The following is a 271,598-nucleotide window of genomic DNA, read 5'->3' as shown; positions in this document are numbered from 1 at the left end:
ACTGCAGGTGAAGCTCAGTGGTTACATGTCTGCAGCTTGGGAATTTCATTCATCTGCCCAAGCTGCTGCCAGATGAGTGTGTCTCCCTGATGCCCCTGAGATGCAGGACACCAATCCACTCCCTGCTGTGGCCAGCTGGCAGCAAGAACCCAGTTTTCCCCTTTCATAAAATAGGTTTAAGTAAATCCTTGTTCATCTGCAGCAAACAGTGTAATTCTTAAATTGTTTTTAACCAGAAAAAATATGTGAATTTCTAGGATTAAAATTTTCATAGGTTGCCAATGTGATACATCCAAATTTCTGCTTCTTCTTTAAATTGAAGAAAGTCTATGAAATAGTATTGAGTCAAGTCAGACTGGCAAAGAGCATTGGAGGGCTTCTTTCAGTTCATTCTCTTACTTTTGTTCTTCCTTCCAGACTCTTTTCCCCAAGTTTTTTGTTTGTTTGTTTTCATTCCCAGGTACAGAGGCCCAGCACCAGGCACTGTCTGTTCTCTAGTTTTTCTGTACCATAACCACAATGAGTTTACTAAAACAAATTCTGCATGTTGTGCAGAGACAAGTGTACAGAGACAAGCATTTGAAGCTGTTTGTTAAATTTCAGGGTGATTTTAACTTAAGCATCTTCCCGAAGTTATTGAACTCATTCTATCTTTCTTGCTCCCCTACTCCTTTTATTTCTACTTTCTGTTTTCTGGTTCTACCTTTTGTTTCTTCTCATTTTCAGCTATGCCCTATGTCCTGTTGTTTTTGACATGGACAAACCTTAGACAAATGCCTTTCATGCATTTTTTTTTCCTTTTTGTACTCTTTTATTGTTTCCCTACCCTGTTCTCATCATCCCCAGCTCGATATTCCTGAGGAATGGAGTAGAAATTGAATATATCTCCATGCACAGGCCAAGTTTGAGTGCAAAAAAAAATAAATTCCAAACTTAACAATTTTGGATTTCAAATAATAGAAGGGAAAGAACTGGATATATTGATCACATCATGACAACGACAGTGTGATGCAGCGTGAGGAAAACATGAGAGAAGCAGCCCTGCAGCTCCCAAGGTCAGAGCAGCAGGAGGGCAGGAGGTGCTCTGGGCACGTGGCAGCAGTTCCCCTGAAGCCTGTGGAGAGGCCCCTGGTGGAGCAGGTGGATGTGGGGGGAACTGCCACCTGTGGGTGACCCATGGTGGAGCAGTTGCTCGTTCAGGACCCTTCCAACCCCAACCAGTCTGTGATTCTATGAACTGGGAGTGAAGCTACGCCTGGGAAGAAGGGGGTAGGGGGAAATTGTTGGTTGTTTTTGTTGTTGTTGTTTGTTTGTTTCTCACTATAGCATTCTATTTTTAATTGACAATAAATTAAATCTTCCCCAAGACAAGTCTGCTTTTTTTTTTGTGATTGTAATTGGTGAGTGGCCTCCCTGTCCTTATCAACCCATGAGATTTTTCGCTGTACTTTCTCCTGCTGTGCTGCTGAGGAGAGGAAGTGAAAGAGCAGCTTGCTGGGCACTTATCAGCCAGCCAGGGTTACCCACAGCACTAATACACTATTATTACATTCTCTAACTTCATGGTTTTGAAAGCATCTTACTAAAATATACCTTTCCATCATCTCCTTGATTGTATCAAATGATTTTCTTATATTTTCAACAAAAGTAAAATGTGCTACAATGAAAATTGTTTCAGAGTTCCCTCTTTGGAAAAGGAAAGCAGTTTGTTGGGTAGCTGAGATATGTTCTATATCTGCAGCAAATTGGCTGTACTAACTTTGAGCAATACTCTTCTTGTGTCTATATTACCTGTTCCTTGATTAAATAAAGAATCATAGAATCACAGCATATCCTGAGTTGGAAGGGACCCACAAAGATCATCGAGTCCAACTGCCGTCTCCACACAGGCCTACCCAAAAATCAGACTTCAGACCATATGATTAAGTGCACTATCCAAACGCTTCTTAAACTCCAACAGGCTTGGTGCCGTGACTACATCCCTGGGGAGCCTGTTCCAGTGTGCGACAACCCTCTTGGCGAAGAACCTCTTCCTGACATCCAGCCTGAACCTCCCTGCTTATGGGAGATTCAACCCTGCATCAACCCTGCCTGAGGCTTCCTGAGCACAGTTCAAAGTGACAAGTGAGGCACACAGTTAATCTACACAGATTTTTCATGCAGGAATACACAGTGTCTACCATGACTTGGTTTAAATATATTTAAAATCCCTGATTCACAGATCCTGTATTTATTACTGTTATATATAAATCAAATCATTTTGAACTCTCTATGTGTTTATATAAGTGGCGGATAACTCAGCACACAGAGACTCTCTCAAACTACACTGAGTTTATTTTATATTCTGCAGCTCCACTGGTCTGTCAAAACCCTTGTAATTATATAACCTGTATGCCACACAGTTTAGAACAAAATCACTTGAGCTCAGATGGGCTGAAAAGGAAGAAAATAAATTTCCATTTTGAGGATTTTCAGCTGAGCCCCTGTGCCATAAGTTCATCATAGCTCAAATCTTAGCATGGTAATAAAGTGTGAGAATCAGTCTTTACAGTAGCTAGAATCTATGACTCAGTTGGTTTCAGAGATCAATTGTGTTGGGATTGGAGTCCTATTAGGAGAGAAACTTGTCCATTACACTTGCTATAACTCACTAAAAATTTCACTGCTTGCTCTCCTCCCTGCTATTCCTCATTCAGAGCCTACTATAGCCATCTTTGTCCGCTGCCTTCATTGTTCAGGATGGAAAGGGCAACAAACAAAGGTTTAAATTATGGGAGAAAAGATTTCAATGACGTATAAGGAAAACCTTTCCAATGTTTGTGATAGGGAAATATTGGAATAGCTTGCCTGGAGGTAATTATGCATTCTCCAGAGTCAGAGATACTGACGAATGAATTAGACACATCTGTCAGTCTGTTCTGCTGTATCATTTCTATTTAAAACCAATACAGATACAATTAATGAAGCAGGCAAAATTACGCTCTCTTCAAAACTAGCCAGTGTGATGGTGTGTGTAAAGCAAAGAGATGGATCCTCATTTCACATTTCATACAGATGCTAGATACTCTAAGTGAGGGTGGAGTGAATTTTAAAACAGAATAGTCTGTTAATAATGGAAACACTTAGACACAACTAATATTGAAGGAAACAACTCTGAATGCTGTTGTTCCAGTAAAGTGGAGAAGGCACAAGCAATCAATAATTTTAAATTTGTAGTGATCAGCATGAACTATGGGGTTCTTGTAAACTGTTTTATGGATACTATCTGTAATGTGGCTGTTAGGCTTGTCACTGTATGTTTATATTAGATTTAGAAGTGACTATTGAACTGACGATTTAGAAGAGCTCTTGAGAAAAAAGTCAGAAGCTGCTACAATAAGACTGGGTAAACAATATGCTGTTAAATATTTAGGGGAGAGCAGAGTTGTAGTGAAGCTATAGGCTTACAAAACCAAACAGGACCACTAAGATCATGTGGTCTGATTTATTCTGCAGCAGGCCATAGACCCTGCCTGGATTACACTGCTTAATTCTTAATTAAACTGAGTGATAAAGATTCTGGTATCTTGTTTATCTGATTGGTTCAATTTCATTTTCCAGGACCTGAGTCCTTCTGAACATTTCTCTTCACTGTATAAATTTGATTGTTTGTTTGTTTGTTTTCCCTCCTAAGAGATGGCTAGCTGAGCAAGTAACTTTCTAATATTCTTCTGGCTCAGCTGAACAGGTTGAGCCCAAAGAATTATAAAATGATAAAAGAAGTATAAATTACTTTTCTCTCAGTACTTCAGTTATCCACGTGGATATATCCACTATTCAGTTATCTATTTTTTCATTAGAAGCAGAGGTAGTGTTCCTTTAGTGACTTTGCTGATGACAAGGGATCTCCTTACTCCTCTCTTGTTTTTTTTTTTTTTTTTTTTTTTTTTTTTGGTTGTTTTTGTTTGTTTGTTTGTTTGTTTTTGTAAATCAAGTTCTCTAAGTCCTTTTCCAGTTTTTCTAAGATCTGTGTCAAACCAATATGATGGCCTTATTATCCATGTAATTGTTTAACTATAAGAAATTATTTAGCTGTTCCTTGACTTACTGAAAATGTTTCCCACCCAGCTTCCCCAGTTAACAGATAGCACTTGCTTTAAATTGGTTACCCAGTCTCCCTTCAAAGAGGAAAGGATTCTGCCAGTATAGGGGGAAACTGTGGAGGTGTGGGGAGATGGGTGAATGGGTGAGCAGATTGATCAATTGACAATCAAAGCACTGACTACAGAAAGGACTCCAGATTCTTGCCCTAAGGATTTCAGGGGGAAGGAGCGCTCCTCTTTGATGCTGAATTCTCCTCTCAGTTATGAGATACTCCCTGCTTGTAAGCTGACCTGTTAAATGCTTTGTGGTAAGTTATTTAGACTTGTTGATTTAAAACACTTTCAGTACCTGTCTTCTGAATAACTGTTGGAAAGTAAAGTGTGTTTTAATGTTTTTTCTTTTACCCCAGTAGTATTTTTTTTTTTTAATTTTGCTTGTTTTGTTTTGTTTGTTTGTTTGTTTTTTCTTTCTTTTTTTTTCTTTTTTTTTTTTTTTTTTCCTTTCTTTTCTTTTTAGCTGAAGTTATTCTCTCATGTAATAGATACAGATCAGTGGGGCTCTTCTCCCTTGTTATCTATGAGCCCCACTTAGAATCTAATCTGCCCACATAGATTATCATTTTTCTTCCTGTTTGTAAGCAACTTTAATCTTCTACTTTATTATTACTAATAACAAGTTATTATAAAATCTTCTTTTAATTATTATTATTTTTTTTAGAAAAACAACATTCTGATTCTCAAGTTATTTTGAAGTCCAGGGGCAGGACTCTTTGTTTGAAAGCATGCTCCTGCCTCAGTAGATTCTAGTCATTGTATAAAATGTTCCTTAAAGTGTTCTGAGCTCAATTTCTGGTTTGCCTAGCTTATTTGGGAGAAATATATTTTTTTTCAGCTCTATGTAATTGTATGTCTTCAGAAGGTGGAAAATGGGGAAAGTACATGTCTTTGAAGAACGTAGGAAGGCAGAAGCTGTAAAACTGTTTGCTCTACTTTCACTTTCTAGAGAGACTACTACATGAAATTCTCATTCACTTATTAGTTTCTAAAAGTTCACATACTGCTTTGATTAACAGACATGATCTTTTTGACAAGTCCCTCTATTCCTTCCTTATGTGTGGCTATGTCAGAGTCTCTACAGGTCTGAGTATGGGACTTTTCCTATTTCTATTCCATAGAGAACCTGTATTGTCCTAGATTTGTGTGCTGGTTTTACTCTCTTTGTATATTCTGGAACAGATTAACTTTTATGTTACAACTAAGACATCTAAGTGGTGATTTATTTTATTTTTAAGGATCTGAGTTATGAGATACTTAACTTGTGACTGGTAGAAGCTGACATTGGATACTTTTCAGAAATCATTTGGGCAATTATAATCTTCCTGGTGATGATGGTAAAGTGGTAAATCAGAGCAATGATCAAATTATATCTAATAGAAAAAATGAAATAAAATAGCTCTCTGGCTTTTTCTGTTGATTAATTTTGAGATTTACTTGAAAATCAGAGGACAGAGAGCTGCTATTGGGAAGGTAATGGAAGACGTGTTCAGAGTGTAACATGATATCTATTTGCAGTGGATGGAAAGCAAAATGAGTAATAACAGATCTACTGCTAGTAGTAGCTTCTATTGTGTGGTACATGCATAGAAGATTGAGGTTTCTAGACATTCCTCCAACATCTAAGCAAGGTTATATTATCACAGCTATACTCTGGACAAATAATGGCAGTTGGAACCATTGGAGTTTGCTGCTACTTAAGGTAAATCATTTGTTACAGTTATGTACCCTTTTAGAAGTGAGAAAATAACATTATGACTAACTTTGCCTGTGTGTGGAGAAACCTAGCATCAGTGAGTCAGACAGTATACCATATGGAAGAAAGACGTTCTAACAATCTCTGGTATCTACACAAGATCAACAAGGGATCTGAACTGTCTCTACAAAGTGCTTCAAGGCACGGCTTTTTTTTTGTAGAAGAAGGGAAATCCATGTGTGCCCCATAAGTGGTAAATGGGGATGAGGACAAATGGCTGAAATATGTATTAATTGATAAACTACCCACAGAAAAACAATGTTTTTGAAATGGGGAAAAAAAATATAGTCATGAATCTAAGGGAAAAATAAGCATTATGTTTCAAGGATGGGGAGATTCTCTTCTGGAAAGCAGTGAATCAAAAGGTTCTGGGAGTTGTGGTGGAAAACAGCTCCCGGTGTAACACAAAAAGCATGAATGTAGCACTTGAATAAGAAGAGAGGGCTGACTTCAATAGGAGAGAATATTTATTTGACATTGGTATGGCTATTATTGGAAGACACTCCAAGAAGAACACTCATTGAGTGGAAAGAGTTTGGATAAAACAAAAATGATCAAAGGAGTGGAAAAGTATGTCTGAAAAGAGCTCTTGAAGCTCAAGCTGTTTAATATCAAAGAGAAACTGTAGAGTGTCTCGATCACTGAACATGCTTGGTATGGACAGGGGGGAGGGAGTGACAGAAGACTTTTCGAGTAAAATGGCAAAGATATAATGAGATGAAGTCAGGTCTAAAGTATTTCCAAGCTCTTGACTATTCTGGTTCATTAATAATTATGTTTTAGAACAACTGCTCAAAGGTTGAAATGAGTTTTCTACTACAAAGACTTAAAAGAATACATATATACTTTTTATTTGAACTAGGAAATGAAAATTCCAAGCAAAGCTGCTGGTATTTGCATCATTGTCTGTTATGCAGTAACTACTAGTGAGACCTTCACTTTTATTTGTCATTTTACAAGTGTCTGAGTCTGTGCCAGGATTAGGAATATTCACTTCAGCTCGGGCATGCAAGGGGTACACTTCTCGCTGGTAATCTTGGAGACAAAAGTGCTGTGTTTGCTGTTATTGCACTGCCATGCTTGGTTTTCCTACTGGTTTGGTTTTCCTACTGGCTCAACATATATCCCCTGTTATTTATTTCAAAGTGTGTTGTTTTACTTTTTTTTTTTTTTTTTTTCCAAACCCTGTGATCTCTGAAACCCCTCTAACTCCAGGAAAATAGATTGTTTTTGTCTTGAGCATCAGGCTTTGAGTCAGGCATGCTGAAGGAGCATGCCTCTGAATCCTAGAGGACATACATTGAGAAAACAAAGTAAACAAGCTTTGAAATTTAACATTCAAAAGATTAAAAAGTTTAGGGCAAATCCCTAAATAATACATGTGTGTGTATACATTAATTTTTTACTTTGTTTGTATACTCTATTCCCTCAAATGCAAACTGTATTGTTTGCAGATGATCTGCCTGGAGCTGCTTGTCTGCCACAAAAAGAAGATAGAAAATAAGTCTCTTCTGATCCAGCATAGTTTGGGATCTGAAAGGTGTCTGTATGGATTCTTTCTAACTTTTTAAAACTGATCACAGGCATGAGCTGGATCTGGTCAGCGCAGAGCTTTATTTGATTTTTATCAAATGTCACAACTGATGATTCAGTGTGGGTTATTGTGTGTGCTTCCTATCAGTAGGATTTGTCACCTTTAAAACATTTGTTTTTAAGCAAGTATATTACTGCTACCTACAAATGTGTCTCATTGGCAGCGGCAGCCTTCGTAAGGGCTCTGTGCTGAAAGAACGTACCCACTGCCATCGGCTGCTGGCTTCTGCAGCCTGCTCTGAGCTCAGCTCCGTGTGGCAGGGTTGCTTTACACTGGTGCAGGAAATACATCAGTGGTGGACACGTGGCAAAATCCACTAAAAAGTGTGCTTTAGAGGCAAAAAAAAAAAAAAAGCTATATGTTTCTATGAGTACTTTCACACATCTTAAACTGAATACTTCTATTGATGGGATGAAACCTTGCTTAATATTTTGCTAAATGGTGAAAATGATCATGTTAAATAGATATGAATTGCTTAATTAAATGCTGTTATTAATATAATGGTTTCCTTAGTATTTGTAGATGAGTGACTTTTTTGTTTTTCTGAGATGTTTTTTTTGTCATGAATTGTTAAAAATGCAGATAAGTGAGTGAAAAGGTGTAGTTAGCCCTGTTGGAGCAGGGCACCACTCCATCCTGCCTTCTGCTTCCTTAGGTCTCTTTTATTTAATATGAATTAAGTATATTTAAAATTTTAACCCACAGTCAAAAAATATCGAAAAGAAAGTGTGATTTGAAAAATAATTTGCGACAGCTATTCAATAAGTCAGTGGCTTTTTCCATTAACATTTCTTAAAAACAGCAAATTAAAAACTTCTAAAAAAAAACAAAAAACCACAATGAAACAAATTTCCTATGCAGTATATATATAACACAAGCACATATATACGCTTAATTAACATGCTGTTAATTATCTCAACAAAACTTTTAGTAGATTTTTACCGTGAAAAGTACAGAGAACTAATTATGCATGTATGTCTGCATGAGTTTGAGTATCTAGTTTTTTGTCATGCATAATGGATCAAAGGCAATACTAACAAGAAAAACCTATACTGAAGTTGGCATTTTTTTCCATTTTTCAAAGTGAATAGTTTTTTCTTGTGAAAAATGAGAACTGTATCTTTTTTTTTTTCTTTCTTCTGGTTATCTTCCCTAGCCATGATTGCTTTTCTGTTTTCATGTTTGAGCTGGAATACTCACTAAAGCTTTCTGAGCCTGTTTCAATATAGAAGAACAATTCCCATAGAGTGGGAGATGCATAGGGAAGTGCAGCCTTAATATGTGGAAACCCAACAAAAATGCATGTTATTTGTAAAAAAAAAAAAAAAAAACAAAAACAAAAAACAGAACAACCAAAAAAAAAACATGTAGCCTCCAAAGAGCTTTTGAGACAAACAGTGAAAACAACTTCCCAAGATGTTATGAGGAGACTTCAAGCTATCCAAATAAAATGCATACAACTATTAAAAAAAAAAAAGTCAGATTCTACAGTCAAATACTGTCTTTAAAGAACTCCTCCTGTCTCAGTCAGAAGTCTTTCTGATATTAAGATGGTCCAGAAACTATGAAAATATCAGAGAAGCAACAAATTCACTTTTGAAGCTGTGATAAGCTATTACTTTCATCATATGGCTAAAAATCAAAAGAAAAAATAGCTGTTTAATATACAAGGATAAAGGAAGGGGAGAGGAGGAAGCAAAACAAACAAAAATATCAGGACAGCAGTAATGAATGCATCTCGTCAGGGAAATATCTGTACATTTCATTATATTTCTTAAACCGAAGTCACTAAAAATCAACAGAATCAAATTGAGAAGAAAAATGTCGGTATTGCAAATGGCAATCATAAATAGTGTCTTCATGCAAGCAACAACTACTTTAACTCACATAAATTATATCATAATATTATGAACAAAATATATTTCCTATATAAAAGATATTAAAATATATGAATACTATTAATACTAATGGTGGAACACTAATTATGAATATTACATGCTATAGAGAGAATTTACAGAGCAAATTAGAAAAAGAATTACAGTCCAAAGTTTGAAGAAAAAAGCATTACTGCCCCCAAAATAAAATCTAAAGCCTTAAAATCATTCAGAAATTATAAAAGCTTCAGGAAAATAAAGATTTTAGTGTTATACAGTAAGTTTATTTGTTTCACTTGAAGGACAAAAATTAAAACCCTAGCCAACTTCTTCAAGCAGTGGAGAAATACAGCCTCTGAAATGTACTTAACATTAAAATCATAATACAGTAGTGCATAGAGATAATATAACATTTAAAATAAAGAGTTTCAGAAAAAACTTAGCTATATGTCGACTAAACTAAAGCACAATTTGCAACAAAACTCAAAATACAGACAGATCAAACAGAATCAAGGCACTCTAAACCGCCAACGATGCTGAAAAGGAAGAGTTTGAAGCCAAACACAGAATGGGAGAAAATAACTGCAAAAGAGCAAAAAAGTAAAATATCAAAGACAGTTTAAGAACTTTGCTGCTTCCCACACCATGAAGATAAATTTGCACAACTGGTAAGAATGCAAAGGAAGACAATTATCTCTGGTGCAATGTAGCAGTAAAACGCAACCTTTTACATCCAAGCAATACAGTGGAAGTCAAATGCCCTGCAGAAGAGGTTAAATATTTTGGTCCTACCAAATTAGCAAGCTGTTATTCTATTTATCAGGCTCAAATGAAACTTAAAGCAGCTGTTCTCCCTTGTTCTGCTGATCTGCAGAGAATATAGGCAAAGCTTTTGGAGTTGCTTTTAGTCCCCCCTTTCACTGCTGAGCAGCCTGCTTTTAAATATCACCTCCTCCCAAAGCAGTGAAAAAGTGTTTTCCATGTATTAGCTGACAAAATTTTAACCACAATGGACAGGCTATTCTTTTCTGCTTCTTCTCAGTGCCTTTTTCTTTTTTTTTTCTTTTTTTTTTTGTTGCTCTGAAAAAAATCTGTTGGAAAGTTGACCCTCAGCTCCTCCTTTTTCTTCCCATTTGAAAACCAGGGGGACAGTCCTGTTGCAGTACTCTTCAGGCTGAGGCATTTTCAGCTGATGGCAGCAGAGAAAAGGCAGCTAGGGGTTATTTTCTGTCACTCAGGTAGAAACAGTTATGTAATGGGAACAACTGAAAAGACCTGCCGGTAGAAATCATGCTCATCAGACCTTATTCAGGGCCCGTTCCTGCAAGGGTCGGTCTCGGGCAGCCGCATTCCCTGGAGGGATCATTGCAGATGTTGGGTATGTGTGTGAGCAGATCTGCAGCAGTTGCCTGAATGTGATAATAGCGATGTTTTAAACTCTGCTGCAATGAGATAATTATAGCTCGAGCAACAAAAAGGAGCAACATATTGGAGGAAAGGTGGTTTTTGTTGTCTGTGTGTACATGTGTGTTTTAAAGTTTAATAACTGCATGTGCAAAAAACAGATGAGTTTACCAGAAGTGGGACACAATTATTTGAAATGTATCAGATGTCCCTCTTTAATTTCAAAGCTATAATTTTGCTTTCCATACACCACAATTGTACATTGTAATGGTATATTAATACTTTATGCTGGCTATTTTACAGCCATGTGTGCTTCACGTGTGCCACAAGGTGTTTTTGTTTTTTATACCTACTTGGTTGAGTTCTGTGCAATGGGATAGATGGAAATAATTAATCATGAAGATGTTTAGCCTCTGACAAAGCTGCAGCCTAGGGCACCGAGTCTTGGTTTAGAATAAGTGACAAAGTGTCAATAGATTTTTGTATGTCGAATGGGGTGGTGGTGGTGGTGGGGCTGATATATGAAATAAAGTTGTGTCTCCTTTTGTCTCCGTGTGATTAACAAGCCGTTTGTGAAGGCAGTTGTTCACTGTTCCCTCTGGATCTCATAACACAGCAAGGATTATTCCTGAATAGGAAAAATACCTCCTTTGGTTGTTCTTTTATTTTCTTTTTCTTTTTTTCTCGGTATGTCTCCTGGAACATGGTAGTTTAGGTGAGAAAGAACGCACTGAGATAACATGAGCTGAGGATGCAGGTTTATGAGCATTTGTAAAAAGCATGGGGAGATGGGAATTGCTGGAACAACTCTGCACACCCCATGTGTTGGAAGAATTTGCAAAAATCATGAGTTTAAAAGAACACTTTGACTGCAGCCATGTATTTGCTTGGTTTAAAATACTGCACTTGTATTATTCTCTTAGATATGTCATGGCTGATTTTCTAAGAAACTACTGTTACTAGCAGTATTGGATGCCTGTTCCATTATAGGCTAGTTTATTTAAAAAAAAAAAAAAAATCCTTGGTTTCTGGAGATTTCACATTTCCCCAGTGTTACAGTTAGTTTTCCTGCCCCAGAGTGAACCATAACAACAAAGAGGTCAGGGTTGTGCCATTTAAAAAATAAAATAAAAATAAATATATGACACAGATATGGAAGGTAAAATGCTGAGGGTACAAAAAGCCCATAAACATGTGCTTTAACAGATTGCCAACACAATTTAAAATAAAGTGAGTTAGAATATTTACATACTTAAAAGTGATTATAGATTATTATACTTTCCTGATTCAAGGTCACGTTATTTTGAAAATAAAGACATCAACAGCAGTTGTAAAGTCACAATGCAAAAATTCCAGGTTTACATGAGGGTAATTAGAACCGGAGAATAAAATTTGACCAAAACTCAGCTTTTCACAGAAGACTTGCATAAACATACAATATCACCAAGAATAGATACGGGGTGTCATTAATTGAAGCAAACTTACGGCGCTGATGTAGACTTCCAACATTTAGATTAAACCCCACAGGGGTGGGGCAAGGGGGGTTTTCACTTTTTTTTTTTTTTTTTTTTTTTTTTTTTTTTTTTTCAAATGGAAAGACTTTAAGTCAATGAAAACCTTCTGTATCCAAGATGTCTCTTTTGGAAGAGCAGTTGATGAAACATGTTTTCCTATGTTTTGCTCTGATATTGTCAAACTAAAATCTCTAAGTGCAATCAGAGTAATAACTAAGAATTTAGTACTTACATCATAAAGGAATAAGAGGCAGCTATGCCTCACGTTTATAACATGACTTTAATTTAAAGCTAATTAATAGCTTTTTACTAAGATGTGTTGCTTTAGTATGGCAGTAATAGCTCATCATCGTATTTTTTTCCCCCTAAGTTTTTTTTTTTTTTTTTTTTTAATGGGAAACCAGCTAATTCTGGCCAAGCCACAGTGCTTTGGAAGCCAGTAGAACCTTTTAAGAAGCTGGCCAGCTGGCAGCTAACTAGTTATTTGTTCAAGCTTGCGTATGATGCCATTATTTGTACCATGGAAATTGGACATGTGGGGCAGTCTCACATGTGTAGGCTGTTTTGCTTACAATCCTTTCATTATCTAATTCAAAGTTAGTTTCTCCATTTTGGGTTTGAAATGTGTGTAGATAACTCTACACAGATTTTGTGACATCGGTTTAGGCAACTTAGTCCAGTTTGGATGTTGCTTATCTGTTTTTACAGACAAAACGTAGCAAAAGGTCTTCAGAAGCCATCACGTTTGTTACTCTGTCAGTAAAATGATATCACAGAACATTTGGGGATTGCTTTGTTCCTACTGAAGGAAACAGTGCACAACCTTCCCTTTTCCAAAAAGCATCCAGAATGTTAGCTTGTCCTGGAGCACTTAGGCACTACCCTCCAACAGTATCTGCACAAAGGAAAAAACGTGTCCAGCGACCAGAAACATGGGTGAAAGATGTCTTCTGTGTTACTGAACATGTTTGAGATGCTCGAGGAGCAATGCTTGAGGCAAAGAGAATGATCAAATGTGCAGTGTGGTGAAGGTGAGAAGTAACCTAGGACAGTGGGAGGAATATAGGCTGACATTAACACAGTGTATTGATGTTTTCATTCATCCTTCTCTACTTATCTTCAGTTTTGTTGGGTGATGAGTATAAAATGACATAGCAGTAGAACCAATGAGTTGAAACATTCCCAGTTTTTAAAATTGACAATTATCAATTATTACATGAAAAATTTTAAAAGCAACCAAACATTTCAAAATGAAAGAATTCCAATTAAAACTTTGTGCTGATATCTGCAGGGGAAATCTATGGTATCAACTGTTTCCTTTCTTTTGAAAACATTGTTCTTATTTTTCCACTTTAAAACTTCAAAACGTTTTTTTTCAACTTGAATTGAAAAATAGCATAGTCAAAATTTCCCTTAAAGGAAAACCTATTTTTCAGACAGTGCTTTTACCTGAATTAAGGCATGATTCTTCTCTTAGCTTCTATTCCAGCACCAAGTCACAAAATTTGTATCTCTTTTGTAAACATTTATGGGATTTAATTTCAAGATAATTACAAACTTTCTCCTTTAAAAAGAAAAAAAAAATCAAAAAAAGAAATTGCAGGAATTTGTTTTATGCTTCTTTGAATTAAAGGTCAGCTGTCACTCTGGAGAGAGTCTTCGATCATCAGGAGCGTTGGTTTGCATTCACAGTACCAGCCATTGCAACCTTGTGAAAAACCTTTGTGTGCATTTGCATTTGTGTGCATTCTCCTCCTTTCTGTTTGATGTCAGTCAGTTTTTTATTCTCTCCCTGTCTTGCTTATGTTTTCTATTGTTTTCTTTTTTTTTTTTTAAAGAAAAAAAAACAATTTTTTCCTTACTTCTTCCTTCTTTCCATATTGTTTTTTCTTCCCCTCCTGTACTATTAAATGAACATACTTCCCTATGACACTTATTTTTTTCTCACTTTTTCTACCCAACTGTTTCCAATTTTCCTTGACTCTCCAGAGTCCTTTCTCCATGACTTTCTGCAGACTCTTCTTTCCCTTTTGTTCACTTTTATTTTTTTCATTAGGTTTCATTATTTTTATTATTTTTATTTTATTACCCATACTGTTTGCTCTCATCTGTTCCCCCCATTTTACCATCCTCTCAATATTCTCAGAATTTCTCCTGGCTCCCTCACCATACCCTTCATCACGTCCCTAATGCAACACTGCACAGCGTGTTCATTCTTTCCTGACTGCCTCAAACCTGCACCCGGTACCCCTCCTCACATGCATATCTTTATGCAGATGTTTTTGGTTGCATTAGGATGGGGATGAGACAAGGAGTTTTCCCCCCGTTCCCATGAGGATCTGGAAACACATGTGGTCTGTAGGCCATTCAAATGTGGATCTCTGCAAGGTCCACTGAGCAGTTTGTGGATAGTTATAGATCATATTTTAACTGACCCATACTACCCTATAATAAGGACTTGATGTCTTTCATGAATGTATGAGACCAGACTTCTCTAAGCAACATCTCTTTGATTTTGAGATTGTGCTTATGTAAGAGAAAACAGCCTGGTCTGCCCTTGCCTATTCACATTTATACAATACAAGAATGAAACTTTTTCCCTCAGTTGCAAATGCTTTTATCAAGAAACTATTGCTATTCTGGAAAACTTTGAATGAGACAGAAGCCTGGCATAAAGCCAAGTTGCTGTCGTTTACAAGACTCTTGCTGATTTTAGTAGAAAGAAGGGTGTCCACTTTTGTGATGGTAACATTGGCAGGTGATCTAAGCACGTTTGCTAGAAGGACAATCTGGAGGGAGAATTGCTGCTCTTCTCCAAGAGAAGTAATACTTGTCTTTGGACAAGCTCTTTTTCTGATCTAATTCTTACTTTGTTGTTGTTGTGAGTAGATGCAACAAAAATATGAGAAGCAAGAAAATGCACACCTAGCTTTGCAAAAAATCAGTGGGAGGCAGTTTTACTACTACTTCTATGGAGTTGCACGGCTAGAAAATTACTTTCTCCTGTAATAAACTAGGAAGAAGACAGGTCTATTTGGAGAATAATCAGAGAAGCCTTAGCATTTGGAGAAGTGTTATGTGATATGGTGCTTACAAGTGAAGTAGATCTGACTTCTGCTTTTGAGTAAAATATTATGAATAGTTGCAGAACACTTTGGTATAATAATACAACTTTAAAATAATGCCTTATCTTTAGGCTTGAGAGGATTGGTATTTCATAGTTTATCCTTATAGCTGAAAAATCAAAGTATACTATTTCAGGGGAAGCAGTCAAAACTAGTAACATCAACACACAGCTACAGGTTAGGACTAGATTTACAGGTTAGGCTTATGCAGTAACAAGAAACACCAGAAGTTTGCAATGTTGTCTAACATGGTCATTCCCTCATTCTTTTTCATTTCTATGAAATTCATAATGTAGGTTGTCTTTCACTCCCTTGATCTCAAGTATTCCAGACAGATTTAACCGTATGTCTTTATTTGTTGCCCTAACTTTCAGAATTTCCTCCCTAATGATGTACCTAATTTGGGATATGATTTTTACTTTGCAATTTAAATGTTTTATTCCTCAAAGGAAAGAAATATATAGAGTATGATGATCACAGAAATGTTGAAAATATCAAAACATTGTGATTGGAAGAATATTAGGCAAAGTGTTGATTAAAGAGCGTAAAAATAAATCCATGCCATCTCATATTATGCTCATTTAATAAAGGTATCTACCCATCAAGAGTTAATCCCAACCCTTTTTTTTTGTTTCATATTTAATCAGAAAGAGGTTTAATTGAAGGCTAAATGATTCAAATTTGCCTTATAAACTTATTTGTCTTGCTCCTGCTTACACTGAAATCGGCAGTAAAACATTAGAGCATCTGTCCTTAAAATTTATTTCACTTGCCTGATGAATAGAAAGTATGTACAGTATTCATAACAGAACAGGTAGAGTGGGGCATTTGGGATAATGCAGGGAAGAAGGAGGCAATAGCAAAATAATCTTAAATCTGGGAGGTATACATTAATTACTGACAGTAATATTTTGTGGATATGTAATTTCTTGCATCTGTTTCAACTCTGATCTTCCAATCAGGTTTTCCAATCAGGTTTTTAGGATTGAATCCTTGAATTGTAAGGATTTTGGGGAAAAATATTTTAATTACTTATTGAAGTACCTGCTATATTTCTGGTCACCGCATAACTGATTTGTGGTGCATCATTATGCCTCAAATTGTCAAATATATTGGACGTATACTGTGAATATATAAAGTGAGGTTTAGGAAGTGCTTCAATTCTTACATTCATTACATTAATTCTTTGAATTTTAAATTGCAAATTCTAGTGATAGTCATGACTGTGAAAGGAAAAATAACATTTTAATGACATAGCTGATTTATATCTTGCGTTCATAGCTTTATTTATTTGGATTACAGTCATAACACTTGTCGCATCTTAGAGATGTCATGCACTTTGATAGGTGTATTAAAGCATTAAAACAGGCTGCAATGTTAGTGTTTTGGAACCTTCAAAACAGATTCAAATTGTTCTACTACATCTAATTTTTAAATAAACAAATAAAAGGATTTTAAGTAACACATAGGATTAAACTAATACTTCCTCATTTCTCTGTTGCAATGTTTCGTATCAAAATGTTCTCAGTAGTTCTTTTCACAATAAATCCAGTACATTTTTGTTGCAAAGGAATTAGAAGGGAAGGGGGGAAAAATAATAACCCCAAACCAACTTTACAACAAACTTTGTGTTGTTTCCTCCCGCTCATCCCCCCACTGTTTACAGCTACTTGAAGTGAATTGTTGATTTAATTGTAGCATAAAAAAATACCTGAACTTGCCATCCTCCCTCAACAAATGGACTTAATGTTATTGGAACCTTGGTAGGATTAATGTTAAGTCATATAAGTCTGAGCTGCTGTCTGAGATTTGCAAAACCATGCATATATGAAACTGAGCATCACATTTAAGCACCTATTCACTAAATTCTTTGAGTAGTCAAAACTCCTACCTTTTGATTTTTCTATATGAGAAAGGCAACTGACATATGGTCCTTGTTAATGCCATCAATGTGTTTACAGGGTTCAGAATTCCATGTATACCATGAAAAGACCAAAACATCTTGCATAAATCTGAACATATACACTATGTAACATTTACAAAAAAGAGTTTCTGTTTCTGAAAGAGGGCAACTAAAAAAAAAAAGGGGGGGGGGGGGAAGGAAAAAAAACAGCAAAACCAAACAAACCCACCACCACCAATCTAACATTCAATTAGATCAGTACTGAAACAGACAACAAAAGTTTAACTCTTCACTATGAAGAAACTTTCTTTTTGTCCAATAATATAGAGTTCGAGGCCAGTACAAGACAAAATTCTGAACACATTAAAAATACATTTCCAAATATCTTTTGATATACAGTCTAAAGTGTCCAACTTCTGAAGGCAAAATGGTAATATGAAAACAAACAAACAAACAAACAAACAAAAAACAATACTATCTTGCCCATAAAAGACAGTTGCAGAAGTTAATGTTTTAATTTAACTAAAACTTATTTTCTTCATTTCGATATAATCAGTTTTTATTTCATGTAACTGGTGAATAATTATTACCCTTCATGTTTCAACTGACCAGTGTTATTCTTCTCAGAGTAGATGATATACATACATGTGTATATATAAGCAGATTGTTTAAGCCATAGATTTCTCTGGTCCCTGCATTTTCATTTTGTCTTGCTAAACAACTCCACATTGCACGTAAAATTCTTGCTGGAACTATATATCATAAAATATTTCATTGTAATTTAGAAAAAGAATATGAAAGTACAAATTTATGAAAAAATTATGAATAAAAGTATAACATCCATTTAAATAACAAAACATTTACTCACCTCAGGCATGTAGCTGAGGAGAATGCACTTCCAGCCAGATTTGAAAGTCATAGCAGAAGTGCTGTACATTGACCGGCAGTTCTGTCTTTTCTCATTGCAGGAGACTTCACTACAAGTCAGGTGAAACTAATCCTGCTAAATCCTTTGATTTATCTAAGTATTTACGGGTAGCTAAGGTTTTAAGGCATCTTCTTCTCTTAAAAAATAAGTGACTGACGAAAAGGAGGTAACTGTAAAAGAACTGCAGTAGCACTGAGGCATCCTGGCATTGTAGTAGCCGCCTAAGGGCAGAAAGGACAGCAGGATGTGCTCAATAGATTTTGTTTAGCTGTATTAGAAATGAACTTCCAAAAGTGTTTACTACATACCTTTCTTACTGGTCTTCAGCTGTCTGTATTGTTAATATTCTGGTTCTGCTTCTTTTTCATATAAATCAGAACTTTCAATCAATGAATTGAAGATGTGAGAGGACTTGCTTATATTGAATATTGAAGTCATGTTGGCAGGGGTGGTACTTTTAAAGGGTTATAATTTTTTTTCCCTCCCTCTCCAACGCAAATGTCAAGTAGGACTAATGCTGTCAATTCATGTGGTCCTTTGTATGTACACAATAAAAGTTTGTACATCAGGTATGCAAGATGTAAGAGACCCGGTATACAGTTCTAGAGGAGCAAGCAGCCAATACTGTCAAACTGTAACGTGGTTTTTGCTCTGACCTGTTGGTTACTTGTCTTGTGTCTTTGGTATTGGCACCTATTTAAAGTTGAAAGCAAAGACCTGAAGGCTTTATATGGTGTCCTTTTCATAGCAGGTTCTAATCACAGAAGGAGGTCTGTGGGTTTAGTACCTTTCTTTTTGAAGAGGCAGGGCATTTGAGTATCCTGACACTAAAATCAAGCCACTGAACACTTGGTTTCTGTCCTGTGTGTGGTGGAGGAGAAAGGCTGATGAGCTCTTGGGGAGTGCAGAGAAGGCAAACACCTCTTGCTGGTTCCTTTGAGTTCCCTTGCTGGGACGTCCTGGTTTAGCTCCAGGGCTCTTCTGCCGAGGATGTTGGTGGCTTATAGACCTATGTGCAGCTGTGGGCCTGGGGCTGCTTTTCTTCTGCCCCCTTCAGCAGTTTGGAAACCTATTCCTTCCCCAACAGAAGAGCATTTTTCCTCCCCCCTGCCTCCACTCTGCCCAGCCCAGGACCCTCACTGATCCCAGAAGTGCTGCAGCTCTGCTCCAGCAGTTTGCTCAGGAATCACAGGACTGCCAACAGCTAGCAGCAGAGGAGGGGGAGTGCAGCCTGGCTCTAGCGCCTCTTCTTTCCCCACTCCTATCACACTGGTAGCACTGCCACAGCCTGGAGACAGAGAAGAGATGGGACAGGGATGCTGCAGGGTTAAGCATTTAAAAAAAAAAAAAAAAAAAAAAAAAAAAAAAAAAAAAAAGAGGGTCTGAGTGGGCTGTGTAGGGTGGCAGAGTGAAGCAGAAAGCTGCCATCATGGGTAATGTGACTATATGGGTAGCTGGTATGTGCTTGTAATGTGCCATCTGCATTGCTACTGCTGTGGTGTCAGTACCTCATCCTTCCCCACGCTGACAGCGCTGTGTGCTGTGCAGGGCCTGTCCTGAGCCATGGCCCTGTCTGGCACCTGCTGGCCGTGGGTGAGCCCAGAGCATTTTGTACAGTCTGATTCATGAGGTGTTCACCTTGTCCAAGCCACGCTCATAGAAAATGTAGGTATGGATAATGCTATAAGAATCATACCTCTTTCTCCCTCCTCCTTCTCACCCTATGTCACGTGAGGGCTGGGAGGGAAGGCTGTTCTTTACAGCTACCAAATGGATGTGGTATTGATGAGAAACAAGGGGGTGATACCAGGACAAGGTATGGATGAGGTTTGGAGCTGTAGCATCCAAACCAATTCCCTCTTCCCTACTGGCTAGGGATATGATATTTTGGTGAGGTGAGTCCTGTTCTGCAAGACCTGCTTGGTTGTTATTCCTTCTGCCTCTGCTAATGGGGCCTGGTGTAGGTTGCCTTCTGATTCCCTTTCTGCAGCTCTGCCTCTCTAATGTGTGGGGTATTTATTTGAGTGGAAATTTTTATTAAGCAATTACTAAACATGAATAAACGTTGTGCAGGCTTAAAAAAAAATCCTCTTTGGTTGCTTTTTATTTTTGCTAGAGGCATGGCAGTGGTGCTGGGCATTGCACATGGGAAGTTGTGCTTTTTCACAGTTCGGAATGTACCACACACAGGCTGTGAAAGCATGTCACTCATTGCTCCATACAGCGAATGAGCTATATAAGCAATCTCTTTCCTCAAGTTTTCACAAAGGGGAAATTAAAAAGTAGAACAACTTCTTGAAGCAGATAAATGCTTGAAGATTGGAACCTTAAAAACTGTTGGTGAAGAGTGGTTGAAAAGAGCGATATAAACCAAAACATGCATTCCTGGATGTTCTTTCAGTGAGAAGAACTTTCTAGGATGCTTTAGTTGAGTTTTGGAGCTGTACAGACTCTTCCACATGTAATCCTCAATAGCTGAAAGTGAGGCTTTCCATAGACACTAATATTCTCTAGTTCTGTGAATATTTTGGGACAACTTTGGTTGTAAGCAGTTGAGATAGAGAACTAAGAACAGTTAATACTGGATTTACACTTTTATTATTATTATTATTTTTTTTTTTAAGGGAAAACAGGAAATTTGCCTTTTTATTATTTTATTTCATTTTTTTTTTTTTTTTTTTTTGTATTTTCCTGACGTTTTTGCCCTTGTTTTGGTTTATATGGTTTGCATCAGGCTGAACCTGGCCTAACATATGCCTTGCATATAACTCTGCCAGAACCAGCTGGAGGCTGCTCACAGTTGCCTGCAACCTCTGATTATTTCAGCTGCCTCTGACAGTGATTACACAGGGAATATTCCCTAGGGAATTTGGTTGTATATTCACTCAACATGCCTCTTTGGTTGTATAATAAAGAAAATTAAACTGAAAAAGGCACAGACATGTTTTTGTAACTGAAGCTTTTCAAGTAAAACCTCAATTTTACTTTTTCATTCTTAATCTGTAAAATACAATCTCTCTTCTCTCCACAGGCTATATAGTTTCCTACTGCTCCTTTCTATAAAGCATAAAGATACTGTTTTCTTTTTCTAAAATAATAATAATAATAATTTATATTTAGGTCCAGATTTTTAGGTGATTGAAGTTCATAGGTCAAAATGGAGTTGTGCCATTTTGAACTAGCTGTAACTTTAGACCTGAAAGTACTTTCTAGCTCCTTCAAAATCTGGCTAGTGCATTTGTTCTTACTTAAGCTAAAAGGCAAAGTCTTTATGTATTAAATACCCTCTATTCAAATGTGCCTTCTGATAGTATTTGCCATCTTTGCAGCATATTCTTTGAATTTGAATATGTTTAATTAAATAAAAAGCACATCCTAATAAAACATGTATCAAAAATCTTTCTAAGAATTACGCATTCTGTGAAAGCAAGATATTGCAAAGGAAATATCAGTATTATTAAACACACAACAATCCATTTCAGGACCCAGCATAGCTCCTGTTGGGGATTGTGTTTATATGTTTCTTCTCAAAGCTGTAGAAGAAAACTTTTTTTTCTTCCCTCTCCCCTGAATATCTTCTGCTTTCACAGACCTGTAAAAACAAGGTGTTCATATTGGCTCAGTTGCCTGTTTCTGGAACTGGATACTAGACATTCAAAGTGTGTTCTGCAAGGTGGAAGAACACTATCTGGTGAAGATACAAATGCACTACTTAAAACCAGGATGTTTGATGGGTATTTGAGTGTTTGCCAAATACATATATATGCTCTAGAATTCTTACTCAGCATGTAATGCAGTGTGTTATCATGGTATTGTACATGAATTCAGACTGGAACTCTGTCCAGAGGGCCAGGTATCTTTTCATGTTCTCCCTGCAGCTGCAGTGCCCCAGCACTGGATGGGGTTTCTTGCAGGTGTTTCCAAATGATTATTTGTCCAGATGAAACACTTCCCAGAAGTATACCTGTCCTTGGTGGAGTCTACGCTAAGAGGTCTTTGGGAGCCTTTCAATTTCTCTTATGAAGTCCTGGCACTCCACCATCAGGAGAGTTGGCAAAGCTGTATTAAGCACAGACGTGGTTTGGAGACATATGGCTGTTCAAGTCATTGTATATTTGAAAAAACCACCTGCAGTACCATAAGAACTTGAGAGTAAATTGAAAACTTTAAAAATAAAATCTGAGTTAAACACATGAATTCTCCTTGCCCTCAGCAGCTTAAAGATGATGTAGTTAGAAGAGCAGATGGGCACAGAATTAAGTGACTTACAGATTTGAGTTTTTTCTGTAGGTAGATGACATCAAGAACTTGGCAGACACTGTTGATGTTCACTCAGTCAGGCAGTTCAGACTGCCAGGAGAACAAAATGATGGCATCCTGGAAAGGAGCAATGCATGGAACAGTGTAAAATGGTTGTGTAATTGTGTAAGTACTATGGGCAGAATGGGCTACACAGCCCAGGGACCTCTCCTACATCTTGTAGCACGCAATGCTTCAAGTGTGGCAAATAAGGTTCAGTGCCTACAGCTCCTCCTCTGTCTTGATTTACCATATTCCTTTTTATTTTATTTTTTTCCAGATGGTTAAGAGTTATTTTAACTTCTCAATCATGTAGTAATTCATATTACATCAATTTTTTTATGAACAGAATAGGAATTCCTCTAGCCTCTGAGCTTTCCCTCCCAGCTAAAAGATAACTGGATGCATTACTGTAAGAGCTCTTTGAATGGGATGTGCTTCTCTGCTCTCCAGGCTGATTCTTAAGGTTGTAAGTCTTAGTTATAACTAGTGCCAGCTGTAAAATCAAATTTCATTTAATGAAAATACATATGAGAAATGTATGCTTGGTTTCTTTTGTGTGTACGGAAAAAATGTTAGCCACTGCCAAGCAATTAGGATGCTTGTGTGGCTGCTAACTGATCCTCCCTTGGTGCTTTGTTGGAAAAGGGGAAAAACAAAAGTCTCACTCAAGCTTTGTGCTGGCAGTTTGAATGCTCAAGCCATTGAGCTGTGAAATGCATTGTTTTCTTTTATGTAAATGAATAGAAACCATAAAATTTATATGATAGATTTCATTGAATGGAGCTTTCTCAGTTTTGCTGAATAGATAAAGATAATATTCTTTTCTTTCTGTTTAGGACAGGATGCCTGCATTCCAGTCCAGAAAGTCCTAGACAGAAATCTGGGAGTAATACACAAGGACTCATGAACTTCAAATGAGAAGAGATGGGTTTTCATGGGCACAGCTGTCTCCCTGGCGTGGGGCAGTTCTGAGCAGTAAACAACATCTTGATTTCACTGTCCATGAATGTTACATGCATAGCCATTGGACTGCAGGCAGGGCAATTAGAAACACTCCTACTGTGCTGAGTGGATTGCTACGTCTAAGAAGTCTGTGGCAATGACCTAATTTCTCCAATATCTCTTTCCTTCTTTCCACCCAAACTCAAATTGCAGCGTAAAAACAGGGCATGCAGCCCCGCATATCTGAAGAAAAAAAAAAAAAAGTTTTAGTGGAAATGTTACTGGAAGTAGTATTTTCACAAAGAAGCTCTAATTTTATCTAGGTGGAGTTTAACAGTCAAAAATTTAGTCAAGTGTTCTCAGCTGAATCTCTTTGTAAATGTGATGCCTATTACATGCCTATAAAACTGCACACAGCATTTTGTACTACACCATGACTTATCCATGTAGGGTTTGATAGACTGAAGTAATTTTGATCATCTCTTCCCTCTCAAAGAATAGACATTTTCTGTGCTCTTTTAATTAGGGCAATTATTTTTTGTTTAGCATCACACTATATTCAAACCGTTTACTTTCATTTTTAAATTAATATGAAATCCTTGATGGTAGTTTTATGCTAGAATGATTCTTATACTAGTTTCTGTCAAGGAAGAGATGAGTCTCAAGAACCATGTTTCTTTAATGTCTATCAGTTTGCATTGCTGGGAATTCTATTTCTTAAAATACCTATATTTATTGTATTATACAGTGACTAGGCTTGCTAGACTGATTAATACCACCAGGGAAAGAGATGAAAGGATTCAAATCTCAGTTTCTGCAGGAGTTATTAAATCAGCATAATACTGATGCTTTTGATATTCAATAATTTCTGCATCTGTTTATTAGTCAAAAAATATACAACTGCTTAAGAATATAATTTATGACAGAGTTATTGTTCTTCCTTTTTAAGCTTCTGACAAATTTCCCATTTCTAGTGAAAGTTAGCAGTAATTGCAAAGGTACCTGATTAAAATGCTAAAAGATTATTTATTTATTTATTTATTTATTTATTTTATTATTTTTTGGCCAAAGCATGTTTCATCTTAGGGGTGCCAGTGTTTCTATGGGAGAATGAGGAAGTACAAAAAAAATCTTGAAGATACTTATTTCACTGATTAAGCAGTTATATACAATTTTATACAACGAAAACATACTAAAAATAATTTTCTTAAAATGGGAGAATGTGTTGATAATTTCAGTCTATCTTCTCTCAGATTTTTCTTTTAGTTCACAAGTATGGGCTCTCATGGGACTTAATGCAGCTTTATTAATGTTTGGTTAAATAAGGAATCCATAAACATGGAAGACTGTGTCTAGGCCAGGTAATATTCCCCACAAGTAAGAGACTTGTTGAATAGTTGAGTTCTTGTTCTCCTTTATTTACACATTCCACTTGGAGCTGATTCTTGAGTGTCTCTCAGAAGCCTGGTGAGAATAAAATGTGTTATTTTCTGCCTTAATAGCATGTCTTGATGCTCTGTGTTGTGCTTACCCTTGCTGAAGTTACCCTTTAAAATAATCAGTAAGAAGCTTATTGTTCTGGAGATGAGAAGTCAACTTCTGAATTTGAGTGAAGTTTCTTTGCTTTGAATATAGTGTCTACAAAGAGTTGCTGACTGTATGCTTTTTATTTGGGGAGCTTTTAAGAGAGTCGGTAAAAATACTTGCTGTTTAGAAGCTTCTGTTCTTATGGATCAGAAGATGTCAACATCTGAGCTGATCATACCACAATTCTATAACAGCCAAAAGATGGAAAATTGTGCCTTTAGAGCATCTCTTGCTAAAAGGAACATCTGACTTAGGTTGGGTGATTCTCACCCTGGAAATATCTGCTTTTCTCCAATGGATAAAAAGATTATGTTTGCAGATGTCTAGATTGATCTGCAAATAAAAATAATATTGCAGAGTTCATTTGCTGCAATGAACATTTCAAGCACTTCAAATAATGCAAAAAGCTTTGGGTCAGTAGAAAAAAAATAAATCTGAAAACCAAAGTAATTGTATGTTGATTAAAGGAGCAGCAAAGGGAACTTTGGGAAATGTTGAGTGGCAAGTACTAAAACATCTAGTTATTTAAGGTGAGATCTGGCACATGATTCTTGGTGTATGTGGGTATTGATACTTATCATCTTTCAATGAAAATTGAGAATGATATAGACTGCAGAATTCAGCTGTCTGGTAATGTAGGTACTGGGTGAAGTGTGGAAAAATTTAGAAGATTGAGTCTTCAGATGTGGAAACAGGTTTGTTGGAGCACAGATAGTAAACGCCCAGAAAGAGAAAATACCATGTTAACTTATTGATTTTTGTCATGGTCCTTAGCTATCTCTGTGTTCCTAAGATCCAGAACAGTGTTTGCCCCATTTTTTAATTTATTCTTAAAATGAAACAATATTCATGTCTTTGGACTGAATCTTATAGGGCTTAATTTATCAAGGTTTATTAGAGACCAGAAATGATTGAGGAGTGCTATGGAAGTAAAACTTTATTACCATTTTTGGTTAACTACCTATAACAGCATCTGGCCTTGATATCCTCTTGGATATAGGAAGAATAAATTCTGGTGTTTGAAGCCCTGCTGTGGGAAGGTCACACTCCCCTCCAGATGTTGCTTAAAGTTCCTCTTTCAGTTGACTTATAGAAGGGAAGTGGCATCTCCTTGTAACTCCTCAGTTTGAAATGGTACTCTTTGAGTCTGAGGGGAGGGTTTCATGGTAAAAGTCTGGTGAATCTCTGAGAAATAATTCTTAGACTAAGAATGCTCTTTGTTTCCCTATTTTGGTTCTTTGCAAAATAGTCAATGCTTTATTGTTGCTCTCTTAATAAGGGACACATTTTTTATTTTTTTTATTTTTTCTCATTTCTCCTTCCTTAAGGAGTTGATTTTGTTAAATGCTGCAGTGCTTTGTCTGAGTTGCCTCTCTATCTCCATAAGGGTGTAGGTTTCCATAAGAATGGGCAAATATTTGCTTACCATGAAAGGTCTGTAAAGCCCAGCACCATTTCCATGTTTTGAACAAAGGTTATTTAATTATTTATTAGGAGAAGGAGATAAGGGAAAACAAAAACAAACAATCAAACAAACAAGAAAAAAAAAAAACAAATGAATAAAACAAAAACAAAACTAACTTGAAGTGCACGGGGGGTTGCTTTCCTTGTTAGAACAATTCTCTTGGTTGCGCTGCAACTGTGAACTGCACATGGTTTGGCTAGGAATTATTTCTTGGTGTTTAAGGAATCCTTGGCTTTTGTGTAGGTGAATTCTTGCTTACTGAAAACTAAGGATAATCAGAAATGCAGTCTGAACAAGTAAACTATCATATTCCTCATCTGATGGATAGACATCTACGACCAGATTGTGTAACACTGGGTACAGAAGGCAAATCAGTCAGATTGGGTTCAGTAGATGTGGAGCAGAGAGAGAACCAAGATATCCAAAGAAACTTGTATATCCTAGAAAATTGAGATATGCAAAAAATACACTAATAAATATTAGCAGGGCAAAGAAGGTGATCTTTTCCTTCTACTCAGCACTGGAGAGGCAACAACTGGCTCATGGTGTCCAGTGCCAGGCTTACCAGTACAAGAGAGACATGGACATACTGGATAGAGCCAAGTGAAGGACCACAAAGATGACAAAGGGACTGGAGCACATCTGCTATGAGAAGAGGCTGAGAGAGCTGGGACTGTTTGGCCAAGAGAAGAGGAGGCTCGGGAGGGATCTCATGATTGTCTATAAATACTTGCAGAGAGGATGGAGCCAGTCTATTTTCAGTGGTGCCCTGTGCCAAGACAAGAGGCACAAAATGAGAGGTTCCCTCTGAACATCAGGAACTACTTTTTCACTGCAAGGGTAAATATTCCTGAAGATATTCAGAAGCAGTCTGGATGTGGTCCTGGGCAACTGTCTCTGGGTGGCCGTGATTGAGCAGAGGGGTTGGACCAGACAACCTCCAGAGATCCCTTCCAACCTCAACCATCCTGAGATTTTGTTGAAGTAGGAGGTAGTGTGCAAAATCTGAACAGCAGCTGGCCGACAGAAGCAACCACACTTGCTTGCAGCTGGGCAAGAAAAAAGAGGTGAGTCCAGAATAAGAGTAGTTTTAAATGTTTGAAAGTATTATCCGTAACTGATCTGGTCCTAAACCTATGAGAAAAGGGAGAAAAAACAGGGATTGAACTCTTCTTCTGCAGTCAAGAAAGCCTTGTCTACTTAAAAGTTGGATGACCTGATATTTCTGAATAGAGTCCCAATAAAATAAACCTCAATTTGATTCATGGTTGTAAAGCAATTACAGTTGATTGTTAGTAGACCAGTGGCATTTCTAGCTCATTGTTCTCTTTTCTAATTACAAAGATAATGCCTTTTGTTCAAGTCAGCCAGGAAAATTAACAAATCAGTCTTCTACTGACAGACATCGCTAAAGACAGAGTTTGTTTTCACCAGGAGTGAAATTATGGAGTTTGCTGGGGTTGTTTTGAAAAATATTTTGCTGGCAAGAAATGCTGTGATTTTCTCCAAGTGAAATATTTTGTAGAAACACAGAAATTATGACAAAACATTGTTCTGAACAACAAAAGAGTGTAATAATGTACCCACTGAAGTGGGTACTTAACTTCTGTAGAATGTAATGCTTTGCTTTCACATTTCAAGACAGCATTTCATTTCAAATTGTACATTTCAATTTGTCTGACCAAAGGATTTTTGCAGACCAACACTATTTCTATGAAATGGAAAACTTTGTTCCTCCCTAGCTACAAAGCTTTTTGTTGGAAAGTCTGTTTTTTGATATGATGATGAATAAAACTTTGCCCATAATTCTTTAAAGTGAATTGGGTTGTAATGGTTAGATCTAAGGCTCAGCTGAGCTGGGATCAGTTGTTAGGCTGGGCTTGTTTCAGTGTGTAAAATTTGTTTAGTGCTTTAAATTATATAATCCACCAAAACAAACATGTTAACCTTGCTCAGAGTAATATTTGACTCCTTTTTATAAGGTTCCAATTACTTCAGAAACCTGCAAACTGCAGCTTGGAAGATAGAAATGTAGAATATCCTGAGTTGGAAGGGACCACTTGCTTTTGTCAGTGTGTTCAGGATACACACAATTATTCTGCAGTCCCCTTGTATGGCACTAGCCTTATGAGCTAAGTAATAAATAAACTTTCTTCAGATTTCCCTGAGAGCACACTGATATGTGCAGTGTTTTATTCTGCTCGTTTTGGTCTGTAGTGTCCAAAATCTTCACTCTTCTGCCTTCACCACCCGCCACCCTCTGCTCCACACCTGTTGATGACATGACATCTCTCCTTTATAGTCTCACTGGGTACAACATCAAAAATGAAGCTGAAGTGCTAGTTACTGATGTATTTCTTTTACTGGTATATGCTGGGCTACAATGTGACCTATGATACACTATTTCTGTAAAGGCACTGGAAGTCCAAAGGTTTCAATGCACATGCAATCTTCAGAACACTAGCTCCTGTTATCAAGCAGACCCCACAGACTTGTACTGCTATGCAAATATCTAGACAGGGATCACGTATTCTGACCTCAAGCTCATTGTACAATGCCTTCAGCTGTTCAACAGAATAAACTACTGCAGATGACTGCTACTAATGTTCTAAGTGTTGTACGTGCTGTACAGGATTGGAGCAAGTATTTCACAGTGTCTCATCTTCAAGGTCTATGAGTAGTACTGGTCTTGAAGGTCTTAGTTCTACCTGTGTTGTTTTTTTGTTTTTGTTTTTTTTTTCTTTAGGTCATACCCAAACTTGCCTAGCACATTTAATCAGGGAGGTGGGGAGGCTGTAAGCCCTCTGTCAGCCCTGCCCGATGAGGAATGCATACCCTTTTTTGAGTGGGAGACAGGTAGTTGTATGGATGTGGATCACATAAGGGCTGTGGCTATATGTTGATTCTGCCATTGACATAAGACTGATACCAAGCCATGTGGTTTGCAGACTATGTCAGATCTGTGCATCTTTTTTGGATTCTAAAAGGACTGCTGTGATAGCAAGAGCCTTATTGTGATTGATGAGGGAGAGAAAAAACACTGAGTGTCAGTTGTGCTGCCTGCACTGTCCCAGTGTTGTATTTAGTCCTTACAAATGTCTCATATTGAATCTTTAGAGCTAAGAGGAATGCATTGGGTGCATGCCACAGCAGACTTGCAATCTCAGTATCTTGGGAGAGCAAGGGCTCTATTTACCCTATACTGAGTGGCACAGTGACTCAGACAAAATACAGAAATAGGAGAGAGTTGGAGGAGAGTGCTCTTACTGAAGGATGGGATTAAAGCGAGAAACTCAAAAGGGTCTCTGTAATGTGCTAGCCCTGCTGACAGTGGGGATTATTCCCTTGAAAAGGCAATGCTCTGGAAGTGAGCTGCAGTTGCATGTGTGTGAAAGAGGTGGGTGTGTATTTTAAATTTGTGTTTTATTTTTAATCTTTCTCTCTGAAATTCCTTTCTGGTTATTTTTTGTTTGATAGAATCTGGTTTTCTTTAAGTTTTCTTGTTGGTAAATTCAGTTTTTCCTGACAAATCTAGAGTTCCTCAGGTTTCATGAAAATAAATAATCTAAAGAAAGACAGACTTGAAACCAGAGGAAGGTACTTAAATCTCTGGATATACAACTTGATTCCCAGCTTGGGGTCTGGTATTGTTGTTTGTCAAGAGAGCCCTTTCTGTAAATGTTACATGACATCCCTTTGAAGAGGAATTCCAAAGTTCTTGATTGTTCTGCAAAGGTTCAGTCATGCTTTACTGCTTCTTCTCAACTATTCCAAGATAGCAGATTTTCAAATATTTATTTTTAATGTAAGAAATATTCTGCAGGACCTTTTTGTTTGGACGTGGCCCCAGATTTAGAGGATTCATGGGACACTCCCAGCTGGTTTACAGATACTTGTTTTCTTTTCTCAAAAGTCACTTGGCCAATTGTCAAGCAGATAGAAAACACTGTTATTTTGAGAATGCCTAAATGAATGTGCATGAAATTGTGGGCTTGAACCTATTTAGTATATTTCAGATGTAGATAGGAACTGGACTTCTTCAGCTGTGCAAAAAAAAATTGGTCGAGTTTCTTGCATTTCCACTGGTTATGTTTAGCTGACTGAGGGGCGAGTTGATCATTCTGTTGAGCTTGCACTGCTGAAAGTTAGGGGAAAAAAAAAAAAAAAAAACAAAAAACAACCACATCTTTAAATAATTAAGCTGTGTACATTTGATAGGGGATAGCTGGTTAAAACATGGAACACTGCTGTAACATATTGACAGAAAATACACATTTTTGCTCCAAGTTCTGTATTAAACTACTTTGTTTATTCATTAGTGAACGAGATCAGACTCTTATATACATGATTTTCTTGTATTTTTTTTGTATTGTTTTGTGTTGCTTAGAATAAAAATCTGTAGCATCAAGGGATGGCAAATGTGTATTCAGCTTATTAGTAGATGCTTTCTGAAAATTGAGTGGAGGTACAGGTTTCATGCTGAGCAAAGAGGAGTTAATTCCATTGCTGAGGTCAGTTCTTTCTCTCTGGATTGGCTATTGCCAAATCACAGTTTTGGTTGGTCAGACTCTTGCTACAACATTGCATATCAACCTTACTCTCCACAAATAAGTGCTTTTTTGACAAAAGAACACTTTAGTATGTCTTTTTGAAACCATTCAGAAGTCTTGAGTGAAAATATATTTAGTCCTGCCATAATTTTCATATGAAATAATGCTGGAAATATTAGTAGTGAGTGCAGTGTACAAAGTAATAGGGTATTGAGATAATTCCAGGAAGGTAGAATGAAATTTGGAATGGGTTAGTGACTTGTAATTTTGGGAATGGGAGTTGCATAATTAAGCTATAAAGGTTGTGCATTTGGGGAAAAAGATAACAGTTCTCTATTACTGCTGTTATTTCTATGGGAAGTGCTGAAATAAAGTTATGTGATACATGGGGATTAGTGTTTATGTTGCTTTCCTTGCTCACTTTTTTTTTTTTTTTTTTTTTTTTTTAGCATAACGTCCCATTGTTTTTCTTCATCTTCTTCCTTTTAGTTTTTCTTCTTAGGCTAGACTTCAAGGAACACTAAGCAAACATAACCTGTTATTGCTACTGCAAGAGGCAATTTCATCTTTCTTCTATTCCCCAGTGCCTTTTTTGCCTTGCTTGTGCCAGCCTTACCTGGCAGCACAGGGGCTTGTGCCAGAGCAAGGGAGGGAGAGCAGAGCAGAGACAATGAGGAGCTTGGGTGGGAAAACCTTTTCCCTGTGGAAGTGTTGATGCCCATGACTTCACATGGTAGTGGACTTAAAATCTCATGGTTTCACCTCTTACTGCTAATTTTCTCTCTATTTTATGTATCTGAGAAGGAATGATAGAAAGAGAAAATGGGGTAAAGGAGAGAGGAGTAGAAAAGGAACAATAGAAGGGGATTCTCTTGTAGGGAAGGCCATAAGGACTTGCCTGGGTATGGGATAGTTCAGGAGAAACCCTCAGATGAGTATTAATAACAGTGGGGACTAAAGATGATACACAGTACACCTAAGAGCTTTGCTGGCTTGAGGAGAATGGAGTCATCTACATGAGGAGGTGCTTTCAGAGTAGAAAACTAATTTGAGGCCCTTGCAAAAGAAGCAGAAAACAGAGTGCCCTGGAGGCAATAACAGGATGAAGAGCAAAAGTCCCTGTTCCTGGTCCAGCTCTGAAGAGAGTGAATGAGAATATAGTAATGATGCCTCAGGGAAGTCTACTGGGCACTTTTTGACAAAATATGAGTCCTTTCAATGAATTTGACTATTCAGCTGAAAACTTTTGTAGAGCTAGATCACCTCTTTTCACCAGAGTACAATTCTGATAGCAAAACAAAAGATGCTCGTGTTTCCTACAGGGCAGCTGCACATCATGAAAGATTTCAGATTAGGCCCTATAATTCCAGTGTTCCACATTTCACGAACAAACCTGTTTTACTGATTTACTGAAACACTTAGTTTTGACTTAACTGATTCTTAACCATATAAACACAGAGAGGCAAGGCAGTGTACCTTAGTGCTCATGACTTTTGGCTGGGGATGTGGGATGCCATCATTCAAATTCTAGCTCAAAAAGTGTGTGCTTGTAGGATGAACAGCTTGAATTTGTTTTTGTACTGCAGTAGAGTGAACAGCACTTTCTCCTGCTGCATGGTTCTGGGAGCCTCCCCATTGTGTAAAATCTCTGGTTTGAATCAGGTAAAACAAAGGTTGTTGTGGCTGTCTCCTGCCTCCCAGATGAGGGTCCTCCTAAGATCACAAAAGCTTTAGTGGCATGAGATTTGCAGTTTTCTCCAACTCTCTGGTGTCAAAGCACTGACAACTTCTGTTACTTTTACTGAATAGCAGAAACTTTCCATTTGGCAGACCTTTAATCTTTTGTGTGAAGTCTGTCTCTTCTGGGGTCAAAGTAAAATGCTGTTCAGCACATTTACCTGCTTTTTCAGTTCCTAAAAACAATAGGGTAAATTCTTATTTGACTGTTTATTTTCTTTCAAGATGCACAAATATTCTGTGTATGTTCTATGACGTATCTTCTCCAATGAAACTTTTCTGATGCTTTTGAAAAAGATCAGGGAAGAATGCTCTTAATGTATTTAAGTGACATATTAGAGTCTGCATTTACTTAAGTACTAGTTTTTATGAAATTAATCTATATCAGAAATACTCTTTGATATAATTACTAAACAAGTTACCACAGAAATTGTAGCCTCTGCAAAATCAGGAAGCATTTTAGCCTTGAGGGTTATTTGAGGGTTACTTTTTTTTTTTTTTTTTTTTTTTTTTTTTCCCTTAATAGTACTTTGCACTAAAATTATCATCCGCTTTTGATTTTTTTTTTTTTTTTTTTTGTGGAAGTTTTTCAATTTAATAGACTCCAGAAGTTCAGAGATTAAACTTTGCTCTTTCTCTAACTGTAAAGAAACATGTTTTTTTATTTTTGTTTTTTAGCACTTTGAAAATCAGCATTAATTGATACATCATTGTTGGCAGTTTCATAAAATCACAGATTGCTCAAAGCCCCAGCCAATCTGGAATTGAACACTTCCAGGGATGGGACATTCACAACTTCTCTGGGCAATCTGTTCCAGTGCCTCACCACCCTCAGAGTAAAGAATCTCTTCCTTACATCTAATCTGGCTTAAAACCAAAATGATTTGGTTTTAAGTCTATTTTTTCAGGATCATTATTTGCAAAAATGACAGTTTGACAGGTTGCAATATTCTTCAGAATATCCAATGATCATCTGAATATTAGTAAACATAACTAAAAATTTAAAAAAGGGAATGAAAATGTTTTGTGCCATGAAGATCTTTGGTTAAAACAAAAACACATGTTTTTCATAGAAAGTTCGTACTGAATTCAAGGTGTATGATTATTATCGATTTAAGTATTCTTCATTTTGAGCAGCTTGTCTGTCTCTTCTTCAGCAGAAAGAATAGTAATAAGGGGAAAGAATAAAAAAGCTCTGAAGGAAAGCAAGGCTTGTTTTTTAATCAATTTTTGGGAAAAAATCATGATCGTATGATCTGCCTTATAAAGTAGTTTGTGGATTCAAAATAATATACAAGAATAAAATCTGACTCCTGTCCAAGACAGCTGAGCTTGGATTTACATAACAATCCTCTACTGCTTTATTTATTCTCAGAAAGAGAAGTTTAAGGTGTTTTAAACATGCATTGTTCAACGTGATTATTGATTGCAATTTTGTGGAGTGAAAATTTAACTTCTCTGACAGTTTTGCTGTAAAATTGCATACTGAGCTGGGAGATAAATAGAGGCTTGTCTGTGAAGCGTGAATTGAAGGAGAAAGAAATTATGGTTCTCTGCTTCTCCTCAAAGACAAAAATGTACAAACTGAAAAAGAAATAAAGCATTTCTTTGAACCTCAAAACTGCTTGAAAAGACTTTTGCTTAAGGCAAAATGTGTACAGACTATAGAATGAAGAGAAACATCTGCTTGTGGATGTCAGCTGGGAACTGAATCTGTGCCGCAGTAGGACAACATATGGAAGTGACACAGTGCAGGCTTTCCTTGTGGGGAAAAAAATATGATCGCCTTGTGGGCGATCAGGCCCAGTCAGCATGGGTTTATGAAAGGCAGGTCCTGCTTGACGAACCTGATCTCCTTCTATGACAAAGTGACGTAATGGGTGGACGAGGGAAAGGCTGTGGATGTGGTCTACCTTGACTTCAGCAAGGCTTTTGACACTGTCTCCCACAGCATTCTCCTCAAGAAACTGGCTGCTCTTGGCTTGGACTGGTGCACGCTTCATTGGGTTAGAAACTGGCTGGATAGCCGGGCCCAAAGAGTCGTGGTGAATGGAGCCAAGTCCAGTTGGAGGCCAGTCACTAGTGGCGTCCCCCAGGGCTCAGTGCTGGGGCCGGTCCTCTTTAATATCTTCATCGATGATCTGGACAAGGGCATCGAGTGCACCCGCAGTAAGTTTGCAGATGACACCAAGTTAGGTGCGTGTGTCGATCTGCTTGAGGGTAGGAAAGCTCTGCAGGAGGATCTGGATAGGCTGCACCGATGGGCTGAGGTCAACTGCATGAAGTTCAACAAGGCCAAGTGCCGGGTCCTGTACCTGGGGTGCAATAACCCCAAGCAGAGCTACAGGCTGGGAGATGAGTGGTTGGAGAGCTGCCAGGCAGAGAAGGACCTGGGAGTGATGGTTGACAGTCGGCTGAATATGAGCCAGCAGTGTGCTCAGGTGGCCAAGAAGGCCAACGGCATCCTGGCTTGTATCAGAAACAGTGTGACCAGCAGGGCTAGGGAGGTGATCGTCCCCCTGTACTTGGCTCTGGTGAGGCCGCACCTCGAGTACTGTGTTCAGTTTTGGGCCCCTCGCTACAAGAAGGACGTGGAGGTGCTTGAGCGGGTGCAGAGAAGGGCGACGAAGCTGGTGAGGGGCCTGGAGAACAAGTCCTACAAGGAGCGGCTGAGGGAGCTGGGCTTGTTCAGCCTGGAGAAAAGGAGGCTCAGGGGTGACCTTATCGCTCTCTATAGGTACCTTAAAGGAGGCTGTAGTGAGGTGGGGGTTGGCCTGTTCTCCCATGTGCCTGGTGACAGGATGAGGGGGAATGGGCTTAAGTTGAGCCAGGGGCGTTTTAGGTTGGATCTTAGGAAGAACTTCTTTACCGAAAGGGTTGTTAGACACTGGAACAGGCTGCCCAGGGAAGTGGTGGAGTCACCATCCCTGGAAGTCTTTAAAAGACGTTTAGATGTAGAGCTTAGGGATATGGTTTAGTGGGGACTGTTAGCATTAGGTCAGAGGTTGGACTCGATGATCTTGAGGTCTCTTCCAACCTAGAAATTCTGTGATATGATTTTATGGTATCTGTGCAAGAAATGTACATTTTGCTTTATAAAACGGCATTTGGTAGCGTGATTGCAGAGAAGCCAGCACTGAATTTTTTGTTCCTTCTTCACTGGCACATGTACTTGTAAACAAGAAACACTGAAATCTTTTGACATTTTTCTAATAGCTTCTCCACTGCAGATCCTCAGTTGAGGGGGGTGAGTGAAGTTCATGGAATTTATGAAGCCTCCTGTTTTAAAAAGAAAAAAAATGAAAAGACTTTCTGATTTGTTTTTTTCATTAGAAAGCTGTCTTTTCTGGCTTTTCAGAAGTATGCTTAGATGAAGCTCATCAAAGAGGTTGAAATGAAATACTGGCAGCTGAAATGTGTGGGACTCGCCACAGCAATTCCAGTGGCCATGGCTCTTTGAGTCATGCTGCAGCAAAATGAGAGCTCTCTGCTCAAGTTTAACAAATTTATTGATCTTCTGCTGAAAATACTGTTCCCCCTTTCAAAGCCATGTTCCACAGGTACTAAGTTTTGGTTCAGGCTTGTGTCCCTTTGAAACTTTAAGGTCTCTTGTCATCGCCCATGGGACAACTTAGTCTGAATAGTCACTTCCCTTTGACTCCAGCAGTGCACAAGATGTGACTACGTACAAAATATCTTTTTGGTCATATGCAGCAGGAGGTACAAATGAACAGGGAGTATCAAGAACCGGTACTTGTACATTAACAAAAATGTCTCAGATGTAAATTCCCATGGGGGAATGGGAGCAGAAATCTGCACTGTCTGGCCTTCTGGCCCTGGCCTCTGTTCATTACCCTCTCAAGTAATTCAAGATTTAATCTCATAATCTCAAAACCAGGATTATAGTTATTAGCATTTACTAATCCCACCTTCACAGCCACTTGGAAGCTAATAGGTCAAATATCAAGACGAAATGGTTTAAACCATTTTTAAAATGTTTATTTTTTTTTTTTTTTGTGTGTTTGTGTTTTTTTTTCTTCCCCTCAAGTTGAAATATGAAATAAATTTTACTGAGGCAGGAATAGATATTTACATAAATATGCTTCTCAGAAGGAAAATTGCTCTCGGTTCCAGGTGCATATCTCTCTGGTGATGACTAGCATGTGCTGAAACACTGTAATTAAGAGAACTGGAAATTAAGTCAAAAACAAACTTAAAATTGATGGCATAAGAGGTATGTCAGAAGGGAGCCCTCCATTATATCCTATTTTAGACTCCTGAGAGTTGTTTTCCACAGTAGCAAGGGTCACTGCTCTCAAAACACCTTGTTTAGCAATCATTTGTGGTCACATTAGATTTACTTGTTCAGGAGTCCTTACTTGGTGGTCACAGGATGTACTCTAGCTATCTTGAAAGTCCAAGGCAACCTGATGCGTGATACAGTGGAGCAGTTGTTGGTCTCCCTCATCTAGTCAGAATGGGAGTGGTTTTAGAGCTTTCAGAAATAGACAGAAAAGAGGGACTGAAGGAACAGCTGTTGTTTTAAATTTTATTTATTTATTTATTTATTAAATAAGGAAGAGAGATCACTTTCATGTCCCTTTTACCAACATGTCAGATTTTTAAGTAATATATGTTAGCATATTTAGTGTTCTCTGACTGATACAGCAAATTCAGTTATCTTTCATTTTTGTATACCCAAGAGTTATCCTTCTTGTGCATCTAATTCAGGATGTTTGTACTCCAACTACCTGCACTGAACTGTATCTGGTGTTCTGGAGAAGGGCTGTCATGGCCCTGGCTTGATCTAGTCCAGGATTGCTCTTGCATGACCTGAAAGTTTTTGTAGTAGATAAGTTTTTCACATTCCTCAGGTCTGTTGGTGTTACATGACTGCTCTTTAATTTATATGTCTGTGAACCGGATAAAAGAAATTCAGACCTGGTTTTCTGACACGTTGGTGGCTAGGAACATGGCCACAGATGAGGAACACTAGGAAAGACTGTGAGTTGTTTTTCTGACATTATAATTAAGATAAAAAATACCACTACTGGCTCCTTATTGCATTATAATATTACCCTGAAGACTTTGATTCCAAGTAGCTGAACCAATGATACCTCCTTCAGCACCTTTAGAACAAGAGAAGAAATGTACACTTCTTCCTTCAGAATAGCTGTAGCAGCTGGTTTGCTGGGACTCTTCCAATGTGCTTTGACTGGTATTTCTGGCAACCAGCAATTGCCTGATGTCAAGATAGAAAAATGGATCTTTTTTTACATCTAGAAAAAACACTCAGCACTACCTGAAAGTAAGATGGTTTGAAGCAAGAGATAAGTTCTTTGTCACTAAGTACTAATTAATTATTGTTTAGAGAAGTTACTGGGCATGGCAGTGAAGAAAGTTGGATAGTGCTAGTTTTGAGACATAGCTATACACAAAGAAAGACTATTTGCAATTGCTGTGTCTCTTGTGCCTTCTGTTGAAAGCACAACTTTTGTCTCAGTGTGAGAGTATGGAAAGCTTGGCATATAGTACTGGACAGAAAGGGAAAGCCTGCCAGGAGTACAATGGTGGAATATGTCATCAATCATTTCACTAAATCTGTACATTTGTAAATTTTACATTGCAATTTCTTGGTTGTAGTACACAGTACACAGGTGAGAAAAATAATGCATTTTTCTATCTTATTCTAATTCTACCCTTAATAACATCTATTAATTTTTATTTAAAATTACTGGGGACAAGAGAAAGCAAGGCATGCCATTGCATGACTTTCTAAACATCCCTTCAGAGGCTGGATGTTTCTCTCAGATGAACAACATATTACCTCTTACTACAAATGTTGTGCCATGATATATTTGATTTTTATGTATTTCTAGAAACAATTACAGCAGCTTAATGCCTTGACCTTATCTCTTACAGTAAGTCACAGTGATTCAGAGTTTGATTAAATCTTTATCAAAAATTCCCCTTATCTCCCAAGAAGGAAGTAAAGAACTCATTCAACACTTTGTAGTAAAATCCAATTAAATGAGTAACCTCCATTCAAAAGCATCTGAAGTTTATAAAATGAAGAACTCTTTCCTAAGGGAATATTTTACAAGAAACATGGAGGAATCAACTCTTTGACTCTGTGTGAATAAGAAGGATGCCTGAGTCCTACAGTGTCACTTCAGGTAGATTCAGAACAATACCTCCAAAGGACAAAGTGAACATAGGCCCACGCTGCTGCCCAGTTGCAGATCCCAAGTTCCAGAGGAGGTGCTATGAAATATTGCTATGAAAGTAACAACAGTTCAGGTTAACATGAAAATACTATTGCTTTCACAGAAGTTGTTTGAATCAATGCAAAATGTACAATGTAGACAGAATGTAAATTTGAAATGTGTTAAGTACCATGAACAACTTATTTAAAATATTTCCAAATAACCATTGGAGTCATTACTGTGACATTAATGAGCACAACATTTATAGTTTGAGGAAAATTCCCGAAAGCCAGAAATTTAAATCTTTGTGAGTACTGTGTATTTCTAGCAGTTATTTTTCATGTCCAAAATAACACATTTTTTTAGTAGTACAGTGGAGTAACTGTATATATATATATATATATATAATTTTTTTTCTCCAGCTCTTTAATCATTAAACACCAAAAATCTAACAGCAGTATAAGAGACTGTCTTTAAAGTGGTACTTTCACTGTTTTAATTATCAGAGTTGGTTTTTTTTTTGTTTTTTTTTTTTTTTTTTTTTTTTGGGGGGGGGGGTGATTACAAATATTTTACCCTTTGTACAGTCATATAAAGATTGGGTATATTTACAAAATATGCAATTAGAAGCCTGGTCTGGATATTATTGGCTTCTTATTAAGCAATTTTTTTTTTTTTTAAATACAATTATGCTAATAACTCATTTTTATTTTTTAAGCCTGCTGGCATGTTCATTCATGATCATTAACTGCATAAACAGTAAAAAGTTGTTTGGGATGAGTTAATAGATTTTAGACGCTGTTGAGCACCTCCAAATTGAAGGGCAGAAGACAGAATTTCTGATAATCGTTGCCTCTTAAACTCAAGTCTTTAAGGTAGTGTAGATTGAGATGCAGACAAAGATACTTAACTTTCTCTACATAAACTATGCAGAGAAAGAGATGCGACCTTTGTAGCCACTGGATGCGGTACTTTTACGAAGTTGGGGTATTATTTAGTGCCTTTTCTCTCTTCAAGTTATCTTTTTCTCTGTAGCTTTGTAAATGTAGATGATGGCATCTTCTCCAAAAGCAGTAGCATATACTTCTATTGCTAATATGTTGCTGTTAGCACTCTATTTCTGAAAAATTTCATGGTCTCTTCCAAGACCCACCTCCCTGCGAAAAGTTTCATTCTTTAATGTCTCTGAACTCAGTTTTATAGAAATACTACATACCTAAAAGCAACATCCACAATCTCATATATTGAAGTACTATTAGTCATCACAGAGAGCAAGCTTTTACCAGTGTCACAGGACTTGAAAGATACTGTATTATTTTATTCCAGATTAGGAACCTTTAGTTTATATTGATGTCTTGTTTTCAGGCTTTTCTGTCCAGCTACTGGCTAGGCCATATTATGTAAAATAAGTACTGTATATATAGTGTAAATATGCATGTACACTGTATATGTTATAAAGAGGAAGAAAATAGAAGTTCTGAATTCCACTTCTTGTAAATCAAACATGTAACCTAAAGAAGATACCATACTTTTGAAGATCTGCAAACAAAGCCAGCTGTTCGTTTCAGCCTACAACGCATTCTGTTGGTTGGCAGATCAGAACTTTGCATCTGTGGCTACATCCATGTCTAACTACACACATCCATGAGTATTTTGCTCATTGCCCACTTTGCTGCCTAAATCTGTTAAAAGCTTCAAGTGACAAAAAATCAATTATATGTCCAAGGAAGTGGTTCCTCTCCAAAAATATGGTGTTTTCCTTTTTATCTTTGTAGACTAGCTTCAACATGTAGTCAAGTACCATCCTACTTCTTCAAAACTTCAAAGAAACAAAACCAACCCACCTTATTACTATAAAGATGTGTTTCCTAAGTTGGTCTCATTTATAATAGTGAAATTAGGTCTTATTTTGAAGCCCAATTTACTACTGAAGGGATCTTTTGAGCATTGGCATATAAATATGGAGGCAGATACTTCTCTTTGCTTTTGCGTTGTTAGGCTCACTCAGCTGTAATGGAGAATGCAGTTAAGAGCTTTGGGTTCATTGCATCTGCCACTTGTTAGCATCGTAAGTAGTTTCAGAGAAACCGCTTTTACGTTGTTTGAACGTACATGTGATGAAAATTCAATCATCTAACTAAGAAATTAAAAGAAAACTTTTGATCTGAAAGCAGGAGTTATAGAATTATTTTGTGTGCTTTTAACTGAAAGCACTTGTGTGATGTGCAGTTTGGATGAGATTTGGCTCTAAATGACCGCTTCTTGAAATATATTGCTGTTCATGGACGTAGGGAGGAGGAAGCTGGATATTGGCTTCATTGTTCAGGAGTTCTCTCTGCTGGAGCAGAGATTGCATCCAGCTGCATGGAAGTCAGTCCCTGACTCATGTTCTGGCTGTATCTGACTGCTAACTTATTTTCTGTTTCCTTTCTGTGCTAACTGAGCAAACATAAAGAAACAAGAAAATCTTCCTAGATAACCTGACTTATGGCATTGAAGTTCCATAGTTTCAAGATGAAAACCAGACAACCGGTGGTGAAAGAGATTGAAATTCTGTGATTACTGCCATGGAGAATAAGAGTTATGGGAATAAGAACATAGGTCTGTAGTGATGATTCAAATACAATAATCCGTATGCAAGGACTGATACTCTAAGGAGAAAAAAAAAAAAAAAGGCTAAAAAATCACAACAAAACCATAGGTGTGGGTTTTTTTTTTTGACATTGTTTCAGCAGAAAGTAGATGGTTTTGAAATTAGTCTTAGTCCTGAAAGCTCTACAAATGATCATCTTAACGGCAGTCTTACTTTCAAAAAATAAAAATAAATTTTAAAAAAGAATACTATCCAGATCAGGCACTAATTTACTAATTATTTGTTTGACAAATTTAAAGAAAATTAAGTCTTTTTTCTCTTTAATGTACGTATTGCACAAACATACGAAGTGTTTCCTGAAAAGAAAGTCTGCAGGAAAGACAGTATTGAGGATGGTACCTGGGCATGAAAGTGTCTGAAAGAGCATTGAGAGACCTTGAAACAAACACACCCCATACCTTGCCAAAAAATCACTTGGCTTACTTCCCGTAGACACTTGAATAGTTCTTCAGTTATTGTCTTACCAATATGATAATACAACTTGAGGACCATTATTTTAAAGTATCCCAGATTAAAATGTATTTTGCTTACAATAAATCTGTAACTACTACTTTCTGTCAGCTGCCATGGTGTTTATGACTCCCTGGGTTCACAGAAGAAGCCTGTAAATGTTATGATTTTTCACCCTTAGTCTTATGATGCTTTTCTTTTGTGTGTTTACAGGCACATCATTTTGTCTGGTGATATAATTTTATATTCTGTTGTTGTTTTCTAATGCTGTTTTAAAAATAGCAAAGATGGAAACAGATTTATTTATTTATTCAATTTGTAATTAAGAATTTTGAAGTACAGATTTTCCAAGAACTTGGACATTTAGATCCACTGAAAATGAAGTAAAGAAGATGGTTGTCAGTTATATATAGTCTGGAAAATGCCACCTTAAAAAAATCAAACTGTTTTGCAGAAATGTATTAATTTCAATGAACTCTCTCCGAAACATTTAGGTTTTGACAACTTGCCTGTTTTTTGTCTGTGCACACTTGTGTAGTGAAAGCCATTTCCTTCATTTTGTGGTCTCTGTTTGGAATGATGACCCTTTAAATTTTTATTTATTTATTTACTGATATCTGTAAGCTAACAAAAGCTGGTAGGGGAGAAAATTTTGAACTTTAGATGCATGTACAACAAATCTTTCTTGTGATAAGATTTGTCAGGTCTCAAGTGTCTGAATGTGTTTTTTTTTTCCATGGTTTCCCTTTAATCCTCAGGGCAGAAGCATTTAAGTTCAGAGCTCATCCATACATCATCTCAAAACATTATCCACAAAAAGATGCTTTAAAGCATGTACTCAATAAAAACGTGAACAAGAACTTGAAAGTTACCTTGTTTAAAGAGGAAAAAAAAAAAAACAAACAATAACAAACAAACAAACAAACAACAACAAAAACACTGCTACAAAAAAAAAAAAAAAAGCCACCAAAAAACCCCCACAGAATTAACTTAAGACCTTGCTTCTAGAACAACTGAGTCCCAGAAAGCCAGCCTTTCCCATTGAGCCCTACCCTTGGTGCCATCCAAGATGTTTAGTTTTACGATGAACATATAAGAAACCAAGCAATTCTTACCAGGGCAGACCAGCTGTCTGCCTAATGCTGTACTTTTGCCTACAGCAGTAGCAGGAGGAGATGCTATTCAAGGAAAGTATATGTGCTGGAACAGAAATGTGTTTTGCTGCCCTGGTACTCTCTCTCCCTTTGCTCAGGGTGTTGTATCTCATCTACCTGCATCATGGTCCCGTGTTCATTTTGGTGGCTGGATGATGCAAATACCAGTGTGGCCTCAACTGTTACAGCATAACAGGATGGTCATAAGCCTATGCTTTCACATGGACGTGAAGTCTGCCTGGAGTTTGCACATGGAAACCATTTAAAAGGAGTAGTGAGGGCAGGATAACTTTCTCCTGAAAACAATTAGGTAGTTAGGTACGTAAGTGCTACCAAATGGACATGCAATTATTTGGCAACTATGTAAAGCTTTTTCTGATTACAGAACCACAAATGTCATCTTAGGATCATGCTCTTATTACTGGGATCCAATTGTTTTATTTTCCACTGATGATAGTGGGTGAGGAAGTAATGAATCAGTTAACTGAAGTGCTCAGTGTAGTGTATTTTTTTTTTTTTTTTTTGACCAAAAGGTATTGATTTTCTTTTGGGGGACTTTTGGAAGCTGAATGTGAAACAGTGCTAGCTGGCATGCAGCCTGAAAATTCTCTCCTTGTGGTTACTGATGAGCAATCCAGATAGACTATAGCTAACCAAAGTTGCAAATAACTAATAGTGACCAGCAAGTAATTATATTTAAATGAAACAAGCATTAAGAAACATAATACCTATTACAACTCTGTATAAGAGTCTGGATCTAATGAAGACTATACAGTTACTTTAGAAAGTGCTTCTATATGCCTAGTGCATACGCAAAGTAGAGAGATCTCTACATTAGTGCCTTAGTTCAGACTAGGAGTGCATTTCTGAAGGAAATCACAGAACAGCTGAGGTTGGAAATGGCCTCTGAAGATCACCTAGTCCAACCACCATGCCAGGCAGCGTCACCTAGAACACCTTGTGCAGGAAGGCATCCAGGTGGGGGTTGAATATCTCCAGGGAAGGAGACTGCACAACCTCTCTGGGCAGCCTGTCCCAGTGCTCTGTGACCCTCCCAGTACAGAAGTGCCCCCTCATATTGAGCTGGAACCTCCTGTGTTGTGTCTGTTGCCTCTCATCCTGTCGCTGGGCACAACTGAAAAGAGACTGGCTCCATCCTCTTGACACCCTCCCCTCAGATATTGATAGCTGATGAGCTCTCCCCTCAGTCTTCTCTTTTCCAGGCTAAACAGGCCCGCTTCTCTCAGCCTGTCCTCATATGACAGGTGCTCCAGTCCTCTGATCATCTTCATAGCCCTCCTCTGAACTAGTTCCAGGAGCTCCATGTCCCTCCTGTGCTGGGGAGCCCAGAACTGGACACAGTGCTCCAGGTGTGGCCTCACCTGGGCTGAGCAGAGGGGCAGGATCACCTCCCTTGACCTGCTGGCAGCACTCTTCGGAATGCACCCCAGGAAACACTGGCCTTTTTGGCCACAAGGGCACGTTGCTAGCTCATGGTCAGCATGCTGTCCACCAGGACTCCCTGGTCTCGCTCTTGCAGAGCTGCAGACTCCATTTCTCATCCTTGGGTTTGTGTTGTGGCTGAATGCACTTGCACTTCAGCCTCTAACTGGCTGTCAGGCAATGGTACCAGGTTAGATTTGGGTGAAAATAAAAACCTCTGAAATGGGCATGTTGTGGATGCTGCCTTCACAAATGTTGACTGTGTTGACCCCTGTGGGTCATCTGCTGTTACTGACCTGTAATTCCACTACAAACTTCCTGTTGTGCTATATCGTGCAGTCTCACCAAATTTGAGTTCGTCTTAAAGCAACACCACAAGGGGATACAGTACCATCACTATTTGGAACTGAATAGGCTATTCATAGAAGTGCATATGTGATTATTCATGTGAATGACTGACTTTTTTTCGTTCTTTCCAAAGCTGAGTGGGTTTTGCTGTTGCTCATTCCCTGAAAACAATTGTAATTACACAAAATGGTCTCTTATATAAATTTTCCTCATTTCTGTCAACACTTTTTAAAAAGCTCTATTACAATCTGTTCCCTAAGCTCTTGGAAAAACCATATGTATTCTTCCATGATTGTTTTGCTTTATTTATGCAGTATTTCCAAATTGTTTTCATTTGTTTCATTTCTCCTTAACAATTAAAGTTGCCAAAGACACACTGTGTGGGAGAGGAACTCATTGGAACATTTGAATTTCGTGTGGATTAACTACTGGTGTAAAGTGGGTAAAATACATAGAGAGAAGAGTGTTTCGAAGCACAAATGATATCATTATTAGCACTTCCTTCCAAGATATTTTAGTTGAATAAGCACAGCACTACAAGGGGAAAAAAAAATTGCAGAGTCATTGCCAGTTTCATCTACCTTCAGTCAGTGCCTATGTCAGATTCTCATACATTTGCTTTTCTTTAAGAAGCTAAAAGATACCTTCTGCTGTAGTTGACTCAAAGCTGCGGAGGTTGCAGTGCTGTGCAAAGAAATGCATACTCCCAACAGTCATTTCTTAGCAATCCGAACTCTAGTCTGTGATATGCTGGCTGCAAGAACAGTTTATTTTCCCCTTTCTTTCTCTTCCTACCTCTTCCCCAAAAGAAGATCAAATGGTTTGAATTAGACGGTAAGGCATTATGTTTTTCTCTGTCATTCCACAGATCAGAATATTCTAGTCTTGAAGAAACTAATCAGCATCTGCTTGAATCTCTGATCTGCATTAAATCCCATTATTGCATCTCTAGAACTGGAGATGGACTAAAGTAGAACTAAAACCGCTAGATGCTGTTTTTTTGTTTTGTTTTGGTTTGTTTTGGTTTGTTTTGGTTTGGTTTGGTTTTTAATAGATTTAACAGTCGTATATTTTATAATCCATCATCTTCTTCATGCCTTCTTGTTTTAATTGTTTGGGTACAACCCCAGCTGCTCCGGTGCCATAGTGGTGCTGAACTGGACAGCTGCTGCTGGCACACCCTGCCCGGCTCAGGACGGCAGCATGGAGACAGTTCCAAATCCTCCTCCAGTGTTTCAGGTGGATGCTCTCTGCAGATGGTGGCGGCATGCTTTTACAGGTGGTGGTCATATCAGCTGCCTACCTGTGGGCTGGCATACCGCGTGTTGTGTGCAGTAGTGATGTGGGATGCAATGGATGCTCTTGTGCAGGAAGCCTGAGAACTTCTTTCTGCTGATATTGTGTAGCTGCTCTCCTGGTTCAGATAACGCCAGTCTTGGTACTAATGTGTATAGTAAACATTAGGACCTAAATACAGAAAGTGTGCCAATTCAGACATGGTGAAGAAGTGGCAAGGAAAAGCAAAAGATGTGAAGGCTGCCAGTTCCTCAAGGAAAGACAGAGGTACAAACTGCAGATACCCAGGGGTAAAGAAGAGTTGGAAGTATACTCAGAAATGAACCAGAAAGTTGGTTATTCAGCTACTTAAACAGCAAGGCATTTATTCCTTCCTCTATTCAAATGAAGAAATAAATGAAGGAAAAATTGTATAAAAGGAAAATGAAGACATATGACCCAGAGTGAGCAGAAAAAGAAGTGCCAGCCCTTTATATCCCATTTAACTAGATTGAAATCAATGTCCTTATGCATTATAACTTTAAAGAGTACTGCTAACTTTAAATATGTGAACCTGCAACACTGAAATTCAGATTTTGATTAGTGTGTTTATCCAAGGTATCTTTTCATGGGACCAGTGGTTCAAACCTGCAACTAAATGGAAAGTAGTAGGGAATCAGTAGAAGGGTATTTTTTCTTTTTTTTTTTTTTTTTCATCACTGCATTTCCACCTGGCCTAATGGCTGCAGATGGGTCCCACCTGTCTCAAAGGGGAAAACAGATCCCAGCCCAGGTGCTGGCAAGACCTACTGAGAGGGCTTTAAACCAAGTAGGTAGGGGGACAGGGATGAAATGAGGCTCAAGAGAGGTGAGACTGGGGGAGCATTCACAGGGTTTAGGGGTGAGGGCAATGGTGCAACTGAAGTGCATCTACACCAATGCACACCGTATGGGCAACAAACAGGAGAAGCTGGAAGCTGTTGTGTGGTAGTTAAACTATGACCTAGTCACCATCACTGAAATGTGGTGGGAGTGCTCCCACAACTGGTGTGCTGCGATGGATGGCTACAAGCTCCTCAGAAGGGACAGGCAACTTAGGATGGGAGGTGACGTGGTTCTATATTAGAGAGTGTTTTGATGTTGTTGAGCTCAGGGTTGGGAATGGTAAGGTAGAGTCCCTGTGGTTAAGGATCAGAGGGTTGGCCAACAAGGCAGACATTCTGGTGGGGGTCTGTAATAGACCACCAAACTACAATGGAGAGGCGTTCTGTAAGCACCTGGCGGAGGTTGCTCAATCACCAGTGCTTGTTCTCATGGGGGACTTCAACTTCCCAGACATGTGCTGGAAATGCAACACAGCCCTGAGGAAGCAGCCTAGGAGGTTCATGCAGAGTGTGGAAGACAGCTTCCTGACTCGTTTAAGACTTCTGATACGCCTACAAAGGGTGAGTTGCTCAGTGGGATGGGGCAGAAGAAGGGATGGTTCCTCCTCACAGAAAAGTCCTCACAGCACCTCTCCTTGGGGTCACACCAGTTAAAGCTAGATGCAGTTTTGCACTGTGCTGATTGCAGCACTATTATTAAAGTCATCGAGGGCTATATTTTTTTGGTTGTATTTTTAGATTTCCCTCTTTTTAATATAGACGTTGATTTAGACTTTCTAAGGAAACATCAAAACACAAACTGCAGTTGCCCTAGTGCAGCAAGACCTCTGATTTGGATGTCAGAAGGAGTGGCCAGGCAAAGTTATTGCCCCAGATCTACCCCTGCTAGTGAGAAATTCTTTTATAGTTGTGGTTTAACCTGGCAGGCAGCTCAGTACCACACAGCCTTTCACTCACCCTCCCAACCCCTCAAGTGGGATGGGGGTGAGAATCATGAAAAAAAGAAGTAAAAGCTTATGGGTTGAGATAGAGACAATTTAATAGGACAGAGAAGAAATAGAAATAATAATAATAGTAATAAGAATAATGTGTACAGAACAAGTGATGCACAATGCAGTTGCTTGCCACCTACCTGTCTGGTTGGGCCCATCCCATCCCCAAGCAGTGGTGCCCTCCCCCCAGGTCAGCCCCCCCGTATTAATTGTTCAGCAGGATACCATATGGCATGGAATACCCCTTTGGCCAGTTGGGGTCAGCTGTCCGGGGTCTGTCCCCTCCTATCTCCTTGTGCACCCCAGTCTCCTCACTGGCAGGACAATGTGAGAAGCTGAAAAGTCCTTGGCTTAGTGTAAGCACTGCTGTGCGACAATTAAAACATCAGTGTGTTTTCAACATTATTCTCATCCTAAGTCCCAAACACAGCACTATACCAGCTACTACAAGGAAAATTAACTCTATCCTAGCTAAAACCAGGACAATAATTTAGCACGTGGTATTTTAAAACTAACACAGATGTTTCATATGCTGCTGCCCAGGATGTTCCCAAGCTGGAAGGTGTATGGAACATCCACAAGCTGAGAGCAGTGCAGGAGGCAGGTGAGCCTGGGGAAAATTCTGTGCTAGCCAGGAGAGAGCTGGGCTCCCCCAAAAGAATTGGGGTGACTCCTTCACCCAAAAAGAGCGATGTTTTGAAAGTGCCCACATATAAATGAAAGAAGAAAAAAAGAGAAAGGAAAACAAAAGAGGACAAAAGATAAAGGGGAAAAAAAAGAAAGAGGGCAGAAGGGCTTTATTCAACACTAAAAACTCCCGCATTCACTCCTCAGCACACAAACCTCCTCTTTTAGGAAAAAAAGAAAACAAAAATAAACAATCCTTCCCCCCCCCATTTGCATACATTTCTTCACATCATCTCCGTGTATGAGCAGGACACAGAAGAGCATCTCAAAAACACAGTCCTGTGAGATCTTTGGCGGGTGGGAAGGACAGGGAGATTCAGGAAAAGCCTTTGCGTACAACATCCACTTTTTCTGCAGTGTTGTACAATAGTCCTTCAACATTGAAATACCAATGTGTAGAACAGAACTGCTTGGTGAGTACAGCCTATCCACATGTTTCAAATTTCCATCCAGTGCATACAAAGCCATAAATGACAAGTTTTTGTTTGGAAGCAAAAACAAGTGTTCTTTTGTGGCCAAAGACCATTGCTTATTTGCATAGATTTGAGTGTCAGTGTTTCCCCAAACAAGCGAAAACTACACCTCCCACTGAACCACAGAAATATTTACTAGCTTTCTAGAGTGTCTAATTTACATATCAAAGGGCATTTTTGCATGCCATTTACCTAACTGCTGTAACTGGACTTGTAGAGAAATGAGCAGCACATGCTTTTTATTCTTTAACTACATTGCGTCTTCAGAATGAACAAAATGTTTTCTTCATCAAGAAAGCAGAGAAACTCAACAATTTTGTTATCCAAAACAGTATGAGATGGAAATTACTTAAATTTAACTGGAAAAATTATGAGTAATGTCCTGACTGCAGACTGATATCAGTACTTAGAGACACTCCTATATGGCAGGATTGAATGAAGAAGCCACCTGGTAACTGGCCTGTGAAGGCTTGTAGATCTATAAAAGAAATAATAATAAGAAAAACAAAGAAAGAAACAAAAGCTCTGTTGGGAATAACACTGAATCTTGAAACAAACTAATGTTACTGATAGCACTTCAATTACTGAAGTGTAGATCCTAGTGACTAAGTGTCTTTGCTTCACCGGGTAAAGCAAATGGCTCAACAGATCCATCCACCGCTTCACTCTAACACATCTAGGTGTCTTTAAGTACCTGAATTAATGCTATGCAGTGGTATTTTGGAGTGTCTGTGCATCTCTGGAGTTTTTCTGTTGGCACTGGACTGGTGAGGGTACCCAAATGATCTTAAAAAGAGGGAAGGATCCATTGTATGAGCTGATGCAATCCTTTGTCTGTATCATTGCTTGCTGCACTTCAGTGAATGGCATGAATGGCATTCCTGCCTATCTGCAGCATAAACTGAAAATGAAGATCATCTTCCAACCTGCAGCCTCTGTTGTTGTCCCTGCCAGTACTCTGTGAGCCCATGTTTGGTTTTGATTGTTGGTTTAGTGTGATTTGAAAATTATGTATGAGTAGTCAGTACTGAAAACCTTGTGTAGGATGAAAACTTGGCCTGCATGAGCTCTGAGGGAGTGTAACGTAAGTGAAGGCTAAAGTGAGGTCTATAGACTACTAGCATGCTTAGAGCAGAGAATGCAAGCTTGATGAATCCAAAAAAACAACCCTAATGCTAGAAGATACCTCTGGCATCACTAGTAATGCTAGTCAAATGACACTCAATGGAGACCTTGTAGGACAACTGAACACTGTACTAAGACATGTCAGTGCTCTACTCAAGAAATAAGTACGTGACATTACAGGTGTTACCATTCAGAGTACCTATATCCTTACAATCAGACAAACAGGAGGTTCAGTCCTACAGTGTTGGCATTTATACAGCATTAGAAAGATATTAGCTCAACAATTTCTATATGGCACGGGACTATAAAATTGTATTGCTTCAAATACTTACTAACCTCTGAATTCAGATTAAAGCTGTATTTGGTGATATACAGTAAAGGGTTGTGCCTGCATGGTTGTACAAACGTGACCTCTGTTATGTGCCAAGGATCTGCAGAGTTCTGTTCTGTTCTGCTCCTGTTGGTAGTAATGAGCTAGCAGAAAGCTGTTTACTGCCAAAACATTTAAATATTGGATAGATTGTTTCGTACCAAACACTATAGCAACATAGACTCTAGCATAGCTATTTACAAGCAGCATTAAGAAAATAGCTGGCTATAAAAAAAAAAAAAAAAAAAAAAAAAAAAACACACACAAAAAAAAAAACCCACACACAAACTTTTGTTCTCAGAATTAAAATGTGATGCAGACAGAACAGAAACAACCACTTTGGGTAAGACATTCCAGTCATTACAATTTAAATCAGCTGCTAAAGACACACAAGAGAGTGAGCATCTCTACTGGTGCCAAGACCAGTGCAGAAAATGTTGTTCTCAGTCATTTTTGTTGACAGGTGCACTTTTTGCTGGGATAAAAACTGGCTGGATGGCTGGGCCCAGAGTGGTGGTGAATGGAGTGAAAACCAGCTGGCAACTGGTCGTGAGCGGTGTTCCCTAGGGGTTGGTGTTGGGGCCCATCCTCTTTAATATCTTTATTGATGATTTGGAAGAGGGAATTGAGTGCACCCTCAGTAAGTTTACACCAAGTTAGAAGGAAGTGTTGATCTGCTGGAGTGTGGGAAGGCCCTGCAGAAGGACCTGGACAGGTTAGATCAATGGGATGAGTTTCAGACCCAGGCCATGTTTCAACTGCAAATGGCCCAGCTGAAAGATTAGCATGAATTGCTTTCCTTTGGGGAGTCAGAGTCATTACTTTAGAGAACTTTAGCTTGCCACAGGAAAAGTGCTATACATCCAGGCCTCTAAATAAAAGAATATCAGTTAAAAATATCCCATCTTTTGCACTATTCTATCTTACATTGCCTACAGCAATATATGCCAATGGGTACAAGATATTAGTACGCTTACCCAAAAGACAACACTGAGAAGAATACAGCATTGCATCAAAAGCCCTTATTGAGGAGGGAATAAAGTGCTGAGATAAATTGTGTTGGGTCTACAGAAAAGTGAGGAAGTGACGCCTGAAACCTCAGAGTTAGCAGGGTACCACTGGAATCAAAGCGGCTCTGACTGCCAAGGATGTCATCTGCCCAGTAATGAATGGGAACGGTCAGTTTGAAATGGCATGAAGCACAGACTAAGAGCTGAAATGTCACAACTGACAACTGCTCCTACTTGGTGCTTTTTCCACTGGGCACGCCAGAAGGTGAGAGCACAATTGCTTGTGAATTTCGCTAACTGCAGCTAATGGGAATGATTTTCAGAAGTTCTACTTTTGTGTAGTGATTCAGATTTTAATGTTCATTTGTTCTACATACCTAATATTTCTTTTCAAAAAATGTAAGAATTCAATGCCCCATCAGCATGGCACAGCTTGGGCTGTCTGGATAAAACAAGCACTTGTATGGCGAAGTGTACTAATGTTTTTATCACAAATGTCCTGCTGCCAGAGTAGAAGGAAACTCTTTCTTTAAACACTGTTCTGGATCTGAGAAAACTAAATGATACCCCTTTCTGAAGAACCACCATAATAGGTCAAAAGTACATTAAGTACATTATTTTTTTACTTCTTCAACAGTGTCCTGTGTCAAGGAGATTGACAACTTGCTTACTTATTTTATGTATCTTTTACTAAAGCAGCTGTCTGATTACGTAGTTGAATTCCTGAATTCAATAAATATTGTTGAATGTGTTTTAGGCCTTTCACTTACATGTTCCTCCATCATCTCTTCTGAGAACCTGTGTTACAGTTTTATTTGGATAGGAAGTGGTTCCCCAGCTCTAGTAATGTTTTTTGCCTCTTTGTGGATTTTTTGATGTTTATAACTGCATGTAGAGTTCCAAACATGGGTACTTCATTGGTTTATGCAGCCAGATCTTCTTTTCCTGTTTAATTTTCCTTTCTAATGTGCTAACTTTATTATTTCAGTTCTAAGAATTGATGTAGAAAGTCACTCTGATGACTCCATAAACTCTTTCCAGACTCAGACTTCACTTTCCATATCTGTTTCTTCTCACTGATGATTTTTTTTTTTGACCTTTGTTGCAAAACCTCTGCTCTGTGCATGGTTATTCTGAATAACGCTACTTAAAAACACACTTTGTATTAAGTAACCTGGAAAAGGGAATGATATCATGTGGCAGCTATGAGCATCCCATAAATCCCTTTGGACTTCTTTCTGAAAAGTAACCATTCTTTCCTGCCTTTTAAACTGGTGATACAAAGCTAGCATAAAGTCTTGCAGTTAATTCTTTTTCCATGACAGCATGGTTTCTTTAAACATCTTCATAAAGGCACTGTTGAAAGTCACATTAAAAAAAAATATATATAAATGTGGTATATCAGCAGCTGATATTTATCTCTGCCTCTTAACGTCTTAACATTTTTGTATTTCTGGGAAAGATTTTGCTCTGCAAAAACTACGTTGGCTCTTATCTAAATTCTTGGGTCTATCTTAACTCCATAGTCTATTAGCTCACTGTTTGTTTCTATTAGTGTATTCTCTTCTGCTCCATAATCACACCAGCCTCCCCTTTATTTTGCTCTGCAGGAGTCCTCACTCCTGCATACAGCTTGTAGCAATACACTGGCTCTTCAGAACTGATGGTTTGAGCTGCTGCTACACACAGCTCAGGGCAAAATCCAGAGCAGCATCTTTGCTAGCCTGCTGCTGCCCGTTTGAGCTGACAAGGAGTGAGCTGACAAGGAGCTGTTTATGAGTGGTGCGTCTGCATCAGGTACTTGCCTGACTTCTACCGCACATGAGAGATAAATGACATTTGTTCTTATGATAAGTGGCAAGACAGAAATCCAGGCTCCCATCCTTCAGGTATCAATCACTATGTTTGTTTGTTTCTTTCTTTGTTTGTTTTAATTGAAAGCTTTACTAAAAAAAAAAAAAAAAAAAAAAAAAAAAAAAAAAAAAGCTCAGAAATTGTTTATTCAGCTGTGAAAGTTTGTCAACCTACAATGACTGTTTTTTTTTTCTGTTTTTCTGTTTTTTCTGTTTTTTCTGTTATTCTGTTGTGTTGCCTAAGGATGAATCTAGTTGTATAATATAGATAGATAGACTGAATGTTAAGAATGTATCTATACCTGGTATGGACAGTCTTTTTCACTGCTAGAAGTGTTGCTGCCATTGTATCCAAAGACAAACTTCTTAGTAGTTCACAACCTGTTGAGAGTAATTTATTCTTTGCATTGACTGGCCTGCTATATACTAGAGGCAGCATGCATCTCCTCCAGTAAGAAAAATCAAGGTCAAAAGCATACTAACCAAACTTGGTGTGTGTTGAGATTGTGTGTTTGTATCCCCATGTCCTCTTCTACAGACACAATTTATATCATTTCCAGGCAAAAGAAGCTCCAATGATAAATTGCAGTACTCTTATTCTATTGTTTGGCCTAGTTCTGTACCCAGGACTGTTAAATTATGAAGTAATATTAGTGCAGACCTAGATTTAGATCTCAACCACTAGCTAAAATCTGTGGTTTTGATTGCATAGACCAGAGAACCTGCTTAGAACAGAAAAGAGACTCCTGAAAAGTTCTGGTTACCATGAATTAGATCATCAAACCTTTCTCCCAGCTTGGATGCAGGGTAGTACCTTTTATCTCAATTGAAATTATCATAATTTGATCCTTGGCTTAATAATAGTGTCAGTTTGGATCAACTAAATCAAAGTACAAGGTCTCAACGTGCCCCAGTGCTTAAGGACCAGTATTTTTTTATTTGACTTTGCTATTCACTGCAGATAAATTGTTGGCATTTACTCTTGGACTGAGGTTTTCTCATGGAGAATAAAAACATTTAAGGTGCTTCAGGCATGGTTCAAATGTAACCCTTCCCCAAAAGGAGATGCAGGTTGACCTTCTAACTTCAGATACCATTGGGAGCAATGCTTTCTAACCAGAAGTTCTGCAACAAATCCTTATTCCAAGAATATTTAAAATTATGAGAAAATTATATCAAAGTAGACATTCAGGACAAATCCATAAATCCTATTTAACGTCAAAGTAGAAAATAAAATTAAAGTTTCTCAAAGTGTTTGCACCACAGACTCTTTCTTCAAAAATTGAATATGTTATATGTTGGTTTTGTATTTTATATATTTTTAAAAATTGAATATAATAGGGAAAATTGCAAAAGAAATTTTAGTTAAATGAACACATCTTGACATTCCTTTCTATTGCCTAGATTCTTTAGCACTTTTGTTTAAGGTACACACAGAATGAAGATGTCAATACATTTCATAAAGGAAATGTTGAAAGGCAACATTATTCATAAGTGTTATATTTTGACATTGTCTTTTCCTTTCTTTTAGCCAAATCTGCTAGTGTATTTTGTCTCCATAAAATAACATCTTCAGTGAATTTTGTATAGCTTGTAAAAAAAAAAAAAAAAGAAAAGAAAAAAAATATTTTTGCAGAATCTTTCTCCTTCTTTCTTTCCCCAGAAAGTTTAGACTGAAATTTTTTTATGTCATCATTAAATGGAAGTTCAGGTATAGATTTTCACAGGGTGTGCACATTCTTGGATCCCACAATTACTTCCTTTAATACATTTCTCTTGTCTTTCATTTTCACCCTGGGCATACTTTTCAAACTTATTTTGCCACTTAAAAAAATTATTGCTCCTGCTTTCAATTAATGCAGTAATGGGTTCTTGTACAAACTGGTACTATAAGATGGTGTCCAACATTGCTGTAAACAGAGTTTGCTCATTTACCTGTGCTAGGAAAACTCTAAGTTCACTTCTCAAGTACTAGTCTGAAACAACACCAAAACCCCAACCCTGAAGCTAAACATTTGCCGAAGCTGATGGGCTGGGGATGGAGACTGGGAGAGAGGGGGAACAGGGAAGAGTCAAGCTGGGCTTCTGCCTACAGAATGACTGAAAATGGGTTGATTTTGGTTTTATGGTGGACAAGCCTAGATCCTACAAAGATATTTTTACTTGTTTAAATAATTAAAATAATATATAATATACTAGATAATTATCAATAATAATAAAAATCCTTGTTTAAATACTGTACAACACTTTACTGAAGCCAATTATCCCATCTGGAGTGTAAAGTTTAGCACGTAAATCAGATTTTGCAAGACGTGGACCATTTCAACATATCTTTTGACACCTGTGGTCCCACATGGAAAACTCTGTAGAAAGGTTCTTCAACCCACCAACTTACTGGGGAGGATTCTCCGTGTTTCAGCGAGACATTGAGTGAGTTATGGATGTTAGTTGCTTAGAAAATGAGATTTAGAAGTTTCCAAATATGATAACAATCTGTTATACCACATAGGAGATTGAAAGCATGACTCTAAGAAAGATAACTATGATAAACATGTAAGAATTTAATTTTCACGTTATTAAAAAGCAATGATTATTTAAGATCCTTTCTGACTTGGATATGTTAGAAGTTCATATTTCATATTCATATTTTTTGACAAGACAGTGAGAACTCCATTTCTGTCAGTACTTAACTATATATTAAGCTTTGTTTAACGTTGTTAAAATTTGTTCCTGGTATGAATATGAATCTAGTTTTTATTTTTTTTATTTATTGTCTGTTTGTTTTTATTTCATGAGCAGAAACAGCTTTCTCTATCATTAAAGCTTTTGTTTCATCAACTTTATGGAAAATCTGAAAAAGCAACATAGCTAATGAGGCAAGTACAATTTTACCTGCAAGGCTGCTTTTGCTTTCTAAACAGATACGTACTTTTTTCTTTCCTAAACTAAATTAAAGTTTCAGACTTTGACTACATGTTTCAAAAAGGACTCAACCTTATCAAAAATAACAAGGTTATTTTCTACAGTTGTATAAGTTTTAGACAGACTGCTTTTTAACTTTTACATCGAGAAAAAGACCTAAACTTGTAGCTTGCATTTCTTCAACATGAAGACTTCTCTGCACAGTGTATTTCAACAAAGTTCATATACTAAAGGGGTAGAAATACGGCATTTTGAAAGACAACTTTAAGCTAATCACATACAACTTATATTTTGGAAAAGAAAGCAAGAACAAATAAAGAGTAAATTATGCGAGAGCCAGGAAAGCACTAACCTGTGCTTAGTTATAGACTTTAAAACATCTCAATAGATGTCAAATGAGACAGAAAAGCTGTTTAAATTGCACCTTAATTCTTGTTTCAGAACTCTCCAGCAACAATTTAAATCAGAATGTTAAAATTGTTATAGTATGTTTGAAATTAATTTTGCCATTTTAATAACTCAAAGCTATCTGTAAATGCACAGCTAGCACCTATCTGTCCCTATTAGTATTACCACCTATTAGTAAAATCATGAAAAGAACATTACGCATAAAGTTTGCTATAAGTATACATTTTGATTGAAACATTAATATTCAGTCTTTGAGCATTATTATACTTTTAAGAGTAAAAAACTGTAATAAGAGTTTTAACAAGATGGCGCTTCTTGGGCTTCTTTTTTTTTTTTTAAATAATCTTCTGGAACTGGGTACTTAGTTCACAATCTACTGTCAATCAAGGAACTCCATGACATTGGAATGCAATAAATTGAATCAGAATAGGCAGGATCTACATCAGACATTCTAGGTACGTATAGAGAAAAACAGTTACTGAAATACTCTTAAATGACAGTCATTGGATTTTCCCCACAATAAAAAAACAAAAACAAAAACAACACTATGGATATTTACTTTCATCTCCTTGTTGATAACTGCAATATACTGAGAATGTGAAGTCATTGAGCAGCTCTTAAGAAAAATTTCGAAAGAGCTTTGTAAATGGACATGATGTTATTGCTGCAGTTATCGTCCCAGGAAAAATGAAGCATTTCTTAGCAGAAGGCTTTAAGGAAGTTCAGTTTGTAAAACGCAGTAACTTTAAGAAATGAGCTGCATTATCCTCTCTAATCTTTTGATACATTTCAAATTAATACTAATTGAGAAAACTAAGAAAAAAGGCAAAGCAAAATATGGAAAAATACATTCATTAGTTTTAAATAGGTCCTTTTTGTATTTCAAAGTTTCTTTAGCACATCTAATATCAATTGTTTTTGTTATAGCTAGGTTTTATTACCATCTACTTATAACATGAAATAAATAAAACAGATGATCCCTACATACTGCATGTTGGAAACATTTAGGTTTCACTGGTAATTAAAATAACACAGTAAAAGATCATTTGGTCAAATCATTTCCCAAGTATTCTTACAAAGCTGTGAGTTAAAGAGTAAGTATAAAAATAGGAAGAAAACCACTGTTCTTTATTGCTACTTCAGTAGTTAAAGAAATGCCATAAATCCAAGAGTCTCGGAAAAATAGCACGTTGTATTTTAAAGCAGTAAAATATTCTGTGCATTCTACTCAGAAATAAAAATGGATAATAAAATCTTAATTGAGAATGATTCAGAAAGCAAAAAAAAGAAGAAATATATTACAAAACAGAAGCATGTATTTCAAGTTAAAAGGTATTGAGTATCAGCGCAGCATCAGTTGGAATTTTGTGTGGTTGCATATGCATATCATAGAAATTTATTTATCTTCTGCTTTATGTTACCAATAATAATCAGATTCAAATTTGATTCATTAATAATCTAAGATAGTTTAGATTGTACTTTTTGGAAAAGAATTCCAGAAAAATAAATTCCTTGTAAACAGAAACTGTCATATTGAACTCTGTAGGTACACACTGTCATACCCAAAGATCAGTACACTTAAATACTTTCTGAATGTTTTCTGAGGTTCTTCATGTACAAGTAGATTCACGGGTATTGAAAGGAAAAAAACCTTAGTGTTATCATCACCAACTCAAAATATAAGGTGGTTTCTGGCACCTCTGTTTATAGGCTTAGCTAAATAGCAAAGCTAATGGATTTCCATCTGCAAAACAAGTTATTGTCTCTGTAAATGATAGATGCTATCAGCAACTCATGCAAAAGATCAGTTAGCCGTTAAAATAGTCTGTTTTAACTCAAAATGTTGCCTTCACAAATGATACTCATGAATTGGGTATCTTCTAATCACACAATAGCCATTAGCCTCTCCCAAAAGTCTTCATACATTTGTGGCTGAAAAAGAAAACATACAGAACAGCACAAAACAATTTCCCGAACAAACAAGAGCTTCTGTCTTCCACTAAAACTTGTAATATCTCTAAAAGATTTTGAGATAAATGGACTCTTAGGAACAGGAAAGAATAGGAATAAGATTTGTTACACACTTGAGAAATACAGTCAACAGGCTCTGTTCCTACCTGAGAAGAGAGCAGATCCAATCATTCAACTCAAAGACTCTGGATTCTCTCTAGTGTAACTGGAACAGCCTTCACTTTTAAGAAGCTATAGTCTCTCAGCCAGGAGGAAATCTGGCACCGTCTTCCATACAAAAGCACACACATACGAACGTAATAAAGAAGAAAAGAGTCAACCCCAAAACAGTCAACAAAGGACAAAAATACTGCCTCCACCACAAATCCATCAGTTTTCTGATCCCCTGTCTGAGAAGCTTTTATTGCTATCTCCAAAATGTAACTCATCTGAGAAGGAAATACAACAGTGTATAGTCATCTTAATACATTTTTTTTTCTTTTCTTTTCCAGATGTAGTCACTGATTGCAGTGTAGTTTAGGTTCTCTTTCCTGGTTCTAATTTTCAGTGAAATTCATAGGTCAATTTGATTCATATCCCATCCCTTGAAAATCGAGGTACAGATTTACTCTTTACAAAATAAGTCCATTTTTGTTTGTTTGTTTGGAGCAGAAAGACAGCATTATTTATGATACCTGATAATAACTTGGCTGGCATGATATTTCAGAGCTTTATGTCTGTTTGTATTTTTTTTTTTTTAATTTTTCTTTTGTTTGTTTGTGTGTGTGTATTTTTTCCTTTTCTCACCTGCTTCAGGGTCTAGTCCTGCCATTATCAGACAGTAAACTGATGTCTTTTTTACAGGTTCAGTTGTTCAGTCTGTGTCAGTCTCCTTCAAACTGAATCTGGTTTTGTAAAAATATAGGAAAGAAGTCTAGCATTCATGTCAAAGGGGCGTAACTAATTTCTGTAGGCCTTTTCTTTCAGCTCTTTGACCTGGGCTCAAGGACTAGCTGTTTTTTCCATTTTCAAGTAAAAACTTGCATTAATATAGTCTTGGACAGAGAATCACGGGGATTCTATTGTGTCAGGCTAGGCATATCATTTTTACATATAGTTTACACCATTTAAGGCAGAAAGAAAATTGGTGCTATAGCACTCACTATTCTCACTGATATTTAGAAAAACGCTGTGCCACTGGACTCACTCAGCTTCCTTCTCTCATTTGATTGCGTAACCACGATGAAAGTGTTAACTGTAAATATTATTTCTTAGGCATATTCAGGATTTTTTTCCTGGCTCCACTGTGTGAAAGGAGGCACCCCTGATATCTGTAGTACCTTCTGCCCTGCTTTATCTTAAGGAAAACTTTTTGTGAATTCTTACCTGCCTGATATTTGACAGTCATAAGACAAGGGAAGGCATACAGGTAGATAATATAAGAACAATAACAGGCAATTAATCTTTCCTTAGTGTAAACAAAATAACATGGAATGAACTGGAATGCAAATGATGATTTATTTCTGCTGGTGGATCTCGGCCTCTGTTGCATTAGGGTCAATATGACCATTGCTGCTAGGGTTTAACGACTGCAGAGGACTTGGAGCACTCCATATGGAGAATTTCACTTCTGCAGCAAAGGAAACAAATGATGTTCTGAAATGAAAAATTATATCTGATTTTTTTCTTATGCAATTTTTGTAAATTACTTATAAATTAAGGACATCTTGCAACTTGCAGACCAGCGTCTTGCCTTTTGGAACATGTTTTTTCTCACCTTATAATACTGTAGATAAAAATTTTGTTTTGTTTTGTTTTGTTTTTCCTCAAAACTTTTCTAAAGCTACAGTAAAGATGGAATAAATTAGTAGCATTGCTGATGCCAGTTAGGACTAAATCATTCTTTCTCATCACAGTGCAGAAGACCTGGAGGGCGATGAGGCTGAGAATTAATACAATAATGGGAACAGAAGAGCTGTAAAATATATGAGCTGGCAATCTGTCCACAATATCCTCAGAAGTACTTGCCAGAACCTTATCTCAGATCCATACCAAGCCCATTTCAAGGATTTTAAAACACAGTCACTCTTTAAGCATAGGTGAAATACAATTGTTTTCAACACGTTTTCAGTGCCAAATTGCTGCTCCACTCTTCTAATTTAATTCTCTTTTTATTCATATTTTATTCCTGATTCATTCCTTATTTACTTTATTATAATTATGCCATTGTGTTTGTTTGTGGGTGTTTTCCTCTGACAGAAGTCTAAAATTGATAGATATTAAATTTTTGTCTTTGTTTTCTTTTGGAAGACATCTGGAGCTTAAGAGATATCTTCCGTCCCAGAGATATCTTCCGTCCCAGCTCACTAATACTTCGAGGCCACTGCAATGGATACACTTTGCATTTTTCACTAAGACCTGAGACATAAAACCCGTTGGCTTCATTCTGTTACCTATTACCTACTCTGAGAAGATGTAGGACTGTAACACATCATCTTAAGTCTCTATTTAAACTATCTACTATGTCCCTTTGCTCTGAGATGAATTTTTGCAATGGAAGTGTATTCATTTTACAATCAATTGTGGTTCTGCTTGGATTGCTTCCCTGACTTCTGTCATGGACTACCAAGCTAACAATGTCCTTTTATTCTCACTAATACACCAGTTTGTCCGGTGGCTGACATAACTTCTGTATTTCTGGAAAGCAGCTTTCTTCAGAAATCATTCTTTTTAAAAGAACTACCTTTTCCTTTCTCAAATATTGCTTTTGTTGCACTTTCGTTAGTCTGCTACCTTATACTGGAAATAAATATTCACAACACTGTACAAAACTATCTCTGTTTTGTCTCATTTTTTTGTAAGGTCATATAATGACAAAGGTAACATCAAATTCCACCAATGCTGGAAAGTACATTATAGATTAATTACAAGAATAACACAGGAAGCATGTCATTGATAGGCCACGTGGAAGTGGAATCGATAAATGGGAGCGTTTTTAGAAAAAAATGAAAGAAAATCAAGGACTAGGTTGCTTAAAACCATAAGAAGGTGCCTCTCTGGCTTTTCCTTCCTCCTTCATCATTATTTCAAGCAGATCCCATTTTATTCAAAAGCATACAAACCATGACCTGCTGAGATTTATTTAGGAACTATGAATTTATATTCACTTACTTATTTGTGAAATCTGACACAATGAAAAAAGTCACCCATGTTTTCCTCAAGTTTTGTTGTGTACACTAAGGATTTTCTTTTCTTTTATGTAGCTAATTTTGCTAAGGTCAATGTCATGATGCCAGTTAATGCAATGTATTTTCTCATACCATGTCTATGTTTGCAGGCAACTCATTTTTAGCTTATGACAAGCAATCCCATCTATGGACATCAAAAGCAATAAATGGAACTGTTATAGTCTTGGGTGCAAATGCTGCGAGCTCAGGGCAAGGAACTATAATGGGAAGGCTGTAACTGGAGCAGCTGCCTGCTCTTTCTTCATGTGTCCCTCTGCCCTGCCCCTCTCCCTGCATACCGCTAGGTCACATCATTTTATCTTGCAGTATTATTTCCAAGACTATTTTGCACTTCTCTCCCTGTCCTACTTTTCCCCTTTTTAAAATAAAAATTCATCAAATTTTTCTATGGATAAATCTGTGCCCTATTCTTCCTTGTTTCTCCAAGGAGACTAATAATACCTCCAAAATTGCTAGTCCCAGGTAAGTGTGCAGAGTCTATCTGGGAACTGGATTATAGCTAGCCTCAGCACTAGTCTTCCAGCTGGAGGTTGGGAAACCTTGGCTGTTCCATTGCAGCTGCTGTATGTTTCCTTTGTATATGACATGAACAGATGGGAAAGTAGGGATTCTGCAGATTTAGACCTAATTATGGGAATTTGATAGTGATATAGTGATGCTATCTCATTACGGCTTTAATAGCTCTGGAGCCACACTGAACCTATAATTTTTGCTAAGCAAAAACAGCACAGATGTACCTACACTGAAGGAGGGGTTTGTAACAGCAAAAAGTGTCTGTGGGCTTCACACCTTGAGCACAGATATATAATGTCAGGGCCCTGGGTGCACTAATAGGGCTTAATTTAGGCCTTACCCAGGCTCACCTGGGGCTCCCACCCACGTGCCCTCCACATGAGCCCTTGAGCCCCATTTAAGCTCAAGGCTGTCTTTTCATTGTTTGCTTGTGTTGTGTTGAAAGAGGGCTGCTCTCCTGCATGGGCCTTAAAGGATGCTGCAGATAGCTGGTCTGCTGGACAGACACCTCCACCCCACCTTGGAGGCAGGTTGTACCCATCTGTATCTCCTGAGAGGGCTTTAGATACGTGTAGCCCTGCTTGCTTTTGCTCATTACTGGACTTCCTGGGTTGACCCTGAGCCTGGTCCATTGCTGGACTTTTCTTGGATTATTGATAGCTCCAGTTAGCGATATGTAGCTCTGGTTGTTCCATTGTTGTTGCTTTCTGATGTGAACATGGAACTAAATGACAGGATGGCAGCTGTAGCAGAAGATGGCTTAGATGTCTTATGTTTCAGTCATTTTGAAACTCCTCTTGAAAGCGTGCGTGGTTCATCCTTATTTTGTTCTGTTACTGTAAGTTGAGCAACAGATTAAAATGTAATATTTCAACAAATATGACAGTACAGTTAAGAAGCAGCAGTCAGGCTTGCTACAAAAGCAGCTGCAGTAATTGAAGGTACTGTGGGCTCCAAGCTCTCTGACACTGCTTTTTTGCTGACTTGGTACCAATTCCCTGAGCTGAGCTCATAAAGTGTAATGTCACCAGCAGGTCTTCTGATCCAAGCCACCTCTAACTGTGGTTTCAAGCAATTGGATTGCCTGCCTGAGGCAGATAAGTGCTGGCAGGGTCATTCCCTCTTCTGCATGGAAGAAGAGGAGGCCTGGGTGAAGAGCTGCTCAGGAGCATGGCCATCATGCCTCAAACTGCCAGCATCCACCTGTATGCAGTGGGTAGGTGCAGTGTTGCCTAAAGAAAGTTTATAAATAATATCCTCTTCCATATGAGAAAAAGATTGCTTGATTATTTAAAATGAAAGAGATGAAGGCAAGAATGTATTGACGTTAAAGAACTATGGGAGGTAACCTGGATATGGTCTGAGAACTGAATGAATACTTTCAGGTTTCCGGTGTGGCTGATAAGCAAAGGCAGGTATGATAAAAGGGTTAAAGTATGGATTGGAAAAATAAATAAAAGCAGAGGAATAGTAAGAGAAAGAATACTCTCGATCCCAGACTAGAGTAGAATTGCAGCCCAGGCAGAAGGTACCCTAAATAAGGAGGAAGCACGTTGTCTGGACAGAGAAATGTCAATTGATCTGACTTAGAAAACATGAAGGGAAACAGTTGTGGTAGTTAAAGAGCACAGAGATGAAGTAAAATATGAATGTTACAAAGACAAAATTCTTTCATCAAAGACAAAATTCTTTCATCAAGTAAATTTTTACATAATTAAATGATTAAGCTCGGCTCTAACCCATTATGTTTATAGTCATAAAATGCTCTTTAATTATGATATTTAGTTGTTTGCCGTGTAATTAGGAATTTACATATTTTTCTGTTCAGCTCTTAAAAATTAATATGTTACAGTACGTTCTGTGTATCTTCAGTTACAGCATTTAAATTTCAGCATGTTCTACAAGTCAAGCTAAGTCTGAAGGAAATATATATTGCTTACTCAAATTCAGATAGGCAATGTATCGAATACTAGTTAATAGAAGCAACAAATGCCAGAGGCTGATATTTAGTGACCAGCAAAGTAATAATCATAGAACAGACATGCTGTAGGAAAGCTGCAGCAATTATTGTTTTCTGATGCTGCAAATGTGACAACCACTTCAAAGTCTCTCCAATGCTCTGCAGCAGTGTCCCTCAAAGAGCATGCAATATTTGGAAGTCAGTAATATCTCCTATTTGCCAAGACTCAAAGACAGATCAGGACAGGCGTCCTCATAAAGCCTTGTGTTCATACAACAATATAAAGGAGGACAAATAAAGCCTCTGTTAGGCTTATTATTTTCCATAGTTTGGCAAATTTTGAAGCAATAGAGGTCTTCTGGGAGACAGCCAATGAGACTCTGTCTCCACTTAACTCATCAGAAATTTTATTTAAAATAACCTTGACTATACATTAAAAATAAAAAAATAAAAATCCCTTGTGTGCAATGTGAATACCAGAATTGTTGGTTCTCATCTTTGGTCTTTCAGTGGTGTAGTTAAAAAGAAGGAGCAGATTTAGAGGATGTAAAGGAGAGTTAGAGTCTTCTGGTTACTGAGAGATCTTGTGAAAACATAAGTCTCTTCCAGACTGCTCCAGAAACCATGAGTATGTCAAAATACTAGTTCTGCTTTCCTTTTCAGAGCTTGTTTGGATGTAGTTGTTTAAAACAATCTAGCACAAGATGTTTATACTGCAGGATATGTAAGAAGAATTTAGAAATTCAGCAAAGGAAGATTTGAATGACCTGCAGTTGCCATTGAAATCTGCAACTGGTGCAGGAATGAGGAGTGAGGACCTAAGATATATCCCAGAATGGCCAAGGTGGGAAGGGACCTCTGAAGATCACCCAGTCCAACCCCCCTGCCAAGCAGGATCACCCAAAGCACATCGCGCAGGATGGCATCCAGGTGGGGGTTGAGTATCTCCAGAGAAGGAGACTGCACAACCTCTCTGGGCAGCCTGTCCCAGTGCTCTCGTACTATCCTGGTAAAGAAATGCCCCCTCATATTGAGCTGCAACCTTCTGTGCTTCAGTTTGTGCCTGCTGCCTCTCGTACTGCTGCTGGGCACAACTGAAAAGAGACTGGCTCCATCCTCCTGACACCCTCTCCTCAGATATTTATGCACACTGATGAGGTCTCCCCTCTTCTCTTTTCCAGGCTAAACAGGTCCAGCTCTCTCAGGGCAATCTGCAGCAGTTGTCTGTTCAGTGCATGGCCTCCAAATCCACAGATGGGTATCCCTGCTCTCCATGAGTGCTTCCCTATGGCCTGTGTCACTGTACAGATGAGGCCGCTGTACCCTCCACTCTGCAGAACATCTGTGTTGGAGCAGGATCCAGTGAAGTCAAAATGCACCCTTGGAGGCTGCTGTAAAATAACTTCAAGACATTTATTGAGACTACATCATAAAGAGAACATCTGCAGCTATGCAAAAATAGATAAAGAAGATGAATATGTTAACATAGGAATGCAACTCCATCCAGAACGTAAGCATTAAGATAAAAGTTTAAGATAACTCAGGCTTTCCAAGATTACATGCCCAAATTCCAGTCTTAAATTACCAATTGGAGAGACTGTGGTTACTGAAAGATAAATATTTTGACTTCCAGTAACTGTAGAATGATGAACTAAAATTATTAATACCAAGGAAGTATGGTAAAAGAAATATAAAAGCAATTATTAAAATAAACTTCTAGTTTGATTCCTATTTAGTAAACATGCCTGTGGATTTGCTGTTCTGAACCAGTGTTGATGGAGAAAAACTATTTTTTGAAAACTGTTACTTAATGGAATTTTATCAACTTGTGATTAGCAAAAATATAAACTATAGATTTAATGGACACCTATTCTTACCCTTTCAGATGTGTTAATGATAAACTCTAATAGTTTTCCCCGTAGCAGAAGTTCTCCAAATATAGTTTGTGGGCCAAAACTTTTGACCACTGTCAAAACCTTCCCACTGAGTGAAATTCAACCTTTTTTCAGAAGGTGTAAATGTTCTTACATTGAATGTTGTCCAATGAAATTATTATATTTTATATATTCTGTTTCATACAGATGTTTTGAGAGTCTTCAGCTTTTTATTGATAATCTTTGATTATAAATACAGGAGATTTTCTGCTGTCTGTTTCAAAGGTAAAATGTGAATATATGTGGTGGCTGGTAACTGTCCTAAGACACTTCTACCTGACAAAAAGCAGTTAAGTAAAGAAAGATGAATTAGTCACTCAGGCCAAGGGAAAACATACAAAAACTTTTAAAATGAAATTTGGTACTTTTTGTCTAGTACCAATTTCTGTCTGGAGAATTTAAATCCAAAGTAGTCAGGCTTGATTAGATGCAGCTTAAACCTTTCTACATGGAAGGTGTATACCTTGAAACATCTATTTGCTGAAAGATGTTTGGAAATCTGGAGGGATTTCAGCATGAGAAGGAATATTTCACAAGTCTGTTCCAGAATCAATTTTTAATTTTCTGGTTGCTGCTGCTGGAGCGACTTGTGCTCTTGATAGCATGGTGAGGGGGAAGGCAGGGAGCAAGGTAACTGCCATGCCTACATGAAGGAAGGAGGGGAGCAGCCCACTCTCAGTACTAACATTTGGTTTTGTTCTAATTTTAGGTAGTTTTATAACTAGACACCAAGCTGTGTTGGTATTAAGGAGAACAGAAGAAAGGAAGAGATTGTACAGAAAGCATACTTGGGAAATGATGGCAAGTGTGACTTTAGGGATAGGGCTTCATTTTGTGCCTGACTTTGTACTTCTTTTTCTGTAGTGTAGAGGAACAGTAATCTGGGAGAATGCCTTGCATAACTCAGACTTGTGCATTTACTCTGTTCTTCCAAGCACCAGGGAACATCTCTTGCCCTTAGAGAAACAGTGTAAGCAGTACACCTTGGGGTCAAAGTCTCCTCAGAAGATCAAAGATGAGATGTACTGGCTGATCCTCAGACAAAGCCCTTCTACATGGGTCTGCCAGCTCTGGCCATGATGCTAAGTAACCACCTACCCACAGCTGCTTGGGTTGCAGCTGGAGGGGGTGAGTTATCTTTTCACATGTGTGCTTCCAGGGTCAAAATTCAAGCTCCATATTTTGGAACTGTAAACTACAGCTTATTGTGCTCCTGTTTGACTGTATCATGACACCTCTGTGAACTATATGCAACCAGGGATGTGGCTTGACAAATTCCTTAATCCCTGTTCAGAAGAGGCAGGATTGCGCTTTCCTATAGCAAGAACAGGCTCTAGATGTATATTTTACTAAAGTCAGATACAAAACAGGTTCAGGGGCCCAGTTCCATGTGTTGTGTCCATGGGATTTCTTCCTCACTGGCTAGATTTTTTCCTTGCCCATGGACACACAGCGTGTCTGAATTGTTCCAAGATGGGAACAGAGCCACTGTCTCTAGATCAGATTCAGAAACACAGCTATCAGCCATGTGAACCAAAGCAATGGTTGTGATGAGCAAATCATCTTTGTATACTGACAAGGATGGTTCTTTGGCTTGGGTGCTGGACTTGGACTAAAATTTTGCATCAAAACTGCAAAAAAGATGAGTCTGACAGCACATGTGTGGAGAGGGACAAATTAAGTGGAGAGCAAACCAACTTACCCTTGACTATCCTTCTGTAGGGGTTCTTGAATGTTCAGTGTCTGCATTCCTGATGGGGACTAGCAGGAGTACAAGTGGGAACTTGAATGGACATGGTAAAGGAATGTTTAGACCCAACAGTATGGTCCAGCATGGCAGCCTGGGGCTTCTTGACACTGATATGTTTCATTCTCAGAGTGGGTGTTTCGCAATAGCAAATTATCTGAAGTGTCCCTTTGATTGTGCTGATGGGCATTGGGATCAGCTCTGCCCATAAGCTCCATGCAGCTCACCAGGATGCCTTGCAAAGACAAAAAGCTGAAAGAAATAGAGAAGTGCCACAAATCAGGATTGCCTGAAAACCTGTACCCATTCAACCAATAAATCTGACTTAGTAAAACCAGATGCAAAACTGCATGTCTAGAAAGAAAGCATGCAGGACATACATAAAGCATGGGCAAATGGAAATCAGCAACTGTACAAAGGATGTGGCAGTTAAACAGGAATGGATAAGCAGTGTCCTGGGGTCTCCAGTTCAGGCAGTGTAAGTAACTTAATTAGGTGTTTGAGAATGCTCTCTGAAATTGCATCAGATAGAAACTGCACTAAATTTGATCAGGGAGACACTTTAAAAAAAAAAAAAAAAAAAAAGGCTTAGATATTTGGAGTCTGCAAAGCATGGATTTTTTCTAAACAGAGGATGGAAAAAGGGTTGCCACAGAGAAACTGTTCTCACCTGACTGCACAGAGAGCCTGGCCTGGGGATGGTAAAATTGTCTAAGCTGGAAGCATAAATACTGCTGCTGGGTCTAAGTTACTTGATCACTGGATAGGTGGAAGTAAAGTGAATTGTTATTTTATTTCTCATTTTTTAATGATTAAAAACAAATAATATAATCCTTATGTGGTGTAGCCATTTTTTTTACTTTTTTTTTTTAAAGACAGCATGGCATACAGCAACTCAATGTGTATGTGTAAATGATCAGTCTTACTGGTCCAGGTCTGTTAGTGCTAATATTGTCCACACTGCTTTGCTGTTCTTCTAAGGATGAAGCTGTTTCAAATAAAAGGTGAAAATGACATCTTTGCAAATCTGACTTTGAACTTGGAGCTAGAGCTCTCAGGCCCTCCCAAGTGCAGACACAGCTATCTCCATCTGTGCACCAGATGGAGTCAAAAGAATAGCAGATGTTGACCTGCGATCTGGAAGTTATTGGAGCCAGTTGTGTTCACCACTTGTGGAATTAGGTGTCTGCACTTGGGATTTGTTTCTACCACAGAGGAAACTGTTGGCTTGCCTGGCTTCAGTAGGTATAAGTCACTTAGGGCTGTAGTTGGTACTATATTAGGCTATATCTCTGTTCTAATTTTTTCTGTATTTATTGGTTCTTTAATGATCCATATGTTCAGTCACAGTGTAATGTGGAAGAACTTTGCTGGCCTTTCCCAGCATCTGTAGGGGTGCATTTTTAGCTTCTATATCAGTTAATTTAATTGCCAGAAACCACCAGGACCTGTTGGTTGCTACATATCACCTTAGAGAGAAAGGGGAGAGATCTAACTTGTAAGACAGAGTGGAAGAAGTGCTGACATAGCATGTTCTACCAGTGAGACCAGAATGAATGTATGTGTCAGAGGAGATAAGCAAAGCAGAATTTAATAGCTGGGTGTTCATTCTGGAACAAGCCCTGCAGCACTGAGTGCAAAGATTGCCTTGTTACGCAGGTATAGCGTGACCAGCATGTTATACCTTGTGGTTTCAGAACTTGCACATCAAAAGACAACTTGCATGAAAGTCTACCTTAGATCTTCACTAATAGCAGATCTATGTCAACAGCTAAGCCTGGAATTGGCAAACTTGTTGCTGAGGCTAGGGTGGTGGTGCAGTTACCTGGTGATGTTCAAGAGTTCTTGTGTTTTAGATGGGGCAGGTTGCTGTTGTTCTGGGGAAGGACTTGTCAAAGGACTCACTAAATGTGTGGGGGCTGTCAACAGCTCATCTGGGCTGAAAACTGTTATCCTCTGCTGATGCACATGAGTACCCATAGTGGTATTTGACATTAAAGCATGTCTGAGAACCATCACTTGTAAATGTTCTTGACCTAGCCAAGAGTCCTTTGCAGCTGGTAAAAGGTATTTTTGTGACTTTAATTGAATGTTTTATTACCATTTCCCATTTTTCTGGTCTAGAAAGACCTCCAGGGAGTTGTAAGCAGGGGAAAAGATGTTAATGTTGCACTGCCTTAGTACAGAGGTTAGCTCATTTCCAGATTTTTGCATCAGGTAGGCTTGAATTATTTCACTTCAGTGTGAATTTGAGGAAGAAGACTGACTGTAATCAGCCAGTGCAGCACCTAACCATCAGGAGGAAAAAAGAGGATGAGTGGGAGAGTAATGTTTCTACCGGTTTCTCCAACCATCAAACAAGCTGCTGACAAGACAAAAAAAAAAAAAAAAAAGCCCTTGTGGCTATTCTGAAGCAGCACTGTTGTATGTGTTGGCTTAAGATACATGACACTTGTGTGAGCATGGAGAAACAACTTCTGAATGAAACTACTAATCTGTAAAACTACTTGAGGGGGGGAAAAAAAAAGGAGCTCTGACAATGGCTTCCTGTGAAAGAGTATAGCTGTGTGGAGGATGCTTGATGTGGAGCAGGAATAATCAATTTTTCAAATCAAGGACCAGGGAACAAATGGCCACATAACAGTTCTGCAGAAAAGAAGTGGCAGGCAGCAGAGCCCACAGATGCTGTGGGTTTGGATCCAGCTTGTGAACCATTGCAGCAATCAATTGTTCACAAGCTGTCTCTGATCCCCTACAGCATCATGATACAATGGAAAGGCAGACATTACACCAGAGAGCATAAGAAACTATATCATGTATAACAAATTTGGAATAGACTGTCCTCTCCAAACTGTGCTCAGGTCCTTACTTGTTGTGGTATGTTCTGTGTTGGATGCTGAAAGCAGTAAAGTAGGGTGTAGAAGGGATTAGTAAGAACTCTTAAAAGAAAAAAAAAATACAGAAAACTGGGATCTAAAGACCATCATTTCTGTTTTGAGGAACTGGAAGCATTTACATGAATGAATCCTGGAACACTGGTTATTATTAGGTTACTATGAAAATGGAAGAGGAAAGAACAAGCAAGAATGTGAAAATATCACCTATAACTGGTATTTTCTGATATGCCAAATATTGAGACTTTCAGAGAAGAAACGCTATTTCTTAGCTGATCCAAAACAATTAAAAGCTTTGGCCCAGCAACTAAGTCCTTTAAACAAAAACATGTATTAAACAGCATCCTCTCCGAGGTCAGGCAGCCAGTTTAGCCATTACTGACCAGGAGAGACCAGCCAATACTGTGCGGCTGCTTCTGAAACCCAGTAGTTGTAAAAAAAATGAATTACAATCATAGAATCATTTGGGTTGGAAAATGTCTTCAAAATCATCAAGTACAACCATCAGTGTGACCAACCAAGTCCACCCACTAAATGATGTCCCTTAGTGCCATATCCACATGCCTCTTAAATACCTTTAGGGATGGGGACTCAACCACTGTCATCCTGGGCATCCCATCACAATGCTTTACCATCTTCTCTGTGAAGAAATTTTTCTTAATACCCATCTAAAACTTCCCAGGCCCAGCTTGAGGCCATTTCCTCACATCCTGTCCCTTGTCACTTGAGAAAAGAGACTGGCACCTCCTCACTGCAGCCTCCTGCCAGATGGTTGTAGAGAGCAAGGAGCTCTCCCTTCAGCCCCCTCTTTTCCAGACTAAACAGCCCTGGTTCCCTCAGCTGCTCCTCATACTTGGTGTTTTCTAGTTGCTTCACCAGCTTTGTTGCTCTTATCAATTAGATGTAGCTCCTGCAGCAGTGAATGGTCACTATGCTATATGCAAGCTTCAAAAGCAAGGGGAGTACAAGTCCAATGAAAGTACGGAAATATATTTGGGGCTGAAAGCTTCTGTTTGTGGTTTTTTAAATAAGAGCCAGACAGGCTACAAACTGTAACCTGGCTGCATTTAAAACAGCTTTAGTTTGATAGCCTAACCCCAGGAATGTGTCTGTGTCTAGCCTTAGGATGTGTGGACTTGGAAACAGCATGAGATCTGTTGGAAGCTCTTTTAAGGCAGGCAGGAGTAGGCTGGGAAAGAATATAAATAGATAACAAAAAGTACCTGTCAAGAAAAGGAACAGGTTTTGCTAATGTAATTCCCTGACCCCTTTCCCTGGGAAGGACAGAAAAGGAGAGGCAAATTAATGTAACCCTATGGGGAGCATTAGAACAATAACAGCAATGAACCTGCAACATGAGCAAACGTGAGCTCACATGTGGAAATGGCCCCTAGGGGTTGTGGAGGATATGGGACAAGTCTCCAGGACATGTCCTGGTGGTTGACTTGATAGAGATCAGGATAAAAAAAGAGAAAGTGAGCCTTGGGCCTCCATTGTACTGGTCGTGAAATGAGGATGTCTGTCACCTGTCTTCCCAGGGCCTGTGGGTGCAGTGAATTTACAAGGTGACAGGGTAATATGGAGCCATAGGATGGTGCTGGGTACTGGTGTTCCCATCAGCGTAGTCAGGGGCACCTGCCCACCAAACTTCCCTCCAGCAAGGCTACAACAACTGTGAAGCACACATCTCTCAGTGAACATAGAAAAATCTTAAAAAAAAACAAAAACATACATATGTATATATATATATGTATATATAAGTACATACTGACTTTGCAGGATGAGCTAGAACACTCAGGCTGTAGGCATAGGCTATGTGTTACTAGGAGACCAAAGCCTTTTGTATTTAGCCTTTCCATGAGAGTATGAATTGATGCAGGATTTAGTGGCCCAACATCCTGATCGTCTCTCAGAGAAAGCCTTGGCCGCAGTGGAAGGCCTGGAGCCAGACCTCAGGGGCTTATTGGAGTAAGGAGTAGTCGTACAGTGCACATGCCTGTAGGGATTCAGTTTGATATGCCCTGAAAGCAGATGGCAAACCTCACCAGCTAATATGTTTTTGTTTACTTCTGGTTTATTACACAGCAATAACACTTGTGTTAACATTGCTCACATAAATTTGTATTAAATGGTATTTTGGCAGCACTTGTAATGTAAATAAGTGTTAGAAGCCTTAACTGCCGTAATGTTTGGGGCAAAGTGGTTCAGTATAGTGAGCTTAACAAATGCATTACTTGCCCCACCACTAAGCAGAAAAGTGTTAGTACAAGTTTGTCTTTAGAAGCAAAGGACAGCAGCAGTGCATTACTCCAGTTGCCCAAGGATTTCACAGGAACCATCTGTGTCATCCTTGCATTGACTGGATGCTGAAAAACACAGTGAAAGCAGATCAAACCCATGTTTCATGTGCAAATAGTTTAGTATTTCGTGGTCACACTCAAAGAAAAGTTTAAAATGCCAACAAAACAAATGTTAGTTATAATTATGGAAATGGGATTCACAGTGAGCTGGGAAGATGCCTACCTTGTACAGACCAAAATAAAATTCCTGGTAATAGTTTTGGACAGGAAGGCAGTTTTCAAAATGGGCCATCTAGAGGCATGCTTGTAACTTCAGACCAGTAATGGTGTATGAGTATTGCTTGAACCAGGTTGGTCTAACATGCATAATCATTAGCCCCCCCCCCCCCCCCGGTCACTTCCATGCCCCACCAAAAGGGAGTTCTTTGCAGAAACATCCCCACTGGCATTTCAGCAGTGACTGCAATACTGCTGCCCAGTGGAGAGGCAGCACCAGCTGTGTTGATGTGGACAGTGCATCTGCAAACATGGTGAATACAGGTACAAAGCTGATGTCTCAGCAAGAAGGCTGGGGATGAAGTTAGTTACTGGTATGTTATCATGCAAGGACAGCAGCAGAAAGAAAGAAAATCTTGCAGACTTGCTTTGCTTTGTTATACAACCCAACCCCTTTGCAGAAGGATAAAATTCAAGGCCCTTGAATTTCAAGGGTCCATGACCCTTGTAGTTTGAACGGGAAGAAGTGTGTGTGTGTATCTATGTGTAAGCTGTTGCATCATGCCCTGTTTGTTCGTTTCCCCTTCCTCTATTTCTGTTTTAACAACAACAATGTAGTCCCCTGCTGGCAAATAGTGAAGTCCTGACCATTTCCAGGCAGGGATCCAAGATGTCATTCAATCCTGAATTGTTGTTCGGTTTAATTCAAAAGGTCCACCAGGTGACTAACTCTTGTTTAGTTTGCCTGCAAAATCAGGCAGAATTACACTGGTGAAGAGGTATGGGGGCGTATGAAATTAACCCCTTCACATTTAGGGATACACGAGCCCCTCAAAAACGCAAGGAGTCCTGTCAATCTCAGAATTCACCTAAAGAAAAAAATAAGGTCATAATCTAAAACAGGGCAGTTAAACTACATTAGACCCTATATAAACATTAACTCAAATAGCTTTAAATCAGTTTAGCTTAAAGAATTCTCACAAACTAAACTATAAAGGTATGTACATAGTTTTCTTATTTCCTCCCTCTTCTCAATTTCAAATGCATACAACTAGAGGCACATGTGCTAGATTTAAAATGCCTTTTTTTTTTTTTTTTTCCACACCTCAAGCATGAAATTCCTAGATACAATCTCAACAAAAGCCAGCAAAATTTGTACCCAGCTAGTATCTTGTTTCTGTCCTAGGGGAAATTGGTGGAGACTGTACAAGCTATACCAGGTAGAACTGCAACCAACAGAGTCACAGTACTTAAATAGCTATAAACCTACAGAGCCTGTGAGGAACACATGGCTCTTCTCCCACTGTCCACCCATGATGCCCTCACGACATCTTGACGCTGGACAGCATATTGAGTACAGCCTTTGCATGAAGTCTGCTCCTTCTCTATACCCGTGTTAAAGAAGGGCAAGGAAGGTGAGTTGAGTACTTCTAGTACAGACATCTAGGGGAAAGGAATTTCCTTTAAGGGACTTGAATTGGCTCTTTCCTGAGCCTCTACAGGATGAAGCACATGGAAAGCAGCACCAGTGCTGTTGAACTGAAGTACCAAGGCACTTCTATAAAATGCTAACGAGCCAAGAGTGCACTGGTCTAGTTTTAGATGTTGATTTTTTCAGATTTGTAATGGGACCACAAATCAGGCGGGAAGTAATGCAAATTGGAAACAGAAATGTCATTTTCATGTCTTGCACACATGAAGCAGCCGAGGCAGAGAAGAGACCAGATGGTAGGCTTTAAAAATTAGGTGTGGAGATAGGAAACCTGCAGGAGATTAATGGAGAAGATAAACCTTTGCAGCTGGATTTCTTTCCCTGCTTTTGTTTTGGACGTTCTAGAAATTTCCTTCTTTCCTGGCCAAGAATTCATTAGATTTCCTACTATGCCAGGCTTTACATTTATTGCAGAAAAATGTGTCTGCTCTTTCCTTCTTCTTCCTTTCTCTCTTTTTTCTTTCCCCAGTCCTCCATTTCTTTCCTTGATTCTGCTTCCTCCTCACTGGTTTTCTCTTCTCTGTATTTTACTTCTGTACAGATTTATTTTTCAAAAATCTGTACTGATATAATACAGCAATATAACTCCACAAATGTAAAGCATCAATACAGCTTGTCATAGACCCTTCACTTTCCCAACAGTTTTTGTGTTTGGGGGAGAACAGCCTGAAAGACCGGGGTCACTTGTACTAGATGACTAACTAAGAAAAGCAATTTTTCAGGTATGATTGTTGAAACTTTTGCTGTAGACCCCTTCTGTACTACAGATAAAGATGTTTTGCAGTGCGCTGTACCCCAGTAAATGAGAATGAACTGTGTCACAGTCACTGCTGGTCAGTTAATGTTGATATTCTGATCCCCTCCAGTGTTCATCCCCCATATATTGCATGAATAAAAATGTAAACTTTCTTGGATTAGTCTTATTCAAGCTCTACCAATTGCACTAAAAAAAATCAAGTAGGAGTCATATCACATTATAAAATATTTTATAAACATGGAAGTAAGGTTACCACATCCTTTGTAATTAGCAAGTAAGGTACAAAAAAATATGCTGATTTAGTTCCTTTCTTAAGCTATCAAAAATACTTATTTTTCATTCTTTTCAAGCACCAGATTTAAAGGTTGCAGTATGGACAAATGTTGACTTTTAAGAATGAGTGAGCAGTTAACAGTGAACAAATTCTGTGTAATGTTTGGGATATGTCTTGGGTGGTGCACAGTTCTGGCATCAGTGTGGCTCTGGATAATTGTAGTGCCATAGACCTATGTCTCACTTTTTTATGTAGTTGAGATCTGTTTTTGCTCAATGCTTCTGTTCTTAATTCACTGACCACTGCACCAGGAATAGAAAGTTAATTGTTTTAACTACAACATCTCTGATAATCTCAGATGATATAATAATTCTTTTGTGACTGTGATATGAACCTCCCAGGAGATGCCACAGGCAGTGAGGTGATTCAGTTTCCTTGTCCAAAGAAACTGAAAAATATATAAAGGTCAGCAGGACATGATTCGTAACTACGTAAAAGATGCTGCCCTGCACTGGGCTAGTGACTCACTCATCACCAGTGTGGAGAAATTTCACACTGATGCACGGAGAAGGCTTAGTTCATGGAGCGGAAGGGCACAGAACTCCTGAATTTCTGTCCTCTTTCTGGTAAATACGAATATTCTTGTTAGTCATGTAGGTCTCCAGTCCTTTTCTGGATCCTCTTAAGCTGTTGACTACAATTTTATTTCATGACTGGATTCCAATTTTATTTCATCAAGGTACTAAAACACTTCTTTTTTTTTTCTTTTTTTTTTTTTTTTTTTGGCCATTTCAAATCTGTTGCCTTTCATTTTCTTATATCTATGTAACAATAACAAGGGAGGATACATCTATTCCAATTTTCATAATAACAAACATGATTTTATAGGTATTTTTGCCATCTTTCCACCTGTTCTTTTACATAGTTTCTTAGCAGAATTCAATAATTATTGTAGTTGTGCCGTAACAATTTACGTAACAAACATGTGAAAGACATTTCAGTGCTAAGTACTTGTGGAAACTGTGCTATTTTAATCTTTTTTTTTTGTTTTTTGTTTTTTTTTTTTGGATGATTTCTTCAAACAAAGAAAGTATTTTTAGTCATATATATATATATATATTTGCAGATGTCTCTATTTCCATGAAATCTTAATAAATAAAGCTTTGTTTAGGATTCCATCAAAGGAAATAGCTTGATTCAAATTTCAGAGAATAGAATCCAGTTAAAGAAGGAATGAAAATTGGAGCCAATTGAGTTTTGGCTCAACTTGAAAATCAAGTTTCCTGTTTGGGACTATTCTGTCAATAAATCAGAATTCTTTCATTGTTATAGAAACCTCATGCAGACTTATTTGTACCCTTTAAAAAGTGTGTCCATTAGAAGAAAAGATGTCAATGTCTGAAGAAACATTTGCTTTTGAAATCTTTCATTACAAACGAATGTAAAGTTTCTTCAGATTCAAAATGATGATTTGAGAATACCTATGATCATAAAAGATTTTTTTCTAGAAACTCGATAAAATTTTCTGTGAGTTTTACAGAGAAGACATCCAAACATTACAACTCCTAGTGGCATAAGAAAGTGTGGGATGAACAGACACTTCCCATTGTAATATTTGTGATCAATTTTACTATTTACATATATAAATATTGAAATGGAAAGTAGCACTGTTCATTCACATTTGTTTCTTTCCTGCTTGATTGACAATCAGAACCTTGTTGAGTTCCTTTGTGTAAAAACCTAAAGGTGGTGAAGTCATTTTCAGCCTGAAGTGTCAGGCAGAGTTTTTTCTTAACCCGTAGCTTTGACGAGCCATTGACAGAAATTTGAAAAACAGCATAGGGCACTTAGTGAGCAAAGCTTCACTAGAAGTAACAAGATAATCCCAAGAATAAAGTGATTGCTTGCAGATGTGATATATGACATCAAATAACTTCAAGACAAAAGGGGCTATCTGCTTTATCAACCCCCTGTTTTCTCTGAAATGCTGACAGTCCTGTTTCTGACTTCCTCTCACTATATTTAGTTTCCTTAAGTGTGCTATTTTCTATCTCCAAGATGTTTCTTCTGAAGCCTTCCTTTTGAAGGTTGAAAGACCCATTCTTTGGCAAAGAAAACCAACATTGTTTTTCCAGGACAGATGTGTCATCTTCTTCCACATTTCACCCAACAGGTGGAGGATGTCATCCCCATTCCTCTCTTTTAAGACCATGCTGGGGCTACCACAACAACCTGGGATGTGCTTGATCCTATTTAATATTGCAGATTATCATAAATTCCATTTATAGCATTTTGAATGATGAAAAAGTTAGTGGAGGAACAAAGTCAAAGTACAACCAAGAGGGGGAAAAAAAGAAACTGAGGAACATAAGTCAAAAAAAAACAAACACACAGAACAGAAATGTGAAAATGGACTGAAGAAAGCATCACCTGATAGATTCCTGCCTATTTAAAAGTTTTCTTATCAGCAGAATCTAGGAAGTCCTCATAAAACACCATAAGATGAGAGCCAGTTTTGCAGCATCTTCATTTACAAATGCATAGTTACAAAAATGCACAATTTTCAGCATCTCCAGATATTCCTGTTTGCCGCAGTGCACATTTTAATACAGCTTTTGTCTTTTTTTTTTTTTTTTTTTTTTTGTACTATAAACCAATGTGCTACAAAGTACCATTTGCTGCTCACAAATAAACAGAATCACAGAATCACAGAATTTCTAGGTTGGAAGAGACCTCAAGATCATCGAGTCCAACCTCTACCTAACGCTAACAATCCCCACTAAACCATATCCCTAAGCTCTACATCTAAACGTCTTTTGAAGACTTCCAGGGATGGTGACTCCACCACTTCCCTGGGCAGCCTGTTCCAATGCCTCACAACCCTTTCAGTGAAGAAGTTCTTCCTAACATCTAACCTAAAACTCCCCTGGCTCAACTTTAGCCCATTCCCCCTCATCCTGTCACCAGGCACATGGGAGAACAGGCCAACCCCCACCTCACTACAGCCTCCTTTAAGGTATCTGTAGAGAGCAATAAGGTCGCCCCTGAGCCTCCTTTTCTCCAGGCTGAACAAGCCCAGCTCCCTCAGCTGCTCCTCGTAGGACTTGTTCTCCAGGCCCCTCACCAGCTTCGTACATTAGAATCTGTCTTTTATTTTTCTCTTCCTTTCCTGTAATGTTCTACTTAAGACAAAAGACTGTGGTAGGTCAACTTGGCCAATTTCAGGAAAGAAACAGATATGCTGAGAATACAACCTTGATCATGTTGACCCAGGGAAATGGAAGGTTTGCAGGGGAATTACAGTTGTTGAAGTTTATGAATTAAAGCGTCTGGAACAATTCAATAGTTTTCTCCCAGGGATACAGCCTCAGTGGAGCAAAGTGTACAAAAACTGGCATGAGTTCAATAGGAAATCTTACAGAAATTGTAGAGGATGGGAAGGAATAATGCAGGCTTAAGCCAAAACCTGCATCTGGAAGGACACCTTGTTGATTAAGGAAGTGTTACTCTTCTGCTAAATTGGGTCATCTACCAAGAGATCCACTTCCAAAGCCTGCTGTTTATCCCCCATGTATTTTATGCATGTTTTGTTGCATGTTTTGCCTGCTGGTCTTGGATACGTGCCTCAGATTTCCACAGAAGTGGATACTGGTGGCTAAGGACATTGCAAATGTCAGCAATCCCCAGTTTGTATTGCAGTGTTCCCATGTCAAGTTTGACATCTGATGTCCTTTGTACTCAAAGCTCATGCAGAGTCATGTCCTAATATAAAAAGACAGACAGACTTTTAGTAGAACTATTATGTACAAGTTAGGATTCTTTTTGGTATATCCATGGTAAACGGTATTGCAATTTTTAATGTAATGTTTGGGCTTTCCTCCTGGACAAGCGAAGTATTTGTCTGAAAAGTAGCAGTTACTTACTAAAATACATTTATGACTCAACAAAGCAGAAATTGGAGAAGAGATAGGAAAAGCATACTTTTGTTTCCCTAGATACTCTGTTGCTCTCTCTAAGTGTGCTGCTCCTAAAGTCCTTGTTCAAGCTCTGAAGCTCTGGCCACTTGGCTGTACCTATCCATTGCTCTGGGTACCTCAGGTGTGTGACTCAGGTTCTGGATTTTCCAGCAAGCCGTGAAGGATTGCATACTAGTGCTAGGAATCTAGTCCTAGCTCATTTGGATGGTTTTCCAGAGTCAACAGCAAAGTTAGGAATCCCAGTTCAATGCCTTAGATTTAGTCTTTAAGAAACTCAGCTGTTCTTTAATTAATATGTTTGGTAGGGTTAGCATATTACTAAGAAGCACCAGCCATGTGGCATGGCAGCTACAGGTGTATCACAGAATCACAGAATCACAGAATTTTCTAGGTTGGAAGAGACCTCAAGGTCATCGAGTCCAACCTCCAACCTAACGCTAACAGCCCTCCACTAAACCATATCCCTAAGCTCTACATCTAAACGTCTTTTGAAGACTTCCAGGGATGGTGACTCCACCACTTCCCTGGGCAGCCTGTTCCAATGCCTCACAACCCTTTCAGTGAAGAAGTTCTTCCTAACATCTAGCCTAAAACTCCCCTGGCTCAACTTAAACCCATTCCCCCTCGTCCTGTCACCAGGCACGTGGGAGAACAGGCCAACCCCCACCTCGCTACAGCCTCCCTTGAGGTACCTAAAAAGAGCGATAAGGTCGCCCCTGAGCCTCCTCTTCTCCAGGCTGAACAAGCCCAGAAGTCACAGCTTATTGCTGCTGAGTTTTTTTGTACTGCTTTCAGTTCAATCTTGTCATCTCAGCCCAAAGATGCTGGTCCAGTCCCATTAACAACTACATGAGGCCTCTGTGTCCCTGTGCTGGATGTGGGAAATGCCGTCACTCTGCCAGTGTCTGAAATAGTCAATGATGAGAAGATTGTGAGAGTGTGAGTAAATCTGATGTAGTCTCAGACACAGTGTGATCCAAAAGAATTGCTTCCATGTTCTGATCTAAAACCCACTGGAGGCAGTGGGAGGCTTTCCATCTGGACTTCGGGTTCATTTATACCAGTTTGAGCTGCTGGTTTAGTATATGTCAGTAGTCTTTTAGGTTAGTTCCTAAGTTTAAACCAATCTCATGATCAAAATTAAGGGCAGAGATAAATTAGAAGAGAATTTTGCTCCAGTAGATTATATCTTCTTAGTAGAGTCTGCTGGACAGTTCTGCAGGTACTGTCCCACCAGGCAAAGGACAGAATTTCAGGTGCCTCAGTCTGCCAGAAAGATTTCCTGTGTTTTACCTGTGGATAGCAGTTCACTTCCATCATGCTGTTGTGCCAGAGCCGATGCAAAAGTAAAGCCGATCTAGCTCCTAAAACTGCTATGATTGTCTTACACATAGGAATTAAGGGGCAAGGTGTCCCTTCAGCAGAGAGACAGATCGGCCAGAGGCATGGTGCAATTTGTGATTAAAAGGGAGCAGTGTCTTGGTGTCTCAGGGACCAACAAAACCATTCCCAGCTACCCTGGAGGGACAAACAGGCAAGAAGGAAGAAAAGCACAAAAACAAAGTGGTGACTGACAGAGTACAGCTCTGAAGAGGCGTTGTTACAGTCATAAGATTTCCTCATGACAAGACATACAGGCAAGGAAGAATATGTTCTTTGGGTCAAAGACATGAGCCTTGCCCATATAACCAATAGTGAGTGGACATTGTTTCACCATAACTGTATATATACGTACCTGTTGTGAGTATATGAATACAACTAATGTTCAAATAATGAAATAAGCACTGAGCTAAGACCTGGTATGAGAAAGATGGAAAGAAAATAAAATTAGAAACAGCCAACAAAACTCAGAAAATCAAAGCCCATAACATCAAAGTACTGGTCAGTTTCCTGTCATCATACCAAAAATATTCCTGTTTGCCCTGTTTGGTTGCACCAGACCAAACACAAGATTGTTTTCTTTGCTGGGGGATAAAAATTCAAATATTCTTAAGTTAGGACAACGTAAGTAATTCTCAAGGACAGGTGATAGTTATTTTCCTAATAGTGATCCTGAATAAGAATAAAGACTTAATTGGGCTTAAATAGAGTTATAAGGGTGAATAAATTCTAAAGTTGAGTTTAATTTTATTATCTTGAATGCTTGTGACAGCAGAGATCCTATGATAAATAAGACTCTTTTTCTCACCGGTGAGACCTTTTGCTTGGGAGATGTCTCCATGTGAGCCTGAGAAACGGTTGATAAAAAGCAAAGCCAAAGGCAAAGAAGGTTTGTGCTGTCTTCATCTTTTTTGGCACTCTACTTTGGAGATAAAATCTGCACAGACTCCCCAAGAGTGGAGCAGTGTCATTAATTTTCCTTTGGGGAGCAGGAACCCAGCATCTCAGCCATTGCAGCAGAATGTCAAGGAGCGCTTCTGGGTCTGCTGCAGTGTGGCCATGTGTGATGGCCACACTCCTGGAGGAGACAGCTAATGAGAAAGATTGTGACCAATCTGTGAGGATGTGACTTTGTTTCTAGTTCAAATACCAAATGACTAAATCAGAGCATCTCTTGAAATCTCAGAGAGCTGTGTTTTGTTTCCACATCTTTTCTGGCCTGCAGACTAGGGGCCTCCTGGGAAGAGAGATTGAGCAATCAGAACGTCTTGAGCTTTGGTTTTGGTTAGCTTTGAGGGGAAGGCTAAAGCTGACATCCTGTGAATGTCTCTGTTGAGCCGGTGTTGAAAGCTATTGTATTCTGCCCTCGGGTGCATTTCTGGGAAGGGTATTGCTGTTGTTTGTTTTGCTGTCTTAACTGCTTCTTGGTAAAAAAAATAACAGAAAATCAGTGTCAAGCATGGAAATATAAAATGAGAAGAAAGATTAAATAGTTATATATGGCAAGATGCAGTCTCCAACTAAATGACAAAGGGACTAGGCTGCTGAAACTTGACTGTTATTCCTGCACAAGTTCCATGAAAGATGGAACTATGCAATGCTCTGCTTGCCTGTAACTACAATGGTGGGGGTGCGGGGTGACATGGAGGATGGCGTGTTATTTCAGTGCTTGACAGCTTGGGGCTTTTTGCAAGAATCTGGTGAAGGAGGATGTGGAAACACAGCAGGGCTTCTGAAAATGTTTAGTTGCTACCATGCTACCACAGCGCCATAGGAATACTATATGAGTTTCATCTCAAAACAAACCTGAAGGAGAAGGTACTTCTGAATCTTTGGCAAGTTTTAACTAGCTTTTTCTTGTTTATTATTATTATTATTATTATTATTATTAGTAGTAGTAGTAGTAGTAGTAGTAGTAGTAGTAGTAGTAGTATTTATAAAGTTGTGGGTTAGTTTTGAGTTGAATTCTTAAAACAGAAATTGTGTTGGCTAGTAAGTACAGGATAAGCCAGCACTAGAAAATGCAGTGAAAAGGGGTTATGCTCTTATGGTGAGTGCTGAGCTGAGAAAATAAACCAGGCTCCTTCATGCCTGTGAGGATCCAGGCTCTGATGTTCTTCTTTATCTCTGTCTGCAAACTCGTGGTTAGCAACTGGCTTCTTAGACTTCAAATACCTTGATGAATGGCAGACCCCATGTCAGAGAGCACTGTAAACCAAAAGAGAAACATTGTTTAATGATTGCCCTGGGATAAAGGAGTCATAAAAAGGAAAGTGGCAGCACCCCCTGTTACTGGGAAAGCCATTACAGATTTCCATAAGGGCGGAAGATGACTCTTGTATTGGGAAAAGCCTGTGGGAAAGCAGCCACCTGAATGGCAGAGGCAGAAGTGGTGGCACTGATGCAGTGAAAACTCAATAACCAAAGTTATTAAGCAGGTATTCCTTATTACGGTGCTGGGTGTGTGTGGGACTGCTCTGCCTAACACACACCAAGGGTTACTGGCAGAGGGCTTATATGAGTGAGATATATACATATTCATTTCCCCCTAAGTTTATTGCATATTAATTAGGATGAAAGAATCATTAACATAGGCTTCCACCCCTATTCACATGAGTCCTTGGGTGGTCATCCGGCATACTCTGGTGGTCTTTTGATGAAGACCAGAAGTCTTCCTCGCCACTAAACTTCTGACCTTTCCTTTCTTTGACAGATTTCAGCAGTCAAGCCAGTTCTTGCTGGTTCCGTTATCTATGCATACAGTCTTTTGACCCCTTATCTTTGGGGTCATCCTGTCCTTGTGGTTAACATACAATTGTGTTAGCTACACCTACAGAACCAACACCTTTTACCTTGTTCCCTGTCTCAGCATCAGCAGAACTTGAGTGGGTTCCTAAGTAAAGAGATATCTGTTTCTGTTTTTCTCTGTTTGTGTTTTGTCTTGTTTTGTTTTTGGTCTCAGGACTTGTTTTCCCTGCAAAGTTAGTTTAATCAGTTAATTTTGCCAAGCAGGCTATCCCAAAGTGTTCATCATTATCACAGCAACTGTCAAGTGCATACTCTGTACCCATGGCAAATGCTGCTTCTCTTCATCCCTCATTAAAGCGTGTCTAGTTAAAGTGCATCACTGTGCCTTTACCATTGGCCAAACACTTAAATACAGAGAGTTATTGCAATTCAGTGGATGATAAGCTACTGAGCAGTAGCTTATCAGATGTGCAAACTAGATACCCTACATAAAATTACTGGTGTGTCTGGTTTCCCAATTAAGTGGCATATCTTGATACACTGTTATCCACAAAAGCACTCTGTAAAACTTCTCTATATTGCAACACATAAGTGATAAAGCAGACAAGAAAGAGAACACATTGAAGGATGAATAGGCAATGCTCCATTAGTGGCCAAGCACTGCATGGATGATTGTTGATCTTCATGGTTTGTTGGTGTGTCTGTTCTTACAGACCATAAGATGACATTGTTATTGCAAGTATTCTGACTGAATTGACCATTTACAGTAAAACAGACAAAAGTGAGTATGCGATAACATCCAAAGGTGAGCATACTATGATCACTGATATTACTGGCCAAAATATTGCTTTGGAAATAGCTCAAGTCTCTGTCTTTCCAATAATGTTAACAGTTTTGCAATATTGGAAGAATACTGACCAAGAGCAAACTATCTCCAATTTTTCTTAACAGCCATGTCTTTTTTTTTTTTTTTTTTTTTTTCCTGTAAGGAGTCTGAGTAACATATAAACGTCATTAAAATGACCTAATTTTAAATGTAGTACATACTTTTAGTATATGCATTTTTCTAATGTGTGTTCTAAAGATAAGATAAGCAAGAAGTTATTTTGTGTGGCCAAAGATGATAATAAAATGAAGTGAAAATATTCCTTTGAGGGGGGAAAAAAATGGGTATTGATTTCATTACCTGATGATGACTACCACTTGCTGGTAGTTCTCAGATTTCCTGTAAGTCTACACTGAGGAGCTACAATTTTTCACATTAGGTTTAAAAATTAAAATTGGTGGCAAGTGTGCAATTTCTTAAGAAAACATGTTATCAGTTTACATTTTAGAAAGCATTTGTCTCCTGCCTGCAAATGGAAGTTCTCCAGTGAACTCTGTGATCAGAATTCAATTTCTACTTTCATTTCAGGTTCAGGTTTCTTGCAACAAGATGGCCTACATTAAGAGATTTTTTTTAAATATTATTAATATTTTGTAATGTTAGAAGACTTTTTTCTAGACTCTCCAAGAAGAATCTTTCTGTTGTTGCCTGTTCAGAAAGAATATGACTCAATCTGTGTTTTCTTAACTTCACTGTGTGTTGCAAAACCACAAAAATCATCTGAGCCCTTCTCCTGTTAATACCACTTCAGGAAGAGTGGGTAGATTGCAGAACAGCTCTTGGACTGAGCAGGAACTGGTTTAGCTACACACAGAGCCCCAGGAACTGCCAAAGGCTATATTAGCAAAGCGACTGTCTCAGCTTCTGCAAAATATTCATTTGAATTCTGGCCAATACCCTAGGATGCATCCATCTCTTCAAGTTGAAAACAACTGACACAACCAAGGATTTATGTCTGTGGTGCAGATCTGAAAGAGACATATGGTTGAAAATGCAGGCAGCATCCCTGAAGAGAAAATGGCCAGAATGACTAAGCAACTTATTCCTACATCTCCCAGGGCAGGAATTGTCTTCCTACATGTTTGCAGAGACCATGTTGTGAAAAAGCCATGATCAAGAAGGAATCAATCTAAGGGACTACCCTTTGGGTTGCCAGACATAGATTCAGATTTCATTGTGGTTTGGTTTATTCGTTGCTGTGGCAGTAATAGAAGTCATAAATTTGGTCATGAAACAGAAGACTGTCTATTTCTTCTAGAAAAAGGGAGCTATAATGACAGACAGTGAATTGAATTTTCTCCCCTAACAACATTGTTATGTAACTTTGGGACTGCAGACTGCCTCCTGCAAGAGGCAATAGCCTCAAGTTAATTTGTTGGTAAACTCTTTCAACAAGTCAGGGATTCCCAGCTCCTCCTGTACAGAACAGACACCAGGAGCTGCTGTCCCTCACAGATACTGCTTTTCAGATGCATCTGTGCCCTGTGCTGGCTCTGCCACAACATCTGGTGTGTTGTGCTCAGTGTCACAGAGTTACAGCACAAATCTGTGTTAACCTCATCTGCCTGAACTGTGCCAGCAACTGCTGCCAAGCTTGGAAAATTGCTGAAGCTGTCTCCTGAAGAGAGACATGACCCACTCTGGCGGAACTTCATGAGAGCATCTGCAAGTAGTTGGGAAGCGATGAACATCAGAATCCCTTAGCTCCCTGTCCTGTGGTTTGGGAGTCATGTGTGATCAGGGCAGAACAATAGCTACGAAACAAATGTCAGTGGTGATAAAGCATGGGAGGTATGTTCTGAAAGGCAAGGGGACTGAGGGAAAACTGTCCAAGACATTTAAGTGCACTGGGTTCCCAGCTTTTAGTAAGCTCTTCAGGTGAAAATGAACATTTTCAGAAAGGTACCCAGAAAGGAATTTTCTTCCTTGATTCTCTCCCAGTGATGCTTTACAGAGGTGTCCTGCAGGGACACACCTGCTGAACTCCTGAAAGCCAGGCTGTCCTCCAAAGGGTGTCCCTGCAGAAAGGGTTTCGTCACGGACAGCCTCTCTGCTAAGCCAAAATCTCTCCCTCACCAGGAGATGATTCAAACTGGCCTCCTGGGCCAATTCCTTTCAGAGCACTTCAGGTAAGTACCTTCTTCCTGCAAAGCTTCAGTTCAGACCAGAGTCAGTCTGGGCTGCTGCACTGTAACTTGGGCACACGGTGGGAAGGGGACATGCTCTCGAGGGTGTTTATAGAGTAAGGAGGCAGCAGAGCTCCCTACCTTATTGTAGCGCAAGCCTCACGGCACTCAGTGTGGATTTTGGTAGTTAAAAAGCTTGATTGTTTTGAAGACGTAGATGGGAGTGGATGGAGATCAGTCTTCATCTCATGCTAGCATGCCATTGAGTGTTAACATTTGTTGTGTAGGGTAGGAAATGCAGCAAAATGAGAATGCTAGTGTGGCATGCAACAAAGCAGCTGGGTGTGAGTCAAAACTTCATAAATTTCCAGGCATCTTTCAGCTGCTTTGTGTGCCCTCAGATGGGTGTACTTCAAGATCAGGGTGACCAAAGAACACTTTTTTTTTTTCTGTCATGAATTTCTGGTTTCTTTCTCACTTGGCTCATCATAAAGAAATATATTCAATAAAAAAAGGCATATATTTACTTGTTATGAATTTCATGGCATTCCTTACTATGAAATAAACATTTATGTGAAACCTCAAACTGCTCTTTGTGTCTCCAGGCTTTTTCAGACATCTGCACTGTGAGGAGCATGGTGCTACTGACAGGTGCAGAGAAAGGAGGGCCTGGTTTCCCTTTCCACATAACCTGTTCCTTTTCTGGATCTGCAGCGCTCTGCTCAAACTCAGTCAGGGCTGGGAATTACTTTGTATTTAGTTTTGCATTTGTAGTTCAAAGACAAAAAACCTTAGATGAGTTGTCAGAAATACTGGATTGCCTAAAGTCTTTACCTTTCCCTTTACAGAGAACCCCATGGCCAATAGTAATGCTATTTCCTATTCTGGCCTACTTCCTAGAAGGATGTTGTAAATTTTATTTACTTATTTATTTGGAGTGGTCTCATTTGTGACTGGTAATCTGTTTTCTGTTTGGTCTTTTACTGTAATACTGAATATTTTCTTAGCAACCATATTAGGCACCAGTACATCATCTGCAGTCTGCAGAGAAGCACCAACCAGAGCCACTCCAACTTGTCACATCCCTTGTTGCATGGGGAGGTCAGTTTCTGCAGGTAAGTAGGGCTAGTTCTGGACTTACCTGCATGCCTAGTGTGGATCAGGGAAAGGGAGCACTGACACTTGCTGTATATGGGTTCAGGTATCCTTCAAACATCCAGGGCTGGGAAACAGTTTGGGCCCTTCCCTTCTGTAAAATTGCCACTCGTGGAGGTGACTGCACAGAACCTACAGCTGTGAGAGCAAAGAAAGATGATGGAGGGAGGGAGACACATGGCTGCCCATGGCATTCCTTGTTCCAGCAAGCTGCGGAATGGTATCTACGTATAGTGCTGCCACTGCAACATCATTACATTGTAGGAGTGGCTCACCATGGAGAGGGTTGGAGATCCTTTACCTCCCTGGCCAAGCTAAATGCAAATGTCCTTAAGTAGCCTGAATACTCCTCAAAAGAAAGTTCAGCTACTCATTCACGAATGTATTTGGTGCTGAAACTTGATTTTGTCAGATGTGCGCTTAACAAAGTGAACGCAGCTCTGGTTGTCCTTATACATGTAGAACCTGTTCTGGGAAGCCTTTGCTTTCATGCAGGCTCATGTATAAATCACCCAGATTTTTAGCTCTTGCAGACTTTTGTCTCTCTGGTGATAATTGGCAATTAAATTGCTGTTAATTTCCCAAAGATTAGCACATTCTAAAACCACTAAATTTTAGCAACTTGGCTATGTCTGGATCAAATCAAGCATTTCTCTCATGCCAGGTTGTAACTGTAGCTGTGTCTTGCATGCTCAGGGTATAAATAATCTTTGTGCAATCTTCTCACAGCTCTTCTAAGAAACAAGCAGCATTCTGGGACTGACCCATTTTTAAAAATTTTTGATGATCTTGAAGACACTTTGGCCTGAAATTAAGTTTTTTATGGCAATTTCATGCAGCTAACAATCTAAAAATATTATTGTTTGTAAAGAAAGACAGGTTTGATCTTCACCTGAGATACATTTATCCTGTTGCACTGCACAGCTGAATCATCTGGCTGTTTGACAAAGTCATTTCTCACGTTTTCATCACATTTCCCCTCTCAGATCCATCTGAATTCTAGAATTACTCAAAATATGATTGCTTTCATTTTGTTAACTACTGCCCATTTGTCAGAGCTCCTTCTCTAGGAAGACTGACCACTTTGGTGCATTTGTTACAGTGGCTGTATAGCACCAGCAGGTCCTATAATGATAAGCACAACCTACACACATGCTAAGGAACCAACTCTTCTAAAGCAGACCTAACTTCTTAGACCAAGGAGGTAACAAGGAAAAAGCACAGAAGCAAGGGCCTGAATTACCAATGATATTTAAGTGTCTGAAATTAATAGGCATTGAGCACTTAATATGTTCTCATAGCCTCGGGCAAAGTGAAAAGTCAGCTCCTTCAAACTTCAATTAAGCCCAAGTTTCCAGCAGTGAAGGTTCCTGCACCACCTGCATTTCTGCTGCAGGCACAGACACAACCATGGCGTTCCTCAGCACTTGCTGAGCCAGAGTGAGTGAGAGATGGCCAGTGGTAAAAGCTATCTCCTCGCAGCCATTCTTCACAGAATCACAGAATTTCTAGGTTGGAAGAAACCTCAAGATCATCGAGTCCAGGGTTTCGGTGGTTTATGCAATGAAGAACAGTTTCACAGGAATCCATGGAGCACCCCGCTGCCTCCTGGCAGCTCTATTACTAGGTCGGGTGCTGAAGGAATGGGTGATGGTGATCAGAGTTTGACTCTGGTCTGGAGGAAAAAATGAAATATAGAACATTGGCTTTCCTGCAGCCTGAGCAACACTGTTCAGAGCTGCTGCCACCTGGTCGCCTCCTGCTGGCTGGTCTGCGAGGCTCCTGTCCTGCCTGTGCACTCTGCTGGGACATGGCACGTCTGAATTAGGTTAGAGAGTCCCAGGGGGTTCAGCCCAAGGAATTTGCTTTGCAGAAAAAGCAGAGGCCAAATTGGTATAAAAGCGGGGAAGGGGTGTGCTGCTGCTGCTTCCGCAGAGGCATCTGAAGACTTTCAACAGCCTCAGTGCCAGCTGCACCTCAGAGCCTGCTGTCTGCTTTTGGCTCTACACTTCTAGGGGGCCAAGAGCAACGCTGGGAATGATTTAGGCTCAGGAACTGTGGCCGCTGTGTACCAGCCTCAAAAACAACTGATACAATACTTCCTTGCTTTTCATTGGCAGTAACAGCCTTGTAAAGGCAGCACCATTTGTTCCCACGACTAGCTATGTTCATTGTGGGAAGCAGAAGGTCTGGTTTAGATATCATGGTGCTGAGTGCAGTCACTCAGGAAATGAGGGAAGCTTTTCTGATGGTCCATGACAGTGACTGCCAAACCATGGAAGTTCGGAAAAAAAAGTATTATTAATGATGCTGTTCCCAGGCTACACAAATCAACTCTCCCATAATGTACTGAGTAGCTCTTATCTTCTCTGTGGATTTGCTATCATCATTAAATTAAGGCATTGTCTCTTAAATAGATGCTTGCCAGCCCTTCTCTGGACCTTCCAGATACAGTGGTCTTTACTGATTAACCAGCCTTTCTCATCTTGTAATCGAAGAGTATTTCCAGCTTGCTTCTGTTATATTAGCATTTAAAAATAAGATCAAAGTCTCAAGCATTCTGTTGGACTTTTTGATTCTCAAATAATTCACAGACTCAAAACAGAAATTTACTACCAGAGTGAGGGAAGTTAACTCCAACACAAGGCTACCTCTTGAACTCTCAGGATGTCTGATGAGAGTGCAACTTCATACCTTCCCTGTAAGCAATGCCATGATATGTCCAGAATAGCATTGTTGTTATTGTTGTTATTATTATTATTATTATTATCATTATTATTATAATTAATCCTGTGCCCAGGAGGAAAATTCTGAAAAATGCCACGCCTCCATTTTCCAGCCATGACTAGACAGAAATCCCAGTTAGGAATGTGGATGAGCTGCACAGCATAACATAACCCAGCTGGCCACTCCGATGTTTCAAAACCTTTCCTAGGTAGCACAATAATGTGCAAATTAAAATAATACTGAATAGGTTTCCCCCTCCCAATCCCTCTGATTTTTCTACCACACCCTACCACACACTTCTGTGTACACAGCTTATGCTGACGTTCCTTGCAGTGTCTGAGTGAGGTGTTTGTTCCAGCAAAATATCTGTTGTGGCTGCAGGTGCAATGTCAGGGCTGCCTGTTTAACAGAGTGTCTTTGGTCTGTGTGAGATAGTGGATTGCTTGAAACGGCTTGTTAAAACCCACTCAGCTTTTGCCTTTTCCTCTGAGAGAATTATTTTGACTGAAGTCAATCATTTATAAATTTACAAAATAGAACAATAAGTTGCTGCTTTGGCGAAATAGATGCATTAACAAAGAGTTCTGCACCTGTGTAGCAATTTGGAACTGGATCTAACTACTTTCTTCTTTTTTCCTAGGCAATTGTCTGAACTGCAGAACCAAGAAGTTATTTAATTCTGTTGATGCTTAAAACAAACAAACAAACAAAACCAAAAAAAAAAAAAAAAACTAAAAAACTGTTGATTTATCTCATCAATTATCACTAATAGGTATGTGTCAACTTCCAGTTTAGGGGTTATTATGAGAAAATAATCTAAGCCATATGGTCTCATGCATCCATTTTCTTCCTATATTTGCCTGATGAAAACCTGTGACAGAAGGTGGCATTTCCAACAAATCTGAAAAAGGTTGGTTTTGGTCTTATATCCTTAATAGATGTACCTTTGACATTTTTATCCACATGCAACTTGTTGAAACATAGACATGGAACAGAGCATTTTCTGTCAATTAAAATAGGACTTGCTTTTTGTTTATATGGATGCAATTAAAATCTTGTGTACACATTGTGCTACTCATCATCCATCCTATAACTTGACAATTCTTACTGAGTGAGATGACACTTAAGAACAGCAATGAAACTTCAAATGCTTTTGATCCAATTAGCCTTCAAGTGTGGGAAATACTTCACTGAAAATACTGGCACCTCTGCAAATGTGACTGGCTTGCAGGCAGTTTCTGTTACAAGTTAAAGAGGCTACTGGAACAGGTTGTACTGATGCAATTTTCCTGATGTGCAAAAAAAGGTACGAAGTCCTCTGCTCCTGTGAATATGGGAGGAATTGAACATGAACCATGTTCTTAGCTTAGAGGACCAAGCCTTGTTTAGCTTGCTCTTTCTCAGCCATACCTAGAACTTCTCAATGCTGTCCATTCAGTTTACTTGCTGCTTTTTTAAAACCCAGATCTGTTAACCCTCTTTCTCTTCCTATTTTGTAACAGTACCCAGCAAAACCTGTCTGCATGTTACTTTGTTCCAGAATGGATTTATCTGTGGTTTTTGTTATGCAAAGCAATAGGAGGGATAGTAGCAGCATCTGCATTAGGATTCATGGTCACCTGGGAACTCCCAGACAAGCTCTGGACTACAGCTGCCATGGCAGGTATGTGGAAATCTGACTCTAGTTATGTTATGTGGGCCTGGGATCCCAAGCTGCCCATTTCTCACATACTGAATTAAATGTTTATTTCAAAGGACATACTGTGCAACTGCTCAGGCAGAAAGCTTAGAAAATTAACTCATGATATAGGAGAGTTAGGCTGTCTGTATCCACTGTCTGCAGTGGAATTTGGTATTTAATTTCTCAGCAACTGTTGAAAATGTCTGCAAACAGCGTATTTAAAACAGCATGGGGTTGGAGACAGCAGAACTAATCCCAAGCAGTGTGTTTAGGGTGCTGTCTTTTTTCAGGGTGCACTGCTAGAGGCTATTCACATAGCTGCTTTGGTGCTGCTTTCACCTGGCAGGCAGCTCAGCACCACGCAGCCATTTGCTCACAGCCCCCATCCCACTGGGACGGGGCAGAGAATCGGAGAAAAAAGGTAAAATTCTTGAGTGAGATAAAGCCAGTTTAATAGGACAAAAAAGGAGAATAACAATAATAATGGTGATAAAAGAATAGCAAAGCAAGCGATGCACGGTGCCGTTGCTTGCCACCTGCCCACTGCTGCCCAGCCCCGATCTGAGCAGTGCGCCCCAGGATTTTATCCCCACACCGTCCCACGGGATGTCCCCCCAGCCATTGGGGCCAGCCGTCCTGGCTGTGCCCCCCCAGCCACTCGTGCACCCCCAAGGCTCTAGCCTTTAGCCCTGTGCTAAAGCTAAAACACCCGTGTGTTACCAACTCAACCCAAATCCCCCCCAAACCCCCTCCTAGCCCCTGCGCGGCCCCCTCCCCGCCGCGTCCCAGGCCGTGAGCGCGGCCCCCCCCCCGCGCAGCCCGGGCACCGGCGCCCCCTGGCGGCCACGGGCGGGCAGCGCTTCGGCACCAGGCCGGAGGGATTTTAGGGTGTTTGGCGGGGGGCCGCTGGTGATGTGGGAATAAAAACGTTAGTTTTGCACAGAGTTACACTGTTTAGAGGGAAGGAATGTGGTATTGAGGTATGCTTGCAGTGATAAGAAAGCTTAACAGATGGTCTTGTAAAATGCAGACAACCAGAATCCTTAGAGCGATTAGGTGGAAATTGGGGTGTAAGAAACGTTACCACCTCAGAGAGTAAAAAAGGCAAAATAAATTTGATTTATAACAGGCCGGCAACCAAAAGCCATGTATTGTCTGTGAAGCACCAGGTAGATTGTGAACCTGGATTACCCAGTTGAAAAAAAAAAAAAAGAAAAAAAGAAAAAAAGAAAAAAAAAAAGTATATAAACAGTGTTATGGAACTAGTAGGCGCACTCCTGCTGCTGGGACACCTGCCATTGCAATCGTGAATAAAATTGCTGCTTCACTGAGATCCTCGCCTGAACCTATGTTATTGGCTATGGAGTGTTTCTCACAGTGGGGAAGGGGCTGGCTGGGTGGGCACATTCAAAGGGTCACGGGCAACTGATCAAGGGCCAAGTGGAGACCAGTGGCAAGGGGTTCTCCACAGGGTTCGGTTTTGGGACCGGTGCTGCTTAACACTTTTGTCATTGACAAGGACAGTGGGATGGAGTGTGCCCTCAGCACGTGTGCCACCAGGCTGTGTGGTGCAGCCGACACGCAGGAGGGAAGGGATGCCATCCAGAGGGAGCTGGGCAGGCCTGAGGTGGGCCTGTGCAAACCTCATGAGGTTCAACAAGGGGCAAGGTCTTGCACCTGGGCTGGGGCAATCCCAAGCACAAATACAAGGCTGGGCAGAGAATGAATTGAGAGCAGGGACCTGGGGGTGTTGGTTGATGGGAAGCTCAACATTAGCCAGCAAATGTGGGCACTTGCAGCGCAGGAAGCCAACCTGGGCTGCAGGCAGGTTGAGGGAGGTGATTCTCCCTTTCCTTTCCACTCTCCTGAGACCCCTCCTGGAGTAACTGTGTTCAGCTCTGAGGTCCCCACAGGAGGATAGGGTTCTATTGGAGCAAGGCCAGAGGAGGGCCAAGAGGATGATCAGAGGGCTGGAGCACCTCTCCTACAAAGACAGGCCAAGGGAGTTGGGGTTGTTCAGCCTGGAGAAGAGAAGGCTCCAGGGAGACCTCACAGCAGCCTGCCAGCACTTAAAGGGGGAAAGCTGGGGAGGGTCTCTTTGTCAGGGGTGTAATGATAGGACAAGGAGTAATGGCTTTTAACTAGAAGAGGGCAGGCTCAGATTAGATGTAAGGAAGAAATTCTGTACTCTGAGTGTGGTGAGGCCCTGGCCCAGGCTGCCTAGAGAAGCTGTGGGTGCCCCATCCCTGGGGGTGCCACAGGCCAGGCTGGGGGGCCTGAGGGCAGCCTGGGCTTGCAGGACGTGTCCCTGCCCATGGCAGAGGAGGTAGAACAGGATGGTCTTTAAGGTTGCTTCCAACCCAAACCATTCTGTGACTCTGACAGCGACTCAGTGGAGAGGAGTGCCATCGCGGCCAGCAGCCCTCGCTGGGGGGCACTCCCAGGGTGCAGCTGGGCTCTCACCTGCCTCAGCGGAAAGCAGCAATCCATCAGCTCCATGAGGCTCAACAGCCCTGGATTTCCATGGACATAACATAACAGAGCAATTCGTTCCAAAGAAGCTTCACAGTGGGGGCATTTCTGTGGCAGGCTGAGCTATGACGATAGAGCCAGAGACCTTGCTGTTACCCGCTTGTTGTGCTTTTGCCTTGCTCTTCCATACTCGCCACGTGTTTCACAGCTCTTCATAGCTGCAGAATCCCAAAGGATGCAAGGATGAAAGGTGCAAAGGACAGTGAGAGATGAATGTGTGCATGAACAAATCTTGAAATCCAATAGCACTGGTAAGTAAGAGGCTTTTCCTCTTTGCTTGCCTGTGCTCGGGGCAGGTGGCTCCCAGGAGTACCCTCTCCTCCTGCAGATGCTCCGCTGAGCACATGTTGTCCCCGGGAGTGAGGACAGGCTGATGGATGAATGGGGCTTCCCAGCTCTGCAGGAGACACATTTTTGTGAGACGAGTGACATAGCTTGCACTCCAGCACATGTGTTCCAGTTACTTGAGGCTTATCAGTCCTGTCTATCTCATGATAAATCTTGATGCATCCTGTTATTAAATCTATGTGTGGAGGTCATTATTTTGTTTGATCTCTCAGTTAATGATACAAACAACCAAGCAGACTGTCCGCAGCAAGAAAGATGAGTATTTGCTGTTCATTGTCAGAGGGGATTTCCCAGCCCTTGGGGTATGAGGCTGGGGGAAGGAAACAGTCATATTTTCTGGCCTATGAGTGATTTGGGACTGGATATTGGAAATGATTCAGATAACAGCCCAATCCAGAAAGCAAATGGTACAAGTGGGGGTGATAGTCACCTTAATCTCTGTTACTCTTCCCTGCAGAGACAGCTGACAGGTACCACAAGGACCACCACAATGGAGAAGTGAGAAACAACCTGTCTGGATCTTGAATAGCACGTAATTGAAATCCCAAGTTCCAGGGTTAAGCTCTGCTTTAGGATCAGTATCTTTCCCATGGGAAAACACTTTCACCAAGGCCTTAAGGGCTTCAGCCCTCAGGACCAGGTCCCTTCCAGAGTATAGGTGGGGGAAAACTGAGAAGACATCTACTAGAAGATGATGGCCAGAAATACCTGCAAGGTGTACCTTAACATGTGATTGCTCTAGGCAGAAAAGGGAGTAAATAAATCCACTGGTCATGTGAGAATGGCTCTCAGGAAAAGGACCTAACTTTTTTTTTTTTTTTTTTTTTTTTTTTTTTTTATATATATATATATATATAGTTGCTGGTTATTGGAACTACCCTGTGTACAGCAAGGTTTTGAAACAGGCAAGGATGGACTGGCAGGAAACTGTCCCTGTAGCTTGACCATCTCCTGGATTCCAGACAACAGACATTGTATATTCTTGCAAACAGAATTGCATTAACGGTAATTGATTGTGCAAGTAGCGTTATCCCTCTTTAAGACCCCCAGTCTTTGGCTTATTGTTCTGCTGAGTCTGTCAGTTACCATGACGTTAAACTTTGGACAATAACTTTCACCCTCTGTTGCATGCTGCCTCTGTCTCTGCCTGAAATTGTCCAAAAGTGACTATTTGATCTAAACCCACTGCTTAAAATTTTGCCAAGAGATTCAAACCTCTGACTTTGCTTGCATTCTCATACAATTGTAGTCCAACATAATATTCCCTTCACTGTTTAGTTGTTTGAGAGTGATTCTGCTCTTTACTCCAGTTGGCAACAATGTAGAGTCATTTTTGGAGTAAAAGATAAGAGTTTATTATGGCTAATTATGGCACGTTCCACTGCCTCATAAACAACCGAAATATGCTCTGGAAGTGAATTTCCACCAAAACACTGGTCAACAATCTACTTTAAAATAACACAAGTATAGAACCTATTTTATCAGTACTTAAGAACTTAGTACAAGAAAAGGACAAGAAACAGAGAAGAGATTGTGAAGTAAATAATGACCGTGAATCTAGCACACCAGCAGCCTAAGCACTGCTATGTTTTTCTAAGTATTGTGACAAAGAGGGTAGATTTGAAAGTTGGGTTTGAAGATTGGATTTCAGATGCTGGGTCAAGGTGTGTAATGATAGCACAAGGGGTAATGGCTTTGAACTAAGAGAAGGTAGGTTCAAATTAGATGTAAGGAGGAAATTCCTTACTCTGGAGGTGGCGAGACCCTGGCCCAGGCTGCCTAGAGAAGCTGTGGCTGCCCCATCCCTCCAGTGCCCAAGGCCAGGCTGGATGGGGCTGGGGGCAGCCTGGGATGGTGGGAGGGGTCCCTGCCCCCTCTGATCTCTGGTCCTCTTTGTGGGGCTTTGCTAGAAAGCCTTCTTTTTCCATGACTATTTTCTTTAAACCTACTTCATCCATTCTCTGGGCTTCTCCTAAGGGCATAGACCTGTTTGCTCCAGACTTCCTTCTCCCTGTTTCACTGCACTGTTGTGTAACAGAGTATCTGAAATCCAAGTAAACCCTTGCGGCTCTCTCTTTTGGGTGGAAATAGGGCTACCATCCTATCTTAGAGACATCTTATGTGAAGGGCAGTGGTTAAATGTGTGTCGGAGTGTTTCAGCCCAGTGGTTAACAACATTCATTCCATGGCCATCTTTAGAATCAGCATTTTAAAGTGAATTTATTTACTGAGAGCAGAATTAAGTGCTATTAGCAGACTCAGTAAAAACTGACTTACTCAAAACTCCTCAAGAAAATAAGAAAAAAAAAAATTATCTGTGTGGTTCTGCAACCTCTTGAACCCAGAGTGTGCTCTTCTTATCAAAACTCACACAGGATTGTTTTTCCCTAGTATCAGATCAAACACACTAGCTCCAGGTGTTCTTGGATGACTGCTGATGTTGGTAACTACTAATTATAGATAACGTAGTCTTAATTTTCTGGAACTTTTTTAATTCACAAGAAGAGCAAAGAAAAGAACAGAAGAGAAAAGCACTGCATCCTGAATAGTATTTCAGCGTAGAAGAAAAAAATCAATGTAAGGCAATCTCCCAGACATGCTTTTGATGTTGCGGTGTCTGCAGCCAGGAGCTTCAAAGACAGGAGCATCTCAGCCTTCCTTTGGTTTCTAGCTGAAGATCGGGACGAAACTCCAGCACAGCACTTCTAGCAGCTGCCATTAGCTTTTCCTCTGGCGTTTCCCAAATAGTATGTATTTTGTACATACAAAGTATCATGTTTTACTCATTAGACAGCCCAACTGGTGGAACTCCCAGGGTTGTAATCACTCATTAAGTATTGCTGACAAAGAAAAATGTGAAACTTACTCTGGGATCTATTCAGAAATCTGTTATGGATGGGGCATCAGGGGTAATTATGTTGCTCTATTTGGTTCTGCCAAGGCATCAGATGCAAGTGCTGTGCCCAGGGTTGGGTATTGCACTTAAGAAACACATATGTTAGTAAGGTACAGAACAGAGCAAAGAAAATGAGAAGAGAAAGAAAAGACCTCTGAAAAAGGCTGGAGGGGCTGGATTTTGCACATTTTGAAAGAGAAGACACTGGGGACAGGACAGGAAAAGGCACAGCAGTATTCCAAAGTACCATGGGTTGACACACCGCGAACAGTGACCCTCTGTGTCCTTGTGGGACATTACACCTGGCATTGGATTAAGTGGTAGCAACAACGATGAAATTTATCAGGCACTTGAGCAGGCTGCAGAGAGAACCTCTGTCCATGGTGGTTTTTAAGAACAGCTTAGACAAATACTATGTGGGGTGACATAAACTATAGCTATCCTTTCTCGTGATAAGTGTTGAACCCACGGTATCCCTGTCACATAACAGCAAGTGACAAAGACACAAACGGTCTGAATTCCCAGAGGAAGGTGTTGGTATGGAATCAGGAGAGAAAAGTAATCTTAAATTTGGCTTTCAGAGGTTTTTTAGAAAACATATTTTAGTTATGCTGGGAAAAGCTAAAACTGATCCTGTCCTCACAGTACCTCCAGACTGATGGCTTTATGCACAGAACAGGCTGGGTGCCATCATTTTGAACAAAGGCAAGCAAGAAAGGTAGACAAAAGGAAGACCAAAGATAGACAAAATGGCCAGTCTTTTCTTGCAGCTGATTAAAAAGTTAAATGATGTACTGTGCATAATCTCCAGCTAATGTGAAAAAATATAGTTTAAGTTTACAGGACATACTAAGAAGCTATGGGGCTCCAGAAGTGTAAATGGCCTGCAAATATTGAAATGTAAAACCCCTGTGGCAAAGGTTCGGCTGATGGCTCTGCCTTAGCACTGCAGCTGGCATGGGACTGACGACCTGAAGGGTCTGAGGAACTGACTGAGGGGGATCTCAGCGGGGCGTGCAAGCGCCTGGGAAGGGCAGGGGAGACAGGGGGCAGCGGGCAGAGGCTGCAGGCGGGGCGGTGCCAGTACCCCCAGTGAGTGCCTCAGGACTGGGACTGGGGGGGGCAAACTGGGGAGGGGTGGGGGGGGGGGGGGTGGGGGGGCAGCCGTGCCGGCCGCGCATGCGCAGCAGCATCCCGGCGGCTCCCGCCCGGCGCCGCGGCGGGGTGCGCAGGCGCGGCGCTGCGGGGGAGGGGAGCGCTGATGCAAGAGGCGAGCGCGGCGGTCGCAGGCGAGGGCCGGCTGCGTCCCTGAGCCCCGCCGCTCCTCGCTCCCGGCCTCTCCTCTTTCTCCTCCTCCGCCTCCCGCTGCCGGCCGCAGCCATGTCGGGCGACGAGGTGAGGCCCGGCGGTCGCCGCCGTCGGGGGATGGGGGAGCCGGGCCCGAGGCCTGCGCCTCGGCCGCCATGTGGGAGAGCGGGCCTCAGGCCTCCGCCCCGCGGCAGGGCCGGCGCCTTCCTTCCCCTCTCACCGCCGGCCCCGGCGGCTGCTGCCCCGGGGTTAGGGGGGGCCCCGTGGCCGCCTCTGGAGGCGGGGGCCGGGCCGGGGGCCGCCGCCTAGCTTCGGGCCCTGCCGGGCCTCTCCCTGCCGCGCCCAGGCTCGTGGAGACGGGGGGGGGCTCCGGTCCCGAGGGGAGGCCCAGCGGTAGGGGGAGGGCCGGGGGGAAGGCAGGCGGCCCCCCCTGCCTGCCCCCGCCGTGCCGGGCTCCTGGAGCGGTGTTTAGCGCGTGGCCTGGAGGCTCGTCTGCTTTTGGGGCTTGAGTATCTCGTCTTCTGACCCCGAAAGCTGTTTCTCGACGGTTGATAACTGAAAGCTATCCAGCTATGGTGGTTCCTTATGTACACGCCTAGGGAAGTGGACATGCCAGTCTCTGAGGGGTTTTTCAGATGTCGTAGGGTTTGTGTGCTGTACCTTTAGTAACCTCATTTCAGGTGTTCTCCTGGGGAGACAGAGAGCTCTCCCTGCCTGAGGTTATGGGCACCCTGAGGGGTGACTGTTGGGAGCTGTGCTGGCAGAATCCGTGACATGGCTGCTCTTGGGCTTCTATCTTTTTGCTGGTGTTGCTTAAAATGCCTCTGTGGCTCTCCTCCATATGAGCAGAGCACAGTCACACTAACTTGGTGACAGGTGAGTCATATGTAGTAAACAATAACTAGTGTACTTATTACTTTAATGGTAGCTGAGGCTAGTTTATTAAGCTGCTTGGAATGAATGTGCTGCATTTTTAGGCCTAATTGTGTGCCTGTAACTGCAGTTCTAATGTCTAGGTTAGGAAATTAGGACCCTTGCTTCAGCTGCTTTCTATCTCAGATGCTCATAAGACCGCAGAGCAGCTAGCCTACAACTTACTGGTTTAGATTTAGTTTGTATTATTTAAATTATTTATACTGCGTGATGCATTTGTTCTGATACTCACCTGGGATCAGGAATCTAGTGTAGTAAAGTTACATTTCTGGTTTGCTTTGTCTAGCAGACTGACAGAATGAAGGTAGTAAAAGGTATGATGGTTGAACTGTCACTGTTAGGTCTTCTGAATAACGTGTGGGAGTGAGTGCGTGTGCCTTCTGCAGCTGCAGGCTGTTAGGAGCTGATGTGGAGCTTTACAAGTGATGGCTCTTTTTACAGTTCATGATCCTCGAAGGTGAAGGCACATAAATCTCAGTTAACAAATCTGCACCTTAAAACCTAGTCTAGGTGTTAGAAACCTTGGTTTGATTCACCTGTACAGTGTTCTTCAAAATATGGGCTCTGGACTGTGGCTTAAAACTTCCAGAGCTTTAAACAAAATGAAGCTTTCTGGTAGCAACATCTCCTGTCTGATTGCTGCCCAGCAGCATGGTACAACCCAGGCAACATGAGGCCTGCCTCCAAGGGAGGAGAAAGGCAAAAGGCAAACCTGAAAGTGATGAGCAGTCCGTTAACCTCTATTTATATGTAGTAGGGTTTTTAATAAGATATAAAATCCTACTTAATGATAAATGAAAGTTGTGTGTTTTTTTTGTTGTTGTTTTTTCCTGGCCCAGTGGCTTTATGAAGCTCCAAGGAAATAATACTGGAAGATGCTGCATTTTGAACAGCAAGGGGGATTGAGGTGCTGATTGATAAATAACTTTGTACTGTCACAGAGGGCTGTGCAGAACTAACTTTTTCAGTGCGGTGTTGCTCTGTGCTTTGTAGACATGCCTATGTTTATCCAGACTAATGAGATGGGATTAATAGAACCTCCAGTAGAATCCCCAGCAGTTGCCACTGCAGTAGAGTATACACCGTGTATAGGGTGACATGGGCTTATGTTTTAGGATTAGAGCTTCACAGTCCAACTTCCTTTTTTTTTTTTTTCCATTGTCTTTCACTTGCTTGAATTTTGCAAGTTGGGATTTTGACTGTATAGGCCTTTGAAATAAGGAATGGATACATGGAGTTGGATGTGAGAAAGAACCGTGGCTTAAAGAAGGGGAAAACCTCATGGGAATCTGATGTTGCGAGCAGAAACAGGATGGAAGTTTATATTCATTTCTGTATAGTAAAAGGCATGGGCTCTGGTGGTGTACCTGGCAAAACACAGAATAGCCTGGTTATGTGGTTGGTCAGTTTATATCATGACTTCTATTATTTTTAAACTGTGCATGACCCAAGAATGCTCTTTAGTTTTTACTGAAGCTCTAGGTGAGCAAAATAACTCAGGTGAAGACCTTCTCAGCTTGTCTGACTTCTCTATTCAGTTTCCTCAGAGCAGTTAGTCTGTTACGACAAGGTCTGGGTTTGCAGAAGCATGGCTTGCCCTGCCTGGGTTTAGGTGCCATCTCTTTAGAGTCGAGCAGGCTGTCAGAGCCAGGCTCTGCAGAAGGCCAATTGCTTTGGTTTTTCAGCCTTAAAACTACCTGCAGAGTCCAGAAGTTGCCCTTGCTCGTTAAACTCAGCTTAGTGTACTACTGGAGACCTTGTCTCTTGTAGACACAAGATACACTTTATGGTAGTTTGGGGTTGAAAGCTGTTCTTTTCCTTATAAAGAGGGGGGTGATATGGGGTACATGGTTCCTTAGCAATTATTGCACTCGATCTAAAACATTATCTTATGTTTGCTTCTTCATAGAAGAAGGTATAGAAGTCTGAGGAGCCTTGCAAAGAAAGTGTCATCATTGAAATGGGTTGTGATCCTGAAACGGGTGTTCATCTGGGTGTTCCCAAAGCTGTAGGCCCTTGCCTATGCAGACAGTTTTCCTTCTGTTTCAGCGGAATCCAGAGGTTACAAGAGGAAGCCAGCAAACAGCGTAACCAGTTGTGAACATTCCTTGCTGTGCCTTGCCAGAGCATGATTCATACATGTGCATTGAGAGGGAAGCCAGCCAGCAGAACTTTCTTGAGAGCCATTCTTAGCACAGCTAAAGGCACACTTCATTTTGAAAGCCTCAAGCTACGTTGTCACATACATGTAGACACTTCTGGGTGTTCGAATCACAGCATCGTTAAGTGCTTTGTGCTGCCTCTCAGCCTCAGTTCAGAGCCTTTATGAAACACGTAAGCTCCAGAAAATCAGAGTATCACAAGATTATCACATGCGGGAGAATGAGAAGTGTGAGGAAAAGAATGCTTTATGGACAGAGAAACTTGTGTAACCAAACAAGAAGTTGCAGAGTTGCTCCTTTGAAATGGTTATGTTGTCCTGAGTAAGAAGTTTTTATGACGCTGACTTGTAACTACCTGAAAGAATGTTTTTCAGCTATTAGAAAGTAAGACTCTCCAGTTTTTCTTAAGTATCTAAAATTGTTTGAAGCAATAAGCATACACTGTAGTGCAGAAAAACTGGCCAGATGTAACAAAACTGATGGGTAGGTAAGATGTCGAACTTGCATCTTAAAGAAAAGTAGCAGGAGGCAATCCTGTGTTGGAAGACTTGAAGAACTTGTGTTGATTGTCTCCGGTATTTAAGTAAAGAATAGATTAAAAGTCATGCTTGGGGTTAGTGCTTTCCTCATGGTCATTCTAGCTGAATTAAGCTGCTTTCTTAGTTAAAGAATCAAACAGCTTTGAGATGAGACCTCTGCTGCTTCATAGTGCTGGGAGCTGACACCTGCCTGGCTGTATCACCAGGCGCTTCTGAGTTTCTCCCTAGGCCTAAGCGTTTTTGTTGAGACGGCTTTTGGTAAGACTTGCCCTTTTAATACATCTGGAAATTCACGTGTTCTGCGTGATAGATGTTCTGACTCTTTGTTTTTGTGATGCTGAACGGTACAGTGATTTCTTCGTGGTCTGTCTTCAGTGTAGGAGTCCAAAATGGTAATAACGCAGGGAAGTAGCTACTTTGTCAAAGATTCACAGCCTTATTATTCTTTCAGCTGAACTCCTACAGATAGTAGGAAACTTGAAGAAAGCATAACTGTTGTGAGAAAAGTGGCAGAAGTTTGAAACTGTCAAGCATCATTGTAACTTTTTCTTTCCTTGTAACTGGTCTCCTTAGTTGTGCCTTGGAACAAAACCAGTGGTGATAACACTGAGGCTCACTGTTTTGGAGTCAGTTCACTTGTGTTGCTTTGCCACAGATCAAGAAAAATCCCAGGCTGAGCTGAAAGCCTGGTTAACATTCCTTCTGTTTGTTTAACAGAAGGAATGTGGAGAGAAACTTAAAGGTGTTAAAAATGTTAAATGGCAGGTGGTAATTACGCTGCTGATGAACTCTTGACTTTTACAGATGATTTTTGATCCTACTATGAGCAAGAAGAAGAAGAAAAAGAAGAAGCCGTTTATGTTGGATGAGGAAGGAGGGGATACACAAACAGAAGAGACTCAGCAGTCAGAAACAAAAGAAGTTGAACCAGAGCCAACAGAAGACAAAGATGTTGAAGCAGATGAAGAAGACAGCAGGAAGAAAGGTAAAATGAATCTATGTAGATGAACTCTGAAGGGTAGTTCTGTATTGTGATAGAAGCCTCCTTTCAGGAGTGTGCCATCATAATGTATGGTGCTGAGCTCCTAGTTTAAGATCTTGTTTAGATCTAGCTTAAGATACTCTGCCTATCTGAAAAGCATATTTTGCTTGTACTGCCTAAAGCCCCATTCACAAACATAGAGCAAGTGACTAGTGGCTTGTGCAAATTCTGCTTTCCTGACTCAGACAGAATCTCTTGTGTGTGACAGTGAAAAGAGGAGCTCAAAAATAGTTATCATGAAGCTTAAAATCTTCCACATGCAGTTGTTGCAATAATTGCACAATTCTGGCATTATTTCACTTCAACAATGAAGCTGTAGTGTGAATTACAGAAATATGGTTAAAAGTGTTTCTATTTTTTTAGACAAGTGTGAATGCAACTAGGCTGCTACTCAGAATCTATTTGGAAATATGCTTCTGAGTGTGTGTGTGTGTGTGTATATATATATATATGATTTTGCTTTTTAGATTGAGGCCAATGCAATTTCAGGATGACCTGATTAAGGGAATGCTGTTAACTTAAATCCTTTTTTGATAAAATTGGTTCCTGCTGTAGACCAAAGAAAATAAACTTAACTCCTGCAGTTTTCTATTCACTTTTTTTTTGAGCATTTCTACTATAATTGCAGAAGCATCTAATTTCTCTTGCACAGCACAAAGAAAGATTAAACAGGTAAATATAAGAAAATGCAGATACAAGATACAGAAAATACAGGAACTGTAAAATAGTGCTGAGGTATCGGGGTAGAGGGGAATGATCTGTTGAAAACCAGAAGGATATCTGTAGGGGCTACAGATCATTGCTTATGTCTTGCTGTAATGTTTTGAAGGCACTGGATGTGCATTGGAAACCTTACTATCTGAACTCTTATTACAGTTACTAATATCTGGACTACTTTTGCTTATCCTTTGTTTTTTAGATGCAACAGATGACTTGGATGATTTAAACTTCTTCAATCAAAAGAAAAAGAAGAAGAAGCCAAAGAAGATATTTGATATAGATGAAGCGGAAGAAGGCGTAAAGGTCTGTTTACATAACAAGGCCATTTCGTCTATTGTCAAATAACTTTCCTGCTTTTCTTTTCTGGAGATTGACGTTGCAGGAACTGTTTTGAGTCTGCCATTATATCCTGGTGCAGTTAATAGTGAAACTTGTTTCACAGTGTCCTTCAAGTATAGTAGGTTCTGCTCAGTATGTTTGTATGTAAGGGCTTTTTGACTGGAAATTAGAGAAAAAAAAAAAAAAACTGATATGCACAATAAGCAAGTAATTCTGCAGTCAGTAATAAGGGTTGATTAGCATCAAGGTAACTGTCTTCTGGGGTGAGAGAAGAAAATGATGTCAGAAGCCATGCACAAAACAGTCCTCTACAAGTCAACCCTTCAAATAATGGGTATATATCTGCTAAGAAATCTGTTCTTACTCTCGTGTTTTCTTTAGAAATGATTGGCTACTGTTATGTATTTCAGTAGGTGTACAAGACACATTTACTCTACTCAAGTTTTATTCCAAGTCATAATTCTGGATCGCATGTCAGCGTAACTGGGAAGCCCAGACAGCAAGAGGGCAGAGAAATGTTATGCTACATGTAAAGCTATTCTTAGATTCTGCCTTTTGAGGAAGAAAATGCTCCTCTGATCTGTCCCGGACAGGCCGAATGGTTGCTGTGTTTTCTGTAAGTGCAGAAACATACCTGCATCCATGAAGGAATTGTGACACCAGACTGAATTGGCTGCAGGTGTCACAGCTTCGCCTTATGTCAGTGTCTGACACATAAGGTGTTTTGTTCCCTAGTGCCCAAATGTGGCTGATTCCTTTAGCTAAGTATAGCGTTACCTTGTTCTTGACCAGCCAGAAGTTAACTAGAAGATTGTGTTGATTACCTAATAGGAAACCAAGTATTACAAAGGAAGTAATGTAGACTAACTTTTAATACCTAACTGCACTGGTACATGTTAGGTGCATGTACCCCATTGTATCTCAACTTGACATTTAAAAATCTGTCCCTTTTTCATGTGTTGTACTGCAGTGCTTTATTCAACATATTACAGTTTCAGTTCTTACTTATTACATTTCAGGATCTTAGTGGATAATACTAGTGTTCGTCTAGTATAGTGTACAACTGGTATAATTTGTTCAATACTGTAAATTATATATATATATTTTTTTTTTGTTTGTAGGACTTAAAAATTGAGGGAGATGTGCCAGAGGTAGTAGAACCTGAAGACGACCTTGATATCATGCTGGGCAATAAGAAGAAGAAGAAAAAGTATGTGAAGTTTCCAGATGAAGATGAGATAATGGAGAAGGATGAAGGTAAAAGTATAATGTAGCCTGGGAGATGTTGAAAATTATATGTAGTCCATGTTATAGGTGAATAAGTTCTGTTGAAGTATCTTTTGGTTTCAAAATTAATTTTGTTACTTTTACCAGTCACGATTATCAAAAAAAAAAAAATCTTCTGTAGAAGTGCTGTATGAATTCACTGTAAGTGCTGGTGTCTCTTCTAGGCAGACAAACAGGGAACAATTCTGTCCCTGTCTTAGTAAAATCTTCTTTTGATGCACTTCTTAGAAATGTACACGCAAGGTTAAAGAATTACTTGTTTAGGATTCATTAAGAAAAACAACTTTCTTTACAGCTTTTGAAGATGAAGATAGCAAAAAAGATGATGGAATTTCTTTTAGTCTTCAGTCAGGACCTGCGTGGGCAGGCTCAGAAAGGGACTACACATATGATGAGGTAATGTTAAAAGGCTTTCGAAGTATTTTACATGTTAAAGTGCTCCGGCAGTGCAGAGCCTTGTGTTTGTGTATCCCATTTCCTACTTAAAACTAAAGATCTTACATTCAGAAGCACATGATCAGAAAAATAACAGAAAGCACATCTGTTGTCATAGTTAGTTTTCACATAAAGCAATATTAAAATGCCTCTGCAAGCACACTGAGGTACTTGGACATTATAAAGTAAACCTCTGTGAAAACAGCTTCTATCTTCTGCATTTAGTACAACTTTTTTTTTTAAAGTGTGCATTGAAAAGCTTATGGGGAAGTGTTAATAGACAAAGGCTATCTAATATTCATTGCCTCTAAACATCTGAGGTAGCATTAACAGTGTACTTCAGAATGAATGTCTTACATGTCTCAAATGATGTGAACCACCTCCCCCCCCTTTTTTTTTTGCAGTTACTCAATAGGGTATTTAACATCATGCGGGAAAAAAACCCAGATATGGTAGCTGGAGAAAAACGGAAATTTGTCATGAAGCCTCCGCAGGTCGTAAGAGTAGGGACCAAGAAAACATCTTTTGTCAACTTTACAGATATCTGCAAATTGTAAGTTTTACTCTTAATATTTCCCAAGAATAGTGGAATTTTCTGTGCTGTTGGCTGTTGAATGAATGCTTTTTGGAAACCACAAAAAAAAAAAAACAACAGTGACAAACCAAACTGAAAGCTGTTCCAATCATACTGTTATTTTCCTCTGTTATATATGTGAAAGGTATTTATGAAGGTGATTTATTGAGACAACTTTGAACTTTGTACATACCAAAATGGTAGGCTTGTTTCATGGGCCTCAGGGACTGAAACCAAACCTAAAGCTCTTTTGAGTGTTCTCACTTCTAGAAGTGTGTGTGGTTTGGTCTTCAGTGGTGTTTATTTGCAAGACTTGGGTTGGGATGGATGTTAGGGGTGAATTCTGATCTTGAGGTGAACTACAAATACTGTTCTCTTGGTAAATAGCGTGGAGTTCAGTATTTTTTTCCCCTGTGCTTTCTCTATCTGAATATTTCTTGTGAAGTCAGTTCTATTATTTGTGGGCACTTCTAGGAATATCTATCTGATTTCGTAAGCAAGGACTTTTCTGGCATAATCATATGGAGGACCTGGGTAATATACTAAACGAAGGGCACTGGGAGTGTGTTGAGGGTTAAGAGTGGAAAATCTGAAATACAATTCTCTCATTTTAATTAGAGAGTAATTATTGAAATTGTGCTTTCTGTTTTGTGGACTGTGAAGCTTTGTGTCCTTAGTTCATTGTCTGCATATGCTCTTTGGTACAGACCCTATGGCACTGCCCTTTCAAACTTTGTACTTTAAGATCATTTTAACTTACCATCCCTGTATAGATATCAAATTTCTCTGAAGGAGGGGGGTTAAAGATATCCATACTTTATTTTTAGATTACATCGTCAGCCAAAACATCTCCTGGCGTTTTTGTTGGCAGAATTGGGTACAAGGTAAGGCTATTGGGCTGTGGGTGTGCATGTTTGTAGGAAGCAATGACAACATAGTTGCCATTGATCAAAAATAAGATTCCTGGTTTTAGGTCTGTACTTTATGTGCTTGAACATCAGGCTCTTCTTCCCTGCACCCAGATGCTGTGCTGGGTGATTGAAGAGACACCATTTCACAGAAGAGGTACAGAGGCAAGCTATAAGTCCCAGGGAACAGTTTGGATAGCACTTCAAATTCCTTGTCTGGGACCTTTCTCCAAAAATGATCTGATAGCAGTGCTGTTTGTCTCAATTGGTGAGGATGGCTGTTTGGCTCCTGTTCAACTTAAGCCTTAGGATTGCTGAGGAAGAGAGAATGCCTGCCTGCCTCAGGGAAGTTTTGAGGGCATGTAGCTAGTTATTCTGTTTAATGCCACAGTTAAATCCAGTTGTCTTAGCATAAAAGCTGCTTTGTTGCTTTTAAATGCTTTTGATAAAAGATCTTACTCTGTGACAATGTACTCTGGTTGTCTTTATTTCTGTCTTGAAGATAGTAAAATAATGTTGTACGTAGATGTACAGAATCAAGCTATCTAATTGCAATGTGGTTATAACAAATGCCTTTTACTCTAGACATTGAGATCTCTTCAGCTTCAGATAACTTAAACAAAAACTTAGAAAATGTGGTCTGAAAAAACATTTAATTTATTACATCAGAATGGCTAGAAGAGGATTGTAGTAGTATTCTACCTTAGAGTTGTCGCGGTCACTTCTTTGAGACAAAGAGGTAGTTGTTCTCAATTCTGTACATCTCTCCTGGTAGGGCAGCTTAACTATGAGGCTGATCTCTGCTGGAGTCTGTTTTTATTGTAATGAGTTATATTTGGGCAAAACTTTGTATAGGTTTTCAAGTGCTGTCAGAATTTTACATATTTCTCTTTTTTCCCCACAATGTAATTCTGGCTTACTCTTACCTTAAAGAATGCCTCAGTTAACTTGCTTCAAGTTGCTAACTTCATATACTTTTTTTATTTGATGTCTTCTGCAAATCAATTATTTAAAATTCATTTTTCTCTTAAATTAGTGGCTCAATAGATGGTAACAACCAACTTGTAATCAAAGGAAGATTCCAGCAAAAACAGATAGAAAATGTTTTGAGAAGATATATCAGTAAGTATAACTCCACTTTCTGCTACACATTTTTCTAATGACGGGCCGTGTGTGGGCCAGCATGCCCCTCTGCACGTGTGCATGCTGTAGAGGTTCTGTGCTAACAAACTATGACTTTGCTGCTTTGTGATGGAATAATGCAAGTGAAGGATACATATACGTAAGAATAGATAGGAAGAATACATAACTATATGGTTATACTGTATAGTGAGCACTTAGGACATACTCTGTCCTGGTGCAGAGATGTACTGAGGAAGACAGTAAGAGTGGTAGAAAACTGTTTTCATCTGACATTAACTTCTTAGTTTTAATGAAGACTATGGAAAATAATGGTAATTATTACTCTTAAAGTCTGTTGTACATGCTAGTTAACAGATTGTGCTTGCAGTTTATATGCAACAAAATGCTGTTTCAGACAGTGTTGTCTGTGTAAGAGTTGCTGACATGTGGGAATGTTTTTTCAGCGGAGTAAGTCACGGGAAGCCAGTGGGAAGCCTTAGCTGGTTATTACTTCTTAAAACACTGGTGTCAGGGCACAGTGTACCAGATGTACAAAACCTACTCTTTGTTAACTTAGGAACAAGGAAGTATTTTTAGTCTATGTGAACCTCTGTGACTTTCATAGTAAGCCACTTCTAAGTCAGTAGGTGAATTTGAGCATCCTTTCAAGACAACAGTTAAACTAAAGGCTGAAGAAGTGATTTTTTTTCTGATGGTAATGCATTTTTTTTAACTGCAACTTAATTCCTTTCCTGCAGAGGAATATGTCACCTGTCATACATGTCGGTCACCAGACACAATCCTACAGAAGGACACCAGATTATATTTCTTGCAGTGTGAGACCTGCCACTCTCGCTGCTCCGTCGCCAGCATCAAAACTGGTTTCCAGGCTGTCACAGGCAAGAGAGCACAGCTCCGTGCCAAAGCTAACTAGTTTGCTAATCAACACTGGATTTTGCAAAGTGTTCTGGGGAGATATGACTGGACAGGTTTACAATCGGAATGGATTTACCATTGTATTAAAACAAGATTGTAAAAACTACAAGAAATTTGGCTTTTGATTGATTGGTCTGTGAAATCCTTGCAAGATGCAGATCCTCAAGCTGTTCACATACATTTGCTCATTGAATATATTTTACCAACTATAAAGAATGTGATGGGAAAGGAGGTGCTTTTTAATCCATTCAGACTTCTGTAAAACACAAGATAAATTAAAGATACTGTAACAGTGAGTGTCTTCGATTTGGATTTTTCCTTCAGTTTCCTATTTAAACAGTTGATGGGAATGGTTGGTGTGTTGTCCTTTCAGATCATGTCACTGAACTATGCCCAATACTCAGATAGAAGTTTAAGGTTATTTCGCCTTTGTGTGATGGCTGATTTCTAGGTAGGCTATTATTAAACAGAGAAACCATTCACAAAATAAGGATGATACACCAACATGAGAACTGCTTGTGCTTTTATAGCTGCATTAGTATGGGAACACATTTTGCACAGAAAGTGACATCAAGACAGGTTGATACTGCTTTATAAGGCAGAATAGAGCTTTGAGCTAGTTCAGACACCATATTGATGCTGAATCTTAACACGGGATTGATAACACAATTGCTGTATTGTAAGCTTTCATAGTGTCATAGTACTAAATTTTGCAGTTTCTAATAGAAAAATGTTTATATTTCTTAAGTCCTGCACTCTTTACCACTTTAATAAAAATATCTAAATGCAGCAAAAAAAGATTGTAGGAAACATCGTTATATGATGGCTGCAACACAGTTATATATATCTTGAATTTAACAGAAGATACTGCCAAGTAGTTTGTATTCCAAATTAACGCATTGACGTCTTTTGATTATAAAACGTACTTATCTCTGCTAGCAGTCAGTATCTGTAATCTCTAGGGGACGTGCATAGTGCTGTCCTGACTAGTTTTTTAGTGCTGGAAAAAAAATTGTTACAGCTGCCAAGTGTGAAGATGCAAATGGGGAGTGAAATCCCTTATGAGTACTGTAATGGGGGGGAATAGAAGTCAACTGTCACTTTACCACTCCCTGAAACAGTGCAGGGTTAGGATAAGGTGCAATAGCTCAGGAGTGCTGACACCCATCCCTGCAGGTAAGCAGAGTAGCGTCCTCCCCAGAGAAAATGGTGGTCATTTTGAACATGATTCATCAAATAACAGAAACTGAAAGGTTTCTACCAAGTTTTAATCTTTGTATGTATGTTAATACACAGCACAGTTTTTCTGGGAAGTCACTTGCTATTTGAAAACTTGACAGCACTGCAAGGCAAAAATCAAAGTTTTATAGTTGGTTTCTTAAAAGCATTTTGAATTTCAAGTGAGCTATAACAAATGTTGGATGTATCTTTAAGTGAATAAAGCCAGGATCAGTGCCTCTTGTAACATTATTGTTGTATTCTTTGTTTTTGTTTCTTTTTTTTTTCCCTCTCTAGCAAATAGCCTTCTACTTGGAAGTAAAACTTTTTGGAGAAGTGTTAGATGCCTTCTTTCAGTGGCATGCTGTTGGGCACACTGAAATAGCTAAAGAACAACGCTTCTGTTTTTACATGTGTGCTTTCCTGGGTCAAATACCTTTATTGTCCTTTCTAAAGAACTCTTGCCTTTAAAAAAAAAAAAAAAAAAATACAGTATTGCCTTGAGCTGGTACTGTGTTCTAGTATGTTAAATACAAAATTTGACTTTGTTGTATTGGATCAAAAAGATTGTTAATGAAGAAGTAAATCACTGTTCAGAGCTGTCATGGAAGGTGTCCTGGTGAGTACAGATGCTTTATAAGTGTATTTTGAGTGTCTTCATGAAAACGTTGGTTTTGGTGACTACTATTTGGCTGAAATATCTCGAGGTGTGGACTTCAATTTACTTGTGGAGGAACGTCACTGGCACATGAAAAGTCTTCTGTCTAAGAGCAGTTTTTAGATTTAAAACACCAATAATAAAAGGGAAAAAAAAACTTTTCCCAGTGTTTGTTCTAAACCAAATATAGTCCTCTGTATGTATTGTATGCATATTACTGTTTGCCAGACTGCTGTGTTTGAAGTGTAGTCACATGTTCAGAGGCAGAAAAAAAATAAGGTTATGTGCTTCTGCTTATTATAAGCAAGCAGCTTAGGGATGGATTTTGTAACAGCAAGGTAGTAGCTTTGCCTTGGGACTGCGTGGAGTATTTGGCTGCACACAGTTGTTTCTCCATGATTTCCTCTTTATGAGTTAAAACTTGGCTGTATGGAACTGGTGAAGGTGTGAGAACTAGATTTTTATTTGGCAGTCACAGACTGTGTGGAGCAGAATAAAATCCCTGTTTTAATGGGTTGGAGAAGAGCTGGGGAGCTAACCACACTGGTACTGGACCACACTGGTACAGCTGGCTTGCTTCTCTCCACATCTGCTGTATTGTGAGTCATACACCTTTAAATAATCTAAGCTATTGCAGGTCTCTTCCTCAGTAAAGATGCAACACATCTTCCAGCCCAAAACAAGAAAAAGAGTCTTGAAACACATCGCTGGAGATCCTGGGAGAACTGTAAAGGGGTCGTTTTCTGGTCAATTGGACTAAAATATATTGATATCCTTGTAAGAGAAATAATGGCTTTATAACACACTTGCCAAGTAAACACTATCTCCCTTGTGCAGACAAGGAGCTGGAACTTGAAGACTTTAGTGACTTGAGCAAGGTCACTTTTGTAATCAGTGGAATGAAAACAGGCGTAGTTCCCTGGTTTGCTGCAAGGGGGGTGGAATAATCTTCCTCTGAGGTCACCTGGCTCGGTTCTGCTGAACTAACTACTATGAAGAAAATCAGTGGGCCTAACTGCTTTTTAATGGAAGCTTTTGGTCAGAGGATTTAAAGCAATGTATTTATTATAACCTTAAATGGTATAAAGAAGCGTGAAGAAGCAGCATTGTAAGTTCTTGTGTGTGAAATTTCTGGTCATGTATTGTATCCTCTGGTCATACACACTGTACCCTGAAATCCCCAGTTTGTGTCAGTGTGGGGCTTGTTGGACAGGGAAACTTGGTCAGCTAGGATGATGGGCAAGGAGAAGAAAATGCAGACTTGAAGGATGCTGAAAAGAAAAATACTACCTCAGACTTGAGGAATTGGCTTTTCTTTTCCGGAAGAAGAACATCGTTTCCCTTCTGCTTGTGACTATACCAGCAGGTTTGTTCCATGCTGTGCAAGCTTGCTGTTCATCTTTCTCTTTTACATGTTGCAAGCAACTGCATATTTCTGAAATCCAACAGTAATAACTTGACATCTATGTTATTAATCACTTTTCTGCTGAATACCCAACGGAAATGCATAGATACCTCCCTTTTCAGTCCTTTCCATTTTCCATGGAAAATCTGTGGGCTCTAAGAGATCTTCGGAAACTATCAATTGAGATGTTGGAAGGAGAAAAGTTTATGTAAAAGTGAATAAAATTAACCGTGGTATCTGGATTTTTGCGGCTGTGACCTGAAGTTTTCATGTCAGGTTACAGGCAAGAGAAAATCTTTTTTTTTTTTTTTTTTTTTTTTTTTTTCAAACTCCTTTCTTTTTGAGGTCTTTCTGAATTCTCTACCAACACAAATACACTTTAAACCCCTGTTGTTTTTTTTCTTCCCCCCCAGCCTTGCTTGCTGCTTTGGGTAATTATTCTGAAGGTTTCCTGTATTTTTTTTTTTTCCATGTGGAACTGTTTTGCTTGGGATGGAGCACACCTGTGTGCCTTGATGCCTGAACATGCACAAGCCCTAAGTGTCCAATATAACTGCTGTGTTAAGGGTCATGGCTGGATCTTGGCACTTCTAATGTGGTCTTAAAATCCTCATCTGGTAATACTCACTTCTTTAAAGAAGAAGAAAAATAAATTTTATTAGTTTTATTAGTTTTTTAGTTTTGTGTACTCAAGTGTCTTTATGGCCCTCAGAGCCTGTTGCAAGCCTTACACTGTGTTTTCTGTTTAGCACTGAAATAGCCTTTTTTCCAGCACGAATGTGGGGGAGGCTCTGTGCTTAAGAAATCTTGCGTTTCTTTTTTTGCTAGTTGGCAATTTCATGTTCTGATCACTTCCATTGGGCTCTGGCGATGCCCCTTGTGCCGTTTTTCTAAAACCTGTATCTGTGTGCAGGTCCCTTGACCTTTATTTTGTTTTACAGCAAAACCAGCTTTCAGAAAGATTTTCTCAAATACTTTGTCCACTGTGTTGCCCCACATGATGGTCTCACCAATGCGCTGCAGGTGTTGGGGAGCTTCCCCCTCTTGCAGGGCTGTCTGGCTCCAAGGCAAGGGCTGGGTTTCTACCCCTGGGGCAGCCAACTTCAGGTGGACAGGACATCCCTGCAAGGGAAAGCAAACTGGGGCCTGCACGCTGCTGCCAAGGGATGGAGAAAAACTCACTAGCGTTCAGTGGTGGAGTGACTTCACTCGGGCTGTGGTAGTCCTGTCAGTCTCCACTCATTATTAGACTTTTGCACTGGCCGTATGGAACTGTTAAAGGGTGAGCGAGCCTTGCTGATCACTCTTTGGCTCTCTAGGTGATGGCTGAGCTCATGACTGGAAATTGGGGAGTCTTGGTTGGTGTGATATTGCTGCCGATGCACAGCTGTGGTAGAGACTGGCACCTGCTGTTCTTCAACCCTCAGCAAACCTACAAGAGAAGGGTTCTTTGAGAGACTGGGACAGGCAGATAGCATAGCTGCCTTGGAGATGGAGGACATCAAACAGCTAAAAGCCCTCTGGGGTCCTTGGACTTCCCTTTCCTCATGTAGTCTATGCTGAGCACAGAGCCTCTGGGCCAGTCCCCAGGGGCTGTTCATGCCACTCATTCCCAGTTAGTCTCACTTCAGCCTCCAGCACAGTTAACTGGGGATCCCCCGCCACTCCAGAAATACAGCTTGGTGGCATTAGGGTACGCTGTGCACTGCTGTCCTCCAGAGACTCACGCTCCTGTGTTCTGATGGGCCAGGCACATCCAAGGTGGATCCATGCAGCCAACAAACCTGCTCGTCCCCTTCCTCTGCTGGGCAGGGCCTCTTTGCTCCTTGTCATAGTATTCATTACTCGCTTCTTGTAAATGTGAATCCTTCCCCTTCTTAGCAGGAGTTTCCTTCCTTACTAAGCAAGCTGACTTTTACATTCACTGTTTCTTCTGCACAGGGGGGCTGGCACTGCCTCAGCCTCAGGGTCCGTCACCAGAGGTGGTGAGCTCCTCCTCGTGAGGGTGTTACTGGTGTCTGTTACTGTTTGATAGGCACATGTCAGACTCCAGTACAGTGCAGCAAGCTGAAGCCCTCTGGCATTGCCAGGATCAAGGCATAACGTTTTTTTATTCATTCTCTCAGTTTTTTAAGGATTCCGCACTTGATCAGGGGGCAAGTACAGAACTACTGGAGGTGCCAACAGTGATAGATGCCTGCCTCTATCTTTCCACACACCTTGCCACCCAGATTCATCCTGCAGACCTCTGGGTGGTATTCTTAAATATGTTTGATTTTAGACAAAACCAGGATCGCATCCAGGATACATGGCAATAGGATTGTGCTGCTTAGAACATCCAAAATTCTCGAGAGCTATGGTAGTGAGCCTGGAGGAGAGGAGGATGATGAAGTGAGGGAAGGTGAAGGAGCAGGGGAAAGTGTCCTTCCTTGTCTTTCCCACAGATGGACTCTCTGAGGAGGAAAGGTACAGGGTGTAATTGTTAATAGTTCCCAAGAGATAGTTCCCGAAGTACAGAGATGACGACAGTGCTGAGTACAAATACCAGATTAGGCTCACAACCGGTGCTTTGATCATATTATAAACCAGTGTCACACAGCACAGCAAAGTGATAAAACTAAAAGCAACCCTAAACCTGCCCCCAAAGATGATAAAAGCAAAGCAGGGAGCATACACAGCAAGTAAGGGGTCATGTAACACAACTCTCAAAACTCATCCAACAATGAGAGCAAAAAAAGCAACATCACAGCAACTATTAAACAAATACAGCAGGCAAGTTTGTTCTCTCTGACATGCTCTGGTCAGATCTATCATTAACCCAACCCTTCGTGCTCTGTCTTGGGGTGCCAAAAGGACTGATGTGGTTTAACCCGGCAGGCAGCTCAGCACCACCCAGCCCTTTGCTCACACCTCCTCACCTCTCATGGGATTGGGGAAGGAATCAGAAAAAAAGGTAAAACCTGTGGGTTGAGATAAGGACAGTTTAACAGGTTAGAAAAGGAAGGGAAATTATAACAAAACACACAAAAAGAGTGATGCAGAATGCAGTTGTGCTCACTGCTTGCTGACTGGTGCTCAGCCAGCAGTACCTGAGCAGCACCATCCTCCCCCCAGTTTTATTGTTCCCCAGGGCGCCCTATGGCATGGGGTGTCCCTTGGGCCAGCTGTATCCTGGCTGTGCCCCCCCTGCTCACTGGCAGGGCAGCACGAGGAGCTGAGAAGTCCTTGGCTCTGTGCAAGCCCTGCTCTGCAGCAACTGCAACAGCCGGTGCTATCAGCATTATTTTTCTCCTCCATCCAAAACCTGGCACCATTCCAGCCACGGTAATGCATAGGTAATGAGAAAATATGATTAACCATAAAGCATAAGAAGAACAAACGGTGAGGGTTGGGCAAGTGGGCAAATGCTGTGGAAAAAAAAATAAATGCAACCAGAAAATTATTGATTTGTGTGTGCAGAGGCGCTGGTTCTGGGTTAGGATTCCTGCTGGCTTGGAATACTGTTGTTTGAGAGCACAGCTGTTAAAAAGATGATTTTGTGTATCAGATTTACATTTCTACTTCGTAAGGCCTAGTACATCATGCCTCACCTGTTGAGCATTGAGCATTTTACAGGAGAGTGTGATGGAGTGCATCTTGTATACCCACAGCCTTGAGGGTTGAAATTATGCTTAAAAGGAGCCAAGAAAACAAAGGGAAGGAAAGGAAAAGAAAATGAAGGGAAGAGGGGAATGCTGTCTGGATCAGAGTTGATGGGGATGAAGCAGAGGTGGGAACTAACACAGCCTACAGTGCCCATCCCTCCCTGCTCACTCCCATCAGGTGCTCTGTCCAGCCACCCCTATGCCCAGTCATCATTTTCGGAAGGACAGGAGGAATTTGGCTATAAACATTATTTTTTTCACTGGTGCTCTGCCTATGTTTTATAACTCTGTGTACAAATTAGGGGATAAGCAGGACTTTTCAATCTGTAAGTTGGGTTGCTCTTCGCATATACTCTGTGCCATCGTGTTCTTAGCATTTATTTTCTGGCTCGCACTCAACAGGCTCTTTGTGCTGCTCCCCAGGATGCGTTTAGCAGTTGGCCAGAGCAGATCTTCTCCAAACATCACCCCCAGACCCGTCAGCTGGGTTGCTAAACTACAAATTCAGAAAGTTCCTAGCTGTTGTCTGGGAGAAAATTATTGTTGCTCATTTGATAATGCTATTTGGGAGGGGAAATTGTGGAGATGTCTTAGATTGGAAAATGATCTCCTAGCAAAAATTCTGTTGTGGGAAAAGGTCTCCATGATTGTGGAAAGAAAGCAACGTGCAGACTACTTTCAACTTATCTATTTTTATCTAATTGAAAAAGCTCCCTGCTACCAGCACAACTGAAACAATGGCAACAAAACAAGATGTTCTGTTTATTACAGGGAGGTGAGACAGCAGTTTTGAGAGACAGAAATAGTCTCAGAAGCAGGACAGATCGAGTGTGACTCTTGTAGGTGAGCGCTGCTCTTCGGCCTGGCTGGTTCTGCATTGGCTCCAGCAGTTGCAGTACCTGGCTCCCACAGACAAGCGCTGGTTTTGCACGCTCTGCTGCTGGGAAGTGCTTTTCCTGCTGGGGGGATAATTCAGACCTATTAAGGTGTGAGTTGAAAGCCGTGAGGAGCAGTTGCAAAAGCAGCACGTGATATTTGTGTCTTCGTTTACAATTATTGCAGTGAAGGATTGTGATCTAACATCGTGGGAAGTGTATGTTGTTCCATACATAAACAGCAAAGTGCTGCTTGTGTGCTGCCTGACGCTGCCCCACCACACACCCCGGTATCTCCTCTGGCTTCCTTCTCCCAGTGCAGTGTCTGGGTGAGATAACCAGCCCCAGTGAGGATGGGTGGGTGAGTGTTATTATGCCCTGCTGAATGCTCCTCGAATGCATTATTAATTTTTTTTTTTTGTAGATGAGAACAATTCCCAGTGGATTTTTGCTTTGATTCATGTAAAACCAGATCTCTCAAAAGCTTTTTGTAGCACAGCTCCATCTGCAGCTGGGATCTGTTTTTCAAGAAAAAAACAGCCAATATATCAAGTGGCTTTGAAAGCCGGGTCTGGAGTAAATTAGAGAAGCCAAACACATTTTTGGTCCTTGTTTTTGCTATTAAGGTTCTGAAATGTTTGGCTTCTAGTGTTGTTTTTGTGGTGTTAGCATTGTTCACCTCCCTCATGCCTTGGGTCGCTTCCCCAGCAGTGTTCTTGTGACCACAGCATTGCTGAGGTCCCCATGATGCTGCCGGCCATGCTACCCTGCCAGGGCTGAGCCTTCCCAGTGCTAGAGGGATAGAAGAGAACCTGGGGAAACTACGTAACGCACAGGAATGTCAGTGTTACAGACAGCAGCGGGGCTGGAGCAAGGATGCGTCGCTCTATCATTGGCTTGTTTTGGGGAGAGAAGAGCAAGAACAAGACAAAACACCAATTCCCCATGTGCTGCAGAGCCTCAGTCATTGTGGGCATCCCTCTGCTTTCTTCCTGGGAGACGGAACGGTGCCCAGCCTGGATTTCCTGTGGACACACGGCAGGGCCATGGGGCCTCCTCCCCTTGTTGCCTTCTTGGGTTGTGCTCTGCACGGGGCAGGCAGCGCCTGCTGGCTCCACGCCAATTCATTCTCCCCCTGAACGGGACAAGCGTAGGTGTGAAACAAACACCAGCTGTGTCTGGTAAGGTTTAAATCCAGGATCCTTCATGAAAATTGAAAGCAAACAGTTACAAGTAAAACTGATATGCACTATATTTTTGCTTCAGCATCACGCCTGGATACCTTTCATTTTGTTTTGTTATTCGTTCCTGGGACATCTCCTGTGCCAGAGCCATGAGCACTTGAGGATGCCACAAATGTCCTCTGGGTTACTCTTGGGCAGTGAGCAGGGGTGTCCCAGAGCTGGGCACCAGGTCGCTTTTATTAATACCTCCTGCTTCTTTTTCTTGTGGTTTTAATTACAATCCACCATCCCACATTGCTGTTAACACGTCTTTGTTGCTCTTATTCATCTCTTGAGTGCCTCTTGAAGTTTAGGCTTTTGAATGCAAATGCATGTCCCAGGTGGCTGTGTTGGCCATGAGCTGAGTACTAGCAGGGATTTCTGATTCCTCACTCACATCCAATCAGCCAGAGGTACACGAATTATTTTAGAAGAGCTCTTAGGTGCAGAAATAGTTCTTGATGGTCTATTTAAGATTATTCTCGTTTTGTCCTTATTCCTTCTGACAGCTGCTGCTTCCTGCCCAACCTGAACTCCTCTCTTCACATAAAGCTCTCAATGCATTTATTCAAATATCACATTAGATGCTGATACGCAAACAAGCTCCTAATTTCTTGTGCTACCAGCCCATGAATTCATTCTCATCCTCTGTGCCACAGCATTAATACCCAGCTTTGGTGGCACTTGGATGTCGCTGCCCTTGTCTCTGGGGACGTGGGGCTGGCTGTGCTGGTTGTGTGCTGGATCAGGGGTTGGGGCTGGACCTGCCAGTGGGGATGAGCCTCCCGTGCTGCTTGGCTCCTGCCTTGCAATTGGGCAGGGTGCTGTGCTCGCATCCCTGGGCCCCGTGCCCACCCTGGTCTTTAAGCAGTTGAAATGGATGTGTTTTAGTGTGGATCACACCTCGCAGCAAACAAAGGGGTTTTATTAAAAGAGACGTGCAGATGAAAGATCCCAAAGCCTCCCAGGTCTCTCTCAGTCGTGGTGCTAAGGGAGGAAATTGCCTGCTGTGGCCTCAAGGAGCTCCTTATGTTGTTTTGGGGTGAATTGGAGCAGCTGTGAGCTCGTATGTGTGTGCCTGAAGCTGACATCTGTAGGATGTCATGTTTGAGGAACCCTCTCTAATCCATCAAAGAAAATAATCCACCTGCAAGGAAGCAAGCATGGATGATGAATAGGTGCTGAATTTGTGGGGTTTCTCACTAAAGATGGGATTTCCTGAATCCTGATTTTTTCCTCCATTCTCCCACCGCATCCAGCCAAGCTCCCTACATCACATACATGTAGGCCATTTTTTTAAAGGCCTGCAGTGCTTTTAAAACGTGCCATGCAGACAGGAGGGATGATGCTCCACATGGCTGGAGCCCGCATTTTCCTGCCCACCAATGAGTGTTGATCTCCACAATGTGCTGAGAGCCCCAGGCTGCTCCTCCTGATGCCCAAAAGACTGCAGCGTCCCCCAAAACATTGGGATCACCTCAAAGGAGGCTTTAGCTTAAGGGATTATACCAAAGAGGGAGTCCCACGAAATGTGGAGCAACCCCAATAAGAGGCTTCAAAGGGGCTGATGTTCAAGACATTTCATTGTTATTCTGGTCCCTGGAGCAGACCCTGAAGACCAGCAGGCATTTCTAACTGTGCACCTCCCTGTTTTCACACTTCTCTAGCTGTGTTCAGGACTTGCATCAAGGTTCTGCTTTGTTCCTCTACTCAAAGGCTGCCTCTGGACCTTTCCCATGGCCAAGCAGCATGTCTGGCCTTATGCTGGATTTCAGCTTGGTTTTGTGTGGGATTTCAGCTTGGCTTTGTGCGGGATTTCACCACCTCCAGTGCCCCTTTCCCCATGCTGAGCACCCCGTGGCGCTGCGCTGGCGGTGATGCTCTCTGTGGCACTGGTGAATCCACCTCTGTGTGGGCACTGGCTTGGGGAAATGCATTCATTCACGGCTCACGAGGCTGTTGGAGCCTGCTCTGAACCTGCTGTGGCTCACCTCAGGTTTCTCCAAGCCCTGTCTTCTGAAGGGTGAGACCCCTGCTTGTACAGGTCTCACTTGGAGCTTCTCTGTGGGGCTGGGAGCGCAGCACAGCCCTGTGCTGGCCTTCAGGAGGATGTGATGCCCCTTGGGGATGCAGCAGTGTCCTGTCCTGCTGGGGACAAGGGGCAGAGGCACCAAGCCCCATGTGAGCAGCACTACAAGGGTGGCTGTGAGGGATCCTGCAAGGAGAGGAGGAACCCATCGGTGCTGACACCAGACTGGGTCTCATGCATGTGCCTTGTGTGTCCTGTGTTGATCAGCCCCATGTGTGGCAGCTGGATGGGGTCTGGGGGACATGCATGTCCTCAAAAATTCTTGCAAGTACTCCTGTGACATTGCATCTGATCCATGCCTTGTGTTGTCCTGTCCTGGAGGAGAATGAACAGCCCCTACTGGGAGCTGTTGGGGTTCTTGAGCATATCTCCAAATATCTCCACAGCTTTCTTAAGAGAGAGGAAAAATATGGAATTAAATCTCCTGCAGATAATGGGAAGGTGATGCAGGAGGGATGTGATAACTTCCATAGAGGCAGCAAATAGCATTTTTGAACTCCCTAAAGAATTGTTCCCATTACAACGGCAATAACCTAAATATTTCCAGAGCTCTGAATGGACTTTAACCATGTGATGTCCATTAAACTTAATGGGATTTATTAAAGTCTGTGGGATTTTTTGTTGCATCTCCTGACTGAAACCGAATGCAAGATTGCAGATATTTTGGCCTGACAGATTGTCTTCCCGTGTCCAGAAACTCATAAAAGGAAGATTTGGGACTGGACTTATACCGCTCTAATGTCTACTGCTCCAAAAAAATAATAATAAAAAAAAAGCAGAGCACCAAAAACCCTTGCACGTCTGCTCTTTCCACCCAGAGCAGCACATTTAAGCCCATGTTTAAACCTCCGTTGTTCCACGTTTCCCTTGCAGAGGTGCAGGCATGGTGTCAGGGGATTTAAGAGTTTGTTTTTGTTTCCAGCACAGGCAATGCTGCTGCCACCATCAAAAGCAGCTGTGATGACAAGAGGAGCAGAAATTACGAGAAGGCCAGTGAGGGCCGTGGAATGGGGCACTGAGCTCTGGCCTTCGCGGGTGGTGGGGAGACGCTTGAACAAAGCGATTTCTTCCAGTTCATCTGATGGAAACTGGATGTGTGCTCAGCTGAGTTGCTTGGCCTACAGCGGTGGCTTCTCTTCATGATGTGCAGATGTTGAATGAACTGCTGCCCCGGGGGGAACACCGGGGAGAATGGGCTGGCCCAGCACATCCCAGCAGGGCCGGGACAATTTACAGGGAGTGACTGCATGGGGACATCATGGAAAAGACATTCCCAGGGAGGCTGGGTGCGACTACTTGACATTCATTCAAGAGCTAACGAGACCTGACAGGTTATTTTGCATCGTGGATAGCAGGCCTGGAGGGGGGGGAACCACAAGTCCTTCTGTCCCCAGTGGGGCCTCTGCTCTGCCCTGCAGCCCGCTCCCTGCCACCAGAGCGTCTGGGAGGAGGCGCGGAGGTTCGGGTGCTGCTCTGTGCGCTGAGCACCCAGCACCCCACACACACCTCTGGGCACCTTCAGGCATGGGAAGTGGGGTGGGAGGGCTGGGGGGGGCCAAGCCTGGCTGTGGAAAGCAGAGCTCAGGAGGAGGTGAGTGAGGCTTCCTTCCCTCTGTGGGTCCTGCACGACAAAGCCAGCAGGATGCCTTTCACCTGCTCTATGGCCTGAAGGGGTGAAGGGGGAGGTGTGTGGCCCCCCTCCCCACCCCACTACGCTGTCTTTGCCTCTTCATGAGGAGATTTGCTGTGTGGCTGCATACAGAACTCATCTAGCACAGAAAACACAGAAACTCATCTTGTTGAGGACCTCTCTGTAGCTAATAGCAAAGAGAATGGCCACACAGGGACCTGCATGAGCTTCCAAAGTCCCATCCTCGACAAAAAATCATTACCAAGACCAGAACAGTTTTGTGCTATTAGGCTGTGACTAGGCTCTGAGGGCCCAGCACCCATTTCAGCACCACGTACAGGTACCCAGGCCCGGACTGGTTTCAGGCCAGCAAGGGCAGCACTGTGGGGATGGAGCAGGGACGCATCCTGCCCCCAAGGCACTGCGCCATGGCCACCTTCTAGGCCCAGCTTTGACCTAATGCTGTACTGATTTATGATCTCAGTAGCCAAGTGCCAAACACTCCAAATTGCTTCCTAATATTTTTTCCTCTTTCCCCCTTCCCGGGTGCACAGATGCTCAACAATTAGTCTGAACGTGCTGCTTTCCTCATCCTGAACTGACCCAGGGGCTGATGGATGCCCAAGCATCCCCAAACTCATCATGGACATGAACAGACCCAACAGGCAGCTTTGCCCTCCAGAACTGGATGATGACTTGGGCCAGGCTCAGCAGATGGCTTTTTGGGACCACAAAATTAAAGCCTGAAGTTGAGGTAGCAGCTGGATTCTCCTTGTGAGGTCACGGTTGCCCTTTGGACACAGTGCAGGTGCTGGAGTTTGGCTAATGAATGCTGGCAATGCAGCGTGAGCTTTGCTCTGCTGGGGCAGTGGCTGTGGAGATGGCCAGAAGTCACAATGCTTTAGGGGCATTTATTCCTACTGCTGGCTTGTGCAAACTGGAACATTTGTCATGTTTTTCTAGCCTGTTATGAGCTGGACTAGTGCAAACAGCTAATGAGATTGAAGTTCTGGATTTGTCCTGCATTTGTCTCTTCCTGCACTGAATGAGTTTCCAGGCACCCAGAGGAAGAGCCACTGCGAGCCAGCTGCTTCGCTCAATGCCCCTTGTGCAAAGAAAAGGCAGTCCTGCAGGCAGAGCTGAAGCTCAGGCAGGGAAAGAAGGCTTGCTTGACTGAAACAGGAAAAAAAGTGTGTGTGTGTGTGTGTGTGTGTGTATGACAGAGAAGACAGCAAAAGCAAATTAGACTTCTTTCTTTTATTATACAGGATCATATATACAAGGTCACCTTTCTCCCAGACATCAGCATCGCAGTCAGTTCATAGCAAAAACCGCAGCTCATCTCTCAAAGCCTAGAAAACAGCTCTACAACGGCTCAGTACAACACAATGGATAAATTGTACAGGAACCAGAAAAAGGTAGGGGAAAGCACGGTTATCCCTTAATTCCTTCATGACTTATTCGAAACTAAGAAATGCAAATAAAACATTGTGCTTCAAGAGCCATGCTTGCTCCAGGATGGCCCTCTGGGCAGGGAAGCGTTGCCCCCATGACCTGTTTTCCCCTCCACCCTTCAAAGAGAGATGCTGTCCAGGAAGTCTGGCTTTGAGCGCTGGAGCAGAAAGCAGGAGTCCCCTTTCAGAGCACCCTGTACAATCAGGGGGCCACGTGGTTTGTGAGAGAGTTTCGCTGAGGAGGTGTGGGCACCATTCTGGACTCAAAGCGCCGATGTGTGTGTGTGTTTTGGGGGGGGTGGCAGACAGAGGGGAGATGGGCAGGACACAATTGCTCTGAATAAAGTGCTGTGTGAGTCTGTCCCATATACCTCTGAACTCAGAAAACTTCCATAAGCCCACGGAAGAGGAAGGAACAGGCCAAGAAAGGCTGAGAGACCTCTGGGGTGTTGTGGTATGAAAAGGCTGCCGCAGCCTTGTGCTCGCACGACGTGACATGGGTCAGAAGCAGGCTGAATTTGGACAGCAGAGGGGGGTACCAGCATGCCCACAGGTGCTGTGCTCGGGACATTCACCTGGACCACTGTGCCCAGGCGTGCTGCAGCTCTGCCAGACTGATGAGAGCCCTCGCCGCCAGGAGCAGGAGCCAGCATGCTGCCTCCTGGCCCCTCGGCAGGCATGGAGACCCAGGGGAGCTGGGGCAGGGGGTGCGAGCACCCAGGGGAAGGGGCTGGCTCCTCTGGCTGGGGAAGCAGGTAGGTCAGAGCCCTTCCAGGGGGCGGTGGGTCCAAAAGGGTCTTATCCGCCTGTCTGACTTATGCTTGAATCTTCTCGTTCCTCAGGGACTTGCTCAGCCTTCCTATGGTGGTTTCCCAGTGGAGAACGAGGAGGCCAAACTGCTGAAGACAATGCAGGCTTTGTTGTCTTGCTGTCCCGCAGGCTCCTCTCACCTCCCCCTCTTGGAGCAGCACAGCACATGCACAGGCACCAGCTCCTCTCCGCCTGGAAGTGACCAGGTACCTGTGGTGGTGTGTGGGACAAGAGCCACAACAGGAGGTGGCCACTCCAGGAGCAGAGCTCACCCCACACCCTCTTCCTCAACATGACCTCAAGCGTGAGAACACAAATTGTCCGAACTGAGACAGTACTTTCCCCCAGTTAGCAAATGCTCTGTCTCTCACCTAGTATGAGAAAAAAAGTCCTTGTGGGGTTGGGCTTAGTTCTCCCTCCGCTCCTAGAAAAAGCCCTGTAGCAGCTCTGACTCATGGGGTGACACAAGTGCTCTCCCATTACCCAGTCAGTGGTGGGTACAGATTACAAAGGGTTTGGCCGCTGCCCGGGCTGGCTGCAGAGCTCTGAATCCATTGCAGAGGGTCGTGGGGATTCTCTGGGATGATGAGTTTTAGTCGTCTTTGCTTTACAGATGGATGGAGGATGTTGGGCCATGTGTCTCCTTTCGAATGCCAGGTAGAGATGACAGCAGCACTTCAATTTAGCTTGTCTTGCTCAGTGTGCCAGGACAGGGTTTAGTCTCGTGCTTTCCTCACACCATTGCTCACTGCTGCTCTGAATGGGCTGCAAGGAGAGACAAGAGGCAGTGATTAAAAAAAGGGTACATCATTTTCCTTGAACCTCAGAGAGGTAGTGTGAGACATAGGAAAGGGAGTGAGGAGCTGATCAGTGACCCAGCTGAGCAGCCAGGCTCAGTGCTAGAAAGCACAGAGGATCAGTGTGAAAGAGCATCTTCTGAAGCATCAAAAGATCCCAACATCTTGCATGGGATCAAAACTTCTGTTCAGAATCGGTCTCAAAAAAGTAGCGTGTGAGTTGTACCTGGTTACTGTAGTCTGGCATCCTCCACATCTGTGTAATGGCTGTTCTCCTGGAGGGAGAAGGGAAACAGAAACAGGAAATCACCACGTGCCCCCCTGCCCTGCCTGAGACACCGAGCTGTGTCACAAACAGGGACCAGCCCGGTCCATCATGGGCAGGACAGCTGGCACGCTGCAGCAGGGTCAGATGCTCCATGGTGGAGGAGCTGCAGAACACGCCAATGTGGAGACTGTGGGGAGCAATGGGAAAAGACAATGCCAGGCAAAAACAGAAATTTCCTCTGATCCTTACGCTAGCAAGCCTCTGCCGAACAGACCTGGGATGTGTGATTCCTCCTTTGATTTTGAGGTCTGGCTGAACCTCAAAGGGACTGGGATGAAGTTGAGCCCACCTTCCCTTGGTGGTGTAAAGTCGGGTGTCTGATCTGTGCTGCTGCAGAGCCAGCACCTCCAGTGGGCAGGCTGCATGTCCCCAGGGAGGGTCTTAGGCCTGGGGCATGAGTGCTAAATAGTAAGCACTCATCATTGCTAGGTGAACATTTAGGCTGGATCCCTAGTCTTCACATGGCCAGGTTAAATGAGAAGCCCCATAATTAGCAAGTAGCTACAGCATGCGTATAACGTGGTACCTTGTTATGTGTGTTTTCACAGCTCTTCCTTGTTTTAGCCCTGTGAGAAGTTTATTTGGACCTGGGAAGGACCCACACTGGGAGCACAGTTCCTGTGGTTACTGGAACTGCCCAGGATGCTCAGGGGGAGTTGGTCTGCAGTGGCAAATCATGCACAATGCAGGGATTCTGCTGGTGAACAGAGAAACTGGTCCCAGTTTGCAGCACAGCTCATCGTCCAGAATAATACTCATAATATTCACCACTCCCAAGGCCACAATGACAGCACACCATGCTGAACTGGTCCTCACACAAGAGTGGGTTTGAAAATAAGGCACGTGAAAGTTGCCCTCCTGGAGCCATTCTGCAACATAAATCATTAAAAGAGTAAGGTGCTCAGCAGTAACATTTTATTTCCTACACAGGCTCCATTTTATGATGAACAGATGGAAATGGAGCCAGAAGGTTGTAGGTAATACCAGATGATCCAGAAGGAAAGGCAAGGGAGACCAGTCCCAACCCAGTTAGCAGCAGGGCGCTGGGGAGGGGAAATAGGTGTGTGCTATCGGGGAGCTCAGCAGGCCTTTTGCAGAGATCCTGCACGGGCAAAAGCCTGAGGACTGCAAGGCATGCAGAAGGGACAGCTGGAAACTGCTCACAGGAGCTGGGAATTGAGACTCTCAAGATGGGCAAGTGTGGAGGCTTGTGACTTCTGGCAGCAGAACAAAGGCTCCTCTGCCTGCAGAGCTGCAATTACAAAGCAGGTATAGTGCCCTGGGAACAGGCTCGTCAGGAAAACCAGGTGAGGTGGTGATTGCTCTGGGCAAAGGAAGGGCTCAGGTGCATGGGGACGTGCACTGGAATGGGAATGAGCCAGCTGAGAGCACATGGTTGAGGGGCAAGGGGCAGAACAATGTGGGCGACATCATGGCAGGCATCTGCTACAGCCCACCCGATAGAAAACCTGCTCTGATGTCTGGGGGAAGCCTCCTGGTTGGAGGCCTTCGTGCTCCTGTGGGACTTCATCCAACCTGGTATCTTCTGGGAAGTCAACAGGGCTGGGGGCAAGCAAGCTGGGAGACTTCTGAAAACATCAAGAAAGGTTTCCTGACACAGCTGATCGACAAGCTGGCTAGGGTCAACGAGGTGTGCTTCTTGACCTTCTTACCAATGAACACGGAAGAGCTGGACAAATATGTGATGGTGGAAAGAAGTCTTAGTGGCAGTGGCCATGAGACTGTGAAGTTGAGTATCCTGAGAGAAGTGACCGAGAGAAATAGCAGAAGCAAATCCTTGGACCTAAGAGAACAGATCTGGGGATGGTCAGAGATCTGCTTGGCAGAATCCCACCAGAGACTTCTCTGGAAGCCCACAGAGCCCAGGGCAGCGGGGCCACCTTCCAGCACACCTACCTTGGAGCACAGGAACAGCCCCTTCTGCTGTGCAGAAGGGGCAGGCATGGCAGGAGGATGAGCAGCAGACTCCAAAACAAGTTTTTTCCTACACAAAAAGCAGAACCCAGAAGGTGAAAGCAGGGCTGGGCCACCAAGGAGGAAGATAAAGCCAAAATTCCAGTGTGCAGTGGTGGTGTTAGGAAAGCCAAAGGTAGGCAGAAGCTGGAACTAGTGAGGGATACGAAGGGCAACAGGAAGAGCTTCTGTAGGTACACCAGCAGGAAAAGGAAGGATAACAAAAATGTAAGCCCATGGCTTAGTGGGGCTGGGGACACAGGGACCTGCTGACAAAGCAGATGGAGAAGGCCAAGGTACTCAAGGCTTACTTTTCCCCCACGTTTTCCCTGGTCAAGTCTGTCTCCTGGCCTCCCAGGCCCCCTGAGCCTAGTGCTAGAGCCTGTGGGAATGCAATAGGAATGATGCTGTGGAGCAGGACACATGGGGATGGTTGGCAAGAAAGCAGCTTTGAAAAAAAAAAAAAAGACTTTGGATGCTGGCAAACAAGTTAGGCAGGAGTCAGCAGAATGTCCCTGGGGCAAAGACACCCTACCAAAGAGACCCTACCACATCCTGGGGTGCATCAGCTGGCAGGATGGGGGAAGAGACCTCCACAGGGCCCTTCCTACCTAAATTATTTTACAAGTCTGTTAGCTTTGGGCACAGCAGAGCTCCTTTTCTGACCAGCCTCTCTGGAAAGGGCACAAACTTGTTTTGGCAGAGGCCCCCTTCCTCCTCCTTGCTTGGGCCTGGAGTGTACATTTTGGACATGATTTCCCCAGCCAATGCTGGAGCCTTCACCAAGGCCAAACAGAGATTTGTGTACAAAACCAGGCAGCCAACTTTACCCTGCAAGTAGGGCTGTAAAGAAGCATCTGTCCAGCTCTCATCACCTTCAGTGGATATCATGTGCTTGATTTCCTTGGGCTCTACAAAGCCCCTCACCCAGCTGTCCATGGACAGCAGAAGCTGAAGGTTATGCTGATGACTGTAAGCCCAAGAGATGTGGGATGAAGGAGCCACTCCCCAGGAAATTGAATGACTTCAAAGCTGCTGTGCTCTAAGGTGAGGAGCAAGATTTAAAGGACAGCTTTAAAGGACAGTTTAAGAAAACACTCCTGCAGATGAGCTCCACGGATTAACCTGCTCCATGCTGAGTACATCTGAACCTGTTTGATGATGGCAGTAAAATATTTCCAAATGCAATGTCACTTTAAAACCAGACAATTACAGAAAATCAGAAATGGTAGGGACCATTTAGTAGTGATTTTCATCTATCCCTAATGAGGATCAGCTCTTCTTAGAGACGGAGATGGAGAGGGACTAATTACAAGGACATACAGTGATAGGACAAGGTGGGATGGCATGGGGAACTGGATGGTCCTTAAGACCCCCTCCAGACCAAGCCATTCTGTGATGCTTAAATCACACCCAGTGGATGTCTGTCCATTCTGCGTTCTCATCCCACTAATGGCAAGGTCCATGTTTTCTGTTGACAGTCTGTGAGCTGCTTTCTCATCATTAAGCTTTCCCCTAATTTCTACCATCTGTTTCCCTTGACATAATTTAAACCTGGCCTTCTTTATCCTAATTGACACAGAGATGGAGGCCAGCTTTTGCCTTTCTTCTTTACAGTGGTCTTTTATTTCTCCCCTTAACCAACTCTTTTCAGATTTAGCAGGGGTCACGAACTTAGCTATGAGGTCCCAGAAACTGAAACACTTGAAATATGTCGTTCAGATCCTACATCTGTCATGAGTATGGTGGGGTGAAGTGCAAGACTGCAATCAGCTGGCAGGAGTTCTGAGATCCTTGGCCATAGGCAGAGTGCTGCAGGTGTGAAGTGCTGTGTGGTCAGCCCAGCGGTGATGGGGTGAGGATGGAGAAGGGGATGGTGAGCTCCATCCTCACTTCTGCTGCCACCAGTGCTGTGGCACCTGGGAGTGGCCCACAAATCCTGCTCATTGGGTTCTTCAGCCCCTGTTCAGCGCAGAACTAAAGGCAATGGGGCTGACATGGATAAAATCAGGCTAGCCACGCTCAGAGAAAAGCGCTGCCCTTGCCATGGATGTACAGCTCCATGCACAACAGCTTGCTGAGACTTTATAACTACACTTGTGCAATTTGGTGCCCACAGACAAAAGGCCTTTGCAAATGCCCGTTTTAGGAAAGTGTGGTTAATACAGCATGGCCTGTCTTTGGCATATGTTTCAATTCATTCGAGATACACTTCCTCTGGAGCAAAGCAATTTACTTTAACCATTAATTAAATGTTGTGAAATCAAGGATAAATACAGTCCGAATTTCAGGAGCCAACTGTGTTTCTCCACCATTTGCTAGGTCAAAGCTTTTGCAAGCAGCTTAACAGATAGGAAGAACAAGCTGTGAACAATCATGGGATTAAATACAACAATTTCCTTTTAGGAAGGAAAAACTATTTTCCTGGGGGTTTAATACGTTACAGTAAAACTGTGGTCCATTACTGAACTCCCCTGGCTGGAGGAACGTAGCACCCAACTGCTCTTACCAGTTCATCTTCACACTCATCCCGTGCGAGCCCCTCTTCTTCTCCCTCATCCCCGTTCAGTGGCTCCTCTGTGTTGACCTCTGCCTCGGACGCTGTGTCTTCCTGCGAGACTTCACTTTTGCTGCCATCCACCTTCTTCCGTACCTCTGTGAGAAGAGACGAGCCAGCAGGATCAGGGGCTGGGCGAGGCAGTGGCTGCAGTCTGGTCAGACTCACCCAGAGGCCCCGGCATGGGGTCGGTGTGTAAATAATGGATCTAGGGTTTATTCCGCAGTAGGAAGCTTTGCTGCTTTTGAAGGAGCTGCTAGAAAGAAACCCAGGAGTGGGCCGAGCAGCCCAACTGGAGTGTGTGTGGGTGGCAGAAGTGACCCAAACAAGAAAGCAAATTAAAAAAAAAATAAAAACTGTTCTACAAAACAACAACAACAAAAAAACAACTCACAATTTTAAACCCAATTCCATAATTTGGGGAATTCTGGCATGTGATTTTGGCAGCCCATGTAACTGTCAGCAAAACCATTTTCTGAATCTTGACCATTTTTTTCGCAGTGATGCTTCAACACCACCTAGTATTTCTGTGATGTTTTCTCCTGAGAGACACAGATCGGTGTGTTCACTGAAGTCCATTGCTTCAGCTTTGAATTTCAATGACAAGAGAAGAGTGAAGTACCCTTAGAAAGCAGCACCCTCCCTCTCCAAGGCACAACTGAGAGCTTGGAGCTGAGAACTTAGCACTGAGCAGAATTTTAAGCTCCTCAGGGCAGGGACTTTTATCTTCGTGTTTGTTAGCAAAGTTCCCTTATCTGAGCTGGGGCTACAGAAACCTCCTGTACTGTGTCTGAGCACCCCCCAACCTGGATCGTGGGGGAGATGCTTCAGTGCTGGTGCCCAGGGGATGCTACAAGCTGTGATGGGTCTGAAGACCAGCTCTGGTGGCGTCTTTGCCTCAGGCCAGCCCTCAGGCACCTGCACGCACCCAACTGACCTGTGGACAGTTTCTGTTCCTCGGCAATCTGCTCCAGCCGGCCCAGCAGAGCATCGATGTTGGACTTGATCTGCGTCAGCTCGGTTTTGATCGTTTGCAGCTCGCTGCACTTCACTTGGAAGGAAAGAAAGACAGAGAGGTGTCAGCCAGCGTGGGCTTTGCTGAAAGGAGGGCAGAAACCTTGCTGAGAGCAGCAACGAGCTCCCCTGCACCACAGCCCCTTGACAACTCGTCACTCCCGTTACAGCACTGGTGGTGACCGTACCGGGACAGTGCTGGGTGGCACGGCCAGGCCCCGGGCTGCACGCACATACTCACACTTCAGCTTGGCCGAGCTGTTGGCAATGGCAGCCGATCGGGAGAAGAGCTTGACGGGGAGCGTCGCCTTGACACGCCGGACAAGGGGGATAGTGACCCGCGGCCGCTTCACAGGGACCACCCTGGGCACTGGAGACACTCGGCCCCGGTACTCGAAGAGCCTGCGGGGGGGATGCAGAGGGTGAAGCAGGAGCCGAAGCACCCCCAGCCCAGGCCCTGCCAAGCCCGGACATTGGATGCCACTGCCAGAGCCTGTGTCCCCCCCACCTCGTGCCCCATGGCTGGAGCTGTGGCCTCTCTGTGCTGCCTGCCCCACAGAAAGCCCCTTTGGCTCAACCTCCCCAGCTCACCTGTCATAGAAGTCATCTCTGTAATAGTCGTAGTCGAAGTCGTAGCCGCTGCAGAAACAGAGTCAGGATGGCACACGTTAATTAACGCCAATAACGCACCACCACATCCGCCCCACCGCCATGCTCCTGACTGGCCACGGGGAGAAAGCCTAGCCTGGAGAAAGATTTGGGGCTGAACACACTGGAGATGTGATGTTGGCATGAACCTCGCTATCTGGAGGAGAAACAAGAAGTGCAGATGGATTAAAAGCTACGAACTGGGGCTGGGGACAAATGTCCACCAACCCCCTGAGGGGATGTCCATGTGATGGCTGAGCCTGGGTAGCTCCTGGGGGCCAGCTCTCCATCTCCAGGCCACCTTGTGGAGAACTTCAACTGATGGATTGCACTGGTAATTGTGGAGGCCAGTAATTGTGGAGGCCAGTAATGCGCTGTAATACATTGGTTTAACTTGTTCTCAGGGCACTGCTGATATCCTTCCATTTTGTGTGGTGGGACTGCACCTGTGCCAGGAGGACATAGCTTTACCTGCTCTACCTGGGTGGTATTCTTCCATACCATATGTAATGGTTGGGGGAGAAGTCAGGAAGAAGGGGGTATTTATTAATTTAACATTTTTGCTATCAAGGATTTTTAAACCTCCCTCCTCTCAGCAAGACCCTGTCCACCTCCTGTTCTCTTAGGCTTGAGCTGCATTTTAACCCAAGGTCACACCAATACATTTCTCACCTCTGACACTCCCTGGAGACCCAGTAATGTGTTTTCTCTCTTGCTGCAGCTGATTTTTTTTTTTTTTTCACAAGGCAAGACAAAACAGGTGATTGCAGAGGGCAATCACAGCTCTTCAGAGTGCTCTTGTGCTGGCTGATGCCCCAGCACACTTGCACACTGTGGAAGAGTAACGCTGCTGAACAGAGCAGGTAACCCCCAGCTGGGCACAGCATCTGGTTCCCTTGTGTGCTGCTGCCCGAATTGCTGCTGCTTTATGAGGAAGTTATGCTGACATTCCCTCTGCTCTGCTCTGAACAAAGAGAATCAGCCCCTGGAAGCAAAAGCTCTGTCCTGTGTCATGAAACTATTTAGTGGCTTATAAATAAACAACACTAATGGGAAGAAGGAGATAGCGATGGGAAGAGGGAAGGATGAGCACTCAAGTATGTAGCATGGGGGGTAAAGTTGGTGTCCTGCATCTCAGGCAAGAAGTGACAAAAAGGCTGGCTGGCTGGCAGGAAGCGTGGCTCATGTTGGCCCAGGACATCTGTCCTGCCTACACTGGCACTGGGCTTCCCACCTAATATTTTGTTTTCAGCAACCGGCTGGTTTCCAGCATGGGACTTTCCCTGTTCCTTGGATGCCCCCTGAGTTCCCTGATCACCTGAAGCCACGTGCAGGGACAGCCTGTGCCTCTGGGGACCCAAAACACACCTCTGGCTGGCTGAGGACAGCTGGTCTCCCTTGGAGCCAAAGGGACTTGGTGCAAGTTACAGACAACGAGGCAGCATTTGCACCTACTGTCTTTTTTGGCAGCTGGAAGTGGTTTTGTGCTGAACCTTGTCTCCAAGCAGATGCTGACCCACTGACCATCTGTGGCCAGCTCTGCGCCTGGGCTAGGGTGCTGGGTGCGGGTTCCTGTTGCTGAGCACTGAGGGCAGGGAAGGTGTGACTACAGAGCAGTTATCTCCAAAAGCCTTCCAAATTCGATTTCATCACAAAAAAAAAAAAAAAAAAAAAAAAAAAAAAAAAAAGCCATTTTGCTGAAAGCCTCAGCATAGATGAATTAGATTAATTTCAGAATTTCAGCATATTTTCAGCCTTGGCACCCTCCCTTTCTGATATGACTTGTGGACACAGTACCTGCTGGCCTCAAAGAGGAGAAACAGCTGTCCCAGCAGCCTTCCATCCAAACTCTGCGTGATCTGCATTTATTCCTTGGTATGCTTTTCTCAGCTGAAAGGCAAAGGCAATTCCTACCACGCCAACTCTTGCTGGAATGTAACCAGCGTGTTCATACGGACAGAGGAAATATGTTTTCATGTGGCATTTCGAGACTGATAACTTGATTTTCATTTGGCCCCAGGATGAAACTTGGAGATATAGAAAGTGCTATAGAACAGCAGCTCCCCTCAGAACTTCAATCTATTTTAATCACCAAGTATGTTTGACTCCAATTCTGTCTGAATCCAATAAACACAGAATCAAATCAAAATAGGATGTCATTTGAAAGGAAAACTGAACAAGGGTGCTTCTACAATGTCAGGCTCTCACTCTTTTTCTTTCTTCAGGTGCAACTGAAATAAAATTGATACAGTTCTGTAATATTTATCAAACCTGACGGGCTCTGTTGAAGCGCTTCTGGCTAGCTCTAACAATGCCACCAATATTCTTTGTATCCACAGGCAGGAGAAGACAGTGGTAACCTCTCTGTAAAGGTCTCACAGACTCCGAGTGGGAAGAAGCTGGACCACCTCTCGCTGGGAAGCTCACTTGAGACCATGAGGCAGCTTTAGACCATTTCCTGATGAGAAACACAAAGCTTAGAGGGAATTTGGCACAACTGTGAAACACCCTCAGTGCTGTCATGCTTCTGAGACTCGTCCCAAGCTGGCTTTTCCTCCAGGTCCCATTAGTTGGGGTGTGGACACTGGGCTCAGCACACGGCTGGCAACTCCTGGACTTCTGACTTCCCCAAAACCAGAGGGATTCATCTCGCTGAGCTTCAGATGCTGGGAATGTAATCACATAAATCCAAGCCAGAGAGCAAGAGGTAGTTCCAGGTCATGGCTTATCCCAGCCAGAGGCAGACATCTGCCATGATGCCAGGTGAACTGCACTGAAGAAAGACTTTTTTATCCAGCAAGCACAAAGGGAGCCCAGACAACCAGACCGCATGAAAGCCTTAACAGCGTAGAAGGCTGAACGTATGTGAGATGAGTCTGTCTTAGACTCAGGGCAGCATGGGATGGCAAAAACTCTGACCCCAGCCTCTTTCAACACCTGAAAAGTGTGACACAGCCCTCAAAGAAGAAGGCAGTGGGCTTAAGTCAGGGATTTTTCTGAAGTCTGTGACTGTGGGATGCTGCTATAACATGAGTCAGGTCACAGCTTAACAGACAAAGCCAGTCCTGCAGGAGGCTGTGGAAGGAGGGAGGCAGTGGCTGGGTGCCTTTACCTGCATCCTTGGAAGTCAGGTGCAGAGCAAAAGGCAGGGCTTCCAACAGAAAAATACGAGTAAAAATCTAGCTTCAGTGGTTTACCTGGAACCTGTGTGCTGATAATTTCACAGCACATAAGATACACCTTCCTGAAACGGATGGATCATTATTCAGCGAACTGGCAGGGCCTCCTTTGTGTACGGGAATAATTTCTGCCATGTTTCAGTCAGCTGGTGACACTGTGCCCTTTACAGAGCAGGGACAATCAGAGAGAGAGGCAGCAGAAGCCTATAAGGCCATGTCAAATAGCGTGATGCTTCCAGCTCATGATGCTTCTTCTGCATTGTTTTCCTACAGCAATTAAACAACATTTATAAATGACTCACAAAGGTTCAAAATCCACACATTTCCAATTGAAGGGGAATTGTTTTTAGGTGCTGCATTTATATTACATTTGTAGTGCTGTTTCTGAGCACGTACCTGAACAGTAAATGTAAAGCTGAGTGGCTGTGCTTTTAATTACCTGGCTGACAGCCCTGCACTGATAATCACAATTGACATGTTGTGCTCTGCTCAGATCCTCCTATTAACGATTGCATAATCTTAATTATTGCAGTAGTAGAAACAATATCTGCTGAAACGCTACTTGGAATATCTAGCCATAATTAAATAGCGAGCTTTTAAAATCCTGCACATCTGGTATGAGATTCTTTACTCCTGCAACTAGCTGAAGTAGCAGGAAGCTGGGAGAGAAATACTAGAAGGGAACATGGCAATTCCAAGATGCTGGGTCTGCAGAGGTGCTAGGACAGCGTGCACCAGTCCTCTTCACCAGTGCTGGACCCGACGGTGCCATTGCCCACCTCCTGCTCTGCCCTGGGGTTGCTCCTCAGCCCTGTGCGTGGCTTTGGCACCAGGGCTTGCAGGGCTGTCACTGGTCTGAGCACCACAGCTGAGACGTGGGAGGAGTGGGTCTGCTGGCTGCAGGTGGTTCGACACCAGCTTTTTGACTGCAGTGGGTACAGCAAAGGACACAGATGCCAGATGGGCTGCGAGGTCGTTGTCCACTTGCATCCACGGGCTGTGAAGGTGTCTGCGGCAGTTTGTGTCCACCGAGCTGCTTGGCACTTAGCGGCCCTTGCAAGACTTGCTCAGGTTGTCCCAGATCTTGCTGTCCTTTGGCTACAGAGCAACATGGGCACCACCACCACTGGGACGGGCAGGGACCCTTGCTGAACCACAGCACTGCCCACCCCAGCGCCCCGCAGCTGGTCCCAGGGCAGAGCCATCTTCTCTGCACAGCCCCCAGCGAGGAGCAGCCAAAGCACAGCGTGGCAGGGGCACCGGCACCGACCTGGCTGTGGTCCAAAATGCCCCAGGAAACCCTGTCTGGACGTGTGCTAGGCAGGTGAAAAATGTCCTGCCAGAAGGCAAATGGTTTTGAGACACAGCATGTGAAGACCTGGGGGACATGGTCAAAAGACAAGCTCGTTTTGCAGCCAGCCTCGCTAACTCTTTTGCAGCATTTCCAAGCATGTCTGTGTTGAGCAGCAGTGGCCAGGGCACAGGTTGGGAGCACGGAGGGGATGTTCTGTGTGCAAGGAGATGCCCAGGGAAAGGCACAGGCTGAGGGAGGGTGGCCCTGAAGGGATCGAGGCAGAACAGTGATGGCAGCAAGGCTTTACACTGACTGAAGGTCTAGGTTTTGTAGAGGCATCTGAGAAAACTCATGATGATGTGAACCTGGGGTATATTTTACCTGCTAGAGGTAGATGGGAGGCTACATCCCAAGGGATTTCCACTAAACACCCAAATATTACCCTGGGGCTGATGGATCAAATAAGACTGCCACTGTTTTTACTTCCTCTGTGTCCACAATGAGATAACCCTTGCCTTCCCTTCTGTAGTACTTGATTCTCTCATGCAGAGTTAGGCAAAATAAATTGCAACCATTGCAAAGCTGATCTTAGGTGTTTAACACAGCACTTCTATAAATGACAGCACTGTGATTTTTGATGTCTAACATTTAGAAAAATTTATGTCGGTTAGGAGAAGCTATAACCATGGCTCACTGCAAACCTGGATTCCTGGCTTTCCACAAGATATCGTAAGTTTTGCTAGTCCAGATGGCAAAGTTTAAATCTGTCACCAATCTGGGATGAAATATTGCTGAAGCTCAGAGCAGTGTAGTTCTCTGGCCCATATTTTAGCATATTCTTATTTGTGGGAGTAAGCAAACTTCTCTCTCTTCTTCTACATGACAGCCTGGAAGTCTGAAATACTGGTCATTTCAACAGAAGAGGATTAGTAGTCAAGGCATGGGTGAAGAGTAAATGCTGACAAAAAATGCTCTTTATCACATGATGTATGGAATGAACTGATTTGCAGTATGGCTACCAGCACCACGCAAGTCATGCATGTGCAAATAAATAGAAGGATTTGTGTCACTTCCATCTCCATATGTCAGTGTGGATGATATACGGATGCACATTTTCCCCCTGTAAATCCGGAGGGCCAAGCTCTGGCTAAGGGTGGCATCCACAATAAGCCTCCTGAGTGATTTGCAGCCAGCGTGAAGTGCACGAGACCCAGCTCGAAGAGCTTGGGATTTCAGCACAGTTTTCTGGGGTCTTTTGTCTCAGGGTGTTTTTGCAGGTGGAAGCTCTTGGACTGGCAGCCCAGGTACCCCATGCCATCTGCCCAAGGGAAACCTGTTGGAAATGGGTGATGCTGCTCCCTCTCCCAGCATTTCTTCCCTCCTTGTAGCTAGGGAGACAGAAAACAGCTGAGCCAATGCCAGCCACATGGGACACCCACAAGCTGCCTGGGGTGGCCCCAGTCACCCTGGGAGCCAGGCAAAAAGAGAAGCTGGGTTTGCTGGGGCTGCTGGACCACGGGATGCAGGGGGCAGATGTCATCCTCTCGGCTGGGTCTGGCCAGTCAAGAAGTCCTATGAGCCCAGGTGGGTGGAAAAGTGGGGAAGGAAGTGCTGGTCCTGGATGGCAAGAAATGTTCGCCTGCAGAGAAAGAACTCAGCTGCGAGGCCCAGGGAAGGACTCAGCAGGTGCCTTGGGGGTGTCATGGGAGGGTTTCGGAAGCTCTGGAGGGTTTGCCTGCATCAGAAGCACGTTGCCACTGCTAAGGTTTGCCATGTACTAGCACACTGGTGTTGGGCTGAGTCTGGATCACAGTTTTTTCATTTCTCTTTATCCCTCTCACTTTTCTTTTTATAGAAAAAGCCACAGTTCTCTCATGATTTTCTTTTGTTATAACACCCACCTATAGCACTGATACTAATTTTATTCCCAACATCACACATTCTAAATCCTGACTCAGTGCCCCAGTCTCCATACCATGAAACTGGTACAAAAATCACGAGAATTTATAAATAAAACACATTTGGGGATCTTGTTATTTGGTTTTTGGTTCTCGAACCTGTGGGGCATTCTCAAAATACCTTTTTAATTTTCCTTTCTGAACCTCAGGAGCAAGAACATAATGAATTTCTCCCATGCTCCCACTACTCCAGGCTGTGAGGCTTCAATGAAAATCTCCAATTATTGTGAGAATTATGATGAAGTCTCTAGAGGTGGCAACAGTGACATTGAAGGCTCTCTGTCATCTGTGACACCCTACGTCTCCCACAGACCTATGTCATGTACCATTGTCCCTTCTGTCCCTTGTTCTCTGCCCTCTTCACTGCTGCTGCCAGCACAGGTTCCCTCAGGGCCTCTCCTGGCCACCTCCCTGGTCTACCTCCACTTGTTGCTCCAATGCCTTCCCATCTTCTTCCTTTCTTGTCTCCCTTTCTGTGTTATTCTTCTCTTGCCCTTTTCTCCAGCATCTTTCCCTAAATTACCCCTGTTGTCCCCAACACCTGGCAAGTGCCCCTACTGCCTGCGCTCCTCCAGTGTGCTCCAGCCCCAGCAGTGCCCAGGGCCAGGCCATGCCCAGTTGCAGTCTCACAACACCACGGGTCTCGGCCAACCCTGGGTCTGCCGTGTGGCCTCCTGCTGGCTCTTCTCCCTTCAGCCTAGCCCTGAGGGGTGTTGCAAAGGCCAGGCTCAGAAAAGGCCACGGGAGGAAAAAATCTGACTGTGCACAAAAGGCCTGGGGGGCAGTTCAGGAAAATCAGCCCTGGCCAGAAGGAAATACCTGCCCGGAGACCTCACTGCAGGGAGGTGGCATAGCAGAGACCTACCTGTATAACGCGGAGGCTGCTCTCTTCAGCCCTTTAGGTCTGTTGGGTTTGGGCTCCCCGGCCATGTTGATATCTGCAATGAACAAAGCTGTAGCATTACACGGCTGTGCCCAGCGGGAGCCGTGCCCGGCCGCGCATCAAGGCAAGGTCAGACAGACCCACTGCACTCCTGTCTGCCTTTAGCTGGTCCCTGCCGGGCACGCATTCCCGTACTTAGCCAGCCTCTCCCTTTTCTTTTACAAAACTTCAAAGCACTTATTTTCAAAGTCAAGCTCCCCAGACACGATCTAACCCGTGTACACAAATTCAGGGCAGGCTTTCCAGGAGAACTCAGTGCTGTTGTGATAAGGCAGAGACTACAGAAAACTGCTGCATGCTGCTAACTGGTAGTTATGATTTACCCCTTGCTCCTTCTAGAATAAAAAATGAATGTTAAGGACAAGCCACCCAGGCATGGCTTTGGACTGGGCCGCATTAAAAGGTGCACAGAGTGCAGGTGCACGCCTGCAGGCACCCCAGTTGATCTCGCGGGCACGTCTTCAATGAGGGAAGGTGAGAATGAGCTGCTCTAATCTGCAGAGGAAATTCCTCTCCTCGGCTTCACTGTCAAATGTGCTTTTGACGTGAGAATAAAGAGGCAGAGCCAATTTCATGCAGCCTGCAAAGAGCCTGGCAATCCAGTGCTGAGAGTGACCACGGGTCAGCCTCTGTATAAGCGCCTCTGGGCAAGGCAGATTCAAGCACACGAGGCTGGATGTCCTCAGGTAGCCCAGAAGTACTGCTTGCATGGGGCTGGGCATGGGCTGCCCCACAGCACTGGTGCAGGTCTGTGTGCTCAGCCAGCTGCATGGGCTGCAGCCTCTGAGATGGACTTGAGGATGTACACCTGGGGCTCAGGGCTTGTGGAGCTGACATTGCCAGCTGGGGGATTTAAGTTCTCACCTCTTCAGGACTTGCAGGATGCGCTGTGAAACTCAACAGCTTTACGTCCCAGTCCTACCAGTCACTGCCTTTTTCACGCTGCATGAAGTGAGCACAGGACTTCATGGGGAAATAATGGGGCCCAGTTGGGCTGCTCACCATCAAAATAAACAGCTGGCAAAGTGACCAGAATTAAGTGCTCATTTTCTTTGCGGCCTTTCACCCTTCATCCTTCACCCAGAAGAGTGTTGAGCCTGAACAGGGACATGCATGGACACAGGACAGCTCTGTGGGCAGCTGCTGCCAGTGTGGGCCTGTTGGAGCAATGCAGTGCTTTTGGCAATGCTATAAAGGAAGAGAGGAATAAACTCTTCTTTGGTGCATCCCAGAACACATCCCTGTTCAGCTCCAGTTCCCCCGCTGTGAACCCTTTCTGCTGTCAGGGTGCATCTTGCCAGCTGCCAGTCACTTTTCTTGCACAACGGAGAGCTGATGACAGCACCATGCTGATCAACACCCTTCAAGGGAGACGCAGCGGAAGCCCAACGGTGGATAATGACAACAATTAGCTCAATTTGTTGGTACGCGCTGCCAGAAATAGCACTACAGAGCCTTCATCAGGGCATGCAGTCAGAGCAGGAAATTTGTACTTTCAACCCGTAGTGGTGATGAGAAGTAAGATCCCCCAGGACTCCCTTGACAGTGAACAAGGAGAGACAAGAGCTCAGCATGCACACCAGCCTGGACAGATTTTGCAACCCATTGCCATTCTGGCTCCCTCCTCAGCATCGCTGTATCCATCTGCTCAGCCCATGGCGGTGTATGTCCCCCCTGCTCATAACCTGGCATCTCTGCCCACACCGAAAGCGGAGGTGGCAGGGCGAGCTTACTGGTGTGGATCCAGATTCCAGTGCAGAGCTCCCCCACTGAAATGGTGATGGGCTCCTGCAGTGGCTGGGCTGTCCACACAGGTAGCCAGGAACTGCCTGGCAAAGCAGTCCGTGACCCAGGATGGGCTACAGATGTGGCTTCCAGACACCTCCATTTCATGATGCATCTTGCTGATCAGTTAAAATGGAAGCCTGACAGTTTGCCTGTCCGCTGACCAAAGGAAGAAGAATCAAAACGAAAAGATGGAACAAATGCTACTAGACCACCTAGCTTGAGAGCTGACTTTATGTGGGAGGAGACAGCTAGAAAGACAAGCTGCTGCCTTGCTCATTTGTTCTGCCATGGCACCAGAGATGGCAGGGAGACTGCCGCTGGTGCTCGGGAGCAGGAGCCACTGAGAGCCACAGCCCTCCACCTGAGGGGCTCTGCAAGTCCCGGCTTTTCTACAGTCTATTTCAAATTTCCTGCTCTGACTGCAAGAGCCCTAAGGGGAAGCTGGGTGGAATACATCCTCCTTGGATTATGCAAACTGTGCCATGTAGTGCCAGCAGAACCAGGATACCACAGCTGGGGCCTGGCGTGCAGGAGTGGCTCTGGCTTTGGGTGGGGATGCTGTCCTGCCGAGGGACCTGCTGGCAGTGGGGACAGGAGGCACTGCAGCACGCCTCTGCCCCAGTACCCAGTGGGGGTGCTTTGCCCTGCACCGGGCACTGTCCTGAGTGTGTGGGTGGTGACTCCCCATGCAGGATGCAGCTGCGATGGTTTGTGCCTGCACTGGATGGAGCTGGAAAGGGACATCGGTTCCAACAGCCATGGTGTCACAACTCACGATGCACATCCAGAACCCTCCTTTTGAAGCTTGACAATTCTGGTTGTATCCACAGGTTCTGGCTTGAAGATGCCTGCCAGGGCAGGAAGCAGGTGGGCTGGGGAGGGCAGTCCTACCACGAAAAGAGGCAGAGGCAGCCTCTTCAGCAATGTGCCTACTGTGCCCCATCTGTCCGATCCCATCCTTCCTCTCCACATCAGCACAGCCTATGGAGCCATGACCGCCTCTTTCTGTGCCTTCTTTCACGGTACACTTTCAGAGGCATCTCTTTCTTCAGCACGGTGCCCACGTGCTGTCTGCCTCCCAGCTGCCCTGCTGGCATCTGACCCGAGTGCCACGAGAGCTCCTTGGCTCCCCGGCACCTTGCTCTCGTGTCAACCACCCCCGTGCACGTGGACGACGTCTGGGCTGGAACAGCTGGCACACTGCTCCTCACCTTAGCCCAGCTTTGTGCTGACGGGAAGAGAAGTGAAGAAAAGTTTCTGGTATTTGAGTAAACCATGTATGGAAGCAGCACACTGGCTTGAAGACCAGACTGAGCACGTAACTTCTTTCTGACTGCTGTGCTGGAAGCAGAGTGGGAATGGGCTGCAAATCGCTTTCCTGATTGTCCAGTGACCACTGCCTGTAGCAGGCTTGGAAATAACAAATTTTCATTAAAAATACTGTCTTCAGTTCCAATTCTCAGCTTAGAGCTGGTGACAAGGGCTTCTCAGCATGTGACCCTTCAGAGCAATCTGCAAAATAATGATGCAGCTGGGAGCAGTTGGGGCGGTTTTGTTTGTTATTTCTTATCACACAGCAGCACAGAGGAGAGACTGTCACATATCAGGTGGGGAGAGAGTTACCTCAGTTAACATCAGCTGGCTAAAGCTAGTCTGTGATAGTCCAAGTGAGATTATTGCCTCTTTTGACAGGCGAAGGCTAAGGCTGGTACCTCCATCCCAACCTCAGCCGGGCCCAAACCCAGAGGTGTCTGTCTCTGCTGACCACAATGAATGCCCCGGTAATGGGACACGATGAGACACCTGGCTTTTGAATGGTGAAAGAAGGGGAGGTGAAGTCTCTTGTCATGGTAGGGGAACCCATACAGGTGCTGCGGTGCTGTCATTTTGGTCCAGGCACCCTGAAATTAAGGGTTCCACACCAGTGCCTTCAGGGCTGGGCTTTTATCTGGAGCCCCCACTGCCTCTCCTAAGCCCAGGCAGCGCTGTGGTCACAGCCCTGCGGGTGCCAGTGTGCCCCATGGCCAGGACCAGCCTCACAGTGCCTGCCACCCCTGCGGGGCCCAGGAACCTCCATCAAGTCCCCGTTGAGCTGTGCTGTAGGACAGCTTTGTTGCTGCTCTCCAGCTCTGTCACAGCCCCGCCTGTGCCTGCTGGGTCACTGGGGGTTGTCTTCAACCCCCTGACCAGCACCAGACCTGACCCTGACCTGCAGCTCAATGTCCCACCTTGACCTCAGACTGGCCATCCCTCGACCATCCTTCAGGGCTCAGCCCGTCCTTGTTGCACCTGGACACCTACAAATTTTTAGGAACGACTTACCCAGCGTCTGGCCAGCGAGCACGCGCCCGTTCTCACCCAGGACCGCGGCGCGTGCGTGCCTCTCGTTGGAGTACTGTACGAAGGCATAGCCCTTGTGAACAGAGCAGCCCACCACTCGTCCGTACTTGGAGAAAATGGTCTCCACATCCGACTTCTTGACCACAGCTGTGTTGAGATTGCCAATGAAGACTCTGGAGTTGATGGACTTGGGGTCATTCTTGTTCGTGATGTTGCTTGTCTGCACCTTCAATGACATCTTGAACACCTGAATGAACAAATGGGGAGTCAGGGAGGTGTGCAAGTCTTACAAAGAAAGGTGGGGGGTAAATCTCTCAGCAAGCCTGGAGCAAGGGAACCAGCTCCTTGACTTCAGCTGGTCTCTGGAGACCTCTGTGTGCTGGGGAGGGGACTCTGTCACACACAGAACTCAATGGAAATAAATGTATTTATCGGGCTGATCCTCGGAGCGCAAGCTGGTTGCTCCTGGGGGAACAAAACAGCATTTAAATACATTGTACATCCAAATATAAGGTTTAATGCTATTAAAGGAAAGCTTTTACCTGCCTATACTTAATAACAACTCAAGGACTGCTCTTTTTAAAGCAGTCTGCATTCAGCACTTATACTCGTGCCCAGCTCCTGTGGCTGCCCTCTGCTCAGCACCCCGGCGCAGGCTGGGTCTCGCCGTGCACAAGGACAGCCCTGACCAGGGCTTCGTTTTCCTGGGTGCACACAAAGAGGTTTAAGTGGCAAAGGACCCCACGAGCTCCTGGCTGACGCCTGGACTCTCGCATTGCCGTGCCGGGCTTCGAGCTGAATTCTGTGCCGACAGGAGGTGTCACTGTTAGCCTGGGAATCGCAGGCTGCCTGCTTGCTGCTGCTGCAACCCACTTCCCCCAGCTGCAAGGCACTACCCTCTGTGCTCCTTGCCTGGGTATTTCAGGGCAGCCCCCGAGGAAAGGCTTCTATTCTCAGGACAAAGAAGAGGAAGGGACAGGTCTGGGAACTGCGGTAAATCAAATCTGGTCTTGCTGCCTATCGGGCAGCTTGCTATCGTTGCCGCAGCCAAAATTACAGCTGTCCAAAGATATCAGTTTGATTTTCATCTCTCAGAAACAGAAGGGCTGTTTTGGGATCGCTGTTGAGCACTGCACACATATAGTGTGATACTCACCCAGGAAAAGGGGGTGCAGAACTGGGGCAGGTACTGACTTTCCGAGGCACACCATGGTGCTGCTCTCCCCCAGGTCCCCCCAGCTCTTGCAGAGCCATCCTATCCCCTCCCAGAGACCCCGACATCTGGCCCGATGTGGGTCTTTGGATCTCCAGGCTGAAGAATCGCGTTTGTCTGAGCTGCCTGCCCCAAGGCTGGGCCGGTGTCTGTCCCCCAGTCCTCACTGGGCACAGAGGCACTTCCTGACATGTGCTTTGCAGTTGCACCAGGACTTTCAAAGAACCCAAGTCCTCCTTTTCCTTCTTCTCCTGAAAAGAACTTCTCCCTTAGGACATGAACTCTCCAGCTGCTCCTCTCTCCCCCTAAACCTGCAGGAGGAGGGCAGGGGGTCACTATCCATGTCACCCCTTCACCGAGGAGAGCTGCCTGACCCAGAAGGTGCCTGCAGCCCGACCCAGGCAGACAGGGAGATGGTTAATGCTGACTGCAGTCGCTGGCTCTATCTGGACACGATGGGGCTGCCAGACCTCTGCCTTTTTGATTCTCAGAGGACAAAGGACCAGGCACTCAGTTCCTCTCATCGGTTAAAGCCAGACCCAACAGGGTGCTGGGGACGCCTGGCAGGGCAGATGCTCCATGCAGAGCAGGGGAGGATGTGACCGTGCAATAAATCTTACCCAGCTCTCACCCCCGTGATTCTATTAACCTGCCACTGGAGCTGGAAATGATCTCTCTGCTAAATCCAAGTGAAAAAAAAAAAAAAAAAAGGTGGAGTTTGAGCCTGGCTCATTTCATTTTCCTTTTCACCTTTACGGATTACAATAGCCAGAGACTTTTATTGTATTATTTTTAAAACCATTCCTAGCAGACACAGTACTCCCAAAAACCCTGGAAATAATAACTAAGAACAGGATTGTTTTTTCCCTAGGAAATTTCTGTACTGACCCCCTGGGACAGCTGAGGCTGTGAGGGACCTTCAGGAGCCTGCACACGCAGAGGGTGCCCATGCCCTGGTAGCCCCGGACATTCTTGCTTCCCAAGGATGTGCCCAACCCACTGAGCATCCCTGACTCTCCCTGCCCCATGGTATCAACGATGTCACAGGGCACTGGCGTCCTAGTTTAACTTTACTCTCGGTGACTCCCTTTGCTGCTGTTCCTGTATTTCTGCCTCAGAGCAGCTCTGCCCTGGAGCGTGGTCTCCAGAGCTCTCAACCTCACACCATCCTCACTTGTCTGGCAGAGATTGTGCAAGTCCCCAACCCCTTCTGATAGCCGCCCATGACCCCTGTGTGCTGAAGCTACATCCAAGCCCTGCAGAGCCAGCAGCACTGTGCTGGGACACCCCTGCCTGCTGCAGCTTGCTGTGGCACCCGGGGCTCCCACTTGAGAAACCACAACAAATGCTGGGTGCCTATAGGACCTGCTGTTAAAGCCTGTCTCTCGGTCTCCTGTGTGATCTCCCTGCAACAGCGTCTCTGAAGCTGCCCTCGTCTGGGTTGTGATGGCAAAAATGGGCATTTGCATCTTCCAGCTCCAGTGCTAAACAACCCAAAATACAGCCCTGGCTCTCAACACCTCCTTTCCGCACCCCGGCCAATTTTAAGCTGCTACCCCAAACCCCAGCTTAGGGAAACCCCTAAAGCTGCGGTAAGCCCAAACATTTCCCAAATTGTGGCGAGCCCAGAAGTGGGTTATTTGCATTTGTCTGATCCCTGCCCAGCTGTTTGCAGCTGTAAACTCCAATTACATCAGTGCTGAGCTGCTTAAGCCGGCGTGGGAGGGATGTGGGTTAAGCTGCCTCCGTGCAAAGGGAGTGCAGAACAGAAAGGTCTGGCAGGAGGTAAATCAGGGTAAATCAGGGTAAATCAGGGCTTTTCCTCTCAAATTTAGAGGGCTGCCTCCTCTCAACGGGAGCAACATGATTCGGCTCTGCTGCTGCAAGTGGATCTGGTCCACACTCTATGTTTTCTCTAAAAACAAAGGAGCTGGATGAGGATGTTTCTCAGGTGGGCACTCAGGTATCATATGTATCTTCACTTTGAGGAGGGATAAATTACCAGGAACAACAACCCTGACACCCTGACATCTCCATGAAGGTGAGACATGAACCCCCTGCCTGCACACTGTGCCGGGATGGCAGCAGTGCCACAAGACACATCCCGTGCAGTTCAGCACTGTGCAGGGTCTCCTCAAGCTACTGTCTCTTTGATAAGAGGTGCCTCATCTCCTCGAGATACTGTCTCTTTTGATACTGTCTCTCCTGGAAAGAGTCCAGCGGAGGGCTGCAAAGATGATACAGGGCCTGCAGCATCTCCTTTTGAGGACAGGCTGAGGGACCTGGGGCTGGTCAGCCTGGAGAAGAGGACTGAGGGGGGATCTCATCAACGTGTATAAATACCTGAAGGGTGGGAGACAGAGGGATTTGGCCAACCTCTTCTCAGTGGTCTGTGGGCACAGGACAAGGGGCGATGGCCACAAAATGGAGCCCAGGCAGCTCCGCACCAACATGCCAAAGAACTTCTGCACGGTGAGGGTGCCGGAGCGCTGGGACAGGCTGCCCAGGGAGGCTGTGGGGTCTCCTCTGGAGATATTCACGGCCCGGCTGGGTGCCTCCCTGGGCAGCCTGCTGTAGGGAACTGCTTTGGTGGGGAGTTGGTGATCTCTGGAGGTCCCTTCCAACCCCTACAGTTCTGTGATTCTGTGATAATACCATGTAAAAACCCGCAGGAGCCCCTGCAGAGCATCTTGGCGATGTCTCTGATTAGAAAAATACGTACAACAGAGACAAGTACCACTGGTGATATATTAGTATTCTAATAACTACAGCTGTCTTCAGGGGATGCATTTTCACAGCTATTATTTTACTCTTCCTCCCCCAGCTCCGGACTGCAACAAGCCAGATCTGAGTCACAAAGGAGAGTAAGAAAAAAAAAAAAGAAACAAACAAAAAAAACTTGCAGTGATACTTGTCACTTGGACATAGGTAAATCAAACCTTCAGCTGTAGACCTCAAAGGAAACAGAGCAAACGTTAGTATGAATCTCTCTGTTCTCTGGAAGGGAAATTGAGGGACGATTTCCTTCCAGTTACTGAGGAACACTGGCAGTCTCGGTAGACCTTGCAGTTTTGCTGAGAAGTCCCTGACATTTGCTGTTTTGCTTAGAGCTTCAGCTGCCAGCTTCATGTGATGATGTGAAATCCCACAGATGCATCTTTTTGCACCCATGGCTGCGGGTCCCTGGCCGTGCTCCCTTCCTCTCCCTGCAATATGACCCTACCAAAAATCCCCATGGAGTCAACACCTGACTCCGCATGGCACAAGAAACCTTTCGGCTGCTGCCAGGCTAAGCAAAATAATAAACCTTAAAAATAAACACAGTAAAATACAGTAAAATAAAATACAGTAAAATAATAAAAATTAAAAAATGAAAATAAAATAAAATAAAATAAAATAAAATAAAATAAAATAAAATAAAATAAAATAAAATAAAATAAAATAAAATAAAATAAAATAAAACCCCCAAAGCCCCAGGAGCCCTGGTGCAGTTTCTGGGGGTCACAGTGATGGGGACTGCCTGGGTCACCCATGGAGCCCCTGGGCTGGACACTGCTGCATTCAGGGTACGTGGTGCCACCAGCAGCATCCCCTCCCCGTTCTCCTCACGACCTAGGAAAGAGCCCAGCTGGAAGCGATGTCACGGTCCCCACTGCCGCTCATGTTCAAGAATCCCTTAAAGATATTGATATTCAATCCGGTAGCGGCCCAAGGCCAGAGCTGGTTTACTTGATAAGCCATTTTTCCTTCCTGCTTTAAGTGCCTTGCTGCACAGATTAGCTGTTTAATTGAGAGCCAGGTGTCTAAAAACCCCAGAGGCCTTCGTCTTAGTGATGAACTGTCAGAGAAGAAGGCGGTGAAGAAAAACAAGCAAGCCCCACCACTCTCTCTTTGCAGAAAGCTCTCTTTATTTGTGTGACGGCGACACGCAGGCAGGCTGTTATTTTCCTCTTATCACGCTTGTTCACAAAATGGGAAACACGGTTTTTCATCCTGTCCCTGGCTCTGTCCAAGTTTCCTCAACTTGGTGACTTTGTGCTCGGAGCCAGGTGACGAACGAGGTCCTGCAGAGACCTCAGGGAGAGGGTGTGGGCAAAGCTGCTCCTTGCATTGCTGCCACAGCCCCAGGCTCTGGGAAATGTTGGTGTTTTGGGGTGCCCCGGCCAGCCAGAGGGTCCCCAGCATCTGATCTGAGGGCTGGAGGCGGTGTGTCCCCGAATCCTCCATCTCCCTTGCTGGAGGAAGCCACAGCTGTGCAGCTCAGGTCTTTGTGCATCCCCTGTAGGCTCACACGGGACACAACCCAACTCTGCACCACCTTTCGAGGGTTACCTCCCTGCTTCCATCCCAAACCATTAACACCCATACCCCTTACTGGCACGGAACCCCTGCATTATTATTTCTGGGGAGAAACAGGGCCGTTGACCCACCCCAGCACCAACAAGCTGGGGCGGCTGTTGCACAGTGATGGAGCCAATTTTGACTCAGACAGCCCTTCTTGTACCTGAAAAGCAGTTTTAAAAAGAAACGTGGCCTGCTGCAAGATGCAGGGACTCCAATGATTGCCTTGGCACAGACCCATCAATAGCAGAGAAATGCAGATGCATCTAAAAGTAAACTCGCTGCTGCCCCTGGTGCCAATCATTCCTCCCCCGAGACCTGGGAGTAATTTGCTGGTGAGTCCCCACACACCGGAGCCGAGCTCCGAAGCACTGGTTTAATAACTATCACAAGCCCTGCAATCTTTTTAATAGCGTCTGAGTCCCCAGCAGCTCTTCCATGGAGATCCAGAGGGTCTCAGCCTTGCTCCTGGAGAGTAGAGTTCCCCTTTGTACCATCGTGTGGTTCAATAAATAGAATGAACTGGAAATATACCAGTCCTCCGGTTTTCTGGGGAAAAATAGCTTTGATTCTCCCACATGTGATTGTTACGGGACCAGGAGGTTATTAAAAGAAGGGGGTAAACAAAGATGTCAAGTTATTGCACTAGTTCTTCTGGACCAAGGTTGCTGCCTTTGGGGAAATCTCTGCTATTCCGAGCGAGCTGGGAGGGCGAAAAGCTGGCAATCAGCTCAGCGGGTTGGGTTATGGACTGGTGTGCTGGGAAGCTGCAGGTTCCCTTTGCAAGATGGAGAAGGCACTGAAGACAAAGGAGCCCACCGTACATCCTCCCTGTCCCCTGGCACTCGAGGTGTTTTTGCTGGAGGATGTCAGCAGTGAATCGCTCTTTGCTCTCCACCAAGCTCTCAGGACTGAACTGACAGGGTGGGCGAGGGGCAGGCAGCTGCTGCCTGCCCTCCATCTCCTTCACCCCTGCTTAGATGGAAGCTGCATCCGACCTGGGTGGTACAGAGGGAGACAAGAAGCTGCTGAGCAGGAGAGAGCCAAAACATCAGCTCAGTCTGGTTCATTACAGCACATCTGCTGCGGGATGTAGGAAAAATCATCAAGGGTGACACCATGATTTTGTAGAAGATCCCGAATTCTGCAGGGCTCTGCCAGGAGGGGTTGACTGTCCCGCTGTCCCACCTTGCTGTAGGTGCACTGGGAACTTTTACGTTGGTGCATCCTCTCCTGGAGCTGCCCTGGGGTTGGCACAGCTGCAGCACTCTGCAGTAATTACACGCACGTTCATGTCACCTCTAACGAAGCAATGGTCAGCACAGGGATGTCTGAAGACTCCATCTGACCCCAAATCAACCAGAAATGGAGTTTGCTTTCCCAAATGATCAGCATTTACTGCACTGAATCAGTTTCCTTAACCTCTCTGGTTCTGAGTGGTATCTCTGCAAATCTGGGGCCCACAGCAGCTGACACAGGGTGTTCCTGCCCAGATGCTGCGTGCACAGCAGCATGGACAGAATTAGCTGCTTTATAATCTTCCTTCAGCTATCAGTCTTGCTACGCAAAGAGCCTTCTTTTTTAATTTTTAATTAAAACAACAAGCCATTTTGAACTGGAGAAATACTGCCAATCCTTTGAAAACATGGCCTGATTTAAATTTCAGTGCAACTGGCAAATCCCTCATAAAGGAGCAATAAATAATCAGTAGCTGTTTTAATAAGTATTTAATGAGTTGTTAAACTACAATGGTTACAAAGTCTATCAGGTCAGCATGCAGTTTATAGCTGTGGCTCGTAACCATCTGTCCTACATAGAATTCATGCCTATGGAAAGCTTAAAAATCTGTTTGTCAGGGTCTTAAATCCTGGTAAGTGGGAAAAAGGCACAACCTATGGCTCGAAACCCTGAGATAAATCCAAGTGCAGCAGCACCAGCCCTGCCCACATGTCTGCTCATCCCCTTGCTGAAGCCCAGCCTGGTGCAGGTGGCCATGGCCGTGCTGGAGCTGGGGGGCTCCTATGGGCAGGGCACGGCTCCCCCGGCGAGCACCTAACCCTAGGTAAGCTCAGAAACTGAGCACATGGACCTGCTCCTCGTCTTGTGCTCATGATGCTTGGCCTTTACACCAAGGCTGCTGCTCTGTGCTGGCTTTGGAAGCAGTGCTGTCGCCCACCTGCTTGGCAAAGCCAAGCTCTCGCCCTGCAGGAGTCCCCGACATGCCAGCGCTGTCCCGCACAGCACAGGGTGACAGCGAGGGGCATCCAACAGCCCCCCTGCCCCTCAGTCCTGCCCCTCAGGTCTGAGCTCAAGCCCTCTGAAGATAAAGCTGTCTGCTGGGCACCGCGCAGGATTGTCACAAAAGCAGAATTAAGGCTGGAGACTGGCAGGTATCAGCCTCAGCAGGTTAAATTTGGGTTTCCACTCCCAAGCTAACAACAGTACATTTAAAGCATGAGAAGAGTCCTGACAGCATAACATCCCACTCCCCCCACCCAAAAATAAACAAACAAACAAAAAAGCACACACAAACTCAAACAACCAAAAAAAACCCCAAACCCTAAAACACACCATCAGTGCTGTGCTAGAAGCAAAGATTTGGGCATGTTCTGGAGCCTACACAGCCCAACCTACAGATTTCAACCTGTGAGACACAGCTCCTCAGCAGCTCTTTGTCTCCCTGAACGTGGGCTCCCCACTCACACCAAACTTTTCTGGGCTCTGCTTCTTCCATGGATATATTTTTTAAATGAAGGCATTTTTCTTCTTAAAAAAAAAAGAGTTCACACCATCCTTTGATTGCAGAGTATGCAACAAGTAGACTTTTCAGGAGTCTCTGCTCCTAATCGTCTTGGGAATCTCTTGTGAACAGACTCACATTCTTTTTGACAGCAGCAAAATAAATTTTAAAGGTCAATTGAATCAGATAAGCCCAGTCTGGCAGCACTTGCAGATGCAGAATTCCATGGATAACATTTACGTTATGTTCAAGAACAGAAACAAAATTCTTTGGAGAAAAGAATCTTTAAAAGAAAAAAAGAAGAAGAAAATGAAAAGGAAACAGCAATTAAATAGAATGTCATCTGTAGTCCCACTGGTGCAAAACCTGATGATTACCTACTGGGCTATGGACAACAGTACATGTATTAATCTAATTAAAGTCCTTTTTTACAGGCATCTGAAGCCAGCTCATTAGTGTGTTACCGAGATGCTCATTAATGGCTGGCCATGACTAATTTCTTGAGAATTATACTTTAATTCTTTATCATTCACAGCCTAATGGGAAAACACAATGTTTCCATCCCTCTCTCCTCCACCTGCGCAGTGCAGACAGGTTCCCATCAGCAGCCTATTGACTTGATATTCCTTAATGAACAGCCCCCCACACCAGCCCAAATGTTGTTTTAACAGCAAATGATTTATGCATGAGGAAAGTGGGATCTTCAGCCAGCGAACTTTCTGGGAACTTCCTTAGCTTAACAAACTGGCACCATCACTGCTGCTTTTTGTGGCTCTCTGCTGGCAGCTGAGGTTTCCTGCACAGGGAGCAGGACGCTTTGGCTGCAGAAGAGCTGCCTAACCCAAACCAGGAGCCGGGTGCTCAGGTCCTCAGCTCAGCCCCCTCTGTCAGAGATCCAGAGCACCCCCTGGCTCCAGCATAGCCCCCCTGCATGGGGCAGGATGCTGCAGCACCCCCTTCGCTGCTGGCTCCTGCGTGGGGCACACGTGGACCCTTACCCCAGGACAATGCTGAACTAGGGAGGAAATCTGGGCTGCAGGTGCGACCCCTAATGATAATTTAATCAACCACACAGCTCCTGAAGAGGAGTCCCCAAAGATGGGGCTTTGCTGATGCAGCTGTCATTATTCACCACCATGCACAGCTGCTGCATGCGATGGCTCCTCCAGTGTGCAAATGCCCCATGAGACGGGTCCTGCTCCCCCAGGACTGCCATGGGAATTAACACCATTAGCACCACTGAGGCCAGGCACTTGCAGTGGGGGCAGCAGAGCCTGGGATGGGGAGCCTTAGGAGCTTAGAGCAAGAGCACGTTACGGGTCCTTGGCACACTAACCCTCTATTTTTCAGCAGCTGAGGTTTTTGACATATTCTTTTCCTCTCTCAGAGTCAATTATCAGCTGACTGCCTTTGAGAATTATTTCAGACACTCTAAATACTCAGAATGACACCAATGATTAAGACACATATCTCCGTACAGTCACTGGGACGTGGGCTCCTACTTCACTGGCAGTGGGATTTGCTGAATTCTGTCTGTCTGAACACTACATCGAAGGCTCGGAAGAGACTGGGGAGGCAGTGGCACCCTCAGCCAAAGAAAAGCATCTCAGATGGGAGGCATAAGTGGCATCATGCAGCCAGCGGTGACAGGACAGGGAGACCTGAAAAGCTACTGATCTGTTTGGGGTGAAAGCTATGGTAAGACCTATGTTGGCTACCATGACCTTTTCTCCTGAAAAATAAAAAATCCTGCTCCCTGTCTACTCGTCTTTGTTCTATACAGATGCACAGTCAAAGAAAGCCGGGCTCTGTGGTGGGGACACTCGCTGCCATGTGCCACGCTGCCCGCTGCATCTGCCTGCCTGATGCCTGCGGGCACTGATGGTCTGGCCACCTTCCCACTGGTGTCGGCGGGTCTGGGCCAGAGCTGGAGCTGAAGGCACGTCATTTGCTGCTCTAATTCTTCATCAATAACATCAGTAACATCATGCTACTGACAGATTCCCTCTTGTGCACTGTGCTTATGGGTGATGGCTCAGGACCGCAGGGACTCTCAGCTCCCCACCGGTGCTGTCCTCACCCCTTCACACTGCTGGCCCTGCTCCAGGCACCATCACCTGCCCCTTTGCAGCATTATGCTTCTGCAAGGGGGGTAAAAAACACAGGCCCCTTCTTTAGTAATACAGGAAGATTAGTAACCCATCATTGTTTGTTGATTACGGTCATCCTTTCCTATAAATGAAGTTTAAAAGTCATTAAAAGATTTGTCAGCTGTGACTTATGAGCCCTTCTTGCTGCAGGGGAGTGAAGCAATGACAAATGCCCTCCACCACTGTATCATCTGTTATGTGTTAGAAGTTGCTGTGTTCCAATTACCAGGGACCCACTGAATCTGTAAACGAAAAGCAACTCAAATATCCTACGCAGCTGCTGGGACCATTAGTCAGAGCTGGCGGCTTTCACTGCGCAGCATCAGGCTGAGAGGGAGTTAGCAATAAATAACACTTTGCATGTGTGCAGGGCATTGCTGGCTACCGCACGTGGCTTTATCAATGTTAATTATGCCTTTTGCCTGCTTCTGGGGAGCAGGGCAATTCCTGGCTTCCCAAGACAGGGTTGATGGGCTGCAGGGTCTTAGGCCCCTGGGAAATGACCAGATAGCACGTCAGATAGTCCACCTAAAAGTAAATAAAAAATTACCAGCATGTTTTTTTTTGTTTGTTTTTTTTTTTTTTTTGCTTGCAGCACAGCGGCAATGGGTACAGCCAGTTCCAAGCCTCGTCTGCCACTTGCAACAAAGCATTTTGCCCTGGAGCAACCACTGAAGCCATGAGGGGCTCAGTGCTGTGCCCTGGGTGCCAGCAACCCCAGTGGGCAGCGGAGCCTGGCTTGCCTCACACCCTGCCTTGGGAAGCTGCTCCACCAGCCTTCTGGGGGGCCTGGGAGGCTGTTCCTGCTTCCCATGTCCACTTTGCCCTGTTTCACTCACATAACGGAGCACCAGTCTTTGCTTGCACCTATCCACAGAAACACTGGCCTGTAGCGCTGGGACCAGTTATGGCCCGGCTGGGGGATGGAGCACAAGTCCACATAAAGCCCACCTGCACGTCAGGACAGCATCAGGGGGAGGAATGTGAAGCACAGCCTGTGCTTGCTGGGAGAGCAGCCACCCCACTGTGCACAGTACAGACGTACACCCGCTTTTGGGTGCAGGACACTGGGCCACCTTTCCTGTCCTGTCCTGGCCCCATGTCTCTGCTCTGGGATGGGGGCACCGCCCTCCGCAGCCTACCCTAATGGAGGGGCAGGGACCAAGGCTGGCCGCCAGCCCTCTCCAGCTCCATGGAAATGCTGTAGATCCTTTACAGCATGGGCTGCTCACCTTGCCTTTCTCAGGGGACGCTGGACAGCTTTCCTGCAGCAGACTAGCACTCTTTCTGCCCCCACCCTGCAGAGCTCCCAAATACTCTGGAGAAGTCAGGACCAAGCTCCTGGTCCCTGACCACCCAGGGCGGGAGAAGCTCCCTGGGCTTCATGAGTGTCCTCCCTCTAGCCCACCCTGGGGACCAGGCCCGGTGCATGGTTTACATGCCAAGCTGGGACCTACCAGGATGAGAGCAGGCCTTGGATCGAGATCCGAGCCAGGAAGGCCATGCAGCAGATGTCACCGAAACACCTGGGTGATGCAGGGGGAATGACATCGAGCCTCTTGTTAACACAACAGCTTATAAAATCAATTAGATCACATTACATGCCAATTTGGTCCTCATCAAACTTAACCTCCTCTGTGAGAGGGGTAATGGTCCGTGGCAGTTTACTGCCTATTTGGCTTTAATTTGTTGGGCACGGTGGAAGGAGCATCGCAATGGCTGAGCTTGTTTTCCCAGGCAGCAAAGCCTCTTCCTGGCCTTGAGAAGAGGGGGAGCACCACTTGGACACTGTACTAGCAGGCAGGTATGGATGCCTGACTCCTGGGTTAAGGCCCAGCTGTCCCTCACAGCTCCCTCCACATCAGCAAGGAGGTGGCTGGTGGCCCAGGGCAGGGGTAGGTGAAGGGACACCAGGATGGTGACCAGGCAGCTTGGTCCCTGTCACCAATAAGGGATGTACAGGGTGGCAAGATCTGACATCACTCACCCTGACATCACTCGGTCAATCTAGTAAAATCTAAGATTCTTCTCAAGCTTTTCCCTACTTGAGCCCATTGGAGGTGTCCTGGAGTGACATCAGAGCAGGGTCGTGGTGCTGCAGATGTGACTTGGTCATGGGGATGTCATGAAGGACCAGGCCACTGTGTTAGAAACTCTCTATCCTGCATCTGGCAGTGGCCAACACCTAACCACCTCCCACACTGCCAGTAGAGAGGACCAATGTTCCTCCTGGTCTGGGCAATGAGCTGCCTTGGTGTCCCCTGGAGTGACTGGCTGACATCCACAAGGGTTGATGACCTTCCATGCACCCTCACTGCCCACACACAATAGCAGGCAAGAATATATCCTGCCCTGGGTAACACCCTATCCAATCTCACCTCCTGTGAGCAAACTGGCTGTCTGGGGCTCTACCATCCCCGACCCAGAGATCTTTGGAGGCTTACTTGAGCCAGCATGACTCAAACATGCTGTTTGCTTTCCTCAGTGTGTAGGGAGGGCATCTCTGACTATCACCAAGAACTGTGAGCAGGAACACATCTGTCTGGACATGGCTGCTCCACAACTACTCATTCATTGTAACAGTAGCAGCCTTTGGAAAAGCAAAAGAAGAATGATTTCATTTTCATAACCTTGAGTTCCCCCTGCCCTGCTTGGATGAGTTTGTCTGAATCACTCTCACCTCCCAGGGACACAGACACCATGAGACACCGTGCTGCTCCTACAGCAGCGCACACCAGGCATCGCCCGGATGCCAAAGGTTTGGACTTAGTTCTCGGATGCCCAGGACTTGTTCCAGTCTGACAGTTGACAAAAGCCCCCAGGAAAACTGCTAATGGCCCTAACAGATAACCCCTGGATGGCCAACCCACACCTGCATCCCCCAGTCAGTGCTCCTGTGGAAGTGCTGGCTGAGCCGGGTGCTAGGTGTGCTGCCCTGTTGGGCCAGGCACTGCACCACAGCGAGGGAGTTCACCCTGTTCAGCCCTGTGCTGCCATGTTTTTGTATGAGCTGAAGCTCATGAAGTTAAATCGGGAATTCAGGACGGTTTGTGAAAGCTCCACGGCTGAGTGTGGGGGAGTGTCCGCCAGTCCCTCCTTTTCCACTTTTTAAGGGTGCTGGTTGTGCACAGACTGACGTGCCTGCCCCGAGCCACGAGACAGCCAAACCCTCGTGATACACAAATTGCCTTTGTCTGCCTCTGAGAATGGCAAGGGGAAGGTTTTGTAATTTTATGCATTTATATTTCATAGAAGAGTCTGAAACATGCCAACATCTCTCTACATCACCGGTTACTGCTTGGAACTCACTACTGCAGAACACCATCAGTAATTTAAATAGAGATGGAGAAATCAAGGATAATTCATTTTTAAGTGTTTTCCAACCTCTCATCCACCCCAAGACTTTAATTTTGATAGGCTGAAGTGATAGGTGTTTTATTCTTTGCAGCTGGAGTGTGTAATGGAAAAAGGGCAGTACTTGGCGTTCACGTTTCATGACTGTATTGGGAACCCACTGCTAACCAGCATTTTCTCATGGCACCCGGTGATATTGTGAGACCTTCTGATTTGATTTTGCTTAAGGTAACTCCCGTTGTGCATTTTCAGAGGAGAATAGCAAATTCACCCTAAATACTTTGGCAGGAATAAAAATAAAAGAAAGTTCACTTTAAAAAAAAATCTCATTTTAAAGCCAAAATAAGGAGGTGAGGAGGGAAAGACCAGCTCCTGAGCCCACGAGGTTGGCAAGAACCCTCCTCATCAGCTGGTACAAGGCGGGTGATCTCCGTGAGCTTGGAAGGACCCTCTCTGGGTTTCTGGAAGAGGCAGGGTGGGCTCAGAAGACTTCACCAAGGTCATCTGCTGAATGTGTCAGCCCTTGGGGATCTGCACTAGGCTGCTCCATGGTAATTGGTCCCGTGCTGGTGGGAGTTGGTGCTTTGCATAACTGGCTGAGGATGTCCCAGCCCTGGGTACATTCTGCAGCTCCACGAGACCAGCACCCCATGGGAGCCTTTGGGATGGACTCATTGTGAGCACAGCTGGACCAGAGATGTGATGGGGAAAAAAGCTGGCTTGCTTTCTGATACCTGCAGCTTCAGCTTTTATCACATCAGGCTTTTTAAAACATTTTTTCCCCACAGAATAGGAATTCACAAGCAGTGATATTTATCTTTCTAGTTTTGCGGTGTCTTTTTTCATGGCCAGCTCACCTCTCGCTCCTGAGCATGGAGGACTAAATATCACTGCAGCCATTAACTTAGTCCATATGGCTCAGATGTGCTTTGTCTCTGCAACTGGCTGCCAATCCAGGAGGCCAACTGAAACTGAGAGGTGGACATACATGCCATCAGGGCTCTGCATTACGGGTGCTGATCATCCTTAATGTGAGGAGGTCGTAACCTTGGCCTCTGAAGCACCCATGAGAACACCTCACCCAGGAAAGCTGGGAGAAATCCCCTTTCTTTCACTCTCATTTTTAACCCCCCTATGCCCACATCTGCATAAAGAGGTTGCTTTTTTGGGATCAATATAAAGGCATGAAGATTTGATCATGGTTGCAAATCACCTTGATGAACAGAAACCTGTAAATGCAAATGATGACAGTGATAGCTGCTATATATAATGTCTTTAAGATAATTAATGTCAATCAACATACACATATGGAAAACTGATCTTGTCAAAGTATAGCAAGATCATATCACAATAAGATCCTAAGTTGCTTGTAGAGTCAATAATAGTATCAATGTGATCAACTGAGACTTAAGTTGTTTGATTGGGAACATGTTTTTGTTGAGAAATCTGAGCACCACAACATCATCCTGGACTAAAATCCAGCTCAACTGAGAGGTCTCCATGTGAGAGGACACCAACAGCACGCAGCAGCTCCTGGTATCTCACCACAAGTGGGTTTTGCACCCAAGAGGTTTTCTGTCTTTGTTAATGATTTGCAGGAACACATTAAACCATCACTGCTGCTGTCTGCAGGTGAGACAAAACTGGGGAAAGCAGAAAATAATAAAGAGAGTGGGTCTCAACCAAATGCATGGTGCCTGGAGTACAGCATGTGGGCAGGACTCACATGGTGAGGTGACCTGCTTTGGGAAGTAGAAAATTTGGAAAGTCTTTGTGGACCCCAAAGAGCTTATGAAGTGCTGGGGTGATCAGGCCAGGCAATGCTTTGAGAAGGCATCAATAATTCTGCTTTTGGCTCTGGTAGAATATTCCTAGGCAAAATTCAAAGCTGGCAAGGAAAACACAGACAGACTGGAGCCAGCTCAGGCATAAGAACTACTTAAGGATTGGAAAACTTTTTATTTTTTATTTTTTGACATCTCCAGAACAAAATTTCTGTAGCTGGACAAAAAGGATGTTCCATGATGACTTGACCAGGGGCTGTAAGTGCCATTACAAAGACCACAAACAGAAAGAGAATTTATCCATCAAATAGACAGAAATGCAACACAATCCATCAGCCCATAGTTGAAACTAGACAGGCCCAGATAACAAACCAAAAGTATAAATGCTTAACATTGCGGGTAATCAGCCTGAGAGACCACTTGTTTTGATAGTTTCTTTCATGTTTTTAAAACCAGATGGATTGTTCTCCTAAAAAAACCTGCTACCATGTATTTGTTAGGTCAGTATGGAATTCAGGGCAGTCCCAGGACCTGAGTGGTCAGATGAAGGGATAATTTGATTTGATAAATTCATTCAGCACCTTATTATACATGACTGCTCATGCACATGCTGCATCTGTTTCCCTCCAGTACTTCTCCTTCCTTTGTCATCACCAGGACATGCTGGTGATCCAGCAGGAGGTGATCCTGTTGCCTTGCTAGGGCTGATGTTGGTTTTACCACTTTACCTGGACCTGTAGTATCTACAAGAATGTGCCCTTGGCTGTCAAATTACACTTTAAAGCCAAGCTTCCCCATTTAAAGGATGCTCAGGTCCTACTTCAAATGTCAGTGAAGCTAAATCTACATTTTCATTCAATTTTTGACAGTCATTACTACAGATGAATCCTAATTTCAGTTCAGCACTACAACTGGGAAGGGAAGGGATGCTCGTGTTTTGTTGAGGGTTCAGTTCTCATCCAGCAGGAAAAAAGAACTGTATGGTTGAACATTGGGAGCCACCTATGCAAAGAGATATGGGTATTTTCAACTGCTCCTTTCCTGACTGATGAACCCTTCTGTGTGCCCACCTAGGGACTGTCACCCGCCACGTGCCAGCACAGGCAGTCAGGACTGGCTTGGTGTGGGGAGCCTCCCAGGCCAACCTGCTTGGTGCAGCCTCAGCAGTACTACTGGGAAAGGAGACTGCTGAGCTTGTGATCCTTGCTCAGGCAAAATTCCCTGGAAGGTGGGACTCAGCTTTGCCAAAACAAAGATCCACCATTGCTAGACTGAGAGGCTGAGTGGTCTTATGCAGTCACCACGTCATTAAGCCATGGACTAGGCAATTCATGCTTCCAGCACATTAGTTGTCTGTCATTTTGAGCTTACTTGCCCATTTAGATAACAAAACACTTCTAGAACTTCCACTATTTACCTTTAATGAACCAGTTCAAATCTCAGGGAAACACACTTTAGCTGAATGAAGTGGAGATGGACAAATATAGACATTAAATAGGTGCAGGTATTAAATAGGTGTTTAGGTACCGCCCTTCCTTGATCTGCCTTCAGCAGCTGGGCAATGTGTCACTGCAGAGTGACCAGGAGCACAGAGCAGGAGGGCATTACACGGGAATTTGATGAGATTTCCACACCTTTACGCAGTTCCCTGCTGCCTGGACATCTCCTGACGAGAAAGATTAAAGGGATTAGAAGCTTACAAATGATGAGGCAGGAAAGTGAGGGGCTTTAGAAAATACCAAGGTCTTAATTTACAAGAGATGTTTGAAAAATGAATGGACTGAGGATTTTCTCCCACAGGGAAGTGGGAGAATTTACTCTGAAGTAAGGTTATTTGACCAATAAAGCGGTTTGCTCATCCCACGTGAAAGTACTAATGTATATTTTATACAGTACGGAGACAAAGGCATCTCTCATTTGCTCTCGTACAAATTAGGTGAAGAGAGTGAACAGGGTTAGTAGGCTGGGTAGAATATGGTTATTTGAACACAATGAATGAAGCACTGCTAGAATAAAGCTGGGAAACAAGTTTCCAGATGAGTAGTTCATTGACTAAAAATTAGATTTTGGGGTAGGCTAACAGCTACTGCCAAAACATGCAAGAAGCCTGATTACAAAATGAGTACTTGCAGAAGGAATAAAGTGCACTTATCTTATTTTCCCCTTTCCATCCTCCCCAGGCATGGATCTAGCAGAGGGGAATGGTCAGGGATAGGAGCCTCCTGCACAAGCTGGAAAATCCCTGCCTTGGGACCAGCTCCTGGAAGCAGTCCTCCTAAGGCTAACTTAATCATTAGAATGAGTCGGGTTGGAAAAGACTTCTAAGAACATCAAGTCCAACCATCCACCTAACATTGAAAGTCCACTGCTAAACCATGTCCCTAAGCACCACATCCCCACATTTCTTAACTACCTCCAGGGATGGCAACCCCACCACCTCCCTGGGCAGCCCATTGCCATGCCTAGCCACCCCTCCCATGAAGAAACTCTTCCTGCCATCTGATCTAAACCTTCCCATGGCACAACTTGAGGCCTTTGCCTCATGTCCTAGTGTTCCCATGAGGAGATGAGGCACACATCTGGAGACACACGTTACCTCTGCCAGTAAAAAACACCTGAAGTCCAGATACTTTGGTGCACAGAAAACTGTGATGTGACATCAGAAGGGAAGGGAAAGTGGTGAAAGTTAGCAAGTGAGAAAGACCTGGCTATCTGTGATCAACCTTGTGACGCTTCTCAACAGCTGACAGCGTGAGATGTTCAGATGTACTTTTTAAATGATTCAGGATTTTTGTTGTAATGCAGATACAGTCAGATTTTCACCAGAAAACCTCCCCATCCTCAACCTGGTTGATCCAGTCTTCCTCTGCCCACGTAGCTAACTCAGCATTTGCTAAAGTCTCCTCCTGGTGCAAACCACACGTAGGCAGTGTGCAACCTCGCCGAGGAGCCCTGATCATCACGGATGGCACCAAAGCTCACGGCAGCAGCAGAGCTAAAGTGACTGCACCAACAATTCAGCCTTTGTTTTAAAGTAGCAACAGGAGTGCAGAGTCATATAAAATGTGACATAAAAAGAAATGTCTCCATGATTTTATGGTTGTGTCTACTAATTTTATGTAGTTCAGTCTTGCCTACTGTCATAAACCATAATGAAAATAGGCCCATGCCAGGGAGTATGAACTGGAGCATTAAACCCGTTAACCTATTTATATTTCAAAAACCCCATGCAAAGCTGTAAGAAATTAAGACAGATTGCTGCTGTTAATAGAATGTAATGGTTTCAGGTGTTCTGGTTAAATTTCAAAGACCTGTCTGCAAAACCCAAGAGGTGGGCAGCAGACAGGGCTGCTCACCAGGGTCTCCAGTTCCCAACTGCCCACCAAGGGCCACAGGATTGCAGCAAGATTGTCCTCTGGTTCACTTCCCCATGCCACACACAAAGGGGCCCTATTTCCTAATCTGTCCTGCAGTTCACACCTGTAGAAAAAACAGTAATTATTCTAATCACATCCTAGCAGTGACAGCAGATAGCTCATTGCTCCTGGTCTCATTCTCTCATTACCTTAATTCTGGAGGTGGTGCAACTTTGCTGATATCCATGACTTGCCACTGATTTATTTCCTGGGCTGTCACTTACTACTGTTTTCCAGAAGCCTCCAGTTTTCAGAAGGGACTTGGTGGCTCCAGGGGAGCCCGGCTGTGAAGGCAGTGGCCTCCACCCAGGGTACCGGGTGCTGTGGCTCCACAGGAAGAGCATCCTGCACCCCACCACACCTAAGACCAAGTCGGGTGGCCATGTCTCAAGAGCTGGGCTAGAGCAGGGGAACAAATGTTGCTGGTTGAGCACAGAGTCCCATTCTCCAAGGGTTCAAGTCCTAGGGTGGCTTTCATGTGTCCCTGGGTGCAGGACGGGGCCACAAGCACTGCCAGCAGCTCTCAGCCCGGCTCTGTGCTGAGAGCCAGCCTGAGCAGAGAAATGCAGAGAGGCTTTTCCCAGTAAGCAGTTCAGCCCAGAAGAGCTGCAGGAACAAGGCTGCCACACCAACCTGAAGATCTGCCTTGCAGGAGAAGCCCTGGAAAGGGGATGGAGAACAGTGATGAGCTGGCTGAGCTGTGCAGCTGCTGGGGCTGCACCATCAGCTCCTGTCCCAGGGTCAACCTGCAAGAAAGTGCAAGACAGGACAGAGGCGCCTGGGGGAGCAACAGCCTCCTCGCCAGGAGCTGGCAGGCACATCCACACCAGGCGGGGATGTCCTCCCCACTGCCCTGCAGCTCCGGAGATGTGCTGGCTCCCACATCAGTCGTCCTCACCCCTGCTTTATTCCCACTCTTGCCTTTTCCACTTATTTGCAAAACCCATGTAAAAGGCCAAAATGCTCTTGCTCAGGGCACCATCTCTGCAGGTTCTCATAGCAGCCACAGGGTGACTTAAGAGAGTGCTTTTAAAGCTTTCTGGGCCTTGGGTGAGATTTACAGAGCACTGGGTGTAGGAAAGTATTTATTGTGGAGAAGAGGCAACAGTGAACCTAGAGAGTGTGCGACGTGAAAAGGAAGGCAGCATGATTCATCAGCCAGGAAGAGCAAGACAACTTATCTGTTTTCTGCAATTCCACTTACAGCCAAGAAAAATGAGCCATCGTAACAGAAATTATGTGTGACAGGGAAGGACAAACCACTCTAATCAAAACAAGAGCAGTTCAGATAACTCCTGGAAGAACCCAGCCACAGGCGTCTGACTCCATTTGGGGATATTGGACCAGGAGGACGCTCCTGGCAGGACAGCAAGGCACAGATGGTGACACTGCACACCCTCACCTCCTCCAGGATGGATAAATAAGTATTCAGAAAGAAAGCAGGCAGGGGAGCACTCCAGCATACTGATTGCCTGGTGATAATGTTTTCTGGCTCTCTGATACAAAGCCAAGGCAATTTGAGTTAAACCAAAGCGCAATAAATACATGAGAACTTCCCAGCCGTAAAGGCAGAAGAGGAGGGTGGGGAGTAAATAAGAAAGCAATGAAAACAAACGATAGTAGCACAAGTCAGTGAGAACAACGGGCTCCCAGAAATGCTTGAAGTGGTTCCTAAGGACAACGCTTTCATCCGGGTTCCCAATGCACTGCTTATTTTACTCAAGTGAAGTGTGTACCTTGGGGTCCACAGAAATACCATGAAGGTCCTCTCAAGTTAGCTGACTCCTAAGCAGCAGAGAAATGCCTTCTGCCACTGCTAGAAACAACCACATCCCAGACCCAGATTTCTATCCAGGTTTCTATCTTCTTATGATGGAAGGAGATGACTGGACAGGTGAGGGTATGTTGGGAGTGCATGCCAACTTGAACTACATTTTCCTTAACTCCTGTTTGGATGCCAGTTAGTAGCCCCTGCTATAAAGTTTGCTTGGAGAACAGGTTCAGAGAAGAGGCAAAATCTAGGAGACAACTATCCGAAGAACAGTGCAGACCTTAAGTCAGATCATGGAACAAAGACCCAGGCACCACCTGAGTCTAAATCAAACTATTTGGAAAGGTCAGAGTGATTTGGATGCTGAAATTTGTACTTATGTTTCAAGTCTGTTTATTTTCAGCTATCCCAGAAATCAGCTGGGACCTCAGGCTGTTTGATTTTGCCTGGAGAAAGTGAAGAAGCGAGCAGAAGCGAGCAGACCACGCTTCATGGGAACAGCTGATCTCCTATTGCAAACACTCTTTGATGCTTTCTTCACCTTTGCCTGTGACAAGGTACAAAAGCTGGAGTTGAGCCCTGACTCAACTGAGCCCTGAGTCCTTTTGCCATCTTAGACTGATGTGACTTGTCCATGTCCGCATAGTTCAGCTTTGAATGAGGGGAACACATCATGCACACAGCAGGCTGGGGCTGAGCGCTGGACCATCCTCTGAAGAGCAGGTTTGGTAGTTTTGCTGGCACACACCCCCTGAGCGAGGAGGAGGCAGGCATCGCTCTTCCCTGCCTGGTGCACACAGGTGATCAGGCTGGGTGTAGTCAAAAGCCATCTGCACATGGTCCTGGGCATCCTGCTCTCTGAGGCCCTGCTTGAGCAGGGGAGTCGGACCAGATGGCCTCCAGAAGCCCCTTCCAACATCAACCATTCTGCGTTTCTGTGACCATGCTAGCATCCGATGATTTTCTAAACTTGTTTGATTTCTGAGCCTGGGCCTTTGCTGGTGTCCTGCAGCCAGAAGAGCTCACCTGCTTGGATGGGCACGAGGTCCAGCCCAGCCTCCCCTGGCTCACAGCCTTCAAACGCCACAGAAGCGGGGGGGAGGCAGGGGGGGACAACACTGAAATCCAGCCAAGAGCTTAATGTGAACAAGTGCTCTCATTTAAAAATGTAGATCCTGTACCTGGTCTGCCATGAAGCATGACACAAAGCTGAATGTCCTTTCCCATCCCATTTGTGCAATGTGGGTGTTTTACCATCTCACCGGTCCCATCTTATCTCTCAGCAAACTCTACGTGCCAAAATCTTGTGATGAATTTAGATTCTTGATATTCTAAAAAACTTGTCTTAGAGTTTTTGAGTTGTTTTCATTTGCCTTTTCTTTTTTTTTTTTCCTAACCTGCAAGACCAGGTTGAGTTTTCAAGCTTTTTCCCATGATAGGCCAAAATTACACTACTACTTTTTTGAAAGTGAGGAAGTTTGCAACTGATACCCCTATAGGAACTCAAGTTTTAAGAAGACAGACTTGAGGCCTGTGGTAAAACCACAAGGGCTGGCAAACTTGCAGGAGACAGAGACTGCAGCAAGACACATTTGCCCCCTTTGGGTAATTTATTCTAGAACTGAAATTATGTATTCATAAAATAAACACTGCTTCTAGTCATACTTTATTACTAACCCCCCCACACCTCAACACACAATTCTCATAGCTACAATACTAATAAAAATATGAAAACATTAATGAAGATCCAAGGAATAAAAACCTACTGATAAAAAAGAAGATTTGGCCATGGTTGGAGATTTGTATAATATTAGGAGAGGACTAGCAAGCAGATTTCTAGTGGTACGAACTGAAGTGAGGAGAGACATGTTGACTTGTAACAGCCAAGAACTGTATCAGATGCTTTCCAAAAAGTAGAGCCCAAGTGATTAAGCTTTATCTTGGACAATTTTTTCCAAATTTGAAAAAAAAAAAAAAAGGGATAGGGTGGGGCAAAAGCTCCTAGAATTTAATGCAAAGATGAGGAAAGCTTTGGGTCCTGCAATGCTCCTCTTTGAGAAGAAACAGCCCCATTGGGCTGGGAGCCCTGATGCCAGCCTGGGATGAGGTATAGCAGAGGGTAGATCCTGCCTCAGTTGTTTTTTGCTGCTCTCTGTTGTTTCAGCCCTTGTTCAAGGCTCACACTTTGCCTGAAGCATAAGGGAATAACCTGTGACAAGCTGGCACTGCTCTCAGCAGGCAGAACTGTCTCCACGAGCACATGCTCTCTGCCCAAAGCTTGCAGGAGATCTCTGGGCACCTTCTGGAGAGGGAGCTCAAAGGGGATGTCAGCAGCCAGCTTCATGTAGGCAATGGATGACGGGGGACAAGGAACAGGTGTAAAAATTAATTTCTGAGTTGATGCCACAGGTCAGCTGAATATATTGGTAATGACAGCAATTAAAGGCAAGCCTCTTGTCCTTGGTCTGCGTCACGGATCTCTTCTCCTGTCTTGCTTTCTCCATAGCCCCTTAGCAGGTTTGTCAGACCGTACTCTTCCAGAGCCAGGCAGCACTGGCTATCCTCACAGCTCTCCCTGCTTCCCGTGATGCATGACATCTGGGAACGCTAAAATATCCGGTGGGCAGGCTCATTTGTACAGTGGTTGAAAAATAGATGGCATATGAAGTGCAATTTGGTGTTGTAGCAGAGTTCTGTCCCCCTTGGGGTGTCAGGGCATTTGATTAAAACCCTTTTATGGGAAATCAATATTTTACTCATTATAACTTTCATTCTTAGACCTAAAAAGCACTGAGATGGACTTGTAAGATGCTGCGCTACATGCATGCACACACAGTTCTATTCGTTAGCAGAGTAATCCCCTAGCACTTACTTTTCTTTCACTAGCACAGGTAAGCAAGCAGCAAAAGGGTGCTTTTATTATGGGTTAGTGACAGGCCGCAGCGGGGGTGCACTATTTACTGCTAAATCAAAGATTTCCGCACTGAAACGCTGACCCAGGTCATCCCAAGGTCTCGGCCAAGGTGAGGACAGGTAATCTTGGAGGGGTTGTACAAAGCTCTTCCAAGACCAAAACAGCCTAAAGCTTTGCATTGCACCCAGGGGAAATCACTGACACGGGAGATGAGAGATGCTCAGTTTAATGAAACGAATGAAGCATTGACTTGAGATTGAAAAGACCTAGATCTGACTCCTGCTTCTCTCTCTGGGGACCCTGGTGAGTCACTCTGCAGCTCTGTGCTTTATTTTTCCCATCTGTAAAATGGGCCAATCTCCTGTGGGGTAACACCTGCAGATACACTCACGGTAGGTGGCTGAAAAGGAATGAGACTGAGGCTTGGATTTGGCCATGGAGACTGCGGTTGGTCAGTCCTGGGGTTTTCTCAAAAGTAGCTATAGGATCTGCAGGCAGCACTGGAGGCAGCAGGACACAAACCACCCGCACGGCACACCAGGGGCGGGTGCTTTTAATCACCACCCCTGCTAACGCCCAGCAGATGAAGGAATGAAACCAGCAGCAATAATAACAACAAAGTAATATTTAATAATACCTTCCCAAAGCAGCACTGGTTTATTTCCTCTCAGGGGTTGCTTTGCCTCCTACAACCTGATCCGTTAGTGCTGAAACCATAGCAACAGCCCAGATTGAACCATTAAAAATAAGGATGCACAACCATTGTCATCCACACCAGCACCAGCAACCTGCCTGGATTTTACAAAGATGCAAGATGTTCAGGTTTCACATCTGTAAGAGAGAAAAGCCAACATGCTGGTGGGCTGAAAACAGGTGGAGAGCCAGCTCCCTCTGCTCTCTTCACCTTTGTTCCTCTCTCTGTAGCATGGGCTATGGGCCAAATCCTCAGGTTAACATTCTGCTGATTTTTCACAGGTCTATCAGCCCAACTAGAAACTTGTCTCTGCCCTCCTCCTGCCCAAGGGTGACCGTGCAGCTTGCACTGCTGGGTCCCAGTGCAGAGGGCTGCGATGATGTGTCACCAGGACGGGGACGTGAATCTTGCTATGGTAAAAAATAGTCTTCTTTTGGCTAAACAGAGTTCATCACTGAGAAGGAGGCAGACTGATGTGTCCAGCACTTCTGTTGTTGGTGGTGGTGTCGTTCATTTTATTTTAACATTTAATTAAAAGTACCACATTCCAGTTTTCTTTTGGTTATTCTTTATGGTGCTTTTGCTCTTGAGAGCCAGAAAAAAAAGGACGTGACTGCAACATGGCCTATGATGCTCAAGGAGGTAAGAGATGACAGGTCCTGTCCTAGAGGGCTGAGTAGTTCCCGGTCCAACTGAGACCAGTGTTGCTTACTCCTCAACACTCCTCCCCTGTGCATCTCCACTGCAGACTGACTCTGTCCTGCATGGACTGGAATAAACATTATTACACTTTGTTTAAAGAAGCTCAGCTGCTCAACCTGTCAGCAGAAACAGCAACGTGTGACACAAGGATGAACTTCTCAATGAGATGAAGGGAACGAAGTGACTGGAGATGGCAGAATGCAGGGACAGAGTCACTGCATTATTTGGGGAATATTTTTCTGTTTGCTTTCTTTTCTTTCAAAATACAAAATTTCATTAACATTTGAAAGCACTGAATATTTTCTACTTGCTCTCTAGAGGTTAGAAAGTGGAAAGGAAAGGTTTGTGAACATTTCAGAGCCATTCTATTGTTTATTCTTGGAAAAATGTCACATGCTTAAAACACATAGGAGAGTTTTGTGCACAAGCTACACAACAATAATTACGATTTTGTTGTGAGAGAAATGCATATGAGAAATACCTCTGTTAGAGAAAATTTAGGTCTGTTTCTACAGGATGAGTAGGATCAGGCAATGGGGATTTTGAAGGGGACCTCTTTGGTTATCTTGGACAATCTTCCTCCCAGTGAAGCAGAGCCCAGAATGCTTTTAGCTGCTGAGGACAGTTAACAACAGCCTGAATCTGACGTGATCTTCATCTGTGCTCTGTTATCTTCCAGCGGCTCCTCTGCTACTTCAGTCTTGCAACACAGAAAGAAATGAGTAAATTGCTCTGGGTAGAGACATCCAGACGAGGAATCAAAACAAAATCAGGCATCACCTTTCCAAGGGAGAGCAAATGACTCCTCCAAAGACATTACTCTTTTGCACTTTAAGGCTGGCACATGATTTGTCCCCTTCCCTTTCTGTGATGAGCAGAAATCTTGCTCAATGTCCCCCCCGCTGGCCACAATAAATCCCCAGTGCCTCCTGATTCCACATGTGACGATGAAAATCTGAGTAGCCGTCCCCCCCTAATGCCAGGATTTGCCACTGAGGGATTTTTGTCATTTTGAGAAGCTCAGAAAGCGGAGGGGGCCCTGCTGCTTCCCAGCACCGGCAAGATTTACAGGCAGGAGTTGGAGAAAGAAACCTCGGGAAATTTAAACATTTTTACTTTAAAAAGTGTCATTTTGTATTTACTGACCTGGTTTCCAGCCTCGCATCTGCACACGCTCTTAGAGACACCCAGCTTGTGGATTAACAGCAAGCAGGCTGAGTGCTTTCATTTTTTAAAAAGTATTAAGCATACAAGCAGGCCCCTCTCCTGTGCACCCCAATGAAATGCACCTGTCAGGGTCCCCACAGTATGCAGGGCCAGAGGCATCAGAGGGATTTGTGCAGGTGCACTTAGGAGCTGCAGCTCCAGCAGGAGCTCCAGGATGCAGGAGGCACCTTGAGGGAGGCTTTGGGCTCTGTTTCTCACTGGGTGCCCAAGGAGATGCTCAGTGCCAGGGTTAACCCACACGTGTGATGGAGGTGGCCAAGAGATGGGGTGAGACAGGGCCACCTCTTTTAAAGGGCTGGGTGGTTTCCCTGCACCACCTCTCTTCTCCTCATCTCTCCCAGGTGTGTACAATACAGCGGTTCTCAGGACCTTCACAGGATGGACATGGGGAAAAGCACAGGTCAGGGATGAAATCCAAGAGAAAAGCATCAGACTGGAGCAGCATGTGTATTCCGAACCTGCTCCTAGCAAACCTGCTGGCTGCTCATGCTGCTGCACCTTAGACCTGAGTTCCTACCAGTGGTGGGAAGACAAGACTGCTAAGAAGGTCTCAGAGACTCTCCTGGGTAAGACTCTAATGTGAGTACAACCCTCTTTAGACATCAGAGAAAACTCACTTAGATCCACCAGTTTCTACAAAAAGTCAGCTTGTGCTGACATCTTGGTACAATTCAGTCAAAAAGTCGATTAACTGAGACCAAAAGTGACTCTGCATAACCTTCAGTGGCACCAACTGCTCCTGAAACTCCTGATTCTGCCTGGTGCTCACAGAAGTCAATTAACTATACCATTAATGTCAGCAGTGCACAATTAGTCCCTAATGAAAGACCAAAAAGACTTTGTTTGGTGTCATTCACCTCTGGAAAACACTGCCAGGTGACAATGTTCAGTTAACTAATTACTACAGCATCATTGCCAAGCTACATTTACAGCCCTTCCACTCCAGGTACCTTAACCACCTTCTCCAGAGCCTCTTGCCATCCCAGGGTTAGCATAGCAGCACGGTTTGGGTGAAACACTGCCTACTGTGCCATTCAGACAGTTTGACTAGCAAAAATGGTTCCCAAAAGCCATGGGGACTGTACAACTGAGCAAGTGTCACAGCTGTGTACAGATGGCACTTGTTCAGGAGGACACCCCACCACCTAAAGGCAGCTGCAAAAGGGGCCTTCCAAGTATTTCAAGAGCTAGTTTGAGAAGGAAGTGTAATTTTTTTTCCCTTTAAATTGGATCTCCTTGAGGATTGTCCCAGGCGAAAACATCTTATCTTACTGAAGTGTCTTGAGCTAAATGCCAGGAAAAATAAACTGAGAGTAAACCTCACTTAAGGAATGGGCCCCTCAATGCCAGTAGCTCAACCAGCTGTTCGTACTTTATTCTTTACCCAATTTTTGATTTTCACCCAGGGTGAAAAAGCATTGAACCTGCTCCAAAGACAACAGAGAACAGACCCAGAAAAAGCGCAGGCAGAGCAGCTATGGCAAAGCACAGCTCGAAGGAGCAGGCGCTGGGGGCTCCTCACACACACGCAGCTGGGCCGGGCCTGCTGGTCCTCGGGGCTCCCAAGGCACCCAGGAAACAGCTCAGACAGCGACCACAGTCTGAATATCAACGAGATTTAACACGACGAGGAAAAATGGGCAGCACAGCGCCTGGCTCCACACTCTCACCCAGCCCTTGCCTGTCCTGAGGCCCTGGGCAGCCAAACCCAGCCACGCGGCTGAGCCCGTGCCTCGATACGTTCTGTTGGGGCAGGACATGCGATGTTTTCATAACCTGAAGTCAACAAAATTGCAGCAGTTCTCTAGGAGAAAAGCAGTTCTTCTAGGACAAAATCATTTCTGCACACAGAAATGATTTCCTGAATAGGGATACTTTCCTACACGGGAGCCATATTAGAGGGTTTGATGGCTGAAGGCAAATCCTACTGTGCTGTGAATGTCTTGTAATACAGTGCAAGCCCACTCACAGTTAGTTTTTAAAAAATCTCTTCTAAATCTTAATCTGGGGTTTACCTTGATACCACTATTTTTCACTTTTTTTAAAAAAGGTTTTAAATATACAAAATTCCACACAAATCTGTGGTTAAAAAAAAAAAAAAAAAAAAAAAAAAGAAAAGATGCCAAAATTATTCTGCCTAATTGTGGAAGCTTCTGAAATTCCTGAGAGGTTCTTCATGGCTGCAACTGACAGAGCTAATAACACCTTCCACTCCTACAATCAGTGCTGTGCACTTTGGATAAGATACATTCCAAACAACATTAAATTAAGTTCGTTAGAAAGATCATTAAATTTCTTTTGAATAAGTGTCTGGAATAAACTGCAGATGAATGATGGAGTTTTTTAATGAGTTCAAAGTCTATGAAATAGTTTTCTTCCCTGGGTCAATTATAATTTCAAAGCAAAATTCCTATGGGACCAATTTATTGGGAGTGCAAAGAGGCTTTTGTTCTGCAGTTCCCAGCTGCTCTATACGCTGCCTGACCCTGCCTATGTTTGCTTAGCTGTGATTTCGCTTACTCAGATAAGATGCTGAATGCCCCAGCAAAAAGCTCTGGGGAGCAGCTTTCTTTTTCTGGCTTATAATACATATTTTGGTGTATAACCTACAAAAGAAAAATGATAAATGTCCTGCACAATGAATACTTCCCACTGATTTCTGAACCTATCCAGAGATTTTTGCAGTCACACATAGACAGAGCCCTTCAGTGTCATCTGAGTAAAAAGAGATCTTCCTCAGACAAGGAAGGCAGGGGATTGTTGCTAGAATACCTACAAGGAGGTCTTACTGCCACAGGTCACAGACTGCCTTTCCTGGTGTGGTGTGGAGTGGTGTGGTGGCACTGCATGAAGAAAGCTCTGAACCTGAAGCATAAAGAAGAACATGCCCAAGTTTTAGTCCCAGAAGTAAGTGTAAGCCAAATATTCACAGTAAGGGTGATCAGAGAAGGTGGCCAGTGAAAAAGTCCATGTGTACATCCATTTCACTGTCTTTCCACAGGACCTTGAAGTTGTTGTTGAATGCCTGTTGTGAGACAGCCTTCAGCCCCCCAGATCCCAGCACAAAGACATTAGCTAATGTCTTTGAAAACCACTTAGAGAAACTTGACATCTCCTGCTAGTACCACTAACCACAGGAACATCCAGACTGCTGAACTGCGGCCAAACAAAGATCTGCCCGTGTATCCAAGGCTTGGAGAAGAGGATATGAGACACCACATGCGCAGGGTGGCACTGAGTATATCAACTAATTTAATGGAGAAACTGAAGAAACAGGGCAGAGAAGGCAGGATGTGTGACTGCAGTCCTTCAGAGGTGGCCACAGCAGTGACAGAGAAGAGGTTCTGCTGCAGGTACCTGAACCCTCACCAATTTGTCCTTGCAAATCTGGTCGTGGCATCTAACAAGCACAACCTGGACACCAAACAACATGCTTGTCCCACAGGAAGACCACCTTTTTCCACTCATGGGACAGGAAAATAGAACTGTTGCAGTCTCTTCCCTCCCTGTCCTCCCCTTTCTGCTGTTTTTCCTGAACACTGCCAGGCTGTCATCCATGGAGAGCTGGGGAAAGCCTAGCACCTGATGGCAACCAACACCCCGTGATCCATCAGACTGCACTGGCTCTTGGCCATGAACCATTGCTTTGACCATGTATAGGGCCAGGTGCCACTCTGGCATATAACAAATCAGATCTGATAATGAAAAATAACACAGCATTATTTCTACTAAATCCACACCTTGCTCAGTAGATCCATTCTTCAACATCTTCCCAGCATATCACCCACTGCAAACCCTACAAGAGAGCACAGCGCCAGACTCAGGGACAAAACAAATGTCCCTCTGCTTGAGTGCTGACGTTCTGAATCCCTTCCTGGAGGAGAGAGTTCCGAGATTTCTGCATCCTCAGCACCTTCGTCTGCTGCCCTCACAGCCCTGCCCTGCTCCCTGCTGAAGGCTGGAGGCTGCCACCTCTGCAGTGGAGACCAAACACAACCTATGCCTCAGCAGCCACTGTTCACGGCCCGCAGTGTTCAGATAAATTGCCATCGATTTCCACTTCCATCAGCACAGCAAGGTGGACACTGCCTTCAGACCAGGCTACGTCTTAATTCTGGCCTCGGATTAGAATGTAATTAATTATCTTTCCAGATGCATGGCCTATTACCCCTCCCTGCTCCTTCAGGATCCTATAGGATAGGATCCGAACTCCACCTAATTCTTTGTTACAAGCTCATATCCACAGAATAATCCTGATGGGCCCCTTGAATCTTGCTGGTGGCCTGGCCTCATCTGCACTGCTCAGCTGCTCATTCCACGTGTCATTTCCCAGCACTTTTTCCAAGGCTATGCATCCAGAAAACACCGCTCAACTGCCTTGTTATCCAAAGTGCTGGCATTTTTGAAAACATTCCCTCAAAGCCATCACTGAAATGAAGACACTACTGCATGTTCCATCTCTCTCTCGGAGTGAAAATCTCATCAAACCTGTAAACCGAGTATATTATCTACCTCATCCCATAAATATGGATCAACGAGCATTCACAATTTTATTGCAACTATGCCATTCGTTTACCACAGGTCACTGAACACCTGCCACGTGCTAGTAATAAAATTCAAGCCCTTCTGCCCCAGGCTGGATGGAAACTCTGCCTCCCATGGCTGCCCCGGGCTGGGTACTGTGGATGGAGCCAGGCTGGCAGCCCTGACAGACAGACACCGTGTCCTGCAGAGTAACGGTGTGAGCTGGGACAGCAGCTGGCTGAGCAAAGCAAAACACTTACACATTTCCTCTGAGTGTGACTATGGACTTTCCAATGAGTTCTCCTTCGCTGGGCTTGCTCCCTTTTGCTGTCTCCAGAGAGAGGGGCTGGCACAAACCTGTCTGCAGGAAGGAAATTACAGGAGTCCTACACCCTGCTGGGGTCTGCATGCATAGACCAGAGGCTGTACGGCCCAACTCAATTCACAGGCAATGCTCTGCTCCAAAACATGAACAAGGGGCACTTTACAAGGTGCTCAGTACCCTGATGCTGATTCAGAAAATCAATTATTTGTTTAAATCCATGCAGATGAGCAGCCTAATTACATGCAGCAGGATACCCCTTCAGCCTAAGTGTTTTGCTGGACCAGGTCCCTGATATAAAATGCATAAAGCCAGAGGCTCTGTGCAGCATACAGAAGGCTTTTGATTAAATTCTTCTGATGGGGAGGAGGCAGGGAGAAGTGTAGCCTTTATTCAACACCCTCCTCAGTTTACAATTTATCTTCCATAAAGCTGCAAGCTATCATATTAACTACAAAAAGAAGGGATCTGCATTGCCCGTGGCATCCCTCCCTCTCTGCCCACTGACATGAAATCTAAAGAGGAATCAACCTTGCCTTGTCTTTTCTGTGGAAAAGAAAAACCTGAAGGCTCATGTTTCACCGAAACAGAGATGAGAGCTTGTGACCAAAGCTTTCTGACAGATTTTGGATGCCCCCAAGGACACGCACACGCCTGCAGAAAGCTGGTGCGGAGGAGCGAGCCCTGAAGACCACCATGAGCACGTCCTGCGGAGCATGGCCACCTCCACCTCCACTGCCAGCCTCACCTGGGGCTAAGCACAGTGCGTGGGGAAGACGCTTCACACGTGGAGACTTCACTGAAGGCAGAGTTGCTGCATATCCTGAAGGTGTTGAATTTGCCCAGTAGGCAGGATGATACCATGGGATTATCTCCATCAACCAGCAACACCCAAACTCTCCACCCATGTATGAACCAACAGCCTGCAACCCTGGATGGGCAGAACCGACCCCATTCCAGCTCCCTGCTCTCCATCCTCCCAGCTGCTGCCCTGGGCTCGGTGGGGCTGTGGGACAAGGATGGGCAGCCCTCGCCCTCGCCCCAACACAGGTGCTTGGCTCTGCTGGAAACCAGCAGCACTTCAGCTTCTGCAAGGCAGCAACTCCCTCCTGGGGGTTTCCACCAGCCCTTCAGTAGTGTGTTTTTTTTTTTTTTTTCCCATATGGTTTTTAATTATTTATTTCTTTTTTTTATGAACAGGAGATGCCAATTTTTATCCTTCTGCATGGTTTGAATGCACTGCAAGCGACCAGCCATGTGAAAACATTTTTACAAAGGTCAGCAGGTGAACAGCAACCCCCCATCAAGTGCTGCTCCATTCTTTTTTTTTTTGCTTTGGACTTGCAGACTTGCACTTTGTAACACATTCATATCACTGCACGTGTAAAGGTATTTCATAATGTCAAGTTCAGTAGGTAAAGGGAAAATGCCTACTACCTTCAGAAAATAAAAATGCCACCTTTGCATGAAGTAGTAACGTTTTTCACCTCTAAAGCCATTTTTGCATCTTCCTCAACGGGCACACATCCACAGTGCTGTTCAGAGAGGGAGCTCTGTAGTCTCAGCAATCCTCTGCCTACAAACAGGTCAGAAACATCCACCAGGAGCAAAGAGAGTAACAAATGAGAGCTGTTGAGCAGACCAAGAAACTAAAAGCAACCTTTCACAAGTGACCAAGGCCAATAGCTGTGACTCAGAGGCAAGATTAAACTTCAGGATTATCCTACTTAAAGCCTCAGAAGAAAATTAAATTAAATTACTGTCTACCTTGACTGCCACCTTTGTCAGGACAAAACAGGCACGCAGAGGAAGGCCAGTCTGGGCCAACTAATTGAATCGAGGTGTTGTGAGCTGCAGGGGAGGAGAATGAGAAGGAAAAAGGTTGTGTCGAGGGACTGGAGGTAGGAGATGTGCAGCCTGAAGCAGAAACTGGAGCAGCTGCCACATCACAGTGACAGGAGACAATTTAAAGGAGGGAATTATGAGACAGACATATCTAGTATCTCTAAGAGATATCTTAATACCAATACTATCTCTACTAGAGACTAGAACAACAAAAAAAAATGGGAATCTGCGGGGAGATGCCGGCTCGGGATGCAGCAAGCCGGGGAGGTCATGGCTACAGCTGCCCCTGCAATACCCCATCCTCACGGAGCTGGTCACTGACAGCAAAGCTGGGTGATGTCTCCATGTGTCGCTGGCATGTGGCTGATGGGAAAAAGCAGGGGGCACACACAAACCCAGACATCTCACTGCGATTCACTGCCCTGGGGGTTCTCTCACCACCCAACCTTGTTCTCTCCCAGGATCTCTGCACACCCTCCCCTTCTAACCCAGCATCTCTTTGTCTCCAGTCCAAGCTGTGCAGCCAGGACAGCTCATTTTGGGGTATTTCCCTACCTCCTCCTCCCGGCCTGGCTCAGCTGGAAGCAGGGACATCCATTGCCCGTCCTTCACTTCCCTCCATCTGCCCTCCTAGCTTGGCAGGTCTCTCCCTGTGGCCAATGCAAAAGCGATGTGTGGTGGCGGAGCAGCACATGATGCTTGGTTTTGGCTGCCTGGTCTCCTTGCTGCACACCCCGTAACTGCTTGGGGAAAGGAGCACCAGCGTGTGATCCACAGGGCAGGTCCATGTGCCCTCAGGTGCCTTCCACCTAGATGTGTGTCCATGGGAAAACTGCCTCCAAACTGCTCCGTGTCCAGCAGATGGAAATACTGGAGCCGACATTGCAGACAAGAAAAGCATGCTGGCGCCTGACAAGGGGCTCCTTGCTTGTTATACAAACACCTAAAAGATTCTCTGGTACTTAAAAATAAAAATACAAAAAAAAAAAAGCCTAACAGGCTACAAGAGCATTCAAGACCATATTCTGGCTGGCCTTTAAGTGCTGCCTGTTAAATGGACAGGCAGTCTTTATTAAACAACAAATGCAGCAGAAAACTCAAGTAACAATGGAGCTCAAGAGCTAAAATAAATCTTTGAGACTCTCCAGCCACTGCAGTAGAAACACAAGGGTTTTCCAGCAATCTGTGATGCCTCTTTAATAGCAGGGTGAAGGACGTTAAGAAAAGAAATTGGCTGGGCAAGCTTTAACTACACTGAACAGATCACCTTAGGTTAGCAAAGCTGTAGTCAATACCCAAGCCTTCAGATTCAGACTTTCAATCAAGTGCCTAATTAACGGAGCCTAGGAAAGCAGGGTTCTGAAATTTAATGAGGCACTCAACACTGAGCTAAGCGCTTCAGATATCTAAGCTTTCAAAAATCATGAGAGGGTGATAAAAAAAAAGTCAAGATTATGCAAATATAACCCCTCTTTGGGTCCACTGTAAGGTTTGCTGAAAAGAAATGAGGATGCACCACCCCTGGAACGGGTCTGAAACTGCGACGGGAGTTCCTTACTATGGGGCTGGCCCTCAGCGGCTGCAGAGCTCTGAAGCTTTTTTGATTTCAAGAGCACACCCTGGATTTCTACCTGCTGCATGGACTGCTTGCTGCAGCCCCCTTTCCCTAAATATATATTCACAGGCAGGGAGAATGCTGCCCTTGGGTGAATCATGTCATAGGAACAGGTAACACACGACAGCCATCGTGGCAACTCTGAGGGAGTTTCAGGGAAGTTTGAGTCACTTCCTTGGTTCTCCTCATGAGTTTTCTGAGATCAGAAAGCAAAATGCTGAAGTAGAGCTGGAGGTGTCCTTGTTCCCCATGACAAGGGAGCACTGTTCGGCACGGGCAGCCTGGTGCTGCCACCCTAGCCTGGCAGATGCCCAGGGCAGGTTTGGGTAAACATCTCATCACTTCTGAATTCAAACCTTCAATGCACAATTCAGTATCTCCTGTTCACAGATCAAAGAAAAGGAAGGAAGTGCAGAATGCAGCCACAAAAATGATCCCAGGGCTGAAGGAAATGCTTTACATAGAAGAATTACAGACTTTGTGCTGTTTAGCTAATCACAAAGCAGATCGGAAGGTGATTTGATTACACTAGGTGAGAACCTCCACATGCAGACAGTATCAGGTACATGAGAGCTCTTAAATCAAGAGGGTGAAGATGGAACAGGAACAAACATCTGGAAACTGAGGCCAAATTCAAACAGGATAAATGGCTCACATTTTAGAAGGGACATGATTAACCACGGGCACAAGTTACAAGGTGAGGCAGGGGATTCTTTGTTGACATCTTAACTGTGTTTTTTGTGGGGAGAGATACTTGGATCAAGCACAGGTTCCTGGGCGAGGTGCATGGTGAGCAGCGGGACGGGCAGCGGGGACGCACAGTGCGCAGGAACAGCTGTAAGCACGTGCCTGTCCCTGTAAAACTGCAGCTCCAGGTGAGACATTTTATTTGCTTCCTAAAATCACAGTCCTGCCTTTTTCACACTGCTCTAAACATGAATGCCTACCATTATTTCCAGCATTTCACACGCAGGGAGGATATATTCTGGCAATTTTTCCCCGTTCTGGTTTTTAAATACAGCGAACAATTACACTCAACTGTGCTCATAAGGCAGCGTTAATGAGGCTCGTCGACGTGCCTTACCGACAGCAGCTGCTGTGCAGCACGTTACTGATTTGTGCGCCACAGACACTGCAAACCCACTCGCTAAAGCACAGTCGCCTCTGATGCTGGAGTCAGAGGTGCACGAGCCCCTGTCTGCTGCTTCTGTCACCGCCACCAGTCCCTGCCCACCTCGCGGGGCCGCCCCGGGCACCCATCGCCCACGGGGCACCGCAGGGACCCACGCCAAGCCTCAGTGTTACACCCACCGTGGTGCAACCCCACGCTGCTCCGCTTAGCCCAGGCTCAGCCATGCTGGCAGAGGATGGGTCTGCATTCCCGGGGCTGCATCAACAGAGTCGCTGGTGCTCATGGCTCTAATAGTGATTGCCAGCTTCGCAGCAGAGCAAATATTTGTGCATTACATCCCCACCTGTCTCACTGACCACAAAGAGCATCACCATGTCCTGTGCATTGCATCACCTTGCAACTTTTTCCATACATAAACCCTTAACCACCCTCAGAGGTTTCCTGCGTGCTGCTAACTTGGTTTTCTCAGCTGCCTCGGACATCCCAGGGGTTTATCCTGCACCCCTGAGGGTATGGGAGCTGTGGGCTGGAAAATAAACTAATGACCTGGAGCAACTCATTTGGGCATTGTCACCCAAAGCCAGTGGCAGGGTGGGGGACACTCCTGGGGACATCTCAGGGAAACCTCTGGGGGTCCCTGAGGCTGCTCCTTGCTGCTGTAGGGCTGGTCCCCAGTACAAGGATGCTGCTGGGCTTCCCAAAAATCCATCGCTGAGCAGACAGGGCACAACTGGAGGTTAACAATTCCCTTCTGAAAAACAACAGCCGAAAGTGAGAAGCTTAAAAATCTTTCCATGGGCATGATGCATAAAACATCCTAGGAAAAGCTCCTTGGAGCTGTTGGTGCCAGGGGGCAGAAGGCTTTGGAGTCTCCATCAAAGCAATTGTTCCCCTCCCTACAAGATGCTGGAGGTTGCTGCTGGCAGTAACGGTCCGGTCCCTTCCCTGTACCCGTGGGCTGCTGTGAGGAGCTGGGTCCACAGGGGCGGGGTGGAGACGAAAGGCTGTGGATATGTGAACCTGAGCACAGATGAAGCACAGCACTAAGGAAACAAAGCAGAAGTCTCCAAAGCATCTTAAAGAGGGTGTTTATTAAGCTGTGGTCCGTGAAAGAGCAGTGCCCCTGCTTGTGTTGATCTGAGGAGCAGCTGGGGTACGGTGATGGAGCTGAAGGACCCAAGTTTATTCCCCGTGTGCCAATTTGTCACTCTTATCTTCTGCAGCCCACGCTCTTCTGGCTGAGCTTGAAAGCAAATTTTGCCCTTGAAAAATAAGTGTGTGCTGTGAAAAGGGATCCTCCGAAATGAGATGCACGAATGTCTGCTAGAACGAAGCGGCGCTTGCTGGAGACCATGAACGCTGCCCCGGGTCTGCGGCTTCGCAGAGACGTCTGCTCACACGGGTTAGAGAATTACCACGGCCTGGCAGAGAGCAGCTGGCAGGAACTGGAAAGGGCTTTCCATGAAAAACCTGATATATGATCAAAAAGCTCATAGAAAAACATATTTACTCAGTTATCTTTTTTCTTAGACTAAAACCCAAGTTGTAATTAGTTGTTTCTCAGGTAAATGCTATGGCTTTCCTTCTTCTTACTACAAACACAACAGCTTTGAAATTAAATATTTTCTACAATTTGTACTGAAAAAGTCATTTTGAATTTAAAAACTCCTTGAATTAAAACTTACTGTCTTTATTTTTTCTTCCGCAGAACAATGTTACTGCTACCGAGAACTACAAAATCTATTAAAAAGGTGTATTTCCCACCAAACGCCTACGATCATTGCATTATTGATGTATTACGCTCTACAGGACTTCCCTGCAAAGGGAGTGATAAACACAGATTATCTGCAGCGCCGGTCAGCAAACTGTGAAGTGATAGACCGTTTGCTGCACTGCTCCCGCGATAAGTAAATAATACGGCCACTTTGCCCTTTATGGTATTGATCAGATCTGGTTAAAACAAAGAGGAAAAGAATCACAGGAGAAACTTTCAGTGGCTCGTCAACTACATCTCCGCCTCAGGCAGGAGGTGCTGCTATTAATTAGACGGTGTCACAGACAGCTGCCATGGGACAGCAGGGATTTCACGCTCCCCAGCGGCGTCTCAGTGTTGCTCTGAAGCTAACAGCAAAGCCCTCCTTGACTTTCAGGGTGCACGATCAGAGGGGTTTATGCACAACCCTGAGCTGGGCACAGAGGTACCCAGGCTCAGCCCTGCCTGGATTGCCCATCCAGCCACCCAGAGGGATGCAGCGCTGGCCTGAAGGATCTGGAAAATGGAGTCCGAAGAGGTAAAGCAAGCTGGAAGCTCACGAAACACACCGGTGAGCAGCAGGAAGGCAGGAGAGCCACGTTCTGGCGTGCTCCATCATAGCACCTGCCTCCCTAACACATGCCTGGCAGCCTCTGCCAGCAAGGCCAGAGGGCCCTGGCTTTTGGCGTTTCCCATCCTTCTCCAATAACCCCATGCATGTTGTAATTCATGAGCCCTCAAAACCTTAGTGGACTCACAAGGACGAAATATGCGAGAGGGGAAAGCAGCCAGGAGAGCCAGGTTTGTACCCCAGTGTGCCTTTCCTTCGTCCCTGCTCCCTTCCCAACATCGCCTCATTTCACCGCCAGGCTCTCACATCCACCCCTTCGGCATCTCCCTCCTCCTCCTCGATTGAAAATAATTACAGAGAGCCACCCCAATTGCTTTCTCTGCAAAGAAATCATTTGCTCAATATTGTGATTCATCAAATGAGTAAGAGCGGAGCCTCTTCTTAGTCTAAATGTTGGTCTTTCAATCTACAGAGGCCTTTCCCACCTGCAATATAAGCTTCACTTCTAATTAATGGCGTTGACGAATCTTTCTGCACTAGGAAGTGCTCAGTGGTGTTTGTCCCAGGGCTTTGTCAGAAGGAGACCCTGGTGCCTGGTCACCTGCTGTGCCCCTGCTGGGCCCCGCCAGGGGAAGCCGTTCAGGACACCGCAGCCCCTGGCACTGTGCTTGGACCCTCCTGCTCCTCGCTGTGAGGAATGTTTTAACAATTCGTGTCCATAAAGAACAATTCTGTTTGAATCCTGTCTGCCTCTGGGCCCTGCACTGGCAATTTAATTCTTGAACCACAGATGCAGTGTGTCCCAGTCTCCCCCTCATTCTAGTCAATTTATCACTTCTTAAATTTATGAACCTGTTTGCTTTTGTTATTCCGGACTTCTATTTCTAACACTGCTATAGATGTGTCTGTGAATGGCTGGGGAAGAATGTTTTAATTACTCGTGTGTCTGGGAGTTTCAGAACAACTGATAACAACTAGTGACTGTTATGGGATACTATGTGGATCTTTGGTATCTGGTTAGGGGGGGCCGAGAGATAAAGAGGAAGGAGAAAGAAGCTGAAGGACGGCTGGGAGACAAGACTTGAAGAGGATGTTCTGTAAACTTGGTATGGTGCCCAGTAAGTACAAAGGGGGAGAGGAAGACTACGAGCCTTCAGCATGAAAGACCCCTGGAGACCCCCAGAAGAGACCCCCAGAGGAGACTGCGCATGCTCCAGTAGGAGGGACTGGACCCCGGAAGCTAATTATAATAATCTATTTTTTTAGAAGTAGTAATGAATATGTATTAGTCTAGAAGCATAAAAATCAGCTGCTTGATGTAACTGGTGTGTGTCCTGGTGGAGCGGAGACTCCCGGTGCACCCAGCGCTGTTTGCTTACCTCTATTCCTTTATATTCTTTTAATAAATCCTATTTTTTTATTTAATCCTAACTTGAATCCTGAGCCATTTATAACATCACTGTATGCTGGGACGCCTGGAGCAAGGCAGTCCTGCTCCAGAGACCTCCTCTTCCTCCTGTGCCTTCAGAGGGTGTCCGGGTTTTGTCCCCCAGTTTACAAGCTTTACTCTCCTCCATCAGTGCAGGAAAGCAGAGTGCTGTAGGCAGAAGGTTTCCCTTCCCATGGAAAACGTGTGTGAGATGGGAGGAACCACTGCTTGGAAAAGTTTCTGGTTCTCCAAGGACCAGAATGGCCTCCTGGATAAGCAGGTCAGCCTTTACTATTGATTTTTTGTGGGAGATGAAGCTCAAACTGCTCTTTGCAGCCAGAAACCTATAGCTTCTCCTGTGCCAGGAGCTCAGCCTGTATCTTGCCAGGTGTTTAAGCTCAGGCCACCTTAGCTGGGAGCTGCTCTGTTTTTTCTTCCTGAGGTTCAAACCACCCAAAGTCCCACTTTCTTCTCTTTGTCCAGCCACCACCAGCCCATCCGAGGCAGTGCATCTCTCACAGCTCCTCGCCAGTCTTAGCTTTTGCAGAACATGGATCCTCCCCGCTCTCCACTTTGCTGACTCAAAGGAAAGTGATCTTTAATGGGCCCCTGGATAGCTGTATTTTTCTTACCTAAGTGCGCACAAATTGCAGCCTACAACCAATTAAACAGGCGGTTTCTCATTTTTTTCACAACAAACATAATTTGTAATTCCAAAATGTCAATAAGAGCCCTTCACTTTTATATTCCACAGCATATGAAACTCAGCCTAGTAATTTTGGAGCCCTTTTTTTTTATTATTTTTTTAAAGGCAATTAGGGCATTAATTGAGAATCACCAAGTTACTTCACAGAACACACTGCATATTTTCTGACTTGCATGCTTTGCCCTAACTGCTGGAGGTGCTGCTGCAGCTGTGATTTCAGAGCTCTGCATCCCTCCCTCCCCAGCTCTTCCTCCCAGCCGGGCTCCTGCTTCCAGTGCCAGGAGGCAAGGGACGGATCCAGCCCAGGGAGGAGGCGTGAGGCACCGCAGTGGGATGAGCAGGATTTTCCTTGAACTGCATTTTCTGATTGCAGTGAGGTGGGAAAAAGCCTGTTCCTTATGGAGAATTTTAGTGAGAAAGGAAGAGCTTTCCAAAAATGTTTTCATCTACAAGAACCGCCATTGTTTCATTTCATAAATTATACATCGTGTTTTCTGCTTACTGTTCTGGGTTATTTTTTAAAACTGAAAGATACAAGCACACCAGTAAAGGCCAGTTCTTGGTGCTGAAACCCTCTGGTCTAGCTACCAGCCCCAGCCTCCCTTCAGAGCCACCTGAGCCAAGGTCCCCGCACCCCTTCTGCTGCTCCTGCTGACACAGGGTCTGGGTGCGGGACCCCCATGAGAAGAGTGAAAAAACAAACAAACAAACAAACAAACAAAAACCATGACAACAAAAGTGAGTATCTTTGTCAGAAGGGGCTGCTCCTAAGCCCCCCAGTCCTGTAGATGCAACTAACAGGGAACAGCCACCCCGGTGGTGTCCCCTCCTTCGCATCTTCCTGCCTTGGTGGCTGTCTTGCCACCTAACGTTTTTGGAGATGGGACGTTTTTCTTTTTTTCACACTAATATCCGAATTCATAGGAGGCATTACTGATGTGACAGATTCTTTGCAAATTCAAACATGAACTCAGAAGAGCAGCGTGCATACACATGCCCAGAAATGAAGGCAATGCACTCTGCCTTCCAAAGCTCCCTGTTGGAGGGATATTTCTGACACCAGAGTGCTAATACAGTGCAGCATTACAGGGTTTGGCAGCACACCACCTGCAGTATTAAGACTTCCATCAGCTGTCTCAAAACACAAAGAGCAGCATCTCCACAAAAACTTAATACCTTGCAATTTTACAAGTTTGATATTAATACCAGGGCTTAAGAAGAAAGTAGGAGTCAGCTGAGTACAGATGGTTCTTCCAGTTTGGCCACGCCATACCCTGTGGACAAGCTTCACTGCACTAAGAAGGCAGCTCTAGCATTGTGCTGGTGGACTCAGACACTACAGAAGATGAAGACAAAGAAACCCAAAGCATGGTTCAGAAACTGATGCATTACTGTAGGCACTACAGAACTGAGGGGAATCAGCTTAGGCAGATTATAGGGATTGAGGAACAGGGAAAGGAAGGCCGGGGTGAGAAGGCCTCCCTGCCCAGACGGGGGCCTTGTTTGTGATGCGGCATGGAGCATCCAGCTTCTGCAGCGCTGAGATGACTGATGCCAGGTCACGGTCACGGACCTCATGGGCTTCCCAGCCTGTCATTCCTGGGGCTGCAGTGGCATTGGTCCCTGCTGAAGCTCTCAGGGGGGAAGGAATTTGGGATAAGCCATCGGAGTACTCCCTGCTCCTGCATGGCTCACCTAGTGCCTCTCTGTGGAGACACCAAACCCTCCAGGCCAGAGACAGCACCACTGCTCCCCATCTTGCCTTCATGCAAGGTTTCCAACACAGGCCTGCATCTAAAGAACCTGAATTTGAGGCACTGTGTTTGGCTGCCTCCACTAGGGTGCTGTGCCACCTGGAGGGACACTTCCAGGTGTGCAGACACAGGTGACACGGGGCCCTGCCTGCAGCTGGTGCCATGTTTTCTCCCTCTGGATGCCACCAGCTGGAGTGCGAAAGGCAGGAGTGAAAGCAGAGACAAAGGACAAGCAGAGGGGGTGAGCTGCCAGCAGAGCCCATCCTGTGGCTTTGTTTTTCCTTAAATGGAGTAGATGCTGATAAAAGATGGTGAAGGATTTTTGTACTGCACGCAGCCCTGCAATGTACATGTAGGCCCAGGCCTATAGATTGCCGAGGAGACAGCTCTGTGGAAAAACGCTTATGAGGAAGAAATGCCAGTGTTGTAAAGAGAAGCTCAGGGAACCATTTTTCTACGGTCATTTCTCTTGGAACACCCTATAAAGTGACATCCACTGCCCTGCTGAGCACAGGCAGACTCTGAATGATGGACTCAGCACCCTGCTCAGAACAGGATAACCCCCCATATCCCATGGGATTTGGCCCTCAGACCCAGTCATCCACCTTGAGGCCAGCGGGACCGAGCTTTCCCTCAAGTACTTCACCAAAGGAACAAAACAAAGGCTGCGTGGTTTTACTGCTGAGGTGATACTGAGCAAGCAATGGCCCCAGTATCTGCCTGCGATGGCCCATGCATGGTTTGTGCTGTGAATTAATCCTGTACCTTTTTGACAGCCAGGCACACCTCTGGCCTTTTGAATTTACCGAATTACTTCGTGGTCCTGGAGACTTGAACCTCCGGGACCGCGAAGGACTTTGTCTGTACTCTGCTTGTGGGCTCAGAAACACAAAACTTACTGGAAGGCTTGGCCTCTCCCCATTATAAATTCTGCACAGCCTTAAACTTTTTCCTCTAACTGCAAAAAAATATGAAGTGTTTTTACAGTACCATAGGTTTTATGTGCCATAAAGCAGCATCTGGGTGATTTCCTGATTTCCACACAGCTTTGACTTACTGCATGCCTTAATTGTCCATTTTTGTTTACAATGTGCAAAGGAAAAGCTTAAATGCAGCTTTCCACCCCCTGCAAATACAGATATTGTTGTTTATTTATAGCTCCTTATTTGCAGAGAACCTACAGAGACAAACAGAAATGTCATTTACCGGGGAAGGCAGATGTACTGAATCAATCACTGTGCCGAGGGGCCTGGGGTATTTCACAAAAGAACCACAATTCACAATGTAAGATAAATTACCCAAACCTTTATGCTTCCCTTCCTGTCAGATGCTGTCTCAATACGAAGTTGGCGTAAAATACGGCAAAGCCCCTTTTTCTAGCTCGAGATCTGTTCCTCAGCCTTGAACTTGACCAAGCTGCAAACAAAAAAGGAATTGTCTCTGTATTTACCCAGCTGTTGAGATTACACCGAGGTTTTGATCTCGAGTCCCATCTAATGGCGTGTGATGTGAGATGGGTAGCGCTCATTGACCACCCAAGTGGGCTTTACATTTCCCTTTGCAGGTTGGGAAAAAAATCTGCCAGCACGAATCGGTGTAAAACTGCTCTTAGTGGCAGGGCAAGGGCTCTGCCTACATTAAAAAAGAGATATTCCTGCATCTGCAGACACAACACAGGAGAGATAGCAGGGAGCTGGGCTGCTTTTCCTGTGTAATGGTAAAAATTGTTGCAAGATAGACAGGGAGGGATTCTTAATTTGGAAAAAAAGGCCAGCACTTCATGGACACCTCTGAATTTCCCTGAAAGCACTGGGAAACGATCTGTTTTCAGAGTTTATCTGAAGGATCCTTGGATGAAGAAGGGAGAACAGAAATTAGGAAGAACCAAGACAACTGTGCACAGAGAAGGGGAGAAGGAAGTGGTGCAACAAGGCGCTGCGGCGTTTACCTTCAGGTGGTGCTGGTAGACGGACGGCCAGCCTGGGGCTGGAGCTGAGCTCACACTTCTCAGCCCCTATCTACAAACCTCTACTGGATACAGCACCTTACACAGGTCCTATATTTCATTTCCTAGCCAAACAATGCTAACACCTCACCACAGAATTAGAAGTATTTACAACCGACCCATCAATTCAATAGCATTCAGTCAGTGTCCCAGGGCAGAGACCTTCACGGGGACTGTCCTTTGCCAAGGCTCTGCTGTCCCTGGGGCAGATGTGTTCAGGACCACCCTTCTCCAGACGTTTTTACTTTCTTGGCCTGATCTCTCAGTGCAGGTATTCCTGTTCTGAGCTTTCTTCTTCAGGAAAAGCAAGCAGGTGATAACCTGTGCATCAGTGCTGCTGCCCTGCGATTTACCAGCACCACACAGGGACTGGAGAGCAACCCTGAAGGCTCCTCAGTATCCATCTCGTTACTTCAACATCTGCTCTCACCGACCCGATAGCCGGGAGACAGGAGGTGGTACATCCAAACACATCCTTTGTACAGAGCATCAAATCCTCCTTGCTTTGCTCTGGCCCTGCATCGGACACGACCAGCTTGGTGTTCATGCAGACAGACACCAGGTATGCGAGCAAGACTCTAAACAGAGCGTTCCCTTGGGTGGACAGCTCTAGAAATGTGGGTACATTATCACAGTTTTGAGCCACAGCATGCCTATACCTTATGCTTGTTCTAGATGTTAAAACCATGGTTCCTGCCACCGACCCTCTCCTGCTCCTGGGCTCTGACTGCAGATCACACAGCCACAGATGATAAAATAACCCGTGTACCTGCAGTAACTGCTTTCCAAACCCGCTGTGGTAATGGAAGGAGCTGGTCTGTAAGTAGATGGGCCATTTATTTACAGATCGTACATAAGATCATACGTAAGTTCTTCCCAACAGAAAGTAAAGCTGAATGTTCCCTGTCCCAGCCATGCACACCCAGTACCTGCGATCTGGGCTGTGGCTGGTAGGGAGCAGCTGGAGCGCCGAAGGGTCATTTATTCCCTCTCCCCTTCCTCACCACTTAAATGCAGACTGGCACCAGCTTCAGACCAGAGGGACAGCTGGGCGGTGGGCAGCCCAAGCCTCTCCAGGACAAGGAACACTTCATCAGCACCAGGGAAACGGCTGGAACAAAGAGCCCCTGAGAGCACCAACCTCTGCCCTTGGTCAGAGCTGAAACCTGGTGGCATCTGCCCCTGGGGGGTCCTTCTTTGCCCCCAGGCTGCCAGCAGAGATGCTGTGCTGGGTGGTGGCCACCAAGGCTCTTTGGTTTGGCAGAGGCTTGTAGGAGAAGCACCATTTCCTTACGGCAACTTGGATGGAAATTACGGTTAGTTAATTCCTTGTGGAGGACAGGGCGAAAAATAACCATGAGCAAGGTGGGGACCTACCAAAGAGCAGGCTCAGCCCTGTTGGGATAGTGCCCACAAGGAAGCAAGGTCGCTAATGGGGGGAGAAATTCAGCCAAGCAATTTTTTTGGGGGGGAGAAAAGAGCATGAGACGATGCTGGCAAGCACAGGGTGAAAGCAAGCTGGAGAAATCAATAAAGGGAAAGGACAGAGGGGGGCGATGGAACGCGGGAAGAGATAAATTAAAGGCTTGCCCAGGGGTTATGATGGCTAGTGAACAATAAATTAAACAAAAGAGGGCAACGGGGACGAGCAAGGTAGTGTGAAAAATTAATTAAAAGGAAGGGAGGCATAACCAAAGCATAAAACATGGGTGCTGGCGGAAAGATTAGAGAACCCAGGGAATGAAGAGGCTTTGGAAAGTGTAATGAGAACCAAGGCAGAGGCTGTAAAGGCTGTGACCACGTGCAACAGCCAGATAAACAATGCAGATGCGTTTTTAAGAGGATGAGAAGCACAAAACCACTGAAGAAGAAAGTAAGCATCTTGCAGAAGGAGACAGCATGGCTGGTGCTGGTACACCAAGCCTCACTCCTCGGCTGTGCGCTCCCCTCACCTGCCTGCAAGTGGTCTCCATCCAGCCCTGTGCCCCCAGAGGAGACTGAACAGGGGCTGCCCGTGGGATGAGGCATTGCAAGGTGGAGTAGTTTGGCCAATATAGCCCGTATTTCCTAAATATTACCTAAACCCTAATCACGCCTCACTTTTCTCAGGAGCAGTAGGGATGCAGTTTTTAGAGAAGTATCTGGGGGCATATGCGGAGATGGGAAATAATTGTGCAGGTATTTTCAGGCCCTTCAAATCACAGAGGAAGAGGACAAATTGGGCAAGCCTGGATCTCATCTTGTCTTTAAATCAGCATCCTTTGAAATGAATGGCCTGCCCTGGTGCCTGGAGAAGGTTGTGATTTTAAGCAAAAGGTACACGTGCCAGAGGAGGGGAGAAGAAATAGTAACAACATTTAAAGCTATGAGAGGCAAATTAAAAAAAAATAAAAAATAAAGGCAGATTATTTTCAAAGAGTAAGATCAATGCACTGACAGTGGCAGTCAAAGTTGGACAAGGAGCAGCACCGTGGCACAGCCGGCGGCAGCGGGCCCCCGCGTCTCAGCGAGCACTCAGAATGGAAGTAGGACAAAAAGCCATGGATAATTAATAGCACTGCAGAAAGCTAAGTGGGTTCCCTGACCTCTCTCCGCCCTCACAAACTTGTCTTTGGCTTCTGGTTAAGCTGGATTATAAATAGCTAAATTGATGGTGTGTTTTAGCTGACAGATAACAGGAAGCAGGTAACTTCTCAGGGACGCTGTAGTGCAAGGCACAGGGTGTGTTCCCAGTCCCTTTTAACACACCAGAGCAGAGCCACACAGGGCGATAAGGGTCAGATCAAGGAAATATTCATTGTGCTGTGATCACAGGCCAGCATTGGGCTGAGATGGGCACTGCAGGATGCTGATACCCCAGGGAGCCTGCACTGGACCTGACCCCACTCAGCATCCCCACCAGACACCACCCGTCCCCTTTTTGTGTCCATTTCTTAAAATGCACAGATCCAGAATGCAAACACAGACCCCTGGAGTATTTTCCCTGTGCCTTCAGCACTCCCTCTAGGATTTGCTGCTGGGACTCAGGGGAATTTCAGCAAGTGACAACAACAACAGCTGCCTTACTCTCATATACGAAGGTAGAAGCTGATGATGGAGAGCCTCTGGATTATTGCAGGGTGAGGTTTTGCAGCCCAGCAGCTGGCCCCCAACTTTGCAGTGCTTTAAATTAATGCCACAGTGCAGGGCAGGCGCCAGCAAAGCATCCCTGCAGCTCACCTGGAAGTGGGAGCTTGCTCAGCAGTTCCAGGACACACGGGGACACTGCTTGCAGTGCTTCCCCCAGACCTGTACTGCAGCAAGATGTCCCCGAACTCACTTGGGAGGCAGATCTGAGGAGGACAACATCCCCTTCCAATGTTACTTCTCTGACTACACCTGTGTTTTAAACTTATGCCCTTTAAAACACTAATTCCTGCAACTAGCAACCTTCCTAGCTACAAAGAGTCAGTGTTCAGCACTGTGGTGTGTGTGTCACCTTCTGCTCAGACTGTGTGTGGCTCAATCCAGCTCCAGAGGCGTGAGTCTGCCCTCCTGACCTACTGCTCCTTTGCAGCACTTTCAAAAAGAAATGTTATTCAAGAGGATTCACGCAAAATCTGTGTTATTTCCCAATTCTATCTGAATTAGAAGAAATTCAAGAGTAATGCCTGTATCTTCCCACAAACACACACGCTGAGATGAGTAGCACGGAGCCACCAACCCTATTTCTAGCTAAGCAATTCCTAATACTTGCTGCAAGCTATGATGCCACAGCCTGGAAAACCCCAAAACCCAACTGTATTCAGTCTGGGGCTTGATGCAACACAGAGATGTGTTCAACCATCAGTCACAGTCTGCAGGTGGGGTTATTTCATCTGGAGGAGGAGATAACCCAAGGGAGGTCAATGGGATGTGGGTGTGAGACCTGTGCCTTGCCAGAAAGCAAAGCCAAGGTTGTAGGGACAGATGCTGAAGAACAAAGCAGGGTTTGATTACAAGGCTTTTCCCTGTCGCTCTAGAAAGAACAAGAAGCAAGCAGAAGACCAAAGCCAGAATTTTGGAAGAAAAGCGCCCTTCCCAAGACATGGACTGTGGACCATCGGCGTGGGGACGCATGGCACTCAGCGCTCGCCGGCTGTCACAGCACGCAGGGGACAGGAGCCCAGCCCAGCCCCGGCAGCACGAGGTCCCCCACATCAGTGCCACCTCTCTGTGCCACCGCAGCCTGCAAAAGGTCACTGCCTCACGGGGGAAACGTGCATGAAGATGAAAATGCTGCATAATGGGAGTGGTAAAATAAGTGAGTTCTTGGCTAATTTTCTAAAATCCCCAATTCAAACCACGCTGAAAGCAAGTCCCAGGCCCAGATTTCTATTGATGAAGGGTGCAGCCATCTGTTTGTTTGTCTTCTCTGCATTTCTTGCTAACTCCTATTTCTCGTTTTAAGAAAATCCACGCTCACATGTCATGTTTGATGCATCTGACAAGGTCAGAGCCATCACATCCCATCAAGCGCACGCTGATACAGCCTTGCGAGGGGAAGCCAAGAAAAGATGTACAAAAAGAGATTTATTTTCAGGTTTTTGTTTTAAGGCATCCCTTTGCCTTCTACTTCCTGACTCCCCTTCCAGCTCTGGTACTCAGAGGGGCAGCCAGAAAGCTGCACCTGGTCTGAGCCCAGCATCTGAGCACTGCACAGGGTAATGTCTTCGCAGTTACAACAGCAGGTGAACCTGGAGCAGATATAAATATTCCCTTGTAAAGGTTTAGAATTGAAAAATTCAGGCACAGACCCTCAAAGGTGACTGGATACCTCTGAAGGATTAAGCACAGCTGACTGGGCAGGGAACCTGGGAAAATTACGGTGGAGAACTTGAACTGCAAGGCATAGACTTGAACCTGCCTTCATCTGGTATTAAATTCTGTTCCCTGGCTTATCTCTGGCTTATCTTATAGCATGGAATAATCCTTGAGTGGGCAGCAACTGGCTCTTGCCAGGAGAGGGAGAAAATGCCTTCTGGGTGAAGGAGAAACAAGCCAAGATGGTTGGGACCTGGTGGTTCAGACCCAGGTGAGAAGAACCTGTCCTCAGTCCTTCTGGCTATCAGCTTGTTTCTCTAAGAAGCCAGGGTGTCAGTAAATACAACCTCCCTGTGCCAAGCCTGTGAGCACTTCGTTGGGCTCTGCAGTGTTCAGTGAATGCCTATCTGCAGCTGGGGGACACGTCTGCGACCGACCACTCAAAGCTTAGAAACCTTTAAAGTTTAATTCTGCAAGCATTTGTGCCTGAACTTTGAGCATGGGAGCTACCCTTGGCCGTAGAAGTGACTCGTGTCATTATCTGTCAGGTGGTGCCTACACAAGCAGTTACTTGGGAAAAGATTTTACATTTTTGATTCACGCACTACCTCAATCTGAATTAACCTTCAAGCGTGGAGAAGCTCTGGGAAGCAAAGATAATTTCAAACAGCAAATCCCAGAGTTAAAAACCAACCCTCCCCCCTGCCTCCCAAATCAGATCATTTAAATTGACGTGTTATTTTGATAAGTTCAAGATGTGCAGAGAACTCAGCTCTCAGCTCCAGCGCTCACTTGCTCATTTCGGCCGATCGCGGAAAACCACCTCAGCTCCAGCACTCAATCGCTGCCTTGGGGAGGTATTTAAACCCCAGCAGGCACAGTGCACCGCATCACACGCGCTGTGTGAAGGCATTGCTCAGGTTCTGCTCACCCCCAGCAGAGCAACATAAGCTTGGCGTGGGCAGAAGCGAGGACCGAGCTCCTCAGCCAAGGTCAGTGCCCACCTCTGGGAGCTCAGCACACCAGGAAAACCCAGTCCGTGGTCAGGGCTGCTCAGGTTCCTACTGGGAACCAGCCAGGCCCAGCTCTGCACAGGTAGGAGAGATGTGGGGGCAAGGGGAGGGGATGTCTCCGTCCTGGGGAATTCGGTGCTGGCCAGCAGCAGGACCCGCGTTTTGCAGAGAGTGCTCGTGGTGCTTGCAGCCAGGAAATAACTCCTTAATAATAATCATCCATCAAAACCACTTTCAACGAGCTCTGCTTCCGTGACAGCTTCACTGCCAAGAACATGGCTTTTCTAGCTCAACACTCACCCAGCCCGTTGTGAGAGCGGTCACAGAGCAAACCAAAACACATGCTTCGTTTTATCTCCTGGGAATCATCTGAGGGTACTTTCAGGTATTTGGGTTTCTTTTCCCTCCCCTTAGGATATGGTCTCCACCTGCACGGCTCTGCTGGCAAGACGATTGCATTCAAAAACTTCCTCTGCACATGTTTGCGAAAGTAAAAATAAATTAAGGCCATGTGCGTGGACACCTCAGAACCCACACTGCAGAAATCACGTAATCTAATTGCCTGCAGAAGAATACAAATTTTTTAAAAGGGAACAACCCACGAGGGGCAAAGCAGGTCAGCGCTGGGCGTGAAGCGCCTGCCCACGCTGGCTGAAATGCGAGTGCTGCAAAGTGCTCGCTGCAAGCAACGGGCCCAGCAGCTGAGAACCTGCTCTCAGGGCTTCACACGCTATCGCTGCTCCCAAAGGGCTCAAGTTATCTTCTTGTGGCTCACAGCACCTGCAGAGCCTCTGGGAAGAGCAACAACTTTACAGTCACTCGAGGTAAATCAGTTCCTCAAGCCGATTCTTTTCCCTGACCGAATTATCCCAGGCACAGAGGGTAACTCAGTCCCACGGTTAGGGTTTTGTAGCCTCATGCACAGCCCCTAGGAGTGCAGCCCCCATGTCCTGCGGCACCAGCCAGGGCAGCCCCATGCCTGCCCCTCAGCCACATCTCCTGCGCCTGGGACCAGCACCTGCGAGTCCCCACCAACCCACCCCATCTCTTCTAAATTAAGCAACCTGTTACATCGCTTCCTTCCTTGGCCCACAGTGTGCTAAGAAGGTCACTGCTAGATCATAGCTTAAAGCGTGACCGAGCCCCGTCCTAATCCAGAGAGGACAGGAACTGCCAGAGCTGATAAATGACCTGAGCGAGTGATTACAGTCTGGATTTATTTGTGATTAGACACTGTGATGGCCCCCTCTGATGCTGTCTTCTGAGACGACAGACAGAAACCTTCATCCACACAGTTTTCATTGAGCTACTGAAACCCTTAAGGATGCTCTGGGTCCTCTCACTATGGGACACTTCCAAACCTCTCTGGGTCAGCCCTGAAACAGGTGTTTCTGTGATCTTCCCAGCATTGCTGAAATAACAGGCATTTTCATCAGCCCTCCCCATTCTCCATAGTTACTCTTAATGCTCTCCTTGAGTTGCCTGAATAACAGATATTTTCACAGCTTTTTGTATGTCCCCCAAGAAATAGGCAGTTTCACAGCTCCCTCTGGAATCAACCTTTATTCTGTGAGCTGCCCATAATTGCGACAAATAATCAGCCAGCAGCATTCAAGGGTTCACAAGCCCTGGGAAAGCACAGGGCTCGCCAATTGATGAAGGTGCTGCAGCTCAAGCCCTGCAGCCTCTGTACGCAGGATAAAAGAGACTTTCTTCTGCTTAGGGACAGCACAGCTGCGCCTAGCTGCAATTAATACCCTGTAGGAAAAGAAGGCTCTGTAGTTGAAAACAATATTTAATATGCCAATGACCAAAACAAAAGTTTGAAAAACTTCTGGCAGAACTCTACTTAAAATGCCCTGAATGTTAAAAAATGATGTATTTCTGAAGAGCCTGGAGTCGGACTTAAGCCATGTGGGTCTCTTCCCACTCAGGATATTCTGTGATTCTATCATTTTCCCATGCTGCTGAATCACATAACTTAATTTGCTGAGTTAAATCTTGGTCTCTGGAATTAGGGTATAGTACTCCTCTTGGTCATGAAGAAGGAGACTTTCAGTCCACTTGTTTGCTTAACATGTCCACATCAGAATTCATTAGGCAACAAGATGTTTTCATTACTACTAAAGGGAGGTATATTAAGCTAGAAAGAGAAAGAGGTTTCAGCCAAATTGTAAACAAAGCCAAATTCCCCTTCTCTTTCAACATCCTGCTTTTGGTTTGAAAGCATTCAGGTGAATCAGGGGTAGCCCTCTGTTATCTTGGAGTGTCATGTATCAGATTTCCAAATATGATTAAAAGTGTAAACCTGAGCGTGGTATCCCTTGGTGTCCACCAAGCAACAGCAGAGCTCTTACCCACATGGCAAGAGGTTCCACCTGGTAACACTTATTTTTTCTCTTTCCTACGTAAGTTCCCAAGGAAAAACTCAACCACGCTACCAATTAAAACAGATGTGTTACACCGTGGCTGTAAGCCCAGCAGAACTGGAAACGGAGAAGCTGCTTTTATCTGCCTGGGAACTGGAGGAGAAAGTCCATTGCTGAAAACATTTCACTACCTCATGCTCGTACCATGCATTGTGCATCGTACAATTGCTTCCCATAAGTCCTGAAATCTTCATTCAGTCTCTGCTGAAGCAAACTCCATTTTTTATTCAGCTGGAGCCCTTTTACTGTGTGCTCAGTGAAACAGAACTCCCACAAACACAGCAAGAGATCTCCCAGCTCAGGACTACACTGACTTCGGGTGCTCGACAAGCACAGTGAGTTTCTAATCGCACCAGCGCTCCCTGGAGCAGCATTCCCAATGCTTAGGGCACAGCATCACTGACCCCCAGACCCTCTTCCATCCCTCCACAAAACTTCTTCTTCCATGAGGTGCTTTCAGCCTGGCCTGAAGCCTGTGTCCTGGCTGCCCTTGGACCAGAGCTGTCCGAGTGCCACCTGAGTGCTTTCTCCATGCCCCCCATGCACCTGTCACAGCCACGCTCTTCTGCCTTACCCTGGAAACACCACAGATTGGGGCTTGGCTTTCATCTTCCCAAGCCCTGACACGGCAGAATCAGGAATTAAAAGGTGCTGAACCCCACCACATCCGAACCATCACTATCTGCACATCCAGGCGTGATGAAGGCACTCTCACCTCTAGTGCCAGCAGCACAGGTCCTCACTGCAGCCATCAGCCTCTGACCCCCTGAATGCCTGCACCAGGCCAGGATGAGTGTGCACCCAGCAGGCTCAAAAGGAAAGCCTTCAGCCTGACTGCAGAGCAAAAGCAGCCAGAATATGAAGCCAGGTGTTCTTAGAGGCTCGTGGTGAGCCTCTCCTTGAAGAGCAGCCGCAGGAATTAAGGGCAGGGTGCTCCCGTACCACTCACCACCTCCGCGTGTAACGCAGAACGCAGCTACTCACCGGGAATGGTGTGGGCACTTGTGTTTGTTAGTCCTTCCCGTCACCAGGTCCGGGAGCAGGCGCAGCACCCCTCTATGGTCTCAGCTTCGCCCTACAAGAAGCAGGACACACAGTTTTCTACCAGTTGTGGCAAGCAGATAATCCAGTACTTTCTAATCCATGGCAGAGGAGGGTATGGCGCATCGGAAAGATAAGCCTCTGGCTGTTTGTCTGCACAGATCAGACCCAAGACCTTCGGACTTAAGGCTCTGAGCTGCTTAGCAAGGGGCTCAAAGCCGGAGACAGAGGCAGTTGTGTTTGCAGGGCTGAATACTTGGGATAGCTTGCTTCAGACTGGCTCAGGCTCGGGAAATCCCACAAAACCTGCTACATCATGTTAGTGCTTGCAGAGAATGAGGTACCCGACGGATAGAGGATGAGAATTTTCTGTCATGATGGCTGGGATTTGTTAAGGAAAAAGAGAGTTTCTTCAAAATTAAATATTTCACAGTAAAGCAAGCATTTTGTTCATTGAACTGAAATGCTATCCTTTAAGCCAGTTCCTCTGGGTTCCGTTTGAACTGCCAGGACACCCTCCAGGACTGCAGCTAGGGTGCCTTCCCTTTCCTCCCACAGGCTGGGACACCCGGTTGGACTGTGCAACGAGCTGCTTTGTCACCTCGAGAAGCCTGTGAGGCAGAAACTAACTCAGGGAGTTACAGTTCAGAAGTGGGAGCTACAGGATTACCCACGGCATTTGTTATACTGGGCAACACCAAGTGCCTGCTTAGCACGCTGCTGGTGCAGCACCATCGGCACTGCCAGCCCAGCAAGTGTCTCTGCTGGCTGGGAAGGCTGTGGCCAAGACAGCAGAGATCACTGCTCATCCCCAAAGTGGACTGACCGCTTTTTCAGTGGTGGGATCCAGATTCCACCAAAACACCCCTCCTCTGCAACCAGCTGAGGCCTCAGCCCCGCAAGTCCTGGGAGAGGACCCAGGAGCTGTGCTCAAACAGCTGGGGTGCAGCGAGACATCCCCGTGCTCTCTGGCCCCCAGGCAGCGGCCGCATCTCTGAGTTCACAGCCCCAACAGTCTCAAGTGTTCACGAACTGGATCCAGTCCCCATACTCCGAGTCTTAAACCATTAACGAGTCCATTAATTGGAACCAATTCCTTCAAATCAGCCTGGGCAAGCTGACAATGTACAAACAAGCAACAGAGCAAGGTGAGGTTCCTGCGCCTCCTGCTCCACCCTCCTGAAGTCGGTGATGATTCCCAGCAATGTCTCCTGAATGAGCACCCAGGGCTCTCACGGATGGAGCAGTACTTTTACACCCTGCTCTGTGAAATACTTGGCACCCGGGCTGCCTGCTCTGACGGGGAGGAGCAGGCAGGGATCTGCCAGCCGTGGCTAACAGCAGGGTGAGCGGTGAATGCAGCCAGCTGCCACCAGCCACGGCCCCCCGTAATTAGAGGCTCACTTCAGCGTCAGATGTGCCACAGCACTGCAGAAGGTCAAACTGGAGTGAAGCTTTCAATTAAAACAGAAAAAGTACTAAGGAGACAGAGAAAGATCAGCAGAAGAACAGCGGCTTTCATTGCAGAAGTCTCAGCTCTCTGGCAGTGCTGAAGGGACAATCCCTTCTGCATGAAGAAGCCACCACAGTGACACAGGCTAAAACCAGGTGGCCATGGGGCCACTTTTGCTGTCAGCCAAGAACCCAATAAAGAGTTAACTTGACAATGCTGTTTCCTCAGTTCCCCTCTGTTTCAATGGGCCCTTCATCCAGGTTTAGTGGACCTCTCAAGAGGTTTGGTTGCATCTCTCAGTACTCAATGAGTTCAGAGATACCATGAGAATGGGCATTCATGCAAGAGAGATGTAGAAGAAGGGAATGAATGAGAGAAATTTGGAGATAAGCTGGGTGGGAGCAAAGCCCTGAACATCAAAACTCTCAGTGACGCTGGGGATGTGGCAAACAGAGAATTACAGGAGCAAATCCCAGTAAGGAAGAAGGAGCAGATTTTTTACCAGACATCTGGATGAACTGCTAAACGCCTTCCCCCATCCTTCTCCCAAACTCACCCAGGTCCCTTGGCTTAAGCAAACGAACTTTATCTTGCTCCTAAAATCTTCCACTTTTGATAAGAAAAAAACAATGTTTTTTCAGTGGGGGCTGGAGGGAGGAATGAGGAGCAGAGGGACACTGTGCAAAGAGCATCAGAAGCACTTAGTTGTGGTATTGGCACCATGCGCTGGTGTTGCTGTGAGACCAAGGGCCAAATTACTCATCTCTGTGCTCCTTAGGATGTGAAGTTTGACTCAGATGAGCTCTACGACATTCACCTCAGATGGAAGGTGTACAGGAGGTGGCGCAGAAGAATCTCACCACTAGCAAGGTCATAGGGGCTAAGAAAAGGAAGTCCCCTTCTGTTGCTCTGTAACCCCTCGTTTCTCAACGCACAGCTACTTTGAAGACCAAATTGTCCTGCTCTTACTCTAAGACCGTCTTTACTGCATGAGACCGAATGAACTCGGCAGGAGGAGCAGCAGGCTCCAGCCTTTGCAATGCTGGAGTCCACCCGTGCAGTGCAGCGCAGCATCCTGTGATTTTTCTAGAATCACTTCAACCCATGATGGAAAAGGAGGAAGGAGGTAAATACCCTGCCAACATACAACAACATCTTTCAAACTAAGTAACTGCACCAAAATGTGCTGTTTTATTTTCACTCTGGGCTCCCAAAGCATTTCCCTTCTCTCCCTGAATGATAACGGGCATAAAAATTAAATATAAATTCTCCAACAAAAAGCGAAACACACTGAAGGGTAATAAATCACCACTACTGGATGGCATTCAGAGGAAGTTGGGGGAAGGAATAAAGGATGAAATAGCATAGATACTGACTAAGATATATCATAGACCCTTACAAAACCAAGAACTCATCTTCAGGGCAGGGGATTCACCACAGTGGGCTGAATTTTGATAAAGAAGCAAAGGGAAGTCGCAGAGAGAAGCAGTGGAGTTGGAACACAGCGCTGCCCCAGAGGGCATGGAGAACCTCACCCCAGCATCCCGATCGCATCCCCACTTCATGCTGGGATGAAGTCCGGAGGGATGCGAAGACCATGTGCCAAACATGACCCACTGGCACCAGTGGGATCAACTGGGATCTCCGGAGACAGCGAGGAAGGTCCAGCCCCACGCTGAAGTGGGGCTGCTGGCAGCTCTGAGCAGCAGCTGTCACAGGCTGAATGCTCTCACCTGATGACCTGAAATTCCTACATCTGCATTTCCAATAACCTGAAACACTCCCTGGGGCACCACACAGAAGCACAATATTCTGGAAACATTATATATCAGCACTGATCTTCGTCTTACAAACAAGATCACCTTTAGTTTTGCAGGCACCTCCTACTTCATTAAACTCAAAGATCTTGCTCTCCAGGGGTTTCCTCCTCAACTGGGGCAGGAAATGAAAAGACAGAAAATGCAATTTAATTGGGGATGAAGCTTCATCTTTACGCTGCCTATCATCATTATGTGTCATTTAAAAACAAGCACGGAGCAGGTGTGAAATGGCACCGGCTCTGGATGCACATAAAAAAGGTTGACACCAACAGCACGAATCAGATGGTGTGACCTGAAAACTCCTTTTCTCTTTTCCTTTTTTTATTTTCCTCAGATAAAAATCCTTTTGATATGGGATAGAAGAAATGACAACTCTGTGAAGCCAAGTGGTTTGAAAAGAAGAGGAGCCAACTTCAGGACATTACCTGGGGCTGCTGGGGCCGTTACCCTTGCCAAAACCTCGCGGTGCAGGGCTAGCGGCAGCGCAGAGGGCAGGCGAGCGGAGGTACCCTGGCACAGCCTTCACCTCACACAGAGGTGCTAACACTGAAACTGCTGCTCCTGCTTCTTCCTTGCCAGGCATCACTTTGCTTCCCCATGCCCTGATGAAGTGTCTGACCGGGTTTGATGCACCCCCTTCTCCTCGCAGGTTACACCGCAGCACACAGCCGCAGAGGGGACCCCGGGATTTGGAAGCTGCCCTGGGAATCGAGTCAGGTGGGAAAGGGCTCTGCTTTCCCTCAGGTTGCCCAAACCCTTCCTTCACACTCCAGGAGTAGGGAAAAAAGTGACTAAACTCTCTTGTCTAGTCACTACTGAGGATGCAAGTCAACTTTGTGCAGAGAGCAGAAGAAAGGAGAGCTCAGAGGACAGGTGGTGCTGCTCACCGGGGGTTCTGCTAACACAGGAGCGTTATAAGGGGAAGGAGACCTGGAGTTCATCTCTTGGACTGACAGAGAGTCTGAGGGTTTAGGGTAGCTTGTTTGGCTCAAGCCTTTGCAGAACAGCCTCCACCACTGAGGCTTTCAGTCTGAGGATGCCCAAAGTCAGATGGGCTTGGACCTGCCTGTGCCCAGGCTCTGCTCTGCCATAAATGATGGTGCTTGTGGCACCCAGATGCCTGTCAGGGTACTTTCAATACCTGCTGGTGAAAAGGTTCCAACCCAAGTGCTAAGAGAGACAGGCAGAAAATGTGGATGAGCTCAGCCACTTAACCTCAAAACCACAGCAGCCTGGTTCAGCTTGGAGCTGGGTTTCCAGGCTCCTGGGTTGTTGGCTGGGTTGGTTTTACATGGCAGTGTGTCTCCTGAAAAAGGAACGACTGAAATGTAAGATCTCTCAAAGGCCTTTGTGTCGTACTGGATGGCATCGGTAACACTCTGGAACTAAATACTGACTGTTTTTCTAACAAGTGCCATTTCTATATCTCTGGCCACCGGAGATAAAATAGGGGTGAACTATGTTAACTAATGCGCTCTAATTAGTAGCTGCCCCTCATTTTCGAAGTCCTGCCCCACATTCTGATGCAAATTCACTGCCTTTCATTTTAAGCAATACACCGGCGTGGTTTTAGTCTTCCAGTGATCCTTTAATGTCATATCTTCTCCCCAGTGAATCAATATTCAGATCCCCTAATTGGAACTTATCTGCTCACCCAGCCTTGGGCTAGGTTTGCTCAGCCTCTGAGTGTATCAGACGCTCTCAGTGACTGCATCGGCAGCGCCCAGCTTTGCACCATGGCTGCTCTGCAGGAAAGCGAGGGGAGATGCTGAGCGCTTTCTGTAATGGAGACATGAAACCCAAAACCATTTCTCAGCCCAGGATGGGATCAGGGACAAGTCAGTTTTCCTGCTCCACTTCAAGAAGTAAAGGCACAGCTCCCCACTGCTGCTAATTTTAAATCACATCTCCATCTTCTGCCTATAAATTCTCTCCTGCTGCCAGAAGGTCACCAGGCCAGCTGGAAAGCTATTTTTCACAACCTTGCTAATCCAGAGGCACCTTGCTGCCTCCTCCCACCAGGAAAATGCTGACAACAAAACTGACTGGTGGCCAGCAGGACCGCAGGTTGGGCATGGCATTGCAGGGAGGACTGGCCTTTACGGTACCACCGAGGAATCCAGGAGACCCAGGATCAGTTCCCGGCTCCTCCCCAGCTGTCCTGCTTGACCTTGGGCTCCAGCTCTGTGCTTCACCTTATCTCTACTAACTGACGCTAACAGCACTTCCCACAACTGGTCATGTGGATAAATTAATTTTTTTTAGATAATAGTTTATTATAATGGGCACAATGGCCCTTTTAAAATAAAAGGGGATATTTTTTTCCCTTGCATCACCACTAGCTTTATAGGAATGAAGCCAAGGACGACTGTAACACATCATGTCTAGGGCTGAGATTTTTATGAGATTTGTGCAGGCTCAGCTCCAGGATCTTCTCCCATCACCTGCCATCATTCCTTGGCAATAAATATTTCCAAGGAGGAGCAGCTGCAGGGCACAAGGAGTGGCCGATACCTCTGCAGTGGCTCAGGTGCTGCAGGCATGCAGGAAAGCTGGTGGAGCAGTGGGGTCCCCCCACCCCTTGGAGGGGCTGCTGGGGTCAGCCAAAGAGACAAAACTTTGGTCTCATCCCTCTGCAGGCCTCCAGACCCTGCTTGTGAGGAGACTTTTGCAATCGCCCAACTGACCTTTGCGAGCTCTTGTTCACCCAGGAGGCTGCATCGTTGCACCTCCCCTAACGCCTGGTGCATCAGGTCCTGCGGGAGGGACACGGGGTGGGAAGGAGAGCACTTGCCATGAGGCTGGGGGCTGCTCTGTGCAAGCACTCCACCAACTCCTTCTCCCAGAAAACCAGCCCGATGGCATCACCACCATGGTGGACTACGTCCGTGCCCCGGGACCACCCTGAGGCTTTTCCAGGCTGCGGGGCTGGGCACACAGAGCTGCTTCTGCGAGCAGGGCTGGTCCCCAGGGGGACCCCACCACCAGGATGGCACCGGGCTCTGAACCAAGTGGCTGAACAGAAAGCTTCCAAGCTGCTCCGCCACATCTGCACACACGGAGCGGTAACAGCATCCAGCGCACGCAGCCCCAGGGAAGGCAAAAATAACTTTAAAAGCCTCCGTGTTATTATATTTTTTTAAAAATGAAAAGAAGTGTAAGAACCCCACAGACACCTCCTGCTGCCCCAGAGCTCCAATCATGCTCGCCAGCCCTCACCCAGTGCCAGCAATGCACGTGGGGCCCATGCTCCAGCCCCGCCACCCTCCCCACACCTCGTGGGACCTCCCCACTTTGGCAACAGAATAAAAATCATCGCAGCATCCGCTGCCAGTGATGATTCTCCCGAATAGAAAGCCCAAGCAGCTAGATCCTACCCACGCAAGAGGTGCTGCTGAAGCACAGCGCAGCAGAAGCCCACAGAGACAGCGGGGAAAGGAAAGGGAAACCTCAGCCACCCGTCAAAACCCCAGCAGTGGAGATAATTGGCTTACACACATTTATCCCTGCACCCAATTATCAGCTCAGTTTAGTGTTTGATTTTCCACAAGTCCGGTCCGGCAGGCTGGCTGTTGTTCTGCTCCATTCTGCCTCCCTCGCTCATTTATATATATATTATCCACTCCTTAAATCATTTTAATAGCTTCTTTACTCGCATGCCCTCCCTTCTCATTCCAGCACCATCAGCACAAGGCAGGTTGCAGATATGAAGGAGCTGACATTTCCCTTTTGAGTAATTTGCAGTGGATTTCTTGCCTGTTTGATGTAGTCGTTTTGTTCTCTGCGATGATGTGACATTAATTATTGTTAAATATTCTTATCTGTTACATACAGTTCTGTTTAGATAAAGGTCAGTGTGTGAACCCCTGACAGTGCTCATCGCTGCCACGCTCTAAAGCCAATTTGTCATTCTCTGCCTTCAATTGCCTCACTTTAGTTTCAGTCCATTTTCCTGTTAATTCAGGCACAGTGGAGAACCATTAAAAACCGCAAAATATCTCAGCTGCTCAGATCAGCACTCGGAAGAGAAATTACCACCTTGGGTCGCTCTGGCTGCATGGGAAGGTCAGGAAACACTGCCCATGCAAATCCAGCAGCAGCCACTGCCTCTGCGCCTGGCCCTGGGCACCACTGAGCGAATCCTGGCTCCATCCCCTCCACACACTCCCTTTGGGCAGTTACAGACAGCAGTGAGATCCCCCTGAGCCTCCTCTCCTCCATGCTGAGAAGTCCCCGCTCTCAGCTCTCTGCCAGCAGTGCCCCAGTCCCTTCCCCATCTCTGCAGCCCTACATCTGGACTCTCTCCAGAAGCCCCTTGTACCTCCAGCTCATGCCCAGTAAAACCTAAGCCTGCATCCGCTTGGTCTCACTCTTCCCTCTCTGCACCTTCCTGCGATGCCAGGGTGGGGATGCAGAGGCCAAGCCCCCGGGCACAGCCGGAGCCCAGCAGGCAGATGTGCCACGCCAGGAGCTGCAGGAGAGCAGCTGGTGACCTTGGGTGGCTCCCCAAGGGACAAGGTGGTCACACAATCTCATGCAGACACGTGTCAGCACAGCACAAACAACAGCCCGTGGGACATCCAGCCTTCGGCAGCAGGGAGAGGTCACAATTACATCTCAGCTTACACCCACAGCTACTGGGATGAGCAACGGGGCTGGCAGCCCAGGTGCCCCCCAACAACCTATGTTGTGGCTTGGTTGAAATGCAAGAGCTTCCACACCTCCATCCAAAGTGCTTCAGCGTCTGCTTCCCCCCAGGCACACAAATAGCCCTAATTGCATCAAGGCAACTGCTCAGATGCTTAAACTCAAGTCCAGGCTGAAGTGAGTGTCTGAATGAGGACTTCAGTGGAGATAAAGGGAGGTGAAAGGATGGTGGAGAGTTGAGCCCGCAGCCTCATGGAGCTGAGGATCAGGGGAGCTCAGAAGGCAGGTGTGTGTAAACGCAGACACTGAGCTTGCCAAAACCAGGGATGCTCCTTCCCGAGTCCCACCTGCAGCAGCAAAGCACCAGAAGCACCACAGAGAAATGCATGCTAGCTCCAGCACTTTCCACATGGAAAGCATTTGCTCAGTTAGCCAAAGCGATGTTTAATTTTGCATTATGCTAAATTGTTTCCTACTTTTAAATAAGAGAATAAACTCTGAACCCCCTCCCTCTCTCTGTAAGACACAAAGAAACATCACATTTTGCTGAATGTAATAAAATGTCTCTTTTACTCTATTTCTTTGTGTATGAGTAAGACAAAAGATAGAAAGGGAAAACACTTAGGGCCCCCTCAGTTCTAGACTTGAGGGAGTAAAGAGTGCCTCCAACATGCTGGATCTCACGGGTTGTGGCACGACGTATACCTAGCAGTTGGACTCTGTGATCCTTATGGGTTCCTTCTAACTCGGGATATTCTGTGGTTATATAAATAAATTCGATAATCCCAGCCCAGGAGGAAGTAGGGCTCCTCCACCACTACTCCATCACATCTCACAGGGAGGACAGAAACCGTCCCCACATGCATTTATTCAGCACAGCCACCAATAAGACAAACTCCAAAGAGAGATTCACACCCCAGGCCCTCAGCTCAGTCACGTGTTAGGGTGTAAGGGGGAAGACATGGTGCTGACCGACATCTCCCCTTCCCCTAGGTAGGACGTGGTGAAGGGCAAGAGCTGGCTTCACATGTTCAGGGAGGTATAAGAAACCTCGGGTCCTCGCCAGCTTTGGGGACAGGGTGTCCTGCAGCTAAAAATACAGAGACAAGTCAAAAACTCAAGGCTAGCAAGAAGCAGTGGTAGGTTGGCTGAAGACAAAAACAGATCTTGTTTATTTATTTAGCCACTGACTATCCAGCAAGGATAGTCACACATGCTGCTTGCATGACTGACAGGCTCCTGCCAACTGCAGGAGTCAGATTTCTCATACAGACCCAGGGCTTCCCTCTCCCCTTCCCTCACTGCAGGCTCACAGCCGTCCCTGTGATTATTTCTAGCTGTGGCACCACACAGGACATTGTGCAGGAACACTGTGAAACAGCACAGGATGGGCACTGCTACTCCCTGGAGTTGCACTGACTCAGTGCCAGAGCACCCGGGGACTCGACAGGAGGTGCTGGGTGCATCAACCCCATGAGCTGCTGGTAAGGCCCGTAAAATCCAAGCCCCTGCAAGGCCTGGGCTCAGACCTGTCAAGAGTTTGGGGCATCCACGCTGAAAATCCATCCCACCTGTCAACTCAGAGACAAGCTCTCAGGGAGGCTTTGAGTAGCATAGCCACATGGCAAGTCTGGGAACACGTCCCAAACTGTCCCCAGATGTGCAGGGACCTGTGTCCTCCTCCTAAGTCACTTCCCTCCTGCCTTTTTTCCTTCCAACTGGAGCAATGTACTTCACAGCTATTTCTTTCTGGGCAAACTGGCCCTGCTTGTGCAGCGTGTTTGGTCCAGGTGCTCCCCAGAGGTCCCTTCCAATCTCAAACTCTGCAAGAAGAGCTACTTATAGCGTGCCCCAGCTGCCCTGAGCTCACCGGCGTTTTATCCTTTGCTACTGCTGCATCACCAGAGGAAGCTCCAGTGTGAACAGACCCGTCACAATCAAAATATTACCAAAGCATTTTAATAAAGCAGGTCGATGAACATCCCGGGCCACCTGAGACACAGCTGCTACCAGCACACGTCTGCTTCCCACCTGCTCAGACCGGGAAGTCAAACAAACACGGCCAGCCTGAACCACGGGAGGGCTGGATATCATGATCCAAATCAGAATTTAATCTCTGATCCAGAGCAAAGACTTGCCAAGATGCCACAAGTACTTCTGCAACAAATATTTGACACCTCATCCAGAAGAGGCTACTTATAGCGACGCCTTGCAGGGCTTCTCATGGAATCACAGCAATGCGGGGATGGAAAGGCTCTGGCTTGGGGCTGGGCACATCTAGCTGTGGAGCTTGGCAAGATCACCAGGCTGAGTGCTCCACAGGTCCGCAAAACCACTGCAAGATCAGAAACAAACCCAGTGAGCACACAGACCCAAGTATTTAAGTAAGGAAACAAGGTGGGAGGTTTGCTTATGACTTGCAGTTTTTCTTGTTGGGAGTTAAAATGGTTTTAGGCATTCAGCTCCTTTCAGCCAGCGCAAACGAGAAAGAGCTGACACCAAGACAGCCATCAAAAATAGCAAAGGAGCACCACGAGGAGCCCCTGAAACAGGCTACACGCCAGCTTAAGCTTTCCATACAGGGCAATTCAATTTAATTTGCCTTACTTCATTAACCTCAATGGATTTACACCTGAGACCAGAGCTGAAAAAAAATCAATTATCTATTTAACCTCAATGCCCTGATATTATTTCCTCTGCCCAATATCTGGCTCCCCACCCAAGAGATGAATTCTTGCAGACCTGCCAGAGATTCGGGTGCAGACTCCATGCTGTGGGATAACTTCACGCTGCGCTACCGTTAAGGAAAGCACAGAGCCCAAGTCGCTTTTCCAAGAGCGATTTCAGCAAGAAGCTACCACAGCAATATTAATAGAAAACTCCACTCAGGCCCACAATTGCATCTGTTGCCCCTGCAACTGGTGCTCGATTGCACGGATTAAGGCTCGTGTCTTGCTGTAGGAAGCTGCCCCCTGGCCAGGACACTGCAGATCTCCTGGGAGCCAACGGGAGGAATTGAGAGCCCAGCAAAGGGAGCAGCTAAGCCCTGACCAGCTCCCTGCTGTGGTTGGTGGTGGCTCACCAGAGCTTCCAGGAGAGCAGACATGGAAATTCAGCCAAGGCGCATCCACTGCTCCACAGCTGCTGAGCTTCAGACAGAAAACTCACTAAATCCCAGCTCAGCGCCCACCCAGATGCTCGTGCACAGCCCCACGTGCACCGCAGACCACTGTCCCTCCAAGCCGAGCACCCCCTGCCCACTCAGCAGGGTCTTTTAACCCCACACACCACGCAGACACCTCCTGGGACCCTACCTGCAGCAGAGGCAGAGTTTCCAGCCCCACACAGCAGTGGGGCCGCGTGGGCCTCCCGGGAACACGTGCCCAAGCTGCTGCTTGCACCGCTCCAGCTGGGGAGGCGTATATTAATCCTGCACTAAATTGGATGGTTTGTTGTACACAAGCAATTTCTTTTTTTAATGAAATGGGTGTATCATTATGATTAGGCATAGTCGTTCCATTCAGCCTTTAATTAGATTTGTGTAATTAGAAATTCACCGAATTATTTCACAGAGTGGAAAAAACATTGCTTGGATGGGGTTATATAGCGTCGCGGCAGGTCCCGCCGTAGCTCTCAGGGCTGACTGATAACCTGAGAAAAATGACATCTTCCATTTTGAAGCCATCACGCGGTGCGCGTAATTCTTAACTTCTGGCAGCTTCTGCATGGCTAAGAGGCAGAAATCAGGCAGGAACAAGTGGAAAATATGATGGCCCGTTCCTACAGGTATTTACTGTCACCTGCCCACCTGGGGACGTTGATGCAGCAGCTGCACAGGAAGCACCAGCTGGGCTCGCTGCGATGGCAGTGCCAGCAGGAGCATGGCGCTGAATAAAAACATCCCCCAGGGGCTGAGATACCTCCACTGCACAAAGAACTGAGCCCAGCCTGCAGACTGGACAGTGCTGCAGCCGCCAGGACACCAGTCCTGGGGCTGGGCTGGAAAGTAGACAGCTTCACGTTCCTGAGCTGAAAAGCAATGATATCTAGAAAGTGGTTGCCTGATTTGGGCTTGTTTAGCCTAGAAAAGGAAGGCTAAGAGGTGACACAGCTGCTTTCCAACAGGCTAGGCATCAGACCTTCACACTGGAGCTAATGGAAGGTTTGCCACACAGCCATAAGCTGGCAGTGAACACTCAAGCAATAAAGCACGCAGCGACCAGTGCAGGAGAGCTGGACTGGCTCCCCTCCCACGTAAGGAGGCAGAGATGCCTAAGAAAAGCCCCCAAAGCTTATGCTTGGGGTTGCTCATGGGCAGCTGCGAGATGGAAGACCTGACACCCAAGCTGGGTGCTGCCTTGCAGTCCTTACAGCCCACATCTAACATGCACCAGTGCAAGAGGCTGATCCAGGCATGTCTGATTTAGTGTTCAGAACTAATTTTTTAATTAATTCATTTACTGTCTTCAAGCATTACTAATCAGAAAAATAATCCTGAAAATATATTTCTTACTCTAAGGTCATTTTCAGGAAAGTACCTTCATCCATCCATCACATCCTGTCACCAAGGCAGGAGAGAGGACATTTTTTCCAACAAATACACTACTTGCTAAAGGTCCAGATACAGAGTGAACAGCTATATTTATAATATATATACACATTATAGTAGCTATATATATAAAAATGCAGCTTGGAGCCCATAAATGTGCATGTGAGAGAAATACAGTTCCTTCATGGCCTCCTATCAAAACAAACCACCTTACTGCCCCTCATCTCAGCACCGCCCTTCCTGACACCACCACCCCTCTTCAGAGCAATATCCTCCTCTCTCTGTCCTGGATCACCAGGCACTGCTGGCTTTGTAGCAGAGCAGTTCACTAATTTCAAGATAACCTGCCTGCCACAAAAAACATTAGCATAAAATTAAGATAATATAAAAAGTTTATCTGATAATCTTTCTTTGGACAAACCTGAATATAGACTTTTCCCCTTAACCCCCTCTTTCTTGAAGGAATATTTCTAAATTTGAGATCAACATAATCTAGCCTCATACTTCTGGAAATGCCATATAACTCACACTTTACCTCCACATCTCACTCGGAGGCGTGGACGGAGTGCCACCACCAGAGAAAAGCCAGCTGACACCACACGTCACCCTCCGGACTAGCACCAGTCACAGCCTCCTGCCACCAAAGAAATGGAGTCTCACTTTAAACATTCCTGTGCTCGGCCAAAAATGTGGAGGGAAGTCCAAGCTGGCATCAAGCGCTGCCTTGCTCTTCTCCTCTGTCTGATCAGCACGTGTGGGGACCCTCTGGCAATGTTCTTCTCCCATCCCCACCCACTAAAAACACCCCCACTGATTCCCCAAAGGGCTTACCTGGTGCAGCGCACAAGCTTAGGGAACAAAGGATGGAATCGCAGGGAAATTGTCAGCTGAAGGACGCAGGGAGGCATAAATTCAGCATTTTTTCCTTCACTTTATGTGAATCCCTTAACAGTGCTGCTGCGAGCAACACCAACCTTGCATCTCCATGTGTTTGCAGTGACCTGCCCCAGTGGTTATTGATTTCTCGCGAAGTGTTCATGGAGCCCCTGGATGTCTCGAGTCTCATGACAGCCCCAAATCCCTACCCAGGGGGCTGAGCCCCCAGAACAAGAGGCATCTTCTTGCCCAAGATACAGCCATCACCAGGTGCTCCCTCCCTGCTGCCCACCAACTGCTCCTTCCAGGCACAGGAGGGAGTACCCTGGGTGTGAGTACCCTTTACTAGTCAGTAACAAATGGTAGTAACTGGGACAAAGCAGTGGTGAAGCTGTGAATGCCTCATCCCTGGAAGCACTCGAGGTCAGGTTGGATGGGGCTTTGGACAACCTGGTCTAGCGGAAGGTGTCCTCGTCTGTAGGAACCCAGTGGTCTGTAAAGTCCCTTCCAACCCAAACCATTCTGTGGCTGTGGTGACAGCCCCATCTGTGCAAACCTGGCACCTCTCCCACACACTCCGCTGCCACCTCTCCCGTTTGTGTGGCCTGTGCCCTCTTCCACTTGGGTCATGGATGGGCATCCACAGAAATCTCCTGGCCAGATTGCCTGGAGGTCCTGAGGGCTCTGAAATCTGCACTCTGGCTCAGCTGTCTGTGCTGAGGTAAGGCAGGACTTGACAGATGCTGGAAAAGACAGAAAAAGGATGTTCTAACCTGTGGAATCACAGAATCACTAAGGTTGGAAAAGCCCTCCAGGATCATCTGGCCCAACCACCCCCCTACCACCACCATCACCCACTAAGCCATGTCCCCAAACACCACGTCCAGCCTTCCCTTGAACACCCCCAGGGACGGTGACTCCACCACCTCCCTGGGCAACCCGTCCCAGTGCTCTTGCTGAGCAGAAATGTCTCCTTATTTCCAACCTGAACCTCCCCTGGTGCAACTTGAGGACATTCCCTCTAGTCCTATCACCTGCAAGAAGAGGCCGACCCCCAGCTCCCCACAGCTTCCTTTCAGGCAGTTGTAGAGATCACTGAGGTCTCCCCTAAAGCTCCTCAGGAGCCTTCTTATTAGATGTTTCCCATTACATTGCCTCTTGAGCAGCAGTGCTGCGGTGGGTGGGAAAATGGGGAGCCAATTACACAAACAACAACGATGCACAGCATTTGATTAAGGAGCACTTTAAAGAAACTCCTTAAAAACATTTGAAGGACCCCTAATAGATGTTTGCAGTCATATTTGGAGCTAGTTTAAACAAAATGTTTATTTGCACAACCAAGGAAGGGTCAAATTATGAAGCAAAGTCTTGTTTTCTCCCTCTTCCAGAGCCCTTCCCCAGGTCCCTGCTGCTCCCACATCTCCCAGCCCTGTCTGCAGGGATCAGACTCTCCCACCTGCAAGTTTTGAGGCCAGAAGTGCTCACTTGCTCATTGCAATCACAACGCTGAGTGACTCTTAGAAACCCTCCAACTTATCAGGCCAATCACAAATAAGCAGCACGGCTTGAATTTCAAACATTTTTTGAAGTTGAACAACTCTAAGAGCTCATCAACAAAGCCACTTGATGAACATGTCTGGGAGAAGAGGTGAACAAGTCTGGCAGAAGTCTCATCTCTGAAGCCATGGCTGGTACGGTGAAGGCAGCAGTATCCACAGGAGCTCCTGGCCATGCGGTGTAGCTGCTTGCCTCAGCATTAGGCACATTAAACCACGTCTCCTTCCTCCAAAAGGAGAAAAAAAAACAAACCACAAAAACAACAACAACAAAAGGGTGATGGGAGCACAGAAATCTAGTGCTTTAGCGCAGTACCAAAATCGTGGGCAGCCATCAAATGACGTGACTTTTTCCAAGTTTCGCTTCCTCCAGACATCCTACGTCTTTGTGCAGGATGCTTCACAAAGCAATATAACAATCAAACAATAAAGTAAACAAAGCGTAGGTGCAAAAGGTATTTGTACAGTAAGCAGGGACTTAGGGCAGTGCATTTTCACTTTACTTAAAAGCAGAAATATTGAATTGTAGCACAAAGCTACCCCTCAAAACAGTCCCTACAGAATATGCATGAGGTGAATGGTTCTAAAAGGAGGAAAATGAAAATGAACTTGCAAAAATAAATAAATAGAATAAATCAGGGCTGAGTAATCAGCTGGTCCCAGAAGAACTCAGTCCCACACACCTGAGACAGACCTTGAACCTATGTTTCTATGAGCTCCAAGAACGAATCCTGGATATTCAAATACTCAGTCTTTCAGAACTTTACAGCTCCCTGGTGCTTTTCCTCTGGAATAAAGTTTCATCTGATCAGGACTAAAACGAAGGGCCATTTTCATAAACGACTAGCTGGATTGCCCACAGCTGCCAAGGCTGGGTGCTGGCCACGCTTAGGTCTCTGGAGCCAGCCCCAGGAGAAAAAGGATGCTGAGTTTGGCCACTTTAGCCAGTGTCCCAACCTGAACCCATGCTGGGCTCTTGCACCATGTCTCTGGTGGCCTCCCCACCTACACTGGGCATTTAGGACCTCAAGGAAAGAAGCCAACGATCACCACTAAGCCCCTCTTCCATAGACTGGGGACTGAATTCCTAACCCACAGAAGCTTTTCACATCTCAGCATACCCTTTTTTCTGCCTGATTTGAATTTAATGCTTACGGAAAAAAAAAAATAAATAAAGCAAAAAGTGTCTTCCAAATTTCCTGCAAATCAAAAATGCTGAGAAGGCATGGTTTCGGTAAATTCTATTTGAGAACCCCAAACTTATACCTGAGAACATTTGAAATTGCTTAGATTCACCATGATGCCTTAATAACAGAAATACAAACATGAAAAAAACCTCTACCACAAGCTGTAACTTGAAACAAAGAAGCTGAATTTACAAAACAGACTTTGGAGTGGGCTGGGACTTTTTTTTATTTTCAGTTCAACATTTTTCCTGCAGGAAACTGGCACTGAAATCATTTATGTTTTTCCAAGCATTTCAAATTTGATTAAAGAAATTATTTTATGAAAAAGATGGCATTCAGGATCTCTCTTGGACCGATTACGTGAAACAATCTTGCAGTGACTAAGTATTGATTTACCTGAAGGTAGTAAGTGGGTGGTAATTAGAAGAGGGCAGCTTTTTATACACTCGGGAGAAATGCATGTTCCAGACAGCGCATCCCACACGGTGCATAACAACGCCAGGGCCACCAGAATAGGTCCGCCCTTGCCAAAAATCCTTGCCCATTAAGGTAATCATCTTTCAGTTGCTATTTCAGTGTTCTCAGGAATTTCCTGCTTTCTTAAGATTTTGGGGGTTTGTTTCTTTTTCTTGCTAATCACTCTGGAACCAGTCACTGGAGCTTCCTGCAGCTTCTGGGAGAAGGCCCGCTACCCTCCAGTGACACAGGACAGCTTCAACTCTCTCCAGTCTTCCAATTACAGCACCTAGGCCTTAAATGAGGCTCAGCTGCACGCTCAGGGCAGCGCAGGAAGGCTGCAGGAAAGGGCCAGCAGGACGGAGATGGGGAAGCCCAGTGAGGAGGGGCCACCTGCGTCAGGCACGAGGCAGCACTCACAGTCTGCTGACAACCACAGGGCCTTTCAAGTGAGCAGCAGCCTGCAACACCATTCCCAAATCTCTCCACCATGTCTTTGGGAACGTGACCCTGACACCTAGATGAGCTCTTTGGAAATATGTAGGAAATGGGGTTTGCTAGAGGAGAGCAGCAGCAGGTCTGCTTGGATAAGGCACAGGGAGGATCTCGCCGCCCTCCTCAGCTGCACAGCGGGAGGCTGGGGAGAAGATGGAGCCAGGCTCCTCTCAGCGGCATGCACAGACAGCACAGGAGGCCCTGAGCACAAGCTGGCACATGGACAAGCACGTTTACCACGAGGGCTGTCAACCGCATTAGCAGAGGCCCACGGGAGTGGTGATATGCCCATGGCTGGACACATTTTAGCAACCTGTCCTAATCTGTTTCTGTTTTGAGAAGACACTCAACTAGGGACCGCCACAGGCCCTCTCCTACCTAAACTACTCCATCTTTTGAGGTTAGGAGAACCGTGTTGGGCTGACAGAACCTTCCTCTTGGTCCTGAGATGCCTGAAGGACAGCAGTCCTCCATCTGCAGAGCAACAGGCAAACCAACAGGGAATCTTTTAATTGTAATTAAAGGTGAATGTCTTTTCTGAAGGGCTACAAAGGGCTACCTGTTGAAATCAGAGCTGATGACAGACCCCTAAACGAAATGCCAGGCCTTCGTTTGGAATACCACATGTAAAACAATCCCTGCTACAAGAACTAGAGCAGTCCTGCCCCCCACCCTGCTTTCTGCATTGTGCATCATCTACGAAGCAACTCAGAACTTCCAGGAAATCCAAAACACAAATCGCTCACTAAGTCCCATAACTCGATGGCAGATTTCACAGCTGGTTCACGTTCACGGACCCGGTGCGAATCCTCCACCTCATGGTCACAGCAGGAGTGGCTCCAGCAGCTGGAAAACTCCAGCAGGTGAGGCGCTCTGCCCTGCGAGATGGCGGCGTCTAGAGAGCCCTGGCAGTTCAGCCAAGGTCGAAGCAATAAGGCAACCACAACTGTCCCCTGCTTGCTCAGCAGCTTTCAGCTGGGTCCTCCTGGCTCGCTTCACTGACACAAACAGTATAGACCCTGCCAGGACAGACAGAAGCAGCTGTGCACAGAGGGAACATCCTCAAGCAGACATCCAACATTTTGGAAAGGGCCTCGCTTAGGGAGCACCCCAACACGAGTTTCTTTCCCAAAGGAAATACCTACCGTGACTTCGGAGGATCTAACCCATGTCCCGAGCTTCTTCCTTCACCTGAGCATTTCCTGATGCCCTGATGCCAGCTGAGCTCCTGCAACAGCCGCAGCACTTGCCTCCTCCCTCCACCAGCCCTGGCTCCCCCAGACTCACAGCTGTCAGGCCCCTGCTTTCCAGATGCTCAGCACACAGCAGGGGCGAGCCATTAACAGTTCACACCAGGCTACACAACCCTATGAACAAACACGAGCTGGGATCCTGGGAATGCTATCTCAGAGAGTGGGAGAGGCAGCCCCCGTTGCCACCTCCACGATGACAGTCCCACTGTACCCTTCAGTGAGGCTGGAGCTGCCACGGATTAATGGGAGTTTGTCACCACCTGCTGCCTTCTGGTTCTGCACCCAGCAGATGTGACAGCCCAGCTCTGCAGGGGTCCTGACACATTGCCCCACCATCCCTCCGTTCTCTCCTGGGCAGACTGACTGCGCATCACCGTTGTGGCTTTAGGAAGAGAGAAGGATGCTAAGCATGTGTCTGCATAGCCAAATGGAGGAGTGGGGGAGGTGTAACGATACGGCAACGAGCTTGCAGGAGAGAGCATGGCTTATTGCTGTAGTGGTTGCTGGCAGCCAGAATCTGCCCTGCTAGCTATGCTCACAGAACTGTGCCTTTCATGGACTACAGTCACACCATTTTCCCCGGCAGCCTTGTCCCAGGAGACAAAACATGCTGACGTCTGTTTCTTAAGACCACGTCCCTCTTCAAACAGAAGCTGTAAGTGCTTGCAGCTCCCCCAAACTTCAGTGGGACTTCTGGCATCCTCCAGTAAGAGCCCAGCACACGTGGCACCAGTCCACAGATGCCCAGCTCAGCAGCTCGGTGAGCAGCTCTGGGCACAGAGATGTGAGGAGCTGGCCCTTCACTGTCTGTTCAACACAGAGCTAGAAGGCTGAGAAATAAAAGATCAAGATCATTCATGCAGCCAAGAGCCCAGAAACCGCCCAAGAGTGAGGACTGGTCTCCACAAACCCAGGGGTCAAGCAGCTTTTCCCATCACTTCTACTCTAAATACAAACAGGGCAGACTTCCAGATACACGTGCATGAGGCATGTGAAAGCAACTGTAGGACATATGATTCCTTGATAAAATCTTAGTTATGGTCTTAGTCCCATCTGGGAATTGCACTTGTGTGCAAGAAAGGTGGGTTTTAACTGCCAATAAGAAAATAAAAATAATACAAAATTCAAGCCACCATAACAGGGACTTTCATGCCTTCCAAATCATTATTTACTTGCCAGATCAATGTACAGACTAGGCCTAGGCACTTGGCCCTGTGAGAGCACTTCTTGAATGAGGGTCTCTGGAGCAACATAAAGGGAAAAATAGCCAAGAAAAATAATGCAGTATCAGATTCAAGGATCTGCTGGTAGGGACTGAGACTCTCAGCTGAGTAAAGGAGCAGGGAAAAGCAGTTGTAAGCTTCTATTTGCTCTCAATTTTTCCAGCAGTGATTGATGGACAGAGGGCTGTTGGGGCTAGGCAAGAGGAAGAAAGGCCACGGCAGCATCCCTCCAAGATTTAAAAAGGAAAGTCCAGATACAGGCACACAAGTGATCGATACCCATGGATCTCTCAGAACCGCATCAGTCTGAACAGGGCCTGTAACGCTGTTCCTGCAGCAGGACCTTCCTCCAGGGACACCGACCAGCTACATTTACACTGCTGCTCTTGCCTTATGCCCAGCCACCCCGTGATGTCTGCAGTCCTATAAGTTCCAGTTATATCTAAGCAAATAAAGAACATCTGAGAAAACCTGTTGCCTCCAGATAGCCTCTTCTGTTAGCATGGCAGGTGGTGCACAGCCGTTGAAGACCTCTCTCTCTCCAGCACAGCAACGTGCGTTTTCATACCAGCCACCACTTACCCTCAGAGCAGCAACCAGCACCGTAAAAAGGAAGAGCACAGAGATGGAGACAAAGAAAAAGTACCCAGGTACTGCTGGAGATACCTACAAAAGTGTTAATACCTTTTTGCTGCCCTGCTCATGGGCTGGGGAGCAGAGGCATGGGCAGATCGGGCATCACCTTGGTGCTGAGCAACACCCCCGGCACACACTGGCCCAATCTGATGGGCTTCCTCAGCAGCCTGGCTTAAATAAGCATTTCCCCAATGTCAAAAAGCATCATCCCTGGTTTGATTTCAGAGATAGGTACTTTTCTAACTCCCAGATTTAGCCAGATTTGTTCAAAATTGATTTCCCATTGGCTTAAGGGAAAAAGAAAACAGGTAGGAGCTAAGCAGATGCGTGCAGTTCAGAAAACAGAGGTCTTGTTTTGTGCTGAAGATGCAAGGCAGGGATATCAAGCTGGGATTTCTACTTCTGCATGCAGGCAGGAGGGGCAACGCATCTCAGTCTTTTCCCTGGTGTCCCCATGCTTTTGGGATGAAGGCAGGACCACAGCCCTGCTCTGTTAGGAGCCAGTGCCTGCTGCCAGCCAGCGCAGGAGGTCGTGATTTAGCAAAGGGCAGCCTATCTTGCTCTGCCTTTCTACCCATTCTCCCAGATTTTAAACAAATTTTATAGGTACTAAGGCTAGATCATGTGAAACGTATGGCAGAATACATCAGAGAGGAAGCCACCTACCTTTACATGACAAATGTCTACATATAAGGTTCCGCACCTAACTTCATTGTTGGCATTACACACCGCTTGTCTTTCTGCCTTCCCTCCATCTGTTGTTAGGCTTGGCTTTTCAAAAGTGCCCAGGGAAGGTATCTGTGACTACTACATACCCTTGGAAGTCACTAAGTTGCAAGTCAGTAGATACTTGGGCTCTACTGAAAGTCCTGCCTTAAACATGTTGTCTGAAATTTAATCTTGCCTTCACATTATGCCTTGCATTGCAAGGGAGCCCAAAACACTTCACAAAACACAACGTATGCTGCTGGATCTTCACCTGTTGAGGCACACCTGGACTGCAGTCAGGCTGCTACTCAATGCCCCCCGTGACTGCAGAACTGACCTTCCCCAGAGCCACTGAGAAGTCATCAGCAGGGCAGCATCCCGGGCACCCCCTGGCCTCCTCCTGTTTGCCAGGCTGCTGCTCCTCCTCTTGCAAAAAACAAACAAACAAAAGCAAACAAACAAACAAAAATCTTTCAGTGAAAAAAAGTTTCCATGAGAAATTATGCTCAGCCAAGTTCCTCAGCCCATCTGCTTACAGGGCACAAAGGCTCTTCTACATCCAATCACCACTGAAGTTCAAGGCTGACTTTCTTCCTGGGGTCTATGGACAGGAGGAATAACAATTACAAATATATAGATTCTTTTTTTAATGTACTTTTCTGCTACACACATTAGCAAGTGTTGCATTGACACTGCACAGACAAGCACTAGAAATCCAGGGCTCACCAGAGAAGGAAAGATCAGACACAGGCTTGAGACGTTTCCCTGGCTGCACCATGTCTCCACAGAGAACCAGAGAGGTCCACAGAGACCCCACTAGATGCCAGGCACCCGACAATTATGTTTCTTATTTCTTCACATTTATAGGAAAGATGCTTTTTACCTAATTTCTTTGTAATAGCGTGGATGGTGCTAGAAGTACCCTGGACCCTGAAGTCCATCCATTATTTTCACCCAACCTCATGCCTCCTTAAAACTGCAAGAGCTGAGCACTTCCTTGGGATTTTTGTGCCAGTCCAGCTCAAACCTCCCTGCGATCTTTTGTCTCTGCCTCATCACTGATGCAGAAATGCTACAGAGGTGCCAGACTTATCTCTATCGCTGTCACTCCAGTCTATTATCTCAGCAGTCTCAAATGTGCATTTTTCCACCATGAAAGCAAGTTGCACAGATGAGCAGCAACAAAGCATTTTGCTTACACCAGGAGCCCGGAAATCTTCTGTGACACCAGAAAAGGGTTTCTATGGGGCTCTGACTGATCACGGCCCGATAATCAGGCAATAGCTTGCTGATCTGTGTGTATCAATTCACACCCACATTTTAAGCTATGAACAGCCACAGCAATATCCAGGTGGTCGCAAACCGATGCACCCCTCCTCTGTTCAATACCTCTGCCTGTTGCTGGCAGGCTGGAGTGTGACACAGCAATACTTCAGAGCAAGGCAGCAAAATAAAAATGCTCACCATAAAGCATGATGACAGCACTAATTCACCAAGAAATTGAACATTTTGGGGGGTGCGGTGGTGTACAGAAAAGGCTGGTAGAGAGAGGTGAAGGAGAACAGTTCAGAGGAGGCAGCTGGAAGCAGAGCGAATGCAAGCCCTCGCTTGCTGCTCGCATCCCGAAGCTCCTCGTGCTGCAGAGGCAGGGCACGCACGGCACCCACGGGGCTGTTCCGCACAAGCATCCCTCTGAAGCACACACTTCAGGAGGTCACAGACGGGTCCAAGCAGCTGGACCTGCATGGAGAAGGGAATCGGTGCCGACTTTCTGTTCCCCTGATGAGAGCACAGGCAGCAGCTGACAGCCCAGCTCCTGGACCCATCCAGGCCCTGCCTCTTCCTCTCCTAGCTCAGCACTCAGGATGACCATGCTGCACCATCCTGGGGGCTGCTGCCCTTAACTCACCCCAGTAAGTGCTGCAAGATCAGCCTTGCATCCAGCCAGAGGTAGGATTCACACGCACACCCTGCAGTCTTTCAGTCCTCCTTGCCTTTAGATGGTCTTAAAAGCAGCTCAGCACTTCTAATCACAAATGCAATCGCATGGAGCCTTATCAAGGGGCCTGCGTAAGCCAAGCATGTCAGCAAAACTTGGCACACCACATGCATTCCCCCACGATGCTGGGTGTGGGATGTTCCTCTGGCAATCTCTCACCGAACCCACCTCCCTTTAATTTTACCAAACGGCAAAGGACTCACATCCAAACCTCATCTCCAGCAGCACAATATCCTGTTTGATCCAACGCAGACACGCACAACCACCCCTATGTGCACACAGAGCAGGAGAAACAAGGCTTAGAAATATGGTAGTAAAGGGCATATCCCTACCACCTCACTGCTCTCTGGTCTGGATAGCAGCATCCATACCAGCAGCACAAGGAAAAATGGTTTGGAGGGAGGCCCTGGAGAGCCAGCCTGGGTGCACCTGGCTCTCCAGGTCCAGCTGCAGAACCCAAGGACACAGTGGTGCCTTGAGGGTGTTATTTACAGTATAGATGTGAGATATATAATCAGATAGAAATAGGTAGCTTTGTCCAACATCTTTAGGAGAAGCAGGATGAGAACTCAGCTCCTCGGACCCCTTGCAATGCCTCTGCTACAAGTCCAGCAAGCTTCTCCTCTTTTTTTTTCATGGCACTCTCACCTGCATGTTTCAGACTCTGTTCCCTGCTCACCCACAGGCAGGCAGGGATGAGGAGGAAATTCACGGGCCTCAAAGCAAGGCTCTGCACCCCAAGCACCTTGATTTCCAAGAGAAGTCTGGATACAGGCATTGATCCTCCCAAACATGAACCCCTCTGCATTCAGAGACGTTCCTCTGGACAATGAATTTCCTTTTACTGCAACTTTCTAGGCTGAAAAAAAAAATCTGAAATGGCTCAAGACAGTATTTGGGATGGTATTGTGCTCACCCCACACCCAAGCTGGAGGTTCCATCTCAGTTAACACCTCTTGAGAGCCAGGATGAAACCTTGGTTTCCCCAGCTTTATCCAAAAGATGAAACACCAAATATTGAGCCTTTCATAAATCAGCAATCGATGTTAAAAAAAAAAAAAAAAGTAATTACTTTACAGCTATCTTTACGGCCATTGCTCATTTTGGTCCTAGCCCTTCTGCAGACTTCTCAGAGCACAATGAATTAATTGGGGTATTGAATTAGCGAGGTTAGATCCAATTACCTCAATTTGACCCAGATGCTTTAACCAACATTTTTCTAATATATTGGAGCTCGTTATCATGCAGATTCACCTCTGCCCCAAGTAAAGTGATCCATCCCAGAGCAGCCTTCCCACGTGTGCCTTGCTGACCCTTGGGCGCATTGCCATCCCTCGGGTGGGGGGCAGCCCCACAGCCACCGCAGCACCTCAAGGGAGCACTCTTCCCATTTCCACTGAAATTCAGAGCCAGAGGAAGGAGAAACACACTTCTTGCAGCAGCTGGCCCTAAGAAAACTCAGGAGAGCCAAAGAGGTTTCTTGGTACCAAGGGGCAGCTGCTGGGAGGTGACAGCACCTGGGGCAGGCGCAGCAGGCTGCACCGCTCCCCTCCACATCCCAGAGGTGCTAACATTGGTCACCAGCAGCAGCCACAAATATTTAGGCACCTAAGGGATGTGTGTTAGCTACACCACGTGAGCCTCTTCTCCTTACAAGGATAAAGTTCTTAAAAGATTAGCAGGCGAGGAGTAAATTGAGGGAACAGCAAGGATATCGTTGGAGGACGAGCAGTGGACTCGAAGGTAAATGCCAATGCTGATGTTGTCAAAGAAGTCACAACTTCAGCTGGACTGACACAGATCACATCACCAAGCTCACAGCAATCCTGGACAACAGAGATTTTGGCAAAATAAATAAATAAATCCTCAACAGAACAGTTTCCATTTTCCTGAGAATATGTGCTACTATGTTGTTGTTACTTTTTTTTCCCCTCTCCTCTCATTGCAATAAGAAATACAACAGAAAAAAAGAGCTGTTTGTGTTTTCTTTTATGAACTAGTATTTCAAAACAACAAACTCATCCCCATTTTGATATGCTGTTTAATGGCATTCAGCAGCATGCTCTAGGATGGTGCTGCAAAACAAAACACTGCAACGAGAAACACCGGATCCTCTGAATTTATTTTCATTCTGCAATGACTGCTTTTCCTGTTTCAGGTGTTCTTGTCAAAATGCCACATATTGAAGCATTAGCCTCTCCTGCAGACAAATTCCCATTTCCAGAAAACCTCTGAAGAGGGTGGTGGGGTGCTGCTCTCCGCCTGACAGTGGCAGCAGCTCTGGGTAGGGCTGCAGCCCACAGCAGGAGACCACCCAGCTCCTGCCCAGAAGGGACAACTTCTGCTAGGCTGGGTTGTCCAAAGCCCCGTCCAACGTGACTCTGAACACTTCCCAAGGATGGAGACTACTGGGTCCACAACTTCTGAATCGCTAAAAACCAGCCCTAAGCCTTGTCACTCCTAGCAAGGAGGCGTCGTGCAACAGGGCCCCACGCATGGCCTCCCTACAGGAGGTCACTCCACCTCCCTGCATTCATCTGGAACCCCCAAATCCCTGGCTTGGATGCCTGAGGTCCCCTCCTAGGGCTTCCTGCCCCACCGCAGGACTGACAGCACTGGCATGCCCTCCTGCAGCCTGGAGCAGCCACCAGCTCCTTGCATCTGCAGCACCCACCACGGAGGGAGGACCTGGTCAGGGTCTCACCTCTCGCTGGTCCCAAAGGCAGGAGTTAGAGCTGAAGATGCAACTGGTGCAGGGCTGGGATGGCTTCCCCCCACTAAATATAAATGTGAAATAGATCAAAGCAAACACGCTCATTGAATAAGTGCTCAGTGCTGTGAAGAAGAGTTGCGTAACCCAGCCATGAACCCTCCCTGCCTACTTCTGATTGAAATCATGCATATGTATAAATATATATTTTATCTTCCCCTGACATTCTCTTATAACAACTGCCAAGCCTACCAAATGCAATTAAAACTAAAAGTCTCTCTTAGTTTCCTTCCCTTCTTTTGAGCAGGTTTCGTCATCTTTGTTATTTATTTATTTTTTAAATAAAAAGCCCTGCAATGGAATAGCAACTGAAGTCAAAACCTCAACACACACAATTTGATATGCAGGAACAAAACCCCAGCCGGAATGAATAGCTGTTCCACCAGGATTCCCAGACACACAGCCTTAGAGATCAGGGGAGCAGAGGGGCTTTGTGCACAGAGCTACAAAATAAAAATGAAACGTTGTGTTGGGCCAAGAAGAAGGCAAATTAACAAGGGTATTGCTTTCTGCACGTACCAGTTTCAGCTGGCTGTGTTCCTTCCTACAAGTCTAATTGGGAGGGGAGGCAGGTAGCCCAGCAGCTGCTTAGTAAACTTTATCATTTTATTCCATGAGGTCCCAATTTTCCCTGCTACGTCGGATTCACTGTGCCTTGGCACACTCTACTGTTCTTTACTCTGTTCTCCTTCCTCATCTGCCTCCCTCCATTTTACTGTGACATCCAGGTCTGCCTACCCAGAACCTTCCCAATCCCTGTAGGACCAGGCCGGAGAAATTCTCCTGCCCAGCTCCAAGAGAAGCAGCAGGACAGCACGTTGGAGCATCATGGTGTGGTAGCGATGCCATCTGCTTTATGAATGCAGCTACAAGGCTGCATCCCAGGCCCGTTACGCTGAGACTATCTGTAAGCAAAGGCTGTGCTGGCCAGTCCAAGGCAGCCCTTCTCCTCCCTGCACAACCCCACAGAGTAGGTGGCTTTGCATATGTGGAAGGAGCATCCTGCACATGCCTCTGTGTTATGGCAAGAGCAGATGGGCTGAAGATGGTAGAGGTAAGGGTCAGGCAAAAGCTGAAGCCATAAAATTAATGAATTGTTCATCTGTATCTGCAACAATGCATGCACCAGGCACGGCAGAGCTGTGCTGCAGCTGGCACGGCCATCAGCACGTGTACAAGTGGAAAAAGCACTCCAGCATCAGGAAAAGGGAACAAGACCAGGGCAGACAGCACCTCACAGCTCTCCAGAGAGGTCTTGGCTGTGTTCCACCCTCTGCATCACCTGGGTCGGCATCACCAAGGTCCTCCCCGCAGCAGAGCTCCCTCTGTCCCTCCCAGCAGGGATGGAAAGGTGATCAGCAGCCCCACCTCAGCTGCTTTTCTTACCCAAGGAAGTCATTCATTCACGACGCCAGTTCTGGTGGATGGCAAGGCAGACACAATGGCTTTGCTGAGACCAGTGTCCCAACATACTTCCTGCCAACACGAGCCTGTGACCAGTTTAACTGCACCTCGTGTGACAGTGTCGCAGTCCTCAGGTCCGTGCTCTGATGGGTCATCTTCCCACACAGCCTGGCACTGAGCTGGTATTGATCATTTCCTAATTAAGCTCAAAACCATCCACCACTCCAACCATAAGGTCACAAGCAGACTGTTCTCTGGAGGGACTCCTCACTGGCTCGCCGCCAGCTTCCATGCGTGCCTCTGGACAGTGCTGAGGATTTATACACTTCAGCTTCTGTCATTTTCTACCCTGGAGGAAGCAAGCCTCCAAATTGAATTATCACAAAGAAATCAATTCCGGATCAAACCTCTGTGAAATTATAATTGCTTTAATGATCTGCAGGCTGGAATAGACAGGGCCCAGGGAAAGCGCCACATAATTTTCCCCTTCTATTCATAAAACTCCTATAGGAATCAGCCTTTGTTCACAGGGAGCATTAGTGTTTTCTAATTATGTATTAATTTAATCTACTATTAATTTTCAATTATTGTTATTACACAGGCACTTCCTTTTCCCCCTGATGTGAGTGCAATGTAAGATGCTGAATTCCAAATAGCTCTGTGGTAAGCTGACAGGCAGCAGATTAGCCTTTAAAAAGAAAAAAAAAAAAAAAAACCCTCAACAACTAATTTTGATGAAGACATTCCAACCAAACAAAAAGAATATAAAAAGAGAGAAACAAACCTTTCTGACTCATCCGAAAATGCTATCAGCAGCCTGATTTGCCTAGAGGCTTAAATCACTCAGGTACAGCATGTCTGTGAAGTCTTTCATTACAATTGACATTTTGACAAGTATAAAAAAAACCTGCAACAACCCAACTCACAACATGATGGGCAGTTTAAAAATAATTATCAACCACATAACAAAAACATGCAAGGAAATGAAGTTTCGGTAACTTCTTTCCTCCCCAAAGATGCTACTGGATGTTGTACTGAAAAAACAATCAAGTATTCTCCCTTTATTAATTGTAGTTGCAAAAAGAGCTTAGAATTTGCTTCATTACATGTTAGGAAGAAGATAACTGACACTGCTGTGACCAGCGCTGGCCTGGATGGAAGGCAGGAGTTTCTGCAAACACGGATGGATTTAATTCTTGAATTTCACATTCCAGAGATTCTGCTCATCAGAAAGCTGCTGGCTCTGGGGGTAGACTCTTTACTATGGAAAAAGATACTAAGGGGGAAGAGGAGGCACCTGGAAAGCACAGGACACTTCAACCCCATCAGCTCCTCCTGCCTTTTTCATAGATTCTGGGGGGAGAGGCTCACAAGAGGGGATGGCAAACAGCTGCTTGTGGGCTCTGGGCCAGCCCGCACTGGCCAGCAGAACGTGCTCACATTTGCAATACACAGCGAGAATCACATCCAAGAACCAGTAAACTAGTGAGACTTTCCAAAGATCTCAATCGTTTCGTATCAGACAGGTGCACACACTTCCAGCGTGCATTCAAACAAAGAATTAAGCAATTAAGGAAATGCTGTGAAATAAAGGCCTGGGAAGTGCCACATCCTCTGCTGGTATAATACCGTGCGAGGTGAGCCCATCAGAGTGGAGAGCAAGCAGCATCGTAACGATGAGCAAAGCTCCTGCAACAGCATGTACGTGCGCCTCCTGCTAGGGCTGTGCTGCACCAGCCCTGTGGAAGAGCCTTCCTGCAGCTTCCAGGGCTGGGACACCCACCTTGCCCAACCAGCCCTGGGAACTCACTTTGAGCATCACCGAGCTGCGATCAACCTCTCACCATTCAGTGACATGACAAAGCTGGTCTGACACAAACTTGGAGCGCACAGACCACCCCAGAAGCACGCAGCTATCCCATCCCTGAAACACGAGGTCTATCAAGTGCACAGAAAGGAGAGGACTTTGATCAAAAGTCCAGAGGACAAAGAAGAAGAGATGTCCATTTCTGCATGAATAATATAATATTCAGGCTGACTTCGGAGGTCAGATGATGTCTTTTGAGCAGCGTGGCCCAGGACTACAGGCAGCTGCTCTGGCTCCACCGGGGCACTATTTATCACAGAGCTCCATTCTTCTATTACATTATCGTGAAATCAAAGCAGCTCTAGCGAAATCAGAAGAATAACACCCAATTCATACCACAGTATCAGAAAGCTAAATCTGGCTTGTCAGCTATAAAAGTGTTTTGGGATGAAAAAAAAAAAGTTACACAGGGAATAAAATATTCTTGATGAAAGGAAATGGCTCTTTTTGTGTGCTCTACCTGGCTCCCCATATCAATGCAGCCTCCGTAGGCAGCCTGAGATCAGCTGGGTTTTGGCCTGCCTGGAAGCCCGGTCCGCAGTAGGCGGCCGCAGCCCTGTGAGGACGAGCACTGGGCCTCCCAGTCCATCCACCATCTGACACATGCCATGAGCAAGCAAAATAGCAGGGCAGATTATCACGGCCTGTCCACAATGCAGACAGTGAGAGATGGAGACAGCTAAGATTTCCCTTGGAACACCAGTGGGGCTCGCACAGCCAGTTACATGCTCCAGCCCATAAGTGATAGATCAATGACAAATTTGTCCCGGAGACCATTCATCTAGAGCAGAACGGTCTGCCACCACGAAGACCAAGAATTCAGCAAACTTTGAAGTCAAATTGGTCTGTTCTAGAGAGGAAGCCAACAAGAGAGGGTATCTTCAACAAACAGAAATAACTTCCTCTGCCATTTTTGTGCTAATCCCTGTGAGACCAGATCCTAATCCTGAAGATCTATGGCATGGGTCAGGAGAACAGTTTGAGTTCTACATCCTAAATAACCCCCCTATCTGCGCAAGACAAATCTCAGGCACCCAACTCCTTTGGCTAAGGAGCGAGCTAGGATGAACATCAGGCTGCTCACCGACGTGTTCTTTAAGGAGGGGACAAAGTGACACCCACACAGCCATCATGCAGAGTCACCTCTGTCTGGCATTTTGTCTGCCTTTCTAGGAACGAGGTCAACCCTGCTACTTGAGAGGGAATAATGAGTAGTAGATGAGGCTGGATCAAAGCCAACATGTTCTCCAGCTATCCGTACCCACCCTGACCCGTGCAACCTCTGCTCATTGTCCAGACACAAGCACTGTGTTACTAATGCCAAGCTACACTCACTCTCTCGTACGCTGCTTCTGCACTGCCAAGGATCCATGCACAGACAGTGGGTAAAGCTTAACAACAGGCCTACAGCATTTTAGTCACTCAAGTCATTTATTATACCCACACAAGCAACGCCGTGAATCGGAACAAAACGCTAGAGTCATAAAAGCCACCTTGCAGTGCTAGTGCTGAAGGGGCTTGCTCACCAGCTCAGCTGGGAAATTCAGCCACCAGGCTCCAGTTCCCTCTGCACGACGTGGGAGAGCACCGGGGAAGTCGTCAGTTCGCTCCCAGACAGCAGGCAGCCAAACTGAACGGGAAGCAGGGCCGTGAGGGGCCCTTACAGCACGGAGACACCTGACGCTGAAGCAGACACACGCTGCTCCTACAGGGAGCATGGTCGATAACACGTCCTGCCCTCATACCCCAGAGCTCCCCAGACAATGCTTATGAAACTTCTTCCTATCTGCCACAATCATTTTCCCATGCTGTCTTTCCAAGATCACTGCTGTCACCTACATTACAGCTGCTTGCAGCGACATCAAAGCAACAGTTAAAACGCACTCAGGACAGAGGAGCTGTAAGGAGCCTCAGGGCTGCAAAGAAAGGCACCTAGCATTGCCTTCTGGGGCCTAAATAAGCTGGTATTTTTCTTTTAATCTAAACCCCCTTGATTGATCTTACACAGAGGTGCAGCACTGCATTTCAGAAAACACAGCATGCACCTCCGCCGCAGAGACCTGGAAGCACCATGCAAGGATCTCCAAATGCGCGTGGCACGGGGTCGCCAGCTCCCAGCACCTTCCCAGAGCCTCAGCAGGGTTTCCTGCTGGGTTTTTACACCTGGGGCTCCTGAGGTCAAGCGATGTGAAGCTCTGAGGGTTTTTTACATCAGTCTGTTGCTGGCCATCATGCTAAAATGGCTGCAGGAATGGATCTTGCATATATCTTTGAATAAATTGTAGAAAAAAGATCCCTGGAGAAGTTCAGGCAAAAAAAAGGGGGGAGATAGAGGAGAAAAGTGCCACACTCAAATAGCACAGAATTAGTAGCCACGAGAGCACTTGTTATTTAGGGGAAATTTGTTGTCTTGGAACAGAAAAGGGCAGAAAAAAAGCATGTAATAGGTCTCGACTGAGAAAAAGAGGTTAATGAAAGGTATTTTTACTCTGGAAGTATGTGAAGTAGGAAATGTTGTTTGGCTCAACTTCTGAGTTGGTTATGCAAAATTATTACCTCCACACATATAAAATTCCCCCCAAGGGGAATGGTGCAATTGCGAGGGGACAGCACAGACATGCAGGGTTCTGGCTGAAGTTTCATACAGGGCTTTGAGCTCCCATTTTGCATCCTCCATAGGGACCCAGTCCTGCCAGCTAGCCTGCAGGAAGGCGAGACGCTGTTCCCAGGTGGGGATTCCCATCCCTCCTGAAATCACAGCTCATGTTTTTCTCCAAGGACAGAGCACAGGGGAGCGTGAGAAGCCCCTGAGCTGACACCGGGGTGGCCCCAGCTCAGCCCCACCAGAACCAACACAGCCTGGTGACACCATTTCATTCCCCCACCTGTACGAGACAGGAGAAGCCGCTTTTCTCATCTCCAGAAACCTTTCCCAAGTGAGAACCTGGATGTGGATGCACACACAACCACCACCACCGGCAAGCTGGGGTACACTGCAGCGCAGATAAAAGTAAAGTTTTACCAAATTGCTTGGTCTGGCATACTTTAATTCATTTAAACCAAATAACTCATGCTAAATTGCAGCCAAATCACACAGTATAGGAGACACTGATAGCATCAGAAAGGGTTTGATTCCTATTCCAAGGGACAAGTAAGATCCCACAGACTGCATCCAGCTTTGTATTCTTATCTTATGAAGTCTCAGGCTATGCTGAAGGAGCAGGAGATACCTTGCTTTAAACATCGTTTCAAAGATGGGCAGAACTACAAGTTGCCCACGGAGGAACAGGCTGGTTTCTGCAGGGTCATGTTTTATACATGATCCAGCACTGCAGTGTCTCTAGCACACTGCTTTGAAGAGTTATTGTTTATGAATTTGTTATTTTAATAAACTGGAGCCAGCAGGGAACACAGGATTTCCAGCTCTAATAGCATTCATATGATTTAGGTCAAAGCAATCCACATGCTCAGAGCCAAATCAAAGCACACCCCTGGCTGCGGGCTGCCGTACCGACGGGGAGAGCAGCAGCAGGACTGGCTGGAGCCTCTGGCCCAGCACACCACTTGAACTCACACTGCTGGTACCTGAGTGCCATGGGCCGACAGGGACAAGCTCACTGAAGCACTGGAACCACACAGGCACCTCCCAGACTGACCGTGAGGGCTCTGATTCTCTCCCACCCCAGCGGCAGGGACGCATTCAGCTCCCACCGGGAAGCCGGTTTGGCAAGGCTGTGTGGCTGGGCAGGTTTAGTGGGTTCATGTGGCAAGATTTTGGTAGCAGGGGGCCATAGGGGTGGTTTCTGTGAGAAGGATCTAGAAGCTGCCCCATGTTTGGTAAGGGCCACACTGTTTTCCAGAGCTGAGCCAATAAGCGATGTTGTTTTGCACCTCTGTGAGAGCATATTTAAGACAGGGAAAAAATGCTGCACCACACAGCAGCCGGGAGAGTGAAGGGAGTGAGGAACGGCCTTGCAGGCGCCAAGGTCAGTGTAGAAGGAGGGGGAGAGGTGCTCCAGGCGCCGGAGCAGAAGTCCCCTGCGGCCTGTGGTGAGGACCATGGTGAAGCAGGATGTTCCCCTGCAGCCCATGGAGTACCACGGTGGAGCAGGGTTCCATGCTGCAGCCCGTGGAGGAGACCACGGTGGAGCAGGTGGCCCTGCACCGACGGAGGCTGCTGCCTGTGGAAGACCCCTGCCGGAGCAGATTCCGGGCCGGACCTGTAGCCCGTGGAGAGGAGCCCACGCAGGAGCAGGTGACCTGGCAGGAGCTGCTGCCTGTGGGGGAGCCAGGTTGGAGCAGTTTTCTCCTGAGGGATGGACCCCGTGGTACAGACCCATATCTGGAGCAGTTCTGGAAGAGCTGCTGCCTGTGGGAAGCCCACGCCGGATCAGTTCATCAAGGACTGCATCCTGTGGGAGGGACCCCACAGCACAGGGGACGAGAGTGACCGAGAAGGAGCGGCAGAGAAGAAGTGCTGTAGACTGACCATAACCCCCATTCCCCCGTTTCCCTGTGCCACTCGGGGGGAGGTGGTGGAAGAGGGTGGATGGGGGGGGAAGGTGCTTTTGGTTTCTTTCCTTTGTTTCTCACTTCTCTAGCTTGTTAGTAATCTTACTATCTCCTTATGCCGAGTCTGTTTTGCCCGTTAGAATAATTACTGAGTGATTTTCTCATCCTTATCTCAACCTTTGAGCCCTTTTCATCATATTTTCTCCCCATTCCTCTTTGAGGAGGGGGAGTGAGAGAGCGGCTGTGGTGGAGCTCGGCTGCCCACTCGAGCGGAACCACGACAGCAGGGTATGGGACACCCAGCCCCTAGGGCAGGGCATTTCCCACCCAGCCCTGTGCAACCAGCTGAGGGTCTCACACTGTCCCAGCTGCTTCAAGCAGCGAGGGATCAGACAGAAAATAACTGCAGGAGGTTTACCAAGTCCTTGCACAGCAGCCGGGGGCATGCTGCGAGGCTGGTGGCATCGGTCACCCCAGGGAGCAGGAGCAGAGCTCTGCAGGCCTGTGACACCCCAGGACCTCAGCGGTCCTTGCCCCCCACATGAGATGTCACGCTTGGTTGCCAGGGAAGCTCCCGTGCCAGCCCACGACTGCAATTTACTTTTAATTATAAGGAAGGAGAGCACGAAAGGGCCAAAGCCCAACCAACACAGCAGCTACAAGCACACCTGATGCAGAGCTGCCTGCCCCGAGCTGTGAGCGTGACAGCAGCAAGGAACAGAGTTCTTGGAAGTGTCGCTATACCGAAAGCTACGTTTTCCAACACTTGAACTTCATCACTTTTAGCAGTTGAGACCTTCAAGCCAAAAGTCTTTGCTAGGGAAAGCCAACCTGAAGATCTGTGGGCAAAGCAATGGTCACTCGCCCACAACTAGAAGTCCTGATGAACGAGCAAGACTAACAAAATCTGCTCTCCTCCAGACTCTGGGGCTATCAGCAGCATCAGAACTCAGCCTTACCCCAATTATCTCCAATCTAACTCTGAATTTACACAAAAATAATAAAGGCTTTTTTGAGCTGCTGGAAGTCTCAGCCAAGCTCACTCCCCTTCATGGGCAAGCTTCATCCGAACTACTCTTAAATGACATTTATTGCCACAAAACTGTTCAAGTTCACTGGTTTCAGACAAAACCACCATTTCATTTCCTATGTAGATGCAGAGCAGAAAACAGCTTTCTTTACTCTCTTTCTTACAGTCAGAAAACAAGGATTTTACACCCTGCGTTTAGAACCAAGTCAGGTGAAAATTGCAAAACACTTCAGCGTCTCTATTTGCTTTGTAACCAGAATAGCTGAGAGACACCTGACAGCTCTGGGGACTCCACTTCTGTGCTCATGCATAAACCAGAGACAACAGCATGGCAAGATTTGTGCACGGCTCTGATCCCTGCCTTTATTTTTAAACTGGCACTGTCACCACTGCATCTCAGTTCACCTTCTGCCCGAAACAAATTGAACAGATTTCCCAGAGGGTCTCCTGACTCACCAATGCATTTTCCTTTTAAAGGTCAAAAAAATATGTAGTGACAATAGGGATTTCATTAGTTTCCTCTTAGTTTCTGTTGGTCAGCAGGGACTTAAGCAAAAATTGGTTGCACTCGGGAGCTTCCACAACAATGCACAGTTCATATTATATAGGATAAAGGGAAAGAGCAGTTGTAGGATACATCTCACCCCTTGACTGCCAGCTGAGCACAGCAAGAGAGCACTTAGCAAAGCTGACTCTACAGCAGAGATGTCAGTCCTGAGACACCTCCACACACTCAGTTCACGTATGTACACACCCAGAATAGGATTCCAGCCAGAATTCCTGCACAGGACATACAGAAATTTTGCTCCAATTTCCCTTTAAATGCTCCATCACTCCTCTTTTCCAAGCAACTTTAAATAATTCCACGTATTCCAGAGCTCATCTCCCGTGCTGGTGGCCTGGCACAACTCCTCCCCAACATCTAAGACCAATACTCCTAAATCCATGACTCAATGACAGCCAAGTCCACCGAGAGCTCTCCACCTCCTGATATTTACTGTTCAGTCGCAAGGATCTGCTCACCACTGAGAGGCCTCCAAGCGCTGGGTACTCATCCAGCTGCTTCAGAGTGCAGAACTTCATATTCGGTTTCGAGACCCTCAGGAGCCTGCAGTGCTTGTAGGCGCTTGTCATCTGCTGAAGGAAGGAACAACAGGTGCAGCCCTTCTTCCATTTCAAGTGTTTCTTGATAGTATTGTAGAGCAAGCAGATCAGCTTTAATACTAGAAATATCTCCCACACTGCACCGGATTACAAGGACATTCATACATCCACCTTCATCTACGCTGATCCTTGTCTGCTACTAGTTCAATTGTGGTTGCTCACAGGCTCATCTCATCTGGGAAACGTAATTCAGGGAGCAGAGTCTCCACAGAGAGAGCCTTGCAAAGTTCCCTCTTCAGCTGTAAAATAAACACTAGATCCCCGACGTATCTGTTTTTAAGGGATGCTTGGAGTCCCGTGGTGTCACACCTCCAGGTTCTCCTTCCACAAAGCTAGGAGTATCCTTCTTTGGGAAACAAAATTCTTGCATCCTTCACATGCCTTCAAGACAAAAACTGCCAACCATGCAAAAAACAACCAGGTGGGTTTAGGTCACCTACTGCATGGACCAGTCAAACTACGATCAGAGGACAAAGCTCCAGCTGGGACATCAGCAGCAGCCATGGCTTTGATACCTACTGATGTAACCCTAGGACAGCATCTTCCCTGGGACCACACACATCTGTCTCTGACCTGTGTCCATCGAAGCAAAAAGGAGACTCAGCTGTTTTAAAGGGCGCTAGACTGGGTTCCTCACATGCTTCTGTTAGGAAAGCTGCTTGTTTTCAACTCAATTTATCCTCCACCGACACAGCCTGAGTGAGAAAAGGTCAAGAAATACCAGAACGAGATTGGCTGGGGGGAGAGCAAGGCGGAAGGAGAGTGATTTGTGTTTTAATAACCCCTGCTGTAGAAACACAAGCTTCAGAGGTCGGGAAACAGGCTCTTTATTCAGAGCAAAGCAAGAGGCACCTGCTAGACACGCAGCGTAGAAACATTTAGTATTTTGAACCGTGAGGCTAATCTGATACGACGCTCCGTCATCCCTCGGTGCACAGCTTGCATTAATCTTTCAGCGGCGAGGCTCTGTCCCAGACCCGCAGCACGTGCCGAAGAGCACGCACCTCTCGCCCACAGCCCTGCCGGGGCTCTGCCCTCGAGCACGGCCCTGCCGGGGCTGGCACAGCGCTCCCCCTCGCCGCAGAAAGGACGCGCTGTCAGGTTCGGTCTTGGCAAAGCAGCCAACACGCATCTGACCTACATAGAGCGCACAGATGCGAGCAGACACGCACAGCGCTCCCCGGGTTTTTAAGCAAAAAAAAAAAAAAAAAATTAAGCGCCACCTGCTTGGCCTGGAAAGCCATGTGAAAAAGAGGCGGCCGCGCAGAGAGAGGTTTCACCGGGTTGCAAGCTGGAGCTTGGTACCACCACCTCCCTCTTAATACACCTCAGTGGATATTTTTCATGATTGAGCTATCTGTTGTACCGAGACTGGAAGCACTGAGCAAGTCAGCTGTGAGGAGTGCCGCACACCCCCAGCTGCACTGACGACCACCTCAAAAACCCCTTCGGCCATCGAGCACCGCACAGAGCCCAGGTTCTGTCCTGGAGCTCCCATCCCTGCCCCTGCATGAGGACGTCATCCACCAAGTGACGTGCCTGGCCCCAGGGCAGCACCTGGGTGACCCTTTAGAAGGCTCGTTGTGTTAGGTGCCTGTTTCTGGACCAGTTTAATCTGGAGGTAAGAAGCAGATAAGCAGATGCAGCAGCACAAAACAAAATTAAGGCCACCGAGACAGAGCTGCCACATTCCTACGCTGGGAGGGCTTACAGCAGAGGTCACCTCCTCGCCAGCCACCGCCAAGGCTCGCAGAAATGACTGTACGCTCCTGGGCCAAGCGAAATGTCACACGCCAAGCATTGCTGAGACTCCCGTTCCCTGCGGGGTGCCAGCCCGAGGAGCCACAGGGTGAGGGGGGAGGCTGGGCTGGGGCAGCCAGAACACCCCCACCGCCCCCCCAGGTCAGGTTCTGGAGGCAGGGGTGCGGAAGGAGGGCTGAGAGAGACCCACAGACCTTGAGAGGCTGAACCATGAGCACGGGGCCTGGCGCTGCTCCCAGCCCTGCCACCACCACGGTCCATCCATGTACGTGCTCCCGTCTGTATGTGCTCAGAGCATAAATTCTGGAGCCACGGCTGCTGGTTGTAGGCACAGATCTTCAGGCACTGTTGTACTGTGTGGTAGGACACCTACACAAGGCCTCCAGACCGCTGGTATCTGCTCAGTTCCCCTCCAGGAAGGGAAAAGAACCACATGGGGTTGTTTTTTTTGGGGGGGAGGGTGGCAGGGAACCTTACCATTTGCTTCCTGGTCTCCTTTGTTCCTACTGGATGACCTCAAGTAGAAATAAAGTTCAAGGAATAAACTAGAACAAGCAGACTAATCAGTTCGCATTTATTTCATCAGCTGGTCTTTAGCCTACTTGCTAGAGACTTCCCTTGCTCATGACAGTGAGGCTCTGGAGGCAAAACGAAGAGAGAAATTTTAGGGTCAGAAAAACCCAGACTTACTGCCTCCTGCCATCTGGAATTTTAAAAGCCAGCCCCCAGAAGCAGAAGTCCTCGCTGTGTTCAGGCACCTCCCCAGCATGAGCCTGCTTCTGGCAGGACAGGACACCACCACAGGGCCTGTGCTTCCAGAAGTGTTTTCTCCTCAGGCATCCATTTACCAGATCTAACACTGCTTTCCATCGTGGCACATTCCCATCGTTGTCCTGGGTCACAGACACACTTGGCAATACCACCCTTCTCTCATGACCACAATAAAATAAAAAGCAGATCTGTATTTATCACATTGCATGGGCTGCTGCATTTCATCCCAAAACATGACAAGTTCCCAACCTGAGCAGCTTGGCAGGACACAAAGCTTATCCCACCCCCTTTTTTAGGGCTTCTCGAGAAAAGGCTTTGAGTAATCACACACTGTGTACTCCCTACACATGCCAAAGATCAGCAACCCAGCTGTGAAGACTTGGGGCAAACTATAAATCACCCGCACTCCTCGGTGGGCCAGAGCCTCCGACTTGCACAGCCACAATCCCATGCACCGCTCCCCCACAACAAGCTATAACAGATAGACGTTTACACTATACATAGGGCTAAAATCTATCAATTCTGAGGTCATGAGCACAGTGTTTTTCCCTCTTACAAATCAGTACTTGAACAGACATGTATCATCAGCAAGAAGCACAAAAAAGTGGAGAGCGATACGACATCTGCAAATTGAAATGATAATAAAGGCAATGAATGCAGAGGAAAGCCTGAAACACCACTTCACAAGCTGCCCTCCTTGGCTGCTCAGGCTGTCAAACCCACCCCTCTGCTCCAAGCTGTCCAGAAGCTCCTCTCGCTGTCATTTTGAGACATGGGATGGGAGCAAAGATGAGCATGCACCTGCATGACAAGTCAGCAACGCACTCCCTCCAGCTGAGGTCAGGGAAGGCACTATGAGAAAAAAAAAAAAAAGTACCTGTGTGCACGAAGTAGCCACCAGAAGCAGGCTACGCAATGATTAATTAAATCTTGTTTCTGTTGAGCTGTAGCTTCTGGGCTTTTCCACACTGAATTAGCCCCCTCTACCATCTTCTGTTTTTTACAGCACACCTTGCTGTGGCGGGACGTTTCACCCCAGCCCACCACACGTGTGGCAGGGCTCGAGAGAGAAAGGAAGGCAGGGGCTGGAAATTCTCCAGACAATAAACAAAGCAGCCCACGCTGCCGGGCACGCAGCGCCATGGGGCAGCACGGAGCAGCAGCAGCAGCCCCATCACTGCCACAAGCGGGGAGCCAAGGACATGGAGGTGGGACCCAGCCCACCAGCTGGAGCACCAGCAGATTTTGCTGTGAAATAAAGAAGCGCTGTGGCCTTCTGTTTTCCCCCAGCCACTGCTGCTTTTCAGATTTACAGGTTCAGAGGCTGTGCTGGAAGGGGAACTCAGGAGAGGCTGGAGCAGCAGCACTGCCTGGCTTATACTTGGGCTGAAAGCACCTCGTTCACCAGGAGTACGTACACAGCCTGTTCATTCGGAGAGATGAGGCAATTTAAGACAGGTTTTGTAGCATTTGCCAACAAAAGATGAAGGACTATCCGGGTGAACAGCATTCACGTCCATCTTCAAAGTGATGAGCTGCCGAAAACAAACATGCAAACAGGGCCCAGGAGCAGGGGTAAAAGCTGAAAAATAAATTGCTTTTTTTCCTATGCAAACAGAAGGCAGCTAATAGCTCGGTGCACGGAGGCTGAGCCCTCTCCGCTCATTGTACAAGCAGGGCAAGAGACCGTGTTTAATTTCTTCCTCACAATAACTTTAATTAAAATCATCTAAGCCCTTCCTATCCCTCTCCTACCACAAGGTGTGGTTCTGCTCACAGGAGGTATTAGCAAACCCCGGCTTATTAACGCACACTCCCTGAAAACGCTGTTTGCACTGCAATAAAACGGCTGGGGAGCCCATCTGCAGGCAAGCACTCTGCTCCTAACTACGAGCCAAGAAGTCCAGTGCCTACTTCTGATGTACATCCATTGCAACAGTCATTCCCCATGTGCCTGTGAAGCTGTTCTCCAGTATGAGCTTCACAGGGCATCCTTCAGCAGACTTCACCTTCAGAAGCTTCTCTTCACCAGCCTATGCCCCGTGGGTGCCGAGATAACTACTGGAGGTAAAACACGCACCCTGGCTGCATGAGATGAGCTGCACCAGAGCTCCTCCAGGAGTTTTATAAGCACAGAAGTTCCCAAACCAGCTCTACATTCTCACTCCTCTTGTGATGTAATCTGCGGTGAGAGCTCCTCTGCCTGTATGGAAACTCGCTGCAAGGGTGTGGGGAGGTGGCGAGAACACACCGGACCTTCCAACCCATCCCTAGTGCAGCTGGGACACACACAGGCCAAAGCTTCACTGCCCTGCTGAAATGAGCAAGCACGAATCACACAACAGAGCAAGCCTGGTAGCAAGAGCAAAGAGAATGAAGCCTCAGTTGCTGGAGAGGCTCAGAAGGATTTTCACAGAGCTTACAGCTCTCACCAGCCCTCGACAGCAGCCCTGCAGCACCTTCCTCTGCAAGGTGCCCATCCCTGGGCACTGGGACATGCGGCTGGGGATGCAGCACCGTGCTCTGGGGCACCTGAGCATGGCTGGGAGCCGCCGAAGGTCGAGGGGGCCCCACTCCCTGGGGAAGCTGCCCCATGCCTGGCACCCAGCACCTGCAGCGCGCTTCCCCTGACCCAGAGCAGAGGGATGCTTGCTGCCACGCAGTCCCACACAGCCAAGGGCCAAATGCTGGCACTGGACAGCCCTCGCTTCTCCAAGGCACTCGGCTTCATCTACAAGCTGCGGTCAAACAGAGCCCTCACCACGGCACCTGCACCATGCAGCTGGCAGAAGCAGCAGGTCCCATGTCCTAAAGCAGCATTTTCCCCCTCACAAATGCTCTTAGAGCATCTTTCCAGAAGAATTCACTCAAGGCAGGATAAAAGCATGAGGTTTAAGCAGTCTTGTAAAGGCACTGGGAGCCCAGGTGAGGAGCACCAGCTTCCCATCCCTACCTTGCGTCCGCTCCAGTCTGCTCCCCAGCTCAGCAATCCGCGCACCAATACAGATTACACTGCTGATCCACTCCCAGCTTCCACAGCAAGCGGCCACTGCCCTCATTTCGTCAAAATATCTTTTCTTGGCAGAACTGCCACCCGTATTTCCACACCCTGCTGCCACCAGAAGGCAGGCCCCGTGCAGAGGGCTGTCCTCCCCCGGGGGTGGCGGGCACAGCGGGAAGACACTGCAGGGGACACACGGCTCCAGCCGGTCTGTCCGTCCCCCAGCCTGCAGCAGCAGCCAGAAGACAAGTTCATATTTTTTCCTACCATGGCCACATTTGTCAAAACACAACCTGCTTGCAAAAGCCCCAGATGAACCATGTCCCACCTCCCACTGCTCCGCGCCATCCCACGGGGCAGCCGACGCCGCAGACTTCACCTGGGAATTGCTGCGTTCATGCGGCCGCAGCCCGGAGGCGCCCATGCCATTCACCTCGTTCCTCTTCTCTACGAACAAACTGGCACTGTGTTTCTATTTTAAAAACTGACTTTTCAGATCAAAAAAAAAAAAAAAAAAAAAAAAAAAGACTGTTGTGCAACATGACTGGTAGAGGCTGCAAACGGATACGTTCAGTGAAGGAAGCGCTCTGCTGCAGAGGTGGGAACGCTGCTGGAGCCTGGCACCCTGCCTGTTAGCACAGGCCCCCCAAAATCAGTGGGAGAACCTGCCCCACAAAGCCAAGGCTGAGTCCTGCCTCACGCATGGCTTTCTACACATTGCAAAGGTTTATTTTAAAAAAGTGTATTCCCGTGAGGTGCTGCAAGAGCAGGACCCACCCTCTCCCATGGAAGCAGCAGCTGCCTTTCCAGCAGAGCTGGTGCACCCACTCCGGGCCCTCCCACGCAGGAAGATCCGAGCGCCCTCAGTGAGGGGAGCAAACAGGACTGTTTGTGTTGAACAGTGCCACACGAGAGCCAAGAGATGACTCACACCGCCCGTATAGCCTTTCCCTGGGCATCCAGAACAAAGCAAGGCAGGGCAACAGAAGTCGGAGGGTGAGGTTAATTCCCACAGTGTCTCCTCTAGCTTTGGACCATGTTAACAGGGTAAATGCTGCTTCCTTAAGGTTTCCCAAAGACAAAACCTGTTCTCATTTTACTTGGGAAAAATAAGTCATCATCAACACTGGCAGTGCTTCTTAAATGAGAGGGACCTCGCTGAGAGCTTGCAGAACTACAGATTGCAGGCAGCCTGCTTTCCCACATCCAGGCTGGGGCATCCTCCATGGTACCCTCCTCGTAGCTTCTGCTGTTTGCCTGCAGCCCAGCAACCCTGGGATGCCAACTGCAATTGCTTTCAGCTGCAAGGAACACCACTAGCCACAAGAAAAGCTTAAGACCTCCCATTAGCATGCATACTTCTCGTTTCCATGCAAACTGTGGATTTCCTAGGATGTGCAAAGAAAAGCAGTCTTTGCCCATTGTTACCAGCCTTTGCCTTGAAAATTCCAGTATTTCAGATGCAAAACCGGAGACTTGCATGCAGGTGTTAATTCCCCAGAACAGGGCTTTTGTGTCAATCTCTGCCCTGGTGTCACCTCCACTCTGCCTTTTGTAAAGTACATACAATTAATTTTATAACCAAGATGCAGCTGCAGACACCTGACCTGCTAATTAAATACACACTCACAGAGGAAAAGCACTAAAGAACATTACTCACTTGAATTGAGCTGAAACAGGTAGACGGGGACTGGTGGCAAAAATAAAAATAGACCCTGTTCACACTCCTGCGAGGAAGGCAGCAGCGTTTTGTGCACAACAGCAAAATCAACTTAAACACAAATGACAACTTCTGAAAGCCTCTGCTTTGGATTCATCCTTGACATTTTTCTAGGCCAGCTGGAAAACAAAAGCTTTGTCTTCTTAAAATGCAATTGCCTGAGGCACCTCTAAAAAAAGTGACATAACTCAGGTCTGAAAAATGCCTCCTGGGTTTCAGATTCTCCTAAGAGCCTCTTTGCTGTTCAGCTTGATTCAGATCAGAGTTCACGCTGATTACCCACATCAGCAGGAACTCTGCAGATTTAGCCTTGGCTACAAACACAGGTATAAAAAATAAAACCTAAACATGTGCTTTACGCCGTATAATAAAAATTGTACAGTTATATAAAAAATAATAAAAAACTCGTTATTGATCTGAATGATTCCTCCCTCCCTCCCTGTACACCAGCAGGTTCCTGAATTTCGAAGCAATCCCCGATAAGCGTTTATTCTGAAGTTACCTCTGTTCAGTCTGTTTCCTCCTAGCGTGTTTCCCAGGCATTTTTAACCTTCCCATCGCAAACCTCAGCCCACGACCTGAAGGAATCGTACCTTGACCCGAGGTTTAACCCCTCGCTTCTCCCCCAGCCCCCCTTGTCCCAGTAACTGGAAGCAAAGCCTTCGTGTCCCTGCCGAGCCCCGAGCCGGGCAGGACGGTAACTCAGCGGGAAGGGAAAACACCCGCAGCCCCTTCCAGGCACAGCACCGTCCTTCCCACACGCGGGCAGCCCGGCGGCACCTGCTGCAGCATCCCCCTAATTTCCCCCCCGATATCGGGCACGGCAAACCAGGGGCGCTCCGCGGCTCCCCCGGGAGCGCTCGGGACGGGCGCGGCGGCTCTGCCGGGACGCGCTCGGGGCCGGGTTTTGGGGCAGGATCGGTCCCAGGGCTCGCCCCAGGGGGGCTCAGACCTCTCTGCACGGCCCCAGCCAGCCGCACGGAGCAGGGGTCCGCGACCACCGGGGCTCCCGGGGACCCCCCTCCTGCCACGGAGCCGCCCCCGAGCCCGTCCCCGGCCCCTCCGGACAGGAGCGGGAGGCGCCGGCCCCGGGAGGCTCCCCCCTGCCGCTGCTTCGCCCCGGGGCACCGGGGAGCAACGCGGAGCCCGGGCCGAGCCCCGGCAGCGCCCAGCTCCCTCCCGCCGCGCCTCCCGGCGATTCCCGTTAAACGCAAGATTAAGGGAAAAAACCCCAAATGAGAGAGTAAAAAGAAACGACCACGGACCAAAAGGAATTAACGCGGGGGGAGGCTTAAAGGAGGGGAGAAGAAAAGCGGAGCCCACCGGGAGCCCGACTCACGCGCAGCGCCACGCCGGCTCCGGCCGCTCCCGGGCACGCCGCGCCCCGCAGCACCCGCGGGCGGCGGAGCCCCGCCCCTCGCTGCAGCCCCCGCCCCTCTTCGGAAAAACCACGCCCCCTTTCTCCCCCGCCCCGCCCCTCCAGCCGACCGTACCACAGCGGCGCGGCGGGGGGGGGCGCTGAGCAACGCCAGCCTCTGCTGCCTGCCCTGCCCCGCCTCGCCCCGCTCCGCCACCATGGCGCTGTTTCTATCACGACACAGACGCGCTGTCGGGACACGGCCGAGGGAAAGCGGCGCTCGCCCCGCGCCGCCACCTCCGCCCTCCCGCTCTCCTCTCCCCGCAGACGGCGCGATGGGAGAGTCCGGCGGGAGGGGCGGGAGAGGCGCTGAGGGGAGGCGGTGGCTGAGGCGGGGCTGAGGAGCGGCGCCTCCCCCGGCAGCCGCGCGGCCCCGAACCCCGCCGGGCCCCGGCCGTTAGAGAGCGGCGGGGCCCCTGGGAGTGGGCACCGGGCCCGCTGAGCCCGCTGAGCCCCCGAGCAGTGTCCCCAAGCACCACAGCCCCGCCTCACGCAGCCCCGAGGACGGGGACCCCCCCGCCGCCCCGTGAGGCGCTGCCTCGCGTCACTGCCCCTGGCGTGACGGGGCTGGCGCCTCAGCCCCTCTCGCCCCCCGGGAGAAGAGGCGGGCACCGGCCTCCTGCCGCGCCGAGTGGGTGTTCAAATGCTCGATTCCGCTTAAATGTGAGAAAAAAGTTGGCGGTGAGGGTGACGGAGCTGCCCAGGGGGCTGTGGCGTCTCCTCTCATCCAAACCCCGCCTGGGCGCCTCCCTGTGTGACCCGCTCTGGGTTCGCCACCGCCCGGTGTCGGGGCATCCAGCTTTTAGACCAAAACTCACCACACAAAAAGCCCCCGTAACATCTTTAAGCTTCTGCAAAAGCAGGTGCTGTTCGTACTAGTCCAGAGTTAAGTTTGCATCCAAACCAGCTTTACCCCATTTTTCTTTAAAGTCCTGTTTATTGTTGCTTTACAATCACTTTAAAGTCTAAGGGGGGGCAGCAGTACAAAAACATCTTTCATTATTTATTAAGGACAAACGATGCAGGGGTTCTGGAGGAGAATGGAAAGTACACATCCTTTCCTGCACTTAAAACAATTATTTCTTATTAATAACCCTGCAGAAAGGTGTCCCACGGAGAACTGCAGGTTGGATGCTTTTGAAGTTAAGCCTCTTGATCACAAAAAGAATTGCTCTTCCTCTGTGTCGTTCCTAAGCAAAGATCCTGGGAAATGTTTTGGATTGTCACTTTTATTTTTTAAAAAGATGTAGGTCTTTGTTTGGGGTCTGTCCCTGTCATGGGGTGGAAAAGTAACGTAGGGGTAATTACAGAAGTTGAGGCCTCTCATGAGGAAAAAGAAAAGCTACGGCACAGTAAAGCAAACCCACAGCAGATCTGGGAAGAGGATCAAGGATCCGCAGAACCCCAGGAGAGTTCAGGTTGGCAGGGACCCTGGAGGGCTCAGCTGGGTGTCTCTGAACTTACCCCAGTTTAGCACCATGTCTCGCGCCCCGGTGGGTCCTTGTGGCACGAGCTGTGCCAGACGTGGCTGGTACGCGCCAGTGAGATTCCCGTTCCTCCAGCCCATGCACACCCTGCTCAGTGGCAACCATACTCTCGAGCACCTGCGAACTCCTCTTTGGTATTCCCTGCAATCTTTTGCATTTTATCTCCTCCTTAGGTTATCACTAGGGCTGTTAGGACACATCCCTGGAAGACTGCTGAGAAACACTCCTTGTAACTGGCCTCCAGGTAGGGCACAACCCACCCTGACCCCTTTGGAGCCCAAGCACCCACCTCATTTCTCAGTGCTGTACAAAGCCTCCATCTAGCCCCAGGTTGGATGCCAGGATGCTGTAGGAGACTGTGTCAAAATCATCGCTGGCCCCAAGGTGGCAAGTCTTCCTGTGAGACCTTTCTTCAGCTCCTAATTGGACAGTGGTTCCCTGGAAAGGAGGCAACTGTTCCTGTTTATCAGCATAGATTGCTTGCCCAGGACACTGAGTGTCTGGTTATGAACCTTTCAGACATTTAACCCTCCCACCCCTTTCTTCCCATAGCCCTGATTTCAATCTCCTACATTTGATTCTTGTGCTGGGAGATAGAGAAATGCCAGTGCTTTGCTTTCCTTCCCTTTTTTCTCTGTTTTTTAATGAATTTTTCATTTTGTTCCACCAGTACAGAAAGAATAACAATGAAGCAACAGTGTCAACACAGAAAAAAAATTCTCCAAAGTCACACCGTGGCCAATCTGAAGAAACAGTAATAGATTTTATGAATCCCACTAAAGAGAATAGTTAGTGGAGGAGGCTAGGGGTGCCTCTCAAAAGGTCCTAAGTTATTTGTACTTTCCACACCATGAAGCCCTGTTATAAGCAGCTATTTGAAGAAAGAGCAAAAATGATCATTCTGCAAAAGGGGTTTTCTAATAAAAGAAGAACAAAAATATACATGTGCTTTATGATGTTTAAAAAGAAAACAGTTTGTCTAAAAAGGCAGCTCTTTCCTGCTTGCTCTGGGTGCCGGGATGGATGCTTGCAGGGGCTGAGGATCACAGCTGGACTGAATGGGCTTTGGATTTTGTCTACACTCGCAGTCCTGCTGTAGTCATGCTTCACAGAGTCTGCCCTAGTGACGGGTATGCCTCCAAGTGTGAACAAGGTTCTCTTTTTATATGGCTTTTATTTTTTATTTTTTTTCCAGGAGGCATTAACACCAATTTATGAGCTCAGTGGGATGACAGAGACGGGTGAGCAGCACTGACCTTGGAACTTACCGCTGTCAGATTTCTTTTTCCACCCCATCTCAAAGTCACTCTAAAAGCAATAAAAGGATGTTGGAAGGGGGGAGCTGGGGCTCATCTAACTTTGTGTTAACAGAGAAAAACTCTGTGGACACAGACGCAAAAAGCAGATGACTCTTGCATGGCTCTGCTATATGCGCACAGCTGCCCTCATGGGGAAGGGACACACATTTTGGGTCAGTCCTGCACAATGCTGCTGCCACGAGTGCAGGAACGCCCATGCAATATGGCATTATTACTGGCATTATTTTTTGTTCCTGTGTACACACCGTGTATATCCAAGTGTTTTTCCTTCCAGGAACTATACACTACATGCGGCTGAAGATGGTCTGAAAACAAAACCTGTGCTTATTTTTATGTTTTCTTACTGTCGTCAAAGATACGCTCTTAAACAGTTGCTCCACCTCACCCATGACATGCACCAACTCATAAGGTGTGAACGTGAGAGCAGGAGCAGGATTCTCTCTAAAAAGAAAAAGAAACAATTAACATGGTGGGGAGTGGGGAGCAAATAATATTACTTCCAAGGATCATTCAAAATGAATCTCTTTGCCTGGACTTTGGAGGTTAAACAATTGAGCTGAGAACATTTCCTTCTTAAAAACATAACACAAGGTGCTTTTTGGCCCAGAAATGCTGCTCAGCTCTGATACTGGTAACTGTTTATGAGTGAAGGTGACTGGTTTAAAGGGTAGTGCCGAGGGAAGAGAGCAGTGGCACATGGCAAACTCCTGCCCAGGTCGCACTACTCCTCCCCTGGATGCTGTTTGGGCACAAGCACCAATAAATCTGTGACCAGGATGGGTATCAGCAGCGTTTCTGGAACTGACATTTCCCATGTTTGGTTCAAGTGCCTGACAAATGACAGGGCATAGAAGCGCACGAACAGTAATGACTAAATCTTTTCTTAATAGTCTTTCATTATTAACTGTCTCCGGATTTATTCATCACTCAGTGCAGGAGAAAGCAAGCCAGACACGATGCTGGTGTGAACCCAGGCAAAGTTTCTGACGTTACTGGAGCTGTCTGATTTCCATCAGTGCAAATCTGACCTTGCTGTTTGCTTCTCTTCCATTACCTTTGCTGCCTGCAGAGGAACACTGCCCAGATGATGCTCTCACCTCCTGCTGGCTTATGGCTGCCCGGTCCCTCTCTGTCCCTCTGCGCTGCCCCAGGCTGCTCTGGAGAAAAGTGGGGCACTGGTGCTCTCTAGTCAGTAGCTAGGAAAGAAGAGCATTGAGGTGCTGGATAATCCCCATCAGTGTGCTGCCCTTGGCCTTTTCCATGCTCTAGGAAAGCCTCATCCAGCACATTCACATTCCTTTATTTTCCAGCACTTTAAAGTGAGAAATCAGAAATTTTGGGGGCAGTGGATAAAAGAGGAGGAACCTGACAGAGGAGGTAGGGTGCTAAAACCTATGGCCAGCAATCCCACTAACTGCAAAAGCCTGTGCTGATGCTTTGCAAACTGGTACAGCAGCAAGGAGACAGCAGTACAGAGCAGCTCAGGGCAATATACGTCTGCCCCAGTGCAAAACCCAGCACCCCCAGGCAGCACCTCACAAACTATGCGATGCTTGCACCCACTCTAAGTGTGGGATCACTTTTCTAGGCGGACCTTAGTTTATGTTTCCCTTAGCACTTCTGCTTAAAAAGGACAGCTTCTGCTGAAGTTCCCACCCTGGAGTTCCCTTTCTTAGTTGGACCACGTCCACTTCTCAGAGACCTGCTGTCATTTGGTGCCCAGCTGGAATCCCACTGAAATGCTTTAATTAAAATGGACATTAAGAGCTCACTTTTTCAAGCCAAAGAACATTAGGGGGAATTTAAATGAAGAGGTTTTTAAATCTATGGCATTTGTTCTAATGAGAAAACACTTTCTAATCCTGAGTGTTTCCTAATTCAAAACAGATTGCAAAAGCTGTAAGTGAAAACAATTTTTTTCTTTAAATAAAAAAAAAAAAAAGTCCTGTAATTAGTAGACCTAACTGGCAAATAAGATTCATTTTTTCCCTACAGCTTCCACATCAGCTTGAAAGCAGGCAGTGAAAAGCAATGTGTGGGTGCGCCCACACGTATGCATTTTCTCTTAGGACAGGTAACAGAACTCACAGAAATTGCCATCGCATCAATCCCAGCATCAGAGGAGGAAACTATTATGCAGGATGCAGAGCTCTCCTGGTCCACATAATGAAAGGCGTATTGCTGCCGCTGTATGCTGAATGCTGAGGAAGAGCAGGGAAACAATCTATTTGCAACAGAGGAAAAACACTTCCAGTAATTTGTTGGAGCAGGACTACTTTCATCTGAAAACACCAAGATAATGAAATGTAAAATAACAGCAGAAAGAAAAGTGTGAGACCTCAAATGATGGTGACTTGGGGATCAAGTAAACCATTTCAGTGTTGTTACAGAGATGCTAGAGAGGTGAAATACAATCCCTTTCTTCATGGTCTATTTTTTAAATCATAATCCTTCCCCTGTTCTGTTTATTTTTATTATTATTTTTTATTTTGGTTTGTTTTTTGTTTTGTCAGCCTGCTGTATTTTCTGACCTTCTAGGGCTGGGGCCCATCTTCCTCTTGTTCATTTCAGTGCTTAGCACAGCACTGAATGGATTTTGTTGATGACAGAGTACTGAGAATAAACAATAGGAGTAAACTATTTTTGGTAGCTTGCAAATACTAAGGGAAGGAGAGAAGGCAAGCAACCAACCTACTTACTTGGGAAAATTGTTGTCTGCTTATTTTTCTGTACATTTCACAAATGAAAATCCTGAGCAGGGGAAGCTGAGGCGACCTGCCTCTCCCTTGGCTGCCTTTTATCTGTGTATTTCAACCTCAGCATAAAGCAGTAAGGCAGAAAACGTGCTGGATACTTACTACTATATGGGGAACACCAGTCATCCATGGTCCATAAGGACTTTCTCCTTTTCCCTGGGAATGAAATACTTGAATGTACCAGCAGAAATCCTTAAAATATCATAAATTAATCAGTTCTCCCAGTCTCTGCTATGCTGGGACAGCAAACTCACACTGTGACAGCTTGTCCTGTTCTCTCCTTTGGGTCCTCACTTCCACGTTTTAATGCCCTGTGACCAGAGGCAATGCAGGGCTGTTTCACGTGCAGCACATCTCCTCTGCGCTATAGCCTGGGGATTTCTGAATGAAGGCAAAGTGTTCTGGGGTACTCAGCAGAGGAGAGATGCATCAGCCTGAATCCAGTTTCCCACCTCCTTCAGATTTTGCAGAAGCTGGCTCCAGATTTAATTCCCTGGCAGTCTTATTTCTCTAATGGCAAAACCAAAAATCTGGATCTAAAAAGCCACATCCTGAAGCCTGGATGAGGTGTGAAGTTTGTGGCAGGTATCCACCTTTGGTTCAATACACAATGTTACCTTCATTAACAAAGAAAGCAGTTGCATACAATATTACCCAGGCCTGGCTGGCTGTTGCTATTGAATGGATGTCAGTGCCAGTGGCTCAGACGGACTGCCCTTCTGTTGCTTCTGGCTGGTTTGGTGTAAATTCACTAGCATAAAAGGCAGAGATGTTCCCAGAAACACCTACTTTTAAGTGTGTATCTGTAACTTTCTTAAAGTGGCTCTGAATTCATCCTACTGAGTATTCACTTTGGAAATACGGAACATGTTACCTGCAAGTCCAATTAAAACAACTTTGGTTTTAAAATTTGGATACTCAGACACAAGACTCAGACTCAGACTCAGACACAAATTAACAAATTTCAAGGGACTGATACTCATTTACGACAACCAATGACTCAACCTAGATCTTACTCAGTAAATCGCCTCAAACACTGTGGAAAAAGATGGAACTGTTCTGGAACATCTGCAAAGAAAGAGACAGAAAAAGTGTCTCCTAATTCAGTAGGAATTAATTCACTGGAAGTATGGGGCTCCTTAATTTTTGGATGCCCAATCAAGCACCTCCAGTCATTTTACAGCTTTGAAAATAGATCTCTTAACCCTGACTGTCCCCTCTGAAAGCCCGTCTATATCCCCAGGCAGCTCTACTGCTCTTCTTCCAATGTCTTCCACCTGCCCCTTTGACTTTGTCACCATGGTTGGATGCTCTCACTCCTGACCTGTTGGGCAGGAAGACTGCAGAGCCCCAAGGGTCTAACTGAGGTCTCCACCCTGTAAATGAGCCTGCAGTTGCCTCCTGATCCAGTTGAGAAGATAATGATGCACTCATGAGCCCCGATGGGACCAAGGCAATACTGTAAAGGCTGCCAATTTCAAGCCTGTTCCCAAACAGGTAGCAGGATATTTCACCAGCAAATGCCTAGGAAGACAGATTGGGTGAAGGCTCAGTAGGTGGTCACAGGAAAGATTTAAGGATCTAAGCTTTGAATTTCTGCCCCGCATTTCTCATCCCAGTCTGCTCCAGCCCTGCACCCGAGCACAAGGAGGGGGCAGTTTGTGCCAGACCAGCGCCAGGTTGAGGAACACAGACCTGGCCTCTGCTTCTCAGATTTAACAGTTTGCAGCCACGTGGCACAAAACAAGGTTAGACCTGAGTTTGGACCCAGGCCCGTGCTGGCAATGCCGTGAGGTGTGCGGCAGACGTCAGCAGCAGCCTGTTTTTTCCTAGCACTTGGCTCGTGCAGGACCTGCTCTTACAGGTTTAAACTTACCTCCCTGAAAAGAACAGAACCAAGAAACTGAAAAAGAACACAGCTAAAATTTACTTCAAGGAGAGGGTAACCAAGAGAAGGTCTTTAGGCTGGCATCATGGTGGCCCCTTCTGGTTAATCTGGCTTTTAAAAGGTGTCTCGTTTCCTGCAGAGGCTGCAGGGCTTACCTCAGCTGTGCTGCAGCCCCCACTGCTGGGATCACTTACCCACCGCAGCCAGGTGCCTCCTGACACAATGTCAGGCGCCCCTACAGCCCCCCCTCTCACGGCCATTCTCCAGGCTTCGGGTCCTTCGAGGGCTTGGCTCTGCACATGCTCTCACCTCTTGCAGCCTTTTAAAATGTCCCGTGCTAGCACTTGGTGCTGAACAGGGCTGGCTTCCTGAGGGCTGAATGGCACGTCCCAGCCTGGCTGGTCCCCCTGTGGGTAGATAAGAACCGATCTGAACAAACTGATTTCTTATCAGTTTGGGGTCTGATTCCACACCCGTGCTACTGCCTGATGCTTTCCTTTGGAAGTTGCCTTGCAGGAGCTGTGGGGACAGCTCATGGGTTGTCTTACTCTAAGCAAATAAGGGTGGCAGAACTAGGTCTGCTGAAAGGAAGACGTAAATGAAATTCACCTTCCAGCGCTCACTGCAAGTGAGGCTGATCTGCATTTCTTATACCAGGCAGAGGCTACAGCTCAGATGCTAATTTTATCTTGCTGGCTTTGTAGCATCCTTGATCTTCAAGAGAATTCAAAATAACATGTACCAAGTGTATAACTAAGTCGTTTTAAAGATGTAACTGCAAAGTGCATAGCGCTGCTCAAGGCGAAAGAGCCGCTGTGCTAAACGCGGGGTATGAAATCAGATCACACTGACAGCCTGAACAAACAGACTCTTTTAGGGGTTATCCTCACAACCGGGCTGTTAGGGGAGACCTCGCTCTCCATCTGCCCTACAAACCCACCCACAATGGTAGCATATAACAAGGCCAGGCCTCTTAATGGGCTGGGACAACACAATCCCTTTGCCGTGCAGACACAGGGTGGTTGCCTGTCAGAGCCATCACAGCTGCTTTATGCTACATCGGATACAGCTGTTGCCAGAGACCCTCCCCACCCCGAGTGTAAATACCTGATGCCAAGTGCTGTGGGGTGGGTGGGGTGCTCCTTGCCCTTTGAAGATGGGCAGCACCCCTGTGATGGGCCAGCAAACCCAGGGGAAGCAGCCGGTCCCACTGCTGTGTGCTGGCTGGGGGCGCACTCAGAGGGAAAGCACCAGCCAAGGGGAGGTGGGTCTGGAGAGCTTTAAGCCCTGCCAGCGGCTTTTCGATGCAGCTCCTGTGATCAAAGCTTGGGCTTTTCTCCCCTGCGGAGCCCCAGGCAAGGCAGGATTTTAGCATGAGCTGTAAGGCTTGATGCTCAGGTCCCAGGAGGAGTGTCAGACCTGTGCAATGCTGCCTGTATAGACTTCTGCTGCAGTGGTTTTCCAGGCTGTCTGGAAACAGCACAGGCTGGCAGAGCAGGGCCAGAAAGCAGGCAGAAGCCAGGCGGAAGGCAGAGGACCCCATACAGTGAGTGGTGCCTGTGTTTCAACCAAGATCCCAAAGAGCACGAGGGCAGTAGGAAAGACAGAAGAGGGTGAACAGGCAAGGCGCCCAGGCACCGTGCCAGCTATCTCGCTGCCCACACGGATGCCCAGCACCGCTCTGGCTGCAGGGGTGGGGTTTGGGATAATGCAGGCACCTTCCTGAGGCTGTGGGCAGACCCAGCCAGGCAGCTGCTCTCAGCGGTGAGAGTGAATAATCCTGCTCACCCCATGGGGCCGCTCAATTTAACGGTTACAAAACCGGCGTGGACGTCAACATCACAGCCTACCAAAACATCACCAGCTCTGCTGCTCATTCACTGCTGCTGGCCCCACCACGTTTTGTGAGCACGACGGCAGTTACTGGAAGGAATGGGACCTGATTAACCTCACCTCCAACATCAGGTCACAGATGAGATGGTGAAGAGCCTGGACACGCTGCACACAACAGGCATGGTTCCAACCCCCTTCTCTGGGACTGCTGCTGCTCTCCTGGGAGCCCCCCCGAATTATTTCCTCAAGCTGTCCCAGGCAGAGCTTTCTGGCAGGGAGGAAAGAGAAGATTCCCAATGTAACAAGGAAATGCTGGTTTGGGGGGCAGTCAGAGAGAGACACAGTTTTTCTTACTCTGCTCCACATTCACCTCCATGCTTATTTTTGAGGGTGTTTGGCCATCTTCCTTCCTTCTTAGCCAACACTGCCATCTCACAGGCTTATCAAACATAAATGCTGGGTCATGGACACATCCAAGGAGCTGTGTCCTCCTGAAGATGGAGGTGAGGAAGGATCCGACCTGGCAGCACTGATACCTAATCCCCACACCTGCAGAACCGAGCTGCACCTGGTGATATCTGCCGTGCACAGGGAACCAGGATGCTTGCCAGCAGAGTTGGACTTTGCCCTGTCTGTAAAATGAAAACAAGGGACTGGAAAGGCTACTGAATTGAAAATGAGAAAGGAGATGCATTTGGTTTGCTCAGTTTTTACAGTGCTTGGAACAAGAGAGGGGAGAGCCAGCTATCCTCTTTCCGAGCTGCTCCTGCCTTCCCCACAACCCACTGCCCTCTGAGCCTCTGCACATCGAGGGGGCACGCTGCACACAACGGCGCTGGGAGCTTCAGAACTTCTCTTTTTGAGCTCACTTGCACCCAAAGTTCTTCCTCTGGTCTCTCAGTTCCTTCACAAAGCAGTTCCCTTATTTTCAGAGCAGTTGCTTGTTCCCATTCCTAATGAATCATACTGCTCACTTGTAAACAAGAACCTTATTAGCTCCACAAGCATGCGTTTGTTTCTATTTATACCTTTTCCATATCAATATTTGAAAGCACACTGCCCTATGCTGAATTCTTTCCCTTTTTCCCTCCCTGCTGCCTTTTCCATCTTTTTTTTTCTTCCCTTTTTGTCCTCAGTTTGCCCTCTCCCAGGTTTATCCATGCCAATAAAATCAACTGTAGATTTTCTGTTTCCTTTGTTGCCTTGAATTAAATAATTGGCAACTTCCATTCATGCTCATTGAAACGGGATTTTCGTATCCCTGTCTAGGTGCTAGTCCTTTGCGTTCATTAGAAATTGGTGGGAACTGAATGTACAAATCCTCCAGGCAGATCTCAGAAGGTCTACTGTGCACCTTGCTTTGGAGAAAGCCACACGCCTGCTTGTTTGCTGGATGCTTCTGTACCTTGTATTTTAAATTCTGGTCTTAGTAGTCCAGGGAATCAGTGTTTTGGGGCTTAAATACATGAAAACAAGGTACTGCTTCCCTTCTCCCATCAGCTGTATCCAGGGACAAGACTTCAGTTTCCTTTATCGGGGGTGCTAGGAATAGCTTTGTAATGTAAGTAGGCACTTATGGTATTTCAAACAAGCACCTGCTTCATCACACTGCCTAATGAGAGCATGGAGAGAAATGCAGTGAAAGCAAAGGAAGGTAAGACTACTATTTAAGCTAATTAACAGCGAATTAAATTAAACTGACACACACATATATTTTGGGCTCCTGCATCTAAGAAGAGAGAGTGCTGCAGAGATTTCATTATTCACATTTCTCATCATCTATTTTTTCCCCAACATCTACCTACCCAATTACCTGGGGAAGGAAGAAGGAGAAAGACACTAAGGCCAATAAGATAATTCTCATTTACATAATAATTTTTCTGCATTGTGTTTAATAGTCTGTGAGTAACTGTAGAAGAATATATAGTCCATTCTTTAAAAAGCTCCAATGCACTAATTGAAATTAAATTACATGGAACTCAGTCTCTGTCTTCTGTTCATTGGGAGATAATATGCAAGCCACAGCTTTATGTGTTATTATTAATATTGATAGATGAACCACAGTACTCACCACAGAACCGCTTCCCAGATGTTTTTCCCCTTCCTTCAACTGTAGGTGAGATGAGAATGATGTTTTTCCCCATTAAAATATCTCATTTGATGCGCCCAGGATTGTGATCCTTTAGCATTCAAGACAGTCATCACTGCAGGTAGCAGTGCCTATTTGCAGCATTAACACTGGGTAATGCAACTGCATTCTTTTCTCCCATTATTTTGCATACGTTATAGCTCAATTAATCTGTCAGGGTGACATTTCCATCACAAACAAAGATTTTAAAGAGAATTTAACACTAAATTGTCAGGCCTGGAAAGCGAATTCTGATGTTAGGATCCTCAGAAGAAGTAAAACATCAAGACACTTCCCCTGCCTCGCAGCAGTCACACAAGGTGCTGGTGCTTGCGGGAGGTTTGGGCTCTGTGGCAGCTCGCTCCTTGCCTTCACTCCGAGGCTGTTAACAAGGGAGCCAATTAGTGCCAGTTGTTATGGGAGCACTTTTTCCACCAGGAACTGGACTGAAACCTTTAATTCATTTTGCATGAAATGTTCAAGCATGGAAAAATCCACAAATTCTGAGGTTTTATGGTATCCCCATAGATTCTATTCTTTAGAAGGTGTCTTGCCCTTTTAATGGTGAAGCTAATTTTCTGTAACTAAATACCAAGCTTCCCTGAACTACCTGAGCTGAAGTGGCCCCTTTCTCTCCCTGGTGATGCTGGGACCTTGGAATAACAAGGTGCCAAAGCTGCCGTGGTGGTTTCACACTGATGGGCAGCCATGCTCCACCACACCACTCCCTCCCTGCCCTTCCTCAGCAAAACAGAGAGAGAAAAGATGAAAAAACCTCATGGGCTGAGATAAGGACAAGGAGATCACTCACCAGTTACCATCAGGGCATAAAACAGAGTCAGCACAGGGAGATTAACGTAACATATTGCCTGTTGGTAGCAGACCAGAGCAGTGAGAACTAAAAGCAAGCTAAAAATGCCTTCCCCCCATCCACCCTCTTCTATGTCCTTCCCCTGATCAGGAGAATGGGCAATGGGGGCTGCGGTCAGTCCCTAACACTTTGTCTCTGCTTCTCCTTCTTGGTCCCTCCCTGCTCCTGCTCCCTGTGGGGTCCTTCCCCAACTGACCCCATGTGGGCTGCCCACAGGCAGCAGCTCCTCAAGAACTGCTCCCACACGGCTCTGTCCCACAGGGTCCATCCCCCAGTCCCAAACTGCTCCAGCACGGTTCCCCCACGGGCGGCAGCTGCCCCCAGACCCCTGCTCCTGCGTGGGCTTCTCTCCACGGGCTGCAGCGTGGAGATCTGCTCCGTGGGGGACCCACGGCCTGCTCCACCAGGGGCCTCTCCTTTTGCCCTGGCACCTGGAGCCCCTCCTGCCCTCCTTCTGCACTGACCTTGGGGGCTGCAGAGATGGGTCTCTCTGCATTTCCTTCACCGTCTCCAACCCACATGGCCCAGCTACACCCTGAGCGCTCAGCAGGTCCTGGTGAGGAGTGCCGCCCAGTCCTCGCTTCCATCCTTCATGGGAGGGACTTTGATATGCTCCTCTGCACCAGTGCTGCCTTCTGCTTGGACCTCTTCAGGGTGAAAGACAAGATAGGCTGTCTTTTCTCCCACAGGACTACTCCAGGACCTTTCTCTCCTGCCACACACATCCTAGCAGGTGTAAGGCAGACCTCTGCTCTCTGAGAATCACAAAATCACAGAATTTCTAGGTTGGAAGAGACCTCAAGATCATCGAGTCCAACCTCTACCTAACGCTAACAATCCCCACTAAGCTCTATGTCTAAACGTCTTTTGAAGACTTCCAGGGATGGTGACTCCACCACTTCCCTGGGCAGCCTGTTCCAATGCCTCACAACCCTTTCAGTGAAGAAGTTCTTCCTAACATCTAACCTAAAACTCCCCTGGCTCAACTTAAGCCCATTCCCCCTCGTCCTGTCACCAGGCACGTGGGAGAACAGGCCAACCCCCACCTCACTACAGCCTCCTTTAAGGTACCTGTAGAGAGCGATAAGGTCGCCCCTGAGCCTCCTCTTCTCCAGGCTGAACAAGCCCAGCTCCCTCAGCCGCTCCTCGTAGGACTTGTTCTCCAGGCCCCTCACCAGCTTCGTCGCCCTTCTCTGGACGAGGATGCAGAAGGTCCACCAAGACTTTGCAGAAACATCCCAGGGGATGGTTTGCAGCACGCAGAAGTCTCACCCACACCAGGGAATCTGGTTGGAGGCACAGCAGCACTGAATGGGTCAGCAGCCACAAATGGGGCTACAGGGGCTGGCGTTTTATGAATGCACAAGGTGCCACCTCCAGCTCCCTTCCATCAGCAGGGCCTGGGAGTCGGCACTGACTTTGAAGAAGGCTGCACCTGGTGTGGGTTGCTAAGCCCTGCCCTAAAGACTTGAAATCTTCTAGAAGGGCGAAACTTCCTTTCAAAGAAACTGATTCATCAAAGCCTGCTCATGCACTAGCGGGAGGGGATCATTTTCCATCCAGGTAAACGGGGCCGCAGGCTCCCCCCGTGTGCAGATGAGTCACCAGGAGAACGTTCCTGAAAGTCAAAGCACGTTCCTCCTGTCAAAGACTTTGCATTATAGGCAGTATCAGAGAGCACAAAGTGTTTTTCTCAGGACACATACCACGTCCTGCAGCTAATTAATCCGTACATTTACAAAAGAAATGCTTGACAATACACACAGTTCAACTGAGTCCAGGTTACAAAAGAAAATACCAGAAGAGGAAACCTACACATCCCTGGTCCATAACATCTCTCCTTAGCAGCAAGTCCCAGAAAGAAACTTCACTTGTTTTATTTCTTTTTCCCTTCAGTAAAATCCCATAGTAACCTGTTTTGTATTATCATTGTTATTTTACTCAGCCCACTGACCTTGTGAATGTGCAAACCCCACATAAGGGCTCCAGGTTCTCCAACACTGACTTATCAGGAATTCACTTGGGAAAGGCCCTCACTCCGGTGCAGTGCGCGGAGGAGCTGTGAGTGTTGGTGCGCAGAGGGGCAGGATGCAGGACTTCTCCGTGAACACAGCAGGTGGGGCTGAGGGCCGGGCTGTACTGGGTCTGGCTGGGATGTTAACTTTCCCTGCAGCAGCCCATAGAGTGCTGTGCCCTGCACTTGTAGCTGGAACAGCAGTGGTATCACACCGGTGCTGTGTCTGGTGCTGAGCGGTGCTGGCACAGCATCACGACCCTTCCAAGGGGTGGGCAAAAAGTGAGGAAGAAACATCACCAGGGCAGCTGACCTAAACCAACCAAAGGGATATTCCATACCATACGGGGTCACGTTCAGCAATAAAAGGTGGAAAAACGAAGAGGGGAGGGGTGGGCTCTCGTGACAATATCTGTCCTCCCAAACACTGGCTACGTGCGTTGAGGCCCTGCTTCAAGGAAGTGGTCAAACATCACTCATTTGTGGGAAGCAGAGATTAATTTCTTTCCTCTGCACATCCACACAGCCTTTATTTATTTTTTTTTCCCCCTTTTCCCCTTTCCCTTTTTTCCCTTTGGTTAAATTGTTTAATTAATAATAATCTTTCCTTAATAATTATTTTTCCCTTTAATTCAATTGTCCTTATCTCAACCCATGAGTTGTTCTTTCCTTTACTTCTTCCCCTCCTCTTCTGAAGAGGGGGAGTGAGAGAGAGATTGTGGGGGAGTTCAGCTGCCTAGCACGGTAAAACCACCACCCTGGCTGGCACAAGGAGGAGGAGGATCCAGCTGGTGGGCAGTGGGGATGCAGCACTGAGTGCTGGTTCACTCAGGTGCAGCTCTGGGCTTGGGCGCTCACACCAGCATCCCACGGCTGCTGCAGCAGCAGCACAATGCCCCATGCAGGGCCGAGCCCCTTGTCCTTTGGAGGATTTCCAGCCCCGTTGTGGGAACAGATAGGGTGGAGAGACCTGGTCAGCAGAGAGGATGGCTCTTATATAAGTGACTCGCTAACTTCCCCAGTCTTCAAGAAAAAACAAAGTGGCAGCAAAGGAGATTGGAGACTACAGCGCAGAAGGGAAGTAAGGCCCCTGCTTGTTTCAATCCAGCTTGTTACAGCAGATGCTACAGCCATCGGCTGTCTCTAATAGCACGGCTGTGGGAGCTGTGCCAGTTCAGCTAATGCTCCCTGTAAGCAGTGATGATCTCTGCATCCAGTGAAGCCTTCCACTCTACAGGCACCTCCAGCAATGGGCAGAAAGCTGCGAGCTCTCACGATGAGAGGAACTAAGCAAAGCATAACAACATCCCAGGAACATAATGATACTTGGCATGGGGGAGGAAGTACAAAGAGGCAGCAGACTGGAGATTTCAGAAATGGCAGCAGCCATAAGTGTGACCCCAGCAGACTCCATGGCATGAAGAGTGCTGCCCCTTGCTTTCCGTAACAAGCAGGAACGTTCTCTGCCTAATTCTCTGAGTGGGATTTGGAGACAGTAAGAATTTATTGTTCATTGGTTTTATGGTGCTTCTGTAGGTTCAATAATTCAGTTTATAGCTGTATTGTGCAATTATATTGCTCATCGCCTTTGTCAACAAATCAGGACATTCAGAGTTCTGGCTTGACCGTGTGGGGTTTAAAAGCTGACCAGATAATGAGGACAGGGAAAAGGGATATGAAGGATAATAGTGCTGGTGCCATTGCTTCTCCATCGGTAAGTTCCCCAGCACAGGGACCTTCAAGCACTCACACCTGAGCCATGAAAACAGGCTCAATCTTGATGGTACCTGGAGGGAAATGAAGTGCCTGGCCCTCAGGCACCCCTCAAATGAGCACCCCGTGAATGGGCACCCCCCATCCTGGGGCTGCAGCTGCCTCTACCCCATGCACACCACCGCTGGCTGGGAGCTGAGCCCAGCAAAGGGGCTAAATGCAGCCCTACTGCACCCCCTGAGCCAGGGTTTCACTGCAGGGAACACATCAGGTGGCCAGTGGGAGTGGAAACAATCCCCTATATCACTGTGCATCAGCTACAGCCGTGCTGCAAGCCATGACTTGCAGGACAGCCCGTGGGGACGCAGCTCCCACACCGAGGGCAGGCAGTGCTGGAGGAGCTGCCCTGCACCAGCCGGTGCTGTCGGGGGCTGGCACCAACAGCAGGTCTGTGTGGAGTGCACAGTAAGGTGGGAGAATTAAACTTACTCTAATAAATACCCCAGGCTCATCACTGACATGATGGGTATTCAAGCAACTAATTTTTTTTTTTTTTTTTAAGTTTCCCAGCTCTCAAAGGCACAACTTGCTTGAAAAACTCTAGCTTCTAGTTCTCAGCAGCAGAGTGAATATATCTTCTCTTCATGTTCTCCAGTCAGGTACTGAACAGATTTAAGAATGGATTAATCCACTCTTGTCATTTCTAAGTTCAACAATGCTTAGTCTACACAAAAGACCCCTGGAGAAACAAGTTGATACCAGGCAGCACCTACACTTGCATGTTCCTTATGCTGTGCATGTGATGAGACTGACCTGCGGTGCCAGGGAAGGCAGCTCTGATGCATCCTGAGGGCACGGACAGACCCTGAGGTCAGGAGTCAGCAGGCTCCAGCTGGTACAGCATCATCCTGAGCAAACACACACAGCTCACTGCACCTTTCCTGCCCAGGTTAGGCAGGCCAGCACACAACGCAGCAGGGCAGTGGAAGGCTAGGACCATCCAAAGGGTTTGAGTAGTGCTGCTCAGAGCTGCTACACTGCCTTCTGCGTAAGGACCTCAAGAGACGGGGGAGATGGGGCACGGAACAGATCTCTAGCTATTCCACATTCCTTAATTATTTCATAATAGCGTCTTTAATGCATCTTAGAAGCTTGGAAAGATTCCTTTCATGCCTAATTGCAAAGCTTTCTGAGAAAGCAATCACTGCTCAGAGGCATTTTCCAAGGATTTTTCTGTCTTTCGCCTTTGTAACATCAGTCAAGCAAACCACTATTCAGCCGTCTCTGTAGTCTGGCTCCTTTTTAACCTCTCCTGTAAAACCCTTGGATATTATTATCCTTTCCCTATTTGTTCATGTCTTACGAGTACAGATGCTTATTTGGAACTTGCATTAGTGCACCCGCTACACAAAGACGACATGAAAGGAGCAAAGAGAGCAGCTAAGTTGAAAGTCTCTTGGATGGGCTTGGAAGTTATTTGTTACCAAATGAGAAGCAATCTTTCATCTGCTTTCACCTGGCACTGCTCTGCAGTGGTGGGGAGCAGAGGAGGAGGGCAGGCATACAGCCGCAGGTGAGCAGTCTCTGCCGATGGCTCTGGCTCCTGTCAGATGGGAGAAGGCTCCCCCAGGGAGTGCATTTGAACACTTTATCCCCGTGCTGCAGCACTACAAAGACTCACGCTGAGCAGAGGCATTTTCACCATGTCAGTCACTCCTCCTGGCTTACAGGAACAGTAAAGTCAAGTCTAATACCCCTGCTGCGCGCGGGCGCGCTCGCACACGGCGCCAGCAGCAGCTGCGTGCCTGGCTCCCCGGGGTGGCCGCAGCACCAGCAGGAGCCCTGGCCACCACGGGCACCTACTGAACGGCCAAACTACAGGAAGAACAAAGCTTCCCTCATGCCCAGGTCAGCCTGGCACCAGGCTGGAGGGACAGGCAGGGCTGGCTGAGGAGGGGCAGCAAGAGGAGCCTCACGCAGGCTGTGGGAGCCGTGCCCCCGCAAGCGGGGACGTGATGTTCCCCATCCCTCACACCACTGTGGCATCGCAGACCTCCTGGGAGTAAACACAGCAACCATGACCTTTTGAAGCTTGTCTTCCTCTGTGTAATAGTTGTCTCTAATCGTGCAGCCGTTAATTGCTTTGTAAGAAGCATGCTGCTCAGCCAGTGGGAGTTGGCCACAGCGGCTCCGCTGCCTGGGAGGGTGGTTGTGATCTGTGGGTCTGAGCCCAGACCCCCTGTGTGGGGTCAGGCCCCCTGAAAACAGAGGGGTGAAAGGGGACTGGGTTACTGCGTCTTGCAATGGTGGTGCCCCAAGGGACATTAACTCCCCTCCCAAACTTCTCATTTAGCTTAATTTGTCTGCATTGTGGCTGGAAAGCCAGCTGGTGGTTCCTCAAAGCATTTCATGAGTACTCCTCAAGAGCTGCTGGGCCAGAAGCACCCAGAGAGCCAACCTTAATGCCTGTCCTGTGTGCTCACACTTACTTCTGCGGAAAAACATGGAGACCACGTTCAGTTATGGTGCTGTCAGGTGTGTCACCTCTCCCCGTAAGTAAACTCTATGTCCCATCACAGGTGCAAACACAAGACCAGATCAGGTTCACAGCTCAGAGGAGGTGAGCAGAAATATCAGTGCGCCCCAGCATGTACCATAACCATGGGACATGGCACTGCTCTTGCTTCAGCCCCTGCACAGGGGCTCAGAGAAGGGGCTGGAGGCTGCGCACCACCCTGTGTATTCTCCTGATCTATAGAAGCAGTGATGGTGGGGATTTTATTCTGATGAGGTGTGGATGAAGTGAGGGGAATTGTGATCACTCTGATAACTCTTGCTGTACATTTAAAACCCAACCTGTAGCATTGCTTTTCCCGCTGCATCTTTTCATAAATGACAGAACAAAAGCAAAAAAGCAAAACACAGGAATCATAAGAATGGCAAACCCACACTGGGTCCTTGCACACAACCCAGGGAAGTTTCATCTATTATCAGACCATTATGTGACCACACTGTGACAGGGCACAGTGACAGTCAGACCCTTTAGATTTCCCTGTGATCTGTCAAAAGAGATAGCTGATCTGCTGCTCAAGGTGTCACACACACCTGGCACACAAAACCACAGCCGGCACCAGCTATGCCTCTGTTGAAACCACACACAGAAGATACATTGCTAGCAGTTAGGCTGTTACAAATACAAGCTCAGAAAGCCAGGATTTTGAGAAATGTTCTTGGACAACAAACATAGGTCCACCGAGCATTACTGCTTTAAATCTGATGAGGATCTCCTAATGCTCTCTCCCTTCCCCGTCACCACCTGGCTGGGTTTCCTGGTGAAGCTGCACAGCAGATCGAGGAGGAACATCCCTGGAGATGGCCATTGCCATCTGACTTCTGCTTCTCCAGGCTGCTCATCAACTCTGCCTTCCAGGTGCTCCTAGTCTGCCTGGATATGGTTTCAAAACCCAAAGGGAAGGCTTTTTTTTTTTTTTTTTTCCTGTTCAAGCTTTTTTATTTCTTGTTTATCTGTTCATTTTAGTTTGGAAAGGAGACAAAGCAAGGCAAGGCCCCCCCAGGTCCGCAGGGCATGAAAAATGGAGTCAGTGCCAGCCTCCCAACCCTGTCAGCATTGCAACAGCCAGGAGCACTCAAACATACCATGAATGCCGACTCTTTACCTCCTACATGAGACCAGTACCACACCAGCCCATGGGCCCTAAGGCAGGAGGGAGCAGTTGTTGCCATACTTTGAGCTTTTAGCCAGGGCCAGATCCCAAAACCTCTCATTTGTCCAGGAGTTTTCATCACAAATGTGGGAAGCTTCTCAGCTGGCATGCCTTTGTGGGCTTTGTCAGCCACCCTAACGCTCATGCATTGTAGAGCTGGTCCAGAAGTTGAAATAACAGTCGGCAGTGGAATTAGAAAAAAAGGGAAAGAACATGGTGATGATATTCGAAAAATGAAAGCATTCAGTCACGAGGCCAGAAAGATTTGCATCAGAGGGAGCTCGGAATAGAAGTGGAGCATCACAAGTTTTGGCCACTGGAGTACTACAGAGATTTAACAACCCAAGTGTTTTCACAGCCAGCTCTAATAGCCAGGTCTTAGCCTCTTTGTTGTTACTCTGTAGTCAAAGCACTTCATACAGATTTTTCTTCTACAAGTCCATCAAGTGCTTCACCTGGACCAGCTCCAGGGGTGAAGGTCCCACCAGACATCACAAAGCTGGTTTTGGAGAACACTTAGTTGAGCGAGATCTGCAGGAAGCTCTCCACTTATATTAGTGTCATCCTTCACCTTGATGATAACTAAAAATAAAGTGCTGCAATAATCAACTAGATTGACTAAGACAGATGCAGCTTTTAACATGTGTACTGTAATTAACTTACACAAGGCTAGAAAGCTCCATCTCAGCCTCTTCCCACAGTGGAGTAAGTTTGGCTTTCTAATAATAGGAGCTGGTAACACATGTTGAATTATAAAGTAATCAAAGTTGGTTTTGGCAGGAACAATCTAGATTTGTCGTGCTTCCATTTAATCTCCAAGTCTGACAGGCGCTCATTTCCCAATGGACCTGCTGCTTTGCTCTTAGCTCCTTCTGAATCTTTCTTTTCTGGCATAAGGTAGGGCACAAATTCTTCGTGCGGGGAGGGGAGGATTGCTTTCTCTGACTGTCCTCTTGACAATGCATGTGCTGACTCGCTCTCACTTGCCATATGGTTTGCACACATGAGGTAGGAGCCATACACACACATCACAGCTGATCTGGATGCACGTTATGTGTGCACACCCACACAAAAGCTGGCGCAGCTATAAACCGTACACTACGGAGTGGCCTGGCCCTGAACTGTCACATATGGGATTACACAGGGCTGTCTGAGCATCCTCTTCCACTTTTGCAGCCCGCATGCATGCAATACTGTGCAGTATCCTTTCACTGCCTTTCGCTGCTGCTTGCATAGACGTCCCTTGTTATTCTGGGACACAGCGTTGGCAGTAAATGCACTTTCTAGGTTATCATCTTTCTTCAAAAATTCTCTCCTAGTCTCAAGTTTCAGATCGTGAATCTGATCAGCCTTAGCACCCTTCATGGTATCCCAGACATCTCGGGATCACCTCTGGTACCACCAGCTCCCTCCTGCACCCCAGACCTCCTCCGTCTATGACTCCTCAGCTGTGCTCTCCTTTCTTACTCCCTCATCCCTTGCTTGGCCAAATTGCATCTCTAGGCAGTGACTGAGCAGGACTGCTGCTTGGGCAGCCAGTCCCTTGCTGTCTTTGATCTCATCAGCTCAGCAAACTTCTACACTAGCCAGGTGACAGGAAGTGTTGCTTCATGTAGGCTAAACCCCATAGTGAACTTTTAATTTGGGATACTAAACCATGTCCTATGCCCTCTCACCTTCTTGATAGTGTTTCTTGCCAGGTTAAGAAGCCCATAATGCCCTCGCATCTCTAGTCTTGTCACAGTGACCCTCCCTAATACATCCCAGTGTGTGCAGAGCATCCCAGAGGGAACACCAGAGCTGTCCCTCTTTGTCTCACCACTTCAGATCAGCTGGATTCACAATAACTGACCCTCATTCTACTTACACATTTGCTGCTTCCATTTCCCTGTTCTCTTAAATTTGCAGAACAATTATCCCCATCTGACTCCCCATTGTGCACAAACAAAATGCACCTCCACAATAACACCTGTGTGCTACTCGTGTGTGTGTACCAACAGCTGTGAAAGTCCTCATTCCTGAAGGGGCATCCCTAAGGCAGAAAAGCTCAGCTGTGCTGGGCCAGGAGCATGCTCATGCAGACAGCCCTCAGCTGCAGAGACCGCACCTCCCAAAGCCAAGTGCTCAACAAGCACCACGTGCAGAGCCTTCAGGTCACTGCATGCACAAGGGAGCACCCTCCCAGCCTGCTGCACCTCCACAGGTTCCTATCTCTGGGGATATCCAGCTTTGCAGACCTGATGGGGACAGCCAGCGCCCAAAAGCCTCACCTCAAGTTCTTTTAAATGTTAACTTGGAAGTGAGCAACAAGGAATTTATTCAGATGCAGTTGGAGTCTGAACTTGTTCTCTCTATTTTTTTAATTTTTTTTTTTAATCTCATCTGGATGAGAGAGAATTTTTGCCCATGTCCACAATGTGTAGCCCTGACCTGGCTTCTCCAAGCACCATCTGCCTCCTCTGACATCTGGGGAGGTGGAGATCCACCAAGCAAACTGTGCCCTGCATGGACAAAGGTACAAATCGTGTTTTCTGAGTGCCTGCTCCAGTGCAGACTCAAATTCAGCCTTGAATTTGCTTTGGTGTGAGACCTAGCCTACCTCTTGCCGCTTACCTGTTATTTATTCTGTCTGGCCATTATGCCATGCAGCGGTCACTCACAGCACATGTGCAGTGCTGAGAAGAGGCAGTCCAAGAGGATTGGAGGGAGTAAATCAGTGTAATTTTCCTTCTGATGTATTAAATAAGAAGAAGGCATAAAGCAGAAAAGCATTCTTGTAATGGGAGAAAAGGACACGCGCAGAGACGGAGAGGCTGGCTGTAACCATGTTAACTAAACAAGCCCTGCAGAGTTTACCGTCCCTCATGACTTTCATCCCTTTCTGTTGAGCTTCCTAATGAGGACACATGACTTTGCTTCGCTCTCAGCTGAACTGAAGTGACGTGATGCAAATCAGGTTTGCTCCTGTCTGCTTTCTGCATTAACAGCAGCAACAGGGAGGTTGTATCCCTGACGCCCTCATTAGATGCAGCACCACCAGCCCTGGGCAATCTGGTTGCTTGCTTCACTGTGCTCAGGCACAGCCAAGGAAGGAGGGCTTAGCAACAGGGCCTGAGTGCTCTGAGACCATCGGAGAAATGAGCCCCATGAGCAGACACGAGTTTCTCAGCTGGCCCCAAAAGGCAACAGCTCCCTTTGCTGCAGCAGCCTGCGTGCTGGGGAAATAGCCCAGAGGTCTTCTGCTGCGCATCAGAGGGGCTCTGTGTGGTGCCCCTGCTACAGCTGCCTGTCCTCCCCCTTCCCCATAGGAAAGAGCAACCTCATGGGGAATCCAAAGCCAGAGGACCCTCTGCTTCCTGATCCAGCCTGCTCCTGTGCTTCCCCAGGGCTTTATTTACAGCTCTGCTCTTCACCACAGATGAGTGCTGTGAACTGTGCTGTAATCCCCTGCAGCTTTCACTGAGACGAGGAGCAACTGCCTCACATAAGAGAAGATGGTCAAAAAATTGGAGAAAGATGGAGAAGTGAGCACACCATGTCCCCACTGCATTGTCAGTACCCAGAAGGTGCCTTTTCAGGTCACACTGGAAACCAAATGCTGCGTTTCAAAGCACAATGTTTTGATTCAGACTAAGTGCACGCACCTAATTAAAACAAAGTGGTGGTAGTTTGCTTGTAGCAGATAAGGAAGTCTTGAAGATTGTCAAGTTGCATGGCATAGAACTTGCCTGTTACACAACATACAAGGTGCTGGACATTTTTGGCATCCCTTGAGGCACAACCAGCAGCACAGTACCAGCATTTTCTGTATTGCAATTTATATGCATGATTTTCAAAAGTTCTTATTTCAATGGAATCAGAGCAAGTTTGCATCCAAACATTTATACCTGAGAAGTCTTTGCATAAGTAATGCAAATGTAATTCTCCCAACTCTCTTTCAAGCTGGGAGAAGGAGCAGCATTGCTTTTTCCTCAGGTTTGTGCCTTTGGACAAAGGGTAAACCTAAAACAAACTCCAGCCCATCCAAATGGGAGTTAGATCCATAAAGGGAAAAGCTGAAATGGAAACACGTGGCAGAGACCCTGGCTGCTCTGACTTGATTTTCCAAATGGTGCCAGGTAGGGAACACTGCTCTGAATGCTTTTTTCAGTGATTTCTAGAAGACAACCCATACCCGCAAGTGTAACGTACACATGGTGAATGCCCAGGCAAATGGCCATTTTAACCTTCACCCACGTACTCTAGCTCTTTATTGTAAGCTGCTGTTTTTCCCTCATGCTTCTCACTGCAGGTAAGCAAAGTTAGCAGGAAAGCGGTGTTCAGGAGGCTGACCAGGCCAACGCTGTAGCTGGAGCATTTTGTATTCAGTGAGACTCTTCCCCTCCAGTGATTAAGATCAGCAGGGAAAACCTGCGTACCTGGACCAGAATATTTCTTGGGTGAGCATAGTCAGGACTGATCTTGGCAGCTGATCCAGAAAGAACCTCATGCCCAAAGGGAGGGCACAGCCCTGCGCAAGCAGTACCAAGTCACAGCTCACTAGCCTGGGGCTCGTGGCTGCAGGGGGAAGAGGCACAGAAACCAGTAAAAAGGCAAGGGAAGAGAGTAGAGACTGTGCTGGTGGGCTGAACCACCAGAGGTGGCTGGGGACCAAGAACCAGCTCAAGGACAGGCTGGACCCCAGACAGTCCCATGTTCCCAGAAACAGGGATCTCACAAAGTGCTCCCATGGGAGGGCAAGGGGCAGCTCCCCAGGATGAGCTGGAACAAGGGACTTGCCAGCACCAAGAAATAGCAAACTTGGCACTTGGAAATGCCATGTCCAGCTGCTGCAACGGGATCCCCAGCCTGGAGGGTACAAGAACCCTATTGGTATTCTTTACCACGCTCTCACCCAGGCATAATCATAACCTCTGAATACTTGTTCCAGTGGAATTACCCCTCATGTTAAGATTATAGTGTGCAGCTGTAAATGGAACAAAATTTGGCTGGCTGCTTTTTCTGTAACTCCAAGTTCTCAAAACACAGTCAAAGCCACTTTCAGCTAGTTTCACTTAAAGAAAGTCTAGCAAACCTGTGAGTTACACAAAATGCAAGCCATAAACCATCAAAGGTTCTGTTAGAGGGTTGGTGAACTTTAGCAATGCCTTTGATGAAAATGGTCTGAGTTTCAAGTGTGTAATGAAACCCCAAATCATTCAAGTTTCACATGGTTGCAAATATTTCTCACAGTTCTGATCAAAGGTGCATTCAGCAGGGAAGAAGCTTTGATTTTGCAGTACAGGGGATGTGCTGAAATTTTCAAAGCCAGGCCCTGGGATTTAGATGAGCAGTTCTTCTTGGAAGCGATGCAGCTAAACTTAGCAACGCTTAGGGGGAAGTTACATGAAGATGGCATATTTGGATTACTCCTGTTACCCCTAACCCCCTTCCCAGGGGGGACTTTTAATCCCCCACGCTGACATTCAGGAGGCTGCATGCCCCCGCAGTGTGCTCGGGTTCAGCAGCTGCCCTCCCTACGTATCTATTTCTAATGCTCTTCCCTGATTTCACTCCATCAGCTGCCAACATTCCTGCTCCGCAGCACTTCCGAGGAAAAGCTCAAGTGTGTTTTGGGGAAGAGGCGTTAATGCTGCAGGACTAGTTGCTGACCCCCACAGCAACAGGGAGATGTGGGGGCCACGCAGCACAGCTGGGGAGGTTTCTCCAGTGTCTCTATACAGTCCCACCACCGCCCTGTGCCTCCCTGGCCAGCACCACCCTGGGAGAAATAGGAAAGCAGCTGCATCTTTCACTGCAAATGACAAGACCCAAATCCCCCTGGAGCCAGAGGCATATGTAAATGTCTGGTTTTAATACCTCTGCCTCGCTGTGAAGTCTTCATTTGTGACAAAGATTTCCATAGCAACAGACTGATCTTGCTAGGAGGACTGTGGTCCCCTTGGAAGAGCAGGTGGAAGGAGGGAATAGAGGAAGCACAGCGCTGCTCAGAGAAGTGGATGTAGGTATTTACGTAACCAGAGTACAGGCTTCAGCGCTTCAAAACTCCCCCAAAAGAGTTCACCAGAAGAACTATGCAAAGGGCACTCTGAAGGTATTACACAGACTCTGCACAAGCCACATCTCCCCACCTGGAGCACAAGGATCCTGATGTTGCTCTCCTCTGCTGTGACTCCTTGTCTCCGTCAAGGGGCCTGGTACAGGTACCTGAGGCCAAGAAGCAGCTTTGGGTGCTGCAGCCCTCCAGCTAGAGGTATGCAAAGCAGAGGAGAGATTACACGCCAGGCATCAGCAGGTGCTCTTATCGCAGCCCTGCCAGATATTTGCTCTATCCCCAGATCACCCTACTATCCTATTTCTGTCCTCCACAGGCAGCAGCTACTAACACTGACCCACCAGGCTGTTCCATAATTAGCCACAAGCTAATCAATGTTTAGATACTGCTTTTAAATCCTTAGCTACTTAGCTCTATGGCAATGCAGAGCTGTGTCATGCTGATAGATCCAACTCTGTTAGACCAAAGACACATTGCTGGGCCCACAGATGCTATTTTTCCCGAAGAAAAACCCATTTTACAGGCAGTCTGGCATAATATAGTGATTTATTCCCACATCCAGCTTCCAACCAGTACAAATAATATGCACATGCATTACAGAGCCATCGGCTGCTTCCTAAGAGGTAATAACGGTGTTTGGTCAGCGGGGGCTGGGGCAGCCAAGGACTTTTAAGGAAGCAGCAACTTTTTCTTTGCAATGTGTTTTGCCTCCTGATAATTTTATTATTTTCACTGAGATATTACAGTAAGTGGCTTGGTAGCACCTTGTGATTCTGACAAATAAATCACATCACAGCAATTTAAGTGCAGAGGTAGCACCTTTGGCTGGCATATTTCACTTTAATGTGTCTAGAGGCATTTATGCAGAAAGCCCTGCAAAGGCAGAGCAGATTCTTTTCCTCCTGTCTATGTAATTCCCTACTCTGTTGTTTTTATCACCCAGATAAGAGGCTACTGTTACAGCAGGTTCAAAGACTCGAAGCTCCAGGGGGAGAGAACAAAATCCAGCATCACAGAAAACTTTAGTGTCTTTGGCTTTAGTATTAGATGACTTAACACTTCACCCAATGATATCAAAACCCACCCTGCCTGAAATTCAAGCCTATTAAAGCTCTTCATGGTTTCTGAGACAGACAGATGTTTCTAAGAGCTTTCCCTACTCAGATCGCTCTAAAGTCCTGAATGATTTCATTTCTGAAGGCAACATCCCTACAAGCATTACCATTATTCTCTTTACTTTACAAAAGCAAGTAGAGGATGCCCTGAAACAACACACTCAGTTTTTGGACACCTGATTGAGTTAGCTTATTTATAAATGATTCCTACGTAAAACTGGTCTTGTTCCTTCTACCAGCAGCATCCACCTACCAGAAGAGCCCTGCTGCTTTTCTCTTCTACCCCTCATCTCTCCCAAAACAGAAAGTTGAGTTAAACAGTACCAGAAAACTACCCCCACAGAAAAAAAAACCCTAAACACAGGGAACGCTACATTACCACCCCACCTTGCAAAGCCTTAATGCAGACTTACTACCTCAGCTGTTGTGCCTGCAGCAGCTCAAAAGATACTAGCCTCCCCATCTCAGAGCAGCACACTGAACACAAAACACCTCTCTCCTTATACCAGCAAACCTACAGGCATTTTAGGATCCAACCTCTTATTCCTCATGAGGGTAAACAATCAGCTTCTTGTCCAATTTGCTGAATTTGATATTTTCTCCCCCTGCATGCAAGCAAGCTGTTAATTATTTATAAGCCTGTCTGTAATGCTCTAGTTTACATGCTGGAATTTACATGATTTATTAAACAAAATAGCATTTAAAAAGAACTCCTGTCATAGATATGTTATCCTTAAAGGAAACCAGACATTTTTTACTTAAGAAAATAACTAAATTGAGGAATTGCTTAAAAGAAGATGCCTTCTTTTGTTTACAGACACTTACCCACTTAAATAAATCATATCCCTCCTCCCTCTCATTCACAGGTTTTGCGATGAAGTCTCATTAGTTGACTAACCTTTGTGAGTACGTTGGTGTCGCAGCAGCAACTGCTTCATGAAGAAGATTATGCATTAATCATGAATTCCTAAGTGATTGTCTTAAAAAACTGGGAAGGTCAGCTGGTAACTGTACATTGATTAGTGGCCCAGAAAGCACAACAGTGGGAAATTAAAGGGGTATTTGACCCTTGTTAGGTGTTGTTTTTTAACCCAAATTTACTTACTTTTTTTCCCCACCACCACGAAACTCAGATTTGGTCTGACAAAATATTTCATATTGATCATCATGCATTTTTTTTTCCCAATAAAAACCCTTAAGAATGTTTTTGTTTTTGTTTTTTTAAAAAAAAAAAAAAAAAGAGAGAGAGAGATTTCATTTTTCTATTCCAATTTTTCTTGAAACAATATCCCATTCAGAAGAAAAGTGCTGCTGCTACTTCCTAGATGTTATTCACTACAGAAACAGACTGTGATGCTGTAAAGCCTGACCCGTTTCTCCCTGGGAAATACTCCATCCCCCTCACAGCTGGACCTTCTGTATATTCAGAGTCAGAGTCCTGAGCCTCCAAATTCAACCAGCTGAGCAGTGTCTCCTAAGTAGAAATAAAGCTTAATGCATTTAAGGCTGAGTCAAAATGGTTGAAACTGAACTTCAAATAATAAACATATCAATCATTTTTCCTTCATTGGATTACACCTGTATCAATCATGATCTTCACAGCAACCACAGAAACATTGCTACTACACTTTCAACATTGCTTTATGTATCAGTGTCCTTGTACTTGGCTCTGGAGACCTGCAACCTCTAACTCATCTTTTGTCAGGTAAAATGACAGGTTTTAATTTCCTTTCTTGACAAGCGGATATGATCCATAACTGCTAAAACAGTAGGTTCGTTTGTGAATGCAGGGAATTATGTAATTTAGTAGAAAATACCCCCTAAATCCAGTAAATAACAACAATTTTGCTATATGTAAAAGCTAGATATATTCAAATAGAAATAAAGTTCACATTTGGGCAGTGGTGGTAATTAGATTATGGACTCAGGTTACTGAGAGATGGATACAGAGTCTTTGAACTGAGGCCCTGTGTCCTTTTCCAACACACATTCTGCTGCCAGTCACTGGCTTTGATGTAGAAATCCTGGTGTGAACTTTGCTTGCCTGGGTTATCAGGAAAATCAAGCCAGATAATCACAATGGTCCATTTTGGCCTTAAAATCCCTGACAAGCCAAAGCTGTGAATCTGAGTATGAATTTTTTGGCACTGACATTAACGTCTCTCTTCTCTTGGGGAGTTGAGCTATGGAAATTCTTGACAGCAACTGAATCGGCACAGCAGCTCACACCAGAGTAAGCATCTGTGGAGA

At 45.2% G+C, this 271,598-nt stretch overlaps 2 protein-coding genes across 4 annotated transcripts; one reads left to right on the top strand and one right to left on the bottom strand.

Moving 5' to 3' along the window:
* The first annotated feature begins 100,050 nt into the window (after positions 1-100,050).
* On the top strand, positions 100,051-111,412 carry EIF2S2 (eukaryotic translation initiation factor 2 subunit beta). The gene is made up of 9 exons (XM_082773192.1): positions 100,051-100,206; positions 104,558-104,738; positions 105,715-105,818; positions 106,976-107,111; positions 107,437-107,537; positions 107,981-108,129; positions 108,978-109,034; positions 110,095-110,180; positions 110,939-111,412. Exons 1-9 carry the CDS (start codon positions 100,192-100,194, stop codon positions 111,112-111,114), a joined length of 1,005 nt encoding a protein of 334 aa, XP_082629318.1. The 5' UTR covers positions 100,051-100,191; the 3' UTR covers positions 111,115-111,412.
* A 13,700-nt stretch (positions 111,413-125,112) lies between these two features.
* RALY (RALY heterogeneous nuclear ribonucleoprotein) lies at positions 125,113-242,427 on the bottom strand. Of its 3 annotated transcripts, none has more exons than XM_082773016.1 (10): positions 242,367-242,427; positions 198,113-198,203; positions 144,925-145,189; positions 140,737-140,809; positions 133,384-133,431; positions 133,034-133,194; positions 132,716-132,829; positions 131,731-131,876; positions 127,146-127,194; positions 125,113-126,887 (listed from the first exon to the last, which is right to left on the bottom strand). In XM_082773016.1, the coding sequence occupies exons 3-9, from the start codon at positions 145,178-145,180 to the stop codon at positions 127,150-127,152; spliced, it is 843 nt and encodes a 280-aa protein (XP_082629142.1). In that variant the 5' UTR covers positions 145,181-145,189; positions 198,113-198,203; positions 242,367-242,427; the 3' UTR covers positions 125,113-126,887; positions 127,146-127,149. The 3 variants fall into 3 exon arrangements, with proteins under 3 accessions (XP_082629142.1, XP_082629141.1, XP_082629140.1); XM_082773015.1 differs by having other exon boundaries at positions 242,293-242,409; XM_082773014.1 differs by having other exon boundaries at positions 242,351-242,399.
* Positions 242,428-271,598: the final 29,171 nt, after the last annotated feature.

Source organism: Aythya marila, assembly GCF_965140915.1.
Source record: "Aythya marila genome assembly, chromosome: 16".
NCBI classification, from domain to species: domain Eukaryota; kingdom Metazoa; phylum Chordata; class Aves; order Anseriformes; family Anatidae; genus Aythya; species Aythya marila.
The sequence above is the reverse complement of the archived record's forward strand: the minus strand, read 5'-3'. Positions and strand labels throughout refer to the sequence as shown.

What these genes read in the sequence shown, in the direction of transcription:
- EIF2S2 (XM_082773192.1), top strand. An exon ending in GGGACTACACATATGATGAG is followed by an intron (nt 107,538 to 107,980) that starts GTAATGTTAAAA and finishes TTTTTTTTGCAG; the next exon opens with TTACTCAATAGGGTATTTAA. An exon ending in TTGGCAGAATTGGGTACAAG is followed by an intron (nt 109,035 to 110,094) that starts GTAAGGCTATTG and finishes CTCTTAAATTAG; the next exon opens with TGGCTCAATAGATGGTAACA.
- RALY (XM_082773016.1), bottom strand. Translation starts at nt 145,180, where the DNA reads ATGTCATTGAAGGTGCAGACAAGCAACATCACGAACAAGAATGACCCC. An exon ending in AGAGATGACTTCTATGACAG is followed by an intron (nt 133,195 to 133,383) that starts GTGAGCTGGGGA and finishes TCCCCCCCGCAG; the next exon opens with GCTCTTCGAGTACCGGGGCC. An exon ending in GGAACAGAAACTGTCCACAG is followed by an intron (nt 131,877 to 132,715) that starts GTCAGTTGGGTG and finishes CTCTTCTCACAG; the next exon opens with AGGTACGGAAGAAGGTGGAT.